The sequence below is a fragment of the Cuculus canorus genome, chromosome 15, assembly GCF_017976375.1.
Source record: "Cuculus canorus isolate bCucCan1 chromosome 15, bCucCan1.pri, whole genome shotgun sequence".
In the NCBI taxonomy this organism is placed as follows: Eukaryota; Metazoa; Chordata; class Aves; order Cuculiformes; family Cuculidae; genus Cuculus; species Cuculus canorus.
The window spans coordinates 15,673,340-15,957,390 of NC_071415.1; the positions used below are offsets into that span (position 1 = coordinate 15,673,340).

At 43.0% G+C, this 284,051-nt stretch overlaps 12 protein-coding genes across 27 annotated transcripts; 8 read left to right on the forward strand and 4 right to left on the reverse strand.

Annotated features, from left to right (window-relative positions):
- The first annotated feature begins 2,959 nt into the window (after nucleotides 1-2,959).
- On the forward strand, nucleotides 2,960-17,056 carry GPRC5B (G protein-coupled receptor class C group 5 member B). Of its 2 annotated transcripts, none has more exons than XM_054080368.1 (4): nucleotides 2,960-3,108; nucleotides 8,715-9,724; nucleotides 13,257-13,369; nucleotides 14,772-17,056. In XM_054080368.1, exons 1-4 carry the CDS (start codon nucleotides 2,999-3,001, stop codon nucleotides 14,814-14,816), a joined length of 1,278 nt encoding a protein of 425 aa, XP_053936343.1. In that variant the 5' UTR covers nucleotides 2,960-2,998; the 3' UTR covers nucleotides 14,817-17,056. The 2 variants fall into 2 exon arrangements, with proteins under 2 accessions (XP_053936343.1, XP_053936344.1); XM_054080369.1 differs by lacking the exon at nucleotides 2,960-3,108 and adding an exon at nucleotides 5,067-7,354.
- A 273-nt stretch (nucleotides 17,057-17,329) lies between these two features.
- IQCK (IQ motif containing K) lies at nucleotides 17,330-54,410 on the reverse strand. Its single transcript, XM_054080377.1, has 9 exons — nucleotides 54,378-54,410; nucleotides 53,172-53,227; nucleotides 51,510-51,648; nucleotides 49,603-49,700; nucleotides 46,122-46,174; nucleotides 45,926-46,003; nucleotides 37,780-37,864; nucleotides 35,103-35,214; nucleotides 17,330-19,772 (listed from the first exon to the last, which is right to left on the reverse strand). The coding sequence occupies exons 1-9, from the start codon at nucleotides 54,406-54,408 to the stop codon at nucleotides 19,711-19,713; spliced, it is 714 nt and encodes a 237-aa protein (XP_053936352.1). The 5' UTR covers nucleotides 54,409-54,410; the 3' UTR covers nucleotides 17,330-19,710.
- Nucleotides 54,411-54,493: 83 nt separating this feature from the next.
- KNOP1 (lysine rich nucleolar protein 1) lies at nucleotides 54,494-66,016 on the forward strand. The gene is made up of 5 exons (XM_054080360.1): nucleotides 54,494-54,520; nucleotides 55,508-56,843; nucleotides 60,374-60,442; nucleotides 60,937-61,014; nucleotides 63,202-66,016. Exons 2-5 carry the CDS (start codon nucleotides 55,509-55,511, stop codon nucleotides 63,511-63,513), a joined length of 1,794 nt encoding a protein of 597 aa, XP_053936335.1. The 5' UTR covers nucleotides 54,494-54,520; nucleotide 55,508; the 3' UTR covers nucleotides 63,514-66,016.
- A 677-nt stretch (nucleotides 66,017-66,693) lies between these two features.
- VPS35L (VPS35 endosomal protein sorting factor like) lies at nucleotides 66,694-116,236 on the reverse strand. Of its 2 annotated transcripts, none has more exons than XM_054080355.1 (31): nucleotides 116,144-116,236; nucleotides 112,113-112,212; nucleotides 111,024-111,191; nucleotides 110,577-110,699; nucleotides 110,221-110,245; nucleotides 109,117-109,193; nucleotides 107,540-107,668; nucleotides 104,276-104,360; nucleotides 103,253-103,312; nucleotides 102,483-102,579; nucleotides 102,041-102,088; nucleotides 100,930-101,023; nucleotides 99,114-99,191; nucleotides 98,631-98,753; nucleotides 97,876-97,922; nucleotides 95,612-95,723; nucleotides 95,290-95,406; nucleotides 94,891-94,944; nucleotides 94,398-94,478; nucleotides 93,431-93,493; nucleotides 92,498-92,583; nucleotides 91,346-91,426; nucleotides 89,008-89,071; nucleotides 86,933-87,031; nucleotides 86,041-86,118; nucleotides 84,819-84,933; nucleotides 75,458-75,597; nucleotides 74,589-74,754; nucleotides 73,510-73,628; nucleotides 67,994-68,140; nucleotides 66,694-67,443 (listed from the first exon to the last, which is right to left on the reverse strand). In XM_054080355.1, the coding sequence occupies exons 1-31, from the start codon at nucleotides 116,158-116,160 to the stop codon at nucleotides 67,342-67,344; spliced, it is 2,895 nt and encodes a 964-aa protein (XP_053936330.1). In that variant the 5' UTR covers nucleotides 116,161-116,236; the 3' UTR covers nucleotides 66,694-67,341. The 2 variants fall into 2 exon arrangements, with proteins under 2 accessions (XP_053936330.1, XP_053936331.1); XM_054080356.1 differs by lacking the exon at nucleotides 116,144-116,236 and adding an exon at nucleotides 114,151-115,628 and having other exon boundaries at nucleotides 66,695-67,443.
- A 189-nt stretch (nucleotides 116,237-116,425) lies between these two features.
- Nucleotides 116,426-133,303, reverse strand: CCP110 (centriolar coiled-coil protein 110). Of its 3 annotated transcripts, none has more exons than XM_054080839.1 (15): nucleotides 133,128-133,303; nucleotides 132,598-132,754; nucleotides 130,783-130,911; nucleotides 127,730-129,371; nucleotides 126,830-126,951; nucleotides 126,502-126,685; nucleotides 125,921-126,060; nucleotides 125,432-125,548; nucleotides 125,074-125,175; nucleotides 124,683-124,799; nucleotides 124,137-124,216; nucleotides 123,490-123,552; nucleotides 122,601-122,660; nucleotides 121,947-122,029; nucleotides 116,426-118,370 (listed from the first exon to the last, which is right to left on the reverse strand). In XM_054080839.1, exons 2-15 carry the CDS (start codon nucleotides 132,742-132,744, stop codon nucleotides 118,318-118,320), a joined length of 3,039 nt encoding a protein of 1,012 aa, XP_053936814.1. In that variant the 5' UTR covers nucleotides 132,745-132,754; nucleotides 133,128-133,303; the 3' UTR covers nucleotides 116,426-118,317. The 3 variants fall into 3 exon arrangements, with proteins under 3 accessions (XP_053936814.1, XP_053936813.1, XP_053936817.1); XM_054080838.1 differs by having other exon boundaries at nucleotides 126,830-126,954; XM_054080842.1 differs by lacking the exon at nucleotides 121,947-122,029 and having other exon boundaries at nucleotides 126,830-126,954.
- A 3,582-nt stretch (nucleotides 133,304-136,885) lies between these two features.
- On the forward strand, nucleotides 136,886-143,142 carry GDE1 (glycerophosphodiester phosphodiesterase 1). Its single transcript, XM_054080769.1, has 6 exons — nucleotides 136,886-137,188; nucleotides 138,382-138,557; nucleotides 139,824-139,929; nucleotides 140,629-140,721; nucleotides 141,340-141,551; nucleotides 141,932-143,142. Exons 1-6 carry the CDS (start codon nucleotides 136,934-136,936, stop codon nucleotides 142,077-142,079), a joined length of 990 nt encoding a protein of 329 aa, XP_053936744.1. The 5' UTR covers nucleotides 136,886-136,933; the 3' UTR covers nucleotides 142,080-143,142.
- Nucleotides 143,143-143,339: 197 nt separating this feature from the next.
- TMC5 (transmembrane channel like 5) lies at nucleotides 143,340-171,005 on the reverse strand. 9 transcript variants are annotated; one of them, XM_054080759.1, is made up of 25 exons: nucleotides 170,903-171,005; nucleotides 170,086-170,223; nucleotides 160,728-160,890; nucleotides 159,972-160,177; nucleotides 159,464-159,568; nucleotides 159,229-159,282; nucleotides 158,126-158,215; nucleotides 157,265-157,364; nucleotides 156,570-156,660; nucleotides 156,051-156,299; nucleotides 154,713-154,864; nucleotides 154,035-154,179; nucleotides 153,304-153,459; nucleotides 152,561-152,727; nucleotides 151,839-151,917; nucleotides 151,392-151,489; nucleotides 149,583-149,672; nucleotides 148,948-149,023; nucleotides 148,005-148,138; nucleotides 146,660-146,833; nucleotides 146,429-146,507; nucleotides 146,009-146,101; nucleotides 144,949-145,050; nucleotides 144,623-144,668; nucleotides 143,340-144,053 (listed from the first exon to the last, which is right to left on the reverse strand). In XM_054080759.1, exons 3-25 carry the CDS (start codon nucleotides 160,799-160,801, stop codon nucleotides 143,938-143,940), a joined length of 2,676 nt encoding a protein of 891 aa, XP_053936734.1. In that variant the 5' UTR covers nucleotides 160,802-160,890; nucleotides 170,086-170,223; nucleotides 170,903-171,005; the 3' UTR covers nucleotides 143,340-143,937. The 9 variants fall into 9 exon arrangements, with proteins under 9 accessions (XP_053936734.1, XP_053936742.1, XP_053936737.1 ...); XM_054080767.1 differs by lacking the exon at nucleotides 159,229-159,282; XM_054080762.1 differs by lacking the exons at nucleotides 170,086-170,223; nucleotides 170,903-171,005 and adding an exon at nucleotides 168,170-168,271.
- Nucleotides 171,006-173,061: 2,056 nt separating this feature from the next.
- On the forward strand, nucleotides 173,062-186,921 carry TMC7 (transmembrane channel like 7). Of its 2 annotated transcripts, XM_054080795.1 has the most exons (16): nucleotides 173,062-173,250; nucleotides 173,576-173,750; nucleotides 176,231-176,379; nucleotides 176,727-176,894; nucleotides 177,085-177,170; nucleotides 177,717-177,862; nucleotides 178,501-178,648; nucleotides 179,426-179,596; nucleotides 181,032-181,189; nucleotides 182,095-182,212; nucleotides 182,772-182,869; nucleotides 183,166-183,349; nucleotides 184,181-184,311; nucleotides 184,584-184,739; nucleotides 186,091-186,169; nucleotides 186,713-186,921. In XM_054080795.1, exons 1-16 carry the CDS (start codon nucleotides 173,214-173,216, stop codon nucleotides 186,770-186,772), a joined length of 2,064 nt encoding a protein of 687 aa, XP_053936770.1. In that variant the 5' UTR covers nucleotides 173,062-173,213; the 3' UTR covers nucleotides 186,773-186,921. The 2 variants fall into 2 exon arrangements, with proteins under 2 accessions (XP_053936770.1, XP_053936771.1); XM_054080796.1 differs by lacking the exons at nucleotides 173,062-173,250; nucleotides 173,576-173,750; nucleotides 176,231-176,379; ... (1 more) ...; nucleotides 177,085-177,170; nucleotides 177,717-177,862 and having other exon boundaries at nucleotides 178,513-178,648; nucleotides 179,430-179,596.
- Nucleotides 186,922-188,438: 1,517 nt separating this feature from the next.
- On the forward strand, nucleotides 188,439-192,333 carry COQ7 (coenzyme Q7, hydroxylase). Its single transcript, XM_054080797.1, has 6 exons — nucleotides 188,439-188,544; nucleotides 188,629-188,828; nucleotides 189,631-189,745; nucleotides 189,851-189,990; nucleotides 191,046-191,114; nucleotides 191,746-192,333. The coding sequence occupies exons 1-6, from the start codon at nucleotides 188,451-188,453 to the stop codon at nucleotides 191,821-191,823; spliced, it is 696 nt and encodes a 231-aa protein (XP_053936772.1). The 5' UTR covers nucleotides 188,439-188,450; the 3' UTR covers nucleotides 191,824-192,333.
- Nucleotides 192,334-196,941: 4,608 nt separating this feature from the next.
- On the forward strand, nucleotides 196,942-205,239 carry ITPRIPL2 (ITPRIP like 2). The gene is made up of 3 exons (XM_054080908.1): nucleotides 196,942-196,990; nucleotides 197,935-197,940; nucleotides 202,682-205,239. The coding sequence occupies exons 1-3, from the start codon at nucleotides 196,942-196,944 to the stop codon at nucleotides 204,334-204,336; spliced, it is 1,710 nt and encodes a 569-aa protein (XP_053936883.1). The 3' UTR covers nucleotides 204,337-205,239.
- A 14,936-nt stretch (nucleotides 205,240-220,175) lies between these two features.
- Nucleotides 220,176-255,801, forward strand: SYT17 (synaptotagmin 17). Of its 3 annotated transcripts, none has more exons than XM_054080718.1 (8): nucleotides 220,176-220,302; nucleotides 222,824-222,841; nucleotides 224,243-224,391; nucleotides 229,492-229,640; nucleotides 230,058-230,677; nucleotides 239,531-239,651; nucleotides 240,451-240,606; nucleotides 254,361-255,798. In XM_054080718.1, the coding sequence occupies exons 1-8, from the start codon at nucleotides 220,288-220,290 to the stop codon at nucleotides 254,555-254,557; spliced, it is 1,425 nt and encodes a 474-aa protein (XP_053936693.1). In that variant the 5' UTR covers nucleotides 220,176-220,287; the 3' UTR covers nucleotides 254,558-255,798. The 3 variants fall into 3 exon arrangements, with proteins under 3 accessions (XP_053936693.1, XP_053936692.1, XP_053936694.1); XM_054080717.1 differs by lacking the exon at nucleotides 220,176-220,302 and adding an exon at nucleotides 222,426-222,679 and having other exon boundaries at nucleotides 254,361-255,801; XM_054080719.1 differs by lacking the exon at nucleotides 220,176-220,302 and adding an exon at nucleotides 227,367-227,542 and having other exon boundaries at nucleotides 222,562-222,841; nucleotides 254,361-255,801.
- Nucleotides 255,802-258,423: 2,622 nt separating this feature from the next.
- CLEC19A (C-type lectin domain containing 19A) lies at nucleotides 258,424-266,172 on the forward strand. Its single transcript, XM_054080068.1, has 6 exons — nucleotides 258,424-258,527; nucleotides 258,856-259,045; nucleotides 263,210-263,375; nucleotides 263,852-263,945; nucleotides 264,695-264,827; nucleotides 265,590-266,172. The coding sequence occupies exons 2-6, from the start codon at nucleotides 258,955-258,957 to the stop codon at nucleotides 265,667-265,669; spliced, it is 564 nt and encodes a 187-aa protein (XP_053936043.1). The 5' UTR covers nucleotides 258,424-258,527; nucleotides 258,856-258,954; the 3' UTR covers nucleotides 265,670-266,172.
- The last annotated feature ends 17,879 nt before the right edge of the window (nucleotides 266,173-284,051 follow it).

Genomic DNA, 284,051 nt, shown 5'->3' on the forward strand with positions numbered 1-284,051 from the left:
TGTTTACCTATTGTGATAAGCAGGAAACAAAACATTGAAAAAAAGGCCAAAAAGCTGTTTAGTAACCAAGTATGTGTTGTAGGAAATAAGAAGAGTGAAATTACAGAGAAATTATGAGTTTTTAAAGTTGAGCATACTATATGCCCTGTCTAAACCAAAGACAAATAGTTAACATACATATTCTTCACTATTTCAGAGATGAACAAAAGCATTGAGCTTACATCTTTGTAGGTCACTTGCTCTGGGAAATATTGTGTGGCATAAGCCAAATTCTCTAAATTTCACCTTTACTTTGGCGTTGCACGCCTCGCCCTTCCGCAGGCTCCCTAAGCGCTCCCCACGAAGTGTTGTACAAGCTGGGAGCACTGTAGAAAATCAGAGAGTTCATAGTCCGCCTGGGTCATAGCACCTACTCCATCCTTCCACCACTCTCTCAAGGCAAGGAAATGCTGAAGTTGCTGGTGAGTTAGCAGATGACTGACAGAAATACTTTTCCCTTAATAAAAACATATTTTCAGAGCATATTTTCAAAGTTAACTACTAAGAAAAGTAATGCAACGGGAGCTATCATTGACTTCACCTACTCTATTAAAGTACTCCTATAATTTCCTCGATGATTCCGTGTCCTGTCCCACACATTTTCATGGTAGCTAACACTAAAAACTGCTTCAGCAGGACAGAAAACAGCCTTATTTGGTGATGATCCACTAGTAATGGTTGAGAGGGGCATTATCCCCCCTGTTCCATCAGTAAAAAGCCAACAAGGGAGGCCGCTTCCTTTACTGCACCACGAGTTGTGTTAGAGACACAGAGAAAGAAGGGAACAATGACCAAGATTTGCATTTGCTGAAGCGCTCAGTACATTACTCCATTGTGAGCGGGCCAAGACCTTCAGCACATCAATTCTTGTGATTCAGCCTTTCCTCTGGTCTACCTCTCTGTATCCAGCATGGTACAGAGAACTCTATGTGTTTATTTATACACAAAAAGGTCTTTGCTTGTTCCTGTAGTATCTGGGTGCTTGGCTCAGGTTCCCAGGCCAGAGGAGGGGTACAGACTGATCTGGTGAATCAGTATTTTTCACTCTCCTGCCTGCCTGCTGAGTGACCTTGGGCAGTTTACAGCTGCGCTACCTCCCGCCACCTCAATTTCTGCAAAATTATCCTGTTTTACTTTGAATAGCACACAGATATCGACCGATGTACAGGCAGGGTATTATTGCTTACATGTGACTCAAATAAAGATGACGCCTAAAATCCAGAATCGGCAAGGCAGGGAAATTGAGAGGGAAAAGAGCAGAAATATGAAATTGTCCCCCTGCCTCAGCTGTTCTACCCCACTGCCCTGCCTAAACACAGGCAATTACAGCCCAACTGCACCTTCCTATTTATTCCATCTCAGCCATGCTGAGAAGTTCAGGTAACCCCCCAAGGCATAATAAACGACATCTAAACAAGCCCACGCACGTTAGGATGAGTCTGTTTAAAGGTTACAGTTCTTCTGTGCTGAAGAATGTACATTTTAGAGCAGACGTTTCCTTTTGGAAGGCTCTGGATATGGAAACCTGGCAAGTCCGTTGCTCCCCACCAATGATGCCATGTCAGCTGTAGCTGCCTGGTTTCTTATTAGTTTAAGTGAAAGCACAAAACCATGGATGCACAACACCAGTCATAGATCCATCACACAAACATACTCTAACTGGTTGCAAACTGGTGGCAAACGAGTTTCTGCTGCTCATGAACAGCATACACTGAAGCTGACTCTTTCCCTTAGAATCACAGAATGGTTTGGGTTGGAAGGGACCTTAAAGATCATCCAGTTCCAACCCCTGCTATGGGCAGGGACACCTCCCACTGGATCAGGGGCTCCAAGGCCCATCCAACCTGGCCTGGAACCCCTCCAGGGATGGGGCAGCCACAGCTTCCCTGGGCAGCCTGGGCCAGGGCCTCACCGCCCTCAGCGTGAGGAAATCCTCCTTATGTCCAGTCTAAATCTGCCCCTCTCCAGAGTAACTTCTCCTGGCATTTATGGGAAGCCCTGTCCTGTGCTCAAGGATTACAACTGTCTCAGAGTTGAACAGTGGAGAAGCTGGAAAGCAGGAGATGAGCTGCAGGTTGGGAGGCACCTCCCAGCATGGCCTTTGCAGGGCCTCACGCCCTCACAGGGCTGCTCGCCGTGCTGCTGCGTAAGAGACTGCAAAATGCCAGTTGCGCTATGAACAGGCTCTTCACAGTTTGTATTGCCAACCCTTTAGCTGCCATCTAAGGCGGCAGCAGGTTGGCTGGTGAAGGGGATGGAGAACCAGTCTTAGGAGGAGCGGCTGAGGCACCTGGGGGTGTTCAGCCTGGAGAAGAGGAGGCTGAGGGGAGACCTTATTGCTCTCTACAACCACCTGAAAGGAGAGTGTGGAGAGGAGGGAGCTGGGCTCTGCTCCCCAGTGACAGGGACAGGACAGGGGGAATGGCCTCAAGATCTGCCAGGGGAGGGTCAGACTGGACACCAGGAAGAAATGTTTCACATAAGGGTCATTGGGCCCTGTCAGAGGCTGCCCGGGGAGGGGGGGAGTCCCCATCCCTGGAGGGGTTTAAAAGACGGGCAGACAGGTGCTCAGGTTTAGAGGCAGATGGAATGGTTGGACTCGATGATCCAAGAGGTCTTTTCCAACCTACTGGTTCTATGACTCAAAGCAGATTGGGTGAACGCATCCAGCCCATGGCAAAACCCCCCAACCGCCTTAGGGCTGCGACACCTCTCGCCCCCCCCGCCTCTCCCGCACTCACTGGCGGAGCAGAGACCCGCGGCGCTGCGGGGCGCTCCCGGCGGGACCCCCGCGGCGGGGGGTGGGACCGGACGATCTTTACGGTCCCTTCCAACCCGAGCCATCCTATGACGGTCGGAGCCCGCGGAGCTGCGCCCCCCGGGGCCGGGCGGGGCGGGGCGGGGGGAGGCGGCTCGGCCGCGGCGCGGGGCGGGAGCGCCGCTCGGCTCCGGGCGCTCCATGAGCCGCGGCGGGGACGGGGGGGCTCGGCGCTGCGCTCGCTGCCCGCGGCCGGGATGTGACTTGCGGCGGGCGGACAGAGCTGCCCCGCCGCCCGCGGCGGCCCCAGGGTGAGCGACGGGGGGAGCGAGCGGGGAGCGAGCGGGAGAGGGGGACGAGCGAACGGACAAAAGAAGAGAGGCGCGATGGACACCGAGGAGGAGGCTGAAGGCGGATTAAGGAGAGGAGGCGGCTGCGCACCGGCTCGCGGGGAGGGGGTTGCCGGGCTTCGCGCACGAACGGGGGGGGCGGCGGTAACGGGGTTCGGGGCGCTGCACCCCGCTCGCTGCTGCCTAGAGCCCGGGGGCACCGGGGACGGAGCTCGGGCGCAGCGGTCCCGGGGCTCCGTGCTCCGGGGGCAGCGGTACCGGGCTCCGTGCGTCGCTCCCTGCTCGGCCGGAGCTCGGGGGCAGCGGTCCCGGGGCTCGGTGCGGTGCTCCGGGGTTCGGGCGCAGCGGTACCAGGCTCGGTGCTCCGGGGGCAGCGGTCCCGGGCTCGGTGCAGTGCTCCGCGGTTCGGGCGCAGCGGTCCCGGGCTCGGTGCGTCGCTCCCTGCTCGGCTGGAGCTCGGGGGCAGCGGTACCGGGCTCGGTGCAGTGTTCCGGAGCTCGGGGGCAGCGGTCCCGGGGCTCGGTGCGGTGCCCCGGGGCTGGAGCAGAGCCTTTCCATCGGCCCTGGCTGCTGCCCCCGGTCCCGGGGCGCCGGGAGCCCCCGAGCGGCCGTGCAGCATCTCGCCCGATCTCGGTCTCGCCTCTCCGCAAAGCCAACCGGCGATAGGATTTAGCACTTATGTGTACCCTTTGTTTACACCTGCCCGATCGTTTATCCCCAGGCTAACAGGATTTGCTGCGCGCTAACCCCCGCGGCTGCTCCCGCTGCTCCGCGGGCTGTGCCGGAGCGCCAACGGGCTGAGAGTCCGCGAAGAAAAACGCCCATCGCTGCCACCGATTACTGCCAGCACTGTAATGGACATCAGGCATTGTAGTCAAAAGTACAGAGGCACGGGACGCGTGCAGGACCTGACTGGAGCTAAACATTAGAAAGATCATTTCATGTTATATTCAGCATTGCAAAGTATTTCTAAACGAAAACGGTGCTTTTTCTATGTGCATTTTGGAGTGAGGCTGTACAGAGCATGATAGGCATTATTCTACTACAGGGATCACGGCTCTGGTTTTGCACGCAAAGCAGAATTGCACTATTAATTATTATTCTGGAAATACATCCCTTGAGTAGTCTGATCGCGGCTTGGCTGGTGCTGCCCTGGTCCCAGTCCTGCAGCTCGTTCTTCAGCTCTGCTCAGAAGCAGCTGGCAGAGATCCTGTGTTGTGATTAATTCCTCACTCAGTAGCATCTCCACAACGCTTCGTGGTGGGGGCGGTTTTCTTTTGGAAATTGTCGAGTGAACCAGTATTCTGCTTATGTGTGACAGAGCAGGTTACTATTTGTGCTACTATTGCTTTTATTTACTAGATTGTTTTCCCTCTTTGCGATTGGATGCCTCTTCCTGTATCAGTCGATTAACATTAGGGCTCTAAAAAGGGGAACAGATAATGCACCTAACCAGGAATAGCCTAACTGAAATCTTTGCATGGTTACAGATTTATTCTGTAGCACTATACAGCAGTATATTTTTGACCAGATAAGAGAGATTTGCAATCTCTGGTCAGGAGACTTTAGCTGTTGAAAGCCTCATTGATTTTTAACTGTAACAACTTTTTGATGACAACTGTGAGATTTTGTTTCTGCTTAGTTGCTTGTAATTGTACTTCACACCCGCCGGGGTAGCTTTGTGTCTGACATTTCTGTAGTGGTTCTACACCAGATAACGCAGGGGGCTTCACTCCGTTGTCATTGTGAACGGGTTTTGAACCAAAAATTGAGGACTGGATTTGTAAATTGTCCTGCTAGTTTACTGCTTTTCCTGAAACGTCTGTGGCTTATTAATTCACCTAAAGTACTTTGCAGTTGCTCTGAATTCAGGTATGTTGACTTAACTGTTTGTAATGAAATATAACTTTGGAGGGGGATCTGGGAACAACAGCACAACCAAAAAATCCCAAGTTGATTTTCTTCTGTATGAACAGTTCATTCAGCTGTGTGCGGGATATATCAGTGCCACTTACTATATCTGTGCTGGAATGTTTCTGTGACATTTCTGTATTACTATTGCTGTGGCTCTCTGGTAATAGTAGAAGTGAAGTGCCAGTCAAATCGAGCGCTATTGTTATTACCATGAGGTTGCATAACTTTGCTAAGAGCTAATTGAGACATAAAGAGATAAAAAGACTACTCTCCCACAGTTACTGATTTCGGTAACTACAGGGGATAACACACGGACCGGGGTGTTGAGACACACAGGACTCTGCCATTCTACCCACGGCACAGGCTTGAGAAAGACACTATATTAATAAAACCCCCATATCAATATCTTTTTCTTTTCAAATGGAACTTTTCTAGTTTTCCCTTTCATGTATTGAATCTATGGTTTCAACTAAAGCTGTGGTATTCCCTCGCCACACTTGTATGTTGGAATGCAGTGTTTTCCCTTGGCTGTGCAGCGCTCTGAGCTGGTGCTGAGTACCACTGCTAGTAAGAGGATTTTGGCTCGAAGGGGTTGATTATTAACCTTGCCAGTTTTTACTTAGTCAGGCAGAAAGACGGGTAAACAGGTTGCAAACATGGCTATATCGGTAGCAGCGGCGGGGAAGAGATTCCTTGGAAGCCCTGCTTGCAAGCTTTGGTGTGGACAGGATCCCCTGTTTGGTGAGACTTACTGGTATTTGGTAGGAAGATGATTTCACGCCAGTACCTGTCAGCAGCCCTAGAGGTTTCTTGGTCAGTGCTAGAGCTGTCTAGGGGCTTTCTAAGAGAACCACTGTTCATTCCAGCAGCTCTCCCAAAAGTAATTTCACAGATTGAAGAAACTTGGGAAAACTCTTGAGTTGAAGATCTTGGCATTTCTGAATGTATATTTTGTCTGAATCCTCGGTGTATTTTGTCAGAGCTTAAGTCCCCCTTCCAAAAGAAGCTACTTCTTCCTGGAGAGGGAAATACTCAAAATTCATTAACCCTCTCTCCCCCTGCCAAACACCTCCAAATAGGAAGAGGAAACAAATCATGGGTTGACAGTATGACTGCTTACCCTTGCAGCACCATCTCCATGGAAACAGACTGTCCTAGAATAGCTCAATCACATGAGGGTTACATGACATGAATAAAGTAACCAGAAAACTGGAAAAAAAATCTTAGAACCGGAGATATTTGCACTCAATTCATTACCCCCCAGGTTTTTGGAGAGTAGCTAATAAGCAAAGCTACTATTGAAACCAATTTAGTAGATCCATATCATAATTTGGAAGTGATAGGATAGTGGAAGATTAACATGATCCTCACTTAATTTTACTTTATTGTTTCCAGTTCGGGAGACAATTAAAATGAATTTTAGGTAATTTTTCACATGACCTCCTGCTTCTTGAAATTGATACCAGTGGTTTGCAGTATTGCCTTATTAGATTCTAGTGGATTTCCTCCCTTTGTATCAGCAGGCACTGATTGCTTCACACTTCTTAGGACATCTTGGATATTCTAAAGAGTAAAGGCACAAGTTGAAGTAAGAACCACCTCTGCATAGAAGGGATTGCAAAATTACCGTCGGAATGTTTCCTTCTAGTTAATTATGTACTCACAGGGCAAGGAGATTTATTGAGCGTAACCGTACTCTATATAAAAATGAATATATTTCACTGATGATTAATTTTCTGCCTGTAAAGTCAGTGTTTTTAATGTGAGCGTTGTGACAGTCATTGAGAAACCTGTTATACAAATCAGATATAAACAAGTAAATATTCTACCAATTCACTGTGAAGTAAATAACAGCTAGGTAGAAAAAAAAATCATTAGTCATTAGCTGCAGGTCATTGCATCGTTAGAACATCGGAGCGCTTCCAACAGTGCAAGGATACAGTAATTTCAATGGGCAGGCAAAGATCATTGATTACCCTTTTCCTGTTTGTCCAGTCTCAGCTCACATTATTTGTCACAGCTTCCACTTCTGAGATGGAAGTTTTGTAATAAACGTTTGTGTCTGCTCTATGAATGAAGACCATAAAGTCATTACACATTTGCTGTTTTGGTGCCTCTAATAGGAAACGGCATAATTTCCATCATCTGTCTCCTGGCAGAGGCTGAAAACGGGCATTGGTCGTTACTCAGTGAAAGGGGAATGAACGTTAGTTTGAAGATCTTGATCCTCAGGATTTACCTTTGATCATTACGCAGCTGTAACGGACAGGAAGTCAACTCATCGTTCTCTGCTGTAAGAGACTCTGTGGTGTCTTAGACAGTCTATGTAAATAGTTTTTGTATTGGTTATTACTGATCATGTTCAACACAACAACATTGCACCATTACTTTAAATCATTTTCAATTCGAATTCAACTTTCAATGTTTTCATTCAATGCTTCTCTGATTTATGAAGTATATTTAGACAGTGTCTAACTTCCAAGTGAGCTACTGATAGTTTCTCTGCTTCTTGCTTTATATCTTAAACACCTCATGTGAGCTGTATGACTAACATTATTGCCTGTTTTATGGTGCTTTCCTTCTGTATGGCCATACCGTCCAAGTGGAAGTCTTACTCTGAACGTTTTCATGCAAGTGAAGGTTAACAGCGTCAGGTTTCATATGCAGTACACGCAGTGTTTACTTCAGACTGCCCTTACAGGCAGCGATCACTGGGGCAGACTCTTCACTTAAAGGTTATGTTTTTAACAATCTCCTTTGCCCTGCTTTCCTTAATAAAAGCAAGTGCCGTGACGTACATCTTTTTAAAGCACCTAACCCATGTTCTTCCTAAAACTTAAGTTGGGATCCATCCAGGCTTTTGGTCCTGGTGGTCCAGAGGGATGTGCTGTTTTCCTAGAGAGTTTACCATTGTTCACTGTCTGGTTGGGGAAAATGATGCTCTGTTTGTTGTCGTTTGTTTCCTTTGAATGGCTTTAGACTTGCTAAGAAGCACAATGAGTCCTTCATTTATAATTAGTTGATTGATGACACTGCATGTGTGCTCCATTGATAGAGAATATGGGATTTCTCTAGACAACCACTCCCATTTGCAAATGCAGTCAAATACCTGGGCTTTGGGCAAGGATGAAAGGAGTGAATATTGTGACTGTCTATTGACCAAACATGAAAACAAGATTTTCCTTTTTAAAAAAAGGCACAAATGTTTATTTCCTTGAGACTGCTCTATTCTTAAAGAGGTTTTGACTCTGTGAAAAAGTCTAATTTTGATACAACTTACACTTGAATCAGGCCCCATGCAATCTACACATACTTTAAGCGCCTGAATTTGAACAATAAAGTACTGTAGATAATGTATTATTTTGGATATGTAATTTCTGTGTTCTGGAGTGTTGGCAAGGACAGTGTTTGGAAATGTTGTTTTCAATCTGTGCAAACACACAAATGAGTCAGTTTGCGTTCTGAGTACAACAGGCAAAAGCAGCTTTTGGGGAGGGCAGCAAAGAGGACGAGGGGCAGGCTATGCCAGCTGCAAATCCAGTGCAAAAAAACAGTAATTGTGGGCTATTGAAACAGGCTGCACTTCCAATTGCGGCGAAATCCTCCAAAGTGAACTGTAGCTAAACAAACATGTATTTTCTTGTCTCCAACAGAAAAATGAGAACCTATCCAGCTATTGGTTTCTTCCTCCTCTTCGTGATCAGCTATGGCTCTTCTGAAAACTCAAGTACGTCCAGAGGGTGTGGACTGGATCTTCTCCCTCAGTACGTTTACCTGTGCGACCTGGATGCCATTTGGGGGATAGTTGTGGAGGCGGTGGCGGGGGCAGGCGTGCTGACCACCTTACTGCTGATGCTGATTTTGCTGGTGAGGCTGCCCTTCATCAAGGAGAAGGAGAAGAAGAGCCCCCTGGGAATGCACTTCCTCTTTCTTTTTGGGACTCTTGGACTGTTTGGGCTGACGTTTGCTTTCATCATACAGGAAGATGAAATGGTGTGCTCTACCCGAAGATTTCTATGGGGAGTTATCTTTGCTTTGTGCTTCTCGTGCTTGCTAGCTCAAGCCTGGAGACTTCGCAGACTAGTTCGACATGGGAAGAGTCCTTCTGGCTGGCATCTAGCTGGGGTGGCAATCTGCCTGATGCTCGTTCAGGTCATTATTGCAACCGAGTGGTTAATACTGACGATTGTCAGAGATAAAAAGTTGGCCTGCAGCTACGAACCAATGGATTTTGCTATGGCTTTGATTTATGTTATGTTCCTGATGGTATTTACCATGGGATTTTCTCTTTTCACTCTCTGTGGAAAGTTTAAGAAATGGAAGAAAAACGGAGTATGCCTCATTGTAACGCTTTTCTTTTCCATTCTGATTTGGGTAGCCTGGCTGACTATGTACCTCTTTGGTAACGCTGAGCTGAAGAGAAGAGACAAATGGAGTGATCCCACTCTTGCTATTGCACTGGTGTCCAGTGGTTGGGTGTTTATTATCTTTCATGCCATCCCAGAGGTCCACTGTACCATCCTTCCATCGCAGCAGGAAAACACTCCCAATTATTTTGATACTTCACAGCCAAGGATGCGTGAAACTGCTTTTGAGGAAGATATACAGCTTCCTCGGAGCTACATGGAAAATAAAGCCTTTTCAATGGACGAACATAATGCAGGTAAGAATTTACTATAGAGGACTATATTTTTCTGTAGTGGCAAAGAAAATAATCTGTATGAGACACTTTTCAACAAGGGTCATTACAAATGGTGTATTTTGTACACTAGGTGTTGTTCCCTTTTACAATTTTCATTATGATATCTCCTGTTGGGGGTTAAAAAGTGAAAAAATGCAGTATAGGAAATTCTGCTTGTTTTTTCATTGGAAAACTGAACAATTTCAAATGCAAAGTCAACACTGAAGCCAAAAAAATTCACTGTGGGGGGAGAAAACAGCCTCTATTTTAAAATAGTTTAAATGACATTTTTTGTCATTATCAGTTAACAACACTTACTATGAAATATTTTCTAAAAACCTAAGAAAAGTCAAGTAAGTGCTCGATGTTAAAGTGCTTCAGCCTCTTGAACAACAAAATAATTATTATTAATTATATTTCCATTAAAATGACATTTAGTGCCACTTTATGACACTGGAGGGGAATGCAGAGTGGTGTACAGACAAGTTCAAAGACAGTCTTTGTTCCAAAGGCTTTAATGTCTGGAGATAATATGCAGAGATAGAAGTTTCAAGGTAATGTGTCGCTCCTCTTGTCATAGCTGCTTGGTGACTGAGCAACACAGGTGACACATCATTAAAATTTAAAATTTGCAATTAAAAGGTTTTTGAGTGATTACTGAAAGGGCCAGCAACAACCGGTTGCTTAAGAGATCCAGCCCGTTGCTGAATGCCTAACCAGCATCAGCCAATACACAGGGATGCTGATGTGACCAGCAGTGGACAGCATGAGCCTGAGGGCGTTCTGCGGCGCAGGTGCAGTCTGCTGCTGTCCCACAGCTGGATAAAGGGTTTCTTTATTAGTCACACTGCTCCTTCTTCACTGAAATTGAGAAGAGGACTTTGGTATCCAAGCCAATAGTTGTCACTTTGTTTTGGCAGGCCGCAAGAGAAGGCTTGGGGTAATTTGTCCAGGCACTTTACCTTCCTATTTATCTTTATGTATCTTTGACTTCCCCTGGGTTTGATGTTTCCTTGGGTATGAATCAGACACGGAGGAAAGCAGCGCTCTTGTTGCATGCACTGCAGGGTCAGGCAGGGGTTTATCTTTTAAGTGTTTTAGCAGGAACTTTAAAGGTCGTCTTCTAGTATGGAAGCTTTGAACAGAACGGAGTTAAGTTCTCTGAGTATATACCTAGGGCAGTGGTAAAACAAACAATCGTGTGGATAAAAGCAGGGTTCTTTTGGTTTTGGATTTTTACTGCCCTTCATCCCCCATCACCACAATTTCATAGTAAGGTAACTGCAGTTGCTTCGGCGGAGCTACTTGTCACTAAGGCAGATCTAAGAAAAGCATTTGATCTTTCACTCTGCAGTATTCCCACTCATGCATACATTTTAAAAGAGAACTGGAAGCTCCTTTTTGATCTAATCATTCAGTGATTAAGGTTTTAGTGAAATAAATAGACGTAGGATAGCCATAAAATCCATGTAATGTCTAGTATAGTGCAATTTATGTTCTGTTATAATCTGTCTGAATCTATGCAGTGCAATACAAAATAGATTTCCTTATCTGATGCTCGTATTAATATTTTCCATAATAAATGCATGTCATTCCTATTCCTATGGCATGTGGGAGAAGGACGCATACCTTTGGAATAAATCACAACAGATTCATTACTCCTTTGCAGCAGTTCTTTAAGTACAGACTTATGACAACACGATTTGGAAACAAAACTCGCTAGTATGGTAGAGACTTAAAGTAAATACAGGTAATAATATTCATGTATTATGGCTGCTGAAGTGTTAATATAAGTCAGATCACTGTACTGATGCTTGTCAGTGGTTAAGCACCTGGAATTTATTAGCAGTTGGCTCTCTGCAGGTATGTAGAGAATGTTGTCTTCTTTTATTCATGTAATTAACCTCAATTCAAGAATTCATCATTAAGAGCTTAGAAATTAAAGGAAGGGTACTTTCTTCAATTACACTTAAGAATTATTTTTAAGACTATAAGACTGGCTAGTTGTAAAATTTTGGAAGACATGATAAACGGAAAACACCTCGTAGCTCCCTGACTGTAATATTTGTTTTAGTAAGTAGTTAGATTTAAATGGAAAACATGCTTGGATAAACATGTTTTCCATTAATTGCTGTTATTTCCATTAATACCTGTATGAAGTAATTTAGTAATTTTGCCCCTTTTTTCCTTTCTCTGTTTTTAAAGATTTTAAGCACCATTTTCAGAATCTGAACAACCTTTAAACTGTAGGTTCAAACAGGGGATGTTCTCCTAGATTCCCTTTTTCTTAGTAAAATGTAGATCAGAGTTATACAGAATGAGTTATTCTGTTCCAGGAATATCATTAAGCATTATTAAAGCAAAAGTATTTTCGAGTCAATGAAACATCATTTAAACAACATCTACTACAGGACAGCACGTGGCAGTTGTTTCTGCATTTAAATCTTGTTCCACACAGTGAAAGGATCCTAAACCCTGGCAGCCTTAAAGTCGATGTGGAAATTCTTCTAAACTCCAGCTCATTCACGATCTCAGCTGGAGTGCGTAGAATTGTGATTTGTATTAAATCTAAAAGAAATTCTTGCCCCAGGTGCCTGAACTGGGCGTGTTTCTGTTCCCCAGCTCTCAGATGAGTACTGCCCCTTGGAACCACGCAAGTTGCAGGCATAAATGAGCTCTGTTCCATGGCCACATCGGAATTCAGCGAAGCCATTATGTACTCGCAAAGTAGAAAGAGAGTTTGGATGTGCCAGTCCCTGGACTGGTTTGGAGAGAAAGTGGCATATCCCTACCTATGCACGTCCCGCTCAGAATATACATATGGAATCCAAACTTGTGCTAAAATGAATGGAGGGGCAGATGTATTTCTGGTATAAACGTTCAGAAGGACAAACGGTATCATCACTTTTGCTTCAGTCATTTGCTACGTTTAAGCCATTGGAAAGCAGTATTTACTTCATATTTCCAGTTTCTCAGAGTAAATATAATCAGAAACATCTGGAAAATCCTTATACGCTACTCATGCTGAAGTAATGCTCAGGGGGTTTGAGAGCATGCTTACTGGCTCGAGCAGTGTTTTGGATCCCTGACCTCCGAGTTTGATAGAAAGGAAAACGTCATGTTATTTTACTTAACCCCACAGTATCCAGACCAATACAAGTAAGCACTTTGATGTATTTCGTGCAATGCATTTTGCAAAGGTTTGGTGACTGAAAACACTTAACTGTATTGAAATGAGACTAAGAAAACTTCAGAAATTGGGTTCCAATGTATTTTTTCCCATTCCACATCAGTTAATTTCATGTAACACTTACTCTCCTGAGATCCTTTAACTACTATATAAGAAAAACTACTGTTCAAAAGTAGTATGAAAACTCATATGGCGGCATGAAAGTTAAAATCAATGGCAGAGTTCCCCATAACTTAACTGAAAGCAAGATAATTCTGAGATTTCAAAGGAGATGCAGAGCAGTTATTGTGTTCCTAAGAATAATCTCTCTTTTTCTAAACGCAGCGCTAAGAACGGCAGGATTTCGAAATGGCAGTTTGGGAAGCCGACCTAGTGCTCCTTTTAGAAGCAATGTTTATCAGCCAACTGAGATGGCAGTTGTGCTGAATGGTGGGACTGTAAGTATTAAAATGTGATCATTTAAGAAATCTTTTATATGCACTGATGTATACAACCACTACTAATTGAAAAAATTGCTTTTAGCTTATTCACAGCAGGGGGAAAGCTATAAATGAAAACCTGGGCAGCAAGTATGCATGTAATGCTTCCTTTCCTTCTAGAAAAGATGTAATTAGAAAGTATCTTGCATTCCTCTGCTTGGCTTTTTACATTTTGCAGTGTAGCTTTAGAGAGTCTACATACTCAATGGCCCTTTCAAATTAAATTTGTCTTAAGGCATTTAACGTAATTATTAAGTGACACGATATCTAACCTGATTTTTTTCCAAGCTGATGCAAGTCATACAAATGTTTACAGGCCAGTATGTTACTTGAAATAAGAGTCATTGTTGCAGGTAGCGGTGGTCTCTCACGCATTTTCCATTTTCTTGAAAAATATAATTCTTTGTAAGTTACAGATCTGTACATCTCTGGGAATGTGATTAATGAAAGAGGAATATAGAACATTTTAATAATAGCATTGATTTTTCTTTCTCAGACAATAGTTTGGCATGCTGTTCTTTGATAGGCCTGGTTTGCTGCAGCCTGGTCATTGTAAGAATGGCTTAGTGATCTGATGCCAAACAGACTTTCTAAATGTTTTTCACAAGACGCATAATTTGCACTTGAAGACATCTCATATAGCTGGCATACTGTTGTAAAAGAATAATTTTCATTCCCATATTTTTCATGCATACCTACATGCTCATAGGTAGATTTTTACTCATGTGAGCTGGGTTTTCTTTATTTTGAATCATGAGCTGATTCCATAACTCAGCCTCTACATTTACAGCCAAATAACATGAACTGATTGCAGGTCTCTTTGGTTTTAAGTAAGCAAATTTTTGGTTGATTTTTAGTGAACAAGAGACTAGATATGAGGACGCTGCTGTGTGGGTAAGACAGTGGGAAGCATATCAACTTGAATAAAATGAAAAAGCTTATGCTTTGCTGTCAGTAATGAATAACATCCTGATGTTTGGATTCATTAATGCCTGATGCTTGGATTCTTCTGTGCCTGTGTTTTCCGATACCAGAATATGCAGCTCAGGGAAAAGGCAGTTTAAGGATGAGAAGATAGAGAATTTGGTTTGAGGTTTTTTGTTTGTTTTGTATTGTTTTGAGGTTGATGCAAAGCTTAATGGAGAACATCAGATAGTAAAACACACCATTAATGTGTATATATATAGTCATTGTTTTTATGGAGATGTAAATGTACTGTATGGGTGGAAGATGAGTCTTTTTGTGTCACTTTGCACTGGAATGACTGTCTGGAAAGCTGTCATGTACCTGTAGCCTGATAACACTGATATTTGAACAAGGCTAGACCTCTCAGTTACGGGTTTATTATCCTTATTTCCAGATACCAACTGCTCCACCAAGTTACACTGGACGACACCTATGGTGAATGGCTGTAGGCTGTAGAGAATCAAAATCCTTGTTGCAGATGTTGTTCCCTGGCAGTGTGTCTTTGAGGGAGGAATCCATAAGAAAACCAGAACAAAGCAACAAAGCATCCAGGAACTTTCGAAATCCTACAGAGGATTTTGTCAAAATGTGAACACCATTTAAATGATATTTGCAAAACCAAAATTGTAAACCTGAAGCTGAATCTAACTTAAAATAAAAGTAGGCACACTTTAAATTGGAAGAGGGGATATCTTATTCTGAGATGCAAGATATTCTCGTCTGTAACCAGTGTGCGAGGCAAGCCTGTTTTTGTTGGTTGCCAGTTGCTTGCAAAATACCCTCCTCTCACTTAAGTCATGTTGCCACAAGAGATTGCCACTACAGTGCGAAAACATGCAGGATTTCTTCCCATTTTGCTCCTCTTCCCTTCATTTCAAATGTCATGAGAAGTACCTTGTTTGCTTCATTATCTAGCTGTACTGTACAGTCACAGAGCATCGTGTGTAGTCGAGCATTGTCACTCTGTGGCAACTAAATCACCATGACGCTGCAGGCTGGCACTCTTCTCTTTGAAAAGCTGCAGTAGGAAACGCAGTTCTGGAGGAATGAAAGGTCTGTGTATGTTTCATGTGAGTTCTGGAGTTTCTTGAGGCAGAAAGAAAAAGCATAGGTCCAGTGCAGAGGCAGCTCTCCTCGGCCACATGGGATCGATCCTTGTTTTTCCAGCCTCAGACTTGGGGTGCAAGCAGAGCCACGCGCTCTCGTGTCTCCTACAGACAAAGCCATTTAGTAACACGTTGGAGGGACATGCTCGTGTGAAAACTTAGCTGGAGAGAGGATGTGACTTGAGTTTGCCAGAAGGATTTGCTTGTGCTGGTGGAATAAAGGCAGCCCACGGTACCACCCAAGGCAGCCTGTGCTGTTGGGCTGATCTCGTCCAGCAGGAAGGTGGTGGCAGCTGGGAAGCACTGACCTCCCACCTGGCAGGAGAGACTTGGGCAGCAGATAGGGTCAAGGCCTCCCTTTCTGATCCTGTTCCTATGAGTAGTCCCCTTGACTGCAGTTGTTTGTGCATTTAAATGTGGTTGTGTGTTTTGGTGCCTAGCTATTAGAATCTCCATGCTGGAGGTGGTTTGTTGTTGTTTTGGGGTTTTTAAGATGGTTTATTCCCTACTTCTCCCCGTCCCCTCCACTTTTTTTGAGTTGATACAAGGCAGACTTTCTCAAAGCTTTTTATCTTTGTTTTCTCCAGGTTATTTAAAAGGTTCCCATTGCCCATTGTTTGTGCCATGTTTTTTCATTATGTTTAAGTAATCATTCCTTTATTTAACATTTAATACATATCGGACATTGAAAACATCATTGTATCCTCACTGTTTGGCCAATGTTAATCTTAGCTTTCCTCAATACTAAAAGCTTATTGTTTTTACTTGAGGGCATAGGAGATGCATAACGATTAAACTTTGCATATGCTGTAATAAAAATATATATTTTCAAACTAAAAAAGAATAATGTACAAATAACTGAATAGTTTAGTAGCTTCACAGAAAGAAGTTACTTGCTGTATACTGCAAAAGAAAGACAAGCTTTTTATTTTTCAAGTCTTCCTGATCCTTCATGTACCTCCGTTTCTACTGAATTAGGAACCTAGTCCTGCAGACTTGTACTCCCATGAGTAGTCCCATCAACACCAGTAGGTCTACGTGCAGGTACCAAGGCTGCAAGACCAGTCCCTAAGTGTTGCACACAGATACAAATGTATGTATATATATATATATGGAAAAATATATATTGCTGTTCTTGCCATGATCATCTTATGGGGTTTCATTTCAAAGCCCTTCTCTTTCAGAAGCAATGTTTTTCTGTCATGCATGAGTAAGAGAGCATGTTAGCTCCCCCCTGCCCTTCCCTCCTCGAGGCAAAGGAGGCATGTGCTTGTTTTAGGGATTGCTTATTTTATTTTGTAAGTAACTAGATGGCCTTAGTAATCAAGTAGGGTGGGGTGGATATTGCATGCTATCCAGTGACTTAGAAATACATTTTGCTTGTTTTAAAGAAAGCTTTGATCAAATAAGATAGTACTATTTAAGATAATGATAGTTACCCAGAAGGTACACCATTTGGAACAATTCAAAAAAACCTATTACCATCATTTGCCTGCAGAATTTTGCTCTTAAAAAACAATTAAAAACCTTCTAAAACTTGATCATAAAAAACATATAAGATGACCATGGCATAAATGGTAGGACAGCTTTACTTTCTAAAAGTTTATCATGCTACAACCAAGATTTATGAATTTAATACATATTTTACAGACCTTGGACAAAATAGTTCTCTTAAACAAAATTTCTTTCTTTTTCTAGATGTGACTGAATTGATAAGTAGAGTTCCCAATCCTGCTCCTGATGAAGTTATTTGGAATTTGAGGCCTTGTGAAAGATATGGGCAGATCCTACAAACTGTTACTCACATGACTACTCATGGGGTTAATCATGTGGACCGTTCACTAAATTAAACAGTAGCAGGATTGGGTTTAATTTGTGGTGGTGAAGGTGTGGCAATAGATTAGGAGGGTCTTTATTTTCCAACTTTATAAAATTAGTAATAAGCAACCTTTTTTTGTAAGTCACTAGACTGTGATATAAAATGCCCCGGATAAAACTGTAATTGAAGAAAGGCACCTTTATGTTAACTTATATTTTTGTTACAGTAAATAAAATTTGTTTACTTTTGCCTTTTATGAAAGTTACCTAGAATGTAGAGCATCTGTGAAGAACTTAAGACGTAAGCAAGCACAAGCCTTTCGCAGTTCAGTTAATTATCATCAGCTTTTATACTATAAAAGCTACTCTGTTGTCCCTTGGTGGTTACGTGCTCAAGGTGTTCCCATGCAGAAAAATGAAACTGTAAAGCATCTAAAAAAACTACTACCAAAACAAGATTTATAATAACTGGCTTTTGATAGATGGCTGGAAAAAAGTTCAAAGCCATGTTTTACAGATCCTGTCCTGCTGTCATATGAGCGAGGGTGTTTGACACTTGCCAGAAAATAGGTAGTATCTTCAGAAGAGCACTCTCAATACATACAGTTGTTACTATAAACAAGGTGCATGTGAAGTACTATAGGACTAGATGTTTCTGTTTTAATCCAAACACAGGCGTCTTGGTTGGCTTGATGCCTTGGGTCTAACCGAAGGCCATGCAAAAGGGAGCATTGTAGCTTTTATAATAAAACAATTGGACTATTCTACCAACTTACAGGATTACAAAGCAGGTGCTTTTTATTAATTGATGAGAGCTAAAGCTCATTTTTGATAGATGATATATATTTATTAAATGTATTAATGTGTGTTTTATAACGTACCCTTTTTTCCGCTGATTGTTGCATACTGGTATCTTAAGTACATCTTTAAAGGATTTTCAAGACAATCAATGTGTACCATGATGACTGTACATAAGTATACAAAACTACAAAGGTTGTAAAGCATGGGCAAATGTTTTATTTTCAAAATGCTGTTCTTAACGAGAATAAAGGCTTTACTATTTACTTACAATGTTTGTGTTAACTTGGTGTTAAATTCCACCTAATATTTTTCCATTACAGCAAACTGACAGTGCTACGGACAGCATTGTCCTGTGGTGATACCATGAGCGCGGTGCTGCAGTAGAAGCTAAGTTAAACTGAAGGAAACCAGCTCCTAGAGGGCAGCGCCACGCTCCTCCACCTTTGGCAGCATTCCCACATTTACCCTTAGCTCTGGCACCTATCAAACCCACAGGGAGCCAGTCAAGGAGCCGAGCAGCCAACTCTTAACACCACAAGTGATGGGTTTTCTTCCAGTTGGCTCAGCAGTTTCCTGTCCTGGCTCAATTGCTTGAGTGCTTGTGAAAAGGAGGGGGTGGGATCATCCAGCTGGGATTAAAGAATGCAGGTTGAGGTTTTTTTCTTCAAGTGGTTAGATTTTTTCCTGATCTGGCACAATAACCAGTGTGACCAACAAGGCAAAAACTGTGGGGTGAGCACTGCCAGAGCAGTGAAGACAAAGTCTGAGTAAGTGATGGAAGAAATCCATGTTAAGCCACAGCAAGAGCTAGAGGGGCTCTATTTTATCATGCTTTCATTGAAAACAACCAGACCTTTGTTTGGCTTGTATGGAATTAGCCGTAGAACTGCAAATATCTACTCTACCTGTAAAATTATAAAGGCCTAAATAGGACTATGCTCGACAAGATTGATTTAAAAAGAAATAATGAGGGCTCCTTAGCAGAGGAAAATTGATTTTTATTCTGCTTGCACCTTATGTAAGCAAGTGCACATACACAGGATCACTAAGAATGCTACAACTGTGATCTTAAATTTTACACTTCCAGCACACGTGCTAAGTGATAACAAAAAGGCCTTTGACTTTTTCCCCCTGCAGAAATGAAAAGCAACCATAGCTGTCATTGCCTTTAGCTGGAATTACAGAGGCACAGCATTTCTGGAAAGCCTGGATTTTTGTACATTGTCACAGCTCTGCAGTAGTCAGTGAAGCTCCTCCAGTTTATACTAAATGAAGATTTTTTGCCTTAGTGTTAACACATTCTTTTGTGTGGGTATAAAGCCATCTATTTCATCTAGGGTTTTGTCCCTGTCAGAAAAGCTTTAAAAGTGAGCATTCAGGAACACAAAATAAACACAGACTCAAAATTTTTGGCTAAATGCACACAACTCCATCTGTTTAACAGAGTTGTACTAAGACTGAATATTATCTTGGCATGTTGGGTCCTTACATAATGTCCCTTTGATTCACAGCACCTTGCCTGTAAAACTGTCATTCTAAGAGTGTTTCTGTATCAGTATCACAAAGTTTAGTCCATGAGCTCTATGTTTTGTGATATTGACGAGAAAACTAAAATTGATGTATTGAATGATTTGGTGTATGTTCTTCTGAGTCTTCCAATTTGCTTCCCACTGCAACCATACAAAATAAAACATTAAATAATTAACTTTCTGGAACATCCACAGAAACAAAAAAAGTAATCAGCCATACTTCACAGCAAATATTTTGGTGTTCAATAAATAAATAAATGTAAATCCCCCATCCAACCCAAAAGACCCATTTCTTCTGTGCATGGTGTTTTTTCATCTCAACACAGCTTCAGCACTCAGATACTTGTACATAGTTTTTAGTGCCAGCTGTGGGAGTTGTGCATGTGTAGCTGAGGGCAGAGTTGTTTGCTAATAAGTTACTGGATTGTTAAAAAAAAAATGAAAGCTGCTCTTTGAGGTTTTGGCTTTGAAGAATTTTCAATTAAAAGTCAGTGATGAAGTCATACAGTTCACCTAGTACATAAATATAGTTTTGTCATTTGGGACAACAAGCAAGGTCAATAAAGAATAGTTTTTCTATGTCTCAGTGGAAAGAAGAATGTTATCCATGTGATTGCAAAGAGACTGCCAAATGGGAAAAATCAGTCAAACAAAGAGCACAGGGTTGCTTGCTGGAGTAAACAATTCTAAATGAACAAAAGCTCTACATAAAAAGTAAAATGTCCCACCCCCTAGTGAAAGCTGTTTTCAAAGCTCTGTATTCTTTCAGAGTGCTGTAATACAGATTAACCTAATGTTTTTCTTCTGCTGATACAACAGTCTTGCTACTCAGTCCGCTTCCATTATTTCAGCTGTCATATTCGGTTATTCGGTTCTAAATATTTTAATATTTTACAAACTGCCTTTTAACTTACAAAGATAAAAATCTGTTTCTCCCTATGCCTCAGAAGAGGCGTCCGTACTATAGGGCTTTCACATCAAGCAAGTTTGTTGGGAGATTTATATGAAAAAGTTATGCTTGAGGCAAAGAAGGCAAAATAAGTCCCCCCAAAATCCCCTTTTGTACATACAATTTCAGGAGAGCTTAGTCACCCTTCCAAGACACACAACTGAAAACCAGCAAACAAAATCCTCTTGGTACATACCCAGAATACCAGGCTGCAACAGAACCATGTGCTAATTTAAGGTGCTGAATGTGCCACTAACCTGGAAGATCTCAGCTCATAAAAAACATGTAGGAAAAGTGATGTATGATCATGAGGAACACAGAAACTATGTGAGAAACCCAAAATATGACAGCAGTGGCAGGATATGCCCTATACTTTACAATGGTCAAGGCAGTAAGTGCCTTGTGCCTTGCTGACAAAACCCTTCTGGATCTTAGGGCTTTTGTTTGTACAGCTGGTAAGGAGAAAAATCAGAGTGGATTTAACATACCATGTGACTATGACCGTCCCATAAATAAAAATACTAACTATTGCATTGAATTTTATCTAATATTCCTTGATGTGATAAGGTTGGCCTTTGCAAATATTTCATAAAAATTGCAACAAGTTCAAAAACCCCAGAGCTCACACACAGTTTCACAATAAAATGAGCAGGTTTTTTAGGTAGCTGCTAGCAGTGCTTTCAGTCAGGAGCGTCCATGTCTTATCACAACCTGTGTTACTTAAGCATAACAATTTCAAACCACATCACGCTAACCAGGGAGCACAGGCTGTCAGCATGAATCTAGATGTCAGGCAGTTATTTAAACAGTTTTCGACATATACTTGCTTCCTATGCTGACAGAAAAGTAAGATGTCCTCAGGATTCAGGTAAGCTGGAAAGATGGAGAAAGAAGCTGCCTGGCTACGTCTTTTCACTAGAAATTTCCATTGGAAAAATGTATTTTTTCAGGATGTGACAACTCAAACTGAAGTAACTAACTTAAAGTATTTTGAAATGCCTAAGGAACATGTTGAGCATTAGCATAGCTCCCATGAAGTTTAGAACAAGTTATACTAGCTGATAACGCAGCCTGTTTTTTTCAAACAACACATATCTAAACACAATGAATAGTGTAAAAGTCAATAAGAACAACTCGCTTACAATCATGCCATTCATAGGTTGAATTTTAACCACTTCAGTCTTAGGAGTCCTATCATTCATGCAATAGAGCAAAAGAAAGACCCATTTCTATTTTCAGTTGCATTTAAAAAAAAAAAAATAAGAGAAGTTGAACTTTCCCAGCCCAGATCCCATCCTGTCTCTCTCTGTCCCTAGTCACTGTGTGCATTATGCTGGCAGACTCCTACCGTTGCAGAACTGTGATTCTGCTGCAGTGGAAATGACCTCTTTTTCTTTACAGAGCTTTCCTGCGTGCTGGGGAAAAGCGTATGGACATAACTGGGCAGAACGAACTGCCTGAGGGTGCCAGTTATGCAGTGGCGATTGCAACTGTGCGCTGCTGCCAGTCTTGGCGCAGTCCAAAGAAAACCATTCTCACAGGAGGCTGGATTCATCTCCCATGAAAATTACAAATGCCTTCACTACTGAGCTGTTTGTGGAACAGAATGTGTGAAAATTCTCTACAGAGAATACATAATCACTAATATAAGGAGGTGCAACGTATGATTTAAATAGAAGTAGCACAATCATGATCATTCATTGGTAGCACGATCACAGGATTTCATACAGTTTTAAAACATCAGCTCCTGTTTCAAATTCAAAGACACACAGCAACTGAGGCCCTTAAGAGCTGTGGCTGTTTTAAGTTACAAAAAAACCCCCGTCATCTCATTTCCAGTATTACAGTTTGTATCTATACAGGTCACGAGGTCTCTACTGTCAGGACAGCTGAATTTGTTAGCACTTTGTTTTGGTTTCATTACTCTGATGAGCAAACCTGATTAGACTGTGCTTTAGCCATGTGCGTTCTAAATGGTAGGACACTATAGAGCCATCACTACAATAATAAGCACTACTGGAGACCCATGAATTTCCTTGGAAGTGAGGCAGGGTTTGCTCTGAAGAGGTTAGCACAACTGTGATTTTTTACTTGCTACTCCTTCTATAATAAAGTTATCTATTAGTTTTTCTGCCAAGTTACCTGGAAATGCAGCTCATTTAATGCAGCAACATTGTGGCACAGATGATGGCTCGAGGAAGCACTGGCTTTGAATATATTTGGATTTACTGTTTTGGTCAGCCCCTGGGAGTGGAATACTCAAAACTGCAAAACTCCTATTAGACATCTGAGGATTGGCCTTGGTCCTATTTATATATGCATTAAGTTCAAACATCTTTACCATCTATTTTGCATAACAGAGGCAATTTTCCCTCATTTCAATGCACTAATACAGAATGAGAACTGACGTTCTGGTTTGAGACTTGGTTATTTCAGCATAATGGCAAACAAACTGTGACCTACTTTATACACTACTGTCTAATAAAACTGGTTTGTGACAGTAGCTTATAAAAGGTTTATAAACCCACACTCTTTATTTTGTTTAAATCATAAGAATTATGAGAATTACGTTTAGTGATTTAAATGGTTGAAAACCGTAATGAAAAATAACATAGACTCAAACTATAAGAAGATGAAAATCCATTAAAGAAAACCTATTGGAATAACTTATTATCGGGGCTTAGAGTAAAATATATATAGAAAGGAGCTTCACCATAGCCTCCCAATGAAATGCCAAAGAAGCCTGAACGTGAAATTGGAGTCACCAGCAATCTGTCTGAAATAAGACCTGACTTTTAAAGAGACAGTTCTTTATAAAGTATGTATAATTTTAGCCTCTTGCTATTGGAAGACAACATGAAGGCAGCTACTAGTGAAACCTTTCACTTCAGGAAATCTTCAGTCACTAGTGATAGGAAAATGATGTAAAGAAAAAAATAAGATATGATAAACACACAATGAGAAATTGTACCCATCGACCTGCCTGCTACTCACAGATCTGAAATGGAACTGTCAGAGATCACTCATCAGAAGAGGCTTCTGCAAAACAGATACATAAAACTGACAGGACAAACCTAATTCTCCAAATCAGCAAGAGTTTGTAAAATGCTTAGTCTTGCCTCCATGGTGTTAGAGAACAAACAATTTCAGGGCTTTTTTAAATTCCCTTAGAATTAGATTAAGGCAGCAAGAGACGACATACAGGAGACTCCCAAACACCAACAGTGTCCTCCAAATAATTCAGTGTCCTGAGATTCATGAATAGAGAGCCATAGAAGCACAATAGTTTAGGGAAGATGACCCTGGACTGAGAGAAAAATCCAGAAGGCAATGAGCGCAGCTTCAGTGGATCCAATTAATGCAAGTTTTTCCATGTAAACAGTCAAGATAGAAAAAGAGAATGGTGCAAATAGAAAGAAGTGACCAGAAACGGAGAGAAATCATTCTGGAAAGGCAAGTCCCCAGCAAAAAGCGTTTTGGGATTTACAGGATGCCAACACGGGCAGAAAACCAGAATGTCAGATTTGCCTGGCAGCTTCAGGAAAACTGCATTCTCACCCATTAGCCTCTCTTATGTCTGAAATGCTTCCTACTTGCAAAATATGATAAGTTCTGTAAAGTCACAAATATAAACCATTATACAGACAAAGCAAACAATCAGGTTAAAAAAAACACAACAAACCAGTTACACTGAAAAAAATGTCCACGTAACAAATGCCGCAAAGGGAAGTCTGGGGCAGGTAGTGTGTTTGTTCTGCTATCTGTCACTCACTTTACTGACCTCTGAAAAATCTCTTAAGACTCCACTAACCATTCGTTGGTCTTTCTTTGCCTGCTTTCCACCCCTCCTTCCTTTTTTTTTTGACCCAAAAAGAGTCTAACGTCTAATTTTGCTGCAGGACTATTCTGAGGTTTTGCTTTTTAACTGGTGACAGCCTCCTCTCCCGGCTTTCAATGCATCTCAAAATCATAAACAGAAATTTTGGGTTTGCATATCTAAATGACTAATGAAAAACATCAACAGAATTTTCAATAAAAACACTCCCACTTTTTCACTATTATGTTGAAAAAGGTTAAAAGAAGAAAAACAAAAGATTGCAAAACCCATGAAGAATTTCTCTTTCCCGTTAAAACAGTAAAACAAACAAAGATAAGTTTACATAATGACAGAAAAATCACCAAATTGCAATTGTCTTTTTTCCATTACAAATCATTATTAACAGGTGCAGAGTGATGGGTAAAAATACAGCTTTGGTACTGGAGGACTGGTTCAGACTTGAGCCAGCAGCTCCACTGCTGTGCCAGTGTAAGCACAGTTCAAAAGATCATGTATTCTGTAGCTTATCTAAATGATCATCTTTCCTTTTTCTTTCCCCTAACGTTCCCAGCGTGGTTTCAGAAATTAAATGTTACTGTAATCTTTATAACTTCTCAAAGACGTCTGAGTCTGGGGTGTGGACCAATAAAGCAGATTCTGCATCATGAGTCTTATGACTTTTATCACTACATTCTCAGCTGTTAGTGCCAAGATTAAACTTTCAGAAACATCTCAAGCATCTTGAATCAGGCTTGATGAAAACCAGCACATAGTCTGCTATCGGCACTGCTTTGTTCTTGGATTTTCTTTTTTTTTTGAAAAAAAAAGAAATTTTAAAGTCTTTTGTATAGCTGATGCCTTAAATGTGTGCTTTTAAATCAAAAGCAATCATGTGTATGAACCCATTTCATACCATTTTGACTGCAATATTTTTGTTTTCAGAAAGAAACAACTGAATACCTATAACTACAGTAATGATAAGAAAAAGCAGAGTCTAACTCTTCTACTTGCAGTGTCCTACCTACAGCAAGTAGCTTTCCGCTTTAAATCTGTATACGGCTCAGTTTGAATCAAAATAATTTGAGGAAATCACCTTCAACATGTCAGACGTTATCATTTGTGTGTCTGCTTATATATGTTATATAATAGATATATTAAAAGTGTAAAACCATGGAATATGAGGAGGTCATTGCTTCCAAGAGCTCCCTAACGAGATGAATTAAAGGATTACAGCTAGAGTAAAAGGGCAGTAGATGAATTTTCCTAAATAAATCACAGCGGTGCAGTCTTTACGAAAGCCATCAGCTATTCAGACTATATGTTTTCCTTTTCCAGCATTATTACCTACAGTACATTTTAAATATTTTTAAGCCTAGTGTAAGACGTCCCAGTTTTATATATCCCCCTTTTGTTCTTTTCCTTGGGAAACTACTCAGTCCAACAAACACGCATGTTATTATAACTTCATTTATGGCCCCGTTAATAAGGTTCCATGAGAGCACAGAACTATACTCATATGTTTATTTGTTTATGGAACAAATCGCAAGAAGTTTCACAGTGTAGTGCTTTTTTTCCTGGGTATTGAATTTAACATTCTTCTCTCTCACTTCATTCTGCTTTAATATGATATGATTATTTACTTTGGGACAATTACACACAGCCGTTCTTCAAAAGTATGCAGACTAGACTTTGCCTGTTCAACCTATCTCAGTAAGCGGATCTGGCGTTCAAATCCTGCCTCATAATTCAGGTGGAGACGTATCACAGCTGCATAAGCAGTGACTGACTGCACTGCCTTGCGTCTTGACAGTATGCATCTGTTCCTGCTCTAGCGCTACTAAAATGTGCAGCCTGTTCTCCCCTTTATCTGCAATCTCATTCATATTTGCAAGGATTTTCCAATGACGGAACACCTACAGTTGGAGTACTTCAGCATGTTACTGATTGTGTCTTCCCAAGGGAAAAGAGCCTTTCTATGAAAGAAGTATTTTAAAAATCTCTCCGTATAAGTTACTACAAACTTCTACTGCCAAAGGAGAAATACAGCTCAAAAAACTGAATGGCATGTAAAGGAATATTCCCTTCTGTATCTGGAAATCAACTCCTCAGCTGCTGTGAAGATTACTTTCTGTCTCGGTTTGGTTTAAGGAGATATTCCACACACTGTGTCCATTCACTGTTACAGAAGTATCTTGCAAAGCCCAGGCTATGGCTGTTCTGCAGGAACCGCCAGCTAACAGGGTGACAATTGTTTCTGCTGTAAAACCAGGAATATTTATTTCTTTTACTATTTTCCCTAAGAATAATGGTTTTTAAAAATAAAATTTTACAAATTTTATGCAGGTAAGAAGACGAAAATAAAGCCCTTAGGGAATAAAATAGCTGAAAATACTGGACAGTGTATACAGAACCAGCTGTCCTTCCAGCAGCACACCAGCAGGGAAATAACCACTGTACCCTAGAGCGCCAGTAGAGTGATTTGTTCACGTAAGTGGTGAATAAAGATTTAGGTATTTTCATAAAAAATGTCAATTACTTTCAAATTACTTTCATTGTAGAACAGATACTTTTTCATTTCAGTGATGTCTCATCGGTATTGCATCCACATAACGCACTGCTCAGAATCATGACTAGAAAGGGTTCATCCACTGCGTGGAGGCACAAATCAAAGTAACCAGATGGTTAACCAAGAATCAAAGGCCTATTTCTGCTAGGAAACATGAAAGCAAAAATACATCTGGAACAATGTGGGATACCAGCTAGAAAAGGAGAAGATGCTGCAAATTGTGTCCAGTTTCAAATGGATGTTTCAGGCTGTGGATACTGACAACATTGATATGGACAGCCCTAGATAAATGCATGCTGGCAAAAGAAGTTTTCCAAAACAGACAATCTCATGGTACAAAATCAACCTCATGAAACCAAACCCATGTCTTGCTGTGTGTGCGCCACTGTGTTACATCCTGACAAACACGATCTCAAGTAACATGCAGGTTATTAAATCATCTATTTAAATACATTTACATTTATTTCAGCAAATCAGAAAGGACATGATTTTCCAAAAAAAGCCCAGCCCTTCTGCTATGCACTCTCATCCTCTGGAGACCAGCCTTTTATTAGCTGTTTTCTGTAGAAGGTAATGTGGGGGGTTTGGGTTTTTTTAATTCTGTAAAACATTCTGCAATGCATTTATCCCATCAGCTGTGCTATACTGGGGAGAATTCTCTTTCTCCTTACAAGTCTAAAGCCACCAAACTGCGTCTTGAGTGCTATGCTTCTCTGCACGCTTTCAGACTCAAAGTAGAAACAGTTAAGAGTAAAGAATATCACTCCTAAAATATAGATCATTTCGTGTTACAGCAGTGGAGCAGTATAGATTTAGATATCAACTAAGAAGGCTGTAGCTCTATGGTGTTAGGTAAGGCTGTAAGAAACACACCTTTTTCTTTGCACTCAAAAAGAAATTTAGCAGGCACACACGTTAAAAGAGGTTACAGTTCTGCAAGATGCTATTAATTTATAAAGTAATTTTCTTGCAAGCTTTTCATACTTTCTAACCCAGAACACTTCCCAAAACTAGTAATAAAGAGAATAAAAGATCCAGTGAAAGAATAAAGAACCACAAACAAATTTAAGAGAAGAGATGCTACAAACGTGCTGTGAAGCAGGGAGAGAATCGGTGGTTTCTAGGAGGCTACATTGCCCCTGGCCTGCCAAACCAGGCAGACAGCGCGCAGGGTTTGGTTTCGCATGACAGCAGGCACAAGACAGATTAGCTGATCTAAAAGCAAGCAGCCATCACAAATGGGCAGTTTTCCTTCCCTCCATTACTGCTGCACCAGTTCCCTTGTATCGGATGTAAGGACTGTGTCGTTACCAGGCAAGTCAGTTTATCAGGTTGATCCAGCAGGAAACTAACCCGAGGGGCAGAGCACAGGACTGAAGAGCAGCTCTTCGTCAGACGTGCCAGCCGAACCACCTTACCATGGAGCCGTGATTGCTAGAGTCAAGAAAAGGATGGCAGAACCCTTGGTTGAGGAAGGACAGGACTGCCTTTTTAACAGGGAAACTGTTGGATCACCTTAGCTGCCCCATAAAAATCATACTTTTTGCCCCTACTTGAGAAAAAAAACAACCAAGAGTATTAATTCTGGTTATGTTATAATGAAAACTAAAACTTCCCTATTTGTTTTAATAATAATGAACGTGTTTTAACACCCTTTCTGAAATCAGAAAAATAAATCAAGAATGCCTTTGGATTTGTTAATTACAAACACTTTGCATTTCTAACTTCTTCTTAATATCCTTTTTAAACATCGCACCGGTCAAGATTATACAAACATACTTTAGTACATCTGTGCGTAGAACATACCCATGAAATAAGGCACACATAGCACTGTGCTGAAAACCACAACAAAAGAGAACCTGACTGTTAGCTCACATTAACCGAGTCTTTGGCTGATATTTTCACAGAAGGTATGCTGATCTTTCTAGTAGTGTCAATAGAATCACATTACTGCTCGAGTCAGCGTTTTCTAAAAGCTATTTGGCAGCTCACCATTCATCCCCTACAGTTAGATTCAACACTGTTTACAGTATCTAATAAACAGGGTTAGAGTTATACAAATTTAAGAGATACTTAATTGTTATTCTTAATGTAGTTAACTTGCTGTATCCATTTAAACATGTTTTTTTTCTTTTCATCTTAATGCTTTATTTGTGACATCTGAGTTTTTAGTAACAATAAATACTTTGTCCTGCTTGATGTGAAAAGCTCAGGGGGTTAATTAAAGGAGATTAATTGAATGAACTGAGTTAATTCAGTTGACTGAAATGTGCAGAAAGACAAGGTGAAGAAGAATTTGCATTATATTATTCATTATTGTGTGAGTGTTCACAATCCCCTTCAATGCAAAGTTAGATTGAATCTCTAGTAAAGCCAGTGTATCCTTGCTGTCTTTTCAGTGAAATAGAGTTTAACAATGTTAATAAACAGCAGAATAATAATAGCAGAAATAGGGGCAGCTGGAGCACTAACAAAATTAATTATGGCATCACAGCTGAGATTGATAATGAAAACCCTTGGACAGTAACTTCTCAAACTAGTACAGCTGTTTCTAAACAGCCATCTGTCTGGGCCCCAAGGCTGTTTTATGTATGGATACTCTTAAATTAACTTCACAGTGTGCAGTTAAGGAATTACAGAAACAATGTGATAACACTGAAAGTTAACGTGATACAAACAATATAAAATTGCACTGATTTAAGACAAAAAAATGGAAAAGGGGCAATTTTACAACTTTCCTTGAAGTGGTGAAACAGCTGTGTGTCCTAGAGTTCTAAAACAATTAATTTGATGACAGGAAAGCTCTATAAGGGGGATTAAAAGGAAATTTGTTTTTCTTTTTGAAACAATTGGCAAAGGCAGCAGAGAAAACCTTATCTCTATTTAACTTTCCAAACCAACATAAATGCAGTTTATGGAAACAGCCCATTTCTGCAGATAGGAGTTTTTTTAATCAATTCAGCTGCCAGATGACACGGCCTCCCCCCCGAACCCCCATTTTTATTATTGCCAACATTTTGAAAAAGGGTTCATCTTGTCCTCTGAAAATGCACCTGTGATTTTCACCTTTAAGATTTTACATGCATGAAGACCGTAAACTATGATCATATAATCATCTAAGATCACAGACATCCTTTTCCACAGTGACATGTTGTAAATACATAGTGGAAAGGCCTTTTTAAGGTTTAATTCTTAGAAAGAAATGCAAAACATATGCATTTGAACTTTTACTGGTATTATGGGCAATGGAACGTGAGGAAAAAAAATGCTTTGATGAGATGATGTAAATGCTAACAAATTGAAAACAGACAGTCTAAAATACAAACATTAAACTGCAATCATGTAAAATTAATTAGCAAGCCTTCAGGAATGCAATTTTTCAACAATTAACAGACAGAATTAAACACGTATTACAAAGAGACGAATTTGGCTTTTCTTCTTTAAATTAATGACTTTTCTTTATCAAAGCAAACTCTAATAAACCATAGTGAATAGGATATGGAATCCTACAAAGACTTGAAGAAAACCTTGGCTGCCCTGCCAAAGTTTTCTTTACTTATCAGACATGTCTGCTGCAAAACAACTGATGTCTCATGGATTTTACTTTACATCATTTTTTACAGTTACTATTTACTAGTTTGTTTAATCTTCTAGCTCTAAGCTACTAAGGCCAAAAATTCTACTTCACTTACTGCGTACAAACACCCCATATATATATACACACATATAAATGCAGTTTTCCCCTATTGTGATGTATGATTTTGCTCCTCACAATGAATTCTTTTCAGGTATAAAATAACCTCAGGCAATTGCATGGGCTGGTAAATAAAACCTGACCTTTTGTGGATTAAAACTGCAGTATAAATATGAATATATGTTTGGAAAATCTATACAGCCCTTGTAACAAACTGCTATCACACACACACAAAAAAAAAAGTCACAGCCTTCTGCTTTCGGTACTCGTAGTAACACGTATACTGCACTGAAGACAATTATTCTGGTTCTGAACGTTTCATAACGAAGTGAAGCAGTGATCAAGATGTCCTGCATATAGCACAGTGCAGACAGAAAAGTGTGCCAGCTCCTATCATCTTATGAAATATAATACTGAAATAGTAAGGCAACTGAGGAGGCCATGATACACAAAGGAAGGCTTTCAAAACAATGTCTTTTGGAAAAAAATACTTTTATGACAGCTCTGATATCAGCTGATACTTAACCGTCTTTATGATTTTAAAAAGTCTACCCTGAGACTTCTGTGGACTTGAAATCACACTTAAGTCTTCAGAGCTGAAAAACAACCTGCAGGAACAGCTTTCAGTGTGGTCCTGCTGTTGCTGTAGACAAGCAGGAGCGCTTCTGAGGTTGTCATTCATTGCTGTCTTTGTTAATTATGAGCCTGCCTCTCAATGTGTCCAAGTATGTACTCAAAGAAACCTATTGCTATTTGTATTGTTATCAGTACCGCTATCAGTGCAGACTCTTCTGATAAGGACTGTTAACACTGGGAAGGAACTTTGAAGAGTGTCAAGCGTCGTGAAGTGTACACAGAACACCAACTAATGCTGCAATTGGAATTGGAAAAGTAGATTTCTCCTCTGGGTATTTTCTAATGAACTGAGGGTGTAATGCATATAGAATAAATCTTGCAATGCTACAATGGAATCAGATTATACTGGACACATCCTATTAAATAGCACATTTTCCCTGGAGATCTCAAAGAATGGCTATCTGGGTAGGAAAAGCACCTCCAACAGGAAAATACTTTTCCTTGCACTTGCAAACATGCAAACCACAGGACTATCCAGTAGCTGCTGCTGCAGTCACCACCTCTCATCACAAGGAAAGCTGCAAAACTGGAGACAGACCTCCCTCTGTCCAAGAGCTTTGTCTGGCATGGGTAAGCCAGGAGGAGTTGCTGAGGTTTTTGAGGCCCCGGGGGGACACAGTAGATGCAGTACTTGAACATCATCCAATTGCAAACATTAAACCATGCTGCAGTACTGCTCGTGCGTGTGACTGGCAGGTGAGCACCACAAAGGATTAAAAGGAGGAGGCACACAGAATCAGCTTTTTAACAGCGTACCCCGTCCGAGAGGACAAGGGTTGACACTGATTCACTTCCTGCTATGTGACAAAATGTAGATTACTTCAGAAATCCAGAACAACAGTTTATAATGTTTGCTCCCAGTGCTGCCTGGAGATTGCTGCTCAGCTGTTGTGAGAGTGGGTTTAAATACTGTTCCACTTCACATACAGAGAAGAAATTGTGCTACAATAGCACCAGCTATTAAGCTATTTACTGGAAAGGTTTATACTATAACTACTGAACCTTGTGTTCATTAGAAAATAGTCAGTTAAAATACCTACTTAGCCAATTCTGAGTGCAGAACTAGTGTTGTGCACACACATCAGAAGCCTATCCAACAGATATGCAAGTACAAATAGGCAATAATAGCAAAGAAGTTTAGGAAATCAAACGTTTGCCAGTGGGGGAGCTTGAAAACCTGGAGAACCTACCAATATTTAACTCTGTGTTTGCCGGTATTATAAAAAGTAGCCCGTCCGGAAGTGCTGGGATTTCACACAAGAAAGAGTCTAGCATTTGTTTGAAATATTATGAGACCCAAGTGCCTATTACACGTATTTTGTGTGAAGGAGAAAACATTAAAATAAGGAAAACCATCTATTTGTAATCCCAGTTGTTATAATGATCGTTACTAGTAACAGCTTTCTCCTCTCACATATGCCAAAGACAAAAATTTCAAAAGCAGATTGCAAGCAGAAAGGGAAATGCATGGAACTTTCATGTCATCCTTTTAGCTCGATCTACTTGTAACTAATGATAGATAGAATAGACACGCAACCAAAAGTGAACAAATAATCGCAGTGCATCAGGCTGATGACCCGACCGCCGTTAATTCCTTTTGCATTTACAGAGCATGGACAATTTTATAATTAAAATGCTTCATAGGGAAGTTCTAGTTGCATCATCTATTAAAAAGCAGGACAGTTTTGAAATTAACAATAGCCACAAAAGATTTGATGACTTGAGTTATTGCAGAATTGCAAGGCTCTGGTCCCCCACAAGCTCCAACTGCCACAGCAGTGATGTTGGTACTATTGATGTACGCACATTCCTACTGTAGTTTTTAAAATAAAGCATACAGTGAGGATGTCAAACACATAATTCCAGAATATCCCATTTCATATCCATGCAGGAGTACAATAACTCCATTTCATTAAAAAGGACAGTTAAGTTGCATAGGGAATAAGGAAAAAAAAACCCATTTGAGTGAAGACCCAGCAGGACATACTGAATATCTCATCTTAACCTTTAAATGTGCAGAGACGCGGCACCTGAAGCTGAACCAATGAAACAATGGCATGGTCTACAGAGGAAGCAAACAGAAAGAGCCCCAGATAGTGACCCACAAATATATAATGCTGAGTGCACACTGCTCAGGTCATTAGGCAACACAGACGCCTCCCACTGAGCTGCCTAATTCCAGATTGCACATCAGCAATTTTCTGTCACTTGAAATCCAGAGTTGTAGAATTTTCTGGATAGTTGGTATCTAACTGACTCTGCATTTCAAAACCTTTCACAGAAACCTGATTCTAAACACCCTGCAGGGGTTCAAATGTAAGTCTTTCCCTTCCCAGTGAAGTTCCATGAAAACCAGAGCCAAAATCAGGGCACTGACAGATGTGCTTTTGTGTGCTGAGCTGAAGAGGTCTGAGCCATGACTTGACCCTGTTTTTTAACTCCTGCCAATCACCCGGAGACTGGCACTTCCTCAGCCATGAACAGTAACCCAGTATGAGAATACCGTCTCTTATTCTGCTCAATTTAACCAAGCTGCAGGCTGCTGAAAGTCATTATTCCTCTCTCCCCAGTTCACTTTCCCCTTTCTGTTAGATTCAGCAATCATGTGGCAACAACGTGGTGGAAAACTACACCTGCCCCATATCGAAAATCCTCACCAATTCAAACCCGTGGTGCAGTGAGACAATCACTAAAATTGATGCAAGAGGTCAAGAGTGGGATTAACCCTTCTGGCAGCTCCAAATCCAGCAGACTGAGTGAAACTCCACCCTGAATATTCCTATGTAGTTCAGGGCAAAGACTGGCCACCCGAGAACACATCTGCATCAGCGCCAGACTGAAGGACTAAACAATGGTGACTGCTACAACATAATTTTCCTTCTCTTCAGCACATGAACAACACAGCTGAAAAACCTCATCTCCATCTGTTGGAGCATAGTTTGCATCCCTACATGTGTCACCTTGGAGCCCAGCCCACAGAGGCTGATAAAATGTAGACAGGTTGAGCAGCCTGTGAATCCTCCTGCGTTAGCAGACAAAGAGACTGGGCCATGTAATCATAATTACACCACTGTGCCCGAGGAAGTGAATGATAACTTTGTCCCTGTCAGGAAAGCCTCGTCCTTAATCAAGGCTAAAAGGAAACATGTATTTACAAGATGTGTAGATGTGGTGCTTAGGGACACAGTTTAGTGGTGGTCTTGGCAGTATTAGGTTTACAGCTGGGCTTGATGATCTTAAAGATCTTTTCCCACCTGAATGACCCTATGATTCTGTGAGTCTGTGTTACAGGGTTGGTTCTTAAAGCAGTCTGGTCTCATTTCCCTTGGCAATTATACTGGGTTGCTTGAGTTTGTTTCCTTTTTTTAGAACTGTACAGGCCAGCTTCTGCTATAAATAACTACAGGAAAACCCAGCAGAACGTTTACCAAATAGAAATCCCACAGTTCACAAAATTGTACAGCAACCCATCTGGTAAAATTCAGTATTTCCATGTTGTGTAGCTGGCAGAGGCCTGATTCTGCCCTAGGAAATACTGTGCCAGCACACTGCCATAGTTCTCTGAAATTAATGAGCTTTGGCCCTGTACTGTATTATTAATTGCCACTTTCAGCTATACAGGCAACTAACTTGGAGTAAGTAGTGACTGTAAAGAAACAGCCAGATATTTACAACAGACGTTGCCTTCTCTTCTTACTTGTGATTCGTGTCTTACTCTATCTCCTAATTCTTTAAACAACTTGAAATATAAAAATTAAGCCCTTAATGTATAAAGAAAATCACTAAAGTATACAATTTAATTCACATACCTCTGGCTTCTTGCTTAGCCCAGAATTTTTTCACTGTTTCAGTAATGTTTTTCTCCTCTCTCAACTGTTTTTGCCATTGACGGAGCTCTTGTATTTCACTATCACAGCGGACCTGGGAAAGGCAAAACCGAAAATGCAATTAAAATTATATATGTTCATGGTACCCAAAATAATGAGACAAATATTTTCACAGGGCTGTGGCTGGGCAAATACTTGACATCCATCCTTTTTGCAGGACATGACATAAAAGCACAATCCTAGAGGTTTAGTTTTAAGCGTGTACAGAAATAAACCCCACATAATTGACAAACTGCACTGAAAACATAAATATGCCAATTAGGAGATCATTTTGATTACTAAGGACTCCTGAGAATGTGATTGCAGTGAGACGCTTATTCTTTGAGTTAATTAAAACTTGAAGCTTTATGCTGAAGGGTATTAGTGCCTTTAGAAAACCACAACACTATAAACCCGAGCCACTGACTAACATAATAGAGCAGAAGGGGAGCATGAGGGGTCACACAGCACAGAATTTATTCCAGCAAACTGATTCACACCTGCCACCAGCTGCAGACAGCCTGACTGACAATCCCAGCCATACAATTCTCACAAACAGGAGGGCCATTAATCTGTTATTTAGAGTAATTGGAATGCATTACATGATACTTATTCTTGGTCAGTCAATCACCCCTGTGAAGAGCATAATTCTGCTTCCACATAAAATAACAATAGTCACAGGCCTCGACTCCATTTACGATTTACATTGAATTCTTCTATTACGGCTTCTGTACCGGTAGATCCTATTAATGTAAGAGCAAGCCTGCTTTGCGTCAACAGCTTTTACCACTCTGCTGCCTAAATTTGTTATGAGCAGGATTTGATTCATTACGGGTGTGTTGCCAGTCGCCTACCTTGGCACTCACACGATTATTACCTCCAGTGCTAGTGCAAAAATCCAGATGAGACACAGCCCTCTGACAATAGTGGGAAGGGCTCATATTAGGATTAGCTTAGACACTGGTACTCTGAGAGTCATACTTAGATTATAGTAGAATTACTAAAACGCGGATTCTTTTTTTTTTTTTCCTAAATGTTACGTATATAAAATGCCACGATGTCTTAGGGCTTAATGCCCTGGTGACTACGTCTGAAGCTGAATAACACAGTAGGAACACGTAGCATTAAACTTGTTTTCTCCTGGCACATTTTCGCTTTCAGGAAACCCACTGCTTAGTTTTCTAGAAAATGTCTTGCATTCATTTCATTCTTACATTGTGTAGTAGTGAGTTTGCTCTGTGATTTGAACTCTATTAGTCTGCTCCATTACACTTTGGTTTTCTCCCACTTCCCTGAGATATACACAGAGTAAAAGAGCAGGGCTTAGTTTTCCACTAGTTAAAAAAACCCAAACAAACAAACCCAAAACACTTAAAGAAAACAATATAAATTATTCATCAAAAACATTTTTTCCACCCAGAATTTCTCCTTTATGGTGCACCTAAGAATGCCATAGACAGCAGCTGAACTCCCAGAGTACTTTTAAATCCTTTCTTTCAAAGAACTTGGAGAAGATAGCTTGCTATATTTCAGACAGTGCAATTGCAAAGCAGAAATACAATATGAGGTTACACGATCAATAAAGACAAGCAAGACTTTTAGTCAGTGACTTAACATCGGATATCTCTTAGGCCTCTAATAAAATCCCATTACACTAATATAGTTCTATATTACCTTCTATAAAAGTTCTTTCAAGTCTGACATAAAATTTTAAAAATTTTTAAAAATTCAGTTACTGTTACTAATGAAATTCTTTTCAGCTACACAAAAAGTTAAAGCCATTTCCTATTAAATTCATCAAATACTATTTCCAAAAGGACAATATATTCCCAAACACAGGATAGGTTCTTTAGGCTTGCAAGAGACATTTTTTCTGTGAAAATTTTGAAGTTATATATGTGTATATAAAAGGAAGGGCAGCGTCCTTCAGAAGCTTTGGTAGAAGCAGAAGGTATTTGAGCAACCTTGCACTGTTCAGCAAAGATAACAGTTACTGGATGTTGCCTTTGCAATGCTCCACTGCCAGAAAGCCTGCAGTGATATTGTCAGTGCTAATTAACGTTAGTGTCAATGCCACCTCTGTTTAATAAAAGAAAAAGAAAGGAAAATGATCGAGCCAAATGGTCAAGAAGATAATTTTAAGGCATTTCATGATCTTTGGCTGCACAGCACATTGTAGTAGCCACTCGTATATTCCCATTAGTTAAAAGCTGTAAAGAACCACTTAGCAGAGGGTGTTCTATACTGATTGTTATTTAAACACCTGACGTACAGAAGGAGGTATCCCACTGTCCATAACAACAAAATTTAGTGACCAGCCAACTAGGAACAACTAAAAAGAAAATAAAAAACACTGTTCAGTGTTAACTGTACTTTTGAAAATAAAATTTCTGCCGATTTTCTGTTGAGGAAAACTGAGATTACATCAGCATAAATGCCTGTGAAAAAAACTGTAGTCAGTAGGCATAAGGCAGAGCAACATCCAAAGCCAATGAACCATGGGGGTCTCAGCAGCTATTTATAGCAGCCCCTACTTAAAATTTATGTAAGGATTTTCCCCGGGGCCTTCACAGTCCTATGATTTCCAACATCAACCAAAATAACTACAGATTATTCTTACCCGATAACCTCTCCAGAAGGACTGAATTACTATGCTTGCTGCTTCTTCTGACAGAAGGAGAGACAGAGGAATTGGTGGCCTAGGACTGAAAAAAAAGATAAATGTTTTTTTTTAAACAGAGAGCCTATAAATGTAAAATACTTCCCTAACAGTATATTTTATAAAAAAGAGAAAGGTTGTTCAGTAGCTTTAAAGACACCATTTCTTATTGCTCCAAAGATAAAGAGTGTGCAAATAATATCTCCCTTTAAAATATATTCTGTGGTTAGATACACTACAATAATTTCTTCTTTAAAACAATAGTATATAAAGGGCACATCAAGCGCAGTAATCTTTCTTATTCTTCTATACGGATTTCAAATTCCTACCATTATGGTAAAGTTAGAGGTGGTGGCGGGAGGGAAGCAGGCGTGCCATTTCTACAGCAGAGGTTTTAGTGAGCATGCAACAATCAAAAGATTGAGAACATGTTTCTAAATATTATTTAACACACAGAACATAAATATATTTTAGTTTAATAGTTTACATTATGATTTCACCTAAAAGTAAAATGTACTGAAAAAACTAATGATTATTGTATCTGCATAAGCACAGATCTATGTTTAGCAATATCTAAACAAGTTCTTAAAATGCTGAAATTCTACTTTTAGTAGCATATACACATAGTTTGGTAATAAAAGGAAGCAATACATACGTCAAGTCAACAATTTTCAGGCAAAATATCCAGTAATTTGAAAATATTTTTGGCAATTCTGTTGCTACAAATTTTAATGGGAAACATTCTTGACTATAATTACAATTCAGCCATGGCTAACAAAACCTCAAATCACCATTTCAAATCTTGCTTCTCAAAAGCCATTTTCTGTGGATGTTGATTAATTTCTCACATACAATTATGAGAAAGCATCCACTGAAATCCATTTACATAGTTTCTGTTTTAATAAATGCAATGTAAAGCTCATGAGTTATAGGGCAATTACACTGCAACTCACAAAAATACCAGTTATAAACAGCAGACCTGGCACAGTGTTCCAACGGCTGCTAAGCACCACTGTCCCTGCATGGGACATCGTTTGGTTTGACTATCAAATATAATTTTGTCTATACCAGTTGTAAACAGTCTATTTTAACAAAATTACAGACACAAGCAACCCATGCAGGAACATTATTTATCATACTTATACTATAAAGGCACTTACACTGCAAAGATCACCAATTAATAAACTATTAGATGCAGTCTTACATTTTTGCGGTAAAACATTACTCCTGCCACTTCTTTTGGAAATTTATTTTACAGTATATTACTGCTCAAGCTGGGAGGCTCGACAGCTTACACTTTCCTTCCACTTAATTTCATTCATTTTAGTCTCTCCCCTAGTAAGCTCCCTGTGCTCTCTGACATCTTTCTCTTAGGGCTTGTCCTCGCTGAAGGAGCATTTCAGCTTCGAGCACAATCTCAACTATTATCTAATGCTATACTGACTACGCCGTTTTAGTCTGTGTACACAGCTAAATTGGTATTATCGTCATGTCAGCTGGGGTTTGGCCTACAGTTATTTTAATGTGAAAGAAAACCTTGGTCTGTTTGGAAGAGCAGAAGTAAGAAAAAAAGAAGTTTCTCCATTAAGCTAAACTGCTTTAGGTCTGTGAACATTAATTAGAATTTCTACTGCTCAAGGGGAATTGTAAGTGCTGGACAAGCAAAGTTTCCTGAGCTAACTGCTTCTTATGATCAGACTTTAAAATATGAAGCTGGACTGTGCTGGCTTGGCCGATAGGCTTTCATCCTCCGTGCTATTTTTGATCTTTTTGAAAAACCAAAAGTTAAAGAGGGAAAATCACAGAAAGACCTACATATTTCACAGCAGTTATATCAAAGACATTGAACCTTCTCTAAGAATGAGGACATCTCCAAAGGATAAATGGAGATTTCTCCCAGCCTGCAAGAACAACTCTAGCATTCGTTTTCACTTTCAAATTATAAAAATGTCTAGTTTACAACCCAACACTAAATTTGAGAAATATAAAAACCAAGCAAGAGCAGGACATCATTACCAATATGACAGTCACTGGCAATATCAATCATTTCAACAGGGCAGCTTTACAGAACAGAAGCCATGCCAGGTCCAGTTTTCTGAGAGAACACACGCAATTGGCTTCGGGTCAAATAAAAATAGAATCTGAGCAGAGGCAATCACCCCTGAGCAGTGAATGAGGAAAAGAGAGAACATGCCATTTGTGGCAGAAGACAGCTGTATGCCTCCAAGAAGATTAAAATTCACAGTAAAAAGTACGCTAACTATATTCTGCTTATTTAGACTTTGATGATGTGCAATTTTAAAAGCCCAAATATTAAACATCTATTTTGATATGTCTATATATCAGATATATTGTTTAACACAAGTTGCTCTTGTAAAAAAAAAAAAAAAAAAAGTATTGTTTTTTACCAAATCTGAATAAAGCAGACACTTGACTATCCCAGAAATATGTTTCTTGCTTTCTGAGCAAACTTGTACAAACCCTGATTATGGAGCTGTTTAAAAATTATATTACCTTATGCAGGTGGAATTCAGCATCCAGAAGACAGAACTTATATTAAATAAATGTATAAGACACTGAAAAATCTTTGTACTGAAGACACGTATCTGATTGCCTCATGGATAGCAGCTGCGTTTCTCAATAAACTCTCAAGAAGGGGGGAAAAGGCCCTCCATTATCGTGTCACCAAAACAGAGACGCTAACCTCTGGGAGTTCACGGTCACACTGATGGACACTGCATAGCCAGTATTTTTGCAGTGATAACCAGGAACCCCAAGTCCCAAATCCCAAAAGCTTGTCTCTAGAAATACTGAAGCAACCCGAATAACAAGAACGAGGCTTCTGGAGGCCTCTAAGTTTCAATACAACAGCCACTGCCATATTAAACAGCCACAACCACTTCACCTTTAATCTGACTATGATGATTATTGTTCTTGAATATTTATGTCATATATGAACACAGACAATGACAGAGTCACTGCAAAGCTCATAATCTAAAAGACAAAAGAGCAGACTAAAGAATAGGGATAAATACAAGACATGCAAGTAAAGGACTAGGGTGATCTGTGCAACTCTTAAAAAAAGGATTCTGAGAAAGTCTGGCTGGAAAGCAGTCAAAAAATTAAGATGCTGACCTGAAAAAAACAATGAAAGATTGTTCTGGAAAATTTTCAAAGTATTTTCTTTTATATTTTCAGTGTTTCTTATTCAATACTTGGATACTCTAGAAATACTACAGCTAAGTCCTTCCTACACACCTATCCAGAGCTGCAGAAGTGTGCACCAGTGAAAAAGTATTGGTTTGATTAAAAGTAAACATCTTTTAGACAGTATTAAGAACGTTAACTCAAAAGCAGAAAAAAAGATTGTTTATAAGCAATCAGACACTGAAGTACTGATATATCTAACCTGGGATTTAATACCAATCAAATACATTAATCATTGTATGATCTTTACAAATTTATTGGGAAATACTCCCACAGATGCTTGACAAAAATACCCTGGAATATTTTCACAGGCCAAAGTGAGTGTGAACTGAGATCCTTCTTTGTAACACTTTAAGTAGTAATACAACAGTGACAGCTCTTTTTTATAGGACCATTATCCATGTATTCTACAAGAGTTTGTGGTCCTGGACTGGAGGAAACCAAACATGGACCCATTCCAAAGTGCACTCATGTCAATGGGTTAATCTCCATCTATGTTTGTGTATTTCAGACCAGGCCTCCTATCAAACTTCGTAATCAAACACGTTTTTAGTTTTCTCATTGCCACTTTGGTAATCTTTACATAATTAAGGTGAGTTTCAACACTGTATCAGGATTTGTAGCCATAAAACCTCAACCTCATAAAACACCATTACACAATGTAAATATCGTATACATAAACCTCGTGCAATTTTCCAACAAACCTTTGTATTTTTTAAGTCAAAATCTTCTCCCTCGTTAACTTGAATTCTGCCACATTACTGGGATGGCAATTCTTTACTTGGCTCCACATAGAATAAGGTTCATACAGGCATCTTTGTTTGACTTTTCTGTTATTACAATTAAATGTGCTGCTCATCATAGCCCCAGGCACAAATTTAAAGCTCAAAGTATGAAAAAAAAATTAAAGAAAAAACATAATGTAAATTTAATATACTCTAAACATAGTTGGTTTGGAGACAAAACAGTGAAATACAGCAATGGACAGAACGCAAAGCCCAAAGAAACTGGGCACGTTACGAAGAGAAAGAAATCAGTCACCCACACAGAATTACTCCTATTGGCCATCTGAGAACTGATAATGAAGTCAACTGTAAAGGCAGCTGAGACCAGCAGACTTCACCTAATTAAAATACTGCGGGGGAGGGAGGAAAAAAAATATCCACATGTATATATATATGCACATACAGATATTTGGAAAAAGCCACTACTTCAAATTTAGTAATCATTTCTAGATATACATGTATTTTTATCTTAGCTGTCCCCTTCACTAAAGCCATGATAAATTTATTGTCTCTCTATCTGCACATTTGTTTTGGTACACACAGGTAGATTAAAGCAGGAAATGTGTCCTTCTGAACTGAGTATCAAGTAAACACCTCTACATAGAAAGTGAGAAAACACAGGTAAAGAAATTCTTATGAATGAATGTTCTGTTTGTAAAATCCACCTTCAATTCCTGTAACCTCTGTAAAACATGCACACAAAGACTGATCTTCAACTGCCAGGAAAATACTTATGCTTACTCCTGATTCATCCCCACACACCATTCCCTTTCACTGAATGTAAGGGTTAAAGGTGAACTTGTACGATACTGTCATATTATTAAATTCATATGACAGCAGACTTTTATGAGACCAGCATTTTACAGAGCACTGGAATCTTTTTGCTTGATTTTCTTATATTTCTTTGATTAATATTCTAAAGAAGGTTGGGTAATGATGCTCAGAATCAGCCTGTCTACATCAGAAAAGCAAAATTTAAGGGGGATTAGGGTATAAACACTCTCTTTCCCTGTCCCCGACTCAGTGCACAGAGCTTTGTTACTTGCGACTGAGCTTCACCGCTGTTCAACCAGAAACACCACTGCAAAATGCTGACAAAAAGGCAACTGCTCATTAGCATATTTACAGAAGTACAACACATTCAAGGCTCTAATTCTATTTACTTTACTTGGCTATATCAGCAGTCTTGAACATAGGAATAGAGACATCAGGATGTCTCTCAGCAAGTTTCCAAAACTGTTGTTAGTTCCTCGTTAAGATCCCAGTTTCCTGTGCTCTCAATGGTGCAGCTGTCCTTCCAGGCAACAGAAACGGTTTGTGTTTTCCTGGATGTGAAATGTAAATTCCCAGCCAACGTTCAGGCTTTCCTACTACTGCTTTTGAAATCTGCTTTGGGAATCGAGGATTCCCAAGGGATATAATATTTTGTCAGTGCTACTGGTAATATACAGAAGCAAGTGGAAGACAAGGTAACTACACTGATGGACGTCATAGCAATTACTATAAATACTAAAGCTGGAAACAAATTCAAATGTTACAAGCTCCTTCACCTACAGGAAGCAGCTTTTTGTACAGTGTCTGCATTTAAAATTCTGGAAACCTTTGCGGCATTTGGATCCCCTTATAAAGGAAAAGTAGGCTCTGAGAGCTCACTTAGAAACACATCATACAGAGTGAGGCTCATAAGGCTGCGGCTTCAAAGAAAAAACTGGAGGCGCTGGAGGAGAGCCAAAAAAGGCATACTCAGGTATGGAATATATTAAAAAAAGCTGGATCTCTGAGAGAACAAAAATCCCTCTGGGGTTATAGGGGGGAAGGGGGTTGCTTTTGGATCACTTTTTTTTTTTAAGCATAAAGACCGCTTTGCACTGATAAACTCTAATCTTACCACAGTACAGAAATGTATTCCTTTCAGAAAGCTTCCCAAATTTACACAAGTAACCAGAAGAGCAACACATGAGTTCATCCCTTAAATTTACAGCAACGCTTTTTACTTCTTTTTCTTTGTCAAACCATCTAAGTAGTTGGGACAAGGATGTTTCCCATCAAAATCTGACCAATGCTTTTTAGCGTATTGTCTCTTACACGTTCATAAATCCTATTAAAAAATGAAAACTTCTTTACAAATAAAAATGTAGATTACAATAAAAAGTATAGAATTAATTAAATTCTTCATATGATATCTAGAAGGGTATCATAATAATCGATTTATGACATATCCAGAAGGGCATAATAATAAATTGTCTCTTTTTTGTTCTTATTTAATATTGCAATTCTTCACTTTGCTCTAATAATGCTTACTTCATAAGCAATATTTGTTAGATCTTTAATTTCAAGATAAATTCACAAAAAGTTGTTTTTAATAATAATTTTAATAATTACTATTTTTAAAGGCCTACTTCTTCAGAGGATCTAAGATCAAGTGTGTATCAATTTAAGCAGGGCTTTGACACTTTAGTGTCCTTGGGGAGCTGTCACTACATTATTTAGGAGCACAAGTACTAACAGAAGCTATGAGTCATTCAGGCTGTGATTCCACAGTGTATGTCTCTCGTTGGCAAAGCTGACTTAAGCAGTTCCTGCCACCACCTCTATATCTTAGCAGCTCATTTGTTCTGTTCACCTTGCCCTCAGCCCTTCACTTTAATCCTTCATTTGTGCCAATACAAAGGTTTGTCAGGCTCCCAGGTGAACCAGACTGGAGAAATTACTTATATTTAAATAGCTATACAAGCCCTACTCTTACATCTTGGCAGAGATTTCTAACTCAGGAGTGGGTCCCTGATCAGAATAATCAAGCATCCTATCAAACAGATAGGGAGACAGTAAGTAGTCTGCATACAAGAAGGTCGGAGTGAGGAACAAGACAGAGTAGGGAACCATTTAGGTCAGCTTTATTTCTGACAGAAACATTTGTAAAACTGTGTTCTTAGATACTTATTTTAGGTACAAATATTCATCCTCACGATTCAGCGGTATCAAAACTGCTTTACTAATGGGCCTTCAGTATGCTTAAGAAATTAGTACGACAACCTTACCGCAGGTCATAATTGATTTCCAAAACACAAAATTCACTGCCTTAAACAGTAATCTTGTTGGCAAGAGCCAGCAATATAAAGAAGGAAACTGTTGAAGTGTCCCACCAGTGGGAGGTTGAACAACAGTAGCTGGACAGCATGATAGCAGGTACCCGAAGGTACTGGAATTGAGATGAAACAGGTCACCCTCCAAAGATGTCCATCTCCTACTGCAGAAACTTCCTACACAGCTTTGACCTCATAACTACCTCTGAGACAGTCAAAATTAACTCTTCATGCCACAAGTACAGATTGTCCCCAAAGACCTGTCAGTGTCCAGGAGCCTTCCTCTCGCTGGATGAGTAATTTAAGGGTTCCAAGTTTCAGGTGACAAGAGTTCAAGAAAGCTCAATTTCCACTTACCTGGTGTAATGAAGTAAATAAATCTACAAAGACATTAATCTCTAAGTTTGCACTGACAGAGCCTCCAATTAAGTTTTCATTTTGAAAATTTTCTTTAAAATCTAACCTCTGTAATTTTCTTATTCTCTCAGTGTGGAGAGAAAACAGCTCATTCAAAAGCTACATTGTAAAACAAACTGCAGTCTCAAGGACAGTAACATTTCTCTCAAAACTACTGTGTAGGTGGCTCTACAGGAATAATAAGGAATACGTGATTGAGGCTGTCAAAACAAGTGTTCATTTCTCAGATGCAAAGTCATAAATGCCTGCAGAAATGCATCCTGATGTCAAGGATTATTACAGGTATTTTTAAAACAGCTGCCTACAGTTCGAGGAAGGATTTCTAGACTGTGTATCCTCAAAGATTTCCACAGTAGGAAGCAGCACTGAAAACACTGCTTTGCTCCTTAGTGCAAAGATATTCACAATACTCAAAGATGTTCATAATAATACCGGACTATTCAAATGTCCTGCACTTTACAAATAAAACGTTTAAGAATTCTACACTGATTTCTCTGTGAACAATTCCGATACAAAATACCTTGTAACTCATTCACTACCAAGTTAGAAAGCATCACAGGGTTCTTTGTTGCACAGAGTAAAGGGCATTTAGGGGGCACAACTATACAAACTTACTTGTCCTTCAGCCAGTCTTTAACAAAAGGAATGGAAAAGAATTCTGTGAAAGACTCATCTTTCCTCTTCGGGTTCTTGCTGATAACAAAAAGAAAACAACTCACATTAATTTAAATGGTAGCTATTCTAGTCTAAGGCAAATCAATGCCTTTGAATCATTAAGTACAATTAATAGTAAAAGCCATGATTAACTTACTTGTACAACCATTCTGTCAGGAAATCACTGGCAATAAATCTGGTTCTTTTTCTCTAAAGAAAAAAGATAGTTTCAAATTATTTATTAGCTTTGGATTGGTCACGTTTTCACTACTGGAGAGGAACAGAAGCTAAATTGACTGCTTTTATTAAATGAAATATACAGTGCATTACTCTGTCTACTTTAATATTGCTACTGCCAACAGTCAGTGGCTCAGACAGAATTTTAGAAATTTTGTGGAATGCTTTCAAGTCTAGTTAAAAACCGAGAAACCTGTACATCTACTGTCCTGATATTTGCTGTAGTATAGCTGTAACAAACAGCTCAGAATGGTGTTCTGCCTAAGCAGCAACCTCATTGCAAAGTAATTAACAGAACTTATATATGACAACATGTTGTAAATTACTTGCCATTTTGTTTCAAGTTCTTTATCATACTTAAAATACTTTAGGATCCCTTTCATAACAATAAAAGCTTTGGGGTTCCTGTATAATGCTCCATTAGAGTGTTTGGCTGTGAAGAAATACATCTCCTTAGGGAATTTTCATACTTGTCATGACAATACCAGATTCTGTTCCAAGAAGCAAAATGTATAAGCTTTAATAGACCAACACCTTCACTGGAGAGCTCTCTACAGGTCATTTTAGATGTTAAATGGATAAATTTTGACTTGAACAGAATCTGAAAACAAACCACAGAGTCTGACCGTCTTTGTATAGCTATTCTCAACCACAGTACAAATCTGGGTCCCATTACTTAGGGCACTGTTTCAGAGAATAAACTATATAATTTGACAACAAAATCCAATTTGCTCTAGCAGATGTAATTTAATCTGGTTTAAATAAATTGCTTTTCCTTTGCAATGGGGAAAAAAACAATCAGAAGAGTGTTGTTGAAGCAGTCATCACCAAAGGAATCAAATTCATCTTGCTTTATCCATGTTAGAGCCAGTGAAGCTATCGGGAAAGAATTTGGTTAAGCTGAATATTTTGTTATTTTGTTTGGGTTTTTTTGCCAGGAAGCCATTTACTTTGATAGCGAATTAAATCAAGAGTTGCATAGCTGTCAACTTTCATAGAAGGGAAAAAATGACATAAATTGACCTGCCTTTGACACATTCCCCCTACACTACATGAATTAGGACAAACACAGGAAATACCTGCACAATGTGCATTGTTAACCTGCAGATGTGTTTATGAACTATTTATACTCAGAATTAATTTTCCACTTTTCAGTTTAAGTATGATGTGCTTGGCAATAATCATGCAAAAATACTGATGCTCAGGAGATGGCAAAGTCATTAGGAAACCTTCTTCCACGCACTTTCCCTGATCTGTCATACTTCTAATTACAATATATTCCATTACAGAGTCTGATACTGTGTCCTCTTTCTGTGACTGACAACCAGAAAGAAAAATCAGAGTTATGCTAATAAAACACTGAAACATTGTTCAGTTTTAATGCTGAAGAATGCGTGCATTAGTCAGCTCTCATGGGAGAAAAGATTTAAGAAAATAGTCTTTCCCCTGGAGACATTTGACAGCAGAGAGGATAAAGCACGGGAGAACTTATGGTAGAGGAAAAAAAAAATCTCAGCAAGGGAATACATTGGACAACCTAATAGTCCTCTTTCATCTCTAATTTAAAAACGAAACTTCTGCAGAGTGTTCTCAGATTTATGTCAGTTTGAAGTCTGCAAAGATATCTAGCAGTTGGTGCTTTTATATCATCTGCCAAGTAAGACTTCGCAGATTTCTTTCCTATCAAATGCCTACACTCAGCATAACTGTCTCCCTTTCCCAACTTTCCCATCTGATTCTACAATTCTTCCTTTCCAGACATGGATGAATCTTTTCTGATCCCTTCCTTGAATTCCTCTGTTAGTCCTCATGATCTCATCTCCCTTACCCCAATTTCAATTGCTAAACAACTCTATTTAATTTTTCATTCTATTCTCATTTGTCTTCATTCCCCTTCAAAACATGAAAATCTTTAGCCCCTCACATCAAAAACCCACTCTTCATTCTCCTGCGCAATTCCCTCTCCCTTCTTCCAGGCTCATTCAACATTGACCGCAGTCAGTTCAATTATTTCTCTCTTTCTTCCAGGACTTCCTCCATTTATCTTCCACAGGTTTATTCTATTGGAGCTGCCCTTTACAGGCTTCAATGACTCACATCTAGCCAAAATTCAAACCTGGTATTCTGTTCTCATCCTTCATGATTTAGTTAGCTTAATCACAATTAATCATATTCCCCTCCTGTTCTCTTATAGATCTCTCTACTATTTGTTCTCCTTCTATTTTTCAAAGCTATCTTCTGGTGTGTTTGTCACAGAATCCTTTCGCCCTGTCCCTAACTTTCACTGAGTTTCTAAGGGTTTTTGTTTTGACCCTAAAAAATCAGTTCCAGTTATTGCATTAACCATTTTAATGCAAATTATACCATGTTTTCATCTCCAGATCCATATGGAACAACACAAACAACACAAAACAAAACTATCATTAGAAATATTAGAAGTTATGTATTTGATTCAGATAAGGAAACAGAATGTCCAAGTCCAAGCACCTGGGCAGCAGTGGAAAAGAACACAAATATTCAGTTATATGGCAAGCATAAAGAGCTATTGTTTTACTGGTTATTGTTCAAGAGGAGGAAGAAATGATGTCACAGTGGAAAATGACCATCTGACATAAGCACGCTTTCCTAAACTTCCTTCCCCAATAACAGGGCACCTTTCTGTATAACAGCAAAAATCACTTAGTGTCTTTTCGATAAGATGTTCTCCTTTTTATGAGGTTTCTTTATATTAGAAAATAACTGGTTTTATTAGTTTACTATCAAGCAACAAACAGAGCCATACAAAATCTATTTTCAGAACAGATATTTGCTAATCTATATAACATCAACCTCTGCAAAATTTCTCTGATTAAAAATAAACAAAGTAACCTTAGATCCGTCCTGAGTTTGAAATTGAAATATTTATAAGATTTCTTATATTTTTATATTAAGTGCTAGTTTATTGCCTTCAAAAATATGTCACATCTATTAAGGACCGTATTTTAAGCCAGGTATAAGACATGCCTATTTCCTGTTATAGGATGTATGCTTCCTTTATAAGTAAAAAAAATCAATTCAAATTTCATTAGAAGCGTCGTGAATAATATATATATATTCAATAAAATCTTGGCTAGCCTGTTTCCCTAAAATACACCACTATTTAGACTAAATACAACTGAATATTTAAGGAGGATTTGTTGTGGGTTAGAGACTGTCATAATAGTCAAGTGTGTATAGCATGCAATCTGTTCTGAATTACTGGAGAAAACAACACTCAAGACCAGATCCAAAACGACTCATGCCATGTTCTTTCATGTTATTCTGGTTGGCTTTCTTGTAAAAGACCAAATAAAGAAGTATTGCCTGTGAAATAAAAGGTTGTAAATTCCTGACAATGATTTGAACTGAAAACAAAAACTAACCTCAAAACACTTCTCTTCTTGTGCTCGATGCAGAAGTTCAGCCAATCCGGGTAAGAGTACTGGAAATATGTAATGCTCTATGTATTCTTGAGGAGAACCTGAGTAAAACAGCACAGCCTTGGCTTACTGTTAAGCACTTTGATTTCACAAACAGACAAACATTATAGATCATATATATCGTTCATTTTATCAATACCAGCAGCTTGAACTAGACAGTTTGTTTGGTTCAGATGCAGCTCTGGATCTGCCTTCACTTCTCTTCAGCCAAGAGAACATAAACTTCAGTAAATTTCAAACTAAAACATCAAGACTGTGAACTGCAATGTGCCTCAGAGATGTCAGACTTAGTTTTACAGGAGCAAACTCAGACACCAAAAGCAGGTTAGCCATGGAAATGAAAGGCAATGTGGACTAATCTACCCTGACAGAAAGAAAAGTAAATTAGCCTGTGCTGAACTCAGTGCTGTTACACCTAGACCACTGCTGGTATCTATCCTCATGCCCTTTACAATCTGCAGCATCAGAGCTGGTCATAAAACTGAATTTCTAGACAGAAGAAAAAACAAAGGTTATATATGAGTGGTGCTGTGTTTTCTTTCTCATAATTGCTTCTTACTTCCTAGATCCTTCAGAAATTTGAAAGTGACTCCATACACCCAATGACTCCACCCTGCAGGCTGTCTGGGTTGGCATCTCTCTCATGTTTTACTGCAATGCCCTTACATCAGGTCCACTTACCCTATCTCCAACCTGCTCACACACATTGACATCACTGAGTTCCAAGCAGAAGAAAGCAGCGGCAGTCAGCATCACCAAAACCCAGCAGTGCTATTGCTCGTGCTCTACGTACAGCCTCATCTCCTCCAGCTGTTTCCTTCTCAGCTTTTCCCCATGTCTCCATCTTCCCTAATGGGATCTTACACCATCAACTCATAAACTGGTTGAGCTGGAGGAGCCTTCTACCCCTTCTGATGAAGACACTGCACAGGGAGGAACTCAAGTTCACTGGGCCAGAAGGAACACAGAGCGTGACCCTGTCTGAAGCCATAAGAGAATTTCTCTCAGAAAGGTGAACAAAATAAAACCTGTTCGGATCCTAGTTAAGCAGAGAGGATTTACTGGCTGAAATGCTGCGCTTGATTTAAAGCCAGCCTGTCTGCCATTCAGTAAGTACTCGGGTTTCAGTGTGGTCAGTAAAGATTAAATCATAGATGTGTTCTCTTTCGGCAACACAGATGAAATACTAAATCTATTCTTTGCTTTGTACTTTTAATTGGAACATATACTGCCAGAAAATATTCATAATTGGAAGGACACGATATATACAAAAGCCAAGGGTAGTGCTGCTTCTGAGCAGCAACAGGAATTCCTAATGAGCAAGAATGAATTGAGTAGAAGACGACAAAAACTACTCAAATGCAGAGTAAAAAGACATCACTGCTTGGTAATTTTTATTAAGTATAGAAACTGATAAAAATGGAAAGACAATATTAGACCTGTTTCTATCCTAACGTGTAATCAGTCAGGCAAAGAGAGTATTTTGAAAGCAGTTTTCAAACTCAATTGTCTATTGAGTCTATTGATCCTAGTTTTGCATTATTAAATTAGAAGAAGAAATGTTTGCCCTTCTCTGATTTAAGTGGCTAAATTAAAAAATCACTTATTCAGAAGTGAACAAAATCGCCTTAACAGCTAGATGATGATTTGTAATGCACCCTTTAAGCCTTCTCTGGTTGACCATGCGGCCAGGCTGGCTCCCTCTTTACAGACCAGGAGGCCAAACATACACATTCCACTTCAGAAAAGGTGCTGTAGCCATTAATCCTTTAAATTCAACAAACAGCAAACCCTTGCCAAACGCTAGAAGAATAATCACAGCAGGATTCAAGTAACAGACTCCTACTTACACGTTTTTGGATCAGGTGGTTCTGTAAAGGGGGCTGTTTCAGCTGTGGGAAGCAACTGTTGCACCTCTGTATCAGCTGCAGGGGCTGAGTAAAATTGTTCCCTATGTAATGGCTGCAATATCTCTGCTTCCAAAGACACCTGTTCAAGAGAAATGTAACCTATATAAACACCCCAATCAGACTGTAAAAAAGTTTAGAAGCAAATTCAACGGGAAAAATTACAAAGTCAGTTTAAAAAATAGGGAATTATAATTTCTAATTTAAATATTAAATTATTTCAGTATTTTCCAAATGCTCTAAAAGAAATAACTGCACCTTAAAATAAATTCTGCAGTTTCCACCACAATAAAAACACCCAAACCTAACAGAAGTTATATGACTACTTTTAAGAGAATACGGTGAGATATAACAATTTTAAAAATACTTTAGCCGTTGTAAGAAATAGTAATTCCTTAAAAGTTAAAACTGGACACATTTTCTGAATAAGCATTTTTCTACTCAGAAGCTTGTGTATTTGTTTCTGTATTGTTCAGAAGTCCTGACACTCACCTTTTTAAGAAAAGAAACTTTCCATCTAAACAAAGCACAAACACACTAACCCAGAGTAGATGCAAATCCAAGCCTTAAGAAACAATTATGGATACCAGGGAAAAAGATAGTCCACAATTTCAGATATGGTTTTTAGGAGTGCAGGAACTGTTACAGTGAGCCAGCAGAACATTCCTTACAGACACCGAGCTATACCTGTTACAGGGAGGCAGATACCTCCTATTATCCCCAAAAATGCACCCCCATTACAGTTTCCTATGAAAACATGTTATGAAAACTACGTTATCTGAATAGTTTCACTTGAAAATTCAGTGGGATTTACGAGCTACTGAAAAGCAGGTGGTGGGATCAGGCCATTACGCTGCAAGCCAATGACGCAGACAGACTCCTTTTTAACAAGATTCAAAAAATAATCCTTTTGGAAATCGAAAAACGTGCATCAACACAGAAAGGCATATTATTTAATTTTTATGTTCTCATACATCAATACATTATCTTCAGAGTAATGACTTAAGCAGAGTTCACTATTCAACTTTAATAACAGCCTGTAATGAAGCCAGTTTCATTTGGGGGAACAGACCAACTGTCACACAATTTAAACTACAATGCCTTAAAACCATTCTAAAATAACAAAGTAACGTAAATATGCACTAATAAGATAAAACATCTATAAAAATGCCTAATTTAAATTAAAGTTAATCCTGTATGTGATGCCCAATATGTGAAACTGAGGCATAACTCCTTTGCTGTGCTTGCTCCCCTCTCCTACCTATTTCAGGACTCACTCTGCTTGCACCATCAGCAAAAGGACATTGTTGCATACTTCAGAGTCCTGCCCACAAAGCAGACTATCGCAGTAAAAGACAGAGAGATGCACAAACCAAACACAGCTGGTAATCTACTTTTAGGGTAGCACTGCCCAAGTAGCTTTAAATAAAAGCAACTATTTGGAATATTATATTTGTAGATTCACATGAGACGTTTGCTAAATGTAGTGTTGTTTTCATTGTATGAATGAGTCTACTCTGCAGGCACTTAATTTTCCCATTTACTTATTTAAAACCTTTTAAAAAACAGCCCTACGCAGATTTTTTTTACTTGAATGATACTCACAGATTCGTGTTTTGACTCAAAAACACCTGGAAATGGAGGCTGTTCTGCTTCATACTCTAAGAGCAAAAAGAAGTACATTTATCCAGTGGTTTTCTCCTAAACAAACACTGCTTTTTAAAGGTACATTTTCTGGTTCGAAATGATAAAATCAGCATACAAGTATTTCTTGAACATGAAATATAATGTTTTAATGCAAGTGAGAAATTTAGAGCGTCTTTAGAGCTTTAAGTCAAGTCCAAAGTTCTCAGTGATGAAAGAACCCTGACTGAACGAAAGATTTTTAACCAAAATAATAACTTAAAACACTTTAACGTAAGTAAAATGCAGAGGCTTGCATGGAATTAGCTATTTTACTAGTATTTACTAGATTTACTAGTACATAATAATGCTTTTCAACTTGAATTTCCCTATAAGCAACTGAATCCCCAGGACACTGCTGAGGGTTACTGTCTCAGTACATGACCCATATAGATTAGTGAATGAACCAGTGTAGAAACAGGAGGACAATGGACCTGAGATAAAAAACCATTACAGATTACATGACACAGAAAATTCTTACAGCCCAAGCCAGCGGGCTTCACATCCTACCATTGTAATTGAGAGATTTACTGGCATTACTGCTTCCAGGTTTAATAGAAACGCCTCAGCTGGGTCGGAATAAATATCGGAATAAAGCATCATTCTACATTAAACTGTTATTTTATGACAAAAAAACCACTACTTTAAGGCATTATGAAGTACAAAGTGAGGAGAACCCTGCAGAACTGTGGTGCGGGTCTCGGCTTCCCAATGCATCTCTGTGTTCACAGATTATAGGAAAACACCAAGATTTTACACAATGATAGCATCGTTTGGGTTGGAAGGGACCCTAAAGCCCATCCAGTGCCACCCCTGCCATGGGCAGGGACACCTCCCACTGGCTCAGGGGCTCCAAGGCCCATCCAACCTGGCCTGGAACCCCTCCAGGGATGGGGCAGCCACAGCTTCCTGGGCAGCCTGGGCCAGGGCCTCACCGCCCTCAGCGTGAGGGAATTCTTCCTAATGTCCAGTCTAAATGTTTTGCCTTTCTCCCTAATGCCTCATCTAAAACTTTCCCCTTCCAATTTACAGCCATTTCCCCTCCAGGCCCTTGTGAAAGCCCCTGCCCGGCTTCCCCGCAGCGCTCCAGGCTGCTCCAGGCTCTCCCCGCGCTGAGGCCGCTCCCACCTGCGCACACGCGCTCCCACAGCCCCGCCATGACCGCCCCCCCCCCCCACCTCGCCCCCTTCCCATGGCAACGGCGCCGCCGGGGCCCGCGTTCCCTTCCGGGTCGCGGCGGGCGGGGCGAGGCGCGCGCCGCACGTGGGCAGGTGAGAGCGCGGGGGGTGCCCCGGCCCCAGGATGCGCGAGGCCGGGCGGGGGAAGGGGGGGGGCACTGGGTGGGCTTTAAGGTCCCTTCCGACTCAAACCATTCCGTGATTCTGCGGTCCCGGCGCCGGGCGGGCCGCGCCGCCGGGTCTGGGCCCGGGTTTGGGCCCCTCGCTACGAGAAGGACGTGGAGGGCGCGTCCGCAGCTGGAGAACAAGGGGGGTGGGGAGGGCGCGAGACACCGCGGACTGTTCAGTCTGGAGGAGGCTGAGGGGAGGCCTCACGGCTGCCTACAGCTGCCTGAAAGGAGCGTGGAGGGAGGGGGGTGCCTCTATCTTAGAGTCATAGAACGGTTTGGGTTGGAAGGGACCTTAGAGCCCATCCAGCTCCACCCCCTGCCATGGGCAGGGACACCTCCCACTGGATCAGGGGCTCCAAGGCCCATCCAACCTGGCCTGGAACCCCTCCAGGGATGGGGCAGCCACAGCTTCCCTGGGCAGCCTGGGCCAGGGCCTCACCGCCCTCACAGTAACATTCTAATCTAAATATTCCTAATATCTGATGTAAATGTCCCCTCTTTCAGTTCAAAACCATTACCCCTCATCCTATCACTGCACTCCCTGACAAAGAGCCCCTCCCCAGCTTTCCTTTAGGTGCCCTTTAAGTACTGGAAGGCTGCTATAAAGTCTCTCCAGAGCCCTGTCTTTTCTAGGCTAAGCCCCAGCTGCCTCAGCTTGTCCTGCTATGGGAGGTGCTCCAACCCTCTTCTGGACTCACTCTAACAGATCCATGTCCTTCCTCTGATGGACGCAGTATTTGAGGCGAGGTCTCAAGTTTTCAGTGCGGCATATGGTTCCGGTTCACTCCCTCACGGAAAGCAGATTATGGAATTGGAAAAAGTGCCTGGGACAATGAGCGATGTGGAACGGTGTCAGAGAAGACACCATCTTGTTGAAGCAGTGCACTAACATCTTCATTTCTCTTTTTAGAATGATAATAAAGAAAAAGAGAAAAGAAGTTCATGAGGAACCTATAGAGAAGAAGAAAAAGGTGAAAAGCAGTAGCAGCCAGACTGTTATTAAAGTTGAGAAAGATGTTCAAACTGTCATTAATATTGAGGACGATGACCATCTTAAGACAAAACCAGAGGTGAGGAAAAAGGAGAATTTAAAAGATGAATGTTTAGACCAATTAGAACTGAAGAAGAAGAAGAAGAAAAACAAGAGGAAAAAAAAAGACTCTGAATCTTGGAAAGAGGCACATTCAGAAAGCTTTGTGAATATAGGTGGCCATCTGGATGCAGACCCTCGAGAAGAATCAGTGCAACAAATTCTCAGAAAGAAGAAGAGAAAAGCCCGATGTCATTCCCCCTTAACACTAGAGAATAATCAGAGTAGTGACATCAAGCTTTCAGATCATCATGCAGATGGTACTAAGGAAAATGAATTTGCTTTTAAAAAAAGCAGAAAGAATACTGCTTTGAATTTGGAATTGGATGATGAAGTAGCTAAGAAAAAAAAGAAGAAAGGACTTTTTTCTTTTTCATTAGAGGACATCCAGGACAGTGAACATAAACAGTCTGAAAAAGTTTGTAAGAAACCAGACAAATACATCTCGCAAGAAAATCCTTTTACCGATGAAACCCACAGAACAGATATTACCCAGAATGATAGGGAGAGTTATGTGAGAAGAAAGAAGAAGAAAAAGAAAAATAAGTCCGACTCCTTTTTACCAGAAAATCAGGACAATATCTGTGCCGTTCCTGATAGCCTCACTACATTAATAGACTTCAGAAAAAGGCAAAAAAAGAATTCCCAGGAAACTACATTCACAAATAGAGAAGAGGAAGACACTGCTGAGTCAGGAAGTATCAGCGAGACCAAGAGGAGGAAGAAGAGAAGCAAAGATATTTCTTCCTTAACATGTGAAGATGATCAAGGCTACAGTGACAGAGTTCCTGATAAGCATCTCCCTGCACAGCAAGAAGATGAGTCTGAGGAAAAAGAGCTTTCTGGAAAAAAATGCAGGAAGAATATAAAGGACAATAATGAAGTAATCAAGAAGAAAACAAAAACTCAGAAAGAGGAAACAACACATTCAAAGATTTCTTTAAGCAATAAAAAGGATAAAGAGAGTGAAACGCAGCAAGCTGAATGTGTCATGGGGGATGCTGGAGTTTTATGCAGTCAAAGTCATATACTCTGTGACAAAAAAAGCAAAAAACGAAAAAAAGAAGAATCACAGGACTCTGCTGAAGAACCAGGTTCAAAAGCAAATTTGAAAAGGAAAAAGATCAAAAGAGAAGACACAGGGAATGAGACACTGGTAAGTTGTAAAGAAGAAGGTATCTTTGCTCCCTCCTGCTAAGGAATGGAAAGCTTTTCAGGTAGACAGTTCCCTATCTTGCAGGCTGTTCTGCCTTTTCAGACCCTGAGGTTACATTTAGGACAAGAGCACCCTAATCTGTTATTTCAGCCCATAATAGTTGTGGAAGCAAGAAAGTATTTTTTAATGCCGACTGCTGCAGTCATCTGGTGTTTCAATTGCAAAAATGTAAATTGTGTATATCGCATATTACAACTCACAGCAGGTATTGGCACAAAAATTTGCTCTTAGATTGCAATATGGCAATGCTCCTATAAAATAGAATTTTAATACCGTGGCATTTAACCTGAGCAGATTGGTAATATGGGCAGTATGAGTGCATCTAATGGTGTTTGTTGGACTGCCTCTCAAGCTTTTGCTGCTGGAATTGAGTAGTGTTAGAAACCAGGGGGAAATTTAGCCAAAACCTGTTGTCTAACTTGAGCAAAACTAGAGACAATCCTGTGTGTAGACTAGGCCTCGAGCACCGATCTATCAGGTCTGATAGAAAAATACTAAGAGATCAACCTAAACACATTTTTTTAATTAAATGAATCTGTGCAAGAAAACAGGTACAAGAGCTGTGTAAATTGTACCTGAAGGTAATGGGAACTGTAGCCAGACTGACTGTTGCAGGAAATCCCATCCCAGAGTCTTGGAGTAGGACTGTCTGAGGTGAAACCAGCATGGAGAGGAACTGATGAAAGATGTGAAATACAGAGATTTCTTCTTTGATTTTTGTTTTCCAAAACTTAAAACTATTAAGATCTAGTTTTATCGCTTTTAACTTTTTTTTTCCCAGCTTCCTTTTTTTTTATCTAATTAGTGTTATATTTTAAAGCTATTTAAGTGCCTAAGGTGGTAATGTGCCTGACCTCTGTTGTTATTGGGAATTAAGCTGCAAAATTCTCAGAAATCCAGTTGGTATCTAGCTGTATTTCTAGGTGCTTAAACAACTTTGAGAATGACTCTTTGCAAGTTAATAGGAGCTTGGTTTTATTTTCATAGGTAATGGGAATCTGCACTGTAGTTGTTTTTTATCCAGAACTTTGGATGCTTCAGTTGTTTAAAAGGCAGGTGTTAGATAATAAAGCATCATTGAAGGTTTGTGAAGTAGGGACAGAGCAGGTCACAGTGCTAGCTGCTCGCACGCACCCTTCGTGGTGTGCATTGCTTTGTTATACTCTCATAGATGCAGTCTGGAAACCTGGCAGTTTTCAGGGCTCTGTTGCTAATAATGAAATAGATGTTTATGTAAGCAGATTCTTCAGCCTTCATGGAGACCCAGAGGCTTTTCCCGCAAAGCTTTGTGATGTTTACTGCTCAGTAAGTGAGCAGATGCTTGGGGCTTTTTACTTAGGTTTCTCCTTTTGACCTTTGAAAGGACAAGGGGGTTTTATTAATGGGATATATTTTCTAATTAAATTGGCGTTGCCTTTTTGAGACTGTTGGACATGATTTGGACGCTTGCAGCAGCTCACGTGCTGTGGAGGCAAGATAAGCTAAACAATGGCAAGTAAACATGCGTGATGGTGCTGACCAATTACAGTGGAAAACATAGCAAATACCTTGCAACAACTCGGAGAAGGGTGTAGGGGGATGCATGTTTTGTTTCTCCGTCCATACTCAGGTCTGTCCTTTAACCATAAAACAACTTCAGAGAAATTCTGAAGATTGACAAGTCTGGGTAAATCAGTTCTAGAAGAACTTCGCTCCTGCCAGGCCAAAAGATGCTTTTGTAATCAGTGGCTGATAATGTCATCTTGCATTAAACTTTTCCGTAGTCCTGAACCATTTCCTAGTCTACAGTGTGTCACTACTGCATGCCTTGAAAATCATCTGTTGGGTTTGTGCAGCCAGCAGAAGAGGAAGTTTAAATGACAATGTGGAGTGATACCCACGACAGCTATTTTTCCCACTGGATGCCATTACAGTCAGCTTGGGCAGAGTGAGGAGGAAGGAGGACTTGGTTTGCCTACAGACAGTATAATCTCACTCTGTGAATGTGCTTCCCTTCCACGAAGCTGGAGGAAGATTGGCACACCTCCAGAGGGTGTAATTATTGCCACTACTGCAGTAGTCTTCCGCAGGTCAGCGACATGCTGGGAGTGAGCAGGGATGGGTGCACCCTTCCTCCTTCCTTGTCTGCCGCTTGACCTTCCAGCTGAAAAAAAAAAATACATTGCAGCTGTTTGCAGCATCCCGTCACGACAGTTTTCCTGCTTGTTCCAAGAGATCTGAAAAGACAGTACCAGGCCATCTATAAGTAAATTGAGTTGGTTGGGGTTTTTTGTTTTGTTTTTTTTGCTTTTTATCCAAGACGAGGAGCTCTCCTTAGTGCAGACAGCGTTCTCTCATTTTTAATGGTGCTGGTGCTTGTGTGTAAGTGAAATCAATGTATAAAAGGTACCTTTGGAAAACAAGGTAAATAATTCACAGCTTTAAATAGAACTGTAAACCCTCAAAAAAGTAACAGCAGCTTCTGCTGACAGAAGTATGTTACAAATCTTTTCCTTGTCTTAGTGTTCCGTGGCTATTTCATGCTTGGGTTATTGTGTTAGCTGTATCAATAGATCTTCCCTTTGGCCACCTTTTCCAGGCTGGTCTAAAGCTTATGGCTCTAATTTACAACTCTCCTGGACTTATGACTTATCCTATTACACTCGATGCCCAAAAATCATATCCTTATTACACATTCGGAAAAGAAAGGCTGATCAATGGGAACAAAAGCTACTGAAGGGCTGCACTTTTCCTGTGGAAGAGTTATTAGTGTCTGGCTGCTTGTGGACTCTGGCACTGATTTACCTTCTCCCCAGGCCATTCCTGCTGCAGCTGCTCCGTCTCCTCATATCAGCTCCCTGTTCCTGGCTCTTAGCTGTGGGACTAACACGCCATTGTAGGAGACACTTTATGTCTGTGTCACACCTCTCCCTGTGCTCTTTCCAGACTGGAATCTCCTTGAGGACCATCATCTACTCTGCATTTGTACAAGACAGAGCACAGTGCAAATGCCGCTGCCTCTGAATTGCTTCTTTCTTTTCTTTTTTTTTCCTAGATGCCTCCAGCTTGTCCTGTGCCTTCAGAGGGGCCATTCTCTTACCACCACCGTTTTAATTTTTTTAACTTTCACTCTTTCTGTCCCTTAACTCAAGTATAAATTTAAACTTCTATGAGACGAGTAATTTGAAATTACCCTGTCTGCAAATGTTACTGTATGTGCCAGCGGTGTCGTCAGGTCCACTTCAATGGGTGAATTTAAAAAAAATCTCTTATCCTCTTGAGAAAAGGATCTCTTCCTTGGGGAGAAGTCTCTCCATAGAAATATGCTGGATTAATTGGCGTTTCCCGCTTAGATCTGACTGTTTCTTCTTGCCCCAGAATAGTACTACTGTACTGCTTGATGAGTTTGCTACTTTCATGCCAGAGCTATGTAAATTCTAATTAACCAGAATGGATAAAAATACTCCTAGTAGCTTTTTCCTGTTTTACAGAAAGATGTAGAGGATGTAACTATTGTCCAGGAAAAAAAAGGAAACTGTGATGAAGTTAACATAGACAAGGTATGTCTTATTTCTGTACGGCGTAAAGCAAGTCGGTATTAAAAGTATGCATAGAATTTGTAACAAAAAAAAACCCTGCTCTGTTGCTCGTCTATGCCAAGATATCACTAGACAGAGCTCTGTTTAAAATGTTCTTTGCTTTCCATGGGTTAAGTTCAAAATGCACAACTTCGGTCAATGTCAGAAGCTCATTAGGTTAAATACAGGTTTCTTTGCCCACCTGTCAATGTTGGCAGTTTCAGCGTAGCTGTTGTTAAACATATCTGATACAGCAAAATGTTCATTTAAAATACCACTAGAAAAGTCACAGTTCTCCTGTTGACTATGTAAAAGAATCACCTGCAACTTGTTAATTATCCTTGCAAAATTCTGAAGATAAATAATTAGTTTATTCCTCCCTTATCTTTTCATTTTTTAATTAAACTTTTTAATCAAATTAACTGGAATTTAACACATAGAAGATAATATCTTGTGCTGTTTTTTCTGTGTGCTAGGTGAGGCGGCAGGCTCTGCAAGAAGAAATCGATAGAGAATCTGGCAAAACTAAGGTTTTCAGTCCCAAAGTAGAACGGGTATGTATGAATTTACACTGTGATCCGATGTAAATGCTGTGTCCCAGAGCAAGTTCCTGAAAAAAAGCACTGTACTCTGTATGTAGCTCAGGTACGTGGTTTGGCACGAGTCTGCCTTCTGACTGTCACCTTCAGGTCATGCTACAGAAGAAGTTAATGCAATCCCAACGGAGTCCAGGAGCTGAGCGGTGAACTCCAATAGCGGTTGGCATTGTTCAGGGCTCTAATTCCCACCGTCGATCCTCAGAAGCAACATTTTCTCCAGTTCCACTGGAGAATGAGCCATGGAATTGCTGCGGAAGCATTTTCTGCTTACTGTACAACATGAATATCAATAATTTTAGGCTATGGTTATAGCAGTGAGTTGTACCTGTATTGTAATCTAGGGGATTTTGCAGACATTCAGAAATGGGTGCGCATCGAAAGGTAACGGGCATGACTACTAAATCTGTGGTATTTACAGTCAGTCCTCTTCTAACTTCTGCATCTTTCCTCCACCTCTCTGACAGATGAATCTGCCTTCTTTGTTTTTGCATCCTACTCACCTGCCTCCTGACAGTACAGTACAGTAGTGGAAACTGGCGCACTATTGTTTAGTAGGGATAAGAAGATGCAGGAGGAGAAAGCTTTGCTAGTAATTCAGGATTTGTAGTTGTTACCAAGACTGCCGGTATGCCTAGAAAGTTGGAAAGTAGCTCAAAAAAATGCCAGAAACAACTCCTGTAGGTTTTTTATGTAGTGGGAGGCAGACTGTGGTAGCTCTGGAACTGTAACTGTCTAATAGTCTCTGAAGTCATTGAGAAAAAGGACGTCTTTGGCAGGGGACCTCGGTTCTTTGGTGCTGATCTGTCTCTGTCAGTTGCATGCAGAGTAAAAGCTATGGAAACTAATTCATCAGCTTCACAATGCCTGAGTTGGAAATGCTGCAGCAAAAGCTGTCTGTAGTGCCTGCCAGCAACTCACTTCAAAAAAACTACAGGGTTTGACAAGCTGTAATTATTTTTGCATCTGTGCAGATGTCTCCCATTCCAAAGGGAGGACGTGTAGGTATGTGCGCATGTGTCCATGTCACAGACTTGGGCTTACACAGCAACTTGTCTTTGAGCAAGGCAAAAATACTAAAGTATTATGGATAGCTTTCTTTTAATAGCAAGTATTCTGGTCTATGATAGTGAACAATACTCCAGTCTTGCATTTTATTTTACTTAAAAGACCCTGCTACAGCTTGCCTGCAATATTGGGTACCACGCTGTGTGCCATGTTGTCTATCTGGTGGAGAATAACTGTTTCATGCAAGCTACAACTGTTCCGTTGGATGGATTTCAGGCTTACATAAACGTCCTTTGACGTAGACAGCTCGGTCTATTTAATGAATGAACAAAAAAAACCCGTTCATTTAATATCACCCCATTTAAAGAAAGAATTGACAGAAGCAGTCCTGCCAAAAATAGTTATAAAGGACTACATAGCTCCTAGCTGTAGCTCTAATGAAACCTGTTCTCAGGTAGGCCAGAAGTTCATAAACTTTGTAAATCCTACTATGTGTCTTGGGTTATCCATAGATGGCTGAATTCTGATTTTGCTCAACCATTACTTACATTGGCTCAGAAAGGAGCCAAAACCAAAAATCCTGAAGGAGTGAACTAGTTCAAAGAATACAGTGAAAGGCAGAGTGAAGGAGTGGCAGACAGGGAGGGAGGGGATGCTTTAAGAGCACATATTTAGTCCTGGTGGATAAGAGCATGCCCTCAGTTTTTGCACCCTTGCAATATTAGTGGTAATTAGTGGGATGAGAATGCAAATATTATTTAAAAGTATAGCCAGATGAAGTGACAGAATGAAAGAGGAAGAGGATTAAGTCTGACAATTGTCTTAGAATAAGAAATGACCGGGCTTTGAAATGACTCTTTGAGATTGTCAAGTGTTATCTAGAGAGCAGAAAAGACTAGATTATTAAAGACAGAAGGAAAGGAGGTTCTGAAACTGCATTGAACTCTGTCTCCAGGTTAAATGAACAGAAATGCTAATGAAGATGCACTCATGCAGGGCTGTCATTTTTTTATCACATCCCTTGAGCAGTACTGACGATGGAATGACTGCTTCCCAGCTTCGTCAGCCCTGACAAAAAGTGGCTTCCTTGGTCTTGGTATTATTTAATTTTAGTGTTAATTTTGGTTTGCTTCACAGGATACAAAGTTCGGCCAGTGGAGTACAGCTACATTTCAAAGTTCTGAGGAAGAAACAAAGTTTTTTCGACTGATGGGTGGCTTTAAAAAGGGCTCTGTTCCTACCCAGAATCTCTCAGCAACTACAAACAAACCAAACATGGCTCTGAACAGGGAAGGGGAGGAGAAGTTACAGCAGGCTCTGAAGATGGAATTCGATAAAGCAATGGACTTGAAGCAACATAGAGGAATTGGTCTTGGATTTCAACCTGCTGCCAACAAAAAAGTATACATAGACAAATATACATCTAAATCTATAAAATTTGAAGATTAAAACTCTGAAGTAATAAATGGAATGAAAATTCAGCATGCAAATTTCACGGTCCACATCTTTTTTTAACTTGAAATATCAAGTGTTTAAGAAATTTAATTTATGAGGCGCTTTTAGTACAAGTTTTGGCATACAGCAGATTATGTGGAGCTGGGTCCTCACTCCAGCGTTTAAACAGTTAAGTTTTTGAAACTTTTAAAATCTTTTCTACAAGGCAACAGACAGCCTGCTTCACAGATTGAAGGTAGATGGGCAATGCCTGCAACAAGCTGAAACTTAGTAATTTTTTTTAAAAGGCTGATTTCATACCTTTTTTTAGCTACATCTTAGTGATTCAAAAAGATTTTTAATGTTCTGTAAAATCTTCATATTTTTACACTCAGTGAGTGGTACAAAATGATGCTTTACTTTGAAGAAACACTACTGGTGTGCCTACAAATTTGATGAGGGTAGACTTAACTCAGCAAGCAGTTTTTCAATATAAGTATTTCATTATAATAATGAATAGCGTTGAACATCCTCTGTATTTTAACTATGCTCTGGCCATTGGATTTTCAAGCAGCAGCTGTTATCTGTAAATGAAGGTAAATGCTTTCTAGATAGCAACACCAAATATATGGGGATCCAGACTTCCCAAATTACAGAAAGCAAGGTGCTTATTTTAGGAAGGTGCTTATTGGGTTCATTACACATCAGTATGAATGAAATTTCTAACCTCTGGATTTTCAGACAGCCCGCACTTACACTGGGTTTTTTTGAGTACAAAATAAGAGACTGCATTTCTGTATGCCACGTTCAGAAGTGACGGGTCCAAACCAGTCTACCCATGTCTTGCTTGAAGTTACAAAAAGAGAGTAAATCTGTCATGTATTTTATGACCGCCCAAGTCACGTGTTATGGGAGACTGTTGACAAGTGTCAGTGTAACTCTGGTTCTTGAGTAGAACAAGGTGACCATCGCTGGCGTCCGTGCCTGCTGCGATGAAATAGTGGCTGACCTGCAGGGGAAGCCCAGCCTCAGGATGAGGTTACTATCACTGCTTACCCAACTTAGTGTTTTCTGCTAAATCACCTTGCCTTTTTGATAAGATCATGCCAACTGGTCTCCTAAATGTCTTGCTCTTTTAAGGCAACCTCCTTGACAGACAGCAGCCTTTTCCAGTGGACACTCAACCTGAAAGCAGCTGCCTCCAGCAGAAAATGCACTTAACAAATCAGTAGTTCCAGTAGATTTTGAGGTGGAAGAGAAAATTATGCAGAGGCTCCAGCTTAAGCTGTTGCCATTAATCCATTCCCATACCTGGGAAAATGGAGATGCTAAGCCACTTCCTGCAGGGTCTGAACTTGTCTTTGAGGAAACCATTTCCTTTAAAGTGTCATTTAAAACCACCACTACCTCAGGGTGAGCCTGTTGCACCAGTGCTCCCAAAGCTCAGTGACTGCCTTCAGCTGGCCCTTCTAAATTTCAGCACTTGATTTACTTAATGTCAGGTAGTGGAGGTTCTGTTTTCTTTTCTGGTTTAAGACAAATGCTGAAATCGGGCCCACAGCTACTTGCCTGGCAAAAAACCCCCAGGTTAAAATAAATTAACAGGTAGAAAAATTCAACTAGTGATTTCATTTAGGAGGAGAGGGACAGCACGTACAGCTTTCTGCTGCAGAGCCAGTCTTGGATGGGTAGTGACAGGTCGTGCAGTGCCACTGATGAAGATGCTGAGGGTGAGATTGGTCCTATCCTTGCCTTTGGATAAGGACTCTTTCCTATCTACAATTGCACCACGTATACCAGTGTGTCGCTCTGCTATAGCTTTGTGGATGGCCTGGCACTTTGCTCTTGATAATACTGTGCACATGAAAATGTAGTAGTTTGAAAAACAAGATACATACCTGGGGAAAAACTGCCGGCTCTTTTCAAGTAGTCAGACTTGGTCCTGCCTGCATGGTTGCTAAACAGAGAGAAAGAGGAGGGCTAGAAGTACAGTGCTTTAACTAAAACTAACTTTGCTTTAACATAGAAGTAAGCCAAAAGCATTTTATTAGAGTGGTTATGCTAGCTTCTAAGCTAGAAGTTTATTATAGAGTTTGCTCCTGATAACTAACCAGAGTTTTCTGCCTGTCGCTGAGCATTTTTGCACTAATAAAAACAGCAGTAAAACATCTGAAAGCATTTCTCATGGCCGTTTTGTATCAATAAAGAAATCAAACTTACAGTTTGCTCAAAAGATAACAGGCAAAAATTGGTGCCTGCATGGGGAAGAGGAACGTTTGGGATATTTGTAAGCCTGCTCTAAGAGCTTCCATTTTACAGGATCTGGAACAACTCCACGCTGGGTTTCGAGCAGTCCTTTTGCCCCCAGAGGACAATTTCTGCCATACCACAGCTGCTCAGTGTGACCCACTTGGCGGTTTAGAGAGCACAGAGCTTAATCCCACTTACCCAGTTCGTGGTTTATGTTTCCAAGCCCAACAGGAAGAATCATCTACGTGCTGTTGAGAGTTGTTTTGTGCAGCTGCCGCACGAAGGAAAGCTAAATGAAAGTGGGACATGATCACATATGCAGTTCTATCATATTATCTATGTGTGCTTTATGTGGAATTATTTAAGGAATGTCAGTATAATTAAAATAGCTCTGTACTAAACGTTGGAAAGGTCTTGTATCAAGTTGATATCACTTCATAATTATCTAGTATTCCTGCAATTTCACTCAGCTTACATACACAGTCTGTACCAGGATCAAAGGGTCCTAAGGTTCAGTTCTTTACACCATTAACACAAAATAAGTATTTGCTACATACTCTGTTTCAATAACCACTGAGGAGATGAAAAGTATGCAACAAGAATGGTTTAATAATTTGGGTGGTATTTATTATCAGCTTGCCAAGTCCTTAAATGTATGGCTCTAGCAAAACTGAGTACTTCTCTAGGCTTGACAAAATAAAACATTTTTGGCAAAAATCTATTTAATATCCTTATAAGGATTTAGCTCATTAAAATACTTACCCACAAGGAAACACATCAAGAGATGCAACGTCTGAACATGGTGCCTTCCCATGTGACAGAAGTGGCAAAAGTAAAATTTTATTAGGTGTAATAGCAGTACACATAACTAAATTCCACCAGGGTAAGGTGATAAATTTGTATACACAAAGAAATTCCCCCAGAACAAACAGAAGAGCTGTAAATTGTTTTATTCAGTGATAGTGTACTTTGCAAACATAGAGTACTTTGCATACATTTCCATTTTCCAGACAGCACTTAAAGATTCCTTCCATTTTACAAAACACCAGTGGACTAAAATGAAAGCATAAACCTGTCTGTGAAAATGTATTGTAGAAATTAGAATGGTAACACCGCGGCCATTTTTCTCTTTTACTGGAACTGACCAAACAAATGTTGGTGGCACCCTAAAGCAGAAAGATGACTTAGTAGAATTAGTATATCGAAATACTTCTTTCTACACAGGAGAAAGAGTATTTTGCTAGCGGGATGAAGTTTGGAGGCTGTGAATTGATCCGTGCAGATTATCTTTTTCCTTTGTTGCTAAAATGACAACAGATTAAATTTCAAAAGGCTTTTGCAGCCACAGAGATTCAAAACACCCTTTACTGAATCTGAAACAGCATTTAAAGTAAGAATATAGTGGTAAAACTGAAAACAGAAATTTAGGTTCAGTTATTGCACTCAGAACAGTTTTACCTTTACCTGTGTCCAAGTAAATCTGTCACAGTAAGTAAAAAGTACACTAAACTCCAGTCAAAATCTAGATCAGTGATTTTTGGCCTTGGCTACATGCTTTCTTGTACAGCTGACTCCTTGGAAAAGAGGCATTCATCAGGTCCTGGACTGCAGAGGAAGAAGCCGAAGGGCCAAGTCTGAGAAGTGACTCATTTCAGGTTGTTTGCTTCGCCTCTTGATGTATTCTAGAGTTCTCGCCTGGGTGTGAAAAGAAAGATATTTTTGAGATTTTTAGTCTCTTTGTCTTTTCTCATTTCACCAGCTACCATTTAATCTGTGTGAAGGGGTCTTGATAGACACACTCATGATTTTCCCTAAATTTCACTGCCTACATGAGCACTTGCATTTCTTACTGCAGAGTTATGTATATGTGTCATAAAGGCTCCAGAACGCCCTCTTCCCAAGGTTACACACACCGTGCAGTTCCTACGCTATCTCTTAAAGACAGTGTTCTGTACTGAAAAGAAGCTACAGCACCCAATATTTCCAGGTTCCCTAATGCATGAAATACATTTAAAAGTGCTAGAAAGGTATTAGGAAGATATATACCACTTCAAATAAAAGAAGCTGTTTATCATCAAGAAGCATTTAAAAAATAAGGGGGTTTTGTTATTTTTTTTTTAAAGACAGCAACTTACAAAGTGATTAGGTTTATTATTCAGGTCAAGAAAATGTTACTTTTTCCCAAATAAGGAGATGAGAAAGATCTTAAGAACTGAATTTCTCTGCATTATCTGTTTTTTCTTACCATAGTCTTGGTGTCAGCATAGCCATGTTTCTGAGCAGTATTCCAGAGATGGACTGAAAGCTGGTTTAGTTTGTTGTTTCGCAGATCCCCATGAGCTAAAATAGTGTTAAAGAAATAGAGTGCCAACTGGGTCTGTCGCTTTAGGGCCTATAATAAAAAAAAACAACAAACTCCTATATTACCATATAGTCATCTCAAAATATCCAGCAGAACCTCACTGGGTTCTCTGAACTCTTAGAGGTGCAGACACTCATTCTGTAATACACAGCAATAATTACAGACACAAGAATACAGGTGTAGTAAATAAAAAGAAAAGTGGTTATGTGTAAATGCTTAAATATTACTGTAGTATTTCTCTTGCAGGACTGGCATCCTTCAGGGAAAAACAGATGTAGAGGTAGGCCATGTTTTGCCACACGATTCACAAGGCTTCCTGCCACACCAGCATGTATCCTGGATTAACAAAATAACCTGTATTACCTATATTTTTTTTTTCCCACTGATCATCTAATGCCTATGTGTCTTCTGCTGAATACAAACTTCAAAGAGGTTCCTGGGTATTGCTTGGAGGTTTCCTCACAAGAAGTGTGACAGTTAAATTATTGGGCAGAATGCAAAAGCAGCCGTACTCCAGTCTGAATATTAACTAGCAAGGCAGTATCAATGTAAATACAAAACCCATTCTTTAAAATGAGGATGGCATTTTGACAAATTTGAAAGGGGTACTTCGAAAAGGATCTATAAACACATTAAAAAACTGGAAGAATGAGATGCACACTAACTCACATTGTATTGAGGTAGGTATAACAGTCAGGATTTTGGCATCTAGTCATCAGTTACACAATGCAAAGTGAAGAGAGCGGCAGGCTCAGGTATGAAGTTGTAAATCCCACCACGTCTGAAAACAGGAAGAGTCAGACAATGCTTCACATGATGAATAGGAATGTTCGTGTAACGTGGCACCGGCCTCCAACCCAAGGGAGACATCTATGCCAGCATGCGGCCAAGCCTGCAGACGTAACTGAGATTGAATTGTGGGTGGCACTCCAACTCACAGGATGTTTTCACAGGCAGCCAAGAAAAAGCAACAGCTCAGCTATTTGGCAACCATATACATCATGGGACTAGCAATTCCCACACCAAAAAGAACTGCCAGCCTTCTAGGCAGCACACCTTCCATAATCTTAGGAATAACGCTGATGACAGTTTAAGAAATAAGAAACTAGATCATCCCAGAATGTGACCCCCTTGTGTCCTTGCCCCTCCATCAAAGTGCAAAACAACATCCAAATTTCCTATAGCGTAACAGAAACAAATACCATCTTTCACAGAACGGATCATGTAACGTATTGTACAAAATTCCAACAAGCAATTCAAATATTTATTCCTGTCTTTTGCCAGACACCTGTGTCTGAAGGACTCCTTGAGCCTCCTCTCAGAAAAGCATTTGTGCATTCTGATACATTGCTCCTCTGAAGGTGTGTTCAGCCTCCACCTGCACCCACATACAGCTTTAAATTTACCAGCTCTGATACTTCCTAACAGGCAGTCTGTGGCAGCGCAGGGCTCAGCACGGGCTGTAAAGCTCCTCTAGGGTACTAAATACGTCAGTCTAGGCCAAGGCTCCATGCTGATATAGCATCGGTTTGCTACTATTACCTCAACTATCTAGCCCATAATTAGTTCCAGCACCGCTCTGATGGTTACATCTTCATGATCTAAATCTAGGTTTTCCTAAAGAAAGCCATGACAGGCAGCCTTGGTTTTCCTTAAAAGCTCACGTGTGAAGCCCTTCGGGAACCTTTTAACATCTGCTAGTTCACTGGAAAGGATGACGAGCTGCATGGGACAACTCTCATCACACAACTGTCCTACCGTGGGATAACTGAAGCACCTAGCACCAGCGGCAGCTCATACAAGCTCATTTATAATAGAAGGAAATCATGTTTCTATGAAAACACCAAGAACTAAGCTGCAGCTAGGAAACATATACCACACAAGAGGATGCATATGACCTAATTCACCACTCCTCTGATCTCTGAGATGGTCAGAAGAGAAAGCGCTTTCTTTTGCATACAATCCTTGAAAGAGCAGTTCAGAACCACCATCTGGAGTACTAAGAGTCTCAGTGACGGCTGGCTCAGGGGGCAGTAACACACTTCTTGGTTAAGGCAGGCTAAAATATTTTACTCCTAGCTCTCTACTGTCACCATGGTAGTTCACCTCTTATTTCAGAGTCCTTCATCTGTTTTTAAAGCTCTTGGCACAGTGCTGCTCATATTAGCTTTATCTCCCTCTAGAGTTAATCCAATGAAGACATGCTCCATGTGGAACTCATGGTTCCTGGAGGACTAGACCATACTTTCCAAAGTCATACTCAGTAATTCTACTGTTGGCCAATAGAAGAATCCCAATTAATTTTTTTTTTGTTTCCACCATTTACGAAATATCTTACAAACATGCAAAAGCTATGTTCCAAATCAAGCTATTTCTAGTCCTTAAATTCATCCAGCATGCCAGAAACAATGGTGCAATAACATTATTATTCTGGGAGTAGGACTCTCCCACTTGGAGACAAGTGGACTTGATAGGTACTCACCAGCCATAGTTCCTCACCACAGTGCACCGAACCTCCTGCTGAGCACTCAGCAGGCAAACTGCAAGCGTGCCAAAACAGGCACCCCCACCATCTGCAGTGTATTCTGGAAGCAGGGTAATTCCCTTGCCTCTCTCCTCTCAAAGAGGAACAAAATATTTAACCACCTTCAAAAAGCCTTGGCCAATGACAGAAAACCCTTCAGGTTCAGCAACCTCTTCTGAATTTAAAATACACCCACAAACGGAGAATTCTGTCCAACTTTGCTTGTAGTTCAGTATTCAAACACATGTGAAATCAACTGAAGTTTTTGTAAGTTTACATAGAAATAAAAATCAGCTGTGTTGAAAGGAGAAGCCTCAAGAACAGGCCCAGGCATTCCTTTCTACTTCTCCATTTTTGATGCTTACTATAAAAAGTCCAGTATCTCTCATATGGTAGATGGGAAGACTGCCACTCTAACATAGCACTGCCAAGGACATAATAACATGCTCTTAATGTTTTGGATCAAAAGTGGTTGTCTATATAAAACATACTCCACCATGATACCCATCACTGAGTAGCAAGAGGCAAGGTATTTAAATTCCTAAGAAACCTGGAGCATAAGATTGGTCTTCCACTCACATAAAGACAGAGAAGATTCACTGATACACGCTATCACGAACAAAACCAGCTTAAACTCCACAGAACTGTCCAGAAACAAAGATTTTCAATCAAACACTGTAGCATAAATGAAGCATCCTCTAATATTGCAAAACATTCACGCTGTGTTAACATAAGATGCATTGTTCTCTTCCAAATTGCCATGTTGGTGAAAGCATTGTATTGTGAGAAAAATGTATTTTCCTTTATAGCTTTTAAAGGAAATGAACCAATAAAAACCCACTGTCATCAGAGGCTTACTCATTTAAATGAGCACCCAAGCAGATGAATAATAAAAGGTCACCAGTGCTGAAGCAATCTAAACACCATAGTGATTTTATGATCAGTTCTACTTCAGCACAAATGAAGGTCTCTGACAAAATTCTCATCACTTCTTTCCACAGCAACAACAGCATCCTCAGAAAACTATTAATTCTTATAAAACAATTGTAATGTAAATCTCTCAGACTTTTAAGCTCAACAAAGCAAAATAAAAGCTCCCTCCCTTTATAAATAAGTATGGACAGAGAAGTAAATTCAAGATCACAGAGGCAAAGGCAGGGCAAGGACCTATATCCATGCTGTTTAGCTTTAAATCCAGTTTTCTGTGCAACAACTGCTTTGGTGAAATAACACGTTATCTCATTACTCAAAGCATTAAGCTTGAAAGTAGGAAAAAAAAAAAAATCTTTCCGAAAACACAGATTTCAACCCCCACAAACATCACCACCCACATAACTCCGTACAGAGTCAGATGCAAAAAATCCTCAATATGCAACACACAGTCCTGAAAACACTGTTAAAAATCTCCTTCCAATATCCATTTGGGCATTCTTAGCCATACATGAATGGTTGTTTTCTGCTATTGCTGTTCTGGAAAAGAACTGCTATTCACTGTGGTGATGTGTACAATGATGTAGAGCATTTCAGCAAAGGATTTATTCAGCTTGCATCTCTACTGTTGCTCAAGGAAGGATAAACAGAACAGCAAAAGCAGAGAAAAGGCTAAACGTAGCACAGTGTCCTCCAACTCTATCACTTAACACATTTGGTCTTGGCAAACACTACAGGCTATGATGCAAACAGGCTCTTTAGAAAATTCCACCAAATTGATCGTTCTCTGCCCTCCCGTTTCAGTCTACAAGCCACAAGACTCTATCAATATGCAGCAGTTCAGTGAGGGGTGATTAAGAAGCTATGGAGGAGTTCAATCGCAGATACAGGTCCATTAGCAGAACAGTAAGTTCTCCAACACTGAAAACATTAGTCACCTGCCTTATACATACAATCCATTAAACTACACTTGATCTTTCAGAGCCTCTGAACTCCAATCAAGAAATCCAATAAGCTGCCTAGAATCTTCCTTATTTTATATTGAACAAATATAACCTTGTACTAAAAACACGGTAAAGTGAAAACACTTTTTGCCTCCCTCTGTAACTCTCTCCTGACTTCATCCTAGCATCTGAGATCCAAAACTTTTACAAATTAAGGACAGTTTCCACTGTATTTTACCCTGTAATAGACTCACTGGGAATTCTCATTTCACCCATTATAGAACTGTACATCTCAGGCTACTGTTAACGTCACTGGCAAGAAAACACAGTTTATTTACATAAAGAGAAAGCAGACAGACAGGTGGAAACAACAGGAAGAATGGGCACAGAGCAGATTTTAGGCATAACTATATTGTAATCAAAGAAGTGTGACTGAGGCACTCTCTCAAGTTCTCTAGCATAGGCCAATGGTTACAACACCAGCCTCATGGTGCCAGAAGGGCTCTCATAAGAAAAAATGTTATTCCACACTCATGATATTTCCATAACCAATCTACATCAGGACTGTTAATTTAAAAAAACTAGTTAATTTAAAGCTAACTCTAACCTCGCTATGCTGTTCTGCAATCATAATTCTGTCCTGCAGCAGAATCACATCCTGTAGCGGTGCACCAAAATCAATAGCACAGAGCACACCAGAGTAGCTTCCATCGCTTGTCATTTCTAGGAATAGTATACAGCTAAGCAGGGCACTTTAGTCTGCATCTTAAAAATGTATCATAATTGCTACGTGCTCTTTTTCACATCATTAAGTCTTTCCACCATAAGCCTGCCTACATGATCGACTTACTTTTTAAACAAGTACAATCACCTAATTTCCTCTCATCATAAGGGTTCCTGAAGCTTTCTAAAAAGCCAGTGCCTGGTCAAAAAGGTGGCCCGTTTATCCAATTCCAAAGTAATTTCGGTTTTGTATTGAATTAAGGAGAGTAAGAACATACCTCTTCTTTTCCAAGGGTTTTCAGATGTTCCAAGATCTGTGCTACCACTGTTTCACACAGTTTATTAATTTCAGCCAGGAACTTGGAGTCTCCACCATACAGGGCATCATTGGAATCAACTGCAGAGATGAATTCAAGCTTAGGTCTGGCTAGAGAGTTCTGCGTTTGTTTGCTACTGAAAACACCAACTATTTACAGAAGACCAGGTCTGGAAGTTATAAGATGACCCTCCTCCACGAAACACAAACAGAACAATTTTGTTTAAGAGCCTACCACTTGGTTGCCTACTATGTCCTCTTGATTTTAGGAACAAAACACTGAAAATAATCTTCTATCTTAAAGTCAGTCCTGTACACCTGGATACAGCTGGGTTCAAAAATATTTGCTAGATTTAAATGCAAAGAAGCATATGATGTCAATTTTCACTTTTTCAAGAGAGATTGATTCCTACTCCCAACAGTTTATGGTCATCATTTTCAAAGGCAGCAGGACTGAGCCAAACTATTTGCCTTACTTAGTGAAAACAACATTTTCAAAGGAAACTGCATTTTTTTTTTTTACCCTAAAATCCCAAGGTCCTGGAAAGAAATTCAAGAAGTGCACTTTCAATTTTGAAGACCTCGAAGGATTTTTTGGAGGGAAAAAGCTCTTGAATATTTTAAAGCTGACAGAACTGTGATTTTAAACATGTGCTTTGGCCTCATTTATTAATAACGTGTTACTAAGAAGCTAGTTACAAGAAATTTTTAGGATTAAGTGTAGGTTTAAGAAAACCTTTCATACATATAAAGTTCTAATATTTAACTGAAAAGTTCACGGTTCTAAGTATTTGCACCAAGACCATCAGGAACAAATCGAGTAAACCAGTCTGTGCAGATTCACTTTACAGAACAGACTGTACGTCTGTTTAGCTGCCACTTCCTGTGATTATTTTAAGTTACAATATCTGGACCTGCAAAGGAAAAGAATCCATTCTGTAAGAATGACTACCACTGATTTTCCTTAACTAGGTACGGTGATGACACAATACTGCAAAATAAAATAGAACACAAGGATCCGGAGCCACCTTTCCGTATTACCTTTATCTACATGGTAGATATATGTTTCTTGAGTCATTGCAGACAGCAGATGCAAAACATTAGTATAAATCCTTTCTTTGTCATCGCTGTTATCCTCCCAAGTATAATCCTGGATCACATTTAGTAATCCGCGCACAAGAAATAACACTCCTTGTTCTGGATGGTCCTACAGAAAACAAAAAAGATAAGTCAAAACCACCATTACAGCAACCCCAAAACAAAAATGGGATTATTTGTACTCATTCAGGGGTTTAGAGGAAACCATAAGGAATGGTTCAGTGAGGAGGAACAACCTACTTTCTCCAAGAACAAATGAATGAACCTCTAACTTTCCCCACACACTCCCCGCTCAGAGAGGGCCGGAGCTGTTAACAGAGGGAGGCAAAATCTTTTTTAGGGTTTCCCTGCAGTGAAATCTTACGAGTCAGAAGCCTACCTTTCTTCTCTACAGTCAATAAGATACATCAGCTATGTAAAAGTTTTATCTTAGGTTGTCCACATTAGTTTACAATTTTTCCTACATCTTTTAGCTACAGCTGAAAATATAGGATGGAAAATTACATGATATCCATACAATACCACTTTTCTGCGAAGATGTAGTAAACCACTAAATTATGTTTGCACAAATAAATGATGGCAAGAGTGCGCGATGCTACTGAGAGATGCAGTGCTGTACCTCCACTTCCAAAAAACTATTCTTCCCCCTCATTTTGTATCGGAGTTATTTTGCAGTCAATGAGTAGAATGCTTCAGCTTAACCACAGAAAGGTAACAGGAATGGCAAAATGCTAAACAGGAACGGCAACATTCTAAACAGGAATGGCAAAATGCTCTACTAGCCTCTGTCCTATTCACACACACAAACTTACCGGGACAACTAATAATGTGGAAAAAAAATTACAAAGGAATTCCAAAAGGAAGGCATCAGAAGGTCTCATCTTTCCATCTATGCTGATCATTTTTGGCACGTCAGGAACAAGGCTCACTGCAGCTTTGAAAAAGGCATCAGCTACAAAATAAAAATGTAGTTGCTGTATTATCACTCCAGCTGCGATGGCAGTCCTGCCTGTGATCCAACGACTGCTTCAAGTTTGTTTCAAATACACTACAGAAAATGAACGTATGTTTAACAGCAAAGAATCTCAAGACTCAGCAGTCAAAATACAGGGTAATTCAAGTGCTGGTGTTTTTCCAGAAGTTCTCACAACACTCAGCACTTCTGAAATTATAATTCTCCATTGCTTAACATGAGGACGGAATTGTTTCAAATATACTGTATACATCATAAAAAAGACTTAGCACACAATTAAAAAATGACTTATCTAAAGAAATGCTTATGACAGGAGAATAGAGAATCCAAGGGGGGGGCTGGAGAAAGCAGATTGGATCTCGCTAACTTGTTAATGAATTAATTCACAAAGGTTGTCAAAGTTATAAGGAAGTATGGACAACGTCATTTCTCCAAGTATTTACAGTCATTAAAAGTAAAATACTGATATAATATCAGACCCTGAGGCATTGCTGGTTACCTAGACAAAATTTTCTTTCCAAGAATCATAATGCAGGAACTGCAAAAGCCATACACCATCATGATCCTGGCAAAATAGCTATTCAGAGGTTTTTCCTAATTCTTGATTATGTCCCTAATCCTAAAAAAAAAAACCCAACAACAAACAAACCAAACACTAGAACATCTATTCCTCAGTTTATTAAATTAATATTCAGAAATTAAAACCAACAATATTTTCCCTCTTACTTTAGAAGACCTCCTAGATACACTAAGAGTTCTCAAAAAAATTCTGACAGCAACATTCTTTTGCACTTTCTTGGCTGCATTTCAAAATATCCAAATCCCACCGAAGGCGTTTAGCCATATACTCTGAGCATCCTTCAGAATTAATACTGCATCTTTATGTTACAGGAACAGAGACTGAGGCCATGAAATCAAATTTGAGCAAAATGAGAAAAGAGAATTCTTGCTGAAAGCCAAGAGGTGTGACACGGCTGGGCCAGAGATACCACTGCAGGCATGCACGGGCATTTCCAGAAGCGCAGCTTGCTCTGGAAAAATTCAATTGAGCACATGAGATTCCAAGCAAATCTGCTAAATATAGTACCAACTGATATCCAATTTAAGCTTATGAGGAATACCACAGAAACATGTGCTCTGGAAAAACTGTAATTCTTCTGACTCTTATTTCTTTTCAGCACACGAGTGCTCAAACCTCTCTGAAGTTTTCAGTGCATTTAATGCATTCAATCATCATAGCTCCTTTCATTCTGCACATTTATTCTGAGGTGAAATAATGTTTGTTATATATTTCAAACGACATATAAATTTACACTGCCAACCAAAAGGAAGGTAAGTAATCTTTGAGCTTTATTAGGGGAAGGAAAGCAGCAGCAGATGTACATTTTAGCATCGCTGTCACTTCCACAGTTGTCTCATCAGGAAAAGAACGCAGGCCCCACATCACCATATAATCAAAACATGTGACAAGACAAATGAAAAGAACTGTGCCTCAGAAAATAGTCTGCATACCAGCATGCTCACGTCTGTGTAAAGAATACTGCTGCTTTCTAAAGTTATTTCATAATGGGACAGGAACGATCTATGCAGCAATCAGTCTCCGCAATGAAAGAAAAGAGCTGCAAAGTAGCTCACCTGAATTCACTGCCTGCTCTCCCAGCAATCACAGCCCAAGACATTCTCCCCTAAACGTTTGCCTTAGCACAAAACTGAAACCTCTTATCTTTGCTATGAGTAACTGCAATTTGATTCAATTTACTCTTCTTGACCTCCCCCTGTCGCTCTAAATGCGAGCTGCCCTCTCACACGGTTGAGCACCTTCAGACGCGGTCTCCCTCGGTAGACCTGCCGGTCAGAGTCACAGCCCAGCTCCTCTTCAGGTGGCAGCCGGTGGCAACGAGGAGAGACCCAGCCACACTACAGCTGGCTGGCCAGGTCCTGCCCTCGCTGCAACAAGATCCTCTATGCTACCATCTTTTTCCCTCTTATCCACGGCTGTCACATGGCTGCTGCTTCCCTGCCGTCTCCAGGTGCCTGCTGTCCTCTCGCCGCCGCCGCGCAAGTCCCCCTGCAAATCTCCCTCACTGCTGCTGCCTCAGCACTTGCCCCCATGCTTTTAATTCTTCTTCCTTGCCTCATTCCCCCTGTCCCCCGCAATGCAGCAGGGCAAACCAAAAAAGCAAGAAAGCATAAAAGCAGTTAGTTGCATTTTCTGTCAGAGACGTGCATATTTTACTTAGGTACACCCAGAAGTACCGGCAAAGGATGACATGTTCGTTCTGCTACAAATTCAGCCAATCTATGCTAACCACAAAACGGTTCTTATGCTGGAAGAGTAAAAGCACATTCATCCAAGGTATATGTCCTTTGCAAGAAGGAAAAATAAGGTAAACTACATCAATGCAAAGGTTTTATTAGAGACTGCAGAAAACTAACTGTCCTCCAAACATCAACCCCCTATTCACTTTTAGAGAGCTGTCAGAGTATGCATCACCACGCTCTGAGTTTGGAGGAAAAGTTCACTAAATGGGCTGTCACAAAGTGCTGACTATTTTCTAAAGTATGAAGTAAGCATTGGTATTTAATTCTGAATTACACTAATGATGAGGTTATGCAACAGTGCTTTCTCTATACCATTTAAAAGTCAATTTATAAAGCTATTACTGTACAGATGCTTTAAGAGAAAACCACACACCTGCTTTTCTTGGCTTCCAAAAGGTATAAGGAATCACTTAAAAAGCACTGAAAACCACAACAACATTACGTTCTTGATTAAAAAAAGATTAAAAAAGCTTCTTCCGAAGAAGACTGTTGTGTTATCTGCCTGAAGTATGATACTGCTTCTAAGGTGAGTGACTGTTAAGTTGGATAAGGGGAGAGCAGCCCTCACATTACAACAAATCATCATGATAAAGTCTTCCCAGACTGCTGTTAATATCTTGTGCAGTGCTCCGAACATGACATACTTCATGCTTCGCTAAATTTATCCTTTAACAGCAGCTCCTTCATTTTTGTTGACCATAATCCTATAAATCTTTCCCCCAAGCATACATGCTGACCTTCAGGCTATGAAAACAGTCTTGGATATCCACATTAGCCCTTCCAGCAATACTCTCCTCCAGGAAAAGCAAGTGAAATCGGTGTTGAATGTTTTGCTCTTGTCAATACTCATGATGGTACACATACACATTTAATTATACATAAACACAAGGATATGTACCTCCATATATTTCTATGTATCAACTTCTCTACATAAAAAATGCAGCTTACGCTATATTTGCTGCATCTATGATAGTCAATTAAACTAATTTCGGATTTCAGGCAGTCAAACAACCAAGAAGGAACAAAGCTATTAGTGATGGGTAAATAATTAAGCTCCTTAAGTCTGCCTTCAAAGAGCAAACGGGAGAGAGTCTGATACCCACACAAACTATTTTTAGTCACAGATACAATTACACAAGACTAAGTCCACCCAAAGGACAAACCCAGAAACCTTAGAGAGTCTTCTGCATTCTACACCACCTTCCCGTCCTACAACACTGTCAAATCTATTTTAATACTCCGAAGATTTTGCTTCCACATCACCATATGTTGGAAATTTAATGAAGCCTTCTATTCCAGTGAAAAACATTAATGGGAAGCAACTGGGGGAGGGGTGTTGCTCTTTTGTTGTTGTTAAATGAAGCAACACAATATAATTTTACCAATCAAGCACCGCAAACATTTGGAAATCCTTTTACATTGGTGAGGTCACTGCAAGAGTTCTGCCACATTGTTGAAATGTGTTTTCCCCTTGAGCTATTGAACATTCTCCATCTTAAAACACTCTACACATCACTTCCAATCCAGAAACTACAAAGACTTATTTGAAATAACAAAGATGAAATAAGAAAATGAATGCACTGCTGCTTGGTTAACTGGAATGTACTATATGATAATTTATATATGAATTAGCTGCAGATAAAAAGGTAATTATGTGGATGAAGCCTGCTAGTGTCAGTTTTAGGAATAGCTTGATTACAGATTGTCAGCAAGGGCTTAGTACTGCCAGACAGAGGCAGACAGAGGCATATGTGGAAGGGAAGATTTGTACGGGCAGATCATACAGTAAGAACAAGAACACTGTATACAAGGTATTCTATTCTTAAGCTGTTACCAGTAAATACAACACACACCACCCCACCTCCGCAAAAAGCCCCATGAATTTCAGCTTTCCTCTCTAAAGTCCATGCAATCCCTAAGGACTGCGAGGTAAAGTATTGCCAGGGGTCTTTAAGGAAAGCTCTAGCAGTAATTCTGGAAATTTTGAAATAATAAATGCTATAGTTCAAACCTGTAGTCTCTCCTGGTTATTATGAGGTTAAAAAAAAAAATCAAACCTGCAGACACATGGATAAACGTCATGCAACACTGAAGACTCAACATGTTTTCACAGAGAGAAATCATTCCTCAGAAGTCTCTCAAGTTTGCTAAAGAACCAGCAAGCTGTTTGAAAGCGACTCAGCCAATGCAAACATTTATATTTTTTAAAATCCTTTAACAATTTTCCTCATGCAAAATGCTCTTAAATCAACTAAGCTGACAAAAGACAAGGAGAAAAGGCCTCCTGAGGATTCATAACTTAACAGAGGATGGGAGGAAGGAGGAAAAGAGAAAGAATAGAAAGTTTTTACAGCAAAGCAAAACAACTGCCGTGTTCCCTAAGGTTTATCAGAGATACGTCCTTACAATGAGCTGGGAGGTGAAAACTTTTGCAGACTAGTCCGAAACATGACTGCAAAGTGTCGCAGATGGATCTCATCATTCCGAGCAACAAAGCAGCAGATGAAATCTAATATTAGTAAGGTATGCGAGGAAAGAAACAGCCCTTGCTATAACAATAGAAAGATAAGATCTAAATAGGCTATTTACACTCATGAAAGATTTTGGAACCATTATAGATGGTTTCCTGAAAACTACATCCTAAACAGCTGTTGAGAAGGCAAGGCAATTGTAAGAATCATTAGGACAGTAATGGAAAACTGAGGTGTTGTATCACTGATATAGCCATTCTACATTACAACCTGGATACAGTCCTGATCCTCCCATTCCCAAAAGGGAAAAGAAAATTAAAATAGTGCTAAGGCACAGAACCACTTCTTTATTAGCAAATACTGAATTGATGCAAATTCTTCAAGAACTTAGCAACTCCAAAGTCTCATCAGTAGCATGAAGAAAACAAACCAAGAACGACTGAATTTTTCACAGTACCACTAGTAGATCAACTGCATGCACCAAAATACTCAGCTAACATTTAAAAACCATACAGAAATAAATCCTTAAGATTTCTTTCCTCTGTGTAGTCTAAACATCATTAGACTATGATTAAGAATTTCTTACTAGATATTCCATAGTAGACTTTCTCCAAAGTGTGGCTGAAGCCTATCATATTTAGAGAACATTCACAGAAAATTAACATTTTCTGAAGTAGAAAAAAAAATTCCTTTTGCAGTCTATTAGTGAAACTGTTTCCATTACATTTGAAGAACAGAACAAATGTTTAGTAGGTCGTTAAGCACTGTGTGCTTCAAAATCAAAACTTGCATTTGCTAAACAAAATAAAGACCTGTGTCAGTCAATTAGGGGCAGAATGACTCCAAATTTTTAAAAAGTGGAATTAGTCACACAGAATCAGTTGAAGTCACTCAGCACGTGACTTCTGGAGTGAGGCTTCAGGATTTCACAGCTGTTAAAATTAAAAAGCCATTCAACTTGCTGGATGCTGCGGCCAACAATTAAAAAAATCATGCTGTCTGTTCTTTGATGGGCAACAGCAGCATTTCCACAGGGAGGAAATATGTGCAATTAAAATAATATCTATATCTCAAAAATCCAGGAGAGTGATACAGTGGAGCATGCATTTAGTTCCGATTTATTCCAAGCACTCCCAAGGACAGAAAGCATGACTGATGAGAATTTATTATTCTGTGCTGGCAGCATGCGACATCCTGTGGCTCAGTTAAAAAAAGAAAAGAAAAGCACATCTCTGTAAAATCTAGTATCATCATTTCTTAGGTGGGCTCTTAACAGATGTACAAACTATGCATCCTTGACAAAATCACTTAAAACGTTCTGAACTTAATTACAGATTCATTTTATTTAAAGCACTTCTTGGGAGATGGAGACAAAAGAGACAGTAGTCATGTTTAATACATGTTGAAGAGCATACCTGCACAGGCATCTGTCAGTGTATCGGTACAGGAATTTTCATGAGCCTATAAATTCACGCTTCCGGCCCAATTTCATTGTATTAAAGAAAACCTATTCCAAGAAAAATTACAATTACAGTTTTCTAATACTGAAGCATTTGGGTGAGTTCAAACAAGCACCACACAGCTGCTTTAATTAACAGTGTGGCAAACCCCAGCAGGCAAGGCTCTGAATTGAGAAGAAAATTGGAACGGCGGCACACTAGGGGTGATTGTCTACTACCGCTGCTCCTTGAGACTGGGAAGGATGCGAAACCGAAACTCTGCCACTTATAAGCAGATTAGTTGTGGCTCTCCAGTTGCTGGCAGTTTATCAGTCCAATCCTCAGAAAGGCAAACTGTATTTACTATTATGACTCACACACCCTCTTCATAAAAAAGCAGTCTTCTAAATTTCACTTACCTACCCCAATAGGTAATTTTACTCCTTTTTCAAGTTAGATACATTGGCAATTTAGAGAAATCTTCCTACAGGCAACAGAAGTCTATCCTGTGAAATTCAATTTTGTTATATGTTTAAGTGAAAACTCAACTCACAGAAATAGCTGGACTCGCTGCAGAAACTTAAAATTTAAAATAATCCAAGAATTTAACTGGCTAAAAACAACAGCTGGGATCTTAAAAGAGAAACTGCATGCACATGCACATGCACACATGCATGCCCCACTACCCACTGAGCTATCAGGTACATTACCTTTCAGTTTTATTTCTCTTCTCAATTTTAAACTGATTAATTCCAATCAGCATGAAATAAAGGTTACACACAAGGCACAATTTCACTTCCTAGCCTAATGCTATCATTAATTGCACACTGCTAAAACTTCACTTCATGCTGCATTGGTTTTAGTAGATCAGTGTCTAACTGGCATTAGATAACTCAGTTAACTGACTGGATTTAGATCTGCTGCTAGGAATTAAATCTGTAGTTCGTATACACAAGGAATGCATTCAGTCAAAATAGATGTTAAATTGTGTTAAAAGTACCTTTCAAGGACAAGTTATCTGACGACAATACATCAGAATATGCAAAGACAGTCCATATACAATGTCCCAGGACTGGCATCACTGCTTCCTAACTAGTTAACACAGGCTAAATTATTCATGCAAGCGATATGTCTCTGAATACGAATTATGCTCGAAATAGCTTCCCTGAGGAAGCAAAGAAGTGTATAACAACAAAACCTTGGTAAACAAAGTGAGTTACTGAACACTAGAGTTTTGTACATGCTTAATTTCAGCAAAAGCTGAGATGGACCAAAGGCTCTGTTGCTTGTGGGTCTATAATTCAGCGACTGGTTAATAAGTACGCATGTTAAAGAATGAGTTAATAATACTTTGCATATACCTGCTACCTTGAAAGATTTCAGAAAGGGGATCCTATTCATTGTTCAGTGAGTGCACCGTGTACCTGTCAAACAACAGCCGTGCACATTTATAAACCTTACATGGAAATGAAAAATCTAGACAATTGCTCGGGCCCATGGGTCTCACTCAGAGAAGACGCGATTCACAAAAATAGTGGAAAAGCAGTTTATAAATTTAAAGATTATTAAACCTCAGAATTGGTCCCAACATGGGCAGGGCATAGTCCTCAAAGATGACATATTACCGAAAAACTGCTTTGGATTTGCTTCCAACAAGAAATGTACTGCAACAATAACAAAAATTGATAGAAAGGATAAGGTAAGCTGGTCAATTAAACAAAACACCATAGGAAGAAAAAGCAAGCCCTTTTTCGGTAAACTCTTTTATCTACAGAGAAGCTTCACAATACTGACTGCACAACAACACACTTTGCAGATCTTTTATTTTCACAACATACTTTGACACAACAGCCAGCTTTACTCTAAATCCCTCTGCTTTGCTATATGGGCAGCATCAGATTCAAAACAAAGAAATACAACAGTCACCCTGCACTACATAAAGTCTTAATCAGCATCCTAAGCCAGCTTGTTTGTGCAGCTGGAACATACTGGTAAATGCAGAGCTCGGAAAATGAGCTCTCGTGAAGAAGCACAGTGCTAAAACAAAGAATTAATAGCCACACAAAAGATGTTGCAAAGTAATCCAATTTATTTCTCTCACAGCTACACTGAAAACAGGTAAAAGAAAAGCATTTACCAGTAGAAAACAGACATTTAAAGTCAGAATTAAAATTGCAAAACAACGTAGAATAACATCACTTTAGAAAGGAAAATAAATATACTGCAAAAAAGTATGAGAATACTAAGAACAGGTAACTTTCTTCCATTTGTGACAGTAACAAGATCGTATTAAATGGCGATACAGACTGAATGCTCATTCTGGTACCAGACCAGCTCCAATTATTTTCCCAAACCCACTTTCTGTCAGAATTTCCAATTACTTAAGACTGAGCTAACAGGATGGCTAAGAATTGTACTCAGGCTCTGGTTCAGTCAATAATTCAGACCAAATAAAGGTTGCTCCATTGTTTCACTCAGGTATTCTGGCATATTTTCTTAGCTGTTTATCACACATGTTCTCTGATAGCAAGTTTTTGTTCTCATTGACCTAAGTTTTAATTCTTTTCCAACTCATTGCAGGATTTTGTCAGCCTGTGAATTACTACACAGATGAACTAGTTTATTTTTCCACAGTTATAATAAAGCATATAATGTGTGATTAGAGTGCTTGCGTAATTATGAAGGAGAAGAACATTCCACACTTTTAATCATTTCTAAGTTATTTAATTTAGGACAACCTACCTCATAGCCATGACTGTCAACCAGAGTCAGTCGTCTTGGGTTATTTACGCTACAGGATTAGTATTACAACTGAAGTGTGGTGTTAGTGTTTTCACTGTAACATTGCTTGAAAAAGGACTGTATTTTAATTACATCACAAATAAGACTTATGATTTCAATCAAGTCATTAGAAGCAGCTAGAAATAATTCTGAAATAAGAGAATCTTTAAGGAAACTCATGCCTTACCTTGTGAAAGGCACTGATTTGCCAGAGCAACCTGTCCAGAGTGTAGGTACAGATTAAGACGTGTGAAGATACTGCTCAGAGATGGAATTGTAATGAAGCAGAAGGCAACACAAGCCTAAAGCAAATAAAAAAATTAAACTGAAGAAAATTCCTAACTTGGAGCTATAGCAATCCTTACTGATTTTATACATGATTAGGAATCAAAAATCTGTAAACCAGCTTTGGAAAGACTTTCAATGAAAAGCAAACATTATGTGAAGTTCAAAATCAGCACTCCAAATTTGTTACTATTATTTCAATTATAACAATATGCATTATTATTCATTATTGTTAGCAGATTAGCTCAAAACTTACTCTATGACTCTAGCTCAAAGTGTTCCTCTCTCCTCATGTAACCAGCTTGCAGCTAAGCACCAAAATCTGACTAGAAAATCAGGCTACTGGTCCTCAGGGACAACTCATCTCTCAGACTGGTCAAAGCAGAGGCCTTGCATATGTCTGGGAGGAAGCAGATCCAGTGCAGCATGCTGCAGCTCTAAAGCTACTGGAACAGCTCAAACACCCAGACGGAGCGAAGTGGCTTCCAGGCATACAGAAGTTCGCCTGCGTCACGCCCGTATCCTTTGTCCAGGATGTCATGCACAGGCCCATTCATTAATGGTAGCATATGCAAACACCTTCCCAACACATGAAGACCAAGACATCTTAGTTGCTACATTTCAGAGGGGAACACAAGCAACTTTCATGACCTGTGCATAGTTCAAAGTTCATTTGACCACATCTATATAGACTCAGAGGCACTAGACGTGAAAGGAGCACTTTATTTGAAATTCAAATACTGATTTAGCATATCAACACTGATATTATGAGACAACTGTTTAAATATATTCTTTTCCCCTCATCTTCCATTCCCTCTGACTGAGTTACAGAGAAGTATTTTACTTCAAATATAACTTGAAAAGCTGAGGTCTCCACAATGCACAAAAACCTCTCCAATGAACCTTCCTTTGGAGAGAAAGTCAATCTTGCTGTTCTTTTTTAAGACAAAAGTGCTCCTGGATGTTTTGGGTCTTTTTTTTTTTTTCCCTTAAACGGCAGCATTTGGCTTTAGAGAGTAAAGATCAACGGTGACGCTGGTGACAGCATCAAAAAATACATTATATACTTAGGTGGCAGAAGATAGTATTATCTGCTAAGAAGGCAGGCTTAGAGTCAGACCTACCCTGACAAACGCAGCAGTCTTTCTGGAATGATTTCCTTTCATCACCCTTCTTGTTTCCATCGCTAGTTGGTTCACAGACTACACATAACAAACAAAAGCAAATCATTAAAAAAAATGCACAGATTTATTAGGTCAGCGGCAAATAACAAACTACATGTTTTACTGCATGCGTTTAAAGAACAGAAACTGTCAAAAGGAACGCCAACACGGTGTGCCCTCACTATACTATTTAGTTTTTACTTGCAGAATTTTAGTGACTGTTTCTTAAGGGAAATGTGATTCTGAAGGTTTGTGAAGGTAGACTTGCTTATTTACTCAAGGCTTTACATCATTCCTTGCTTCCCAGTTATAGTGCTGTCACCACCTCCTTCCTGATGTAAAAATCATGATTTCTAGCTAACATATTTATTAATAAAAACAAACAAATAAAATAATGAAAGGATTTTGAGAAGATACAATATTACAAAGGAATCAGCTGCAGCTAATGCTCACCTGACACGTGACTCAATACAGAAAAGAGATTAACCTCCCCAATCACAGCAGGACTCTGCCTATATCTACAGCCAGACACAGTCTAATCTCTCCTAGATGCAAGATTATAGGAGAGAGAACACAAATTCTGAATGCACAGAAGTGGCATTTGTTTTATTAGACAAGAAGCCTCCTGCAAGATAGACAGTCTGCTTTGTTACAATGATACCATGCATGCCTGTCAAGTAAGAACTTCAGAGAGTTTAGGGTGATAAAATGAGGGATGAGATCAAAGTCTACTTTAAAAACACCTGATAAAAAGACTTCAGATTTATTTTGACAGGGACCAATAATCCAGGCAGGGAATGAGAGAACTGCAAATATATCCCCACTGATTAAGATAACGTAAACTGTAGCTTACATGAATCAACTGGACTAGAACAGGCTCCAGATTGCAAAACATTGACCTGGCTTCAACATAGAAACTCAGCTGTTGTTCAAAGTCACGGCCAAATGAAACCTATAAAAGACAAAGCCCCCCCTTGATTTTACCATTGTAGGCCATTAACTTTAAAGAAAGATAAAACTGCATGCAGATAAGCCACAAATATTCAAAACTCAAATATTCGCATATATTGGTAAGAAAAAAACCCACCATTAACAATGAAATAGCACCTGGAGAATCTCTGCCCTTTTAACTGTCTGCTTTCCAATATTTAACCTTCAGGGAAGCTTGAAAGTTCTACTTCATAGATCAAGTATTTATCAATAAAACAAAACTTAAAAGCTAGATTTATGAAGTGTTTTCAAAGCTAGCAGGACTCTTGATTCTTTACACAACAGGGTCAAAGGCTTGGTATTCTTCATACTTAAAAAAACAAAAAACCCCCAGAAAAATAAAAATAGATCATCAACTCTGTATCCAGATTCCTGTAATTTCTAGTTTATAAAATCCCTACCCAGATATAAAAGACCTCATAGAGAAACTTGCATTTTGCTAACTAGATATATCAGTAAGAAATAATGGTTAATAATTAATGCTTATATAGTAAGGCAAAAGCCTGACACCTTGCCTGCTGGAAGGAAAGAAGAGAAGTCAAAATCAACCCTTGTGTGAGAACATCCTACTTCCAGTCCTCCAGACTTTAAAAAAACAAGTGCTGTCAGCTGGAGTGTCTCAACTGTCAATTAAAAACTGAGCAAGAGAAAACGTCTCCAGGCAGTCTACATTTATGTATTCAAACGGAATTTTTTTCTAATAGAAAGATGCATTATTTATTATTTCTCAAGCCACATGTAAAAGAAGTTTTTACAGAATTAAAATAAAAATTACATTTAATCCATACAGTGAAAGATCAAAGGAACTGCACCAGAAAACAAAGGATTGCTTCTTACATTACAGACAACTGTCTTCGCCTTTCCTCTCTGTGCAACTGCTGATTCTTGAGTACTACACTCAAAAAAACTTCTTTAAGAATGTAACATTTTCCACAAAAAGCCTGACTGTAGGGATGACTGTCACAACTGCCTTTTCCTCCACATCTTAATGTGTGCTGGTTCCAAATTTGTAACCAGTTATTTTGCTGGTATTGGACCTCCCCACTTTCCTTCCCCCAACCCAAGACTATAAAGCTACATCAAATATTATTCAATATGGGAAATCCTCCTAAAGGGAATTACACAATATTATACTGCATATAAAGCTTAATAAAGCAAAATTATATTAAGTAGCATATCATTTTAACTGAAAAGAAAGCAACCATCTAGAGAAAAATTCATAGAACAAAGAAGGCAAGTAGAGACAAAGCTTGTCAGCTCTGAGTACGTGAAAGAAAAGCCAACCATTAAGAGTACCTGGTTAGAGAACAAAAAAAGCTTGAGAACATGTCCCTTAAACAACCTGACACCTCAAACACAACAGACAAGAACAAAAGATATTATTGGGATAAGAGCGAGGGGAAGGTTAAAAATTAATTTTGAGGAAAAACAGCTGGGGTTTTTGTGGGACTACTAATTTGATGATACAAATTATCTTATTTGTAAATTCAGATAAATAGAAATAAGAATAATGTACAAGTTATATTTATTTTGTATTTTTTAAAGATGGTATTGATTCCATTTAGAGCTGGAACTTTATTCACATAAGTTAGTGACCTCCCTTTGATGCTATAACAGGCAAGACACTAATTGCTGTTTACTTTTAAACACTCACCATGTTTTACGTGACTTAAAAAACTACCAGAAAATATGATTAAATAAACAACGTGCACTTGAAATGCCCATATTGCACCATGTCAGCTTCAACACTGCATGCTATTTCTTTCAACAAATGCATACTTATTGGACTAAAACACAGCAGTGGGGGGTTCAATGATCTTAGGCGAGTCAGACACACAGTCTGCAATTCATCCACGCGGGCACCTGTTTCTCATGGGGATCTCAGAAAAATCTGAGCTATAAGGTACAGCTCAACAGTTGCACAAAACTGGCACTCACCATTTTTATGAATCCATTTATCAAAGCTGCTAACATTCTTTTCTCATCCTCAAGTGTTAGCGCACTGTAAGAGAACATTTATATGGTAAATTAGAAATATAGAATATTGCTTACCTCATTTACCTGAAAAAGTTCAAATTAAATTTTAAATTAAAACAATGTAAAAATTGCTGAGTGTATCTTCATATTTTACAGAAAATCACATTTTGGCATGAGGAGAAGGAAGCTAAGATAACGTTCTTTATTGCAGCAAGCAAATGGCTTCAGTCGTGTGTTACAACATGAGAACTTGAGCAGAACTGATTGTAAAAACCTAAAGACATTTGCAAATCTGTATTTATTTTAGAAACAACATTAGTTTATTGTTTTGTTTGTTTTGTTTGGGAAGGGGCTTTTTGGGGTGGGTTTTGTTTTGTTTTTTTTTACTAACCCTGCCACATAATTTAAAAAATAACATCACCTTGTTACAGTGCTGCCTTTTTGATGTTTTAGTAAGAACTGAACTAACTGACATGTAAAAAGAGTTTCTTTTCAAAATTATCACAGATATCTATTCTATAGCGAGAGTCCAAACCTGATTTGAAACAAATTCACATCACACAAAAATCCAGTAAGTCAAACCTGTTCCACTGAAAATGGATGAATAAAAAGTTAAACTACAATTAACTAACTAACACAATTTAATCCTTATACTATTATATACTTGGCTCCAGCTTTGACCTTTAGTATATCAGTTACCAATTTCCTAGCTCAGACACCAGATGGGAAGAGAACAATAGTTTTATTATACAAAATCAGTAAATGAGGAAAGAAAATCTCAGCATGATTAGCTCATTAGTGCGTTGCCAATCAAAAAAGTCAACTGATGGGCTCTGAAAGGCTCAGAAGACTTGTAGTGAGATCTCCGGGTCAGTTATAGGTTTCCAGTTCAATTCTGCATCAGACCCCTGCCAGTCTAAAGGCTGTTATTCTCCAACAGCTGTTAGGGGGGTCAGTGAACTCTACACAAAGGGTTGGGAGCTTCCTGAAACACGATGTAAAAAACCAACAAAACCAAACCAAACAAAAAGAAAATCCAAAAAGAAAAGTACAGGAGTTCCTTTAAGATAGTTAGAATTTATGATCATTTGACAAATAAGAGATGACACAAGAGAACCAAGCTAATGATGTATACCATCTTAGCTCACTAAAAGAACTGCTAGTTTAAGGAATTTTAAGGATCCCAGTAAGCTATCAAATTGTTTCAGGAAACTGTCAGAGGAAGCACCATATATGGTTGCCATAAACTGCTCAATTTTTTTTAATAAGCCGTTTTAGCTTAAATATATTGTTCTATTTAAAGGTTAAAGTGGCTTTTAATGCAACATACAGCCAAATAAGGTGCTCTAACCCAAAATAAAGAACTCCAGCTGGTATAAATTGGAATTACATGCCAAATCTGCCTTCCTTATTGGCAACAAATCTTGCATTCATGGCATATCAAGGCTGAGGAAGTTACAAGTTCATTTACAGCATCTGCCATACGAAGAGGCTCTGGGCTCAGCATGCCAAGAGAAACCGAGCCCTTGCAATTCAATTCAATCCAAACCAGAGGAAAAAAAAAAAAGATTTTCACTTGCGAGATCTAAAATTTGCAGCACTGTGATTCCCGCTCTGTTTTCAATTAGTAACAGACTTCAGGGTGATTTTTGCAAGTTATCTATAACCACACTGCACCCTCACTGTTTGAAAATCAACAGGGCGTGCAGGAGCCCAAACAACCCCAGCACCCTAAGTCAACGGGAAAAGAGAAGAGCAGAATTTAGAGGAAAGACACAGACGGTTCAAGAGCTTCTCTTCTGTTCTAGCTTTCCCTACTCAAGTTCCTAGAGATCTTCCAGGTGTCCTTTAAAGATTTCATACCCCTTTGTAATAGATGAAAAAAGTGCCCAAAAAAAAGATATCATTGAGTATGGCAATCTGTGCTTTAATAGCTACATATTCACTTAAATCATAAAAAAATAGCTTATTATTCACTATAACTAAAAAAGTTACACTGGTTTCGCTCTCAAAAATAGTTTTAAAATATTGGATTGCTAGTGTCTTTGCTTCACAAGAAAACTCTACAAAACCATTGCTACTTTCCTTTTAAAAATTCTGCTTTAGTACTCAAAATAAAGCAGTAATTAAAGAGCGAATAGTACATGCTGCCACTCCACTGCACAGCTCCTCCCCCACCACTAAATGGATTCATGTCTTAATCCACCATGAAACAAACAGCCTCAGAAACGTGAAACTGTATGCCAAGCAGCCAAACTTTGTATAAACGAATTATTAGTATGAGTAAAGTTAATCTTACTTCACAGAATCATGCATCGTCTTGCAGATATGTAGAAGAGCATTGAGTATAACGGGATCCTTTGTAGATTCCTGCTGATGCCTATAAAACGTTTTAGAAAAAGTGATGAAAAATCCTGCTCTGTCAAAATGAAAAACAATGAACAGAATAACACTGATTTAATGACTAATTCAAATTCACCAGCATTGTATGACACTAAAGAAGTTTAATATTCATTTTTTTAACCCACAGAACTCTAAAAATCATACGGTTAATGGATGTTCAATTCCAAGAAATGCTAGTCAAGAATTATTATCTTAATATATGGAGCTTCAGTTTTACTGCCAAGCCACAGAATCTGACTCCTTAAGGGACACAACAAGCCAGGCATGTGATGCATTGAGGCCATCTAAGAACATGGAAATAGAGCAATGCTGTATCTACCGAGAAGAAACACAGTTTCTCAGTCATTGATGGACAGACAGGAAGGATAAATGTCACGTTTTGGTATGGAGGCACACGTGCAGTGGAGCACCACTAAGATGATTAAGGGACTGCAGCATCTCTCCTATGAGCACAGGCCAAGAGAGCTGGCAGTGCTTAGCCGGGTGAGGAGCTGGCTTGCGGGGCTTAGCAGGGTATATAAATACCCAAAGGGAAGGGCAAAAAGAAAAAACAGGTTTTTTCAAGAAACCTGTTAGTTATTGGGAAAAGAAAAAAGGACTTTTACACTATTTGAAGTCTCATCTTCTAAACTCATTTTCAATGTAAGCTCTACACTCATTTTTCTCCATAATGGAGCTTGTAACAAGAGACTCTCCTCCTCCATTATACCAAGGTAACAGTTCTGTGTTGTCACATCTGCTGAAATACGAAGACATTTCACAGACCAACTAAGGTGACATAAATTTTAAAAAGCTGAGAGAACAACTATTCTGGTAATCCACAGCAAGTCAGCATCAATATGATTACTTCAAGTTCAGCTTTCTTTATGAACGGTTAAACAGCTGATCAATAAATTAACAAAACTGACACATTTTCTTTTTTTTTCCCATAGCCTGGACACTTTCAACAAGCTAAGTGGCCTACGTACTGACTCATCTTCCCTAGCCATCTTTCAATACATTCCCCAGATCCTCCAGAGTGCATTTAATTGCAATATTCTCCACTTACTTAATAAAAGATTCCATAATACACTTGCAAACCTCCACTCTCACGCTTTCCTTCTGGAACATATCCAGAAAGGGCAAGAATTTCTCCTGAAAGTCCAAATACATAAACAAGTAAAATCAGGTATTTTACAAACAACACACTAAAACAATAAATATTTTGGATAAATTTTATAATTGTAGCTGGTTTAGTTTAGATTATCTTTTTTGAAGACAGCAATTCATCTTGAAGGATGAAAGAGTGGAACAAATGGAAAGGCATGGATGGCTGAAAGGTTGTATCAATTTATCCACTACGGAGATTAAGAATAAAATACAAAACACAGAACTGTTTAAATCAAATGTTGCAAATTTTTTAAAAGCAATCATATGCTTGGAAGAACTTAAGATCGTGACAAATTCAGACATCTAAGGGAACCAAAAAGAGGATATTAAAACCAATGAAAACAGGCCACATGCCAATAACCATTTTGCATGTATCCAGTGCAACTTCTGAGGGTCCAAGACATCAACTTTTCTTCAAAGACTAGGTCTCTGACCTATCTAAGTTTCATTTTGTTTCAATGCCAAAATTAAGCCCGATGACAGAGCACGTTAAGAATATACCATAACACGGAATCAGGTATCAGCAATTACACAAACACACAAAGACAGAAATGGTATTTTATCTTCCATAGATCATCACTCATACCATAGTAACAAACAAACTTATGGGATCTAACAGCCTAAGGGAAAAAAAGGTATAGAAAATTGGAATTAGAATAATAAATATTTAATTAGTAAGCAACAGAATGCTTCCAAAACATTTCTACGCTTATCTACTTGGCAAAAAGTCTTCTCACTTCACTATGTGAGCTTGCAAACATTCAGAATATCTAAGTCAGATAAATACTCTTACAGAAACAGCACAAAATTTATTAAAGAGAGTATCACTTACCACTGAAAAAAGCACAGAGAAGTCATGGATATAGGTAATAACTTTCTGAATAATTGACTGCAACTAAAGAGAAAAAAAAAAGGGAGGGGATGGAAAATGATTGTAATACAATTTAAATTGAGATGTACATCCACACCAGAGATTTGTCTTTAGTTATTCATAGGAAACCTGGTTGGAAGACACTTCAAGCATTTGTCGATGTAATTTCTTTCCCCAAAGCAGGATCAACTACAGTTATGCTGTTCCTAACAGATGTTTTTCCAACATGCTCGTTAGAACTCATATGAGCAGAGGTTGACCAGCCTGTCCAGGCTTTATTTGTTCTTTATTTCTCATAGTTACACAGACTTTTCCAATTTTTAGTCTGCATGTCCTCCAGCTCTCTCAACTACAAAAGAAACCCAAACAAACAAACAAAACCCACAAACAAATAAATAACCCCCCAAATAAACTAACAAAAGTAAACCAAACCAGTTTGTTAAATTTTCTTTTGCAGGCACTTTATCTACCCTCCAAGTAGCCAAAAAACCCCTTCTTCTAGAACCTCTTCAAATAATGTGTATCTCACCTGGAATGCAGTCTCAAGAACTGGACACGATAATTCACTGAAGCCTTAACAATACCAAGTAGAGATGGATTATTTAATGGTTTACTTCTGTATAAAAAGCCTGCCATGACAGCTAATTTTCTTCAGTGGAACACCACTGCTGATGCAGGAAGTAGCTATTGCTACTTCTAAATATGTAAATCATTCTGGTTTAGCATTTCTCCAAACTGAAAGATTCATGCGCAGGGAAAAAGGAAGACCAAATCACAGCATTAGACTGTTCCAAAAGGCTTCCCCAACTACAGCCAGTGTTGAAAAATAATTATTTTCTGGTAAAAGACATCAGTATGTTTAAGAATCAACTTCATCTGAGAAAACACACATCAGTTTTTTAAAGGTGTGGCAAAATAAATTCTTTACCTGTGGGTAAGCATCCTCAAATGCTCGATCAGGAGTCATGTGTTTGATAATATCAGACAAAACTGTATTGACCTCTCGCTTCTGTAGCAAAAAATTACAAAATACAGTAATTAAAATGGCACGTAAATCAAGTCACTGAAAACCAGCTGGATAATTTATTTCCATTTGCCAAAGCATCAGCTTTCTGCAGAGCTCTATTTAAGCCAGGAACTTTAGCCATAGCTCCAGTAAATCCTTACTTAAACTGGTCCATCTGCCATTAAAATGAAAGGGTAAGATATATGCAGTGCTGGGGAGTGGTGAAGACTCCTTTGAAGCTACATCTTGTATCCCTATTCATCTTTCATGAAAGGAAATACACTTCTTTATTCACTACTTAAGTCCTACACACTTACTCTGAATAGTCATAGCTTTTCATTTTTTAATACCAAACTGCTAATATAGCCACTTAGTCTGTATCAGAAAACCTTCAAAGGAAGTGATTTTCACATACCGTAAAATGTCTGCATGTATACTCCACCCACACTTCAGCACAGTTGATATAATCCTAGAAACAACACGTCTTATGATTACCAATATTGACAGGAGGTTATGAGAAACATGCTTACAAAAATTACACTTAAAGGAATTGACTCCTGAGATACAATTCATGCAGACCTAAAGATCTAGCAGTAATGACAAGCCTCAAAAGTTGCTTACATAGAATTATGTTACGTAGAATTAAGTTATGCTTAAGAAGAGCTCAGAAAAGAAGGGCATCGTATCTTTGGGGAACTTTGAGTATCTAGAAAAGGTAAACCTTGTCGAGCTAAGCATACGCTTACTGAACAGGTGGCTGCAGTTTTGCCCTAAACACAGAATCAGTAGTGAAACAGAACAGACAATAACTCACCTGTGGGTTCTTCAGCTTTGTTATAACCTTCCAGGCTTCATTTAATATTTGAAGGCGATCATTTTCAGGAGGATCAGCCAATGCCAAGTTTAATCCCAAAGAGCGAAAGAGGAGGTGCTAAAAGTTAATGACATATTTTAAATTAAAAACAGAAGACGCATGTCCGCTCAGCACTGCTCTACAGGTACACTGTGCAGAAAGACACTTGGGATCAAACCACCTTTTACGGAAATGATGTGCAAGTTATGTGGGCAACTAAGAGTATAAAGAACTCTGCCAGACAAGGAACAGGAATTGCTACAAGTTACATACAAAAAATTACCTTTGGGAATCCAGATTCATCACACTCTTTAATCATGGCAATGAAATCCATAGATCTTGCAGCAATGAACTCTGCTCTGAATGCTGACATGACTGAATTCAACAGCAAAGCACTGCAATGAATATAACACAAAATCAATACAGCTCAACATGAACTAAAATTTTGTTGTCCCTTAATTTTCGTCAATCTGAACTTCTTAGGCTAACAACAGTCCAGTATCTATTGTAAATTTAATAACAGGGGATAAGGAAGAAAAATTGAGCTTGCACTGATGAGAATTAATAGTTCATAAGTGAAATATGGAAACATTAAGCCATCAGACAAGGAAAAGGTAACCCAGCCTGCAGAACATTTGCTTCACACAGGGTTTTTTAAAGCCATCATTTTACCAGAAGTTTACTAAAAAGATCAAGTAAACCAGGAATAGCTGACATTTTAAAACTTACTCTGTCTTCTTAAGTACACTTCGGAAGTATACTTTGGCAGAGCAAATTTCTATTTAAGCTTTTCTCACTGAATTAAAATACATATGCAATGTAAAAGTCAGTTTTCTAGCAGCTGCTTCATTAGGATTACAATAAATTCAGTCATCATACGATAATTGTCAATGACATATTTAGGTATTTATGATTAATCAGTCAGATCTATTTTTGTATTACTATCAAGCCAAAGTTACAAATGGAAGACTGAACTCATTCTGTTATTGTAAAACACAGTTTACTGATACTATTCTGCAAACACAATAATCCAGTATCATTCAAAAGGCAATTGCTTTGGGCAAGCTCAGCCATGAGTTACCATAGAAGCTGCCTCATAAAACGCTGTGTCCTTCCCTAGTCTGAAGCAGACAGTTTGAACACAGAGCAGTTTACCTTGGGGGAAATTCTATGCAGCGCTTAAAATAGCCCAGCATCCTCAGTGCTCCTGACTGAGCATTAGTGGTCCCATTGCAATTTGACTGGAATTTGCATTTCATCGTTAGACAAGTACTTCCAGTTCACTAGGTATATGCTTTGCCGTAGAGAGAGGCAGGCTGTCGCTTTTCACTTAGATGGTTGCAACGTAGTTCATGGAACAAACTGAGATTATTAAAAGATTTATATCCTGGTGCCTCTTGCTTTGTAATATTTTCACAGTCATGAGAAGGCATAAAACCACAGAATTCCACTTTAAAAGAAAACTACCATGCTTTATAGATTAACTAAATGGGATTATTCAACTTCCCAATAAAAAAGGACATGTCTGAAAACCATTTAAAAAAACCCCGACATCATACTCAACATTTTGTCCTTCCTTCAAAGGGCAAACAGGCACAATGAGGAGGCATTGAGCCCATCTTTACAAAGAGAAATGCTAAAAGGCAATTTAAAAATAAGTTCTACAAAACAAATCACCACTTATACAAAATAATACAGCAGAGTACGTGCATTATTTTTACCCATATTATACACTTTGATACAATAGCATCTTCACATCACATTTTTAAAATCATACTTTCCCTGTACTCCTCAGGTCAGTCACAGAATCCTAATGCTCCATTCCTCATTTAAGTGATTAAAACATTTCAGCTCGTTAACCACTACGGAACTGGAACGTGCAAAGCACATCAGAAAAAAAATAGGTAGCTGAAAACTTACACAGAACTCAGCCTGCCTATCCAATAAAATGAACTGAGAGTAGCTCATGAGCAGGCCAAATTGCATTCGCACAGCTCAGAAAATACATCCAAAACTTTCAGTCTGTATTCCTGAACTACTCACTGAAGGTTATTAGTTTGCACACAGTCTCCTAGGAGACATTTGGGATACCAATTTCAATGTTGAATAAAGCAGTTGCCTAAATATTACCATCTTCCAAAAGCATCAGCTGCTTTACAACTTCCCTTGCAAAATGTACGTATGAGCTGACTGTAGCCAGTGGAGGCCAGGGAGAAGGAAGGGGAGAAAAACAGAAAAAAACCAGAAGCACAACCAGGAATCAGACATGGCTGATGGAAAAGACATTACTTTTCCTAAATTTTGGTTTCGGAGGCAAAATGCAGCAACCAAGTTACACTCATTAACTTTTGCTCTACAAGTAATCCACCATATTTTAGGATTAATCTCTGGAAAACACATGTTCATAATCATGATTTACTAAGCTACTGGGAGAACAAAAGCGATATTATGCATCCAAAAAGTGTTTTCAAAAGGCAGAGAATTTTACTACAGAGACTCACAGTTACTCATTACAGACTCGTGCCTTCTACATTGTGCAATACTTACTTGTTCCCCAATTTCTTGCATCTCTCCATCATCTCAGTAAGCAGAACCTGGAGGAATTACTTATTAAAATTAGTACGTAGAGATCCTGCAAATAAATTCAGCTTTAATTATTGTAGTGAGGTCTACTAAAAGCTGTTTTAATTACCTACTCAATACATTCCAATAATCCTGTCTCATCCTGTATTTACAACACAAGAAAACAATGGTGTACAATGCAAGACATATGCTGGAAGAGGTACAGTGGCATTTGAATCAAAACCACCATTTTATGGAAGTCAGATTTGCAATCCTTCAGCCATGCCATTTTTCAAAGTAATTGCTATTTCCCAGCAAGGTCAATTATCTCTGGCAGGAGAGGTGAAGACTACCAGCTCTCTGCCACAGAACGCAAGACTGACTGAGATTAATATAGCCCGTAGACTATGTTAAGCAATTACAAAGCTACAGTTTGCTCAAATCATTTTTATATCTCTATGACAGAAGAAACTAATGAATTCCGGAAATAAAGATTAAACTAGCTAAAGGACAGCAAGAAACAAACAGCAATATTGTCTATGAATTTAAAGTGGTGTGACTTGAGCTTTATGGAAATTAACATTCTTCCAGTACAGAAGAGAAAAAGTCTATTCAACTAGGCTCTTTGTACTCGCTCTCATACTCCTATAAGTACTGACTGACAAGGTATTTTTAACAGGCAAAATTAATTCTTCACCCCAAAACTTCATTTTGTATCAAGAATTACCATGCTTACTTACTTCAGGAGCACGGTATGCAATGCACCGTAAAATCCAATCTATAGCAGGAGAATAGAGAGTCAAATACAAAGGAAACTCCACACATTGTACTACTAGCTGATTCTGAACCGTATCCCCATGAATCTGTTGAAATAAAAGACAAAAACATATTTCTGGGAAGAGGTATTTAATAGGAGCTACGATAGACTGCACAAAGTTTGTGTGAATGAAGATGACACCAAACAGCATGACAAAGACACACAGATTTTCTGAGGCATTCCTAGAACACTGTGTAAAAAACTCAAGCTCAAAACATATATTATTAAAGTATGAAAAAAAGTATGCTGAACAGAGCAATGCATGTAAAATACCCCATACTATATCTAGTTACAGGGATATCCCCAAATCCAGATTTAAAACTGCAAAGATTTTTTTAAAGCATGCAGTAGTTTGGTTAAGGAGTGTATTTATGTCATTTTGTGAGTGAAAACCCTATTCACTTACTTGTTTAAATGTTAGAAGAAAATCAAAGAAGTTTTTGTTAAGGCTTTCTTTGAGTTGTGGTGCCACCTCCATCCCCACCTGTATTAAAAGAAAAAGATTTTATCTGTATCTATCACCTATGATTCTCCATCAACTGTAAGACAAAAATGCATTTTCCAGAGGAGTACACCTAGTCACACACATCAAAAAACAGCACTGAATTAGAAGCTTTTGCCTTATCATTTCCTTGCTAGTCACATCCACTAACAACTACCCTGAGACAGTTACAGCTGTATTTAAATATGATTCTCCTAACATTGGCTCCAAGCATCTGTAAGCAGTGAGGAAATCAATGCCTGCCCCAGCGCCTGCTCCGCAACAGCCTATAATCATTGTATGCAGAGCCTACAGTAAGAACATTTAAAAAGTCAAAGGTCAGAAATGGCTTAAAATCCTGTGCATTTATTCTGTGGACAGAATGAAGCAAGGATCCCAAAGGAAAGTATGAAAATATAGACAGATACAGATAAAATACTGACAAATACTACAAGGTGATGCACAAACACAAGGCCTATGGAGAAATGCTGGAACTGCAAAGGAAACTAATCCATACAGGGCTGTTTTCAATAACACAGATAAAAATATCAAAAAACAAATTCGCGACGTATTACTAAAGAAGGGAGAAAGATGCAGAAGTGAATGAGAAGTTAGTAACATATCAGGCTTAAAAATACACACAAACAAATAAATCCGTCTCAACAGCTTAAAGTTCCCCTCTTCAAACAAACCCAGGGGTCTGAGTTTTGGGGATCCTTGAAACCATGCAATTCAAACCTACTTCATTCACAAAGCAGAGGTACCTTGCACAGACCCAAGACAGTTATCTATCACTTTTTTATATATATAATTTCCTTTCAAACCATAGAGCTGAAGAGAAATACATCACTGTACTGTGTAAAGATCTGGTTCTTTGATTTTTTTTAGTTTTCACTATTTCATATGATTATCTTTGTGGATAATAAGGAGCATCCTAAGTTCTTTCTCGCTACATAATTGCAATTACTACTAGTACATTATTACTCCTAAATGCTCTATAATTATGCATCTCTTATACCTGCATCAGGAGCAGTAAAAGATGGACTGTGCATGCCAACTGTTTCCTAAAAAGCCTTCAGAAACCTTGCACTATGTAGCAGGACTGATTAGGTTATGACAAAAACGGCGGCATTATTGTATTTCAAGATTCAAATAAAATAAGACTTCCTGAATCATTTCAGGGTCTTTTCTTGGGTAAGTTTACCCTTGCTGAGCTGTTAAAGTCACTACAGGAGTAGTTGAGGAAAAGAACAGCCATACTGCCCAGTCAGACAAAAAACACACTGTCTGCACACTTTACCAAATGGTTCCTCTGCCAAAGAGCTTTCCAGCCCTCTGCCTGTCACACACGCACTCTAGCAGTAGAGATGGAAGATAAGCATAGGGAAACCGCATATACAACATTAACTATGAAAATCAGCACCTAGCAATCAGACAACAGCATGTAGTCTCAAAGTCCAAGCCCTCCTTCCATTTAGGTCCCTAACATTTTGCCTTAATTGAAGATGAAAAATTGGCATAAGCAGCACATTAAGTTATTTTTACATATTATAAACACCTAAAGAAACATTCCCTATTATTAAAACAAAGAAGATATTTTATTTTTTCATTTGTTAGAAGGAAGAGACAGGCTCCTGACTGCTTCAGATAAAAACAGTAGTTAAAAGAAATTTTCCTTTAGTGGCAGAGCTAGCCACAGTAAATCTTTGATACAGATCTGAATTGTTAAATGATAGCCTACCCTGCAAAGGTATGCTCTTGCATAGACTGCAACCAGTGGATCTCCAATTCCTCTAATCATAGACGTTAATCGTGGGAGACATTCTGAAATCCCCCTGTTAAGATTTTTCAGAAATTAAAATAAGATTTAACAACCAATAACAGAATTGTATCACCTACAGATAACTTCAGTAGCTGCCTTGCAGACTGACAACTGAACATGAGTTATAGAAACACCTACCAAAGAAGCAGCATATTAGCAGAAAATTTTATTTCACAAGTAAAATTTTACGTGTATTGTAACCCATATCCTATGCTCAAACTGCGGCATTTGCCACTAGGAGTAGCACAGATAGCCAAGTTGGATGCTCAGCTTGTAAAAGACAAGCACAACTAATTTGGAGGAACGGCAGAGTTATAGAAGGGCTGTAATTCAACGTGAAGAAAGCAGCCTCTTACAGCAGAACTGGCAGAACTCCTTGTATGTCTCATTTTCCCTCAGGTCCTTGACAGAGCTGTTCTAGTGCCTGCAGATGAAGCCCATCAATTCCAGTAAAAGAACTGCTTTTTAAGGATAATGAAGCTGTCACTATAGCAGCAATCTGGCTTACCACACTCATCTCAAAAGATAACTGAAAAAGGACGATTATATGTGAGGAACATTTTCAGCTCAGCAATTGACAGTGTTTGGCAACATATGAAGCTTATAGGTATATTTTCAACAGATAATGGTTCATTGCTCCTGAACTGTTTCTCCAACTCTGTCTCCAGCAACACATCAATATTTTCCTTTCAGCTTTCTATCCTTTTTGCCACACTCCTCATCCCAACAATCTTGCTTCCCTCTCCACCATCTGAAGCCACTATTTCTTAATTTGCAGACTCCTGATGTCACAATTGTTCATATGTTCCAAAACCACAAGCCCTCTTGCATTTCAAATCATATCACAGTTCACCTTGAATTTTTCCATGGCATTTTCACCACAAACTCCAAATCCTCTGAAGTACTGCTGCTTCACAGATCTACAGAGGCCCAATCTACCATTACTTGCAGAACTTGCATGCTTAACTCCTTAATTTAGTTTATGAGCCTGCCCATCCACTTCCTTCCCATACTTAACATTTACTCTTACGTTTTAGATAGGAACTTATTGCACTTCAGTATTGCCGCTTCCACGTAACTACAATAAAGCCAAGTTAAGGAACAAAACTAAGACACATGCCATTTAAAAACATGAAAACATGTATCAAAGACATATAAAATGAAATATTGCAAAGCCTTCTGTAACTACTCTCACCACACTTCATTGATATTTATGATTTTTCTACAAGATTTTTATTTTTCAAAAGTTTTCACACGTCAACTCTGCTTTATCACTGCCACACTGCTCACAGCCAGTAATTCAGCACTGAGTTTACTATGAAACATGACTCAAAATTACATTCAAAACATACAGCCTGAAACAAAACAAAGTCAGTATAAACATCAGTTACTCTGAGTTTTATTGAAACAGTTTGGAAAAATCTACAAAAAACCTGCAGACACACTCCAAGAGTCTCATTTGACAAGGATACAATCTGGGAATAAGTTCTCTGATTGAAGCAATCTTGAAAAACCAGTTTAAGCAAGTCTCTTTAGCTGTATCATTTACACTCTCTGGAGAAAAATTATCTGGAGGGAAAAAAAAAACAACCAGCAACACAGAAACAGTTACACTCTTTCCAGAAACAAGTTACTTTTCATTCTAGGTTTAAAACTTTATTTCCTTACAACAAGAAATTAGGGACATCATAATAAACTAGGCAGAATTTTGCTTCTCAGCTCTCTGGTGCAGCAGCAAGAGCTTTGTACACAGCAAAAAGAGACAACTAAAGTTTCCATCTTGTATTAAGTAATATTTCAGGAGCTGAAGTCAAGCAATGAAAGCTAATCTCACATCTGCTACTTAGAAATCTAACCTCTGCCTCCTCCCCAAAGCAGAAATTGTAAAAATATCATATGGAATCTATAACAAATGCATGTGTATAGATTTACAACAAAGGCATACATGTAAAAGATATTTAAGCACTCAGATAATTTACTCTAGAAAGCTAATATGATTTTCAAGAATGTTATTTAAAACTACATTGCAAGAGGCAGGAGACATTAAACCCTGACAGAACACTCGTGTTTGTACCCTAAACGCCTAACACTGCAGTGCAGCCATCTTCTCATGACCTCCAGGACTACTGGATTTAAACCAGAACTTTTTCCATAGGAGATTCGGTAGCATGGGTCCTACTTAACCATTTTCAAGTTGACTTGATTTTTTCCAGGAGCACAGCAGAAACAAACATGAAGTTACCTGGCAAGGAGACACGATTCTCCGCACACATCGACAGAATTCTGTCATACACTAGTTTCCCTGTTTAAAAAAATAAAAATCATTCAAAATAAACTACTGAACTGTAAAACACCAAACGTTAATACAAATGTTCCCTCTTCCACCATACATAGAAATTCCTAGAACACTAACATTAGGCTGCCCTCTAGTGAGGATGGACTGTTAAGTCTGAATTTAGCACTTTGCAGCCCATAACAAGTTTCTCTGGCTCCTTTAGTGCAGAGATATCACGTGGGTCAGACCTCCCAGGACAGAAAAGGGCAGCTGATGTCCTGCCTTTGCTGAGTCTGAATATTATGTTATCTTGAACAATGTTCAGTAAGTAGGAAAGAGCACAAAGACAAAGCAAGATGTGGGGGGAAAAAAAAACTGAATCCACATCATAGCATTTCCCGCTAAACATCAAAATACCCTTCAACTTGGAATGCTGTAAATCTTCCCATAAGATGGCAGAAAACCAAGAGAGTCACATGAAGTGGATGACAATTTCACTTAAAGGACCATTTAAAAACCATGAAATTGGTTAAAATTTCAGTAACTGGATTTTTAACACTTCATAGTCTCTGTTCAGCTAAAGAAAAGTTTCTGATGTCTATTCTTCAAATATAAAAAGAATCAAATATTGAGTTAAAAGGCTGCCAAAACCAAAATGTTTTTATAAAACCAACAGTGTATTTTAAATTTAAAAATGCAGAGATCGTGATTTTCCCCAAGATTTTGTTCTAGATATTCACTAATACATAAAGCATAGAACTACAAAATTAAAGATTTTTATTTTGAAGACTTCACCCAGAACAGTTTTTAAATCATTCTATACGACGCTTATACCACTAGCATCCAAATGCTTAAATCGGAAATCCTTCATGTTAAAATTGTGAGTCATTTCAGCACTTTTTGGATAACTTTGATGTTTTCTAACACTAAAAGAAAACATTTCTATCTTACTAACAATTGTGTAGTAAATCTGGCATTTTAGATACTTACCAAAAGTGTCCAGGATATCTGTAATTAAAACAAATTTACTTGGATAAAACTGGATTACTGTTGTGTCTGAAAGAAGCTTAGAACACTAGAAGGAAAAAAAAAAAAAGGAACATTTTTAGAGGACAAAGCAAGGTTGCGTTTGTACTCCAGACAGGCTGGAACAGATGAATAGCTACAGACAGAAAGAACCAACATGACCTATCCAGTAAAAAGCACAAGAGCCTCTAAGATAACACATCATGGTACTCTCTGTATTTTTCAGGTTATTCTTCATCTCAAGCAGAGCCAGTCACAGAACTGTTTTTCCTTATACAATGTAATCTACGATGCAGAATTTCAGCTGATAGTGCAGATCTATGCATTTGTTCAGACAAGACAAATGCTTTCCCAGAAGCAGCACAAAAAGGCATTTCTCTAAAACAATTTTTTAAGAGCATTTTCCATTTTTACACCATCTCTCTAAGCATCCATATCAAATGCAAACTTGATTTATCTATGCAAAATTAAGAAACAATTTAAAAAGTTTAGCTAATGAGCTTTTCAACACATCTTTGTGGCTCACATAACTAGCTCAAACATTCTGGAAATGGGCCAGCTGTTCCAGAGTCGGCTCCAGTGAGGAATCTGTCATCAATCACCACCCACAGGCACCTGACATGATCACAGCATTCGGACTACCAGGATTTGAAAACACACTAGCCAACTTAGTTCCAGTATCCCAGATTGTTAAGTCTGGGTAGGAACATCTCCATTTCTGACATGAATCCAGAATACACACTGAGGAATGAAGGTATTTTTAAGATATTTAATGAAGCTATACTTAGTTCTCCAAGACAGTACAAAACCTGCAGACTAAATTAGAGTTAAAACCTTTAGCAGAGTTTACTCAAAAAAAATCAACTTCTACCTGAAGAAAACGGATAAATGCCTGACTAGGGACAGAAATCCACCTCCTTCCTACTTGAGGCAAATGCAGCCTTTGACCATGAGTCTTCTCCAGTGTCTGTTTAAGATTGACAGGTATGGTACTTTCTGTGATTTCTGTCCTTTCCCTTTCCTTCATCAGGAGGCAGTCCTTCAATCTCAATGGAATAACTCAAGTTCAAGTTTCCATTACATTCCAAAATTCCAAGAAGCAATCCAGTACCCCACAAGACTGCCAAGAAAATCGTAACATTTAACACGCTTAAGTGAGGAGCACGCTTAGTCTTTTTGCTTTATTCATCAGGGAACTTAAGAGTACACCAGAAAGATAGGCAAGAGCATTCTCATCTTACTATCAAAGCAGAAGCTTCCCTAATGGATGGCAAGTCAGTCACCTTCAAAGAAAAGTAATTCAGTCGCTGTTTAGGACCTACACACACCATGGACACCTAATTACCACTTTTCTTAGAGCTCACATATATAATCAACTTACTTCAGCTTACTCTAAGTAGCTTAGCTTATTCCATCTTGACAAGTAAAGTATCTTGTAAGAAGGCACTTGAGGAATTCACATGCTATAAATTCAGACCCTGAGTTAATAACCAGAATTCTTCCTGCACTTCAGGTTCTGTAAAACTCTGCACAGAGAATGATGGCTTCATCCCCAATGTCCAAATGGAAGTTCTTGTGTAATTTTATCATTAGTTCTTAAATCCATAATTTTAGCATTCAAATTAAAATTGCTTTTTCCAGCCCTGTATACATTTCTGAAAATAACAACCAAAAAAGAGACCAAACCTACTCCTCCTATTGCATACTAATCAGTATGTGATGATTACAATGATAAAGTACGTATATAATCACAGTCTGATGTCAAGAAAACTGCTTAGCTCTTTTAAAGCATACAACATTATTAAAACTATGTTATTTACTAGAGACACTACAAGGGAAGTGTGGTCAGGTTTCTACCCAAACCTGCTTTATAAGCATAGAATTATTATTTACTTATAGTCTCCTTTATGAATTTTTTAAATTCATGTTAATTACACAAATACCTATTTCAGTCTTACCCAGACTTTCAATTAACAAAAAGCATCTGCAGCACAAATTTCAAGTGCAAAGTGAACAACACATAGACAACACTTTAAGACAGCTAAGATAAGCACATGCAATTTTGATATCACTTTCCTAAAACGAAACACCAGATCCCACCTTAAAACCTACATTATTTCAAAATCGTTTGTGAGTTTGCCAAAGAACATATGAAAGTATTAATGCATAGATTATCACTGCCTGTCAGACATTGTATACACATGCATGTTAATGCACTGTAGATGCAATACATCTATGTCCCTTTTCTTCTAAAAGACTTAATATTATATGCTCTTTCACTAAAATACACTTCACAATGCTATACACGGATTTTTTTAGAGACTAATAGTGCTGATTTCATAGTATTACAACAGAACATTAGTCACTCTAGGTCACATGCCATTTTTTTTAATCTCATTTGATTTATATTTCATTTCCTTTGTTTTCTTTACCACAATTTAAGCTAAAAATACTGCAAACAGTTTTCCCAAGAGTATCCAGCATGACAAAAAAAAAAAAAAATCCTCCCTTTATATAATGCCACTTGATGACTATTAGCATTACATCAGTTTTACAGCTTTTAAGGATGTCGTTATCTCCTCTGTCCTCTGATGCACTCTGCCTCTGGCCTTTTTCTAAAGGCCAAGCCAAACAAAATAGCATTTAATTGTCCTATTTCCCCCTGCCCCCTTCAAAGCCTATCACTCCAAATGAGCCAGAGGAAGACTGGATAAGGTTTTATTAAAAACAAACAAATAAACAAACACATACTTAAAAAATCTGGAATTGTTTTCTTTAGGTTCCTAGGGTTCTAAATAAGATTATCCAATTGCCTTAGTAAGTCTGGATGGGGAAAAGTTTGATATTTAAAAAGCCATTCTAGTATTATTTGGGGTGGGGGCTAGGAGGAGGAGAGGAGAGGAAAGGACATTACATCCCCCAGAAACAGTTGATATCATTACGTTATATATTCTAATTATCCCTAACAAGGTAAAATTTCCACGTCTGTCACATGGCCACTTTCTTTAATGAAAATTCCATCCCACACGCCCTAGGAAAAATCAACAACGAAGCTGAAAATCCACCTGCTGTCAGAAGTCATCCAACTCTGAAAGAAATGGGTTTCAGTGAAGAACAGAAGAAAGTAATTGAAAAATAACAGAGACCCTTCTTTCCCCAAGATATGAATCAGACAAACCACAGCACCAATATCACTAGTTCTGTACAGAACAAAAACGTAAAACTGACCTGGATGACTATTTTCAGAGCTTTTACTTTCTGATCAGAGGACCAAGCATCCTTTAAAGACTGGTTCAGCTCTTCAATTCGGTTCACGTAATCCTGCTGAGTCAAATTCAACAGCTCTTTCTGTGACCCCTGGCAAGAAAACACAAGCCTACTTAATAGGACAGGAGGGAAGGAAGGAGAGAATAGTTACAGCATCAAATCACTGGTGAGGGGGAACTCCACAAAACATTACAGAATTCCCTAATTTTCCCTTCTTACCTTTGTGGCATTGATGTTGCAGGTGTTTGGCACAGCAGTGCATCACAACTGCTTTGATTTTTAAAAGACACATGCTGATACGCAAACAATATTGTCTGTGTGGTCAGAAATGCTGGAGTCTTTCAGTGGTATTCTACTCACGGTATAATTAGTGCACTGACACAACACACAAGCATACTAGCACCTATGTACAAGCAGCATCAAAGAGAAACTAAATGTTTTGCCAGAAATGTCCTGAGAAATTTGTTAAAAGCAAGACAAATCTGCTTGTGTTCATCCTCAGTAAGAAAATAAAACTATCTTCATTTCACACTCAGTACCAGAGCATTCTTGTGATCTGTTTTCCTGGAGATCTTGCAGATCTTATAAAAAGATTACATATCAAAAATAAACTAGCGAAAGCAGAAATAACTGTTTAAGCTTTAGAACCAAACTGACACAGGAATAAAGTGACTAAAACTGCATTTAGAAAGATCAGAGGCAATTCTGTAACAGACTTCAGTAGAAGTATCAGTGCCATTAAAAACTACCTTCAGGACTAGTTTTGATGAGTTTGACAAGCTGCACTACAGAACAGATTTCATAATATCTGAGAGCCTAAAAGAAAAAAATCAGTAAAAATAATCACAGGTGAAGAGATAAAATGCAAATGCAATTACAGTTTCACAAGAGGTTAGTTATTTCCTTATGATAAAGGGTACTTAATTTTTCTACTAAAAGAATCCGGTGCTTTATTTGTGATATGCAGCTACTAGCACCGTGCTGGCTCAGGCAACATGCAACCTGAAGTTAGTAAAGAGGCACAGATTTCAAAACAACATTACCCAAAACAATCCTAGAAGTAACCCACAGGTTCAGGTTTTAGGGCAGTAAGTCACCTTTGCACAGTAAAATACTGCAGTTTGAGAAATAAGGCGAGTACTCAGTATTTCTATCAAGAACGTAAATGTAACTTTTATTAAGCTCAGGTAGACAGTATGCAGCTTCTGCAACAGGAGCAAACAAAATTATCAGATGTTATATCAGGCTCCAAGAAGTTTTCTAGCAGCTGCAGACCGTACACAGTACCAAAGTAAATCAACACTGGTCGGTCAGGTGAATTTTTGAATCACAGTATTTAGTGATACAAAAATATGATTCCGCATGAATTCTGTAACAATAGGGATTGAAATTAGGAGAGAAGTAAACACTTATCTAAATACTGTACAAACACATGAAGAACCAGGACCTTTATAACAGGTTTCATAAAAAAATTCTTATTTCACAAATTTACTTCACTTTTTCAATGGTGATGTTACTGGATAAGAAAACTTACTCACCTCTTCCAGATCATCTAATTCTTCTAACCTTGTTCTCACTTTTTCAGACACTGCTGAGCCAGTAGTTGTAGCTTTTCCTGTAAAGAATTATACGTTTGAGCTTCTTCAGCATATAAATACTTGGACTTCTAAAGGGAAACAAACCCGAAGGAGCTTGACATACAACTATTGGCTTCCATGACAGAAGACAAGAGGTTTGATTCTTTTGGTGACTATTCCTGAAGACAAACATTCAAACATATCTACAGTTAATTCACTTTGAACGGGGAACAAGAGTAAGCAAAACTGAATATAAAAGTTTTGCAGGTAAGGAAAGAATTGGTGGATAGAACCACAAGATAATTTAGGTTAGAAAAGCCCTACGAAGCTTTGTGTCCAACCCTCCTCCAGAAAGCAGATCCGATTTTGAAGTTATAACACGTTGCACAGGATTATATCCAGTAAATTTAACAATATCTAAGGATGGAGATGCTACACTCTCCCTGGACATCCTGTTTCAGTGTTTGACTACTCTCATTCCAAAAAAGTATTTCATATTTTTGCAGAAGCTGAAATGCTGCACATTTACTCATATATAAAAATTCTGATTTATTATGCAATCAGCTACGACTACTTAGCCCAGACTCGCTTTGCTAGAAAACATAAAATATTTAACATTTGGTTCTTTTTTTAACACTCAGCATACAGTTGAAATCATTTCACTTTCATGTAAACAGAATAACTAAACAAGTTCCCAAGGGACTTGTTTGCTTTCCCTTCCAGCAAGGAGAAGAACTGATAAACATGATCCAAAAAACATCACTGCTCACTTTAACTGGAAGAAAGTTTTAAGCTATGGTGGAAGGCAGTGAATTCCATTTCCTTCCACAACAAATAATCACAAATTCATTAGCCTACAGGAATATGAGACAAAGTAGCAAGGTGGTTTATTTTCAATAATTATTTGAAGTAAGAATCCAGCAGAACTCCTATTCACAAAAAAAAACTCCACAACATAGATCCAAACATATGTCAGAACAGAGGGGTCAGGAAAACACATTTCAGCTATTCTTGACCACAAACTTGTCACGGCACTCTACCAAATCTATTTAAGAAACTGCTTACCTTTTTCAGACCCCATGTACAGATTCTGCGAAGAAACAAAGAGCAGAGTTTTAGAAAATGTGTACTCACTAGCACAGAATAATTATACTGCTAATTAAGTGTCTAATTGTTTAAAAGTAGATAGAAGACCAGAAGTTATTTGTATTGTTACAAAAAGACAAAGTGATGAAGCGATGACTTCTAAGTATCAACAGTCTTTTGGACTTGGCTCTAAAACAATCAAAATGGGTGCTTGTGGTACAACTTTCTACAATATTACACCCAGTATTTACTCATGAAATAATTACAAAGCACCAAATCCAAAACCCATTATAGGACTAGTATGAATAAATAAAACTAGAGAAGTTGCCACTTACAATGGAGAGCTTCTCTGTGGTTGTGTATCTCGCAAGGATTTCACCACGTTTGCTTGACCATGGTTCAAAGTCACTTCCTACTGCTGAGCTGTCATCTTTATCCCGTTTCTTTCGTGTACTATCCTATGAGGAGAGTACGAGTGCAAACATTAAATACAAATCTGAAAAAAAAAGAAGGCTGATAAAGGTCAATTTAATGTTTCAGGTGCTTACTGATCCTTCCAAAATGTACAGTACTTAAAAAAAAATCCATATTTAAATAAATGCGTCAACATAAACCAAATAACAAGAGGTAAATAGAAAAGAATACATCACTCCATTAATACAGTATATTTCCTATTTGCATTAACCTCCTAACTGGTGAGACAAATATATTTTGTCTGTGGTTCTGGTTTGGTTTTTTTTTAATTTATTTTATTTAGTCAAAATAACTGCCTCCAGTGTTACCATGGTAGCAGTAGTAGTCACAGGATCCGCAGCTGCTGCAAATAATGACAAGGGATCGGTACCATCCAATACACTGCTCAATGGATCCACCATAGAACTAGAAGAAGAGGAGGAGGTAGAAGAGGTACTTCCTTTCCGGTTCATTTTCTTGGTCTTGGATTCAGTGACCTAAAAGAAAAGTTCAAAACTATTAAACAAGAAGGCTTTCACTTCCCCTTTTTTCTTTAATCAAAATACATGCTACATAAATTGTGCTGTTGCAATAAAAGCAAAGACCAACCAAATGAACTCTCCAGAATGAGACTCAGCATCCTGACTGAACCACATGTCCTTTTCCCCTGAATCTAGAGGCACTCGTCAATGGCATTTCCATTACTTTTATTTTTATCTTCCAATTCTAGGTCTACAGAACTTTAAGAATGGTCACTCTAAATTTATTTCTAGTACTTCTCCTCTATTTTATTGGTTTTCTCCCTCTCCTCTAACCCCTTCCTTGCTATTTGATTTTCTTTGCTAGTCTCATCTTTACTTTTCTTGTATGATACTTCAGCATGGAACATCAAATCCACTCTTATGGTCTCCGTTTTATCTCCCTACCAATCTTCTCAAGCAGAAGCTGTTGCCCATTTATCATTTATTAGCTGGATTTTTTTTGTACATACAAATTTTTAAAAGCCTCTCATGCATTAAAGAAATTATAAATGTTTTAAAGCATACAGCTGACTGGAAGTTAACCCAAACCAAATCTTACATCAAGCAATTATGCAGGTTATTTGTAATGCAACAATCTGATTTTAAACTATCCATTATTCAGCATTTAATGCAACCAAGAAAACCCACAAGTCGGAATGCTATATTTGCCAGAAGATGACCGCTTTTGATGTACAACAGCACCAGCAAATATCTATGAAGTGCAAACAGAATAAACATTGATGCCTCTAAAATAAGAGGCGACTAACACAGAAAACAACTTCACTAGCACCACCACCAACTTCCAAGCCTTTTACTTTTAAAGGAATTGAAGTAAAAAGAGGAACACAATCAGTTTTAATTCACATCCATTTTCCAAAAGAACAAACAGAAACTCACTGTGATGGGTTTTAGAGGATGGTAATCACCAAAATCCAAGGGTACAGATTCCAGTCTGCACGCTTCAGATTCTGAGACGTAGTTTCTTGATCTCGCATGCCTTAAAAAGCAAGAGTAAAGGGAAAGTATATATGCATATAATCAATCACTTATTTGCAAAGAAATGTATCCTGTATCAGATGCAGGCATATTTAGAAACAGAAACATATGTTGAAAAATAAATCAATGTGAAGACCAAAATTTCTCTCTCTACTGAGAAACATAAAACTAAAACTGAATACATTTCACTTTCAGCCATTCTGCCTCAACAGGTGGATTGTCTTCAATTTCATTGGATTTCAAAGGGACAATTTAACCAAGTATTTGTATGTGCAATGGGATGATGGAGATTATTAAACATATCTTTTAAACTGATTAGGCAGAGTGAAGGAAAAAGAAAAACACAAGGGAAGAAATCAAAATGATCATACACAGATATAATGAGGGCCCACACAGATTAACTTGTGTAGCCTCAAAGCTCTTCCCCAATAAATCTATCTCTAGCTCTTCACTGCACTCATAATAAAAGTTGCAAAAGTCAAATTATAAGAAAAAAGCTGTCAGTGCTCGCATGCTTGCATTGTGGATAAGTCCTTGTATAAAAGCCTTGCTTCACTTATGAAAATTGAAGTCATTAGGTGAAATAAATCACAGAAAAATACACCTTTCAATTTTGAATCTAAAATTAAGAGAAAACTGTGAGAGCTACGTCATCCATCTCTGATTAAAAAGACTTGATTCCAGAAAGGAGCAAAAATAAAAGTATTCCAGTAAAACAACACCACCACTAGGAACTAACAATAACAGACACTAATTTATCAATCACAGTTTAAGGATGCTGCTCTTCAATAAAACAGACCATTCATCTTGCTTTTAATTGCCCAAATATAAATACAAATTTATATTTTAAAAGGTTTTTAAAGTTCATTTGGCAATGTAGGAAGATAAAAATGGAGATGAAAACTTCCCTGACTAGCACAGGATGACAATTTCAAAAGAGACTTTACAAGGTGTTACAAATACTTTCCAATACCTCTGACAACACATCAATACATTAATTCCATTTAATTGTATGAAATAGTAGTAATGGTTAAATGGAAAAATGAAAATACGAACTCATAAAAATACATAGGGCAGCTGCTTCCTAAAACAACTGCCACCGTAGCTGCCACACAGTACCTTCTTTTAGCAGCAGCAATAGTTAAGTACTAAGGCAGAAAAAGAGTCAAGTAAAATCTAGAAAATATATTTGCAGATGTCTTCTCTGCATTCTACCTCCTAAACATCTTGACTCCATTCCTACTCAGAGACCTAACTCACTATGAAGAATTTCAACAGCGTTAAGCAGCCAGCTCTTCTCTAGATACTGAGTACTCCCCCCAAAAACTGATTACTTTTAAAAAATATTAAGAATTAGTTTAATTTTCAATTGTGCTACTCTAAGGAGAAGCTTTGACAAGTAATGAGATAAAGCAGAACAAGAGTCCAGTGAAATCCGTGTCCTCATTTCTTTTGTTTTCTTGATGTCTGGCTCCTTTTCTTTATACATCAATAGTTTCTTTAATTTACTATTGTCCTATGATTCTCCTTGCTCGCTTGCTTCATGGACTAACTAGCATCTGGGTGAAAAATCTCTCAAATGCTGTCCGGCTGTCTAATTAATAACATTTCTATTATTCTGTTACAGCTCTGTCAGTGTTTCCGTGCCTCTCCTTTACTGTTATTTCTAAACTATCCATAAAGGAAGACGTCACTGACAGCTCACACTTGGCACACCACTCTCAGGACAAAATCAATTGTACTCTTAGTTACAATATATGGCATCACTGGACAAGTATACACATCTAATAACACATGTAGGAGCAAAGAAGAGCTGTTCAGTCTGCAAATAAGTCTTTTAAAAGTACATTTACAATGTGGCTATTCAAGTGATAAGACAGCTGGTAACAGCACTAACACGGGGATGTTCCAGCTTGCTCTGACATTACATTCCACTTACTCTCCAGGGAAATGAGACTAAGCATTCCTTCCTCGGCCACACCAGTGCAACCAACTTCTAAGAGTGTATAAGACACCGGCCACACTGGGATTTTGCCCCCAGTGCATACTGCAAGATACACCTCTGCTTGCAGGTGCTGTTTCAACAGTGGGTTTCAACCTTTTGTCACACACAGGCATTCCTGCAATTGCTGCCATTCTATGCCTTCAACACCTGCCAGACTGAAAATGTTGGTACAGAATCTTTTTTTCCCAGGATTGCTCTACCTCATCCTCACCCCCAAGCCACTGAAGCTCTTCCAGGAGAAGTAAACTAAAGCCTGCGCCATGAATCCAGGAGCCTCTCTCACGCTCCAGGTTCACCAGACAGAGCCTTTGCGGCAGCACAAGAGTCAGCCTTCCATATTACCAAAAAACATGCATTAAAGCATTTCACTCTGGTTCACTATTTCTCCATGGCCACTTCTGCATTAGCAGTACCAAACCTACTTATTAGCCTACGCATTGCTGCATTATGTAAAAATCATTTTGCCAGCATTCCTGCCACTCTGCTTTGTGGCTGTTTCCTTAGGTTTTCATTTGGTACTGCTAAAAATTCAGAAGTTGCAGCCACACTTATTCCTTCCTGTTTCCGCAAGCTCACTGACCACACACAAATTGCACCAGAATTACTGCACAGTTCCAACAGCCAGCTAACGTGTTAGAGCCATCTTACAGCCTACATCTTCTTAGCTACATAAATTCAAAAGTATTTCATACCCCATTGAACTTATTTTAAAAAGCACAGCTCTGCTACTGTTACAAAGCCTCAACCAGTTTCAGTAACAATAACTTTAAATCCACCAATTATTTTCACTTTTTATTAAGCATGAAAGGTTGTTCACATGGCAACAATATGACAGACCAAGACAACTTCAGCGTCATCCTAATGCTCTAACGGGCTCTAACTGCCGCACATGACTTGTCTTGGTTCCACGTTAGGTTTGGTTTCCAGTCTGTACAGGACAGTAACACATCAGCCATGTGAAAACCTGCAAGTTGGATAGACTCGATGTGTTATGCAAACATATTTTCTTTTACTGTCAGAGACAGTACCTATTTTATCCTTCCTTCCCCTCACAAGTACTGTCGCTAAGGTTATCCCATGCCTGGTGCGGCTTCCCCAGCTGCACAATGAGCCTCCTGCAGCAACGCTGCTGCGAGCTGACCCTGCCGTGCGGCCTGCAGCCCGCAAACACCGGTTCTGCTCCGAAAAGACAGCAGAAAGCAACTAACAAATCATAGAACCACAGAATGGTTTGGGTTGGAAGGGACCCTAAAGCCCATCCAGCTCCAACCTCTGCCATGGGCAGGGACACCTCCCACTGGATCAGGGGCTCCAAGGCCCATCCAACCTGGCCTGGAACCCCTCCAGGGATGGGGCAGCCACAGCTTCCCTGGGCAGCCTGGGCCAGGGCCTCACCGCCCTCAGCGTGAAGAAATTCCTCATGTCCAGTCTAAATCTGTCCCTCTGCAGTTTATCCCCATTGCCCCTCGTCCTGTCCCCACAGGCCTCTGTAAACAGCCCCTCCCCAGCCCTCCTGCAGCCCCTTCAGGCACTGGAAGGTCTCCTCAGAGCCGTCTCTTCTCCAGCTGAACAATATCCCCTCTCAGCCTGTCAGGGCAGCTGGGCTGTGCCAGGAAGCTCAGATTCACGATACGGGATCTTCCCCCTCCCCGGCAGCTCTGAGGCGGCTGCGAGCCCGCAGCGAGGGGGCAGACACCTCCCCGGCACTTCCCCAGCGCAGGGCGCGCTCCCTTCGTGCCGAAACCAGAGGCAGCCTCCCTCCGGGCTCCGGGCCGCACGGACCCCGGCGCCGCGCCTTCCTCCCGCCGCTCCCAGTCCCCTCTAGCCCCGCGATTCTCGCTCAGCAGCGCAGCCTCCACCGGCGGCGAGGCGCTGCCCCTCCAAGCCCGCCGCCCTCTCTCAGCGGCCGGCAGGAGCGAGTTCTCACCAGAAGAGGGCGGCCATCTTGACGGCGCGTCACGTGACGCCGCGGCCAGCGATGCCTTCCGCCATTTCCCGCCCCGCCCTAGGGGGCGTGGCCACCGTGGGAACGCCCCTCCGAGATGAAGGGGCGTGGCAGAAACGCAGCGTGTTCGATGGGGGCGTGGCCACGCGGGCATGGGGCGTGGCCATGGGACAGGGCGGGGTGGAGGCGCGGGCCCGGCCTGGGCACGGCTTTCCACCAACCCTAAAAAAAGGAAAGAAACTCAATTCTTGTTCAAGATCGAAAGTTTATTGCGCCGCGCGTTTTAAGTAAAAAGCAAGAGCAGTGAAAACGAAATGAGGTACAAAAATAAATACACTTTAATCGTGATATTACAACGCCACACAAAACCGAAATGAACAAAGTGTAAATACAAAACAAATACAAACCCAAATTCTGGCACTTGTCAAGAGAAAGGCCTCGTGAAAGTTAAAAACAAACCTTGTGCTACTCTATTTTATGACACACCCTGGGAACATGCTTCAAGCGGGGAGGGGAGACGTGAGACGGACCGAAGGCAAGTGTTCATCTCCACTGACACTGAAGCTAAACCTATTTTATGTCCTATTTTATGCCTACGCTAATAATAAATACAGCACATAAACCAACCTTTACAAACATCGATCTCTAGCACACCGCACAGTTTGTGACACGGGCTTCTCATCACTCACTGTCAGTTTTTCCCCTCTTGAGGTGTTTTCCACTCCTAAGGAAAGCTGGGAACAAAACCAGCTCGGATGGCTACGGCCGAGCAGGGACCTTGCCTCGAGCATCTTCTGCGGTACATCTGAACCTCCGCAGACCCTCATCATCCGTGAGAAGGAGGCAGGTCTGCCATTGCCATCACCTCTGGAATTTACACCTTTTTACAGCCTTTTTTCTCTTGTATCTGTGTCAACATGTCAGAAAGCCTCCAAAGTCAGGGCGCTGCATTGTACCGATACCGGGAAAGAAAGAAAATACAACCCATCTCACATTCAGGTAGTCAGGTCTCTACTAACTGCTGTTACAGAGCAGAACAGTAAGCACCGCAGAGGCTTACGCAACTGAGCTTTTCCCTACCGGACTGTGAATGTTAACATCCCATCTCAAGCCACAATTCTGCTCCTCTCCAGCTGAAGGTTAACATCCGTCAGCAGGAAGACAAAGGCAAAATATCAGCACAATCTTTTAATGTTAGGTTTTCATAAATATAAGTGTTTGTTGGGCTTAGGTATGGATTCTTTTTTCCCAAAAAATCATTATTTCGATTCAAGGGGCTGTTAGATCACGGTAGAAGAGAAATTGCTCAGAAAAATTATTACCGTCCTTAATGAAACATATGGTATCTGAATTATTATTATGGACAGTCATTTGCAAATCTGAAACAACAAAACATTTAAAATCTTGTGTACTCAAATTTTTGAAGAACGCATGCTTCTCTTCATCTCGGTCAAAAGTTGTTTCCATAAACAAACGCAGTAGACTGCAGGGGTAAAAAAAACACCCTAGGACTCTTGCAGCACAGTAGCTTGATCTATACGTATAAATGCGCGGTTTCAATATAGTCATTGAAAGTATGTCTGTCTGCCCAGAAATTAATCTGGATCCACATCTGTCCAACTCAGCAGAAATGGAAAACATTTAGGCTATCAGTATTTAAACTGAGGTAACTGCATTTACACAGAATTTTATTCAAAAAGGCTGCTAACAAATTTACTGATGGAAGAGCTCAGTTTTCTTTGAATGGAGTTATCTTTTTCTTATTTAACTGCTTTAACTTTGTGTTATGAAACTAATATACACACATTATTTATGGTGACAACCATTCATAGAAATTGCAATTTAAAGTAATTCAAAACGATGTCAGACACGAGAAACACAGCATGAGAAAGTCACAAATTAACTCTATGTTGCACTATGGTGGTCTTTAAATGAACAAGATTCTGTCCACAGTAGTATGGATATTAACATGCAATCTTCCACAAGGACTGGAGTTTCACAGCCCTTTATTACTTCAATATGCTCGTATTAATGTGTCATTGTATGGTTAGCATTTCTAAATGCACACACACAGATAGAAGATGCAATATGTGCATCAGTGCTAAGAATTCCATCATTAAAAAATAAGACATTCTAACCCAGCGAGTGCTGTCGTCTTAAATTGTCACAACATTTGGCTTCTTTCTTTGGGTTCTTCCTGCATATGCTCCTAAAAATGAAGTATAAACATTACGATTTTATAATTAGCAGTACAATAAAAATAGCTAAAAAGTTTAAGACAATCTTTTTCTTGAAGTAGTAGTATATATTCAATGGCTACTCTAAAAACAACAATTTTCATAATGTTACACCCAAAATGCCTTACAAAAATGACCTGCATGTTTCAAAGTAAGACTTACTAGTATTTCCCTCTTTAATAAATATTCCATCTTCCTATCTGCTACTCTAAAGCATCTAAAAATCACAAGGTTTTAAAAGTCTGTTTATAACATCACCAAGACAAAGATGAAATGACTGATAAGCTTAATACCATTTACTACTTTTAAAAAAGATATTATACAAGTCAAATATTTCAGATGACTCTTTCCTTTTCCCCAGTTGCCAAACTAAATAAATGAAGAGACAGTTGTAGGTTTCCATGTATCGATATACACAACCAGAATTAAAAGTGCAGCGTGAATAAGGTCATCAGGCCTTACAAACGGAAAGCTGCTCAAGTATAAAAAATAAATAAATAAGTAAATCTGTCCACGTGAACAAATATATACATATATACATTTTTAGAAAGCCACATTATACTATGCATAGCACAAGTATCTTCCAGGAATAATGGTTTAGCACTGCATGCTGCTAAGAAGTAGCACAAATTAGCATTCATTAGGTTCAGGCAGTTATTGCCACTGTCCAGCAGCGTGAGCAAACACTGATACAAAGCAGTGAAAATCATGGTGCAGAGGAGCGGAAATGGAAGACAGCCATGACAGAGAAATAATTACCAGGCAATTAAATGAATGTGACACAGTAAGTGTCTTCTTAGGATCTCCAGTCATTCTTTGTCAGAGTTGCAGCGGTTACTTACAGGTGTGAAAGGGCTATATTCTGTGCAAAGCAGCTCTGGAAATGCCCCCGGAGACCTTACCACAGGATCTCTCACATCTCAGCACTGTTTCCCACTCTACAACAAGGCATTCTCCATGGCACAACACTCTCCAGGGCTGCACTCTTCAGCTCACCCATGATCTTGTACAGCAACCAACCAGGCTGCCTGGCATGATGCTTTATTCGTGATTTAACACTACCTCTTAACTGTTCTTAAGTGCAATCCAAGATACATTAAAAAAATCTCACAAAGACAATAGGACAGCACAGGGAAGGGTAAAAAACCCCAGTAATCTAAAGAATTGAAGAAGCCAAATTATATTGCAAAAAGTTACAATCCTTCTAAATACAATCATCACCCAACCTTTTCCAGCAGCAAGGGGAATCATTCCGCGAGCTTCTCTCCCGTGACATACAATTGGGCAGCTCCTCGCACACTGCTAGTCTGACGCCTTCCTGAAGCACTGGCCTGAATGCTAACACCCCTGGCAGCACACCATCAAACACAGGCAACCTGCTCCCTGCTCAGGCTGGCCAGGCACGCAGAAAAGACCTCACCTGGCCAAGAGCTGCTGCCACCAAAATATTCTATGTGCCCCATGCCCTATATTTCTTTTCCACAACACTTACTCAGACTGTGTGGAAACAAAGGAGATGACAAGGTCTAGCTGCCACAGCTGCCTGATCTCAACCGCCTTCTTCCTAAGACAATCAGATCACATTAAATGCCCCGCCTGGCACAGCTTGGAAGCTATTGACTGAGCATCTCTGTCCTCTTTAAAATAAGAAACGAAAAAATAAACAAGTGAGACTCTCTACAGATTTATTAGTTGTCTTTAGCACAGAACTCTGATTAAAAGAGTATAAAACAACAGAAGCTAAATATAGGCTCATCAGTTGATTCCTAAATAAATGCCTTCTTGCCAGAAAAAGATAACAATCAATCCAGTAGTATTAAAGCTACAAAGCAATTTGCAGACAGAATTTAAAACAACAATCAGAAGAAGGGGAAAAAAGTAGTTGGATGAGTATGTTGTTGTTTTCATCTGATATGTCTCATATCTAATTTGAATGCAGAAGTGATATTTACACATAATAGTTGTATTCTATTTACATATAATAGTTGTATTCTACTGACCCTCCTTCCCTTTTGCCTCTCTAATAAGCACAGGAGTGCTTATTAGGGAGTCAGGGATCAACGAAGACAAATGAAACAGAAATATTAAGGGTTAGGAGTATATAGACTGACAAGAGTTGCAGATATAAATAAAACTCTTATTGCCTAGACTACAATTTCTTTATCTTCTGACATGCACAACTTCTGCTAGGATAAGAGAAGCATATACGCATTTGAGTCTCTGACTCAGCTGAGCAACTGCCTCACTCAACTTTGGTGGCAACAGCTTTGCCAGGACAAATGGCAACAGAAAAATAAATGAACAACCTTCCTTGGTTCTAATCTCATCATCATACTTTTTTATCTTGCCCTCTTTTTTTTGATTCCTTCTTCAAACTAAAATGCTGTAGATCTTTTCCAGCCTTTTCCAACCTTCAGGTCTTTTCCAACCTTAATGATTCATGATTCTAGATGTGTATGCATAGTTTCTTACTATACGTCCCTCTACAGACACTTCTCTGGTCTTCACGAAGTACTACGAAAATACCAAACACTCTGGGAACATCACATTTTAACAATGTACACCCTGCACTAAAACCCACAGATACTCCTTGCCAGAATTGCTCCAGGGCACTAATAAATGGAGCATTTCCCTTATAGCAAAGGTCTGATACTTAACACATAAAGATAATTCAGATCACTATGGAAAACAGTTGATATCCTATTACATTATAGATTGCTCTACTGAACCCCAAAATTCCCAATTTTTGTATTTGACTTGTGGAGCTCTCCTTTGAGAATGAAGTGTAATTGAGATCTTAAACGTTCTAAAACTTATTGCCTTTGGATTGCACTTTGCCTTTTGATAAATTAAGGTTTGTCACTTGAGAAATTTAAAATCTGATTAAAAAGAGTGAAATTCTGTAAGATGTTTCATAGTGTTTTATTCCCTTCACGGACAAACAGGCTGAAAACTGAGACATTTGGCACTATTACCAAGCCTTTTTAACACAAGGTAATCAACCAGTAATCTCTGTATGCAGGCATGGGAATACTTCACTTTTAAAGCTAGGCCATTAAGATTCAAATATTCTGTAAGATATTACAGTAATGTATACAATTTTAGGACGGTATGATGGCTGAACACTGAGTGGGAAGCCTGAAACTGTCCTTCCTGTCCTTTCAATAGGCTTTGCACTGAAGAAAAGTTATACCTGCGTACAGAAATAAGAATCAAATCATGTTAAGGTTCTAATCCAAGTCTAGTTTGGCTACCATTAGCTTCCCAAAGAGTTAGAGGAATATATCTGGATATCTGGCAAACGTTTTTATGACTGGGCATCTGGTGAGTGAAAGCAAATGAGCTGTGCAGTACATTCTAAATACTATGTTGACAGAATTTGAAAGTGGATGGTTAAGTTACCAGCACATTTGTTTAAAGAGATAGGTTAGATTAATACATAGCAAAGCAGGTGCATAAGAAAAGGAAAACAATATATCCCCCATTTACTTTTTCTAGACACTAGTAACTTATTTACTACAAGATCCAAGCACCAATTTTCTACACACCTGAAACAGCCTTGTTAGACACTCTGCTCTCTGGGGCCTTCTTTTTATTTTGCTCAACCCCCTTCACTGAGGTCTTAGGGGTTCTAATTAAATATAAAAGAGTTAATAAGTCACTTGCATCAAAGTCGAAAGGCTGTACCAAGAAATACAAAGACACTATCAAACTGCGTTTTACAAGAGAACATTTTTTACAGTGTCCCACAGAGCCTCCTCCTGAGTAGGTGCACAATTCTTACTGACATTATTAGGGCTTAAGTAGATAAATTAAATAGGAGAACATTTCCCTATGAACAGATTTTTAAAACTTTACTCAAGAAATAGATTCGGTTCTGATACTGTGGTATTACAGTCTACATTTTAAAATCTATTTATTTCATCAAGTGGAAGCAAAGCTTCATGGAATGAATGTTACAGATAGAAATGTTGGAACACAGTGTAAATGGAGACAATACACAAGAGGATGAGAACACTGATTACTTTCTCACCATATAAGGCAAAACAAAGCTTCATCACTCTCAAAATACTTCGAGAAATAGCTATTTTTACTTTGAACAAGAGCTGCACCAGTATTTGTAAATATTATCCAGAAATCACTGTGCTCCTGCACTTTGCATTTACTTTCATCTTTAGGCTATAAATATGCCGTGCCCTTACCCTTGTCTGCAAAGCAGTCTATGAACTGGGGCGTTCTGTCCTTGATTTGGTTGAAGTACACTGTTAAAACACAAACTTTTATTAGCGCTTTTTCCCTTCTTTTAAAAGGAAAAAAATCTCCTAAGGAATACTGAATTCCACATCATGTTTCACATAACAAATTTCAGAAAGGCTAACAGGTATGTAATGCAGATGACACGTAGGCAGAACCAGTGGGAAATAAATTCCAGAAGATTACTACTTCTGCTATCTAAAACAAAGAAATGAAAGAGCTCACAGACAAAGCTCCCTCAGCAGTGCCTTTGGTTCCTAGTCATTGGTAAGAAAATACTGGAAAAAAGGGCCGAATCTCTTACCCTACACACTGATAGAGCAGATAGGCCTTGCAAGAGAAAGGCTGCTGCCTTCCTGAACACCAAGTACCAAACACTGTAATTTCTGCGATCTAAACAATCACACAATCTAGAAGCAAGAACTCTTCCTCACAACAGAAAGCCACTTCTTTTCTGACAGCTTTCTAAAGATAAGCATATCAATAATTACATGGCAAAGGAAAGGGCATTAAGAAAGTAGCAGTGTCAAACTGAAGCTTAAGAGATACTAACAGTGTGTCTCGGAGAAAAATCTTGAACCTGAGCACAGAGATTTAAAGCCATAAATAAATAATTACTGCAGCTAAAATTTCAGAATTTACTTCGAAGGAAATGAATCTCTTCTAACTTCAAATGAGCTAATAAACCCCTTTCTCAGACCATGATAAATCATTAAGGTCTGTCATAATATGACAAGTATGGAGCTGACTGATGGCAAACCAGCAGCACAGGCCAAAGAATTTATCACTATAAGACAGTTCTTTAGCAGCATGCTAATAGAAGAAATCCTCACTCACCGGCTTTCAGGAGTCTTCTGTTTTATAATTATTTTTTTATTTGGCATTCGCATTTCTGAAGCCCTAGAGAAACAAAAGTATTGAAACATTTAAATTATAAAATCATCATCTAGATATTAAAAAGAAAGAGTAAGACAAAGCCTATGACAGGATCTACACTTAAAACTGACAGAGCAGTTCTACAGATTACCACCTCTTACTCATGAGCAAGTGTAACACAACTGTTCGGTCCACTGCATTGCAGAATAATGCCTGCTACCATCCCTCAAAAAACTTTGCCAGAGATGTTCTACCAAGCACTTTAGAAAGACTCATAGCATAACTTGGAGCACTTTTTACAATTAATAAAAATCAACAATAAACTAAGTGCACAAGGATCATTTTGCTCACTACCGAAATACAGTATAAACGTACAACTTGGAACAGACATTTTTCTGCCATACAAACAAGAAGTCTCTTTAAAGTAAGAGTGAACTACTATTAGTTAATCACCACACCCTGAAAACTTTTTTTATTCATTCATTCTAGAGGATATATTAGTTCACAGACGCTGTTACTCCACAAACTTCTTTTCCCTAGTTTCAATGCCTCCCAGCCATCCTCTCGCACTCCATCCCCCATCACCACAAAGGGAGAACTGCACCTACTTCATACACTTTTTCCTGTCCAGAGATTTCTGTGTAGCTGTTGAAAGCGTCGCTCTCTCTCTTGGGCTCTTCACTTTATCCTAAAACAGCAAAAGAACTGACAATAACACTAGGTACTGCTCTTATTGAGCTTAACCCCATCTGACTCTCCCCTACTTAATCAAAAGCAAAACCTAAACAAAACCAGTGGTGGTTTCAGTATTAAATTCACATTCAAGCTAAGTTCTAGGTTTTTTTTTTTTTTCATTTTTTAAAATTAAAGTATCTTCCTTACATTATCAAACTATTTGTGTGTCATAATGAATTATTACTTTATGTATGAACTGATTTTGATTACTTTCACCATGTTTTTCATTCTATTTTTTTATAAGCCTACACATCAAAAGTTTCAATAGATTTATTTAAAGCAAGTTACCTACTGAAGCACAATTAAACAATAATTTACATTTATAAAGCTTTTTCTGGGTGAGGAAGAATCCCTTAAAAGCAAAATGAGACAGTACTTGAAGTCTTAGAACAGTTTACATTCTCTTGACTATAACACACCATTTGCCTCAGCATTTTCTCTTTACGAACTTCACGATCATGACGCAGAATATTCATTCTTTCCGATGCTTCCATCATAAAAAAGATGTCATGGATGTCATACAGAGCAGCTCGCAGCTGGAAAGAATAATTAAAAATTTAAGAAAATATTCAGTCAAGACAAAATTCCCCATGGTTTTGATCTTCAAGCTCTCCTCAATCTAAACAAAACACTTGAAAAGATAATCTTGAAATCCCTCTTAACATGTCAACAAAAAAAAATGGAATCTTCTCTTCACAGGCATAGTTAAAACCTCTTACTTTAAACAAAGTCACTAGGGAAGTTTTAGGTATTTATAAGACAAAAGCAGAATAGCTAAGAAAGAAAAAAAAAAGGTTTAAATTGTGTCACCTGTGCCATTACTCTTTCATGAAGGGATGCATCTTGTGCTGAAACACTTCCTCTTTTTAATGGGGCTTCAGACTGAAAATTTTTTATGAACTCCATAGTATCCTGGGCAAGACAGGAAAGCAAGGTCAAGCACCAAGCACAATCCTTCACAACAAAGGGATCATCACAAACTGTAGGACAAAGTCTTTGTTTGACATGGACTTCATGACACTAAGCAATGCAACACTCAAACAAGTTCACGCGACAGACATTCCCACATTTTCCTGAAAGCAGAAAATGCATGACTTCACCTGTTAACCGAAGGTATGAACAAAACCAAACAGGAGGAGAAGCTGCATTACAAAAATGCTGATCTTACTTTTACAGTTTGCTTGAGATGTTTCAGTTTTTCTGTCTGCAGCAGTCTACGAGTGAGAAAACCCTTTGCCACAGCAGTTATCTTATCAAACTTCATTTGTATCTCTGGACTGAAAACCTTAAAAGAAAAGAAGCATTTTCTAAACATTCAATAAAAAAAGCGAGAGTTACGAATTGTTGCTAAAAATAGCATCAATCACGTGAAATAAGCTTTCAAGTAAGAAATATGCTGTTGATAAAGTTTTGGCTAGGCCAGAAGTACCCACCATAACATTAACTTAGCAGAAGCAATATATCATTATGTGATTATTTTGCATATATGAATGAGAAAAATATCCTATGGAGTTCTCTTGTGTAATCAAAGTTGATATAGGAAGGCATACTAAAACCTTCTGTGAGATTTATTACTGCACAGCTACTATAAAGTTAACAGTGTCCTACAAAAAACGTAGAAGGCCTTTTAAGCTATAAATAAATCATTTTTCCTTACCTGAGTCCACCTAGTTTTGATCCTGGTACTCGGCCTAGATACTGAGGTTTTTATTACTCCACTACCTGATGGTGCCCAGAGAAAGAACGAAGTTTCACTTGTTGAAGCAAAGGTGTTAGGTGTTGTAGTATGAGCAAAACCTGCACACAAAGCGGAATGAACAGTTCAACAAACAGACTCTGTCGATAGTCATGATTATATACAGCATACATAAAGCTACAAAGAATGAGGAGGAACGATGCGAATCCACCTCCCCAGCCTTGATCAAAGCAGCCTACTTTTAGCTCATTTTCCTCAAATACGCCCTACAATATTTATATACAAATGCAGTACATGGAACAGTAAAATGTTGTCTGGAACTGTGCTAAATGCCAACTAGACAAGGGCTCAACAAAGAATTTGTTTGCATATGCTGTCAGCGGCTGAAGGCAGCAGCTGTCTGCATATCCTGACCAAAGAGTGCCCTAGGACAGGAACAATGCATTTATCACTACAGTGGGGCAGCTGGCCTGGTTCAGACCAGCGCTGCAGAACAAAATGTATCACAACATTTAGTCTATATTCCACCCTCTTAGTTTTACCAATGCTGGCAGCATTTGCATTATGGACTGTCTCCAGCTGAGACTGCACACTTTCCAGCAAGCCACTTTCGCTTTTTTTCCTCCACTCCAACTCCATCCTACTGTTAATATTCACTTTGGAAATTTCTATTTCCGTTGTAGCAACCTTCTTTCCTTTCAACTTTCTCTCCTGCTCTTCCAGTTCCTACAAAAGAGAGAAGCAACTATAAGACTCTTTTTCAAACTCTGCAAAGCAATAGAACACACGCTTTAAAACCAACCACTTCCTGACAAACTGCATTATAACACACGTGACCATCACTGAGAATATTTCGTCTTTTTACCTTACCTTCTGCAATTTCTCCTGTTCTCTCTCTTGTTCAGCTATCAGAATCGACAGTTGTTGTGCATGCTGTTCTTCAAGTCTCTTCCTCATTTCTTCAAAGGCCAACATTTTAGTTTTTAAAATATCTTCTGAGAAGATACATTACACAGAATCAAGCACTAAATAATTTCTGTATGATCTTTCCCACATGCATACATGCTTTTAACAGAAGTTATTTGCATCATCAGTGAAAAAGTACATTATATCTTTGATGTCAGATCATTACGCATTGCTGGGAACCTCATCAGTTACTACAGTCCTTCTAAACATTTGCACGGCAAATGTTTTGTGGGATAAGCATGTGAAGGGAATAGCAGTAACACCAACCAAGCCTATACTTAAAAAAAAATAATAATCTATGGCTAAGAATAGTTTAGCTAAACTTGCTCAAGTGAATTAATATTATGTCACTTCAGCTTTTGTAGAGACATAGATATAACAGACTGGAATCTGAAAAAAAAAATTACCTATATAGTGATTTGCAACGCATTAAAAAGTATTTTATTGTAATTTACACATAGTAACTTTTCTTTTAGTAGTCTTATTTAGACCTCATGGAATAAGACAAAATTTTCTTAGTAAGACATCATTCCAATTTCTACATTCAAAAGGGAAATAAATATTTGTGCTGTCAAATAATACCTTTGAGAGCAATTACTCAATTCTGTAGCAGTTAAAAACAGCTCAGGTAGCAAGTTCAATTTCAGAATCTGGCACCAATTAGAAACTGGAGAAATGATGAGATTACTGAAAAGAAGATAATTTATATAATAAAATTTTAGCTTTGTTATATATAATTTTTTTCTATAAAATTTCTAAACTGAGAAGCTTAAATAAAAAATGTAACTACAGGAAAACTTTTACCTTTCACCATACTATCAGGGGCTGTATTCTTGGTAATGTAAACTGATCCCAGGTGGTATTTCTGTTCCTGCAGCCACTGCTTCTCTTGTTCTTCCATTCCAGCTGTTATAACACAGGGGTTGTTTTCTTGTTGACAGCTGTCGGTGTCCAAATCAAGTCTACGTTTTACCTTTTCAAAAGTATTTTCCAGAAGCTGCTCATTTGATGGGGAAACAGTGGGAGTGTCCATCTGCTGCTGCATATTCCTGCTCTGCATTAGCAGTGGGGATGGGTTTTCTACATCGTAAGATTTATTGAGTTCTACAGAATTACATTTAGTATGTTCCACCACACTGGATGGTTTTGTTTCATTCACAGCCAGGAACTTCTGAGTTACTGTAGACTGGCTGATGGCAAATGGCTCATTCAATTTTGAAGCTACAGTATTAGCACTAGTCTCTACTTTATATGGCCCTTTGCTGTCCATCACTACCTGTCCTTCCACTGCAGCCAACAACGTTCCTTTGCTTTCCAAGTGTCCAAAGGAATGGCGATTAGGTTTGCCAACTCCCAAACCATCACAAGGACCTGAAAAATTCCTGTTGACACCAGGAATTCTGCTAGGACAAACCATAGTGAAGTCCACCATGAACTTTGGCACTGATTCGGAGACATTATGTTTATCAGCAATATCCTGCATGATTAAATCCATTGCTCTACCCTTGCCTTTCGGACTTAACTCATAAGCATTCACAGGGTTATTTATAACAATGTGTCCCATTGATAAAGGTCTTGGGCGTCTCCGGTGCATTTTAGGGCTCATGCTCGGCTCTGGGCTTGGCAATTTGGCATAAGAACCTGTGAGGCTCCTGACAACGCTGCTGTCACGATCAAACATAGAAGTCTTTTTCAATTCTTCATCCGAATCCGAATCCATCAACGGGGGTGTTCCAACTCTCATAGGTATGTCCACTTTAGAAAAACTGGATAAAGTTGACATGCTTGTGTTATTTGTATGAGTAGAGGCACCTTGGGGAAGGGTGTTTGACTTATTAAGACTGGGTTTATCAGGTGTCAGTGTGGTGCAATTTCTACCTGTCAGCTTCACTCTTTCTTTCACAGAGTCAGTTGTTTTAACGCCATCGTTTTCTTTATCTGAATGACTTTCACTCATACTTCTCTTTGAATTACTTTTTGAGCTACGTTTAGTTTGCTCTTTCTCTATATACTCCCCAGATTTCTTCAGCAGGTTCTGCAGACTCATTACACACGGATCTTGGACTTCCTCATCTGACAGTGGAACTCCCAGTCCCTCCTGCTTTTGCAAAGCACGTGACGCGAGCTTATTATGCACATTGTCAGGAGACACAGCTCTTGGACAAGTTACCTCTTTTGAGAGGTGACTCTCACTTTGCTTTGAAAAAACATTTTCTTCTGCTGCTTTAACTACTTCTGTCACATTTGATGTCACTTGCACTGTTGTATCTGCTGGCACAAGTTCTGGTGTCTTTTCAAGCTCTATGGGACCATTCCTTTCTGGAGAACATGCCAAACTGACATCTGATAGAGTTTTGAAGTCAGTCGACGCTCTTGAATCTGAATCAGGGCAAGCATTCTCAGCCTCCTGTGCACTCACATCGCTCAAGCTAGGTCTTTTTCTGGTCTGCAAATAAAAATTGAAAAAAACCCATGTATTTTCAATGACATCTCCTCAGATTCTCAGATGGCTTCAGGCATTTTTAAAAAAAAAAAAAGAATGCTACCACCTTAAAACCAATAAAAATTATCAGTTTGAGTCTTACTGATTTCCTGCAAATTACTTACAATACAGAACTCTTTATAATGAGAAAGGTTATTGGAATTAAAATATAATTTTGAATAATGGTCCAATCAGCATTTTTTCTGATACCAAGTATTGAAAGCAAAGACGCTCTTCTCTTCATAAGGTAATTTGGATATATTCAAATATGATTTCAAATTGTCTTGCAAGATCCCTCTTAAATTATGAAAACATGTTTACATTAAATAAGAAATAGAGTTGAAAAATTTCAGCATGAGATATAGACTAACCTATACATGACTAAGAACGTATCAATAAAACTACTAATAAAAATAGTGAAAATATAAAATAATTTGTTCATTTCTGTACTAAACCAGAGAGAACTTAGAAAACCAACTTATTTTAAGCAAGAATTAAATGCTATTTATAGTCAGCATTTGTTTAAAAGGATTTTCACACTAAAATTATCCTCTAGGTTATCCTATGTATAGCAACTCAGTTTTCAAGGGGACACCTTTGGGAACAAAAAGAAAGCTAACTTATTCTCGCATTGAACATATGCTCCTAGTCTGCTCTTCAAATCCTGAGCCAGACAACTGTTGCCATGAACACTCCCATAAACAATGTGAAGTGGCAGGTTTTGTTTGCCACCTTAGTAACCCTACCAATCCAGTGTTAACCGTACCTTTTTAACCAACAGATTAAAGACTGCGTTACGACTGTTTCAAAAACAAATAATACTGCTTGATTAGGTGTATTTAATATTCTTTTCAATTCAAACCTCTACTAAATTCATCACTGAAGCTGCAAAAATACAAAACAATATAGTTGCAGTAAAATTATAAAGCACACAACAGAATTACAACTTGTTGCAAAGGTAATTTTAATTCTGTAGTTGCATGGTTGAAGCAGATTATTTTCTGATTAGAGCAACAAGCTTGCTTTATTTGCAAGCTTGTAGTTTAACACCACGGGTTTTGTTCATCTGTTTTTACAATCTAGTTGTTTCAGTTGCAAAAGCAATAGCCAGTCACCTGCTGTGGTCTGGTTTTTTGCAGATAACAAAACAAGACACAAAAAGCCAGTCTCATGCATTACAATGAACGCAGATATCACTAAATAATCAATTATCGGGTTACACAGCATGAAATCCTAGCAAACACTGGCTCTGGAGAGGTAACTGCTATTCATTTCATGTTTATATTGGTGAATACTTGAACCCCAGCACTTTCTCAAAAAGTCTATAAGCAAAGGTTTTCTGTAAAGTTTTAAGGCAGCTTTGGACTAACACTACCTGAACGTTCTCTAGAATCTCCTGAACACGATTCAATAAGGCTCTTTTCTGGGAGTTCCGTCTGCAGGTCTCTAGGTCCAGTGCCTTCTGTTTATATTGCTGTATTTCCTTTTTCTTTTCAAGGCTAAGCTGCAAAACAGAGTGCAACAAACGTGGTTTATATCACTAAATGCAAATTTCAATTCAGAATTACAGAAGTAAATTAAAACAAGGGAACAAAACAATAGACCAACAATCACTTAAGTTGAGGCTTTACACACATTTTAAATGCCAGCTCCTTTTTAACCAATTATACATTTTTTTTTAATGGAAGATGCATAAAATGCCTTCTTGGCACACATGCAAATGAACATGAATGCAAAAGGTAATTTGTAAAACAATTTGGATGAACATTACATGTTGCAGTACCAACTTCAAATGACACAAGACTCAGGCTGCAGGACAGGTCTTGCCCAGTTCTCTACGGAGGTGGGAGGTTTGGGCATCCCGTGGAGCCCGCTATGACCTATTTTCCTACCCGTACTCAAACTACTAAGCTTCTATGAAGCCCTTGCTCACATTTCGTCTCCTGAAACAGAGATGAATTTTGAAAGAAGACAGAAACGTATGTAAGCAGTCTTCCAGATCCTTTCAACAATTAGAGTCTGAAAATCTTCCAAATTTCCACTTTAGAATATGTAGTTTGGATAGAAGTCAAGACTAGATCTACAAAACTACATCTACAAGAAATGGTTTCATAAAGTTCTAGAAAAATATGTAGTCTCAAGTCAAATAATGCATTTCTTCTACAAAACTTTAAAATATCCACCCATTTGTAAATAAAAAATACTACAATACATCATTTTGTCTCCAACGTGTATCTATACCACAATTTTTGGAGATGGTTGTTAGAGAGTCTCTCCACTCACACTTCCCATCACCAAAACAAGGAAGTCAGCTGCATTATTACAGAAACTAACAGCCTGCTGCTTGGCTCCGTTTCCATGAAACACAGAATGACTTAACATAACTGATGAGCCTATGAAATACATCAGAGGAAGCTGTAAATATACAAGACAACTACATTCACTTCAAAGCTTTTTAACTATCTCAGTTTTCTCTATTTGGACTTTTTTGGCTTTGACACTTACACATTCAATATTTGGAATGTCAGTATGATTTTACATAAAGTTAAGTCCAGCAATAACATTCATCTATTTTAATACAACAAATAATTTTACTCCCCTTGGGACAATAACAAATCTCAAGAAATGAAAGCAATCGTAGTCAAGGTGACAAAAGTACATTTTACCCCTTTACTTTGTTAAATGAAGCCCAGGAATGCTTAAAAATAACCTAAGCAGCAGGCCAGATGACACCTCAAACATTATATGCGGAAAAGTATGGGCTTTGGGAAGACTTTATCGCAGCCTTTCGATACTCAAAGGGGGTCTACAAAAAAGATCAGCACTGAGTTTTTAGCAGGGCCTACTGTGACAGGAAAAGGGGTCATGTTTTTAAACTAAAAGAGGAGGTTCTAGATAGAAGGAAGAAATTTTTTGCAGTGAGGGTGGTGAGGCACTGGAACAGGTTGCCCAGAAAGATGACAGAAACTCCACGTCTGGAAACACTCAAGGTCAGGCTGGATGGGGCTCTGAGCAACCTGATCGAGTTGAAGATGTCCCTGCCCACTGCAGGGGGGTTAGGCTGGATGGGCTTTAAAGGATCCTGAGAGCCCAAAGCACTCTATGGTTCTACGATTCAACAGCATCAAAGCTAGTGCCAATAGCACAGTGAGCGCACCAGGGAAGAGAATGAAATTGTAAAAAGCCTTACCAGCGGGGAAAGCACCGGAACTCCATGGAACTGAATGAGGGAAATATTCTTGTGCTGAACAGTAAAAGAGGTTTCTCTTTTTATTGCCCCTTCTTGGATTCTGCAAAGATGCTTCTTACAGAATATGTCATAGTCCTCCATCTTCATGTTAACTAAGCTGCAAAGAATAACAACATCACTCTGCTGTGTACTTCCAAGACCATTAAGGGAAAACAAAACAATAATTAATTCTGTTTCACCCTACTCTGGGAAATTATACATTAGAAAACTCAATTTTTCTTTTTCCCGTCATTAACAAAAGCCGCAAAGTTGGTTGCTTTTCCCATATAATAATTGAATCTGCATATACACAAAAAAAAAGCCAATCACGGGTACACCGAGAAGCAAACAAGCATTGTGATGAACGAGATTTACAAAACCACAAAGGCCACAGATCATCTTAACGGTTCCCATCAAAGACTAAAGCTAAAATTGCAGCCCACTTTAAAAAAAAAAAATAATAATTAAGCTGGTGTTGAAGCACAACCAACCTTTACATTGAAGTGGTTCCGAGGAATCGGCGCGTCCCCCTCAGGAGCCTCCTGGCGGCACCCCTGCCCGGGGAGGGACCGCCCCACGGCCACAGCGCGGGGTCTGACAGGCCCTGAGCCCCCCGAGCCCCGCAGCGCGCCGGTACCTGCGCGGAGCCCGCGCTGCGCAGCCGCCCGCCCCGCCCGGCCCACAATGCCCCGCGCCCGCCCCGCCCGGGAGGGGCCCTACAGCCCATCCAGTGCCACCCCTGCCACGGGCAGGGACACCTCCCGCTGGATCAGGGGCTCCAAGGCCCATCCAACCTGGCCTGGAACCCCTCCAGGGATGGGGCAGCCACAGCTTCCCTGGGCAGCCTGGGCCAGGGCCTCACCGCCCTCAGCGTGAGGGAATTCCTCCTCATGTCCAGTCTAAATCTGCCCCTCTGCAGTTTGTACCCATACCCCCTCGTCCTGTCCCCACAGGCCTTTATGAACAGCCCCTCCCCAGCTCTCCTGCAGCCCCTTCAGGTACTGGAAGGTCGCTATAATAAACGGTGTGACCAGCAGGTCCAGGGAGGTTATTGTCCCTCTGTACTCGGCACTGGTGAGACCACACCTTGAGTACTGTGTTCAGTTCTGGACCCCTCACCACAAGAAGGATGTTGAGGCTCTGGCGAACAGAGCAACGAAGCTGAGGAAGGGGCTGGAGAACGTGTCTTACGAGGAGCGGCTGAGAGAGCTGGGGGTGTTCAGCCTGGAGAAGAGGAGGCTGAGGGGAGACCTTATTGCTCTCTACAACCACCTGAAAGGAGAGTGTGGAGAGGAGGGAGCTGGGCTCTGCTCCCCAGTGACAGGGGACAGGACAAGGGGGAATGGCCTCGAGCTGTGCCAGGGGAAGATCAGGCTGGACATCAGGAAGAAATTTTTCACAGAAAGGGTCATGGGACAGTGGAATTGGCTGCCCAGGGAGGGGGTTGAGTCACCTTCCCTGAAGGTGTTTAAGGGACGGGTGGACGAGGTGCTGAGGAGCATGGTTTAGGGAGTGTTAGGAATGGTTGGACTCGATGATCCAGTTGATCCATTCCAACCTAGTGATTCTATGATTCTATAAGGTCTCTGTGGAGCCTTCTCCAGGCTGAACAACCCCAACTCTCAGCCTGTCCTCGGATGGAAGGTGCTCCTGACCTGCGGAGAGTTATACAGTAGGTATGTGGCAGCGCTGGGTGCAAGGGGGATCTCTCCTCCTAGCTTGCACACCAGGCGTCAAAGCCAGCACATATTTCTTGTACTGTATTATACATATGCATTAGGTTAACATACATATTCATAATTTTCTGAGAAGCAGGTTGGGTTAGTAAAATTAGTTCCAAGAACTCATTATCATAAATCTCCTCCTTTTAGCGCTTGTGTGTTCTCTCATGGTAGTGGTCGATAAGGGTCTTCAGGGAGGAAGGTGGGCAGCCTTCCTCTCACTGAAGTTTTCAACTTTTCTTCTTGTGCATTAAACTCTTTGGGCACATCTTCAAGCTTGCATCTGGTCCTAGCTGGTTCTTCTTCCTCTTATCATTGCACTAGTCCTTGTTATCTGGCTTAATTAGATACAGTCACATTCTTTCCCATTCTTTCTAATGGAAATTTCCCATTTCTTTCTAATGTTAAAATTCCTTATGTAAGCGTAAGTATCCAGGCACAGGCTAGCTAAAAGTAATTGTTCAGGCTAATCCTATATTTTAGTTCTAAAATCACAGAAACTATACATAATATTCAAACCTATAATAGGTTATTAACATATAACAAATAATCTCTTCTTCCACTCCAGCCCTCCAATCATCTTTGTAGCCCTCCTCTGGATCCATACCAACAGCTCTATATCCTTCTTATGTTGAGGATTCCATAACTTGACACAATACTCCAGATGAGGTCTCACAATAGAGGAACAGAGGGGCAGAATCCCCCTCCTTGCCCTGCTGGCCACGCTGCTTTTGATGCTGCCCAGGATACAGTTGGCCTTCTGGGCTGCGCACTTACATTGCCAGCTCACGTCAAGCTTCTCATCAACCAGCACCCCAAGTTCTTCTCTGCAGGGCTCTCAAGTTCCCCTCTTAGCAGGGGTGATGCAGTCCTTGTGCAGTCAGGATGTGCCGCCAGCAGGTATCAGTGTCACGGAGCACGCTGTGATGGGAGAGAGAAACACGAGAACTTGTTAATTCACTCTGTGGGGCCAGCTGTGATGGGAGAGAGACACACGAGAACTTGTTAATTCACTCTGTGGGGCCAGCCTTACAGTGTCACCGCAGACACCCCATCCTCCCACCTACTTCAGAGCCAGTAACGCCCACTGTGAGGCAGGTCTGCCAACACCTGGTGGGGAAAATGAGTTTAGATATAGGGAAACATCCACTGCCCAGTGTGCCCTCAAAGATGTTAAAGCTGTCATTCTTGTATCAAAAAACAAGTCTGTCCTCTGTTACCTTGAAGAAAAAAATGATAAACTGGAGAGGGGCAGATTTAGGCTAGACATTAGGGAGAATTTCTTCACCACGAGGGCGGTGAGACCCTGGCCCAGGCTGCCCAGGGAAGTTGTGGCTGCCCCATCCCTGGAGGGGTTCCAGGCCAGGTTGGATGGGCCTTGGAGCCCCTGATCCAGTGGGAGGTGTCCCTGCCCATGGCAGGGGGTGGGACTGGATGGGCTTTAGGGTCCCTTCCAACCCAAATTATTCTATGATTCTATGATTTGTTATGAGTTGCTAACCTATTAGATACTTGAATATTATATATATTTTTTGTGATTTTAGAACTAAAATTTAGGATTCGCTTGAATAATAACTTTTAGCTCACCTGTGCCTGGATACTTATGCTTAATGAAGGGCTTTTGACAAGGCTGCAGTTAGAAAGAATGGGAAAGAATGTGACTGTACCTAATTAAACCAGATAACAGGGACTAGTGCAACGATAAGATAAAGAACCAGCTGGGACCAGCTGCAGCCTTGAAGAGGTGCCCAAGGTGTCGTGCACAAGAAGGAGAGTTGAGAACTTCAGCTGTGAGGAAAATCTACAGCCTTTGTTGAGAGACCCCTGAAGAAGACACGTAGAGGGCAGAGCACCAAGGGGAGAAAATATATGTAAATAAATTCACTGTGTGTAGAAAGACAAGAACTGATTGGAAGATAATTACTATTAATAGTATATTTTTAACTAGTTAGCAGGAACAGCCGGGAAAAACCCCAGCGCTCTCCAGACACGCGGATCTGCAGCCGCTCTCTGGGCTGCGCTACCTTCCCTTCAATTAATACCATTTTTTTTGTTACCGGCACTGTTTTTCACCTGCCAAACCGCTGTCCTTCCCCTCAGGGTCGGCCCCGCCGGTTCCCGGCTTTCCCGCGCGATGGGAGCCCCTCCCTCGGCCCCGCCCGCACCGCGGCGCCTGAGAGCGCGGCCGCGCGCTGATTGGCTGCGGCGGCGGGGTGGGCGGGGACTGGCTCCCGGTGTGGTTGCTGATTGGCTGCTGGGAGAGACGTGTGGGCGGGGATTGGCTGCTGGGCGGTACCGCGCACGGATTGGCTGCGGGGCTCTGTGGGCGGGATTAGAGGGCGGTGTGAGTGCTGATTGGGTGCAGTGGGTGCTGTGGGCGGGCATTAGAGGGCGGTGCGCGCGCGGATTGGCTGCGGAGAGAGTTGTGGGCGGGATTAGAGAGCTGTGTGCGTGCGGTGCCGCACGCGGATTGGCTGCCGGGGGGGGTGGGGAGGCGGAGGCGGGCGCGGCGGTGTCCGGGCGGTGTCCCGGCCGCGTCCCGGCCGCCCTTGGCCCGCGGCGTCCCGGCGGCCGCGATGCTGTGCTACGCGGAGGCGCCGCTGTGGTCGCTGCCGGCGCTGCTGGGCGCGGCGCTGGCGCTGGTCCGCGGCCCGGCGCTGGGCTGCCTGCTGGCGGCCGGCCTGGCGCTGGCGCTGCAGCTGCTCAGCCTGGCGCCCGCCGCCCCCCACAGCGCCCGCCGCGTCCTGCGGCCCCGCGGCCGCCCCGCCCGCATCGCCCACCGCGGCGGCGCCCACGACGCGCCCGAGAACACGCTGGCGGCCATCCGAGAGGTCAGAGCGGGGGAGGCGGGCAGCGGCGGGGCTGGGGGTGATGGCAGCATCCTCCGCCTCGGCTGCTGCGACTGTCAGGCCTGCAGCCCGCGCGGGTCGAGATTGGCAGGGACACCTCCCACTGGATCAGGGGCTCCGAGGCCCATCCAACCTGGCCTGGAACCCCTCCAGGGATGGGGCAGCCACAGCTTCCCTGGGCAGCCTGGGCCAGGGCCTCACCGCCCTCAGCGTGAGGGAATTCCTCCTCATGTCCAGTCTAAATCTGCCCCTCTCCAGTTTAAAGCTATTCCCGCTAGTCCTGATACTACACGCCTTTATAAAAAAGTCCCTCCCCAGCTCTCTTGTATCATAGAATCATAGAATCACCAGTTTGGAAAAGACCTCTTGGACCATCGAGTCTGCCACTAAACCGTTCGTATCTGTCACTAAACCATGTCCCTGAGCACCTGTTTCCCCGTCTTTTAAACCCCTCCAGGGATGGTGACTCCCCACCCCCTCCCCGGGCAGCCTCTGACAGGGCCCAATGACCCTTTCTGTGAAAGATTTTTTCCTGACATACAGACTGATCCTCCCCTGGCACAGCTCAAGGCCATTCCCCTGTCCTGTCCCTGTCACTGGGGAGCAGAGCCCAGCTCCCTCCTCTCCACACCCTCCTTTCAGGCAGTTGTAGAAAGCAATGAGGTCTCCCCTCAGCCCCCTCCAGGATGAACACCCCCAGTTCCCTCAGCTGCTCAAAAAAAAGGCAATTATGGCTTTCCTTGTGCAAGCAGAGCCTTTCTGTTTTGTTGCCCTGCTCTGATCTGACTTCAAAGCGTTAATCTATAAATTATCTAAACGGTAGACATTTGCTTATCTTCTCTTTCAGAAAAATAACCTAGCCTAAGCACTCAGGAGTTATTGGGCCAGAAGAGAGCAGGTTCTCCTCTGCATGTCTATCCCAAAACAGTCGCAGTCCTGAGATAGAGATGTTATCGCTATGGTTTCATCTGTAAAACAGATCGTATACTTTCAGTTGATCTACAAATGCTTCTCAGAATAACCTGGATGAAACCTACTTTGTTCTGCCTTTTAAGCGTACTGAAAAGAACATTAATAGTTTATTATTATTTACCAGAATACAAACTAATTAAGCTGTACCTGTGTCAAATCTATAAAGCTGTCTCTTCTGTTTTATGTGTCATTATTTTTTTAAGGCAGCTGCGAATGGAGCAACGGGTGTTGAGCTGGATCTTGAATTTACTGCAGATGGTGTTCCCATTCTAATGCACGATGAAACAGTAGAAAGGACAACTGATGGGTCTGGAAGATTGTGTGACTTGACTTTTGATGAAATTAGGAGGCTTAATCCGTCTGCAAAACATAGGCTGTGGTAAATGAACTATTGCTATTCTGAAACTACTCTTTCAACAGTACAAAAACATTCTTGATAAACAAAATTATTGCTTTGATCTATCACTGATTATGATTTAAATTTAAAACTTACCAGAATCCCATGTGCTACTTTTCATTTGATTTTAGAAGCACAGGAGGCTGTCTCCTTACCTATCCTTGCAATAGGAACAGTGAAGCAGAGTCAAGATAGTTGGCATTCAAGGGTGAGATCCACAGGCATCTAATGTGAAATAGGGTAATCTCTACATAAACTTCCCCTAAATTGACCGTGGGACACTAAAGATACTGAGAGTTTCACTATATGTCAAAATCGCCTTGAGTTAATTACTTCTAAAACTAATTTTATTTACACATATTTCTTGACTGATTGTGTCTTGAGGATTCTAAACATCAGGATAATTCAGCTGAAAAGGAGCTAGTCAGATTTCCTGGGTAGTCTCAGGTAGGAGCTGTGGCCCTGGTGATGCGTTAGGTCCTTTCCAGTGACGTGCAGGGGAAAATACTTTTATACGTTACTAAAATTTTGATAATGATGCAACTTGATGCAAGTGAATCCATTGTAGAGGAAGAACTTTTACTGTGTGCTCTTGAGACACTGGAAATGAGAGGGTTCCAGACAGTTGTAAATACCACCTGTGAGACTGTGGTACAGGTTGCACCTTCCCCATCTGTTACTGGAAGGGTGATCACCTGAACCACAATGCAGGAACCTCCGTACAGGTAGTTCCTGCTCAGCAGCTGTTGTCCACTGTCACCTTATCAGGAATAACTCGATTGATGCGAATCTGCTTTTCCTACATCCTCAGCTCGTCTTGCCTGTTCTGCCAAGATCTGCGTGTCTGGCTCAGGGTTAGGGAGCACGGTCAAAGCAGGATGGAGTGGGTGGGTGGTTAGCAGCTGGGCCTGCGTGCTTATTTGTGGTGGTGAAGAACTGGGGCCAGCGTTTTGATGCGGCGCATGGGGTCAGTGAGCATCGGATAAGTCCTTGAATTCGGTAGGATAAAATTGTCTAGTGAGATTCTGGGGAAAAGGAGATGGGCACATATCCCTCTGTGTGTGTAGCCTCTTACTGCGTGGGGAAGCCATGGCTGCCATTGCTGGTGGCGCTTGATCCCACTTCTAATACTAGTGTATCTGCTAACTATGTTTAGGAATCCATAGGAAGCAGCTCTGTGTAGTCGGGGATACGTGTGCATGTGTGTATCTTGACTGCATTCCAGTGAGCGGTTCTCCATTTCTACAGGAGAAAATTCCAAGGTGAGAAGGTACCAACTCTGAGAGAAGCTGTCGTGGAGTCTATGCGTCACAATCTTACAATCTACTTTGATGTCAAAGGCCACGCAAGTCAGGTACCGCTGACTATACCGAGACACCTTCTCTAACCCTTTCTTTGGGTTTCTAACCTGCTGTTGGTCTCAAACTGATAGGTGTGGTACAGTACCTTCTCTGATATGAGTGAGACAGGGTCTGCTACTCGTGTCATCAGAAGTTGGGTTGTCAGAGCAAAAATATTCCCTCGTCCCATTCCATTGACCTGGGAAGCTGCAACTTAAAATGAGCGCGAGACTTGTGTGAGTGTAGAGTTCAGCTCACAGCCTCACGGTGCGGAGGCATCTCGTCTTCAGCTGCCAACTAGGGATCCTGCTTGTCCATAATCTGAGTTACTGAAGGCAGATACAGATGATAAATCACTAACATTTTATGCAAATTAGAAATATTTTCTTTAGCATAGCAAAATACAGAAATACCTTCAGCTTTCCTCTTGAACTAGACCCTAAGCAGTGCTTCAGAATTTTATCCACAATATATTTAAGGGTATTTCAAGCACGGAGAATGCTACTCATTGCTGTAAACAGAACCATGAAAAGGACTTGTGTGTTAATAGCATAAACAAGATGCTGTTTTTCTTCTCCCCCCTTTACATTTCAACCTTGTTACACAAAACACGGAAGTATTTTTAAAGGGGATTATTCTAAAATTAGTCAGAGTGTACAGTAAACATGAGTGTATGTATAAATATAACATACGTGTCTATCTGTAATTCGCAGGCGGTTGATGCCCTAAAGCAACTCTACCTGGAATTTCCACATTTGTATAATGACAGCATAGTCTGTTCTTTCATGCCAGATGTTGTTTATAAGGTAATGTTTCCTAAAAGTTTGGGTTTTTTTTAGTTCTGTTGGGAATTTCAGTAAGATATACCAGTCCCAGTTCCAGATTACTTTTGGGTTGTTAAAACTGCCAAGACTTTTAAAAGCAATTGAAGCATAAATCATAAGTCTCCTGCATAATCTTGTTAGATGATTCTGTGCTCATCAGATGAACGCATGAATCTTCAGCCACGCTCTCTGTTTTGAAAGCTATGTAGGAAAAAGTGTGTCCCTCTTACAGCTGGCATGTGGTCAAGTACCTGCGTGCACAGTGCCTGTTAAATAAACCTCATCTTTTCATGTAAATGTAGATTGTTAATTCTTGCTGCCAAGTCCATTTACTATGGATTTTATTCCATTGCCTGACTGTTAAGCATTTTTTTTTTTATTATAAGAGCAGTTGCTTATTCAGTATGTTTTAAAGTGAAAACAGTAAAATATTACAAATATCTTTCTAAAAGAGTTACAAAAGGATCTGGGGGGAGGTGGGGAAGAAGATTTTGATAGAACTGTAAATGCAAGCTAGCACTTTGCATCTAACCCCTCCCAATTTATATTGATTTTGTATGACTTGTACAAAACAGTTGTCTTTTCTCCTCGATCTTCCAGATGAGACAAGCTGACAGTAATGTTGTAACAGCACTGACATACAGGCCTTGGTTTCTGAGTCATTTTGGAGATGGAACACCCCATTTCAATTCCTTCTGGAAACATTATTTGTATATGATGATGGATGTCATTCTAGATTGGATCTTACACAGTTTCTTGTGGAGACTTTGTGGGGTTTCAGCTCTCCTTATACAGAAAAATTCGGTTTCTCAGTAAGTGTTAAACCTTGCTAACGTATCAGGAGGCAATATTCTGTTAGTAAATAAGGCTGGAGGTAACATAGTATATGTTAACCAATATGTTCCATTTAGTGTTGTGTAAGTTTGTTTAGATGGTTTCTTTACCACATTTTATTATTTTAAGCCTCTGCCTTTTCAATTTGTGGGTTTTTTTCTTGTGATCTTACGTTTAAGCTCACAGGGGAAGAAGGTGGTTGCTTTTGCCTGTTTACAGTAATAAAACACAAAAAGATGCCGCTGCAAAAGGTGATGCGACACTGATGTGAGACTAAAACTCAGTTTTAGCGTCAGTGTTGTCTGCCTTTAACATGGTAGTGTCAGCCTTCCTCTTATGGTGTCTTTGTTCCTTGCAGAGAGTATGTGAGGTACTGGTCTTCGAAAGGAATTGAAGTAGTTGCCTGGACAGTGAACACATTTGCCGAAAAAAACTACTACGAAAGCGTCCTCGAATCCAGCTACATCACCGACAGCTTGGTGGAAGACTGTGACCCTCATTATTAGACCGACACTTCGCAGACACTTACCAGCCGGAATAAATGGTCTTACTCGGGCGGGTCTCCCACCGAGTGGTGCCCACGGGTGCAGATGGGACCGTAAATGCCATTCTGGGAAGAGCTGTACCTTCTGCTCTGCAGTCAGATCTGGAATGCAGAACCCTCCCCGTTGCAGCACTGCCCAGAGCAGAGGTACAGCCACTCGCAGCCTGAGCGGATCACACTGGAACCATAAAGGCCTCAGAGCGAAGCGGGCAGGACGCTGGTGGTGCAGGTTGCTTTATAATTCTCAGACTATGCATTCGCTTTGTTTAAATCTTGGTTATAAAGTCATATCAGCAATTTTTGGTGACAAAGTTTGAAATCTCATCTTGATTTTAGTAATTTAAACATGTAACAGTTCAAGGTTGATTTATGACATCTTAAAAACATTTACATTACTATTCTCAAAACAGAACCTTAAAATAATGGTGCCAAAATAGAAGGGGAGTATATTTCCCTCCTACTGCATGGGAAGATGGCCGTACTGTGTCTTGACAAGGAAGAAAAGCCAGATTTCCACTTTCAATGTGAAGACTATGAGAATTAATGAGTAAAACTTGAATATCTTCTTATCTTCCAGACTTTTTAAAAGAACCAAGGCAGGATAGAAGATTTCTTCTACTGATACAGCACATTAATGTATTTCTTTTTAAAAGAAAGCTGAAATGTCTTCTTACTTTGCTTATTGTTTGCATGATTGAAGGGCACTCACAAAGGTATGTACGAAACTGTAATCAGGATTTGAGTCTGCAGAGAATAAACAAATACCTGATAGCTCATGGGTGCAGTATTCTTTACTGGCTGTGCAGCAGTAGATTGCACACGTGCAAAACCAGAATTGAATCTTGTGTCTTGTGTTGTGCATAAAGTTTGTCCTTTTTTTCTGTACCTTTTGTGGCTATTTTTGGTTTGTCTTTAACGTAAGTTATGAGCATGAGGAAAGATATGCCTCTTTCCTAAGGCATTTTTATGTTCAAATCAGTGAGGGAGAAATAAACCAGGCAGCAGCGGGAAATGGGCTAAACTTCAAAAAAAATCATTACAGCAAAGCTGTGGCTCTGAATAAAAAGAAGGTGCATCAAATGTCTTTAAGTCATATAGGATAAAGAAAATCTCAATTGTGTTACTTCCTACCTCTCCTTTACTGGCAAAGGTATGTGTTTACAGTAGGGGTTTTACACAGATGAGAATTTCGATAAGTAATCTCTTAAAGAAAGAGTTCTGGTAACCTTTAACATCAAAGCTGCTTTTGAGCGATGGTAATAAACTGTAAAAATGGCTCAGAAAACTGAAAATGGAATAGGTGGTTAATCGGGTTCACACAAGCTACTTTGCAGCCAGTACAATGTCTCAGGCATTAAAAACAACTGTACGTTTATGTCTTTCTATTTTTATTTGACCAATACTTTGCTTTTGGCTTAGAGCAGATAAGAACAGTTTGAACAACATAACTGATAAAACCCCAAATTTAGACCAAAGCTTTTATTTCCAATTGGCACAAGTTTCCTTACATTGAGTCAGCAACGAGTGCCCAGCAGTGAAGGGACCCTCACTGCTGGGGTCCAGTCCTGGGGGAAGCCTGGCGGTCACCTGAATAGTCCTACTTCAAAACAAACCAAACACACAGGATATTCCCTATCATCATAATAAACTCCAGTCGGGATGCATTTTGCAATCTCTTTTTCTATTTTTTTCTTCTACTTTTTCTTCCATTTAGGGGTAAGAAAATGTTTGAATGGTTCTTTCAGTCATTAGTACAAATATGCGTTGCTTTCAGCAGAAACATCACTCAATGACTTAACATGTATTGGGCCTGTTTGCAGTCAGAAATCACTGTCACTCTCTTCATCTTCCCACTGTGCTGCTTCCCTCGCACGCAGAGCGAGCGCCACTGCCTCAGACACCCCTGGCCTCCTGCTGAGATGGGGTGTCTTTGAATCTGTTTTTAACACAGGAAGTAATTAATGTTAATGGTGTTGGTATAACCACCCCCCCATTAAAAAAAACACACTATTTAAGTGTCTCATCTCTCAGGTATTTGGAATGTAGTTATGTGTTTGTATAAACTCAGAACAGTTCAAGCTACCCTGCAAGTTTCTTCTATTCAGGACATACACTTCACCTCTTGGTGGGACTCTCAGAAGAGGTTATTGATGATGTAGAGTCCCGGAATAGATGATGTATCTCTAATGTGATGTAACATTCTTGCATGTGGCTGCTCACATAAGACAAAATGGCTTGTTGACCCAAAGAAATTCAACTCTCTGGTAGACAGAAGCTTGTGATCAGCCTTCAGAAGTCACGACCAACATTGCAACAAGCTACCAGTAAGCACGTCCTAAGGAAAACATTTACCCCAGCCACCCAGTCTTTTTGTTTTTCTCTTATACGAGATGCTAGAACGCTATCTGTCTCTCTTACATGGAGCTGTACTTGCTGTGTCTGCACTACAGCAAACATTTTTACAGAGCTGAGCTGTCTTCTGTGTTCAGCATTACAAACACTTACCTGGAGGGAAGCCAGTCCCCGTCGAGATCCTGGCAGAATAGGGATGCTGAAAACAGAATTCACAAGTAGGTGTAGGTCCGTGTTTCCCTCATGTCCCTGTCTGGCTTGCATTTAAAAAGACACCAGTTACCTGCAACAAAGGTCTGTGAGTCTGAGCATTCCAACACCTATTCTGGTAACGTTTTTGTACCTGCTCAAATCAATCTTTACAATTGTTTCTATACATCCAGGATGTCCTCTTTGTCCAACGCTTGCCCACTGTCTACAACACCCCAGGTTCTACACAGGCCAATCTAGCAGAGCCTTCCGTCTGTTGCCCATCTCACCTCGCTGAGGGCGGCATTTTGGTTTCTGTCACATGTCCTTCCTGGGTAGTCCGGCACTTGCTGGGCAGGTTGCCGCGAGGGGTTGTATGAAGAGGGCCTTCTCTGAAAGACAGAATATTTGGCTTAAGTAGTACTGCCATTCTGGCTTCCAGTCATAACTTTATGGTCAGCACTACTCCCACCTGTGGTTATTACCCTTGGTTTAGGGAGATGGCTCTTCTACTCGCTTTGGTGCAATTACTCTGGCATGTCCTTTCAAAATCTGACCTTAACAACTACAAGAACATCCACATTTTGTGGGTTATCAAACCCTGCCCTCAGGAATCCCTCCTGTGGCCCTGGACATGGCCACAGGGCCTTCCAGCATTGAGATCCCCAGCACACAAAAAATGCTCACTCACTTTATCCTCCCCTCTCTCCAGTCTCTATTTACATCTATTTATTTATATTATCACATCAACAATGGCCAGTCATGGGGGGGGGGGGGGGGGGGGGGGGGCGGTTTTGGGAACCTAAGAAACCCTTTTTCTTCACCAGTATGTTGGTGAAAGGGTTTTTGCTTAACCCAAATAAAAAGACTGCGCGGCACTTATGTGTGCACAGTTTAACACTTATTTGATGCTTCAGCAGGCAGGACTGACTTCAGAAAATAGAGTCAAGCTGAAGACGTTAGAAGTCTACCTTGATGATATACAGGATTTAAAAGTGTTGGGAGCACTCAGTTTTACCTCAACAGAAACAAATGGGGGGACACACAAACCATAACCTAAGGAAATCCAGAGGCAGGGGAGGAAGGCAGCCTCCTCCTCAGTTTCAGCTGTGGCCGAACCCTTTAGTGACCTGCACACCTAGATTAGGAATGTTGAATTCCAGTCTGAAACAAATAGTTAGGGAACTTCCATGGTATCCTTTTGCTGTCTGGAGTTAACTAGTAAACTTAGGTGAAGTTTTAAACACAGACACATCCCAGAACGGCCTCCTGGTTGCAGAGCTACAGGAACCCCACGAAACCGTACCAAACACATAATTGAAACAGCAGTATCTGAACCCCCAAACTTACCTGCTGGTCTTGTCCTCTTGGCGCAGGTGGCGTTTGGTTTGCCCTTTGCAGTGCCCGTAGTTTTTCAAGTAAAAACATTTTATCTTTTCCTTCCTATAGTCAAAACACATTTGATCATTAGCTGGAATGGACTAATCATTCCTGAGGGGCTCAAGGCCTCAAGAGCAACCATTGATCAGGATAATCATTAAAACTCCTTTTATTTTGAAATAAATCTGTCTACAGAGGGAGCTGCAGCAGCACAGCTTAAAGGTAAAATTATTTTGCAACAACAGAAAACTTGAGAGTTGCTTCCTTGCAACAGCCACGGGGGAGGGATCCCACGCACCCTTGAACTGTTAGGAAAAGCAGACTACGGCTCTGCAGCAGCAGGAGGAGACAGGCAAATTTTAAAAAGATAAAGCTGAGAGTCAAACTTACATTTATAATTTGCTTATGCAGGAGTTTGGTCATGGTCTTTCTTCCTTCTATTATTTGCCAGTAAAGATAAGAAATAATTCTAAACACAGATAAAAAAAAGAAAAAGTCCAACATATGAGCACTCATACCCAAGAGTATTTCCTCCTAGTCACTGTCTCAACAGAAAGTAGCCTTGTTTATTTTATCCATTAGAATATATACACACATACCTTTTCACAAGCAAGTACTTACAGAACAATAACAGAGAGGATGAAGAAAAAAAGTTCACTTGTAACTAAGTTATAGTAGATCCACACCACCCATTTTGAGGCAGTGTAACTTTCCAGTAGTTTTATCCACTCAGAGACTGCAGCATACATGGAAGGCAAACCTCTAAAAGGACCACATTCTTCGGAAGGTTTTAACCTGAAAGTGTGTGAAAACAGCAACTAAAGCAACTGTAGTTCAACTCCTGACCTAGTTAACGCTGTGATTTTGTACATCAAGATGCTTATTAGTTTCTACTAATGAATTCACTCCTCCACTCTTTTTGGATCCATGATCTATGTTTAACTTGGGTCACTCTCCAGCCATTAAAATGCCCACCCCAGACTACACAGCGAGAGAGAAAGACCCCACTGTAGTGGATCCGTACCAAGCCCTGTAAATACAGTCTTAGCTTAAATGTAACAAGTCAATCCCTGCAGCACAAGCTACTGCAGAGTGAAAATCCGGACTTTCACAGTTTAATGACAGGCGCTTAAAGCAACCATCACTTTGCTTTGCCTTCAAGGACACGAGTCACTAGAGATTTCAGTAACAACAGGATGTGGTGAAGTAAGGCAGCCCGTAGCAAGGATTAATATTTTCAGGTAGACTGGAACAGGAAAGCATTGTTTGCTTTGAAATTGAACCACTCCAGGCAGTTTGAAATTCCCACCTTCCATCTGGAAATGTTTGCTCTGAAATCTTTAATCCCACCTGGATTCACGTGCAGCCACCTGTCACACTGAATACTGAAATCCTGTGGCTGAGAACTGCCAAGGAAAAGCAGAGGAGCAGCCATGCATGCCCTCGTTACAGTGACCACAGTAACATGCACACAAACAAAGCAGCTTTAAAATACTGGTAACAATCAAGATGCATTATGACAGAGGTTTGCATTTCCTGCAAAAAGAGCCTTTGAATTTTGTAAACAATCCAGAAGTTGACCTCAAGTGAGTTTTTCCAGGTGTTTCTCCACTGCAGACCCAGCATGGCCTGTAACATAAATAAGCCCAGGAACTATGAATATCTTGTGAAAACTTTTAAGGAGGAGGAAAAGCCAAATTTGCTTTGACATTTAAATAGGCACCCAAGACTTGAAAGCAATTCTGTTGCTCCTTCCACTTTCCTACAGGACAAGCTACTGCATTAACCACACTCCTGCAGCACGCTCAGCAAGTCTTGTTTCCAGAAAAAAGAACATCTCATGAACATCGGAAACCTTTCACAGCAATTAATGTAGCTTTTTCTATAGAAAAGTGCAGATTCCTCTGCCTGCTGTCAGGTCACCCAGCGAAACACAGGAGGCCTGAACACCAGCGATCTTCCATACCTCCAGACAGTGACTCCAATGACAGACAGGACTCCGAGGAAGGAAGGGAAGAACAGCAGGAACATGAAGGAAGTTGTCATTTGAGCAGTTCTCCAGACTTTGCGAGGGGGTTGGCAATTCATCATCAGACTGACCTTTAAAGAGATGAAAGGGTACCCTGACTCTTGGAACAGTGTCACCTGCCACTTCAACTTGGTTTACATCAATCCCACTGAAGTTGCTGGAGGCAACTGCTGGAATGGAATCTATCAAAAGTTTCTAAGAACTTTTTACATGAATTTGATAGATATACTGTAGTTTTAGAAAACTCAAAGGATATAGTCTTCAAATAGTGAGACTTAAAATGAAGCTCTGATGGGTTCTTCAGGACTCTGCTGGATAGAGTTTGCTTTTGTAGCATATACAAATGGATGGTTCTGGGAAATTTGAATCAGTCTGACTATAGCTTTGCTGTTCTACATTCAATGCTACAAACTGTTCAATGACCCAATGATCTATCATCCAGTCATACTACGGAAACAAATAACTCTGCAAAAGAAGTTTTCACCATGATCTTTGGCTGAATCACCCTGCTTATTGGGAGTGGGGAAGAGTTGCTAGGGAGTAAGCAGGAAGCCAAAGTCACAGCCACAGACTGTCTGTATTGACATATGCAGCATTAATTTCCCAGTGTTTACTTTTACCATTTTATTCTGTCTTCTTAACCCCTCCTATAACCCTCTCATGCTTCTCCTCCTTTCAAGTTTCACAGGTTTGTAATTCAAGAAGATGCATATAAATTATGTTTCTTTAAAGCAAGCCCCCACCAAAACCCAGTCAATCAAACTCTCCCCTAAACACAAAACGCCACAGCCTCCAGACAAAACCACCACTTTAACGCAGTAAATTCTGACCAGATTTCAAATGGTGTAAGTTTATGATGAATACATGTAAAGCTTGTTACCTTTTTCACACAAAATACTATAGAAAATGCTATCATCTGGATACCGGGCAGCAGAGGTGAGAAGGGGATGCCAATCCTACACAGAAGAAAAATTAAACCATCACTATTCACCACACAGCTGTCAGTGCACTGAAAGCAGAAAATATCACACTAACTTCATATACGGTTAGTATTTGGTTATTTGGAAACGTAAGTATATTAACAGTAAGGCAACCTTTAAAAATACACCACTTGAAAGATGAATACCTATGTAGATTTCTGCAAAACTCTTATAGTTGGAGTAACCTGCTTAGAAATAAGGCATCTTTTCCAGGGTTTAATCCTGAGATTATTTCAAACAGGGACTCCATTCCAGGGGGGAATAAACACAACTCTAGGGTGTTCCTTTTAGGGGTTTCTTCCAGACCAGATGGACACAGGGTAAAGTATGGACTAAAGTTATTGTTATTACCTGCATAATTAAAAGAAAACTCAAACTGGAAAGTCACAATCCTTACAAAGCTTATTTATGTATCATCTGTCTCAGGCAATTATCCTTTCCCCCATGATGCGAAGCATCCAGAAACGCCTGAGTTAGAATGTTCCATGGCATTTCTGAGTATAAATGAAGTTTTGGCCATAAACACACCACTTACCAGGTCAAAGTCTGCGCATATATCAAATCTAAAACATTTCGTGCAATATCAAATTCTGGCAACCCCAGTTTCAATGCAGTTCCAATAATTCTGGGGGGGAAAAAAACAACACAGCATAGTAGCATTTGCTAAATGATAAAACCCTTTGTAGAAACCTCTACAAATGACCTGCTGAATACCAGCATTGATGACAAACTATTCAGGGGCTGCATTAACCATGCAAAGCAGCCACAGCTCATCAGTTAGACAGCACGTCAGAAAGGAAACAGAATTTGGTAAAGACAGATTCCCATAATGCACAGAAGGGTTGAGGTAAGACCTAGGATATTTTTCACGGAACTCAAAATAAAAAGAAAAGAGAAAATAAAAACTAATTGTAACCATATCAGAAAAGTATGCTTATGCTTAAACAGTTTAAGTGCCCTCAGTATACAACCGCAATAGCTTCTCAATGCCCGAGTCCTGAAAATTTTCAGCCTCATTTAAAAAGATGCATCTTATAGACTGATAGTCTTAATATATCCTAAAGTATATTCTACTCTTCTACTCCAAACTAAATGAGGTTGCAAGTAGCTGAGATGCAGGCAGGTAAACAAGTGCCCAGAAGGTTCCTACTGAGGACGAACAATCCCTTTCTATCACCTCATTTTTCCTGAGCTGGGAAGATCCAGTTTCTGGTTGTTGTACCAAGAACAATACAGATCTTGGTAACTCTCATTGAACATAGGTCTTGGTAACACCTGATCAGCTGCATTGTCAATAATGTTTCAACGCTGAGCTTTCAGAGGGTTAGTCTGGATACATACAAATATATGCAAGGAATTTTATTTTATTCTTTTATGGCCCTATGCCTGGTGTTTTCACACAGCTTAACAGCTTAAGGACATCCATTACAGCTGACACTGCAGTTTTGGCATTGTGACCTTTCACTGGGAGTTGGTTTTCCATCCGAACAGAACAAAAATATAAGGAAGATTAAAGTACACTGGCAAGCGCTGTGGAGGGAAAGTCTTCAAGGTCTCCTCAATGCTGTTTTGAGTTGATTTACCGTACAGTTAACAAAGTCCTACTTTGTAAATTAGTCTTGTTCACATCATGTGCAAAGGACAAACAATAGATCTCGTACACAAGTATGGGCAGGAATCTTAAATGCTCTGGAGAACTGGCAAGCACATAAATACTCTACTACCTTAAATCATAAATAATGTTTGGCAATAGGAAGGTACACACAGCAGATGTCAGAATGAAATGACTCTCTGCTTACATGCTTAGCTGTATTCACTTTCAGTTAAAAATACTTTCTCACTTACCTTGCCACAGAACTCTACACTTGGAAGTCATATTACATCCCTAATAAGACTGATTAAAATAACATTTTAAACTTGTGTGCACCCCACAGAGTGACATAAGTAAGGAAAACAATTACAGGGGGGCATCCCAAGGAAAGCCAGCAGTGTGCCAGTGCACATGCAGAAAAGCAACATTTTCTGCTTGAGACACTTGGTTCTCTGTCAACTTAGTCAGGAGAGCCATTGGGGTATCACATAGCTTCCTCCCTGCCTGTGTTTCCGTCTCCAAAGGAAAAAATGGCACATTGGAAGAGCAGAGCCACACATGCTTTGACTTCTTCCTAAGGAAAAGCTGCAATATATGCAAGGCATGTACTCAGGGACTGCCTGGAAGAGACACCAAGGAAGCTTCAGTAGTGTCACAGCCACACTTCCGTTGGACTTCTCCTTTTCTCACATTAGAAAAAAAATTATATCTTTGGTTAATGAATAAAAATAAGATTAGGAAAGCAATACTTACCTTCGTAAAAACTCTCCAAAGAAAGAGCCAAGCAAACAAAATATGAAGTCAACTAGAACAAGACGATAGATATCTTGGCCAACCAGAGTTTCCCAGCACTTTAAGAAGAAAAAAAAAATAAATATGCATATCTAGAAGTCAAAAAACATGCAATTCTAGTGTTGTTCCTGAGCGCTTGGCATTTGAAACTACAAATCAAAGTTTTGCCCAAACCCTGACTAATCATATAACCTAATTGAACAATGCAGTAAACCAGTGGAGACCTCAGTTGGTGATTCATTTTTCCTACAGTTCATTTTTCTAAAAATGCTAATAAATAAATGTTAGGGTGACAAATTCAGTTTTCCAAGACACTACATGTACTCCTCTTTGCTAGAGCAAGCCTCTTCTCAAGGGGCTTCCTAACCCGGCCTTGTAAGTAAAAGATTTGTATTTTTGAAACTTTACCTGTGACTCCGACACAGCCACAATGTTAAGCCAGTAGTAGCACAGTATTCCAACAATTGATATTTTCAGGACGATATTTCTAAAAAGAAAAAGTAACAGTAACTGCACTGACAGTTGGTCCATAAGCTCACTGGAGGGAACGATGGCAGGATGACCGTTGGTTACTCCTATTACCCCCTTTTAAGACAACAATAGCACTGCAGAGTGCCAGGACTAACAGCAGTTCTCCCTGGAGCTTAGGTGCAGCGCTATTCCATTGTCCTGGCAGAAGGAGAGCTGGTCAAAACCAGCTTGGCACAAGCCTCTACTAAACAGGCTGCGTGTGTGGGCTCCAGAGGGGACGAAAGTCTGAGGGGCACCAGGGCCTACATGCTGTTAATTCCAGGAGTCTGCAGTTAGTAGGACATCCTCACTCTTCTCTCCCCTTCCCTTCTCTGGGAGGCCAACAGCCTGGGGCTATCTACAAGCAAACTCAAGCTCAGTGTCACAGTGTGCCTAATCGAGAGGGAAATCATACCCTGTTCTCATGCAGAGATGTAACACTCCAGAGGACTCCCAGAAGACAGCCACAGAGGAAAGAGTGTACAAGGCCTTTGGAGAAGATTAATTCTCCTCTATAGCTCCCCTGCTGCCCACCACAGCCCTTAGACGCAGCTTGCTGTCAAAAAGAAGAGTCAGACAACTTCAGGCAAAAAGCACTAAGAGATAGTAACAACAAATACCTCGCAATAGTGACATATATCTGGTGTCCAGGAGTCTGAAATCTCTCCAGCTGTCCAAGCCATGAGTAGAAGAATGGAATCAATGTGTTGAGGAGAGATGCGATAATAGGTAGCACCAACATCGCAGCTTGGGTCTCTTGGTCATTTTCATGCCCTTTCACAAACAGCTTAGAGAAGAAAGGGAAAAAACCAAACAAGTAAACAACCCCAGCTCAAAGCCTTTACCAAAATGCTGCCTCAAATTGTGTTTGCAGGGAAGACACCTGGCACATCTCCCAGTATGTTCTCAGGCTAGAGACTGAGATGTTTTATGGGCTCATGACCAGCAGCACAGCGATGCTCTCCCCTTCCCCTGTGTTACATGAGACCAGGGATGGGAGTCTCAGCTTAAAAGCAGCTCCTAAACAAAGGAGAGACAGGCTTTGTAGCAGTTTCTTGCTGCTTCTTTTTAGGTCATTAACTGCATCATCCCTAAGCTAGCCAGAAGCCGAGGCAGACAGCTGCTGGGGAAGCGGGGAGATTTGCTCAGACCCCTCAGGTCCTACCCTCTTGCCACCCTGCACCTGGTGGTGCGAGGCTTTGCAAACCACCTTTTTAGATACAGCAGGATTTGTGTTTGCATTGGCAGAAAAAACAGCTATGCTTCCCGACAGTCCTAGTAGCGAACAGACCCTGCTTCCCCATGTAATACACTCACATGCAAAACCACACCTCCAAAACCACACTGCAAAATCTGTCCTTACCTTTAGGTTATTAATGGAGAGGAAGTAAACACCAGCACAAGCAGCTACTGCTGTTCCCAGAGAAGCAGCCCAAGAAGCAAGATGAATAACAATATGAACAACTCTCTCTCTTACAGAAAAATTTAGAACTTCTCGGTTTACTTCAGAGAGGTCTTCCTGCAAAGAAACAATTCCTAATGAAAAATTTCGTAGTCAATAGCATAAAGCAAAACTTATTCTAAGTAATTACTTGAGTGACTGAAAAAAAAGATTACTTCTCTAGAAGGTGGGCAGAGTAATATCATGGGAACATTTACCAGATAATTTTGTGTTCCTATCCCAAAAGTCTAATCTCTTGACAGCTACACTGTATTTCACAGATAATATTACAAGCTTGCCTTTTGTTTACGAGATGGTTAAATAGCAGGAAGGAAAAACAGAAGAAATAGTCTGTTTGGCAAATATTTAATAGTCACAGAGATTCATTTAGTAGAACCAAAGCACACAAATATTGACACGTAGCTTAAAGAGAGAAGAAAAACAAGTAGCTAAGCCGACTCCAGGAGTTCACATCAAATGAAACTTAACAGTCAAGAACACTTGAGTCTATTAGGAACAGAACTAGCACGTTTGAGTCACTTTGCCAGTGTGTGCATACACAAGTTTGTACAGACACAGAAGTCTCTGGCAGAGTGACTCGTGCACACTAGATTTGTACTTCTCTACTTTTTTTTTTTTTACCTCCTGCTTACCTTTATTTGTGTGCTGAGATTCTTTTGTTTCAGCTTAACGGCTTTTTCGTTAGTTATATTGAAGTCCCAAGTGCAGAGAAGTTTGCTGGCTTTTCCAGAGTACATCCAAGGGTTAATGAAGTTCCTGCAGAAGGATTTTGCCATGCTGCAATGCAAATTAAATTTGTGAGATCCATAATGGGGAGATACATCAAGTCTGTACAGCAAGGCAACAAGGGAGATTTGTCAATTTTTCTATCTCATCCCAAGGCTGCTGGGCCTCTGTCATAGCACACCACAGAAGGCACAGAAAGTAAACGAACGTAAGAAACAACTCTCACATTTCCTTCTCCTAGTTGTTCCTGCCAATCTTTACTTCTGGAAAGCCATATGAATACCAGGAGATGTTAGGAGTAACAGCTTACAAAAGGGGGATCATGATAGTCATTGGTTTGAACTGGGATTCTCTGCACGTTCCTTACTATTTTGCAGTCATTCTTCATTTTTCTAATGAAGTTTTGATCCCTGGAGACTATCTTTTGAACAGAAACTTCTATATAGACCCTAGACCTGGAAATAAGGACTTACAGAAATACACTCAGGTAATTATCACTGCCAGCCATCGGCGAGGTGGGGTGGTCTTTTGCAGGATTTTTCCCCCCCCAATGTAAGTGAAATAAGAATAGATAGTCACTTTACCTGACCAACAAGATAAGAAAACAGACGACAAAATATAATCCAACGGTGAAAATATATGCCAGCTGCATGTTGTAAGATGCACCATTTGTTATTTTACTGATTGTAGCATTGGTGTAAAAGCCATAGTAGAGCACTGTTTGTTGAAAATAACCCTGAAGAGACATGGACATCATTCAAATTGTTTGCTATCACCAGTGTATGGTGGGGAGTATAATCTGAAACCCCATTAGAGGAGTGGGAGCTGTCCCATTCCCTGCTACAAAATCACAGGTGCAATTAAATTTCTAAATATTAGGCCCTTTGTTTTCCTTCTATCAGCTAAAATCTTCCATAGGCTCTAGAGATATGGAAATGAATTGTATCCTTCTTAAGATTCCTGCAGGATGGTCGTGAGCATTCAACACCTTTACAGGATTTTGTCTTTTCTGAAAATTCCTGACAAGGGAAAGGCTTAATTGCCCGTTCTTAAAAGCAAAGTTCCATACTGACAAATTTTATGAACAATGAAGGAACAGAAAGGAAGTACGTGATATTCAGCACTGGAGTTACTAAGTTACAATTGAACTCCTGCAATGGTGACTGTATTTTGCCAAGTTAAACAGTATGAGTACAAAACACAGTACTTCAAACGCAATTTCAAAAGGAAAAGGCTGACATCTTTCCTTTTTGGAAAGATTTCTTCTCAACTAAGCATTAGTAAGAATAGAATCTTCTTTATTGACCAGAGAAATCCTTTAACAACAAAAAGATTGACACATTTTTTACCACAAAGACAGAAACACCAAAAAAAAAAAAAAAAGTTAATAATCTTCTCAGATCACTTAGTTGATTAATAGACTAGTCAAATTAGAACTGAAATTATCCCCCTGTTTCCAGGCCCACTCACTGAGTTGAGTGGGCTGCCACAGAAAGATCTGTGTGCTCCTTGGAAGAATAAAACTTCGGAAAGAAGCAAAATTCACAGGACTGCATATGGAAATCTGCACTCTATATTCAGAGGAAAATTAACATGGGGAAAAATATCTTGCTGATGACTATTGTAGCTATCTCTGGAAGGCCTGGCTGCCTACATATCTCTCTGAAAGTAACGAAAGTCTTGAAATATTGCTGAACCAACAACCATTTGCAGTGAGACAAATGCATCAGAATGACTTCCAGTCACCTCACCCTGAGTCAATGTTTGTTGCAGCTTCTTTTTCAAATACATACTAAATAGTATTTCTTGTAAAACTAACTTGACCTCTTAATAAGAAATGCTAACATTTTTACGCTATCATGAGTTTTTAAAGTAGATCTGTTGCACATAGTACTAATGCAAATCTGCTGTTACATACTTACAGATCCAGTGAACAGCTCCAGACCCGTGAATGTAAGGTTATTTGGTTCCGCTGCAATGAACTGAGGGATTGTGATGAAACTGAAGTTTATGAGGAATGAGAAGACATTGAAAGCTAGCAGCCACTTCAAGAAAATAAAATAAGAAAGAACACTTGTTCCAAACTCAGCACCAATGATTTTCAGAGTCTTGTGCCAGAACCGCAGTAAGCTAAAATATTCTAACAAGGTATTTCCAAATCGCCGAAATGACTGAAATGCAAAAGAGAAGAGAGAGATGGATCTCAGCAAGGAGTCTTAAACAGGATTCAAATTCACAAAATAAAGCCTCACATTTTTTACACTACATGCACCATAAGACGCTTAACCGGTGCTGCCAAGTGCCTCCCTAAGGCAAGTCTTTATTAATGAACACTGCAGCAATGAATTGGTTCTTTGATAAGTAAAATAAAGCCAGAGAGAAGATATCTCTGGAGTTAGCGGTTTACCCTCTTGTGACTGACAGAAGTTTCTGACACTTACCAGAGCTGCTCCCTGCAGACAGTGCGTGCAGCAGGGAAGTTGAGTACTGTGGTGGCTTGATTTTTTTGTTATTTCTTTGAGAACTTTATCCCTGTGGAAGAGCAGGGCAGGAGATGCAAGCATTATAGTATGGGTCATAACTAAAACAAGAAGCCAAAGAAGCTGCTGCAAATACAGTGTCAGACACGCGCACATGAACAGAGTTTATAAGATACAAAGATGTTCTGCTGGTTCTTTTTCTATTAGCTGACACCATGGCTCTCATCCATGCTATGACAGCATGTTCTAACTAACTACTCCCTCCACTAACTCACTCTGGGAACAAAATTTAAATATTTTCTGTGAGGAGACAAAAGGATGGCTGAGATCACATAGTCTCATCTCTATTTTCAATGGCCAACATCCAAGTTTCCTTTGAAAATAAACTGCAAGCCATCATTCATAATCAAATCTCGAGGTCTTGGTATTCTGTTTTATATTACCAAGAGAGATTCTACTTATCCAGAGAAAGGACAAAGAACCACCTTTAAATTATTTTCCCTTGATGTTAACTTTTAAAAAGTGCACTAAAAACTACTTTCAGCTCTTTCAAAGTGACAAATCAAAGCTGAGCAGATGGCAAACATCTATACTTGATAGCTATGTGTTGAAAGTATAGCGTTTCTAAAACTAAACAGATAAACTTTTATTTTTACCTGATCTCTCTCTTTTTTTTCATGGTCTCTGGCATCTTCTGGATCGCTTTAATCCTTTCACTGGTGGTCATACTTGCAAGATTTCCAACTAGTTTGTCCTCTGCATAAAATCCATGAAAAAACCAAATTTTGGGATAATAATACAGTCAATTTTAATATAAAAACTGAAATAGATATAACAACATTCTCCATTTTCACTGCTACCAAGATGTGGCAAGTTCTGACACTTAATAATACTCCCCAGAATATCCTCAGCTCCATCAGTACTCTAATACAGATGTAAGCAAATAGTACAATACTGAATGTTAAAAAATATCACTTGCCTGATACTTGTTTAATGTTAACACAAAGAGCTGCAATATTAAGGAAAACAAAATACTGATGAACTCCCAAGATTCTGGTCTATTGCTCAATCGCTGTTTGGTAGTTACATTTCTGTGATGCTACATATTGCCTTGAAAACTAAAAATTATTCTACAATTTCAGCTGATATTAGTGACCAAACATAGCACTGCCTATGGAAGAGACAGAACTGTATTACTTAACAATCAGACTGTTTTCACATAGTTGGAATTTGATGCTAATTCCAGACACAGTGGCTGAAAAGAATACATGTGCGGGTCAAACGAATTCTAATAAAGAGTTTAGCTTTTCTTTGTACAGTTTAACATATATTCACACCGTATTTTGCTTCGTTCATCGTGGGATTTTAGTGTGCTAGTAGAGTAGAAAGAGTAATAACTAGCATTAATACAAAACCATGTTGTTCCCATGCAATTCTGGTGATGAAACAAGAACATTAACCACACCATCCTCGTACAAGATGATATTTAATACTGAACCCCCTATCTAAATTCCTACCTTCTTTATGCGCTGGATCTGTTTCAAAAAGGCTGGAAGATGCCATGACGATCTCTTCAGGTGGTCTTCCGTTGTTCTGAATAATGGTACCTAAGTAACATGCACTGTTTAGCAAGCTTAGGCACTCCTGACAAACTGACTAAAGAAATTCAAATTTCACTTTCACAGAAACAACTTAAAAGAATACCCTTCCATCACACTATCTACATATACTTCCCCATTTACTTAGTTTCTGGTCACGCTTGACAACCATGCACAATTTTTCAGATAAATGCTGGAAAAGAGGTACTGAGCCCAGTTTTCAGCTGTCACAGAAAACTTTGTCATCGACCCATTCATAAATGTGCACATTGATTGTTCAAGACATTCTTTAAAAATCCTTCCACTGACTTGAGAGGGATTGTTTTAGAATTACACTCAACTTCCTTTGTAGCAACTAAAAAGAATCAGAAATAGAAAAGCATCTTCAACTTTCAGCACCCAGACACTTATCCACTAGTGGATCTTGTTGGAAATGCACTCTCTCGTTCGTGTCAGGTATTAAAAGCCATACACAACAGTTAACATTCAGAAATGTCCTATTTCTATGGTCACTCATGGAGTGAGACATTTCCAGGTACCAACAAAATTTGCTTTTTAATTCAAATACAGGATTTTGCCAAATCAGAACATAAAGATCATGTTCTTAGAGAAGAAAAAGAGGAAAAAAACCAAGAACCTTTCACTTTGGGGTAGAGAAAAACGGTTCTTTGAATGTGTCTAGGTAACAATTCCAGAAAATAACTCGGAAGCAGCAGGCAGGAACAGAATTTATTGTAACAGAAAAATTACACAATACGGGAAGAACAGTTCCTACCCAGAACATGAACAATAAACTATTATGCTAGCCTAAAAAAGAACCCAGATTATACTATTCCAGACCTCCTGTGTTTTAATGAATATAAATCTGTAACTACTATTATAATTCAGAATTTATATGGAGACAACATAGTAAACAATTCACTAAAGATGTCTCAAAAATGCATCCTATCCTCCCCTTATTTCCTTCTACAGTGAGTCTCTGCAAATAACTGTGCAAGTCTGTTTTATACTGACCCACTTACAGCGAGTGTGGAAGGTGTTGTATCTGTCATTGTTCACGAAACAAAGATCATCACCTTCAGAAAGATAATGAAAAATTCAGCTACAACAATGCAGGAGACTAAAAGAGAATTTATGTTTTACAATTCCTTTTCTTACGTGAAGATCCGCATACCCGAACCTTTTAAATATTCATTATTTTATGCAGGGTGATTCTGACATTCAATATTCTAATGCACCACAATCCTTAAGTCTTACCGTATGATACGCTGGCAACTCTGTGAGCATAGGGGCGATCCAGCAGGTGGAAGGTAGAAGGCGGGCTGTATGCCAGGTCTGGCTCAGGCTCAAAGGAAAGATTATCTGTTGAAGGGAATCAGAACTATACAGAAATTTGTATCCTGCTAGGGATGACTTAAACGCATAGAATAGCAGCCCTGTTGACCGAATGCAGCTCTTCTGCAAACACAGCAGTGTATCCCATGACTCTCATATCTCACTCCAATGTACATCCTAGTATTCAATCCCTTATTCAGTCCATACAAGCAGTATTTACCAATCTGTTAATATAACAGAAAGTTTGTGGATCTGTTAATAGAACACTTGAACTACTTCTAGATAAATAAATAAATAAAAAAAACCCCACTGCCACCATGTACAAATATATAGAGTTGAGCTTTCCAGAGCTGCAGGACTCCCTCAGAACAGAGCAAGCCATTATTGGTACCAGCGTTTCTGTAAGGTGTTCTTATCGGAAATTACATACCTGTGGAATGTCCATAGGGACTTCTGCTTAGGACATCAACTCTTGGAAAACCTCTGCTGGATTCAGAGCCACGTCTCAGGGAGGCCATTGGTATGGCCAGAGGGTAATTCTGCTCTCTTTCACTGTGTTCTCCATAGGAACCATATGGTGAAGTATCATAATCGTAAGGGGTTTGGTGAGAGAACAGATTCTTTTGAGGACTCCTCCTGTGTAAACAGTAAAAAAGGAAAACCCTGAATCTATCTCAATAGATATCCTTAATAAATTATTACCTATTATTATCATATTTGAATATATAACAAGCCAAAATCTGATAGTGAGAGGTATTTTGTATTTAGAGCTCTAACATCATGATTCTGATTTTGTCTTCAATTGAACTAGAAACAGCAAAAATTTTCTCAGTCTGAAGTTAGCTTCGACTCTACCTAAACAGGAATAACTGCTTGGAAAATGAGGACATCCAAGGGTGTAGCATATTGTGAAAATCACTGGAACTAAAAAATATCCATGACATTATGGCATAAATCCTAACAGACATTTAACTGATAAATTGATCTAACATGTAAAAACTAAACGCTGCCACTTCTCTTGAATATCATTTTCCTGATAACAGCTTTAAAAATCTGTGAGAAAGAAAGCATAAAGAAGGGATTAAAAGAATTTGACAAATTAAGACTCTGGATAAAAAGTTTCTCCTGCTTATAAATAAAGACTATGGCACGGTCACAACAACAAAATTATTTTAAATAAACTCACCTTCTATCAATTTCCAGTGTCTCTGAAAAGTGGTAGTCCGGATTTTCAAAGGCTTCATTGTAATGATAAGACATGACAAATCCTTGGTTGGAGTGATGAAATCTTCCTTATTTTTTGTCTCTACTGCTTCATTAATATGTTAATGGGAAGGCTGATTACAGATCTAGTTATGAAATAGATGCATGTACATACAAAATAAAAGGAAAGCATTTTAGCATCTCAGAAGATTTTGCCATCCTGTTAACATGTAATGTGAAACAACATAAATAGGCAATGACTATAAGTCAGTGCTATTTACCATAGGAAATTAAGCTGTACGAGAAGCTGCAGGTAAAATGGGAATGAATATTTCCCTACAAAACTAAGGAACTGGAGTGCCACACGATGCGTTCCCCAGCACTGACAACAAACAAGTTTTAGAAGCATGTTGAAAAAATTAAGAAGAAAGTAAGTTCTCTCTTTCCTCCTTATACAAGAAAAGCCACATACATGAATTTTCTCCACGTTTCTAAAACCAAAGAGGAGGTGAAGCACGTCCACTTCCTTACCAGCAGTGGCACCCCTAAGTCTTAGTTGTGAACAAGGCACCCACTGCACCACTGCCACGTCCAGAGCTGACACTATTTAGAGTCTCACTCTTAATAAGGGCTCTTTTAATGACTTAATGTCTTGATCCTGTAAATAGGGTGACTTTAGCTTTCTTTCCCACAGAATATTCTGTTTTGGTCTTAAGCAAACCAGACATGGTCAGAGCAAGTCAGTGAAAAGAGAACCTAATATTAGAAAACCAGAATCCAAATTAAATAGTCAATTCTGGCAATTGCTCAAAAATCATACTCAAAATTAAAAAGGAAGCAATCTTTAGCATTTGTTCTTAAAAGCACGATGCCAACTTTGATCAGTTGGCAAGCTATTCAGCGGCAGGGAAAGTTATAAAAGACACACGTGCCAAAACTCATCAGATCCTGCATTTATCTTGGCTCCACTACTAGAAAAGCAGAGGTGAATCTCATTTAACAGTACAGCCTCAACCAACTTTCCTGTCCACAGTACGTTTTATTTGTGACTTCTACTGCAGTAAAGGACATATCACATGAAGAAAAGTATCTTCAAATGGGTAATGGTACAGTGTCTAGTTTCAGAAGGCTTGTCAAAATCTTGTTTTGACATAAGAAGCTCTTAAATTACTATTGCATCATTTGCACATCTAAAGATCTCGGTAGGCTGCCTAAAATCTTGCAGTGAGACATACAGTTGTAAAACCTTGCCAAGGTTTTGCACACTGACTTGCAAAGAGATTTGCATATAAATACAGGTGATTGATTGATTTTGAAGTCCTACATTTGAATCAGTAAACACTTCCATTACAGTTTGATGAAGCACGCTATGAGGCCCACGTTCTCAGCAAACATTCAGTAAAAAAGCATATCAGGCAATCTGAATATACGGTGCGTCACCCATCCCTTCTGTAAACAGTGACAGGTGATTTATGCCCACAAGAAACTACAAACAGGGCCTCCCCTAGATGACACTGGTGTTTTTTTAAGGCAACAATTTCATACCTACAGAGACAGAGTGAGATCCTCATGTATTCAGAAAAGTAATTAGCAGAGACTCCTCCCCTTGTTTCCAAAGAAAAGCAATCAACGCCCAAGGAATCTAAAGCGCTAACATAAAAGTCATAGGAAGTTCATATCTCCTGAGAGGTAGGTTTTCTTTGACAGGAACCACTTATCTCCTGATAATAGTTTGAACTAGCTTAGAATGTATCTGAAATTTTATACAAACTCTTCAGGAATTGGTACATTCTGTCCTGATCCTCCATCTAAAAGCCTGGAAACTTGAAAAATTCTTGAAAATTGTTGAAAAATATAATAATGGTCTTCGGCAAAGAAGTACCTGGAAAACTAAATTTCCACTTCTAAGTGTGTTTTACATTTCAAACTGTGATGAAAACCTAAAGAGGAAAATATTACTTTCTCAGGGGAAGAAATTCTCAGGCAATTCCCTTTGAAGCAAGTGTAAAATTACATTTTTCTATTTTTTTATCTCATTTCCCAGGAAACCAACTCATTCTTTCTGGGTGCAGCCATCCGGAAAGCTGGGAAGCCTGCCAGCAAGGCAGCTGGAAAGCTGAGCACTGGATCTAAACAGTTCACCAACGTGTTTGGTCTTCATTCAAACTGTAGAGAGAACGGGTATTTTGATGGAAACGTATGGGCTGTGTAGAGTCAGCACTACCCAAAAGCAAGACAGCAGGAAGCATCAACCGGCTCTATCAACCACCTTGCTGAAGTGCAACCAACCAGAAGAAAAAGATCAGCCTGACTGAAAAATACATCCATCGCTTCTTTCTCTTATTCATTTTAAAGACCTTGAGGCACATCCGTGAAGGCTTGCTAAGACACTCAAATAAGCCCAAGACAGACTGTCTGTTGGTTCCATCCTTAACCATTTTATTTCTTTTGAGTCGTAAGATGCATTTACAGTCTAACATTGAAACCAGCATTTGAAGCCACTCTGTTCTTTCTCCATTCCCAGCGTTTAAGGATTTTTTAAAAATTCCCCATCTACACTGAAGCAAATTCAAATCTTTGCATTTTGTTCCTATAAAAAACCCAAGAGCATTAGATCCCAAGCCTGGAGGCATTTGGAGTGAGCAAAAATGTAAACAAAGATAACCCATATGTTTCCCGAATGAGGCTGTAGTCACTCAAAGATTCCTGGGCTACCTGGCACACAAATGCTCTCACACGAGATGGACGTGTGTATGTGCATATACGCTCCGTGTGCACAGGTGGCATCCCAATGCACTCACTTCCACCATCTCAAGCCCAAAGATCGTGAGAAACTCTTCTTATCTAAAGAGATGCTTACGTTATAAGCTCGGTTTAGGGTTTGATGGTCTGACAGTTTATAAATTTCTGACCAGCCACAGTTCCTTGGAAAGAACCTAAACCAGGTAATGCTCAAGCTAAACCATCTCTTCCTTTTCTTTGATGAGATGCAGTAAACCATAGCTCCAGGAAAAGCCATGACTAAATTTAGACTTAGCTTTCTCTTTAAAAGCTTATTTTCCAGAAGGAAAAAAAAATAGCTGGAGAACAGAGGTCATTTGTGAAAGAAATAAATGGCAGGAGCTTGACAAATCTCCCCTTTGCAGAGTGGTGCCCAATGTTGGACAAGATTTTGGATTTCAGCAAGCAAGTATACAAATTGTGTTTCTCCTCTGGAGAAACCACCTGGAGAACAGAGGGTTTAAAGTCAGTGGGTTTAATAGTCATCAATATGTAAATAAGTTACAGGGCAGGTGGAGAGTGGGTGCTCTCTGCTTGCATCATTCAATACACACTGTAATGATATTGAACAGGAAACCCCAAGCAGTGCAGTCTCATGCTTCTGGATTGTTTCCCAGAAAAATAACTGCCTTCACGTCACAGGCCAACAGCCTTGACAAAATATTCAGGTTAGGTTCATCCATTCCCGTACAGGTAATTCCCTCCTATAGACCCTCATCCTCATTTAGAATGTAAATCAAACATGAATGTCCTGCTAAAATAGCACTTTGTCCCGGTATCAAGTTTCAGGAAAGCCACTGAGACCTTCAAGTCCTTTACCAGAAACACACGGAAGTGCAAGTCACTTACCTTTTATGCATATTGCCAAAGTACTCAGTCTGCACTGACAAATTCCACCCCTTACCAGCCTTCCATTGTGTTCTTATTGATGTCAGCAGGGTCAATTACAGGAGCCAACACCAACTTTGTTATGTTAGACCTTCCGTCAATTAGCAATGTAAATTGTGCCTCTGCTACAATCTTCCTGGTGAAAGATGACGTGTGGTAGCATTAAAGACTCATCAACTTAGTACCATATATGCAAAGGACACACAAGCGAATCGGGAAAGCAATGCTGCTGTCTCTCCCAACTGCTCAGTGCTCACAAAGGAAGGTATTTCCTAGTTCTGCATCCCATGCTACCTACCAGAACTACTTTTGCCCCTACTCGCTTGCTTTGCCCTTTCTGTTTAACATTCATCTTGTAATTTCCTGCCCTCCCTCCCAAATCTAATAAGACTATAATATTTTCATCCTGTTCACCTTGTTTACAAGTTAAATCCCCTCTCTTAATTACGATTGCTTAGATAGGGCATTTGGAGAAGGACTGCTCGCTATTTCCTTTTTGCAATGTCCCAAGCACAACTGTGCTCCTCCACCTCATTTACTACAAAAATGCTCCTGAAACATTTGAAATAGCATTACAACATACAGTTAAAATTTTAAAATGCAGTGAAGTGTTGTAAAGACGTGGCACACATTTCAGAGTTCTTGCTTAATGGCAGTGGAAGAAAGTTCAGATACTCCATTAATTCTGTGAAATGCTAATACTCTCCCTGATCTACCACACAAATCCCTGCTTCAGCCAAAAGGCCCCTCAGAACCACAATTCTCCTGGACTGAAATACACATCACAGTGATTTTGCGTTATCTAATCCCTTTGAGAGCAAGGCTCTTTTCCTTTACTGGTTTGTTGCTTTTATTTTGTTAACTCTGCACACAAGTTGCAAACTTAATCCATTGGGAAAACTACAAGCACTGAGGAAAAATCAGGGATATATAACCACTAAATTTGAAATAGAGACCTGAACAGTAAAAACAATATACCTGGCAGGGAGAGGAAAGGTTAACAATAAGAAACTGAACAGAACTCTGTATTATTTCTTTAACACCTAAAAAGACGTTACCTAGCTCATAGTCTGAATATTATGGGGGAAAAAAGGTTACAGCAAGAATCACTCCATATCAGTGCAAGTCAGTCTTGTGACTGAATTTCCAAACTGCAAAGTACCACGTTCTTTGCTTATAGCAGGACTAAATCTTGCTCAGCAAAACAAGTTTTTTAAGTCTATTAACCAACATTACCGGCTACTTATAGTCAAAGGAAATACCTCATAACAAGACAAAAAAAGGAAGCGGTTTTTGAATACCTGTTTGGAATTAGTTTTCTCCTTTCAGTGGAAAGACAGATCTAGTAGAGGCATGAGACACTGTTTACTAGAACAGTTCCAAAGTTTTGTCTTGAAAGAAAGCTTTATTTATTCTGTACTTGCAACGGATACCTATCCAGTTTAAACGCAACCTTCATATTATACTTTAATGAGCAGTATCAGTTACAGGAGTCTCATTCACAAGTCCAATTGGAAAAGCTTACGAAAACTACACATATGGTCATTTTAGATAAACAGGTTTTTAAAGATACATGATGTTGCTGAAGTAAAAAAAAAGAGCATTGTTCCGTTTGCAATTTTTAGCTTCACTTCCTGTTAGGATATGGTCATCTCATTACTATTTGCACAAGCAGCATTTAAGATGACCCTCGAGGAAAACAAAAGCTATTCACGATAGTCTAGCAAATCAGCTAAGAAGCTACTATAGAAAAGGGCTGGGGAGAACCAGTTAGAAGAAGAGAGTATCATCTTTTTCAAAGGTTTCTCCTAACTGTTCAAAATCTTTATATGGGGTTTTCAAATTGTTGGACAAATAATTTCACATGAACTAAATACTCTTCTTTATGACAAAATACAGCTAGACTAAAATGCAGTGTAACATGTTAGTACGTTAGGGTTGATTCCACAAAAAAAAAAAACACGACAACAAAAAAAACCAAAACAGAAGCTACAGACTATACAAGGCACAATTAGAGGCTTTTTCACCAAAAAGTGAAAGGGGACACCGCCATGGAGCGCTGGTTCCTGTTATGTCAGCCCACAAAGCCATACCACACCACCTCACCACTTCATCACTTTCACAGCAAGAATGGGAGTCCTCCCAACAAGCTTACTCTGGGAAAAAAAAAAAAACAAACCTAAAATAAGAGAAGAAAAAGAAACTGAAATCTATTGCTTTGGGTGGAGCACTGAGATATCTGCCTTGAACAGGGGTGATTTCAACTATATTGCTTGGCACAGGCGGCCGGCTGCTCTCCTTATCCTGTGCCAGGGCTGTATCGCTTGGGCAGGGACTGATACAGCACCAACACTTGGAACTATCACACCTCGAACTTGGCTCTAGAGCTCCCGACCGGCTGCTTCTGCCAAGCAGAGCAGGATCAGGCTGCTGTCGGTCCCAGGACTGGCAGAGGAGATCGCAGTAATGCTAAGTCAGTGGAAGCAAAAGTCAGCATAGCTCCTATGCAGTACCACAGACTGCTCATAGGTTTGCCCAACTAGCAGAGCATTTTACTAAGGGACAGAGATGTATCCATAAGATCCTGGATGTAAAGATCTGGCTTTTCAATGTATGTTTAATCATCTGCATAGAAACATTTCAACCTTTCTAGGTTAGGGCATAAAGCAAAAAAATAAAGTAATGCTGAGACCGAAGAGAAAGAGAGGAGTATTTAAATAGTAAGCCTGTGTGTTTTGAGGGAGTGACAGAGTGACTGACCACAAAGAACACGAACACTTAAACCTGAGGTTTTCCCCGTGTATATAACACAGAAGTTCTTCTGGCTTCCTGTTACCTATGATAAGATGGAAAAACTCACACCCTGCTATTTGGAAAATGCAGTAGCACGTTCATTCAGTAGCTAACAGACTGCAAGATGCAACCCACGCCAAAGGGAAAGGAGATGTCACACTTCACGCTGAGATCCCAGCAAGGCTGGTGCAACACCTCACAGACTGAAGCATGGCACTGGCTAAATGCATCAGGGAAGGATGCGGGTACTGATCCCCCCCAGGACCAACCCTTCCAGCTAAGACAGCAGACTGGTACGTGACTGAAGCTTCGAGGTGCCCCACGGAGAGGCTGACACCGAGGTCAGGGCAGCGCTCCGACGGTTGCAAACTTAATCCATTGGGAAAACTACAAGCACTGAGTAAAGAGGAAAAATCAGGGATATATAACCACTAAATTTGAAATAGAGACCTGAACAGTAAGAACAAATAACCTGGCAGAGAGAGGAAAGGTTAACAATAAGAAACCATGAACAGAACTCTGTATTATTTCTTTAACACTTGAAAGACGTTACCTAGCTTATAGTCTGACCATTACGAGGAAAAAGGGTTTCGGCAAGAATCACTCCGTATCAGTGCAAGTCAGTCTTGTGACTGAATTTCCAAACTGCAAAGTACCACGTTCTTTGCTTATAGCAGGACTAAATCTTGCTCTGCAAAACAAGTTTTTTAAGTCTATTAACCAACATTACCGGCTACTTATAGTCAAAGAAAGTACCTTGTAACAAAAGAAAAAAAGGAAAAAAAAAAAAAGGAAGCGTTTTTTGAATACCTGTTTGGAATTGGCTTTCTCCTACTTGTCTGGTCAGGGGCTGGAGATAAGAGTAGGGGCTGGAGATAAGAGCAGGTCCTGAGCACGAGTGTAGACAGCGGTTCTACTCTCTAAAGAAAAGCGAGCAGGCACAGCCCCAGCCCGGCCCCTTACCTGCCCGTGTGCTGCCCCAGGGGCGCCCCGCAGCCCCTCACCTGCAGCCCCCGCCCGGCCCCGCAGGTGCCTCGCTGCGGAGCGGCGCCGTGTCCCGCTGCGGCTCCTCCCGCCCCGGTCCCACCTCCCGTCCCGCCGATCGCGCTGTGCAGCTGCATCCTCGGCCAAAGGGGAGCTGAGCTCCTGCTCTTGTAGCCCGCAGAGAGAAAGGGCAACAACGGGAAAAGTCCCCTCCGTGTTACCTGCAGCATTTCTATTTCATACCTGCTTTACTTCTATGTGATCTCCAAGATTTCCCCTCGTGCAGCCTGATCTAGTGGGATATGTCACTGCCCATCGCAGGGGGGCTGGAACTACATGGTCTTTAAGCTCCCTTCCAATCCAAACTATTCTATGATTCTATGATTTCCAGTCTCCTTCCCTCTATGAATTAAAATACGCTTTGCCTTTTGCCTGGATTGCAATAATGCATCAATAAAAGGACAGAAAGAAATGTTTTTCAGGGATGTGATCTTTACCCCTGGACCAATAATTTTTAGTGCAGAGATAAAGAATAACCTCGACCTCATATGTTTTTATTTGTGTTACAGGAAGGCTTATCTAGAGGTGAAAAAAATAGTTCATGTTAATGCAGGTGGTAATTAACAGCTATTGGATGGGGAATTCATTACCAGCCCTGTCTTTCTGTTCTCTGCAGGGGCCTGAAGGAACAATTTCTCCTTTAGTGTGATGCAGAGCTATTGATTTTTTTCCTGCCTTCCTTTCACGCAGACATGAGCAAACCTATGAACTGAGCCAAGGGATAGCTGAACATCGGGCAGGGTGTGATACAGAGGAGACAATGAAGTGCTGGGGTGGTGCCTCTTGCAAGAATTTCTGCCCCAAAGCCTCTTAACTCACTCCATTGCGGCTGGATGCTGCCAGCGGACTCAGGGTTACCCCAGCACAGTCCCTAACAGTCCCTGCCAGGGTGGCACCCAGTGGCCTTCCTGAAGGATGCCACCCTTTGGACAATGCAGCATCCTCAAGGTGAACATGGGGCCAAGCAGCCGCCACTGGGACAGGGTAAGGACATGACTGACTGCTGTCTCAGACCTGTGCTGTGCACAGTGCTTTTTTTCCTTTTTGCTAGTACCGTAAAGAATTACAGAACCCCAGCCACTTTGGTGTTAAAATATGCCAAAATGGTGTAACAGGCTGTTATTATCTCCTCAGAACAACACACATCTTAACACTTCCAGCAATTGTGCCTAAATAACTTCTCTAGTCAGCAAGATTAAAAAAAAAAATAATAATAATGAAAAACCACCCATCAGCTTTTGGATTAAAGGCACCCTCAGTAGCCAGTGGGGAATTGGTAACAAATCCATTTGCTCTGTGTTCGGAAGCTGTGCTGTTGTAATGTCCGAGGATCCCTTTTATGAAATGTCCACTGCTTTTCCAGCTCTTAATCTGGGTAAAACATGTCTATCCTGTACCAGACACATTCAACATGTGGGCTTAAGTAAAGTTTTCTAGTAATACTTCAAGATTACATTTTGCCCCAAGCAACATTCCTGGCATGACTGCAGAGGACTTGTCTGCAGATCTCTGTACAGATGCAGGAGCTGCCTGCATGCAGCACTGCCGACAGGGCAAAGCAGCAGGGTAGGCGAACGCAGGAATCCCCCAAGTGAAAACAATCACTCAGAACTAAATCCTGAGTATTTAGAAGCATTTTTTGAGCTGTGGCATTACGAAGAGGATTCATACGAATTAAAAAGTGTCCTGGAAACACATGGAGTTAAACATGACAGATGATCTGCAGCATCACAGGAAAGAGTACAAGGCAGTGGCTTCCATGCTCAGCACAGACTAAAACCTGCTGCTTTTGTGAATAAAGTACTTCAGACAAATAATACACGAGAAAAACCTACCATGCTCCCTGCATGCAACTGGCAAAATTATCAAATCTCTCCTCCTTAGCATGCCTGTTTTTCTGTTTTCCCACATGGGATTGCTGTGATCCATAAAATTCATTGAAACATTTCCAAGTGTCTATAAAGCTTTCTCAACTGAAAAAAAAAAAAAGAGAGAGAGAGAATAGAGAAGGTTCTCACAAAATTCCTGGGGAAGTCAATCTTTCAATTTCTCCAGTCTTTAAATTTGTTCTCACAAGGTCATTAACCCAATACTTCTCTAGCACACGAAGTTTTGGAAAGTCTAATTCATCAGCAAGTGTACTACTCACCTTTCTTCTAAGTCATAAGAAAAGGAACATAAATGAAAAGAAAACCTGACACCCCAGATGACACCCATAGGGAAGTCTTACACCGTACGTATTGGCATGTAAGGCACAACTGGCCCTGCTCTGTGCTCGCAGCCAAAGAAAGCCCATGCTTGATTGGCTTCAGGGGAACACTGAAAGCGGGTACTTTGGCTCTGGTGGTGCAACACAGATTTATATCTGGCATACAAATTGCACACTTAGCATGAATGCTGAACAACGCTGAACATTTTTTCAGGAGTGCTACCAAGGAGTTTGTATTTCCTTCTCCTGAATTTTCAGCAATGATCAACTGGAAGCTGCACAAAGCCCATGAAATGCGATGCTCAACCAAACAACCATTATCACCCATGTAAACAGGTTTCAATGAGGTGTCCAGCTCTGTTACAAACAAGCTGATCCTGCGCGCTCTCAAGCTGAGGGCAGCAGTCACCCAGTATCAGCCTTCACTATACAAAAACTCTCACCTGGGAAAATCATCCTGGAGGTCTGTGAAAAAGGAGAAAGCAAAAAAGCAGTAGACTTGAATTCCTGCCTTCTTGTCCTAGCCTCCAGAGTGTAGTGAAGGATTAAAATCATGGAAAAACAGCTAAAAAACATTATTTACATTCTAGACCAATCTACCAGTACGAAGACAAAAACCCTTATGAAATTATTTGGTTTTTTTTTTTTTTGTTTTGTTTTGTTGGTTGGGTTTTTTTTAAGTAGTTCAGTGCAATAAGGAAGTTCTTGTGCTTTAATTCCATGTCTCTATTTCACAACAATTCCCTTTAAGGTTCATCTCTGCCAGTAATACATCAACTCATAAACACATGCATCTAAATTGTGAGGACACACGTTTTTATCTATAACTTTTTATGGTTTTATTATGAAAACTGATTGTTCACATAGATTCTTATTGCTAATAAAGCAATTTGAAATCTCATACCTGAGCTGATGACAAGTTAAGGAATGTGCTCGTTTATACCTGATTCAGCATCCTGGAACCTAACAATGACCTAATTTTAGAAGTACTGCAGAAAGTGGATGATGAATGTTCAGAAAAATCTGGTTATCGATTTAACCATGAGTAGAATACAGCAAGAACTGCTAGAAATGCCTTCTCCTCCCCCCTCCCCGCCCCGCAATGTAATAGTGTTGAAATTATGGGTGGTTTCATTTTCTTTTTCATCACATGTGCTGTTATTTTCACACTAAAAGAAATAATTATTCCAAGAAAGAAGTCCCTCAGGGATGTTCACTACAATTTAACACAAGACACACCCCCACTGTCAGATGGAAAACCAGATCCAAGAATCTACTGACTCTGCTTGCTCCACTTCATACTGTTTTCACATCCAAGGGTAAAGCTGTGTTGATCCCACCGGAGCCCATGTCACTGGATCCAATCACTCAGAACATGCCACGGAGTCTGGGCCCGCGCCCTAACGGATGCTGACTAAATAGCAGGGTTTACAAGTTTTTATGGCACCCAACACACACGTAGACTTTTGATAGCAACAGGAGACATCAAAACAAAGCCTACTTCTGAGCCAAACATCTGTGGGAGGCCTGGGCAGTCAGAATGCCCCAGGACTCGGTGTGTGGTGCTCAGCCAAACGGAGAGGGGGGTCTGCCAGGCGTGTTTACAGCCTACTGTGTTTCACCATGGTATTTTTTGAGGAAAGACCTGGATAAAAGAAATAAAAAGACTCTGATCTCCCAGATAACAGACCGTAGATTGCTTTAAGTTGGAAGGGGCCTGTACAGGTCACCTGGTCCAAACCCCCTGCAGGACAAGCTGGAGAAGTGGGCTTGTGTGAACCTCATGAGGTTCAGCAAGGCCAAGTGCAGGGTCCTACAGCTGGGTTGGGGCAATCCCTGGTTTCAGTACATGATGGGGGATGATGTGATTGAGAGCAGCCGTGCGAAGAAGGACTTGGGGTTGATGGTTGATGAGAAGATCGACATAAGCCGGCAATGAGCGCTCGCAGCCCAGAAACCAACAGTGTCCTGGGCTGCATCCAAAGCAGCGCAGCCAGCAGGGAGGGAGGGGATTCTGCCCCTCTATTCCTCTCTTGTGAGGCCTCATCTGGAGTATTGTGTCCAGTTCTGTAATCTTCAGTGTAAAAAGGGTACAGAGCTGTTGGAATGGGCACAGAGGAGGCTCCAAGGATGCTCAGAGGGTTGGAGCACCTCCCATCCAAGGACAGGCTGAGAGAGTTGGGGGTGTTCAGCTGGAGAAGAGAAGGCTCCACAGAGACCTTAAGAGTGACCTTCCAGTGCCTGAAGGGGCTACAGGAGAGCTGGGAGGGGCTGTTCATAAAGGCCTGTGGGGACAGGACCAGAGGCAATGGGGATAAACTGGAAAGGGGCAGATTTTGTCCAGACATGAGGAGGAATTTCCTCACGCTGAGGGCGGTGAGGCCCTGGCCCAGGCTGCCCAGGGAAGCTGTGGCTGCCCCATCCCTGGAGGGGTTCCAGGCCAGGTTGGATGGGCCTTGGAGCCCCTGATCCAGTGGGAGGTGTCCCTGCCCGTGGCAGAGGGTTGGAACTAAATGATCTTCCAACCCAAACCATTCCATGACTCTATCACTAACTCGTGCGGTTGTTCAGAGCCCCGTGCACCCCTGACCCTCCCCTTTCGGACCCGCCAGTGAAGGATACGGCCCGGCCCGCTCCCTGCCCGCCGCAGCCCCGAGCGCCGCCTGCCGTCGGGCGCCCCGTGGAGCCTCCGCAGCTCCGCACCGGCCGGAAACGGCGGCACCGGCAGCACCAGCAACACCGGTGCGGGGAGGCATGAGCGGGCTCGGGGTCACCGAGCCGCCGGGCAGCGGTAAGAGCACGGGCGAGGCGGGAGCGGCAGGTGCGGGGAGCGGCGCTGCGCCCACCTCAGCCCCTGCGCTGCCTCCCCTCTGCCTCGTCTCCCCTCCCCGTTTCCCCTCTCTCCCTCTCTCCCCATCTCCCCTCTCTCTCCCCATCTCCCCTCTCTCTCTCCCCATCTCCCCTCTGTCCCCCATCTCTCCCCCTCTCCCCATCTCCCCTCTCTCTCCCCATCTCCCCTCTCTCTCCCCATCTCCCCCCACAGCCCCGTCTCCCTCTCCCCGTCTCCCCCTGTCTCTCCCCCGGTCTCGGCCGCCCCTCAGCTCCCGTTCCCCCAGAGCTCTCGGCGGGGTTCCTGCAGCAGCTGCCCAGTTACCGCTCGGCCCTGCGGCGCCGCGGCCCCCGGGACGTGCGAGCGGCCGCCGACCAGAGCCGGGCGCCGGGGGGCGGCGCGGGGGCGGCTCGCCCCGCCAGGGAGCTGCCCTTGAGCATCGCGGACAAGAGGAGATTCAGGTAAACCCTTACGCCTTTTATTCCTTTCTCGTTCTAAAAGAATCACCTTTCCCTAGGGGCGGCGCAGGCGGGAGCGGCGTTGGGTTTGTCTCGGTTTCGCCCCGCGGCTCCCGGCGCTGCCTGGCCCGAGGGGAGCGGACCTGCGCGGGGAAGGGCCGAGCGCCTGGCTCTCGAGCTTCCATTTTATTCCTGCCTCGGGGGTTTGTGCTGTTTAGGGTCACCGTGGGGTGTCTGTTCTCTGCCACCGGCTGATAACCCCCTTCTGCCACCCGGTGCTGCTGAGCTTGAGGCTTCGCAGCAGCTCTTCCAAAATACTTCGTGCCCTTTCTGGTATGGCTCAACACAGGTGGAAAGAAGCTTTGCAGAACCATTTCCTCTTTCTTTTTCTTTCCCGTACCCCTTTTTAAAGGGCTCTTTGCTGTGTGCTCTAAGCGGTTTCTGCCCCTCTGGTGGTAACCCCAGCAGGGAGGGATTGCAAAGAGCGTGTTTTGTCCCGCCTGTGTTTTCCTGCGTGTTGTCTCACGTCTTACTGCCAGGCTGTAGAGGATACAGAATGTGATTTTTCATTGCCAGGGAACAGCTACACCTTTAAACTACTTTGTAGTTGCAGTTATGAACCGGGACAGAGGTGAAAGTACAGTTAATGCCTGGTGCTGCACAGAGAACAAGAGATCCTCGCGGTGGGAACGGGCACAGTCTGACCCTGGAGTTGTTTAACCCTGCAGCCTGCCTACAATAAGTAGTCAATTTAAGTCGTAGTAAAGGAAAGTGCTCAATACATTGAATTTTTATTTGAAGTTGGGTTTCTAAAGCTCAGTTCTTCAGGGAAAAAGAACCGCAGTCCTGTGGCTGCGGTGCACGTTAGGAATGGAGTTGGGCTGTTCCAAGCTTGTTGACACGTTTTAGTGCTGAAGGATTCTGGTGGGGCTTTTTGGCACTTTTACAGGTCAGTAATCTGTGTGTATTGTGCAGCAGCTGCCAACACAAAATGCTTGATATAAGTGTTCTGAAAGCTGAACACTCAACTTCTGTAATACAGATGAATGTGCAGCCCACGCCTCTGTTTGAAACGCAGACCAAACATGGGCCAGATAGCTCTCCCAAGTGTCTGCTTAAAACACCGCATGCTGCAGCCTGTAGTTTCCACAAAAGAAAACCTTCTGAGAGTAGCGGTATTTGCACTTGAAGATGAGGTCATCTGCTGCCTGAGAGTTGCATATAGGGTTTAATTTGGCTTCCTGCCGAAAATGCTAATTTTACTTCCAGCTGAGGGGGATATGGAAACTTTCTGAACATAGAGCACACATGGCATGGTGTAGCAGTGAGTCTTTTATGCACTTAAGTAGGGTCACACACAAAAGTCTTTTAAAATTGAAGCCTTTGGCTTCTACTCTAGTACAGGTGTCCTTGTGGGTACTTAACTGCTGCCCTTCTTCAGTGGCATCAGAAGCTGGAGCAGAATTTGGTGCATACAGATCAATCCTCAAGCTATGTTTCAGGGGAGTTTTGTCTGTTTTTAAGCTTTCTTGAAAGAAAAAAATGGAATGTAAACTCTGAGCCACTCAGAATTCTACTTGACGCTGTGGCTGGCCATCCAGCAATTTTTAAAATGCAAGAGTATTCACATGGTATGGAAAGCTATAAGTAAGAAATGATTAAAAATTATGGGCAGTTGTGGCACATCCTTGGTGTTCATTTGCCTCTTATTAGAACAGTAACCCCCACACACATTGTCAAAGAGCTACTTCCTCAAATTTATTGAGTTCGCACTTTCCAGCAAATTTTTCAAAATGCTATAAACCTTGAATAATTACAAATGAATAATTCTAGTAACATTTGTTTTCTGTGTTGTACTGGAATGTGTTATAGAAGTTAAAATTATAACACCCAAATGAAATACTTAGGTCTCTTTATTTTTTTTTTTACTCCCCCCAATGTATTTTGACATTTCATTCTGATTTTGAGATCTGTGAATTTTCTACAAGAAAAAGAATGTTCTTCTATTTTCAACAGCTGCATTTATAACATAAAAACGTCTTCTAAAATACTTAGCTCTCCTCTTTTAACGAGCCTCTTGGTGAAGATGCTGTGGTCGGAAGTCTTGAGAAAAGACTTTTCTTCCTTTCCCAGCCGTATGTAAATATGAAATTATTGACTGCAACTTCCATGAGATCCCACCGGGAAGTTCAGCTACGTATTTTTTCTGTGTTATCTGTTGTGTTCTATTGTCAATTGGATTATTTTTTTTTTTTTCTCCAAGGGAGGCAAGGGTTTCCTGTGAGAGAACTAGCTATGTTTGAATTAACTTGATGTCATGGTTACCAGGAGGAACGGATGGGGACAGCCAGCATATGTTACTGCGACTTTTAACACTGTGCTATCCCTCTGAAGGCTGCAAGCAGGCTTCTTTGTGCTAGACCCCGTTACATGCGGTGAGGAAGTATTTGTTATGCTCAGTAACTGTATTTCTTGATTCATAGGGACTATCAGCAGGCTGATATAAAATCTTTATCTGGATGGAAACAGTGGAAAAGTGCTAGCAGTAAATCACTGAAAAAATGCCTCAATGAGGTGAAGGAGTTGTCATCTTACCTGGAGCTTTGGCGACATGATATTCACAGCATAGAAGGTATTTACTGTCTTACGGAAATTTCTTCTCTTTTAAGTCGCTTCTGCTATTAGTACTGAAATGTGTGGGTGTGCTTTCAGATGTAACTGTGTATGTTTAAGAAGTTATCTTCTTCCTTTGTTATTACTGATGTAAAATTCATGATGGGGTAGAAGGAAATATACTGGAGAAAACTATTAAAAAGTCATATTTCCATTTCAGATATATCACTAACAGCCTGCTGTAGTTAAAACTACCTTTAGTAGTGTTTCATCAGTTAACTCAATGTAACCGAGATGATAATTTCATTCTCTATTTTCAGTGATTTTATCACCTTAATTATTTACATATGTTTCTCTTATTCCCAGGGAAATTTGGTACTGGTATCCAGTCCTACTTCTCCTTCCTGCGTTTTCTGGTCCTGCTGAATTTTATAATTTTTCTCCTGATGTTCAGTTTTGTTACCCTTCCCAGTATCATTTCTAAATATGGAGTATTCAACAGCAGCTTTGCTAAAATTCCTCCAAAGAACATAGGTAAACATCTCCTCTACGTACTGCTGTTATTTGTAAGAGTCCCCCTTTCCCTCAGCTTCTCCTCTACCTCCCAGGATAAAGAAATGCTTTTTTTTTTTACTATTACAACTTGTAATGTTTGAGTAATCATGATCTTGCAGTTCAGTGGGCGTTACCATTTAAGTGCCTTTTCCTGCCTTTCTTTTGACAGACCCTCACTGCACAGTTTATAACCCTAGTGGTAATAAGGGACTGGTTTACTTCTATACTTACCTCAAAGATTTGCTCAGTGGCACAGTAAGTAATTAGATTTTTTTTTTTAACTAATTATCTCTGTCTCACACAACGTGTAAAATGTGAAAACATTTTACTTGGGGAATGAAGCTTTGATAATTTTGAAAAATGATAAGTCATATGCATTGCTGAAGTAAAATTAGCCTTTATCCTTCATCTGGGAGGAGGAGAAGGGTCTTCAAGCGGACTTTCAGTGAGCGTCTGCAGGGCCTGGTTGGCCACGTGCTGCAGCCTGCACCTCTGCTCCCCAGCTGCCAAACATGACGTGTTCTGGAGCACACTGCCTATTGTGCTCTCTGTGTAGGGTCTCAGTGTCTGTGTCTTAGAGCTCTTTGATTAGAGAGGGGGGGGATTTTTAAGCACTTGGTGTCTGCGTCACAGTTCAGTAGAGGCAGCGGCGGTGTTTAGAAGCTACAGACTGTTGTAGCTTGCCGGGGGGCCCCAACAGTAGTTTTAAATTTACAGAATGATTGCTTAATACCAGGTTGGAGTTAACGAGGCAGTTGCTGCTGCTGTTAGAAAATCTATTTAAACTTCATGTTTTCACAGGGGTTCCTTGAAGTGACAAGTTTGTTTTATGGCTATTACACAATAGATGATGCGTGGCTCAGTATCCTGAGGTACAACTTGCCACTAGCCTATCTGCTGGCTACGTTTGCCTACCTTGCATTAAGTCTCCTCTGGATAATAAAAAGGTAAAGATGTTAGTATAGTTTATTTACTGCTGTTTATTGCACAGTTTTACATTGCATTCTTCCTTGTAGGGAACATGCTGCATTCTGGAACTGTTTTGTATGGAAACAGAGAATCTTTTGCTTGAGGATGCTGTGCCACAATGGCCTTTGTCTGTCTTTGGGAAACTGAGGCAGTGAAATAAATAAATAAAGTTGAAGTATTAGGTTTTCATATGTACACATACATATAAAAGACCCTTGAGTGTACAGTTGCTGTTGGAGGATTTTATTTAGGGGTTTTTTTTCTTGTTTGCTTTTGGGTTTTTTACCATCTCTGTTTCCTGTGCCAGCTCTTGGCAGTGTCAGAGCAGCACTGAATGGTGTGAGAAGGTATGACTGTGGCTGAGTGCAGAGGGAGGAAACCTGTGGCGGTCATGGCTTCGGCTGACTTTGCTGCACATCTCGTAATGAAAGCTTCCTGGAAACTTGCTGATATGAAGCAAATGTGTCTTTTTGCTCATAGAGGGGGGGGATGTAGTGTAGTTTCATTGCATTTCATCCTTGAGGAGTCAGGCTGCTTTAGGTGAGTGTTTTTGTTTCGTTTTCTGTGGATAATATATGCCTTTTCATTAATGAAGTAAAGTTATATTTTTCCCTAGATCTGTGGAAGGATTTAAGCAGAACTTGGTGCATGATGAAGATCAGTTTCAGAGTTACTGTAACAAAGTCTTTGCAGGCTGGGACTTCTGCATTACAGATCCAAATGCAGCACGGCTAAAACATCGCAGCTTGCAATATGAGCTCCAAGTGAGTAACTTTCATTTTTCTGTGATTGTTATTTCTTATAGCTTAGATGGCTGAAAAAAAAAAAAGAACATATGTAACTCTGCAGATAATGGAATAAACATATGAAGGATTAGTTTACATTGAGAGTAGGATAACCCACTTCCTCTTGCATGCTTTCTAGGTAGCTAGAGTTGTGGTGAGACGTCAGAAGAATTGGCACTGAGGTTGATGGTCCTTCTCCCATCCTCTGGGAATTGAAGCCAAGCTATTAGCTCTTGTCTTATCTGCCTTTTCCTCACATTCCAGTCCTGCTTCCTGAGTTAGTTTCTACATAATCCAACAGGAAGACCTATCCCAGATGTAGGCAAAACTGTGCTGTTGGGAATCAGTTTGAGTGTACTGGTTTATAAGTCTGAGAAGCGGTAGGCAGAAGTTTGGGGAGGGATGAAATTCAGATGGTACTCTTCATGCGAGTTGAGAGCATTGTTGCAGAAAGAAGATGCTGAAAGTTTCTCACCAGTTGGCTTTCGACACACATGCACATAGGAAATGCTGATGCAGGTAATAGATTTCCCAAATCATAAAGTTGTCTGAAAAGAGAGTTGGAAACGCTCTTTTTTGTTTGGTTTTTTTTTTTTCCTCTCTGTACACTAGAAGCAGAGACTTGTGTAGTGAAACAATTACCTTTAAAAAGATACTTCCACTTCAAAGCACAAAGCAGTAATTACAGATTTCACAAATTACACTGAGTTTTTCTGTTTACCAGAAAACTACACATCCTTTTTCTTTTGTTTGTAGACAGACTTGGAAGAAGAAAGAATGAAGCAAAAAATAGCTGACAGGACAATGAAAGAAAAGCTACGCATCTACTCCCTGAGAATATTTATAAATATTATTGTTATTGCAGTTTTGTCAGGATGTTTCTACTCTATCTATAGAGCAACTGTCTTCTCTCAAGAAAACTCCAATGTAAGTATCGGAGATGACATTAGGATGGATTCAGTCGGGGGTGATGATTACAGCAAGAGGAACTATTGTGAAAGAGTCAAGGATCTTAATATAGCACCTTTTATGCAAGAGATCTGCAAGTGCATTTCACAGACCTAGATTTTTTCTTTTTAGTAGAGGAGAGCAAGAAGCATCAAGAAGCATTTGTAAAAGTAAAACCAGTGCTGTTTCCCTTTGATACAGAGCCTCTGGTGTCATCTGCTGTGGGGCTGATGACAAGAAAAGCATCCCTCACTTCCCTTCCCATGAGACTGTTCTCACCTCACGGTGATCAGCTACCACAAGACTCGTGTGTCTGGGCAGTAAACTGGCTGAGGGAACTGATCTGCTTGAAATAAATTTCATTGTGATCGTTTTCTTGATGTAGTTCACTGTTCAACTGCAAAAATGAACAGGAAGGGAAGGGGAGAGTAAAGATTGTGATCTATATTGTGGCTTGAGTTACAGCAGTGTGGGGAAACAGGAAGACTTTGAGCAGGGAGTGCTTTGCAAAAGACAAAATTATTGCATCAGTGGTGGAAAGAATTAGGTTAAATGGGGCTTTTCGCCCCTCGCAGGACAAGCAGATGGGGAGAGCAGTTCAAAGGCAGAACAGCAAGAGCAGACAACAGTTTCACAGCAGGAATTGACTTCCCTGTAGGACCCTGGGGTTGAAATAGCCTGATATGAATGGGGACTGCACTTTTTCTCTCTCCTCTGTTCGTTGCTGATGTGATGGTCACTGGATGTGTATGGTGAAAGTTGTGCTTATGGTGGACCTAACTTTGAACTTCTGTGAACTGACAGGATTTCAGAGAGAGGCAGGAAACAAGGACTACAGGAGTGTTTGTGTCAGAGCTGTTGTTTGAAGGCAGAGAAAGAGGATAATGCAGCACTAAACAACTTGGAAAAACAGCTTCACCTGCTGTAGTCTTCGTGTATAAGGGTTGATATCTTGACCTTGCCTAAATGAGTAGGTAGAAGGGCTTGTTAAGATGGTGGGAAAGTCAGGGGAGCTGCTTGGCATCTCTGAGAAGAACTTGGAAAAAGTGTCTGTGCTTTGGCATAGGTGTAAAAGCTGGTAGCGTTAGTGCTGGGTTAGACAACATAGTCAGGCATGAGCCTTGGGGAGATGAGCCTCTTCAAACTAGAGCTTTGGGGAAGCACTAAAATACTCATACCTGGAGGTGGGGCGAGTTACTGCTGAGGGGAGCAGGAGAAAGCAAGGGTGTGTAGCAGCAAACTGAGGAGATAGATAGCAGTGATCAAGCTTGAAGATCCAAATATATGTGGAGGTGAAGACAGTAAAAGATGCTACCTGAATCCTGGACTAGAGAAGCTGCTGTGTAGCTGGAGAGAGCATGATATTAGGAAGGTGTGTTCCTCTATTATCTTTCTCTTATCCCTTCTTGTATAGGATATCAGCAGTATGAACTTCCAGGCTAATCTCCTGGTGCAGTATTTGCCTTCCATTGTGATCACATTGGCCAACTTCGTTGCTCCTCAGATCTTCTCATTTCTGATCAGATTTGAAGATTATTCACCGGCCTTTGAAATTAGGCTGACATTGATGAGGTAAAGACATTTTTATTGCGGCCTTGAATGTTGCAACAGCTTGTTCTTGTTAGGTTGGAACTATTGTAAGCCTTCAGATGTGAAGAAGCAGAGAGGTTGAACTCTGCACTGGAGGACTGGGGCACTAGAAACCACACAGGAATTGTTTAACTTTTGTTTAGTTGGAAACAAATTTTAAATCTGGAAACAATCTCCTGCTTTGATGACGGTACAGTGCAATCATTTCAGTGTCTAAGTTTCTCTCGGTGCTGCTCAGTTATATGATCTGGACATCTTCAACCACTGGAATAAATGGTAGGGAAGTTGTTGCTGGAGAGCTGTGCGTTCACACCACTTTATGTGCAACAGTTCCTTGAATGATCAAATGTGTCTGTACAGCAGAGCTGAAGCAAGGCTTTGGTCAAGGCAGAAATTAAAGGTTTTGAAGTGTGAGAGTGTGAAGAACTAATGTTTGGCAGCCTAAAGCAGTAAGATCTGGGTTGGAGCATCCAAACTCTGTCAAGCTCCCCATGCTTTGTATTTGCAGTTTGGCTGAGTGCCTCTGAAAGCCTGAAGCCACCCGAGAGGGATATGCAGCACAGAGTTGTCATCTGACTTCTCAAATCGTACTTGAGAGAATTGTAGCCCATTGCAGGGTCAAGATCTGCAAATAAAATGGCTGATCTAGGAACAGTACTGGGAAAAGAAACACAGGACTGTAGCCTGAAGCAGGGAAGTTGGAAAAGCAATTTAAATTGCTACTAGAAAAGAAATGCATTTGTTATCTAGCTGGTCGTTCCATTAAAGCTCTGTACATTCCTTTTGTGTTTTGAACCTTTCTTGGACTCCTGTGCAAATTGAGACAGGTGTTAGAAAGGCTCTTTTTTTTTTGTCAGGTTTGGTATTGGGTTTTGCGTTTCTTCCAGGTGTGTCTTCGTGCGGTTGGCCAATATTGGTGTTCTCTTGTTCTCGCTGTGGAGTCAGATCTCCTACTGTGCCACTGTCGAGTGTAAAGCCTGTGGGTACAATTACGAACTCTATCCTGTAAGCAGATTTATCTTGGTCTTTAATCGTCTGAACTAGTGAGAAGAGATTTGTTTTCCATGAGACCTGCTTGTCTAGAGGTGTTTGGAATCAGACCTGGAGTTGTTGTTCCCATTATACCTGGTGCTGATTCTTACTGCTCAGTGCAAACCAGTACAGTTCTTACATATAACTTTTGTTTTTCTGAAACTCTGATTAGAATTAGTCCAGTGGCAGACAATCATTTAGGATAGACTTTCGGACTACCGTGAGGATTGTTTGCAGTAGTGGCGTTTTGCAGACAGTTTTGTTAACCACCTCTCACTCCAGTGAGACAAATAGTCTTTCCTCAATTAAAACCCAAAACAGCAAACAAAACCAAGCAAAACCCAACAAACCAAACAAACGGCTTGATACAGAAGCTCTGAAACACTTAAATACTTTAGAAGTGGGCGGTAATACCGCTTGAACTTTATGGCATTAACTTACTGAGAGTTTTGTTGCTTTAGTGACTAGCGGGTTCATATTTTCACTTGTTATTTAGACTCCTAATGTTGATTTTCTTGACTTGTTTTTATAGTGTTGGGAGTCTCAAGTTGGGCAAGAAATGTATAAGCTGATGATATTTGATTTTATTATAATATTTGCTGTGACCCTGTTTTTGGACTTTCCTAGAAAGTAAGTATCTCTGCCTTTTGAGCATACTTTTGCAAACTACTTATAAAGCGCATTTTCTTTTTTCTGTTACTAATTTTCTGTATTTCCAATCTTAAAATAAAACTTATTTCTGGTGATTTGAGCGCTTGTTTTCTCTTCAGGTGGCACGTAGTTTTGATATTTGAGTCTTTTTCTTTTCTTCAGACATTTTTCTGCTATGCTATCTAACGCTTCAGTGCTAAATATCTGTGTGTTCCAAATATGTTAGAATTCAGCTAAGATCTATAACTAGAACTAATGATATTCTTTGATTTTAGGTTGTTAGTTACTCATTGCTCTTGCAAGCTAGTTCAGTGGTGTGGATTGCAGGAATTTGGAATTTCTGACAATGTCCTGGAAATCATTTATGGGCAGACTATCTGCTGGATCGGAACCTTCTTTTCACCACTTCTCCCTGCGATAGCAACTATAAAATACTTCATCATCTTTTACATTAAAAAGGTAATGAAGGTGTGTGGGAAACAAAATTGAACACATCTATGTGGGTTTTGTAATATAGGTATGCAGTTGATATAAAACAAAAAAAACCTAAAACCATCCAAGGATGTGCGGTATACTGGAAATGTGGTAATGGTATTACATTTTCTGTGTGTTTTTTGCTTTTAAGAGGAGGTAGAGTTTTGCTTTGAAATGAAGCAAACAGACATTTTAGTAACTACCTCATCAATTATTTGTCTGGGAGAGTTAAGTAAAATCTTCTTATGTAACTAGTTTATCATGCTTCTGTACAATTATCGGTTTGCTAGCAACAGAGCTTCTCCAAGGCAAGATTTTGCCAAGCTGCTAAAAATTTGTAAACCAGATGGATAATCCGAGCAGAGTTGGATGTTCAAGATTTAATTTCTGCTTATCTGAAGCTTTGCTTTATGACTACACAGCTGCTTCAGTGCAACAAATTCTTACTCATATTTTAGTTCTTAGAAGAAGAGATGTATGCAGTGAGGATGTGACACAGCAAAGCTAAAAGGCTGTGCCGTGGTTCATGCACCAAACAACTGATGTTGTTTGACTCTGTGCAAGCGTGTGAGGCCCTCTGGATCAAATTCTTACTCAAAACAGGAGACACTGACTTATAGTGGAACGTAAAGCATTCTTGTCTTAGTAAAGCATTCTTGTCTTAGCCCTTTTCAGTCCATGTACATCAAAGGAAGGATGGTTATGTAGAAGGTGGTAGCGTATTTGAGTATGGAAAATTTTGCTGGTGGGGAAATTATGCTTGGACATACATCTATAGATGTACTGGTAAAAGTCTCACTCTCTTTCCCTCTTCAGATCAGTTTGATACACACATGTAAACCTGCATCTAGGCCTGTCAGAGCATCGAGTTCCAATTTTTTCTTCTTGGTGGTACTGTTGATTGGGCTCGTCTTGGCTTTTATTCCTTTGGGAATCAGCATAGCACAGTAAGTGACAATTTAACTTCTGTGAAGTTGACATTTGCTCTAAGGTTGTCAGTTCCTTTAAAACAGACACACAAGTTTGGAATGATAAATTGGAAGAAAATATATCGTGGATAATAAATTTAATTATTACTTAGTTCATATAAACAAAAATTACAGTTCTAAAGAGAGAGGGCGCTTTTACCCCATTGGCAAAATGATCCTAGATTTCTGTTGGATTATTTTGTCTTTACATTTTGGTGTAGCATCTCCTTTCTGTGCTGCTGCTTTGACAGAATCCCCTCCTCCAAGGCGTGTGGGCCATTCAGGAATTTTAACACTTCATGGGCAGTTGTTCCAGCTACAGTACTCGGGTTTCCGGCAGGTCTGCAGCAGGTCCTTTATGGCATAACATCAGAAGCCTTTGCCGTGCCTTTTTTTATGGTCATTTGGTGAGTACTGTGGAGACCTGATTTAGTGCAGCTGCGTGGTTCATCTCCTTCCTCACCGAACTGATACCAAACAGCTTTTAGTCCAGATTTTCCACCTGCAGTCAACAGCCAATATGAATCCTCAGCTTTTATGACTTTTCCTATTTATTTTCACTCATCAGTTTTATTCCATTTCCTCTTACATGCCCATATTCCACAACTGTCTTTCTCAAAAGTGTTAGCTGTGAACTGTTCTGCAGATTGGTATTGTAAGCCCTTCACTTTAAAAAAACCCAAAACAACAAAAAAAAGCCCCAAACCAACCAAACAAACCCCCAAAGAAAAACAAATCAGACAATGCCCCCAAAACAGTCATTCTGTAAGATAAAATTCTGTAGAGAATCACAAAAGGCTGGAGATCACCTCTGGAGCTTATCTAATCCAACCCTTCTGTTCAAAGCACGGTCGAGTAGAGGAGGTGCTCAGGAATAGTTTCCAGTTGGGTTTTGGGCATTCTGCTTCTGTGTTCTGTCACTCTTGCAGTAAAGTTTTATTTTGCTTTGTTAAACTAAAATGAAAAAAAATCCATTTCAACTCTACTGGTTTTAGATCTTGGAGCCTTCTTTCCCAATACTTTCTACAGCTTCTGTGCTTAAGAAACTGCGCAGTTTATTTCAGACTCAACCCAGCCCTTTTTTTCCATGACATGTTTATGTGTTCTCCTGAACTGAACCTGCTGTTGCCTACAGAGGAAATCTCAAGTCTTTTTTTGTTAGTTTGTTTGTTTTTTCTTTTTTTTACTTCATCGTAAAGCCTGTGTAACAGGTGGAGGATGACTTGCTCTGCTACCCTACTGCTTATTATTTGAAAATAAAATAGGTGATTTATATAGGTATTTGTGCCACTCCAGTTCTTGCTACTGCTCTTCACATGGGTAATCTGGGTCACACATCTGGGACATGTGCTATTAGGAATGGCTACAATACCAGCCTGTGGCTGCTTAACATAGTTAGGAGCCCCAGTGGGGGCAAAGGGTTACTCCAGTGATACTTCGTTAAACTTAATTTCTGAGGAGCAATACCCCCATATAAACATTGAGAGGAGAGGAGGAACTGACAGTCTAGAAAGAGCTGCCAGGACACAACCTGTAACATCTGAATGCGGCTGTGCGGCTGTCCAAATAACAGTCTGTCCTCTGTTGTGCTGACAGCACAACTGTCTCAGCAGATGCTTTTGAGCAGAGCTCTGCCCAACCTACCCCAGCTGTATATTGATGGTACTAACTGACAATTCCTTTAGCCCATAACAGCCTGTTTCTGACTAATTCTGTTTCGCATGATGCTAACGTATAATGTTGGTTTGTTGTTTGCAGCCTTGTTATGGTCTATTTTATTGCCTTGGCGGGAGCACACAAGCGGGTGGTTGAGCAGCTGAGGGAACAACTGGTTATGGTAAGATTTGACCCACTATCTTTTCTGTACTCCTGATGCGTTCTGAGTTGCTTTAGTAATCGGGCATGCAGAGGAACAACAGTTTGCGTAGTTTTCTGGATCCTTAGTATTTGACCAGGCAGTGAAGAACCGCACATAAAAAATAACCATAGCACTAACGCATTTTTCAGTCTGATCAGTTGTCTTGGGTATCAGCTGCAACTGTGGCAAGGTCCTGTTGCATCAGGCAAGACATGCAGGGGACGTGCCTCTAAGAAGTGGTGTCCCCTTCTTCCTCTGTTGTCTTGCTTAAATCCACCTATATTGCTCTAAGTTTTTAGATGTGAGAGATGATTTTACTAGATGCAACGCAGAGCTGTTAATGTGTGACCTAACACGAGATAAATGAAGTCAAGACTATAGTAAACTTGAAATTGTCAGGCACTGGTTAGATTACAGCGTAGTGAGAGCACCTATTTATTTCTAATAAAGAAATTAGCTGCTTGTAGATAACATGTAGTGCTTCTGTTCATATAAAGTGTGCTTTTTATTCTGTCTTTGTAGGAGAGTCGTGACAAGCAGTTTCTAATCAGAAAGATAGCAGAAGCTCAAAGGCATCCTTAAAAAACATGAAAAACCAGAAGAACTTTACTTCCTGAAGCTCCCAGAACCACTAAATAAGAGCAAAACTGTCTGTAGCACCAAAACCCGAGCAGCTGACTGGTGTCCTGGCACTGCGGTCTCTGTAATGGATGCTTATGGTCTTTGTCTATAAGCCAGTGTTTAATTCTGGCAGGCCTTAAAGTTACCAAGACTGGAAATGTGGCAGATTTGTACTGTGCTAAACTTTTCCCAAAAAATGTGTGGTAGGGTGCTTTATTGCTGCTACAATTTAGGGTAGCTGGAAATTATGTGAAGTCCCGTTTTTTTTCAGGGATTTTGTGTAAAATGTGATCAGAACTGAGATTCTGCTTAAAAACTTAGTACTGTTTTTATGAATTATGCTTTAAGAATTAGGAGGGGAGAGAATGGTGTGGCTTTAACGTGTTTCCAGCTCACTTCTCGTTTAAAACCAAAGCAAAGGAGACGCACATCAGTATTTGGAAATGGCACATAGGAGAGTAAAATATGGCATGGGTTGGAAATCAGTTTTCTAAATATTTCTAGAGAAGAGACTTTGTTTTTTATTTTGCTCTGAAATAGCAACTGCAGTTGAACACTGGATGACTTCTCAAAATGGTTGAGGGAAAACAACCTGTTGTAAAGTACTGGAAGTAGGAGGGGAGCAGCAGCCGTCAGGTCACCGAGGATGCTGTCCCTCGCTGGGAAAGCCAGATGGCTATTTTTTTTTAAATGTGTTAAGGCATTATTACTTGTATTTTATTTGTGTACAAACACCTTGACTACTGTTCTCTTTATTGTAAAATGTGAATATTTGAGAGTGAAGTTATAGTTTAGAAATCCAGGTGTGTGTCAGTTCCCTTAATTCGTGTTTCTGAACTGTTGGAGCTGTATGGCTCTGAGAGAACAGTATTTCTAAGTGAGCTGCTGACCATTTCCTTTATTCAAAGATTTTTCCTGAGGATTTTCTGTGCAGAACTGTGCTACCATTCGAGTGTTGTGTCCAGTTCTGGAATCCCCAATGTAAGAAGGAGCTGTTGGAATGGGTCCAGAGGAGGCTCCGAGGATGCTCAGAGGGTTGGAGCACCTCCCACATGAGGACAGGCTGAGAGTTGGGGGTGTTCAGCTGGAGAAGAGAAGGCTCTGAGGAGACCTTAGAGTGACATTCCAGTACCTGAAGGGGCTACAGGAGAGCTGGGAGGGGCTGTTCATGAAGGCCTGTGGGGACAGGACTGGTGGCAATGGGTGCGAACTGGAGAGGGGCAGTACCCATAAGTACTTCTGGATATAAGGAGGAATTTCCTCACGGTGAGGGCGGTGAGGCCCTGGCCCAGGCTGCCCAGGGAAGCTGTGGCTGCCCCATCCCTGGAGGGGTTCCAGGCCAGGTTGGATGGGCCTTGGAGCCCCTGATCCAGTGGGAGGTGTCCCTGCCCGTGGCAGGGGTGGAACTTGATGGGCTTTGCGGTCCCTTCCAACTCAAATCATTCTATGATCTGAGCAGGGCGCTGACTTAATAGGGGAGACCTATTATTACCGTAGTGAACGTTCCATACACGGTTTAGCTTTGCCCCCCGGGCCGCGCCCGCCGCCCCCGCCCCGTTGCCATGGCAGCCGGGGACGCCGGTACTGACTGGCGGCGCTGCTCTCCGGCCAATCGGAGTGGCGGGGGCGGCGCGCTGTGATGACGTCACGGGGCGCGCCGAGGCGGGTCGGCGGAATGATGGCGGCCCTGCGGGGGGGGCTCGGGCGGTGCCGGCCCCTGCGCGGCGCGGCGGGTATAGGGGCTCGGGGGGTTCCCGCGCACCCCTCGGCTCAGGGAGGCGGAGGCGGGGCCCGCCTCATCCTTGTGTCTCCGGCAGGTCCCGGGGGGAGGTGGCCCGCGCCCACCGGAGGGGCCGCGCTCAGGCCCTGCAGCAGCGGCGCGGCTCCGGGGCGCCTCGGCAAGGCCGTCATTGACCGCATCATCCGCGTGGACCACGCCGGGGAGTTCGGCGCGAACCGCATCTACGCGGGGCAGATGGCCGTCCTGGGCAGGTCCAGCGCGGGGCCGGTCATTCAGGTCAGCGGGGCGCGGCGGATCGCGGCGCTGCTCGCTAAGCTGCACTTGGTTGATTGGTCAAACGAAGCGGTAAAACGACCGCTGTGCCTCTTCCTAAACGCGAGGGGGTTGTGAGAAACACTTGTTCACCGGTAGAGTATTGAAAAGAACAGAGTCTTCGAAGCAAAGGCAAGAACACTTTTCTTTTACAGTTCAGCGCTGAATCGGATGCTCTTCTAAAAAGGCATCCCAGCTCCCAGGAGCACTGGGGAGACAGACTAAGAACTGTGTAAGTCCCCAAAGAACGCTTCTATTTGTAGGTTATCCAACCACGTCTCCCTGCAGGTGAGCTCCTGACCCAAGACAGCTACATCTCACAAGACAGTTAGGCACATCAATAAATTCTTGCAGCAATAAGAGAGGGTTTGTTCTTTCAGGTTATTTATCCATGTCTGGAGATTGTCTGCATATTCTCTCTTGCTACAAGACAGACTTATATGACAAGATAATTAAACACAAACCAGCTGCAGCAAAACTTATCTATTAATTCTCACAATTTGTAAAGAGGGGTGAGGTTACCAGGACTACAACTGCTGTAGTAGTGTCACAAAGACTCCTATTTTAGAAATATTTTTACAGTGCCTATTTATAACTCTCCTTATTTGCTTTTTTTCACGATTTCCTTTCTGTGATGTGAGCAGTGTTACTTCTGCAGTCAGAGTGTGAGTGGCCCGAGCTGTTTTGTTTTTATTTAGCTTATTAGTTTTATGAAATCTTTAATTTTCCCGATTTTACGCTTTACTGTGATCTGGCTCTTTTGCAGCAAATGTGGAATCAAGAAAAAGACCACCTGAAAAAGTTCAATGAACTAATGGTCGCATACAGAGTTCGACCTACTATTCTGTTGCCTTTTTGGAACGTAGCAGGTTTTGTTTTAGGTGAGTTTGCATCATTGCTATTATTGTTGTTTTACTAAGTCTTCAGATGCTTAAATAGTTTTTATTTCTTCAGGTGTCATTGTTTGCATCTGTTTGGTATCACAGGGGCTGGAAGTGCTTTACTTGGAAAGAAAGGTGCAATGGCTTGCACGGTGGCAGTGGAGGAGAGTATATCGGATCACTACAACAGCCAGATCCGAACTCTCGTGGAAGGAGATCCAGAAAAGTACAAAGAACTATTGCAGGTATTTAGCTATGACTTAGAAAGTAGTTTAACACATTCATTAAATTGCCTATTGTGACCTTAGTCTTTTAGAATGATAAATATGCTCTTAGAATTTACAGTAGATCTCTTTTTGTTCAATCGCTTACAATGTTAAAGTCAACAGAGAATTCAAGTGAAGAGGATGTTTTTCCCTTCAGCAGCAATAACTTATCAAGCATCAAAATTAAAAAGCGTGTTGGACTAATTTCAGCGGGCTTTCAGTAATTCAGCATTTCCCATTTGGTTGGGAGAACTATGCTTTAATATTGATTATTTTTGATTGATAGGAAGGTTTTAGAGTGGAAACAAAAGGAGGCAGTATGATTGTGTAGTGACATTTTGCTTTAGTGGATATGATTATGTAGTTCTAGTCTTGAAAAAGGACTGCAAACTGAGACAGCCAAAGCAAAGAGAGAAAGCTAAGGAGCAAGGTTATTCACGGAGCCAATATGAGGAGGACTAGTGATGAAACCGAAAGCAATGCAAATCTGTGCTCTAGGGACAGTGCTTGGGTGCCTGTAAAATCTGAGCACTTTATTAAGCAGTTGTTATCTTCAGACATCTCAAGAGACAGTCCTTAAAAACCTTTTATCCCAGCTGAGAAATTAAAAGAGAAAGATAGAGTTCTTTGGAGTATGCTAGAATGGATAAAAGCTGTGTTACCTTACAGGGAAAAACTCTTACTGGTTATCTGACAAGGCAGGGACCTTAATTTCAGTAAATTTAAACTCAAATTGTCAGATTAATTTGTATGTGTTAAACTAATTAGTGTTGTAAGTTACTATGACCATATGTTGTAGGTTTTCTTGAAACAGTGGAAAAAAATAGTAATATAATAAACTTATTTTTAAAAGACTTTTTAAAGACTATTAAAAGAAGTTTAGGTTTGAGGAGTGCTGTAGGTTTCCTTCTTGAGACCTGGGCCTCAGGTGCCTGTGCTGGTGCATGTAATGGGCAACAGCGCAGGTTTCGGTACTCGCTGCCAGCCATGATTTCTCTGCAAAGGAGACTTACTGAAACCTGCTGTTTTTAAAGATCATAAAGCAGTTTCGGGATGATGAACGGGAGCACCATGACATTGGGCTGGAGCACGATGCAGAAGCGGTAAGTACAATGTTAACTAATTGGCACCGTTAGTGAGAATGTAGGCGTGATATTCTTATCTTCTTTATCCAGTGACTGTAATGTAGTTCTTCATTTGAGAGATAGAAAATAAGGCTCTTGATATTCTTTCCCAAAGGTAAATATAAGAAAACATTGCCTAGAATAGCTTTCAGTTTTCTAGAACAGAATTGCACCTGTTGGAGTTTTATGTCAAGTGTTAAAGTGATCGTGTTTTCCTGAGAGGTGTTCTCTGCACATCTTCTACTTTTATTTTAAGTTTAGGTTAAATATTTTTGAAGGAAAGTCTAATAGGTGCTATCCATACAGCTGGGAACTTGGGGCATCATCTTGAGAGATGAACACAACCATGACTTCTTTTTCTTTACTTGCATTTCTGGAAAACTGGAAACATTCTGCAAAGTTGAGCACTTTAAATTTAGTTTTCTCTAGGGTAGATTAGACTACAGATACAGGTGGGTTTTAGTGGTTTTTTTTTTCTGTTTGTGTTTTTGCCTTGTGTTTTATTTGGTTTTGGGTTTTTTTTAGGTAATGCTTTATATCCCTTGCCACAACCTGTTTCAAGCAAAACACTTCATTAGATGTATTTAATCTTTAATTCTTTGTTTTACAGGCACCAGCTTATTCAGTTTTGAAGACAGCTATTCAGCTTGGATGTAAGGCTGCAATATTTTTATCAGAAAGAATTTAGTGATCTTTTCCATAATACTTGTGGCAATAAACTGACACAAAAGTGCATGGAAATTGCAGAAGACTAATAGTTATTTTATTCAGCCTTTTAAAATTTTCTTCACTAAGCATCTGAATCAGCCATCCTTTGTCACATCGAGTTGCCGTTCAGAAATGCCTGCGTTAAAGTCAGTTGAGCTAAATGTGAATAAGGGAGGCAGAACTGGTTCAGTTTTTAGGGGTGCTGCTTATTCAGAGACTGATCACAAGGTGGCAGCAAAATATGTATGGATGTATGTACATGATTTTTATATATAATGCGTGTGTTTGTAGACACACAAAAATGATAAATACATTCTTTGTTGCCTTCAAGTTTATATGCACTTGAAATAAGCTGGAGCTCATCGGCTTATTTTAAAATGGTTAATACTAATTAAGTAGGACGTTTGAGTTCTATTTTCAGGGTCAGTAAATGAAGTACTAGCAAGTATTTCTTTTCAGTCTGTCTTGAATAAAAATTGATATTATAAGACTTACATTTGAAGACTTGCATTTGTGGAGGTTTCTTTCAGGCTCAGTTCTGAATTCATTATTTAAGCAAATTTTTCTTCCTTAGGGATTTGTTGTTATTTTGGGGGTGGGTTTTTTTTTTTTCTGGTGCAATGGTGTACGCCATGGACTTCAATAATTGAGTGAAGAGAGAAGAAAAGATTGCTTGATGAGTAGCTCATTGTGAAGTCTTTAATAACTTTTTTATGGGGACAGCGTCTTTTATAAGTACATGATTAGAGCCAAGGATGAAGAAGCGCAGTATGTTTGGACTCCAAGCTGGAAGTTGCACGCCCGCTGTACGTACCATGGTTGTGTGATATCAACTGGAATCCGAGCCAGACGGTTTCCTGGTCTCTTAGCTGTTGCGTCAGGATTGAATACTGGACAAGGCACCTGTGGGGCTTTCCTGGGTAGATGGTACTCGTCTGAAGCCAGCTATTCTCCGAGGCAGTGGTTACAGAGATTCCCTGACTTGCTGCTGATCTAGTGAAGCGTTCATGTGATCCTTTGTCCAAGATGTGAGTGGCCTCCGAGACTATCACATGCTGCTCACTCGGGGCAGCAACATTTAAGAGACAAATCTAATTTTTAATGTGTTCAGTTTGGCTGAAGGCTGGGGACATCAAATCCCAGGAAATCAGTGTGTGAGGTCAGTGCATTTGGTCATATCTTTAGTAACTGTTGAGAGTGCTCACAGCGAGTTCTTTGTCCTCAGCAGCTGAAAACATCCTGCACATTTAAGTAGGCCGTCAGGCAGTAATACTGCCTCTAGCTGTGGGCATAAAATATGAACCAGGAGAACAAAACACACTGCTTTATGCTCCCGAGCAGGATTTGTACCTTCTTTTTACTGGAGCAGGATTTGTGCCCATCCGTTGAAGTGTGGGTCAGCTGTTCTGCCACTTCCACTGTTGTGCTTTTCCCTGCTCACTGGCAGTTACTCTTTTTTTCTGTTGGTTTACACAGAAAATGGAGCTGCTTTTCATTTTCCTCATGCAAAAAGTACTTTTTATTTATTTTTCTTTAAATAAATCCTGTTTCAGATTTCGAAAGACTACAAAAGGTGATAGGAGGTTACAAACGGGCTTGAGATGCTCGAGTGCTATACAGAGCTTCTGTTGTACAGCTCCTGCAGGGCTGTCATTTCTTTTTGCTGTTGTTTTGAGGCAGAACTAAGGTGGACTAATGTCAGCCATCCCGGCAGGGGTTAATGGCAGGCAGAGGCCAAAGTATACAGCTTACTCGAGTCTGTTGTCATAGCTATTCTGATGAACTCTGGTGGTGTTGACAGAGGAAAAGGAACTTGGATCCGACGGGGAGGCTGTGAAAAGCTGCGTTTTCAAAACACACAGTTGGGAAGGTGACACGGTCTTCACTGTGCCTTTGGGGTTTGGGCCTCCCTTCTGAACCATAAGATGAACATGTAATCTGGGTGTTGTAATACGCAGTGGGATTAAATGCTTTCTTCCAAAGTGATGAAGGAGGCTTCTAGCTCCTGTGATAACCAAGGGCTTGATTCTGATCCTGATCCTTCTCCTCCAGAAGGAGTGAGAATTATTTCTTGGTGAGGAGGAGCAGAGAGTTTCCATCTGTGCACAGGGCTGTTATCTGCTCCTTGATCAGCACATTGCCTCTTACTGTTTTATCCTGCTTTTCTGATTTCTTTGCAGCCACTGGCCGGCCCCCAGCAGGGACTGCTTGAGTCAGACCGGAGGCACTTAAGCGAATAAGGAGGGTTTGAATTTTTTTGTGGTGCATTTTAAAGGCAAGTTCCACCAGCTGCGTTTTAGCAAGCTGTCATGAATGTCTCCCAGGTTTGTGGTTTGAGGGCAGTCAGAGGCTGATCAGTGTGTATACAAATGGCTAAAACATTTAGTGGAGTGAGAAGCATTTGCTTCTAGGTGAAGACAGTCATGCAGTGCCAAGGCAGATGACTCAGTCCTGTTGATCTTTGTTGCTATCTCTGGATTAAAGCAGGGTTCCTCTTTAAACAGCAGCCTGTGTCTAATTTAGAGCTTTCTCTCATCTTGCTGATAGATGTTTCTTCCCTCCCGTGTGGGGAGAGATGTGGTCCGGAGCTGGTACCCAGCTTCTGATGTAGGAAAACCCACACAACTCGCTTTCCCAGGACTAGTGCCTGAATACCAAAACCCAGCAGGGCCTCTGCTCTCCGGGTGTTTCATCCCAAGTCTTCCCACGCTGGCAGCTGCAGGTGCTGAGGCAGACAGAGCAGAGTCCCATTCTCCTCTCAGGACCGACCCTATTGTGTTTACCAACTCTTGTCTCTTCTAGCCCGTGGCGTTCTCGTGAGAAACGGGCTTCACTTTCGGGCTGCATTAAGAGAAGGCTGCTGGGTGCGAGTCTACCAGAGATGGAAGTTTATCCTTCGCTCTAAGCACAGGAGCAACGGGGATAGTTGTATGCTTCAGGCTAAGCTTGTTCAGAGCCTTTAGTGACTTGCCTGTGGGCACCCAGCAAGTCCGTAGCAGGAATACACTGGAAACACAGTTTGAGAGGGGCTGAACCTCCCAAGTTTCTGCATGAACCATACAACAATCCTGGTGTCTGGTGAGAATGTACATACTTCAGTGCTTTTAAGTGGTGTTATCCAGCAAAAGAACAGCAGCAGGAATTAAACTATACTTGCAGACCAATCTTACCGATGATTTTAATGGCTCAATTCCAGCCCTGCCCTGGAAAGCTACTAGTGATGGGCGAGGAGCTGTCTTCCATGTCTCCTCATCAGCCCTCATTGTTCTGACTTTGGCAGGAAAAACGCAGTTTACTTGAAGACTTCAAAGGTAGCTGAAATGTTGTCATTTTTTTAAAAGTACAATAACTGTCCACTTTTCAATTCCTCCCACCCAAACACTGCAATACTTGCTAATGAGAAATAATTATAGCTCAATTTTAAGTGACACAAGTGCTATTATTTACACAAAAATTGAGAATCTAGGAAGACTTCAGGCATATGTTTAGAGGGATGATACATGAGAAATTAGTTCTCTCTTCTCAGGGAGCTGAGCCTTGCAAAGGAAGATGACAGATACATGTGTTTATAGACAGACTCTAGAGCTGGTTGTATTTGCTTGTAATTTGTCATAAATGCAGAGACTTGCAGCCTTCAATTTATCTTATATTTTTATTTATTTAGTCATCTACTTGAGGAGCTAAATCGCTGCTGTAGCACACGTGCAGCTGTATGCACAGCACAAATTACAAATGAGAGAGGATACTGGAGGCAAATGGTGTCCAAGAAACCTCCTGGTTCAAAATTGCTCATTCAAATCATTCGGCGAACAGCTTCAAGTAAGATAAATGTTCAGAAGTCCATGAATGATGCATTAAAACAAGGGAAAAAAAATCCAATGACGCATTCAATCATCATGAATAATTCATTGTACTCTGTTTAGGAGTGATATTTAAAAGGTATAATATCGTAGGCTTATAATTCATAAACCTGACAAAAACGAGCCTAGAAAGAAGGGATAGTATTTATTCCAGAGCCAAAGGCTGGTGCTAAATTGTGTGAACTTAAATCTCTTAGTGAGTTCAGATGCAACCCTTGGTATTTCATACTACTTGAATGACTAAAAATCTTCCCACAGAGATGAGTTGTTAAAGCTCCCGTCAGATCAGATCCCAGAAAAGCTGTAACCACAGTGCAGCGAAAAGGTATGGAAATCTCAAGTGTGTGACTTTCGATATCAAAGTGCTCTCAGAGAGAGCTTGAAATTTGTTCAGCCTGCGGCGTCTCTCCCGGAGCCTCCGGCATCTGTCGCGCCGTGGCAGCAGGCAGAGCAGGGACTGGGGGGGAATAGCATTCATACAAGGACAATGCCATGCCGTTATAGAGCTCCGATCCGAGCAGAGGTCTTGTTTATGGGTGGGTAACCGTTCCTTTTTGTTTTTCGATTCAAGCTCTTCATTCTTTGGCCGCTGTGGGTGTCTCTTCTTTTCTGCTACCGTGAGGATCAGCACATTATTGCGAGAGTGGCGGGTGACGCCTCTGCTCTGCAGTGCCACATCCATGGTCCCTAACATGCGATGCTGCAAAGGTGGCTGAGGCTCTTTCACGTCAGTGTTTTCTCGGTGATTTTTTTACTGCTCCATGCTTTCTTCCACACGTGTGTCCTCCTTTAATTATGAGCATGTTCGTTTCCATTCACAGAGGACTCGGGCAGAGGCACTGGTGACCCTGCTGCTGCGGAGGGGGTGGCTTTGGGCACTGCAGCTTGAGCCCGATGCTGAGGAGGAGCCAAAGGGGCCTTCTGTCCGTGGAGGACAGGTACTGGCGGCTGCTGACGAGGATGTCTCACCATCCTCTTTGCTCCTCTGGAAGGTGCCCTCATGTTCCATCTGCAAAATCACTTGCTAGTTCCTCTGGGTGCTGTAAAAAACCCCAAAGAGGGGCTTAATCACTCACAGTAGCAGGACCTCAGTCGGGTCACGGATGTGCCGAGATATGGGAAAACCAACCTTTTGCACTCACTGTTCTCCTGCCCCATTTGCAGGTGCCACTTCAGAGATGGCAAAGGAAACACGAGGCAGAACGTGTTTTATTTCAAGTAAGAAATAAAATGCAACCATGAACCAGCTTGTTGTAAAGGCAGCTGGGCTTGATCTGTCTCCCTTAGGTGAGCCGGGGTGGTTCCTGTGGTTTCGGTGGGCTTTGCATTTGTACCTATATGAGATGAGAAGGGTAACTTGTATTTCACAGCTGCAGGGAGCAAATACGATGCTTTCTGTGTCATAAACTACAACAAAAAAGATTTGAGTTGAATTAGGTAAAACATGAAAGACAGTCCCAACTCTGTTCAAGTTGTTGGCATTGTAATAATTATAAGAGACCCAAGACACCAGGTGTAAAAATAGCTGTCGCGTCATCAGCACATCTGACCGGCCTTAAACAAAGACAGGTATATGCTGCACTTGCTGTCTTTCTGATGAAGCAATTGTGCTGCTTTGCATCGATCTGTGGAATGCTTAAACTTAATTAAAGGTGGGCAGCCTGAGAAATCGGTGCGGAGAAGAGATCAAAGAAGGTGGGAAGAGATCAAGTTTAGCCTTCCTGGTGGGTTTTCATGCTCCAGTGCTGTAATGCTGGTCCCCTATGGGGCAGCCGAACAGGTAAAGATTTCTGTTGGAGCAGGAAGATCTCATGATTGAGGATGGGGTTTTAGGCATGATTTAAACGACGGCATATGCAGACATCTCCTGTATCCTTGTGCTGCAAGGTTTTCATTTCAACCAATGCTGAGCAGTGCCCGCAGCATCCCCTCAGCGTCTTTCCACTGGAACTGGGTGGGCGAGGAGCAGTGCGGAGGACGCTGCCCTGCACGGGCACGGGCTGGTGTCCGTGGGGCGGCACTGCCCGACAGATGCTCCCAGCTGGGGACTGCTGCCGGCCTCCCCACACAGGTATGGGGTGAAAACCTCCCTGAGCCCAAGTGCCTCTGGAAACACAGAAGTGAGAAACACTGCTGGCTCAGGCGCTTTTATCAGTTTTGAGTTGCTTTTCTTTCTCCACAGGCCACTTTTCTTTTAAGCTATTAGCTTTTTCCCTCTCTGTCTTTGACAGGTCGAGGTAAGGGTCTATAACAAGGCTCTCTAGAGCTGCCTCTGCCCTCCAGCCCTACAGGACTGAGGGGGATCCGAGTCAGAGCATCAGATTTTTCCACCCTAATTGCTGACTGCTGATAAGCAGGTTTCCTTGGACTGATGTTCTTCACTCAGGTTTCCTCCCACGCTGTTTTTTCCTTCCTTTTCCCTGGGTGGGTGATCCAGCCCAGGCTCATCAGGAGGAGTGTCAGCTGAGCCAGGATCATCTCATTACTTGACGCTGTAAGCCAGTAACAGAGGTTGTTCCCTGTTGTGTGCTCGCCTTTGTTTCTGTGTGCTGTATTTCATCGCTCCGTGCCGAAGCTTCATCTTTGCAGCTCGCTGCTGCGGGTCATTTGTCAGGCACAGAGCCCCTTCTCTAATTTCTTGGTGAGCTGAGGGGTACAAGAGCTCAAAGCTGAAAGGCAGGGAGGCCAGACTGGCTCATGGCTGGGACCCCGTAACAGGAGTCACCGGTGGGGAGCTGCTGCTGCCGCTCTGCTGCCCTTTGAAAGCCACTGGTGACGCAGGTACAGGGCTGATGGAACCAGCAGGAAGCTGGGGGACAAGCCCGGGGTCTTTTCTCCAAGTCCCTTGCACTGGTTTATGAAAAACATAAGCTGCTTCTTGTTGTTGTTGTTGTGATTAAGGTGATACGTATCACCACAGAGCCGTTTTCTAGTGCGGGAGTCTCTGCCAGGATGAATTCACAAATGCTGGGAGATGGGGTTTCTAAGCGTAGTGGTGAAAGTGAGGGGAGTTTTAATCTGCTTTGTGCAAACCTATATTTCCAAGTTAAAAAAGAAGAGGTGATTCTCTGAGCAGCTGATGAAGTTTTGGCTTTATTGCTCTCAGGTGGGGTGACACGGGCAGGCAGGGTCGATGTCCTGCTGCAGCCCGAGTACCTTAGCAGGAACTCTCTTGTATAAAATTGCATACATTAGTGCTTTGGACCTCTGCTCTTCTTCCCAATGGCAAATTTCAACCAACTTGATTGAAAAATTATTTGGAGGGGTAGTGCTGGGCAAGCAGCATATTTTCCCTGGGAAGCAAATGGAAAAATGTGTTCTGATACTGTGAGCAATAAATAGGAAGTTGAAACCCATGTTGAATTATTTTCCGAAGTTCTCTCTTTGCTAGCAAACAGGCATTAAAGATCCAGACCTATTTAAAATGGTTCAATCTTACTAAATTGATTTTAAGATCAATCAAATGGCACAATAACCCCAAAGTGGTACAATGAAAATGTTATAGTCCTCATTTAAATTATTCTGCTTTAATCAGCAAATTAGTGCTCAGCTATGCAGTCTGTTTTCATTAGTTTAGCAAGTTATGGTGCAAATACAAGTTATAAGTGACTTAATATTAATTAAGCTAAACCATTTCAGTTAGTGATTAAATTTACATTTGAACACACATATACATCCAGGTTTAATTAGATTGGTATTAAATGTTTTTTGTTGAACTAGTTTAACATGAGTGCCTGATGCAAGATTTGGCTCTACCAGATGCTTTTCAAACCTAGGGGTTACCTGGCTTCATCTTGGGGATCCCCAGACCCGTGAGCTCGGCTGATCCCTGGGGTGGTAGGGGAAGGGAAGAGCTGAGCAGGCTCCCGTACCCGGGGACTGCCCTGCGCGGGGACGGTGACACATTGGCACCTCGTTCTGCCACCCCAGCTCTTGGAGAACGGCCCGGACTGCAGTAGGTAAGGCAGGGCAGGAGTGTTGTTTTTTGGCAGCACCCTCCGGCAGGGTCTGGGAGGACCAGCGCAGCGCTCAGCCTGCTCTGCTGCCCTGGGAGAGCGTGCAGGGCTTGATGGAGTCTGGAGATACAGCACTGGAAGCTACGCACCAGTGGGACTGTTGTCGTTCATATGTGGATCACATCAAACAGTGAACTTAAAGAGCGAGTGCAAGACTTGTGATCTTAACTTGGAGAGTTTTCACATTTCTATTTTTGCTGTAAGAAACATTTCTGATTCACAATTACTGCTGCTTCCTTTTCCATATGGCAGTTGTAGAACTGCGCTCCCCTGGCTGAGAGATGTTTCCTTTCCGTGATGTTGTAGTCGGCATTCTCACCCTACCGGGAACTTCAGCTTTCTGGAGGACACATGACAGCAGTCTCCCCTGCACACAGCTTGTCAGACAGAGCTCGGCACGCCGGCTGGCACTGATGCAGATTGGTTGGGTTTTTTTGGTTCCTGTTTCATTGTTTAGCTGGAAATATATAGGCATGGCTTCCTGAATGGCAGTGTAATGTGTCGGCATAAATGCCCCACTCACACAAGTCTCTAGGCAAAATAATCCTTGAGGGTCTCCAAACGACACGGGACAAGTTGGAGATGAGCCAGTTGATGCTCTTCACCAGCACAGAACCAGGGCATTCCTGGCTGTGATAAGGACAGGCTTGGACAAGGGAATGTTGCCTGAATTATTCAGGAAGCCGTCCTTCTACAGCAAGGAAATCCTGTATTGGGCTAGATGTGTTTCATAGCAGCCAGGTCTGCTTGCAGGCTTTCTGATTAAGAAGTGCTAAACCTTGCTTATCATGAGCAAACAGTCTGGCAGAGGTGACAAGAACGTTCTGCTTATTAAGGAGAAAATATTTTAAGTGAGAAAGTGTAGTAACACCCCTCCCCAAAACTCCTCCACGTGCACGCATGTGCCCTGGAGGGCTGGCTCTCAGTCCTGGGTTGTCCGGGGTCCCTGAGACTCCTGAGTCGTTTGTGGTACCAAGACAGTCTCTCCAGTTTTGCCACCTCTGAGTAGCGACTCCGTCACCCTGCTGCTGTAGCTGGCAGAGGCTGGTTAGTCCACAACACAAAACGGATGCATGTCTGCCCGATCACGTTGATTTGTGTTGTAACAAATAATATCCCTTAAAACCTTGAAGCTGGAGGAACGGTGAGTGAAGGATGTTTGTTTTGATCGTGGTATCTCCCTCGCAGGACCACCCGGGGGCTGGGGGAGATGCGTCAGCAGCTTTCTTTCAGAGGAAATACTGAGAAGAGTAATGATTGGGGCACAAGTTAAGTGACTGGTCCTTCAAATTTGCTATTTCTTTGCAATTGATGATTGTATTTTTCTGCTATACGCTGTTTAACAGGGCATGATATTGAGTTGAAGGTGTAACCCACTCCCTGCAGGGGTGACCATACACTATATTTCCTCCTGCACCTGCAACAGCTGCACCTACGCATGCAGCCGGGGCGGATACTGACCTCGAAGGGAGTCTAATGCTTATGTCTTGGGTACATCACGAAAGCACCAGACAAATGTCATCACCTGTCTGTGCCTTCTGTCTTTCTGCCACGTCCTTCTGCCTACTCAGAGCGAGAGCTTGCTGGTGCAGGCTGCTTTTCCTACACCTCAGACAGTGCCTGGTGTTCTGTAGCATCAACAGATCCGTTACACAGATGTATGAAACACTGCTAACTGGAGAAACGTTAATGGATGCTACATATCCGACACTTCCTTTAGCCTCTGTAAATCTCTAGAAATGTCATGCAGATCATATGTACTGGGATACCTATTTTTAGCTCAGCCTTGTATGTAAATAAGTATAACATTATTCTTTATTTAGTGAACAGGATATCCTGGATATGGGACATTCTGAAACAAGTGTTTAGATAAAATCTATTTAAAAACAATGGGTGATTTTAACACTGGTAGTAAAAATCAATGCTGTGGATCTAGCCTGTATATTGAGGTCATAGCTATTAGTGTACAACCTGTTATTTTTCTGCAGTATGCAACAGGTATTAAAAACCTCAGTAGTGAGCAATGAGGTCTCCCCTCAGGCTGCTCTTCCCAAGGCTGAACAACCTCAGTCCCTCAGCCGCTCCTTGTGAGACTCGTTCTCCAGCCCCTTCCCCAGCTTCGTTGCTCTTCTCTGGATGTGCTCCAAGGGCGCCAGAACTGGGCACAGGATTCGAGATGTGGTCTCCCCAGTGCTGAGTCCAGGGGCAGAATCCCCTCCCTGGACCTGCTGGCCAAGCTGTTTCTGACACAAGCCAAGATGCCATTGGCCTTCATGGCCACCTGGGCCACTGCTGGCTCGTGTTCAGTCGCCCCCTCGTGTTGCGCAGCCTCGTGAGGGGTGCTCGCTCTCTAGAACTCCAAAAGGAGCCCATCTCATAGAATCATAGCATTGTTTGGGTTGGAAGGGACCCTAAAGCCCATCCAGTTCCACCCCTGCCACGGGCAGGGACACCTCCCACTGGCTCAGGGGCTCCAAGGCCCATCCAACCTGGCCTGGAACCCCTCCAGGGATGGGGCAGCCACAGCTTCCCTGGGCAGCCTGGGCCAGGGCCTCACCGCCCTCAGCGTGAGGAAATTCCTCCTCATGTCCAGTCTAAATCTGCCCCTTTCCAGTTTATCCCCATTGCCCCTGGTCCTGTCCCCACAGGCCTTTATGAACAGCCCCTCCCCAGCTCTCCTGCAGCCCCTTCAGGCACTGGAAGGTCACTCTTAAGGTCTCTGTGGAGCCTTCTCTTCTCCAGCGGAACACCCTCAACTCTCTCAGCCTGTCCTCGGGTGGGAGGTGCTCCAACCCTCTGAGCATCCTCGGAGCCTCCTCTGTGCCCGTTCCATCAGCTCCATCTCCTTCTGACGTTGAGGATTCCAGAATCCTCACACAGCACTCCAGCTGAGGTCTCCCCAGAGCGGAGCAGAGGGGCAGACTCCCCTCCCTCCCCGCTGCCCGCGCCGCTCTGGATGCAGCGCAGGACGCGGTTGCTTTCCGGGCTGCGGGCGCAACTCGCACCGCGCTCCCCCGGTGCCCCGGGAAGGCCCCGCCCCACCCCCGCCCCGGCCCCGCCCCCGGCGGGACGCGCGGCATTTCCTGCGGGCGGCGGCAGGACGCGGCGCTGGCCGGGGCGGGGGGCGGCGGCGGCGGCCGGGGGGGGCGCGGGGGCGCCTCGCCCGGGCGGCGGGCGCTGTGGCCGGTGCTGACGGGGCTGTGCGCGGCGCTGCTCTGCCTGTGCCAGGCGCTGCGCGGCGCGGAGGGCGCGGCGGAGGCGGGCTCGGCGCTGCTGCTGCTGGGCTGCCTGCTGGCGCGGTGCTGCGCCGAGGCGCGGGGCGGCGGCGGCGGCGGCGGCGGGGGGGCAACGGACGACCCCGCGTCGGGGGAGGCGGGGTCGCTGCGCGGCGCGCTGGAGCGCTTCCACGCGCGGGAGCTGCGCGTGTCGCCGCACGTGCTGGGGCACAGCAAGGCGCACGTGGGGCGCGTGGTGGCCGAGCTGGTGCGCGCCGCGAAGGCGCAGGGGCTGCGCCCGGGGCCGCTGGCGCTCAGCCTGCGCGGGGACTTCGTGCGCGTGGGCAGCGCCTACGAGCAGCACGCGGTGCGCGGCCCCGAGCGCTTCGACGTGCTGGTGCCGCTGCGGCTGCCGCCGCCGCTGGAGCCGCGCGGGGCGCAGGGGGGCGCGGGCGCCTTCGCGTGCTCGCTGCGGGCGCGGGCGGGCGCGGAGCCGCGGGGCCGCGGGCAGCTCTCGGCCGCGCTGGTGCTGCGCTGGTTCCGCGGGCACGTGCGGCGCTGCCTGGGCGCCGTGCGCTACCGCCTGCGCGACAGCTGCCGCGTCAGCCTGTCGGCGGCGCCGGGCCGGCCGCCCACGCTGCACATCGCGCCGCGCTCCGACTACGTGTGCTGCCACGTGGCCATGGCCGTGCGCCTCGTGCCCGCCGTCCCGCTGGGCGACGCGCTCTACCTCACCGCCCCGCCGCCGCGCGGGCCCGCCGCCCTCTGGGGCCTCGACGCCTCGAGGCAGGAGCAGCGGCTGCTGGGCTGGGTGAAGGAGCGCGCCCCGGCCGCCGCCTGCCACCTCAAGTGCCTGCAGATCCTCAAGGGGCTGCGCGACCTGCGGCGGCGCGGCCTGGACGAGCCGCTGGGCTCCCAGTGGGGCCGCGTGCTCTCCTCCTACGTGCTGAAGACGGCCGTCCTGTCCCTGCTGCTGCGCGGCCCCTTGGGCGGCTGGGACGAGCGGTTCCTGGTGGAGCGGCTGGAGGAGCTGGTGCTGTACCTCAGGGACTGCCTGCGCAAGCGGGTGCTGATGCATCTCTTCCTGGGGAACGTCAGCCTCCCCGAGGCGGTGGCGGTGCCCAGGTTCCTCAGGGAAGCCACCCCGGTCAACCTGTTGGCCGCCTTCGACGGGGTCACGCTGGACTTGGTCGCCTTCCAGTTGGTCGACACCTGGTTCCAGGCGCCGCGCATCATCCGGATGTACAGCAGTCCCCGGTACTGGCGACCGGCACCCGTCCCGTGCCGGCACGTCACCGAGGCCGAGCAGGACGCGTTGAGAGAGCGAGGCAGCGGCTGGGCGAGCCGGCGGCTGGGTGAGCCTGCCAAAGCAGCGCCATCCCAGCCCGCCAGTCCATCGTAAGCCATCGTCTGCCTGAGGAAGGTGGGATCCCGTTAAACGTGGTTGTGTGGTTTGGTCCCTGACCTAAGAAAACCGGGAAACCAGAGCCCGAGACTTAATGAAGTGGGAGTTCTTGGGTTTTAGTCTCGAACTCTTGGGTTTTAAACTCATTGGTTGCTCGTGGGAAAATTGTGAGATTTCTGGGAAATGCCTTAGTCGAGAAGCGTTGTGTTCGTTCAACTTCACAAACCTAACTTTGAGGCACAAACTGACATTTCTGGAAATCTATGTTAACTTCTTGTCTTAGTGGCAAAATGGATCTTTTTTTGAGATTTGCTTTTTACAATGCAAAATCCATTTGGGATTTAAACATCCTGTAAATGCAAACAATCCCTCTGCTCCGATGTACCGAGATGCTCTTCAGATGCGATGAGCGTGAGAGCACGGGTGTTGATCACAGTTTGAAATGCTTTTTTGACACTCTTCAAATTTCCTGTGTAATGGAATACGTTGTGTTCAGTAGAAACGTAATGTGCATATTAATGTAAAATTGAGGGAAGAAGCAAAACTTCTCTGACAACAGCATGAAGAATCTCGTACTTTTCTGTGTTCAAGCAAAGGTTATACTGAAGGATTGATGTAGATAAAAGGAAACAAATAGCACTTTATTTTTGCAAGGGCCTTCTTTTTATTATAATTGGCTGCACTAAATACTTGCCATGGAGGAGGCATTAATATTTTGTTAGAGGATTGGTTGAATCATTCTGAGGAACCTTTTTTTAGGAAATATTCTGAGGTTGGTTTGTCGGTTCTTGTAGAGTTTTTTTTTTCCTGGCTTTGAGTATTATTTTCTTAGAATTTGCTTTACCTCAAGGACCAACAACAAAACTAAGAAGTTTTGCATGTTTCTTTTTTTTTTTTTTTTTTTTTAACAAACCTCCTCCAAATCTCAGTGCTGTAAGCCGTCTGCCGCGGCCTCCTGCTCACGGGTAGCAATTCGGGGGCATTTTTGAATGAGTGCCTTCCCACTTGCCTAATCGCGGCAGTATTTTGACCAAATAACCTGATGGGATTTTCCAGTGCTGTGCTGTAGCAAATGATAATCTTTTTGTAAGGAGCGGGAAGTAAAATATGTCGGGGTACTTCAGAATTATTTTGCATGAATTCATGGTACCGTGGCAGTCGTAGGCTATGGATTCTGGTGTGCTGTAAACGCCAGCCAGGTAATTTGCACTTCTTTCCTGGTTACGTCCCGGTCGCTGGAATAACCTGGGGAATTGTAATGCAACCAGCTCTGCAAGTGTCCTTAGCTCCATGTACCTTGTGTGCAGGAACCTGGTGTGTCCCAGAGTGTCGGCAAATTCAGAATTTCAAATCCTTGCTTTATCGGGTCACCTGCTCGAGTGTTTTATGTGTTAAGATCCAAAATGTGTTGCTGAATTGCTGGCGCTTGGGAAGTTAGGCATGTGCCTTATTACCCGCTATACTGTGTCCTATGTGAGTACTCTGAAATGAATTATAAATAACCAAGTGTAACTCCTGGGAAGCTTTAAGGTAACTCAGTGTTACTATTACAGTCCTCTCCCTCGTGTACGTGAAGATACCGGTGTGCTTTAATCATGCATCAGAGCGCAAAACATTTTCAAAATCTGTGAAGCTCTATAAAAATCTGTTTATCTTAGTGGAAACACTCCCTGGGCGGATGTTTGCCTACTTAGGTCTATTTTTTTAACTGCTCTTGCGGCAGTCTTATTTTCAGGTAATTATAGCCTAGGTCACACCCGCAAGTTGGGTTATTTTTGTATATGAAGCACTGTGCTTCTTTCTACAAATACAAATAGTGTATTTATAGGTAGTATTGATCAAACGTTCTTTGCACATGGTATTTAAGGCTGTCAGCTACCTTGAGGTTTGGGCTTTTTTTGTAGTAGATCATTATGCATACTGTTTTAGCAGACATCGTGTTATTTGGTATTTGACGTGAAATGCAGTTCCTTAATTGATACCATTGAATCTTTTGCCCAAAGAAGGACTAGATGACTGGCACAGGGTATAGGGGCTTACCTGAACTCATGATATAAAGCCCCTATAGCTGTTAATTCTGGCATCGTAACCACTTCAGTCAGCTGTTGGTTTGTTGACCCTGTCTCTGAAAAGTGGTGTTGTCTATGAAAAAGGACGCACCTTTGGTGTGTATTTAACATTGCTGCAATACGTGGAAATCTGTAGTAAACTTGATAAGGACTTTCTCATTAAAATGTAGTAGCGGCAGGAAAAGATGGTCGCATCAGGAAATGTGCGATAAAGGAGGGATAGGGGAGAATATAAATAGTTTAGAAAAGGAAAGTTGGGCTAAGGGGTGAGTGAGAGTGGCGGTAAAGTCTCAGTGAAGATGTGCTGCCAACAAGCCAAAGCACGTGGGTATAAAATTGGAGGAGAGCTGTTGAAAGCGAGGCAGATGTGGAGTGTAGGGAAATGAGATTTAAGTGGGTTTTGCTGTGACGATATTTCCAGAGTGTTGGAATCCCATCAGGACTGAGCAACGAGGAAAACCCTTAGTTGATTAGGCATGCAGGCAGATCTTCAGTGTGAGCGGATGCTCAGCAAAGCGTGTTTGAGTTTGTGATGGCTGGCGATGGGAGAAAATGTATGCATTTGCTTTAACCTCGGGCTTGGACAAGCTTTCTTGATGAGTTGGTGGGAGGTCTGAGAAGATTTCTTAAGACTAATTTGTGTCTCTCTTGTACAACCAAGATATTAAAGTGTATTTTCTTTATCTGCTATAAAGCATTCATTCATGAATAAGAGTGACAAAAGGAGCTGATAAAAGTTGGGTTCTGTTACGTTATTTGTCTTATTCCACAACAAGCGTGGCAGCACTGGTACCTGCAGTGTCCTATTATAGGGCCTTTTCTGCAAGAGCTGTACAGCGAACTTGACCTACGTGAGTAATCTTGTGTGCCTGTTTCCTTCTCCCTCTTCTCCCAACCCACAGATACTGTGCACAGAACAAGGTTATGAACACCATGTTCCTTAAGGTCGTAACTGTTACAGTGTGCCTTAGATTCATCACTGTTGCCTCTTTGTGTGCAAACTGAAACGCAAACAGAGAAGAAAAAATGTGTTATTTAGCACTAATGTGGGTTCTTGGTCCTCTCTATCTGCTAGATAACTTTGTAAAGACTTGTGCAAATGAAGGTTTTGTTGAACATTGACTGGGAAGGGGAGTCACCTGCAGGAGAATTCTATTTGCAGTACCAAAATGCACATATGTGACTTTGTTTTGTATTGAAAAATGCTGTGTATTTCTCAAAGACGTCATTATTTCCTATCTGACTAAATATCTCGGAAACATTCCTCTTTCGATTTTGAATCTCTGCGGAGTAATGTAAATTTTAAATGTCTGTTTGCAATGGACATTCTTGGTACAACTATTTTTTGATGGTTAATAATCAGACCAAAGATTAAACTAAGGTGTTCAGCTGCTATTGTTTTTTATTTAAAAAAAAGGTGTTTATAGGCTTAGAGTGTCAGCCCATTTTGATGAAATGTTTATAAATTCATTTCCTATTTAATGTCCAAATACATTTGCACTTTTATTGTTTCCATAAAAAGTTGGTGGTTTTAATATTTCACTGTAGTAATAAACAGCTGTTTGAACGTATCTGTGCCTCAAGATTTAAATTCCTTGTTATCTTTTATTCAGTAAAAGCTACCTGCGGCCACAAAACTGTGATCGGCAGGTTTACGTGCTCTTTAGAAGGAGACTACTAAAGTGGCAAACCCATGGGAAAGCAGGAAGTCCACGCCTTGGGAGTTGTGCAGAGGGACACGGGAGCAGAGCCAGGGGAGAGACTATAGAGTGCAGCTGGCACCATCTGTGGTGTTGCTGACTTCTGAGCTGGAGCACATTGTTGTTTGTGGCTGTCCTTGAGAAGGGCTCAGTTGTTGTTTCCGTGGCTCCAGCTTCAGGTCACTGCATAAAATATGCTTTTTCTGGTGCTTAATGAAGAGCTGCGACTTGATCTTCGTTTCACAGTATCTGCCTGAGCTTTTCGGCATGGCATGCGCCAACACGTCTCCGTTCCAAACCATGTAGGTCGCGCTTTATTAAAGATGGAAAAAGTCCTGCTGAAGCCAGCAGGGGTTTTGTGGATGGGCCAGCAAGGTACCGCTCATTTATTAGTGGCTGGTAAGATGCCAGAACTGTATACTCATGGCTTGTGGTTATGTTCCCTATTAAAGAATGAAATAACGGCAAGACTCCTCGCTCTTTAATCATTAAATCAAAGCTAGGCTGCAAATTAAGTGTCTCCAGGTCTTCGCATGCCTGCCTCTCACCTTGCAGGGAGCAGGTTCAGAAAGCGGGGGAGCAGTTGTTAGTATGCCATGGAGGCGGCCCAGCTGGCAACTCGCTGGCAAAGCCTGGAAGAATGTCATTCCGTTAGCATCAACACTCAGTCACCCAGGCCAGCGCGGAGGAAGTGTATTTAGATCTTTACTTCTTTTAATAGTATTATCTCTTATTAATGACTTCCTTTAAAAGCAATAACCTTCCCCTGGTCTCCATTCATTCCTTGCTCTGAAATATTTCTCTGTTTGATGCCTGATTTTCTGCTGAGCAGAAAATCATTAAAGAAACATAGGAGTTTCCTTTTGTGATAAATCTGTTAACAAAAAATTAACCGGCCTAAGGACTCGTATGCTTGATGTTTAAAGAAAAGCCGGTTTGCATCCAACTCATTGGATAAATTGTTTAAAGTCTTTCCATCCCTGTGCGAATACCTCCCTTGTAATGCAGCCAAGGTCAGTAGTGAATTGGTGATTAAGTACTGCTAATGCAAGTTAAAGCTGCCTGGAGGGGAAGGGACTCTTATTTGTGTATCCCATTTTCATCAGGCTCCAGAAGAGGTCAGACGCTGGAAGTTTGCTTTTCTAGGCTGGCTTATTTCCTGTTCACCTCTTTAAATGCCTGCCTTTGGGAGTCTCCCTGAGGTAAGTGACTTTCTGACAGATGATGACTAATTTGAGTATGGCAGGAAAGCAGCCGGCCCCACTTCTGCTGGGCTGATAGCACTGGTGGGTGGTGACACCAGCTGGTGATCAACAGAGGGGCAAGGACCTGCACCACTTTAAGCACGTGGATTCACCTTCAGTGCTTGCTGGTGCTTCAGAGCACGGTGCTCTGCTCACTCAAGGCCTCCGAGGATATGGAGGGCTGACTGCACATAGAACTGCCAGTATGTTATATTAGCATCGTGGGTTTCCCAAACATATGGTATGCCTAATTAAGAGATGACCTGTGCTCTCATGTGTGTGCCTGCAGTGTCCTATTTTATAATAAATATGTAGCCAAGAATTGGCATATTTGCAACTCTTATAAGAGATTCAGATCATTGTAATATTCCATCAGCAACGGAGCCATAGATAACGTATGTTCTCTATATGTGTAACAGTCTGTTAGGGTTCAGTAATGATTTACACAAAAAAACTCTTATGGGTTGTTATAAATATGTATGCATCAAGTGTCCTCATATACCAGTCTTTTGTGTTAAGGAAGGCATATTTTTTCCCCTGAAATGATAGCAATGCTGGTTAGGAAACTTAGAAAATTTCTGTGTATTCGAGTTACAGGCGTGCATTTCTTGAAACCTGTGGGAATTCTTAGCCCCCTAAACCAAGGACCAAAGCTGCAGACGGAAGTCTGGACTGGATGTAATAAGGGTTGGCTAGTTGTTTTCATGATACTCGTGATCCTCGTTAGGCTTCTGTCCCTGCCACAAAGAGTCGCTATGATAAGCTGGGTGGGAAAATAAAAAGGGGAGGTAAGGAATCAAGAAGACAGGAGGGACAGGCATTATACTGGGGAGGTTACTAGCTACCAGATAAATCATGAAAAATTACCCTTGTGGTGTATTTCTAGTGGAGAGAGTGCTGTTCTGGTAGAAACCCAGTAGCTGTAGAAACAGAGAAGGAACTGTAGCAAAATCCAACAAGACAGCCCGCTTCTCCACTGCTGTTTCGGTCTGTTCCTTTCCAGTTTCCAGTAGGGGAGAAGAGAAACTGAGCTGAATTCAGGGGCAAATTAGCATGCTTACTAGCCGTGCTTCACTGGAGGGCAAGGCAGAGAGCAGCTCTCATCTCACTGTTCCAATGTTATTCTGTTCAAAATTAAACTGCTGAAATACAGTATTTTCCTGTCAAGGGAGGGAGTGCTTGGGAACCATTTGCCAATCTGTCTCCTCTGCTATCCCAGGTGACAGTCTGGGATCACCGGTTTTAAAAACAAGTCCCTGTCAAAACTCAGGTTTACGGATGCTGGAAACTGCTCCTGAGTTTCCCAGTTCCTGCTGGCATGGCAGAGGGAGCCGCTCCGTTGCCTCTGCAAGTGAGGCGCTGGAGCAGCAGCTACAGAGGAAATGAGTCATTCCTCTATTTCTGTTGGAAAAAAACTTCTCTGTGCTGTACAATGCATTTAGGGATATATTCTTGTGGCTTCTTGGAAGTTTGCCTCCTAGGACCACGTTTAGGCATACAGACATCAGTGTATTAACAGGCACATTACATAGACTTTCCCTTGATTTTAAATAGGTTGTGCAGGGTGTTTCTCAAGCTGGTATTTCATGCTGCTGTCAGCTCCGGGTCTGACTGCTGGCGGAGGGGCTGCTGCCAAGGACGTGGTTGTATGAGGGCATTAGGGTCTTCGGAGCATTCTACTTTGTCGTATGCGCTTGGAGGCTTGTTTAAGTGTGTTTCAAAAAGAAGAAACTCACTAGTCATAAGGATTGTGAATCATGGGCACTTCTCCAAAAAGTATTTCTGTATGGAGCTTGTGTTTTCCCAGAAGCTATTTGAGCTCACCAGCCATTCAGACCCTACCAAAAACTAATGACATCTTCTGAATATTTAAAAAAGGGGGAGTGTGTGGGAGAAAAATAGCAGTAGGCTCTGACAAACCATTAAACCCCTGTCTCCCCTTCTATTTCAGTGTGGTGTTGCAGAGTGCTGCACCGAGATGTTCCAGAGATGCTGCTACCGGCTGTGGGTAGGATGGCTGGTTTAAGAGCTGGTGCCTCAGAGGCATTACCTGGTAAGAGAGCATCAGTCCTCTCTCTCCAGCTCCTCACATCTTCCCTGGCAGGTGGGTGACTAAATAAAGTGGACTGGCACTCAGTTGTAACTTCTGCTGTGGGAGTGCAAGAGAATTTTGCAAACAGTCCGTTTTTAAATCTTGACGGAGTCCAGCTTGTTCAGGAACACAGCAAGTCTCGGATGAAGCTTTGTATATGCCTGCTTATTAATTTCTTCTAACAGCCTGCTCATCTTTTGGCTCCTTGAGTGGCTGCCTGCCTTGAAGTCCAGCGTTGTTGGGATGCCCTTCATGATTCCACCTGGCTGAGAGCTCCAGTTCCAGCAGAGCAGCAGCAATGCACGGGGGCAACACAACTGTCCCATGGCATTTCCCTCTCACATTTTACAGATACTCCTTAAAATGTTCCCACTCTCCGTATAAAGACATGGTGGGTGCTAGAGGGAGGGAGACTGGTGGCAAAACGTGCTGACTTGTATGGTTTTCTCCCTGGAAATGCTAGTGGCACACAAAGAAACCATGCGTGTCTTTGCCCTGCAAGAGCAGCTGGAGTTGGTTTGCAGCAAATTTTCCCCCTCCATGATAATCCCAGGCTTGCTGAGGAGGCAGGCCCTCGCAGCCAAAGGAGACGATGGATGATTCCCTTCTCCCTCTCATGCAGTATTTTCATAACCTTTTAATGGCATCCCAGCGGAACAGGGACAGGACGGCGATCGTGTGCTGGCCACAGCCACTCCATTTCTTCCAGTGGGGGAGGAGGCCAGGATGAGATCAGACTTACTTTTTTTCACTTTTCTGCTTGGAAACTTATTTGCGTTGCCAACGAGGTCCTCAGTTCAGTGCCATAAAAGGGATGCTGGAGGGAGGGGGACAAATAAGCTTCCTCCCTTGGGAAAAGACTAGTGCAGTCCTTGACTCATACAAACTGCTTTTCTGAGGTCAGTGGGCGTGCAGTTTGTCACTCGAGATGGCAAGCACTGGGTGAGCTATTGGCACAGCGGGATGAGGCGGCAGATTGGGCTGGACCCACACCAGGACATCGCTCAGGAACGGAGACATCTTCCCTGACAGCATCGCTTGATCAGCTGCAAGTTGCTGGGCACTACGTGAGAGGGGGAACACACAGTGCTGCTCCCTGTGTGACAAACCTGAGAGCAAATGTTACCGTCCGATGTATAAGAACGGGTTTCTTCAGTCAGACACTCAGGGGAATGCCCAGCGGCAAGGAGGAATTCTATCACCTGGATTTGAGCAGATCCTGCAGACTTTTGCATATGAGGTTGGCTCAGTCTCTGGTGAAGACAGGTTTGCCTTCCAAGTACAGCTCTGAATCTGAACAGTGGAGAGCGCAGCGTGTTGCTCTGTGTAGTGATTTTGGTTCCTATTAATGACCAGAAAAGAGATTCCTCGTGAGAAAGAAATTTTAATTCGGAAAAGACTTGGTTCATTTATACCGGTTGCATTTAGCTGGATTTAGAGACTCCCTCTTCAACAGAGCTACATAGTAATGGAAACACCACAGGGTAAATGCATAGGAATGGGGTGTCGGGAAAAAATATGAAACAGAGATGAAACCGAGGTCCCTGAGAGGCAGAAATATTCAATAATTCCTCGTACTTCTTAGCTATAGGACTGCAGTGCTTTAGAATGCAAATTACCCCTTTAACCTACGAAGTTTAACTCTGCTGCACGATGTGGTATTGCACACATCTGCTTAATGAGATGGGAAAACCAGATGAAACGGTGTCTGCTGCTGGGCTGTTTGGAACAGGAGCCTTTTTTAATAAAATAGCCCTTCCCTTTTGAACCTGTTGAATTCTGAAGCTGCCATGGGCATGTTTTCACAAATGACGATTTGGTATTTGCAGCTGAATGATGCTAAACTCACCCCTGTAGCTGTTCCGTCACAGTTCAGAAGCATTTTTATAGCTGTTGATACTGTTTTTTTCCAAAAGCTTTGTCTTTATTTTTCTGCTTTGGTCATTTGTTTCGTAATTTAAAAGCTTTTCTCTTAGCAGCCACATTTAAATGTTTGTGGGTAACTTTTGCTACGTTTTACAGCTGCACAGCCCCAGGGCTCCGTTAGAAAGCCTTCCTGATGTAGTTAAAGTGTGCTTGACCACATCTGTTTCTGTGTTAACTTAAGTCTTTAGGGCACTGCTGGAACGGGGAAAACTGTAAATGCCAACTTTCCCCCCTCCTCTTCCTAGGTTTGATATGGGTTTTCATGTTTATACAAATAGGAAAGGAATATTTAAAATTGTGACTTATTGAATGAATGTGAATGAAATGGGAAGAGCCATAGCACAGGTATTCAAACAGCTTCCAGGGGATGAGTCTGTTCTTCTAAAATAAGTAATCTGTGAGTCTGCAACACAGACAAAGCTCTCAGCATTTAGCTGACAATTTTACCCTTCAGTCTCGGAGGGATGACCTTGAGTAAGCGTGAGACCGAGTTTGCCCCACTGTGTTGTTCCCACACTGGGAACTTTTTAGAAGGTATCCTCTTACTTTTTAAGATGGGCACTGAAGGTACCGTGAATATCTTTATCTCTGAAGTTGTGCTACTTTGGAGACTTGGATTCTGTTCCCCATTTGCTCAGCTCCCCTCGCTAGGGTCATGCTGCATCCCTCAGGGCTTGTGGAGCCACATCTGCAGCTCCCATCCAGCTCCTCCTTCTGCTGGATTTGTCTTCCAAAGAAATAGGGATACTACTTCTCAGCTTCTGAAAGGCTGCTGTTGCTCGTTTCTCAGTCATCAGATTAAAACAAATACTATAAAAATAGACCTCACTTCCTTAGGAATTTGCTTCAGTAGGGACTGTGAGATACTCTCTCTGTAATGACTTAGATCACAAAAATAGCTCTGTCTTATGTCTGCAAACAGTTAGAAATGTGAATCTGGAAAAGAAATCTAGCAGCTAACTCCTCAGCTCCACAGCTTGAACAAACCAGTTGGAAACAAAATGAATTACAAAAGCAAGTGAAAAACTGAACTTCCCTATAAATACAACATTCGTGCCTCGGAAGTCTGAAAATACTCTGTCTTTTTAGCATGACCCAGCTCATACCATATCCAAGTTTTTTTGGCCTAAAAGCAGGGAGCGAGTTCCAAAGCAGAAGAGTCTTGGCAGTGCTGTGCCTTCTCTGGGGGACTCTCCCGCTGCTGAAATTGCACCAAAATGGGGACGGGGGGCTGCGACCAAGCGAGTTCCAGACCACTGAGGGTCCCATCTTTATTACAAAATTAGGTTGTTGAAAGAGCATGACCTCAAATTCCTATTTACACATGACCTAGCAGTCACCGTTTGCCTTCAACGCTGTTGATGATGCTCAGCTTGTGCATGGTGACACTGTGTGAAGCCACTGCTGGGAGAGACGTGATCAGCGTGTTGGAAACCAGCACGATTTAACCGGGCAGTGGCGGCTCTCTCCAGGGACAGGTTTCCTTTGAGCAGAAACTCGGATTCGAGTGCTTCCTCGGAGGCTGCGTGCCCTTTGACTGTGGTTTTTATCTCTGTTTACTATAGAAATAGCTTTGGTAGATTATGCTGTGTCATTCAGTTCTCTGCCAGAATTTATGTTAAGGACAAAATAGAAAGTGTGTGAGTGCGAGTGCATAGCTGCAATTTTTATGGTGTAAGCAAGGCCATTATAAATGATACGAGGCAATGAGGATCTGAGGATTTTAGATAAAATTTAGCCACTTTATCTGAAAGCTTAAGAAAAGAGAAAAATGTGCTTTTACTGATCTTGCCAATGAGGGAGCTGCCAGGTGGCCAGTTAATAATCCAGATGCTGCAAAGATGCAAGATCAGCAGAGGCTGTTTCTGAAGTGCAGCAGAGGAGTGTTTTCCAGGGCACAGCGACAGGCTGGGGAAGCACCGGCAGTTTATCCCCAGCTGCAGGCGTGAGTCGAGTACAAGAGATGTGACAAGAGGGAGATCCTGGGATAGGCGATGCCAAAGCAGAAAGGAATAAGGGGATAAGAGCTTAGGAAAATCGCAGAGAAGGACGATGTAATGTAGTATGGCAATGTAATATAAAGAACAGTTGGCTCCTGAAAATGTAGAAGCCTGGGAAATGGCATCTTGGCTTCGGATCAGGCATATTCACAGGCGTCCATGGAGCTCGTGGGCTAATTTAGAGACAGTTGAGACCAAATGCTGGATGAATCATGGAAATGGGTGGTAGCACCTTCCCCTCCTGTCATTAGCTGGAATCTCTTTCTGTCATACCGATGTGAGCCTGATTCCTGCTGGAAACTGCATCCTTGCTGGCACAAGACCCACTGCTACGACCCCTGCATGCCTCAAGGGGCCAGAGCTTGGGATGGGGGTGCTGGGGGCCTGGGTGGGCAGCCGGGGGGATGTTAGCTTGCACCTCTGCTATCCGCAGGAGGCAGAACTGCGCTCAGGACACTTCAGGCATTTTCTGCTATAAGGAGACACAACACAGATGCTGATACCAACTCAGTCCTAGAGCTAGAATAAATACAAGTTCCTATGGCAAAGTCAAAGCTAAAGCTAATCCTTGCTGCTGGAAGACTAAGAGGTGTCAGGACAAACCATCCCTCTCAAACACACCGCGTGTCGGGTCACTGCTGGGACACAGCTCGGGGCCAAGGCAGGTGAACAGAGTTTGCTACTTTCAGCTTCAACAGCTGGGGCAGATCTGCTTCTCAGAGCCTGGCTTGCACTTCTAAATAAGGGTATTTACCCAGTCTTTTCCCCCTCTTGTGCCGTTCCACTCCCAAGGCAGAAAAAGGCTGGAAAAAACACAGAGGGAAATTGCATTTTCATGAAACCTGCAAGGAGGTAAGCATGTTGTTGGGGATGGCTGTGGAAAAGTGAATCTGGGATGCTTTTGTTGGAGTGATGATGCTGCAGGGGACAAAGCTAATCCTGTAATGATGAGAGAAGGTGGACCTTTATGGGCTGCCAACAGCAGTGGGGAAGCACCAGCTACAATGGCTTCTCATTTTTAAAAACATTTGGAGAAAAGAGGCTTATTTCTAGGCAGACTGCTTTCTGGCTATTCCACTGGGTTCAAGTGATGATAAGGATTTGGCATAGGAGCAGCAGAATAAGACATCTCATCTTATCTTGCACCACCACTTTCCTCCTCACTTTCACCCTTGCGGAAGAAAAAAAAAAGCACTGCCAATTGCTTTAGGATTGAAATGAAAATCCTTTGAACGAGCTATAAGATTCCTTTCTCCATTTTTCCCAGAGAGATGCTCTTCTCTCTTAACTTGAAGGCAGGAAGCAGCCGAAAGTCTCTGTCTAGGGTTTGGAAGACACATGCAGACATGGCATTTTGAATCCCGCCAGCCCCGGCTCTGGTTTGTCTGAGAGCTGCTGAGCTGATTTGCTGTGCTGGAGGTAGATTTTGCTATTTGCTGGACTGGTTGTAGTGATTTGAGCACATGCCCTGGATGTAGCTGATGTTATTCCCAACGTGTATTAACATTGTTAAGAATAGAAACCTATCATAAAATGATATTCTGTAAAAGCGGTGTTAATTAACTTGTTCTCCGAGTAGAAATTTTGCATTTGCAAGCCTCGCCATCTGCATTGCAGCCATTACATGTGGGAAGTATGGAATGTGTCTTATCAGACACAGAGCGTGCACAGCAGAGGACATCCAAAGGTTATGTTGTCATCATGTCAAATGGGTCTGTTTATTCTGAGTGCTGTAGAAGCAGAGCTTAATCAGAGCACTAGCCATATGCAGATTTGAAATTAGATTTTACAATAACCACCTGTCTGCTGTTTCGGATCCATCATATTCTTTGGGTTAGAGCTCTGTTTGCTTAGCGAATATATTTGCTGAGAGACTGTAATCTAAAAGCCTTCAAGCAGCAGTGTAAAAGGCACTTAAATGCATGTACATGTATGAGTGGGAAGCACATTTATCTCATGGCTTTGCACTACAGTCTGCTACTAAAGCTGGGGGGGAGGCATTTTTCCCCTGTAAAAAAACATTATCAGTGTTTTCCCCCCCTGTAAAACTTGTTTTGCTCTTCTTTCTGCCTTCACAATGCTTATGTGTCAGCCAAAAAAGTCAGTGACAATTGATGCAGCATTAGACCTTCCTTTCTCTGACCTAAATGTTTTTAAAGAGGTAAGTACAAACATGCACATAATGTTTATATAGTGAGTCATGCCATAGTGTTTGTGACATACAGCATTCTGCCTTTAAAGACTCTAAAAAATCTGTTTGAAAAGTTTAAGCCTCTCTCCGCTACATCGTAACACAGAAAAAAAATCCCCTTGTTCACTTATTGGAAGCTGCATCAAGGCAGCGGTGAGTCAAGATGAAAAGAGCAACGATATTCAAAGTAAAGGCTGACATTTTAAACGCTGGCACTTAGAAAGAAGTGCGTTTAAAAAGAATTGCAGAGCAAAAAACTGACAAATAGTTTCTACAACAGTTTCATCATATGCTTAAAACTGCCCTGTACTACAGATTTTTTTTTCTGGCTTATCTCCACTGTGGTAATTATTCTTCTGAACTGGTAGCTGTTCTCCTTGGGGAAAACGAGAATTTATTTTTTTAACTGGGAGTATGGCCCTTCCCACGGAAGTCTAAGGGGAGTTTTTCACTGAATTCAGTGAGAATTTCAGTGACCCATTAATTGAGATCAGTAAGGCAAGAACTCTCCAAAGCCATCCTGCCCGAGGCTCCCTCCCCACCACAAGGAGCAATGGGGGCCCCTGGTTATAGGCTGGCCAACATTGCAGGTGGCACATATTCCCTTCTCCGGAACATTAGTGGCTTTGCCATTCCTCCCTGGAACTGAAATGTCGTGGGGTTATTGTGAGTCGGGGAAGCGCCCCGTAGGACACAACTGCTGACCGTGCGGCTGAGCTGGGCTGTACAACGCTGCCTCTCGCCTCCCCGCCTCTCTCCAGGCTGTAGAGTGAATCCGTGTGCCAGGAAGGGGGCAGAAGGCTTTCCTCAAAAGCAAAGGACAGGAGCCTCAGTTTACAGCAGCACATAGGGAACCACCAAGGTGGTGCTCAAGGGGAACAGCCCCAAATCTCCACCTTTCCTGTGCTTTCCCTTTCCAGGAGTTTGACCTCAAAAGAGACCATTTTCCTACTTGAGATCCCCAGGTCCAACCACCTATGCGGTGGGGTTTGCCGAGAGGATTCCATTGCTAGCTCGCGTCTCCTCCGGGTGGGACCTGATAGGTCAGCACACGGACATGACGCCAAGCGAAGTGATGCTCCATAGAATCATAGAACGATTTGGGTTGGAAGGGACCTCAAAGCCCATCCAGTGCCATCCCTGCCACGGGCAGGGACACCTCCCACTGGATCAGGGGCTCCAAGGCCCATCCAACCTGGCCTGGAACCCCTCCAGGGATGGGGCAGCCACAGCTTCCCTGGGCAGCCTGGGCCAGGGCCTCACCGCCCTCACCGTGAGGAAATTCCTCCTCATGTCTGATCTCCATCTCCCCTTGTTCAGTTTAAAAATATTCCCCCTCCATGTGCTCTGTGGGTTCCGAGTTCATTCCTTCCGGTCCTCGACGTGTGTGTATACATTTTAACTTTGTCTATTTGAGCTCATAAAACCCCCTCGTGCCCGTCGAGCGCCCGGTGTGCTCACACCATCCTCTTGCACAGCCACGGCTTCGGAGATGCTGCTCTCAGCATCGCTTTTTCACCCAAGGTCCCCACTCCACATGGACAGACGTGTCTGTGTGTCTGTTTCTCTGTGTGTGTCTGTTTCTCTGTGTGTGCACATGTGTCTGTGGGTCTCTGCATCTGTGTTCATGTGTGCATGTCTGTGTGACCGTGTATGTGTTTGTGTGCATCTGTCTGCATTCATGTGTGTCTGTGTGTCTGTGCGTGTGCACCACGGTGTGCGTCTCTGTGTCTGTGTTCATGTGTGTGTGTCTGTCAGTGTGTGTCTGCTTCTGTGTGTGCATCTGTTTGTCTGTTTCTGTGTGTGCATCTTCATATGTTTTCAGGTGTGTGTGCATGTCTGTGTGCATATCTGTGCATATGCATGTCTCTGCATGGGTCTGTGCACGTGTGTGCATGTCTCTGTCCATGTGTGCATGTGTCTGTGTGTATCTGCATATGCACATCTGTGTACGTGTCTGTGCGTGCATGTGCACCAGTCTGTCTGTCTGTAGCTCTGTCTGTGTTCGTGTGTATGTCTGTGTGCATGTGTGCGTCTGTCTGTGCATGTCTGTGTTCATGCATGTGTCTGTGTGCATATCTGTGCATGTCTATGTATGCACCAGTGTGTGTGCACCAGTGTCTGTGCACGTGTGCACCAGTCTGTCTGTGCATGTGCCCGTGCGTGTGTGCATGCCTGTGTGCGTGTGTCTGTGTGTATCTGCATATGCATGTCTATGTACGTGTGTCCATGTGCGTCTGTGTGCACGTGTGTCTGTGCGTGCATGTGCACCAGTCTGTCTCTGTGTTTAGCTCTGTGTTCGTGTGTATGTGTCTGTGTGCATGTGTGCGTCTGTCTGTGCATGTCCGTGTTCATGCATGTGTCTGTGTGCATATCTGTGTCTATGTATGCACCAGTGTGTGTGCACTAGTGTCTGTCTGTGCACGTCTGTGTCTGTGCACATGTGTGCTCCAGTGTGTGTCTGTGCACGTGTGCCCGTGCGTGTGTCTGTGTGTCCGTTCACGCGTGCGTGTGTGCGTGTGCCCCCGCGCGCGCGCCCCCGCTCCGCCGCTCCCCTCCGGAGGTCGGTGCCGCTCCTCCCGCACCTGTTGCGGCCGGGGCGCCGCTGTCCCGGCGGCTCCGCCCAGCCCTGCGGCGGGGCTCCCCGCGCGGAGCCTGCGCGGCCGCGGAGCCGCTGTGCCCCCATCCCCGCGCGGGGCGGGCGGAGCGGCGGGCGCCCGCGGAGCATGGCGTACATCCAGGTGCGTGCGGGGCGCCCGCGGCGCGGGGAACGGGGGGGCGAAACTTCGGGGTCGCCCGTGGGGAGGAGTTGCCGGGCGGGGCCGGGGGGTGCCGCGGGGCGATCCCGGGCTGCGGGATGCTCGGCGGCGCGCGCCGGCGGTGGTCGGTCCCCCGCAGCCCCCGCGCGGTGACGGGACCCCCGGCGGGGCGGGGGGGGTTAAACCCGGGCGGTGTTGTTTTCCCCCCCCGCCGCTCCCCGGGCTGCCGCCCCGCTTTGAGCGGAGCCTCTCGAGCGGCTCTGCGGGCGCCCGCGCCCCCCGGGGCGGTGTTGGGGGCGGCCGGGGGGCTGCTGAGCCTCCCCCGGGGATGGGCCGCCGCCGCGGGGCCCCGCCCTGCCGCAGCCTCCCCGGGTGCCGCGGGGGCTCCCGCCCGCTCCTGGACCTGTTGGAGCAGATGCGCCGCCGTGGAGCGGGTGACCCACCGGGCTGGGGGGCACCGGCACCCCCAGAGCCGTGCAACGGCGGCACAGCCCCGGCCGGGGGGGGTCTGACACGAGGCTTCGTGCTGGCGGGGCATCGCCGCATCTCCCTGAGCCGCCGGGGCACCGAGCGCCTCCCCTGGGGGTGCTGAGCCGCGGTTGTCCCCCCTCCTTCTCTGCCCCATCCCCGGCTGTGCCCCCCCTTCTCTGCCCCATCCCCGGCTGTGCCCCCCCCTTCTCTGCCCATCCCCGGCTGTCACCCCCCCCCTTCTCTGCCCCATCCCCGGCTGTCCCCCCCCCCCCCCCCTTCTTTGCCCCATCCCCGGCTGTCCCTCCCCCCGGCTCTGCCCCATCCCCGGCTGCCCCCCACTGCCCCATCCCCGCTGCCCCCCCGCTGGGTGCGCGCAGCTCAGCTCTCCTTTCGTGGTCCCCTGTATTGAAGCCCTTTATGCCATGGGTTACTCGTTTACCTCTCCCGTGCTATAATATTTAGTTTTTCTTTCTGCCCTTGCGTTCGATGGCAGCGATTTGTGGCTGGTCCCGGAGAGGCTTTGTTCTGGTGCCTGTGCCCTCGGGCTGGTGGCACACAGGAGTGGTTTCCAGTCCCTGGTGGCCACCGGTGACCAGTTGGGCTGTTTGACGCCAGCCTTCGCCGCGTCCCCACAGGCCGTTTGGAAATGCCACTTCCTCGGAGGAGCTGTGCTGTGGGGCTGTGTGGCACCCATCCAGCCGCTTCGTTTTGGAGCAATTTAAATAGTCTTGTTCCAGTTCTGCTAAACCACTGGAGCTTTCCCTGCGACCGCACATTAATGAGGAACGATAAAGCTCTTTAAGACTTTCTTAAACAGTTGGTCCGTGGGTATCTGCCGATTTCTCTTCCTCCATTGCATTGCAGCATTTCCAGGCTCTTAATTTGTGTTCCTAACAAGTGGTGCTCTTCTCACCAAGCACTGGTTGCTGAGAAGTTTAAAAGGGAGGCTCGCGCCAAAACGTGGCCCGTAAGAGAGTTCTTTGAACTAAAGGCAACTTCTGCATCCCGGCATCCATATAAAAGGCTACTCTTGTTCCCATCGTGAGTGTCACGCTGGAAACCAATTTCTGCAAGGGAAGAATAGAGATGAAAAGGGGATTTTTGTGTGGATTTTTGTTTTGGGGTTTTGTGTTGATTTGCAGGTGGTTTTTTTAGGGATTCCCCTATAGAAAGGCAGGCAGGACAGCTGGGAAACTCTTAGACATTATCAAGGGAAAGTAATAGATGCCTGCTGAAGTGCCTTTCCTGAAGTGCTACCAAATCTCCAGTTATCAACAAAGTGGGTCGAGTATACTATTCCAAGGATGGCTTTATGAATAAAACACTGCCTTGTGATGATTTCTTCCTTTCTGTAGATTTTCTCCATGACTTGGGGAAGTGGCTGCAGTGCCGGTGTTTGAACTGGAGGGTGTGACTCAAGTTTTAAGTACTTAACTTCTATTTTTTTATATTCTTCAAATCGCATCTGAGGATGAGACTGAAGATGCCCAGCTACCTCAAGGGACGTGCATGTCATGGAGAGTACTCTGAATCTGTGCCCTGTCCTAGATATGTTGCTTTTAGCCAGTTGGTGTTGAAACTACACTTATGTTTGGGTTGAATCTCTGGAGGAAAACCTTTTTTTCCCACTTCGGCATCTAACTGGAAAATCTGGATATGATTTGCTGTCAGCAGCAAGTCGTTGCTGCAATAAGAGACAGGTTATTAAAAGAAACCAAGTGGTTGCATATAATTCCTCATTAGCAAGGGGCAATGAGCAGGATTTTTGTGCCCCAGGATGGGTTTGGGAATTTTGCCTTTGAGGAAGGAGGAGCGGAGGGAGCTTGGTGGGGAAGTGCTGGAGATGGCAGAAGCCGATGCCTGGTCTCCTTCCTCTGACATCTACAAGGTGCTGCCTTGCCAGAAGTTGAAGCTCATCCCAGGCTGGGGCATGTCATGGCAGAAAATTTAAAGTTATTTGAACGTTGCTAACTTGTTTTTGTCTTTTTCATTTTGTTCCCCTTTGCTTCATCCTGGATGTCTAAAAGGACAGTTGGAGCCAATAAATGAGGTGAGTTAATCTGATGATTCACTCTCTGCTCTGTCTCCTCGCTCCATCCTGAGGGGATTGTCTCGTATTTTCTGACTCTGAACTGATGTCCTAGATAACGCACTACGGTTTGGGCTGGTAATGTTTTTTCAATGTTCAGGTTTTGTTTATGGGAAAACTGTGTGTTTTACTGGAGCAAACAGAAATGTTTCTGTGGAGCCTTCTCTGCAGCTCTGCGTTCCTCAGAGGAAACCCCTTTGCGTAATGCGATAGTGTCCTTGTGCCTGCACACTCATGGGTAATGCCGGCGTCTCAAGTGTTGTGGGGGGATATCTGCGGAGAAATTCTCACATGCTTTATTTCTTCAGCTTCTTAGGAACGTTTCAAGGTCACACACAGCCATAAAGGGATTCAGCCCTGAACGTGCACGTGCTGTGCTCTTACAGCTGTGTGTCTCCCCCGACCCAGACTGTGGAGCGATGCCCTTTATTAGCAGTGCCCTTGTGCTGCTTAATGAGCCTTCTTATGAACCGCAGAGGTTGGAGCTGGCATGGGTGGGAAATGGGCTGTGTTTTGGCTTCCTGCTCCTTTTGAAGCAAGCAGAGCTTTGTCCTGGCGGGAAGGCTCTGGGAGTGGCATGGGAATGGGGCAGTAGGCTCCTGTCCCTCTTGTGAGCGGCTCGTCCCCCGTGGGTATAACAGCAGAGGGGCTCTGTTACAGGTGATGCTGCCAGTGCCACTGTGGAAACCTAAGAAATGAAATACTTTTCTGGGTCAAGTAACTTCTTTAAAAAAAAGAAAATAAAAAAAATTTGAAGATTCTTCATTCAATTTCAATTAATGATCGTAGCAAAGGAGAGGCATGTGGGTAGCATGCTTTTGCTAATCCGTTTTAGTGGCATGTTTGACAGGCTGTAATGCTGTGTATGTATAAATCATACAAATACACGTGTTTATACATCTACAGGGACAAAATATGTTCACGCTGCTGTGTTAAGATTTTCAAATTAAATAGACCCTCACTAGATTAAATTGGAGCTTTCACTTACCTTCTGTTTTTAATTCCTTCTGTTGTACGTTTGCCGATCTATTAGTTTGTTGATGTATGTGGAAGAATAAGCACGTTTCCACTCTAGCATATTGCTACGCCGTAGTGTTTTGTAAATCACCCTCTTGCCAACCTACATAATAATACATTGCTACTAGAGGGGAGAATACCTGCAGTGAATGCTTATTTTCCTGCCTTGTTATGGCATCAGTGAAGTTGGGCTGGTAACTGTAGCACTTCTCTGTTGATATAGATGGAATAAATATAGTTCTTAATGTTCTGTTGTAGAAACACAAACATAAATACAGCTGAATGTTATTTCTCAATAGCTATTGATGGGTTATAATCTTGTACTTTGGTTTCCAATGGCTTCAGGGTCTGCTCGCTAGAATCTCGGATCTCTTGCTGTGCCGGTGGACTTGTAGAAATTGTTGTCAGAAGTGTTTCGACTGTAGCTGTTGTCAAACAAATGAAGATGAAGTTGAAATCCTGGGACCTTTTCCTGCTCAAACTCCGGCCTGGCTGTAAGTTTAGATGCACAATATCATAGGTTTAACTGGGGAATAGGGCTGCTCAGCTGTGATCAGAATATTGATATGAAATGGCAATAGAACATTCGGAGGATGCCACGGAGAAAGGATGAACCTCCTGCTGTGGGCAGGAACATCGGCTACTCAATGGCAAGGTGAAAGAGGGCAGCCCAGCCCTGTTAGCTCAGATGGTGACGTTAGTCTTTGTAAAACAGTTTTCTGAGGGTAAAACAGAAGTTATTTTGTAAGCTAGCACAGCGAGCTGATAACGGGTTTAGTTGTTGTGCTCTTTTCTAAAGATGCTTTTCATCTTCAGTCCTATTTCCTCTTCAAACGGACCAGCCGTTCAGAGCAATTCAACTTCGCTGGAATGTTGATGAAGTTTTTCTCAAATATTTTCTTATCCTGGCGTGAAGGTGATTATCATATAGGCAGATGAAAGGCATACCTCATACGTGTTCTAAAGGAGAAATTCATTTAAAGTTTCATTTAGCAAGATTTAATCTTCTGTGTCATCTTAGTACTCCTCAAGATGTCCTCTCGAATCATTAAAAAGCAGCGGCGCCAGGTTTTATCTGGGGCTTTGATTAGCGGATTTGTAAACCTGTTATAAAGAAAGTCAGTGAAGTCTTCCCTGTTTTTCTCCCTGATGTTTGGGAATCTGCAGCGCAGAGGTGACCCCATGGAGATATTTGTGAAACCAAGAAGGGAGCAGAGGTCTCTGGTCTTCTGGGGGCTCCTCTGTCCTCACTGACAGCCGATCATCTGTTGGACACAGCTCCAGCATGTCCAGGAGCTGTGGCACTGGAGATACCTATTTAGTGCCTTGTATGATGCTTGGAAGTTGGTACCTAGGCACTGAAACACTCGGTTATTTTTATCTACTCCTGTGAGTGCCTATTGTTAGTCGGGGTCAGGTCTTGGTGCTGCGTGAAACGAACTGTCTCTTGTTTAAATTGCAGTCTTGTCTTGCCTATACAGTCTTTTGAATCCAGGTGGAATTGGATGGTGATTAATACTGAAGCAATAAAAATAGAGGTGTTCAAGCTGTGTTAGAGTGACTTTTAAATGTGGATCAGCATATTTAAGCCTCTGATATATACCCAGAAATGGATTCACCTGCAATTAGTGGGAAATGGAAACAAAATCAATGCTAAATAGGAAAACAGTGTGCACAGGAGAACACAGTGATGAGGTTGCAGTATTGGATGTAGAAAGATTGCTGCAGGAACAGTTAGGTACTTGGGAACAAGCAGGTGGGCTTGTTGTGGGAGAATGCTTCAGAGTTCCTCTGGTGTGCTGAGGAGGAAAAGGGACATCCATGTGCGTTTGGGGGTGTGGGGTGATTGGTCCATAATGTAATTGTAGGTGCTGGATCCTTCTGTCTGGCTAAAGGGACATTGTGAGTGCTCAAGCTCTGTTCCTCTGTTGGTGTTAAAACTCAGATGTATAGTGACTGCGGATGAGCTGGACTTTGCCACAGGCAGAGAACATGGAGACCTTTAGACTCATAAAATGCTCTCTCCTGTATTGTTTTCCCCCAGCCATGCTCCATCTGAAGGCCTCTGTGATTAACTTATTGGAACGGCCATAAGCACAAGATGATGTATTCTGAAAAAAAGCCCAGTTCTTCAACCATGTTCCACTTCGTGCTATACCTGCTCATGCTAGAACCCTGGGCAGGGTCCTCCTGAGCCCAACCTGTCTCGTGTATCCATCTTTCCTTCCAGTTTCAGATGATCTGATGCAATTAGGGTCTCCCTGTTCTGCTGTAGTGCCGAGAGAAGGGGAGTTCCCAAAGATAATGCTCGAGAGGGACAGCAGGAACCAAAGAAAAAGACAGACGGGAGAAGTAGCTTTGCTTTGCAAAGAAGCATGGATCCCTTAGGATCACTGAAGTCGCTATTTTCTCTGGTACTGTTGCAAACCCTGTGATCTCTGAGCATGCTTGTCAGCTTTGTTGTGGAGGCTGGAGGTCAGGCTTTGCTTGCTTGAGAAGGCTGCTGGTTCCTGCTTCTGAGCAGGGATGGACCCACCGTGGTGCCAGGGAAGGTGGCGGTGCTTTAAGCTTCCAGAGTGACTTTGTTAGAACATGGTGAGGGAACTGGGAATTCAGTTGAATGAGAAGGGCAAAGAGAGCAAAGGAGATACAGAGAGGGAAAGGAACCGAGAGAATGTGATTTGGAGAAGAGGAAGAGAAAATGAACCTGTAGAGGAACGAGCATCTGGAAGGTGAAGAGGAAAGGAGAATAAAGGCAAGACACAGAAATTATGTATTTTGTTTGCTGATCAATAGGAGGGCCAAGCTTTTTGCATGTGAAGGTTTAAGGTGGAAGCGATCCCAGACAGCCTCTGCTGGCTCAGAATGTGGAAGCCCAAGGTGATTTCTCTTTTTACTATGTTGATCTTGCACTCTTAAATCTACTTATGAATTTTTGGAGGTAGGAAACAGTGTCTGGGGTCAGATGTGTGCGCAGATGGAATTGGTCTCAGGATAAGGTGTTTAACGGGTGCGTGTTCAAGTGCTTGGAGGTCTGCGTGTAGCCCGATCTATCCGTCACCTCTTCTTTTTTTCTGGGTTGTTGTTTTGGGTTTTGTTTTTTGTTTGTTTTTTTTTGAAAAGAGGCCTTTGGAATTCAGTGGAAACCCCTACAATGGATGAAGGAGTTCACAACATGTTCTGCATTTAGACACATGCATTGAATTTGGGAACAAATCAACTTATTGAACTCCCTGCTCAAAGCTTGAGAGTATTTTAAAAACAGATCTAGGTGTTCAGCTGAAATCTTTCCATCTTGACACTTTTTCTTTGACCCAGGATGCTGGTATAAATACAGAATGCAATTTACTCCTTCCTTGCCTCCCCACCTAGTACCCAGGGGAAAACTGCTTTTATGGTCTTCATTGGCCTACTGGCAAACATCTGAATGCCTGTGCTTAATAATTCATCCTTTATTTTTTGCACGTAGGTTTTCCCTTTGGCACCTCTGAGACACCTCATTGTCCTGGAAATTCAGGAGGGGACGTTAAAGCTGCAAGTTTAAACCCTTCCTCTTGGGAGAATGTTGATTTTTTTCTCACTTCCTGAATTTTTTACAGTAACCTCCAGTGGCAACTTAGAAAAAAAGATAAAATTCTTACAGAAGTAAGTCTAATGGTATTGACCTTAGCGCATGGTAGCTGCTGCTTTTTATTTCATCCTGGTTTTTGCAGAAATGGTCTGGGAGTGAGGGGGTGTGTTGGTGCTGCCCGTTATGGAATAGTCTACATTAACCCCAAAGGTAAACGGTGCGTAGTCTGTGAGACTGAACTGAAATCAGGATGCGACTCTTCTTCACAAAGGTTCAGATTAAACAGAAACAGAGCTGCTTTAACCAGAGACAGAGTTTATTTGAGGAAAAATTATTGTGGCTCAGTAGCAATTTCCTTACTAAAGGTCATCTGTATGTTATTAACTCACTATTACGTTTACTTGTTGTAGAACATCCTTAATGCCTCTCTTCCTGATTCCCTTTTCCCCCTGCCTTCTCCTCGTTCTGTGCATTTGCTTCTCAAACACGAGTGTATCCTAATGCTGCCTGTGATTGTGTAGACCCGCAGTTAGGCGTGAAAAAGCTCTTTGTGTTCCAGGTACTGGTTATATGTCACACTGCATGACTTGGACTGCATTAATGGGCTACAGAGTCGTGCAAATATCGTATCACCCTTTTAGCGTAGGCTTGGGTTTTGATTATAACAGGTTTCTTTTTTGATGTGGATGAGTTGTGTGGCTCTGGATTGGTGAGATTTGCATGGATCTTGATGTGAACTTTGTGAGTTTGGACAAGAATTTCCAGGTTAAATCTTTTTTGTGTTTTGGGAGCCTTTTCTGTGAGTCTGCTTTTTTGCAGCATACATTTATTGCTCTAGAGCAGTCATTGAAGCAAATGATTCAACGTATTTCGTTTATACCCAACCAAGCCACACGCGTAGAAAGAGTGAATCAGGAGTGAAACTCAAACAGTATTCCCCTTTGCTTTGCTCATTTCATGCTGACGCTTTCCTTGTGATCTGTTGCTATTTTTTGGAGTACTCTGTCTCATGGATTAACCAAAAGGCTTATTGTACATGATGTGCTACACATCACATATTGTTATGTGATTTAATATCCATTGGCAGATGTCTGCCAGCCACTCCCCTCTGAACCTGAGTCAGAAACTTTCTCTTGCGTTTGTTACTGTCTGATTTTGCTCTTCTTTCAGTCAAGGTTAGGAGGTCCTGACTGCTTTTGTGAGCAGATGCGGCTGTGACACACAGAGGTTTTTAACCAGAACGTTGTATACAGACCCAGAGTATATATATAAAGCCAAACTGAAATGGGAATTACAGGTGGACTTCTTTATAATGCCAAGCTTCTGTTAAGTCTTCCCAAAGATGCAACGTCTTTCAGCGAAACTTATTTAGGTCCTGCCAACTTCCCTGTTCCCACTGAGACCCCTGGACAGTCAAATTACTGCCTTTTGAGAGTCGCCTCCCGTTTATAGAAGTGGGAAAAAAGCAGCCAGTTATTTAAAAAGGCATGTCGATAAACAGCTGTGAGTTAATTGTGTGTGTAAGGTTGAATTTTGACACCTTAGTGGCGTACCTGCAAAGCAGTACTGAGAGAAGGGTGTGGTAGGTTTGAGATGTCTGAGCATGGTGGTATCCGTGCCCGTTCATTCCTAGTGAAGTCTGTGCTTCTGAAGTATAGCTGTGGATTTGCTAAGCTGCTGTTTGGGGATTGTGGGTTTGGTTTGTTTTTTTCACTTCTTCTTTTCTTGGAGACAAATACAGTACTTTCGTTCAAGATCAGAGTCACATGTGCCTGTGTGGCCTGTGTCATGCTCTAATACTGATATAACTCTGTTTGAAAGACAGGCAGAGAGATAGAGAACCTGTTTTTTGCATAGGTCTGAAGTCAGTTGCTCAGCCTCTTGCTTGCCAGATAGATCAAGATACCCTGCATCACCCAGGGATGTGCACCAAAGATTAGACCCAGAAGACCAGAAGGCATTTTTATTCTGTATATACTCCTTTTGCTGGATTGAATCACCAAAAGGTCTCTCGTTATAACAGGATAAGCAGCCAAAATGAGGACAAAGATGGAGACTCTGATAATGCAATCAGTGAGCTGCCTCCCACTCTTCAGGATGTTTCCCCTGACAGAAGGCGGTCGTCTTCAGATGCATCACGGTCCACTTACAGCCTCACGAGGCGGATTTCAAGTAAGGTCATCCTTCCAACATTAATGTAATTCTTGTGGGGAAGAAAATGAAATGGTAGTGCTTGCTCTTTCATCTTTTAGTCGGGGAATCAAGTCAAATTGAAGGTACGTTGATTAAAATCCCATACTGTTCTGCAGGAATACAGTGGAAGGGGCCAGCCCCGTTTTTCTTGCTGAAGCGTATACGTGGTAATTGCACATGAAAAAGGATAGGGGAGGAAAGCGTGGCTGAGCTTACAGCTCAGCGTAACTAAGGGTGCTATTAATTGTTGTCACTGTAATGGTGAATAGTCCCCCTGAGAAGCTGCTGTGTTCACAGCACAGAAGAGCCTTACCCAAAGCAGCCCAAGGTGACTTGTGCCGGTGATGGCTTCAGTTGAGTTTCTAACAATTCTATTTGTGTGTTTCTCTTGTTTAGGTTTAGAGTCGAGAAGGCCAAGTTCTCCATTAATTGACATTAAACCTATCGAGTTTGGAATAATTGGAGCTAAGAAAGAAATTGTTCAGCCAACTATCCTGCGAAAAACTTATACCCCAGATGACTATTTTAGAAAATTTGAACCTAGACTTTACTCCCTTGACTCGAATAGCGACGATATGGACTCCTTGACAGATGAGGAGATTTTAACGAAATATCAGCTGGGTATGCTGCATTTTAGCACTCAGTACGACCTGTTGCATAATTATCTAATAGTGCGCGTCATTGAGGCTAAAGATCTGCCTCCTCCGATTTCTTACGATGGTTCAAGGCAAGACATGGCTCACTCCAACCCCTACGTGAAGATCTGCCTTCTTCCTGATCAGAAGAACTCCAAGCAGACTGGAGTGAAACGCAAAACGCAGAACCCCGTGTTTGAAGAGAGGTACACATTTGAAATACCCTTTTTAGAAGCCCAGAGAAGAACTCTGCTTTTAACCGTAGTGGATTTTGACAAATTCTCACGCCATTGTGTTATTGGCAAAGTGTCAATGCCCTTGAGTGATGTAGACCTTGTGAAAGGCGGACACTGGTGGAAAGCCCTTGTGCCTAGTTCTCAGGTAACAATTTATCAGATTATTGCCACAGTTTTTGTCACTGTTTTTTTGTGCTGTTCCTTTGCTTGTTGGCATGTATTACAGTTTTTAATTAGTCGTTGTCATCCTGTTAGTGCAGCGTCTGCTGGGGTGAAATAACGTTGGGCCTATAACTGGTCTTGTAACTCATCCTGTGAGGTAGAGGAGCTGTCTTCTTTCATATTTAAAGGAGGTGGCATGGCAAAAGGTCCCGTGCCGGCTCTGATGAGAACAACCCAAGACTGCTTTGGAAGTCTTCACCTTTTGGAAGATTCTTGTCGCTGCAGTGACTTGCATCCGTTCCCAGACGCTGCAGTGACACTGTCTCCTCTGGGTCGCTCCTGTGGTTGTTAACATGACTGTGCTTTAGAGACATGAGGAGAACCCCTGGTGCCAACTCAATAATGATTTAGGTCAAGAAATGGTTGGACTCAATGACCCGGTAGGTCCCTTCCAACCTAGTGATTCTATGAAAGCGTATGGAAGGCAAAATACCTACAGACTTAGGGCAGAGTGCATGAGCAAGAAAATTGCAACGTAGTGGTAGATTCCTTTTCATCCTGTCCCTGGAGGAAATGAGCTTCCCGTAGATTTTGACTGATGTAAGAGGCATGATGCAAATTTGAGCATGCGTTTTCAGCCGTCCAGTGGGGTGGGAAGAGAGGGTGCAGAGGATCTGTGTGCTTCCACGTCTGTTCTCAGGAGTGGGCCCTGGTCCGTGCCACTTCCTCGCCAGCCAGAGAAAGAGCTGTTTAGTGGGAAAGTCTGAGCTTTGCAGCCAGGAGCAGCGGATAGCTGCCAGTTTTGTTACTTGCAGCATCACCCGCATAGCTAGAGGCATGGGACCTCATAAAAAGCCGAGCTAAGAGTGTGGCGTGAGCAGCATCTCGAACCTTAGTGCTAAGGACAAGAGTACTAAGTGCTGAGGTTGGTATAACAGGGCTGCCTGTCCCAGTTCCTTTCCAGCTCTGGGATTGCAGTTTCTAAGTTTTAGAGCCTTTGCTGGGTTGAAACACTCTGTGAACTTGGACGATTCACATTTTCTTCGATTTTTATGAGTTCATGAAAGGGTGGCGTAGCCTGAGGTATTAGACAGGAAGAACAGTAATTGTTGACTTCCCTTCTGATTTATGATGTGGGTCTGAACAGTTTGATTTGGAGCGATCAGCCTCTTGTGGAAGTAAAATCCACCCTGCAGTTATTTAGGTGTGAAGCCACTGGGTCTCTGACTCTGCTCTGCCCCTCGCCGCGTGCTTTTCCCTCTTGCTCAGACCTTCTGCAGTGCGTGAGGGGCATCAAGACCCCCGATAACGGCAAGAGAGCTCACTGGATGTGCTGTAGTAGGGGTGTTACAGGAGTAGTCTGAACACTGTTCATGCAGGAGGGGAAGTTTTCAAAGTTGTGCCCAAGTCAGCGTTGTGGGATCCCGGGATGTGTCTTTACGCAGGACGTGTCTGTATGTCAGCGAGATCTGCTTGGCTTGATGGAGTGGCAGTGAGGGGTGAGAGGACAGCTCTGTTACGAGGTGGCTTATAAGCAAGATTAACAAGGACAGATATTCCTGGGCTCAGTTTACTGCCTGGACGTTTCCCCTCAGACGTTTATTTAAAAATGCCTGCAACGATTTACTATTTTTTGTTTTGTATTTGTGGTTCGTGATGGGCTCTGCATTGTGTTTCCGAGGATGGAGCTCTCCTCTTTGCATCACATTATCCTCCCGTGGTTCACACGTGGCAGCCTTACCCCCTCCCAGCACTTTTTGCATGATAAATACTTCTCTGTATTATGTATCTCTTATTAGTATCATGGATTCATTCCACAGCTAATCCAGACCTTGATTAGACGAGATCATCTCTGCCTTCGTGTGCCAAGCTCGGAGCCAGCCCTTCCTCCCTCCCTCTCCAAAGTTTCACTCAAAGCTGCTGCTGTTTTCAGCAGTGCTGTCTTCTTCACCAGCGTTCAAGATAAATTATTTATGCAGAAATCGGCATTTCTGATACGAAAGAAAGGAGGGAAAGGGAAAACTCCCTTTGAATGGGCAGGCCTAACCTTACAAGACTTTTCCTGTATGATAGATATGAGCAGATAAAGGCAAAACTTAATTTAAGCAGAAAATCCTTCACAGCTTGATTAGTGAAGTGCCTTGCTCTGGTCCTGTTCCTTTTGCCTTAGCTGCCAGGCTGAGACTGGAAAGACAGTAACAGTGCTTGTACTGGGCTGTCGGGGAGGATGTTTGATACTATCTTCCCATATTTTCTCAGTGATAAGATCTTAAAAGTTCATTCAACAAGGTGTATTTTCTCTTAGTACTGATCGAAGTTAAGCGCGTTGATGAAAGGGTTAAAATAAATCCTGGAAGAGGTAAAACAATAAAGCTTATTACTTCAAAAACCTGCATTTCAATGTCTGTCAATAACAGTGGTGCTTGTGATAGAAATTTGTGAGGTGTTTGTGATTGCAGGTTGGAAGATTCTGCCTGTGGAATGATAGATTTGACATGTTGACAGTTGTTTTTATACTTTTCGCTTTTGTGCTTGATTAATTGAGGGACAGACAGCCTTTATCAATTTGTTGTTGGATTGAACCCGAGTGTTCCGATGTATACTTTGTGCTGTGAGCTCATGATAGACGGAGACAAAGAAATCTACGTGCAATAGCATTTATTTTGCAGAAAGTGTCCTCGGATTCTGGAGAGCAAAGCTGCCACTCGGCAATTCTGATTGTTAGTCGGTGAAAATTTACCAGGCTGCGACATGGAGCGGCAGCTGGCGACGGCAGCCCCCGGCAACAGGGATCGTGGTGGAGAAAATGCTGAAGCAAGTGCTTAGAAAACCGGTAACAGGAGGGAGAGAAAATACACAGTCATAGGCCTGATATGTAAAGATGAAAGACAAGAAATAAGTGATTTTTTTATTAATTTTTTTTTACTGGCATTTATAGACAGAAACATGTTGAACTGGAGGGATGGAGAAAGATGAATCCAGATGGTAGGAGATGTGGAAAAGTTTTTCTCTTCGTGCTAGTGGGAGTAGGGTGGGGCAAGAGCCATAGAAGAGCAGAGATGATGGTCTCAGTACTCTCGGCTAGGATGAAAGTCTGTTTTACCCTTGCTGGAGCCACCTGGAGGCCATTGCCATAGACTATGCTGGGAAAATCGGGTGCCGAGTCCTTGTCCCACCATCACGCTGAGTCCATCAAGCCCAGAGCTGGGTCGGTACCTCAATACGGGACTGTGCCAGCAAGAGTGAACCCTGCTAAAAGACACAGGGGATGCCAGCAGTCTTTTAGGATGGGTGGTGTAGGCAGGGATGGTTGGGTTTCTCTTAGGCTAAGGCATGATCCAGCTTCTGCAGCCAACCATTGACCCCACTGTGAGCTGGACCAAGATGAGCCCCTTAAGACTGTGGATGGGGATGTACAGCTCCTCAATGGTTGAAAGCCCATCATCATTAATAACAGAATATCTTCATTACCACTTCACGGAGTTGCTTGTTAACTGACAGCCCGAGAACTTAGCCTTGTGTGTAACGAGGTGGGCTGTGCAGCGTTGCTGCGCTCGTTATGTCAGGAATGGGTTATTGGAGGACCCGAGTATGGGTGAGCAGTGTGCTGTCCTCTCAGTCTTGAGAAACTGGTGCAATGAACCACTTGATGCTAAGCTTCAGGCAAAAGACTGTGCCTGTGCATAAGTGGTTTTTCTTATTTTGGATTATGCATTGAGCACTTTGTGGGATGGAGTCCAGCGTGGAGGCGCAGGGGAGCTGCCGTCCAATGTATCATCAGAGCCAGTAACTAAGTAGGACTTACTCCTTGTAGAAAATGTCAGCGCAGGTATTGCCAAATTCTTTATCCTTGGTAGTTCTGGGAGTCTTTTTTTTTCTTTTTCAGGGTAATTAATATGTTTCTAAAGCTCAGTAGCTGCTCGTGGAGCAGCTCTTGAGTCCAGTCCCCATAGGAACACTGCGCTCCTTAAATATCCCCTTAAGTGTGTGTGGCTTTGCTTAATTACCATGAATGAAGTTGGCAGGCTTTGCTGTAGCTGGGCTCGGATTCACACATTTTGCCGTGAAGATTAATTCTGAAACACATGTTCAGGGCCCCAAGTTTTATTGACATATGATTCAGTTCTCTTTTGGCAGATTTGAGTGGGCAGGAATAAATGTTTTAGACCAGCAGTAATGAGAGCTTGGAGATCATTCTGAAAAAAAACTAAAAAAAAAAAAAATAAATTGCCTGTCTGTGGTGGGAAAATAGCATAAAATTCCCTCTCCCCACAAATTAGCCATTTTTGTAGTGGAAGGAGTATGTACTGGACTTGCTGTTTTAACTTTGTGCTGTGAGTGCAGTAGAGTGACAGTCGTTTAAGGAGCTGTCAGCGTTTCACGTTCAAAGTGGTATGTGCTCCACAAATGAAGTGGCTTTGCCGCGGCAGCTCTCGGCGATCTTTGATTCCCATCTAAGAATAAGCCTATGACAAGTACTGCACTCTTGTTCTTACGGTGCCTTCCCTGGGAAGGAAAAGGGGGAAAGGAGTTTGAAATTCAGGTAATGACCTATTACAGAGCATTCCTCTTGGATGCTGTGTTGAATTCTGCCGTGCAGCCAGGAGGTTACGGCACACGGGTTGTAGGTGTACCAGTTTGCTTTTGACACCCTTGTGCCCTGGCTTATCCATTGCAGCCCTGGGGAACGCGGATGATGCCTTGCGTTTGGGAGCACAGTGTATTACTGAAAATAATACCAGCACCCATTCTGGTACAGGTGTAAAGCGTTGGACAGGCAGAGACTTGGTGCGGCCGTTGTCTGAAGGCCGTGTGCGTCGCTGTGGGAGGGGGTCCACGTTCGCGGCACAGTCATGGGAAATTAAATGTGAAAGTGAATGCTGTCAAAGTCTCTTTTCCTTTTCTTCTTTAATTAATGGAAAGAATGATGCGGAATCACTGATGATGAGCATGGATTGGTTGTGTGGGGCTGTGCTCACTCATTAACAGTTGCTCTTTGTCTGGTGGGAGAGATGCCCTGGGCGAAGCCTGGCTGGGGGCAGGATGCCGTCACCCTGGCTGATCACTGGAGTTGAGGGAACTGTGATGGGAAGCTGGATGATGAGATCACGCTTGTCTGTCATGACAACATTGTTGGCTCTTAACCTGGTATTTGTTGTATTTTGGCTTACGACGTTCTACCATCTTTCTTTGTGTCTTTTTTTTCCCCCCAGATCTGTTTCAGTGGATTTTCCCTCTTTCCTTTTACAGTCTTTCAAGCTTCAGCACTGAGAAATTTTACTGTTTGATAATTTTTCTTTATCCTTATCTGTCTCTTCTCCTTCCAGCTGTCATCTTGGTGGCCTCATCCCTTCCCCTCTGTGCTGCTCACTCCTTGCCCTTTCTGTGGAGCACCAGCAAGTTGTGGGGTGCTTTGGCTGAGGAGGAGCCCCACGATGGGTTGGTGGGGGTTGGGGGCAGAACCTCTCCATAGGAAAACTTCTTCCCAAAGGTCTTTGCACAGGAGAGGTTTTCTCGTTGTCATCCAAACTGATGCAAAGCCAGTAAGGTTTTAGAAGGGATTTTGTGACTCTCTTCCTCATACATCTACTCAGTGTCTGCTACGTAGATAACACTGCTCTTATCCATTGGTAAGTATATATTATTTTTCAGATTCTGGTCCTTAATAGCTCAGCCTTCCCGAGATGATTGCTGTGTGTCACAGGATGCTGTGGAAAGCCTGTTAGAGCAAACTGTTCTAACCCATCCGTTTCGTAATGTGCCTGGAGGTGCCATCACAGATAACCTTGAGGAGGAAAATCAATCTGAAACTTCATTAGGAGCGTTGCATAGATGTCTGTGCTGATGTAATGTGCTCTGGTTCCTGTCGGGATCCGGAGAAGGTTTCAGCTGCAGAATTGTGCTGGTGGTGTAGCAATGCACGGCAAACTGTCCGGGGGGGGCTGTGAGGGAAGAATTGCTCTGATCCAAAGAAGATGTGCAAATGGCATTAATTAAAGACTCCCCTTTCCTTGAGGTGGCCTGTTTGTGTTTCAGAGATAACAGAAAAGACAAGACACTTCTTACGTGTGTCTGGTTCAACCCAAACGGTAACTGCAGAAGGTTCTGGATCACGGGCGAGCCCAAGGCTGCCCGTCCAGACAAGGACTGTGTACAAATACAGCTGCGGAGAGGAACAGCCGGGAGTGAAATGTTAATCAGGGCTGAGGACAGCCTCAGACATCCCAGACTTAGTGTCACTCCGGCACCTCATCAAACAGGAAATTGCTTTTCCAGGGTCATCTGGGATCTCAGAAAAAAATCAGTGTGTCATCAGCATAATAATGACAACTACAATGATGGTGGTGCACACTGTGTTGTGTGAGCAAAATACACAGTGTGAAACCAACAGCATTTTAGTTTCCTGATGAAAAGACCTCGGAAAAGTAGAACTCGGGCACTTCCGTTCCTTGCAGTGAACAGTGTGCTGCTGACCCCTCTCATGCATAAGCATCCATCTCCTCTCCTCGGCCGCTCTGCCAGTTTGGGGAGTCTCTAATGCATGACACAACAAAAGCCGTGGTTCTGTGCCTGCAGTCCCCCCAAAGGATGTGTATTAACGCTGTTGCTGATGAAGGTGCAGGTAAACAAGGTAATGGGCATGGGGGTCAATGGTTACGACAAACCAGCGTGTTCCCATGATGCAGGCTCAGCGAGTCGCCGGGCTGGAGGAGCACCCTGGGCAGCCCTGGGCCACCACGGTATGTCCGTGGCCAATCATCCCTCCCTGAGCAAAGTCTTCTGCCTGACCCATTAGAAGAAAGGTCCCGTTTCTCCATCTCACGGTGGACCTAACTGTGCTCTCAGTTATCACAGTTTTGCCCGCTGAGCCATTTAGTCCCTGGAGCCACAGTTCTGCCTGCATCCCCATCCTTATCTCCGACACAAACTGTACCGCCGGGTGTCTTATTAACTCGACTGTCACATCAGCAGAGACGCACCATGGTGTGAGCTGGTTGTGGAAAGCGTGGCCAACTAAAACCTGAGGAGGCACACCTTGTACCTCAGGCTTCTTGGAGCAACCTGTTAATTCCTTGCTTGTTGCTAACAGCGAGCAGTGATGCAGCAGGGCGCGATGGGGGCAGTGCCGGTGCGATGTGCCAGGGAGAAACGTGGCTGCTGGCCACGGCTCTGCTTTCTCCGAGCACTCCGTGTCCCCTCGGGCACTGTGGCAGCATTTGAAGCATATTTCCTAGATCCTTGTGGCTAAGCTAGCAATAATGGATTTATAAGATCAGAGGCAGTTCATTGTTTGAGTTAAGTGCCTTGAAAAGGCTGAGTCACTTGTACGGGGAGGGGAGCTATCTGGGGATCCGGGTTTCCGTCTGAAAACGCCTTTTGTTATTGCTACAAACACTGCTGCTGCTCTGCCTACAACAGGGCTGCTGCTTTCTTGCTGTGTTGGAGCACACCCATCCTGCCGTGGCCTCCGTGTGTTGGATTGTGTGTTCCTTCCCTTAAAATATTAGAAATCTGGGCATGCTTGACAAGCGTTGGGGGACAGAAGGTGCTGTTGAGATTTGAGAAATAAGGCCTGATCTGAGACTCATTAAAGCTGATGGTGGTCTGTCTTCTGACTTCAGTGAATAACAGTTACAGGGGGAATATTCGTGGACTGGTTGGGTTTCCCGGCTCTCCTCGCCTCAGTTCACCCGGAGCCTTTGGTAGCTGTGCCGGGATGGGTTCCTCGTGTGCCGGCCCATCTGCTGATGAGCCTGGTTCTTCGGGGCGCTTCAGGCTGCGGCTCTGTCTCAGTCTACCCCGTCCTTTAGTCTCCCATTTCTGTAATCTAATATTTGGGATGTCATTACAAACATTTAAGCCTTTTGTTGCGATTGCTGTACCACAGCAGCTCCTTTTCCTTCTGGGGATGGGCTGTGACAGCCTGATCTCAGCTTGGTTTTGAACTGCTTGGCTGTTGGGGATGAAGGCCTGGCTCTGCGCTCCAGCGTGGGCCCGAGACGGGGCAAGGGGATCGATGCCCTGTCTGCGCCGGATGGTGTCTCTTCAGTCTCCAGAGTTGTGCTGTGTGTGTTTCGTGTCTACAGCATTTCAGAGCCAGGTCATGCCGAGGTTGAGAGGTTATTTTAAGCTGTCGCGTCTGAGAAGCAATGATGTCAGTTCTCCAGCTCTTTTTTTAATTTTTTTTTTTTAATTATTAGTTTTAAGCATCATTAGTTAAAAGGAGAAGAAATAATGACAGAACAGCTATATTGATGTGCAGCTATGGCCGTGGTACAGCCTGATGAACAGCATGGGCACAGTTAAGCTGCGCCGGGGTCTCCTGGTAGAACAAGGCTGAATGCTGAGGGAATGTCTCCTCAGAATTGTCTTCCTGTGGTCCAGGAATGCATTAGCCATCTCGTGCCTGAACTTCCCGGGTGGCTGGTGTGTTCCCTGGCGGATGGGGAGGGAAGAGGATGTCTTCTCCATTGTTTCTGTGTTTGTACATTAGTGTGAGGTTGGTAAGATCAGAAACACCTGGAACCATTCAAAACGGAGTAGGTAGAAACTACTGACCTTGTATTCAGGCTTTGTTATAGATCCTCTTTGCATCGCTGCTGAAAAGCTGGTGAAGGGTCAGCAATTAAAGACTGATCTTTACCTGGGGATAGTACTCTTTCTTGTTTCTACTTGGCATGAAGTACCACCAGATGGTTCTTGCTTGCAATTCAGAGCATGACTAAAACTTGTTTTTCAAGCACTTGGACAAATGGGATTTATTTAATTTCTCTTCCTGGTCTTCCCTTCTTCTCTGAGCTCTGTTCTAATTTTCCACATTCCCTTTACTCTGCAGAACGAAGTGGAGCTGGGAGAGCTGCTGTTGTCACTAAACTACCTACCCAGCGCAGGAAGACTGAACGTGGACATCATTAGAGCAAAACAGCTTCTTCAGACAGATATGAGCCAAGGTTCAGGTAAAGGGCAGTGAATTTCTCACAGTACTCATGGACAGTTTCTGCGTGCTTTTAAAGCAGATGAGTGTTGAGGCTGAAATTTGTGGGGGACTCAGGGATTTGGATGCCCGGTTCCTGTTAATACAGGGCTCTGGATATTAATTTTAGATATATATCAAACAGTATTTGGAGCACTTACCCTGAGATAAAATGAAGGGTGTGAATGCCTTTGCCATAATTAAGGTAAACATCTCTGAACCGGGGTGAGATGAGGAACTAGGAGCTTGTAAAGTACCCTGTGCTGTAAGGCACCTGTTTGGGCTTGCGCCGCCTTCTGCAGATGCTGTGTGCGCTGCCCTAGTCTTAGTGTTGCAGGGGTTTCGTTTGTGCTATCTAGTTGTTCTGTGGGTGGTGGGAGGTTTTTCCAGCATCCATGCATTGCTTCCTGCATTTCTGAGTGTAAACAATTACTTGCTAGTAATTGTTTTATGCGTATATCCTCAGGTGTTTTTCCTGTGTTCGCTGCTCCAGACGCTGCTGTTGCCAGAGTACTGGCATTTCCCGCAGAGAGCAGTATGCTCGGCCTCCACCAGGGCTGTCATTAATTGTGGTTTTGGCAGGGAGTGTTTTTCATCCAGCTGCCTTTGTCTCCACTGCAGATCCTCGAGGAGTGACATGGTGGTACAAGTCCCACTGGTTTCCAAATACTATATTCCAGCATGGTCCGTCCCTGCGATGCCCAATCTTCATCAACTGGGGTCCCCTCTAATGATGCCTGTAATGCAGAGCCTGTGTTTTGTGGTTTGTTTTTTTTTGTCAGATCCCTTTGTGAAAATTCAGCTTGTTCATGGATTAAAATTAACAAAAACCAAGAAGACTTCCTGCATGAAGGGGACTATAGATCCCTTCTACAATGAGTCCTTCAGCTTCAAGGTTCCACAGGAAGAACTGGAGAATGCCAGTCTAGTATTCACAGGTAAACGTGGTGGTGCTACTGACTTGGCACCGTTGTGGTTGCCTCTGGGGTGAACAAAGGAGCACTTACAGGTGTGCAGATGAGCGTATGTAGGACGGTGTCTGTCCCAGTAGCCTCTCTGCAAGGGGTGACCATCTCTGGAGACTCCAGGGAAGCTTAACTAGCACTCTCTCCTCTGCAGAAGCCTTCCCCAGCATTGCCACCTGATGGCTGGAGCAGCCTAGGTTGGTCCTGTGCTTCATTGGCGCCACTGGAAATGCTCTTGTGCAGAGGAGAAGGGGGATTAATGGCATTTCTCAGTGATAACTGACTTAGGCAAAAAATAAAAAATCACAAGAATGAGAGGGAAGTGTTGAACGATCTCAGGGCCCAAACACTGGCAGAGAGAACTTGTGGTGCTTGACATAATTTGCCGGTGATATTATGCAGCTATAGGTGTTGACACTGGCATCACCTGTTCTGTAAGCAGGTTTGTTCCTGCCTTTATTCTTACATGGCTGGGACTTGGTGCCAAGCCCTGCGAGGCACTGCTGAGGTGGTCTGTGGGCCGGGAGGAGTCCTAACCTCACTAACCTCACTCAGGAGCTTTGTCAGTGCCGGAGGTGTGTGGCTGTGATAGGAATTTTTATTTTTAAACGATTTCTGAATCTCCTGGTTTTGTTCTCTAGGCATGAAAGCTTCAATCGAAATTGGTAGTTGGGTGTACTCCTTGGAGCAGGTGTAGCAAAGCGCAGGGATGGGCTCCCAGCTGTGCTCTCGCCTGTGAGCTGGGCGGCACCAGTTGGGCTGAACTGAAGCTGTGGACCTTACAGAAGACCTTCTGGTGCAGACCGCTGTGGCCAGTGGCCAATGGGCTGGGACAGGGCTGCAGGAACCCTTAGGAAGTGGTGGGGTTGCCTTCCATGCCGTGGTTTCACCCAGGCTGTACATGCTGTAGAGCTTGGGGCACCAGCAGGACCAGGATCAGATCTTCTTCCCCTCTGGAGGAGCAAGGGTGGAGGAGGAGGAGTTGAACCCATGCTCTTCTGCAACACTGATCTCTCATGCTTCACAAACACCTTTTTTGGGCAACTTTCCACCCATTACTCACCACCTTTCAATGAAGAGAAAGAAATCTGCATCTGAAAGAACATATTTTGAAGTATTATAAAATTTTATTTCTGAAATGGCAGATACAGGTGTCAAAACTGGTACAACGAGCCCAATTCCAACCCATTCGTTTATTTCCAAACATGTTATAACAAAAGTGATACCGATCAGCAATTTAAATTTTACCCTTCATGCTCAGAAATTTCCTTAGTGAAAAGTCTATAATTAATCACTGCTTTGCATGCACATCACCCTTACTGTATCTTGCATGTGCAGTGATGAATATGTGCTTGGAAGCTTCCATCGGGTGATCTCATGACAGCGTGAAATACTCTTTTCTTTGTTTGCCCCTTTTTTCTAATAGAAGAAGAAAAGGCAAACAGAGTAACGGCTCTATGCAGTCAGAAAGGTGAAGGGAATACACTGCTCCTCACCAGAGCTGATGAAGTTAGTGTTAATGAGTGGGTGTCTGATTATTCTTTTCCATGCAAATGGATGTATTCTCAACGAAGTCGGTGGAAAGTTAGCTGATTTATGATCATACGTAATGCAGTCAGGTTTCAGTGGCGTGCCTTTTAAGTGGTTCTTCACTTTCTAAGTGACATGTTGCTTGCTTTGAATGTTGCAATAAATAATCCCAGGCCAGAAGGGCAGAGCTGTGGAGCAGCAGGCAGAGCTTTTTGGAAGAGCAGTGGGGCCAGGTTTTCTTAGCTGCTCTCGGAGTGAAGAGTGACGTGTGGGTCAGGCACGGCATTGCTGTGGGCATCGTTGGGCTTGCTGCTTTTGCTGTGGTCGTGACTCTGCTGTTTGAGAGACGTGGTTAGTATGGCCTATATATAGCTGGAGCCCAGAGGTTTTGGTGGTGTTCTTGTGTTTACAAACCCCTGCTGGTCCAGTGCCTGCACTGCCTCCCACTGTCGGAGCAACCAGAGCCCATCTTGTCACAAGGACCTTTGAATCAGTACTTCTGCACAGGCATCTGCGGTGTCACGGGGCTGAGGTGGTTCCGGGGATGTAGTGGTGGTGAAGATGCTGAGCCACGTTCAAAGTGATGGAGATATTGGTGGAAGTGTGTCCCCAAGAGGGACTGCAGCACCAGTTTCTTTTTTGTGTGCACCTATGAGGTTTGAATAAGTATCAACGTGCAGCTTGGCTGAAGTTCTGGGATGGGGACGGTGGTATTCCCCGTAGAGCTGCCTTCTTGGGATGTTAGGGGTTGTGCGGCTTAAAGGATTATAAAGGGCTTTAGCATTGTCTGTTAAAAGGCAGTGAAGAGAAATGGTCACCAGCATGGACAAGCGGTACCTCACAATGTGAGGATCTCTTTGTTATTTTGCACCTCTAAAAGCAGGAGCTTAAGACCTACTTTTTTCTCTATTTTTTTGTTTTTACTTGTTGGTTTTTTTCTCGGCTGCAGTGGTGGTTCTTTCTGTTGTCTGTTTTGTGGGAGTTGTTTTTCAATTTTTTTTTCAGTCCACAGCTCTAGTCCATTAGGTCAGTTAATTAGATTTGCTGTTGAGTCAAAGTCCGATTGAAAAGGAAAATAATCCTGCTTGAAGGCTGGGTGATGATGCTTTGAATGGAGAGAGAGCTGAAAAAGCAGTCATGGAAGCCAGAAGTGAGTATATGTTCAATACTTTAAAGGAAGCTTTTTTGTGGCTTCATATTTTGGACTCAGTCCGCAGCTGTCTTCACGTTGTCTTGGCTTCACTGGGAAGCAGTGGAGCTGTGCCAGTCCCTATCAGCTGAAGCTCCTGACTCCCTCGGTGTGCCTGGTAGCACACTGCAAACGTGTTGTCTAGGTAATGAGCATCTCTATACGTACTGTAACAGAAATGCGCTTCTTTACGTGGTTCTATTTTCCATTTTTTGGGTTTTGGCAACTGGATGCGCATCCCCTACGTGCTATGTTCTGCTCAAGTGCAAGGATGTCATGGATTCACCTCTTGTAGAGAAATGGAGCAGACTTTAAAAGACGGTATAGTCTCCTAACCACGTATACCTGTGAATGAGGTTGTTGATTGAGTTTTGTCCCATGGGAAGGGGAAGGTGGGGTTTGACTCAGGCATCAGGGCTGTCAGCTGCTGACTGAGGTCATTTCCATGCAGAAAAAAATGACATTTGTGGTGTGACTGCAGCCTCTGCGCTCAGGAGGGCGGATGCTGGGTACTTAGAGGCACCACACTCTCCCCACTGATGGATTTTGGGCAGACTCTCCTCTAAATCCTGGCCTAACCTTCAGAAAGCCTGGGCTGTGCAGCAGGAGGTCAGACGACACCTGAAATCTGAGCACTGTACTATTTTTTGTTAATGATTATAATGTTGTTAATAGCAATCATCAGTAATGCTGTTTGCGCTGCAGTAAAGCCCAGATGGCCCAATAAAAATCACCAGCGCTCCAGGGCAAACCCCATCTTGGTGACTCGTTAACATCTTTTCATCACCTACTATAAAAGATACAACCTGCAGTGCTCACGGTTAGGGGAGATAGAGATATATATATCCCTGAGGCCGTGTGGTGACTGTGTGCTTTCTCCATCTAAATAAGCTCTTGTACGTGTTTAGATGACAGGATCTTTAGGGCTGGTGAAACAAGCAGTGTCCCCGAAGACGGAAAAGTCCTTTTCATGCTCTGGGTACTGTCTGTGCAAATGCAGAGGGAAAACCTGCTTTCCCATCTGACCTGGGGAGAGCAAAGCTGGAGCTGGGACACGCGTTAAGGCTGGTCTTATCTGATGGAGAACAGTGGTAGGGCTTGTCCCACTGCACTGTTCCCGTGTGGAAGGTGGCCATCGCTCCAGCAGGACACGATGCTCTGCCCAGCAGAGGAAGCAGGCTGGGGCAGGGTTTGCTTGTTGATGGAGAGGTGTCCTTGACAAGCGTGTGACCGCTGGTGAGAGCTTCACCATGAGTACTGGCTGAGGAGGCAGCTCATGGGCACTCTCTCTTCTGAACCGTTCATAGGATTCTTTTATATGAGTCTCTTCGGTCTTCAGTATATTTAAAAAATGGGCCATATCTGTTTTCTATAATGATTTAGGAGCATTTTTTGATTTATTTTTATAAGTATTGGAGTTCCTGAGGGAGTGTTGTTGTACAGTGAGACTTTGAACACCTACATCTGTGTTTCAACAGCTACTGCAGAGGGCTGTTGACAATGCCATCAAGCGTCTCCATGCACCAAGTGCTGTAACAACGCGTGCTTTCAGGCCCACAGATCACTTTGATGCTTTATCCCATGGCTGTAATCAACTTGCAGTTAATAGGCAGCATTTGATTAAAACAACAGATTGCTGTTCAATAGCAATATATGTGGTTCCTCTATTGGCTCATTTTCCCTTTCCGTTGGCCTTTGGGAAGAATTAAGAACCATTTAATGAAGTTTGAAGTTTTAGAGAAAAAAATAATCTCGTCGTTGATGCGCGTTGCTAATGGTGCAGTTCTGGGTAGTTTAGTTTGGTTTACTTTCACAGAAGTGTTTTCTTTTTGAAGAAATGCTGCTTGTTTGAGCATACCCATTGCTTTTGTGGCACTGCAGCTTGAGAGGAGAGGAATTAGGTCTTCCTTGAAATCCTGATTTCTTGTTGGAGGCAGAGGTTTGGGGATTTATCTCTATCAGGACTAAATGGTCACTGATGGCAGAGATAACCCCCGTCACCCTTCGCTTCCAGTGATGTGGAGATGCTCTGGTACAGATCAGCTGGTTTTTTTTGTTGTCTAATAAGCATTTTTTCTGAGTTTGACGGAAAATGTTTTGGGATGCTTTTGATCCATGTAACAGTTTCTGGGGCAGTCGCTGGTGGTGGAGATGTGGGGAGGAGAGCAACCCTGACCTGGCGGAAAAGGCTGTATGGAGATGAGCCAAAGCTGAAGGTGGTCATCAGCTCCAGACCTCACCTTCCAAGTGAGCCCAGGTTAGATAGAGGGGCAAACTGCTGTGCCAGAGGCTTGCAGCTCACAGACCCACACTTACCCACCGCAGGCGGAAATAAAACTAATTCGGATTCATTCTGGTTGAGATGTAAAGTCGGGCCTGCAGGTGGCTTGAGTCCTGGTTGAGAAGTGGCTGGAGCTCCTCAAGCCTTAAAAGCATTCATGTTTTCCCCGTCAGTTGTGGTGGTCAGACTCCTGGTGTAGGTGTTGGAGACAAGGGGATGCTTGTGGGTTTTGTCTGCACTGCATGAGATTTGTAGAAGTCTTGTGAATGGGATGCAGAGATAGCAAGGCTTTCCAATGGTATTTTTTTAATTAGCAGGCTGATTTCCAAATGTCCCAATTAGTTGAGCAGGCTGATAATGGTTTTGTCCTCAGGCTTCTCCAGAAATACACCTGAATTTTGATTGCCTGCCTGTGTTGAAAGTGTGACCTTCAGATGCCGGCATCCTCTTTAGGTGCCTGTTGGCAGGGATGGAAACGGCAGTGTGTTTGGGATCATTACACATCTACATTTTGACTTGATACTTTGGGTGCTTATCTCTCATTTCTGCTATTGCTTTCTCTTTACCACAAGAATATTAAGGCACTTTGTCTTTTGCACACATCTGTGAGGAAAAAAAAAAATCTCCTCTAGTATATGAGGCAAATGAAACTATTTTTTTTCCCCATGCGGATAAGCAGGAGGAAGTGGTTTCTGTTTTAAAGTGCTATCGTGTTGGGCATTGTAACATCTCTTCGATGGACAGATAATTGGGCAACTTGCTGCTAGAAAATTGTTTCTTATTGCCTATTAGTTATGTGTTTCTGAAGCCTTGGACTGTCTGTACGTTCCACATATCTGGAGCTCAGAAGCAGAGTCTAATCTGTGCTTAAACCTGTGTAATCCTTTCTTAGCCAAAGCGGGGGGAAAGGAAAAAACATTGATGTCAGCACTGGACTTTCTGGGGATTTATACCTGTTTAATTTAGATCAGAATTGGCTTTTGTGTCTGCTGTTATAAAATACTTCATGTTTTTATGCAGTAGGCACCATATGGTCCATACTCTGGTCTAGGGAGAGCAGAGTGCTCCCGGTTGGCAGCTCCAGTGATCCTGGCTGCTTTGCTCTGGGTCCTGTGGCCACAGGAGATGACCCAGCAGGTCTTGTGAGGGCATCTCCAGCTCTTGGGGTGTGGAAGAGAGGAATGGGGAGGTGCGCTGGCAGCAGGAGTCCTTGGCCTTTGGAAACTGCCCTGTCTGGCAGAACCTCTCCACAGTGGGTACGATGCATGGACTTTGAAACCTTCCTGGGAAGAGGAGAGGTACCATCCTCCATGCTCTCCATCCTCCAGATTCCCACCTGTGGCTTCCCAGTCTTCTCCATGATAAGTGCTGTTTGTCCGCCTGGGGCATGTGACAGCAGAGCCGGCAGCGAGGGTCAGTCGGAGGTGCTGAGCAGCGTCCTGCAGTCCCGATCCTGCCTGACATCACCTCTGGGTTAGGGCCACGTGGAGAAGGTGCTCCAGGGATGGATTTGGCTTTTTGCATGGGGCTCCCTGCTTTAATGAAGGGGAGTGAAACCCGATGAATCCTGGTGAGAGCAACAAGATGCTGAGGCTTCCTGAGCCCATCTGTTGCTTGCTTAGAAATCAAAATTAGACTCTTCAAGAGGACTGATGTTTTTAATAAGTCATGTGCAGCTTAGGAGTCTGCATCTGATTGCAGACATGGCAGAAACCGATTGTCCTGGGTCTCTCTGGAACTTTTTAGTAGTCTTTCTCTTCTAAAGAAGGGAGCAAACCCTCTACTCTCCAGGCTGATCATCGGCATTTGCTCATTTTGCCGAGCTCATTAATTTAAGTAGTGTCATGCCTCTCTCAGCCTCGGCGTTTCATCTTGTTTTACTCATGCTGTTGTGAAAGAAAATGTTGAAATGTCTCACAAGGCCACAACCTTTCTCTGTATCAAATGAGGGAAAAATCTCAGGGGCAGCAGAGCAATGTCTGGAAATGAAATGCCTGTGCCTGGCCCTGTGGCTGCTGGAGGAGGCGCCTGAGCGTGCCAGCAGAAGCAGCTTCTCCTACATGGCCATCCCAGCTTTCATTGGAAGGTGCTATACTGTGTTGGTGTTGGAGTGTGTTTGTGTGAGGTGTAGAAGTATGTGTGAAGCCATTCATGTGCTTTGGAGGATCTGGGGCTCACGGCATGGAGAATTAAGATGAAATGTGAAGGGAAAAAAAAAAAAGAGATGAAATTGAGGTGGTAAAAGCCAGCTGTGGATATTCTCTTTCAGTATCCACCAGGCTGTTGCAATAGATGCATCCAGTCTGCTATTCCAGTTCTTCCTGATGATATAATGCCATGAGGTGTCAACCCTGTGTGCCCTTGAGACCGCTGCAAGACATACTTGTGCATTTGCATTTTCCCTGCTCCATGGGTCCCTGCTCTCTCCGATGGGATTTTCCTGTCCTTTCCTGAGGCCAGACCCAGCTGAGCCAAATGGTGGACTCGGGGCGCGGTGCTGGGTGCATCCACAGGGCGCCAGCCAGACCACAGGGCCACCCTAGCAGGAGGACAAGGAGGGAAACAGCTCTCCAGAGAGAATTCCCTAGATGTGGCAGTGCTCTCTCCTGTGGAGCAGTGGCTGGATGCTGGAGCCGTGCTGAGTTTGGGCATGGTCAGGATTAGGCCACTCAAGTGGTTCCAGTTCCCTCTGGAGCTGGGCAGGTGCAGATGTTGCAGGGAGCAGCCTCACCGAGGAGATGCTGGGATGTGTGTTTTATGCGCACGTCAGAGCCTGATGGAGATTAAATTGATGAATGTGAAACCACCGCATCTTTTCCTGTGTTTTTCTGTCCTCTGTACTAAATATTACAGACCACGCTTACGAACCCAAGGGCAGGATTTGGTCCATGCCTGTGACCTTCTCAGTGTACCTCGTTAGTCCCGTTGCTGCCTGCTCCTAGTAGCACCCTCTTTGTGCTAAAGAGCTTTTTACTATTGATGTCAAGCAGTTCAGAAGTAGTTTTCAGACCTGCTTAACCTCTGATGTCGTAGCTGGTGGCTGAGCTTGGTGGCCAGCACAGAACCAGCTGAGAGTTGCTCTCTACCCCCAGAGGTTGGGAGTCAAAGCATTGCCTGCGGGAGTGGTGCGAGCATATGAAATGGCAGCTTTTGCAGCCCTGCCAAGCCCTGAGTCCACAGTGTGGAAGTGCAGGGAGTATTGCAGGGTGGGTGCAGAGCAGGGTTCCCTCCAGAGACACCCCATGGTCTCCTGAGCGCTGTGTCCTCGAGGGGAGACCTTATTGCTCTCTACGACTAGGTTGGGGGGGAAGGGGTCTTGGTCTCTTCTCCCAAGTAGTGAGTGATAGGATGAAAGGAAATGGCCTCAAGCTGCACCAAGGAAGGTTTAGGCTGGATATTAGGAAAAATTTCTTTACTGAAATAGTCCAAGGAGGTGGTAGAATCCCCATCTCTGGAGGGGTTACAAAAACATGTAAATGTGGCACTTCAGGACATGGTTTAGTGGTTATGGTGATGTTGGGCTGATGGTTGGACTTGATGATCTTAGAGGTCTTTCCCAACCTTAACGATTCTATGATTCTATAACAGCAGTTGCGGGGATGTAAGAGTGGGTGGGACTTTTTTATTAACAACTTTATTAACAGCTTTCCTGTGTTGACCCAGGCAGGCTGTATTGGCTCCTAGATCAGCTACAAAAGTTAAGGTGGGTTTTTGCTGCCTGCTGTTTAAATTGAATGACTTTATCCTGTAGTATAAAGAAAAGGGCAGAGCCTTCTAACTCCTTGGGGATTTCTTCCACTGTGGATCCCGTGGCTGTGCTCTGCCGACATGGGAAATGCCGTGGCCGCCACAGGCTGGCTGGCGATCGTGCTGGCTGCTCTGTCGGAAGGGTGCATGTGAGCTGCTGCACAGGTGCTCAGTTATTTAAGGCCTTTTCAAATACGCAGGATGCAACCAAATTGCATTTTTTTTAAAAAAAAAAAGGGAAAACTTTGGGGGCAATTTGTTAGGGAATGGGTGGTGGTGTACTGTAAGTAAGCGAACAGTGAACTGACGTATACTGAGCAAAAACATTCTGCTTAATGTCTGGCCTGAAAAAGAAAGCAGATGAAAAACAGAGGCGCGTTCCTGCTTGTTATTTTTCTTCTCTCTGAGTTAAATGGTTTTAATTGCATTGCAAGTAACTGATGTAGGTGACTGAAGAAGAGTTTGAATTATTTGTGCCGGAGCTCCCACCCGCTCCAGTGCACTGGGATTTCTTTGCCCGTTGCAGGTTCCTCCCAGTGAGGCTGCAGTCGGTGCTGCGGCAGCAGTGCGGCTCTCCTTGCGTGGCCGTAACCTCTGAGCACATCTGGCAAAGGGTTTAGAGGAGGCGCAGGGACGACCCCAGCTGAGCAAGGTGCTTCTGTGCAAAGCTTGTCCCCCATCCTGTAAGTGGCACTGATAGCCTTGAAACTAACTTGAGAAAGTTTTCTGCATTATTATCGCTTCCTGGTCATTTCACGGCTGTTAGGATGTTCAACCAAAGGTTGACTTAACATTTGAGATGCCAGCTTAAATTTTACTATTGCAGGTAACTTGTAAGTCAGAAATACTTTGCAGTCATGCTCTGAACAGGTACCTGGTTTGCAGCTCTCAGTGTAGGGGCAAAGGGGAAGGTAAAGGGCATTTTAGCTGAATGTGGTGCCAGGGCTGATGGCACCCAGGCAACCTCATGATGAGTGCCAGATTGCCAAGTGACAGGTGGAGCTGTAGACGGGTGAAAAGCAACTCCACGTGACCCAGGGTGGTAGGAGACATGGGAAAGCGCAGGCTGGAGTTGCACCTGGAGCCAAATGTTGGAGCTCTCCATCCCATCGCATCTCCTGGCAGTCTGTGCCGTGCTGGGCTGCAGCTCTGGGCTGTGCAGAGCCTGGTACCTGCCGGGCAGCCCTGCAGGGAGCTGGGCTGGGCTCTCAGCCGCGCTCCCTCGCCTCTGCAGGAGCCCCGGGAGGGACATGAGCCCTTACCCTGGTGAAAAGTTTCGTGTAGCATCCAGGCCCCTATCAGTTTGAAATGGATCCTTTAGGAATGCTGTGTCAATAAGTATATAGCACAAAAATATTGTATTTACATCGCTTTGATTGTCTACAAGAATTCAGCCTTTTTAATGGACATAAGTGAATCCAATTTTTTTTTTTTTCATATTTCAGCCTTTCTGTTATAAAGAGATTTTTTTAAAAGGAAGCCTTTCTGTTTCCAAATGCATCCCTTGATAAAGAGCAGCTGCAGAAGGAATTGGTTTGACCTCTGCTTCCTTAATTGCTTTTTGCTGTGCGCTGGCCTGGAAATGGATGTTGCTATTGTGTAAATTACTGTGATGGTGGAAAAAGAGTTTATGAGATCAGGTGTGTAATTTCTGTCAGGAAAATAGGTTTCTTAAATGGAAAGCAGTATCTACCTGTCCATAAGCAGAGTTTGGGTCAGTCTGAAAACGTCTCATGGTAATTCCTCACCTTCTGCTTCTGATCTCGGGAAGCTGCCATGTGGGGATTGGGTCTGAGCACTTTGGAGTCCTGGTGGGTACGAGTGGTACACGCGGGGTCTGTGTCTGGAGGGTGACGTTAGTCATTCCTGCTGGGCTTTGGAGCAGGCTGAAGTGTCAGACATGAGCGTAAATGGCATAATAAGAGCAACAGCTAGTGCATAATTGTTGGTGTTCAAGGAAACAGTTCCCAATCTGTTCGAGAAGAGATTGCCACTACAGAGGAAGGAATGGGGGAGAGCTGTAACCCCTCCCTGCACCAGGACTGGAGCCCATCCTGCAGAACGGCTCCAGCTCGGTCCAGTGAGTGCCAGCGACACAGCCACCCTCTGCTCTCAGCTTCTCACCTGCGCTGGCGGGTTCCTACAGTTTTCCTTTCCAATCAGTTCTTGGAAGAACCGGTGACAGCAACAGGGAAAATTGTGCTCCTAAATTTGAGCAAAGAAAAGGGCTTGTTTTCACAATACTGACTTTAGCACCTTCTCCTGGGTAAGGTCCGCACAACAGCTCGGTGCAGCTCAACCATGAGCAGATTTGTTCAGCAAACACTGGCCATCTTAAGAGTGGAATCAAGAAAGGCGTGTGCTTGAGTTTTAAAGGCCCATGAACTGATGAGTGAAGCTGAATTTTTAGCACACAAAGATCTCATCTTTTGGTGAAGCTGCGAGTTTGTAAACCTGGAGTCAAATCTGGTGCCACCTCTTATGGTCTGTGTGTGAATAAGCATTTGGCCTTGGAAGATGTCTTCCTAGTTCTTCAGCAGTAAGTCTACCTCTGAGCTATCCAAACCAGTTAACAACAGAGCAACAATGCTCATGCAATTAGCCTATTAGTGCCCTAAAGGAATCGGCACGCTAATTGCCTGACATGATGAGATTAGCAAGATGCTTTATAAGAATTCAAAATACTTAGATCAACAGTAAAATAACAGTTCCTCTTCTTTAGCACACCTACTCATTTTACAATCCTGACATGGGTTATTTTTGAAGAATTGGTATGCCTGGGGTACTTCCTCGCTGTTAATTTATACTGTGATTAATTGATGGCCTTTAAGACTTCATGGTTTAAATTACTTGGTATTGTCTCCCAGGATTAGGCTTAATCTTCTTTCATTCTTGAAGAAAAGAATGGGGGGAAAAAAAAAGAAGAGAAAAAGATCCTATATAAAAAATGAGGGTGGCATTTGGTGTGGGGGTACTTTTATGTGATTTTATCACCATATTTGTTTTCTCTAGGATAATAAATCATAGCAGGACATGTAGCATAGCCGTGATAGATACACTTGTGATCCATTGCCTTGCAGGAGAACTCGTTAATAACTCTGGCAGGCTGTGTACTGGTTGGAGATGGATGACTTAAAATTCTTCCTTGCATCCTCAAAAGGTGGTCTTTGGAAATAACACCAACCTGGCGTCTTGACAGGGGCGCTTCCTCAGCATCGCGTTGCAGAGAGCTAATGGCATCACCCCTGGATGACTGATTGCGACGAGCAGGAGGGAAGCAGTCTTCCTAAAGGAAAGATGTACCCCCAGTTCATTTTTAGCTGTGGTTTGAAGGTAGCTGCGGAGTAATTTATTTTTTTTTTTTAGCGCAATTATTTGGAGAAATGATTGGGGCACTTGAAAGTTTGCTGTTACCAAAAATATCCCCAGGAAATTTGAAGTGGAGAAGCATCTTTGCCCATAAACTGTGTGTCAGAGCTGTTGGAAGGAATAAAGTGAGATGTAACTTTGTGCAGCTTTATTTCGGGACTGCACTGGCAGATTGCACCTGAATCACCCGGAGCTAGAGCCCGTGCTGGTGCAGCAGCTAGGAACCAGCCTTGGCAGAGTAGGGAGGTGGTAGAGAGACTGAGTAGCATGTTAAAATAACACTAATTAATGGTGGGATGTATTAGGATAGGAAATGCACAGCCTTGACCAAGGCGTGTGGGTAAAAGCGTGGTTGAGTACTTAGTGCTTGGTGTCCTGCCTGCCTGGAAGGGTGCGCGCTGCATCGGGTGGTGCTGCCAGGGATCCCCAAATGTGGCTTTGCTGCCAGCACTGGTTTCCAGCAGGCCCGGGGAGCTGGTGCTACTGGCAGGGAGGGCGGTGGCAGCAGTGCTCAGCTCCATGCCAGGCTCCCGGCTCCATGCCAGGCTCCCGGTTCCATGCCAGGCTGCACTCCCCCTTTGAACTTTCTCTTGCTGCACAAGTCTGGGTGGATTTGGAGCCCCTGCAGACATTGGTTCTTAAAATTACCTCTCTTTCCTGAGGATATATTTTAATCCTCAGTATTCCAGCCAGTGCCTGTGGATATTCTGGCTTCAGCTTGCACAGTCTTTTTGTTCAGCTTTCTAATGAGCCAAGTCAGGGCTTCACTTTGCAGAACACAAGAGTGCTTTTGCTCCTGTCCGGCGGCAGTGGCGTGCAGACTTTTCTGGGATCAGGCCCATTATTAGAGTTGGCTTCCGTCTGTGATGTTTTGTTCCAGGAGACTGGGCTAATCCAAAGGACGGGGTGTTGGGTTGATGTCTCTCCCTAGGTTGCCTTCCTGGACTTTAACAAGTAGTTGCAGCAATAATTGTGGTGAATTGTTTCTGTGTAAATATCCCGCTGACAGCCTGTACGTGTGTGATTCCTGTCTCTTGAGTCAGGAAGGCTATCGATTAGCCCTAGAATGGTGCATGAATGTTTGCATTTGGAGGAGGACAATTGAAGATGCCGCTTGTTCCTTCACCCAGCTGTGTGTTGCTTGACTGCATTGGTCATTTCACGGTGCCCCGGCAGAGATTGCAGCATTTCTTTACACGATGTAATTGTATTTCAAGGACAGGTTGGATGGGGCTTAGAGCACAGTCCCGTGGGAGGTGTCCCTGCCCATGGCAGGGGGATTGGAACTGGGTGATCTTTGAGGTCTCTTCCAACCCAAACTACTCTATGAATCTGCTTCACCTATTCTTGCTAGATACCATGATTTCTATAGATTTATGTCTTCTGTTTATTTGAATTACATTTCAATGTGTAGTACAGCTTATCTTACTCCTTTCAAACTCCTGATTTGGTCTCTAACAGTTCTGAGGTGCAGAGTTATGTGCCAAGGAACGCTAGCGCCTGGTTTGCTGCGGGGTGGCGTTGGCAGGACGCTTGGCTTTCTGGGCACAGGGCTCCAGGAGGACGAGCGATGCTTTTGCCTTCACCAGTTTCTGTTTCTGCTCTCCCCAGTGTACGGGCACAATGTGAAGAGCAGCAATGACTTCATTGGGAGGATTGTGATCGGGCAGTACTCGACTGGCGCCCCCGAGTCCAACCACTGGCGCCGGATGCTGAACGCGCACCGAACGGCTGTGGAGCAGTGGCACAGCCTGCGGTCCCGGGAGGAGTGTGACCGCGTCTCTCCAGCATCCCTGGAGGTAACATGAAGTGAGGAACTAACAGCAGCCAGACCAAGCAGGCAGACGACGGAAAAAAACCAAACCGCCAACTGAAACACCCCACCTCCCACCCTCCACACACCCGACAGCAGCTCCGTTGGATTGAAGTGGCTGCCGGCACCCAACCGGCCGTGATGGCCTGTACGAACCGTGTCACACTGGGTCTCGGCCGTTCCCCTGGGGCCACCAGTGGCCCAGCCAGCTGTACCTCTCGCTGCTCGTACCCGGCACTGCTCGGCTCTCTGCATCCTGTGCAGGGGAGCACGTGGCTGGGCAGCGTGGGCTGTGCAAGGAGGTGCCGCGGGAAGCACTGAGCAGTTGGAAGAGTTAGGACTTGCCTCTGCTGTCCTTCCAGTCCAAATCCATGGTTTATCCTCTCGGAGATATAAGTACCTGTGTACTCTCATTGGTGAACGTGGTAATTAGGCTAGAATATTTTTTTAAATGGTAGAACCTGTGGTGAAATCAATTGACTCCAGTTTTGTCCTTGTACTAGTTTTAACAGAATAAGCTCCTGTTAGTACGTACGCGTGCATTTGTGTGCCAGGGCACGCACGTGTGTGTGGCCGTGCAGCCCCGGGTCAAATGGATCCGATGTCATGTCAGCGGTGAGACCTGCCACTCTCAATAGCAGTCTCTGTGCGTCAAGTAGATACAGTGATGATATAGCAAAGTAAACATTGCCAGTAGCATTTGTACTGAGAAAGCCAGCTCATGTCTTTTCAAACCTGTGTCGTGCAAAAGAAACCTGCTGCAGGGACTTTTGCAGTTAAGAAGAGCCAAAATACACAATTTTAACTCTCAGACTGCAGTGGTTCTTTCTGTGTTGTGTGTGTTAACCCAGGTAGTTTTCCAGGTCACTAAGTGAACTTAGCTATGGTCAAGCTGTCCTGTTGGTTGCTTCTGTACATCTTATTTTTTCACGGCATATTGTCTGGTATGATGCAGATTGTATATTTATTGAAAATAAAATTCTATTTAATTGTGCCATGCAGACTGGGGTTATACTTGTTAGCAGCGTTCAGCTGCTTGGTGTTGAGTTCATCAGTTCTGTTTAGGGCACAAGAAAAGCCAAACTGTTGGTATTTACCCCCTTGTTACTCACTGCAGATGAACCAGGAGTAATTTGAGAGAAACTGGGTACCTGCTGATGGAGATTGGTCAGGAGAGCGAGCCGAGTGCGTTGGTCTGGCCATGCGTGGTTCTCTGCCAGAGGTGCTGTGGGTCGGACGTGTCAAAGTCTCTGCATGGCACTGTGGATCTTGGTTCTTTGCGGGAGAAGGCATGTTCTCCATCTGCCCTGGCTCAGTTGCTTGTTGCCAGAAGCGGAAGAGTTGCCTTGAGCAAAATAAAGGTGTTGTTTGGGGAAGAGACTTGGGGCTGGGTGCTATAGGGAGCTTTGCCTTTGCTTGTGGCCCTTTGACCTTTGAAACTGGAGGGCAGAGCGATGACGGTCCGGAGCTGGCAGATGGTGCTGCAGGCAGTAGTCATCCCCCTCCCCTCTGTTCATCAAATGCAGCCTAGAATGAAATCTTGTTACCTCCTGTGTTTGTAATATTTTGACTTTCAAAAAGAAAACAATGCACATATATGCCTGTTTCATCTCCGTTTGTTGTTTGGCTGCCACAGTTAGGGATGGGCAAGTCCTAAAAAGCAAAAACTAGTGCAGCATCTTTGGGTTCCAGTGTGAAGGTCCCTGTTGTACCTCTGATGCCAGCGTCGTCCCTGCAGCACGCCTTTGATGGACCTGTTCCAGTTTACAGCGAGTCGTGGGTGTTTCCCTTCTGTGCTCAGCGCATCCTTGCGCGTGTTCTCCGTGCAACAGCCACGTCTGATACGGTGACCCTGCTGTCGTGAGGGAGGGAATGCAGTGAATACAAGGAGGCTACGAGAGATGTTGTCTCCCCTCTGCGTCAAGAAGCCATCTCTCAGCAGCTAGGGGAGAGCAGCCCAGCTGCTGCCGGGCTGTCCACGGGCATCCTCTTTCTGAGCACGTGGTGGTTGGTGGGTTTGAATTCTAACCTGCCTTTCTGCAAGGTGATAGTCCTCCTCTGTACCAGAGGGAGGTCAACAGCAAATCTCTTGTTCCCTGGCATCCTACTGGTTTGTCTCATCAATAATGTTTCCGTCGTGGTGGAGAGAGAGCCCGTGGGGTGTCCTGAGCAAACACGTGCTGTAGGAGGCCGGTCTCTTCCCAGAACTCAAAAAATCTCAGGCAAGGGGCTATGGTTTCAGCAGTCGCTGCTGTTGACAGTAATATTCTTCCATGTGGGGTCTATTGGCAGCAGCACGGGCTCTGGGCATCCATGGAAGCATGCCACATGCTTTGCTCAAGCGCTGGGGATAAAATGTTAACGGAAGGCACTCTTGCCCATGCGTCTGTCCTTGGAGCTACGGGGTATCTGTTTTACAGGAAGCGTAGGGGGTCAGGTACCTGTGATGCCAAAAATTGCAGAAAGCTCAATAAACCCAAGGTGGAAGCACACTGAGGAGCTCCTGACCTGGAGGGCAACCAGAAGACAGCGTGGGGAGGGAGAAGAGCAGAAGGCCTGAATGAACTCAATGCGGATGTGCTCCTGGGGCTCCATTGAACAGGTAAAACACATCTTATGCTTTGTGAAATCAGAAGGTAGCCCGAAGTGCAGCTGCAGCTCCAGCCAGCTCTGCTTGCACAACGTGCGTGTGCTTTCCCAGCGCTGGGAGCAAAGCTGGTGCCCAGCAGCTGTGCCAGGCGTGAGCACCAGCTTGGGGAGCCACAGGGCGCCCCGTGCTCCTGCCTGCCCTGGAGCCCACGAGATGCTGCTGGAGTGGTTGTTAGAAATGAGATTAAAATTATTCTGGATCTTTGCTCCCTCCTTAAGCACAAATGTCCAAAGACATTTTTGCTTTGGAAGGAGATTCATATACTCAAAGAGTTTTGTTCTATAGTTGGCTAATAATTGCTTGTAACACTGGCTTTATCCGGGGATGTCACACAGTATCTGGGGAAGCACACAGTGCTTTGGCTTTTAATGCTCAAAATTCCTCATTTTTAGTGGTCTGATAGGCTTTTCCTTGAGCCGTATAGTTTCAGCTCAAATATGCAGCTGCGAATTTGGGTGGTGGTGGTGGTGGTATTTTCTTAAAAGGTTTTATTTAATGCAAAGAAAATTTAGCACATAAAAGTTGATTGAATGAGTTACTGTCTCTGGAGTAAGTCTGGGTGCTTTACTACACTGAAAGCTTTGTGTCACCCCAAGTTCTTTCTAATTGAATCTTGCCTGTAAAAAGTCATCCCAACTGAATTCAGAAAATGCTGAAAATTTTGATCTGTAGCTAAGAATAGAAAGGGAACGTTATTGAGTGTGTTCCTAAGCAGTTCGTTCTCTGCTGAATTAAGGCATAAATCAGAATTGGAGCGGGATGACCGGAATTCATAGTCTTTGTGCCTATACTCTTTCCCTTAACAGTGCAACAGCTGGAAAAGGACTTCATACAATATTTATAAAAATCTGAAGTTTCTCTAGAAAAAAAAGTTGACCACATAAAAGAGGCATGCTAGATAATTCGGACTGTTAATAATACTGAGTGCTGCCTGATGCTGAAGGTTTTCTGCTGCTAGGGGACTGCATGGACTGAGCACAGACCTGGCCCGCGGGCGCGGTGTGAGTCCCGGGCGCAGCTGGTGGTTTCCCTTCCAGGCTGCTGCAGGGGTCAAAGCTTCGCCTTTCTCTGGTTTAAAAAAAACAAGAAAAGCAAGCATAAAATGAGTTAGTGACGGGTTAAGCCCTGCAGTTACCAGCTGGGGGGAGCTGGCCAAGCTGCCCTGGGGCCCCTCTGCCCGCTCCCCCAGCTGCTCCCCGCCCTGCCGGGGTACCCACAGCCCCGGCGCTGCCGCCGCTGGCTCTGCCCTCCGAAGGGCGGCCAGCCTTCCTCAGCAGGCAACAAGGATGTGCTCTTCAGGCCCCCCAAGGGGAAGGTGTGCCCCAGCTCCCCTCTGCCCTGGCCGCTGGAGCCCAACAGCATCCCTGTGGGGCACGGCAGCTGGGCACTACTGGAACGGGGACGCTGATCATGTCTTGGGAAGAAACTGGGGTGGTAGGGAAGGGATTTCCTTGCTCGCCTGCAACCTTTGGTGCAGGGCAGGAGATGTTCACCCCTGAGCCAAGCGAAGGTTGGAGCGCAGGTCCCTTGGGATGGGATGCAGCGGGTGAGGCCAGGGCGGGAGGGGAGGCGTGTGTCACTGGGAGAGCTGCTGCTTTTGGGGGAGGGAGCAGCCCAGCTCCTATTTCTACCTCTGCCGGCAGCTTCCCTGGCACAGCCGGGAGGTCCGGGGCCGAGCAGTGACCCCTGCCCACCGGCTGCCTGCAGAGCCGGGGCAGCGCCCCGTTCCTCGCTTCCCTGCGATGGGCACCGCGTGGGATGTGTGCGCGCTCCTCTCGGCGGTGGTGCTCGCCACCCAGGCTTTCCCCCAGACGAACATCAAGATCAGCCAAGGTGAGTGCAAAGCGTTGACTTCAGCCCAAGCGCTGCTTGTGGCACATCCCCCTGTGAGAGTTAGGGACCCGCTCTGCTCTCCCCGCTAATGCGGGGGGTCCCTAACTCTTGCAGGATCAAGAGCTTGTTTTCCCCTTTCCCCGTCTGCTCCAGAAATCTCAGGCTTCCCTCAAAATCCACTTTCTTCTTCATCTGGGGGGACGTGCCGCGAGCAGCGCTGGTCTCTGTCCCCCGGGATGTTGAAGCTGTCTCTCTCTGGCTCTGTTCCCGCGTGGGAGAGGCTGTCCGTCAGCGAGGTGCGCTCGCGGCACACGCTGTGTGGACCTTCAGCCGTCCCTGCCCTGGGTCCGTCTGGGTGGTGGGGCAGCAGAAACAGCTGCATGGAGCCACAGCCGTGGGGGCTGCAGGACGGGGAGGGGGGCGTGCGGCAGCGTGGCTCCCTATTTATTTATTCATGTTTAATACATGTGAGAAGCGGCCACAAGTAAGTGATTCCTCCTTATTTCCCTTCCTCTCCTCCTTCTCTTTTCTCAACTCTTGCTGGCGGCTGCTGCTTTATGGTGCTTGAGGTTCTTGCGAACTTTTTCATGGGGCTGACGTGTGCGAGAGTCACTGCTCTGAGCTTCTTCGCGCCCTGTTAGTTTTGTATGGGGAAGGGACTCCTTAAGTCATATTCAGTGAGGTCGTGGGAAAAAGGATTCATAAAAGCCTGGTTTTCCTGCCAGGCACCCAGTCCATGGGAGCATCGCCAAAACTAATTAAGGAGGAAAAAGCCCCTGCAAGATAGCTCCTATCTGTCAGTGCCAGCTGCGGGAGAGCTGCTGGTGTCTGCCGTAGGCTGTCTGAGCAGCCTCACGACTCCAAACGTACGCAGCAGAAGATTTGAAGCTGTAAAACCAGCTTGGTTTTGTCACGGGATTTAGAGAACCAAAACCCTCGGTGTGAAGGGATGTGACTTCCAACTTGCTTCAACTGGTGTTTAAAATTTTACTTTGAAATTTATAATATGTGTTTTAAAAACCACATCGAGGTGTGTAAATTATTACCCAGTTATTAAATGAGCTTTATGTCCACTAGTGGATACCACCCCCTCCAGGTCCGTACACCCCCCAGGCACACGGACTGAACTCTCTCATGACCTGCTTATTTTGAAGGTGGGTGCTAAGCGTGAGACTTCTTCATCTGTTGATGAAAGGTAAATATTGCAAATCACATGAAGGTGAGATTGTTTGTCTGTAACGACTGGGCTGTCGGGGCTTAAGGATGTGTTCCTAAAGCCATGAGTGACTTTAGGCACCTCAGCATCACAAAGTAGCAGTGTCTTAGCTTCTGCTACATGCTCTTGCCCACCAACATCCGTTTTTAATGCTTATACTTTGGGTTAATCCAGTAATGAGGACATGGGCTGATGGATGTGTCGAGATTGGGGTGGGATGGATGTCTGGCTCATCCGGCACATTGGATCCCCCGATCCCACTGCAGGCTGCTTCTGCTAAAGCTGTCCTGGAGGGTCCTGGGGATCCCCTGTCCCATCCCCTATAACTGCCCTCTGCTCCAGCAGTACCTACACGGGGTAAAGCCGTGCTGCTGGTCTTCCCTGTGGCCCCGAGCCGCTAAGAGGCAACTCTGTGTTTGTGAGCACCAGGGTGTCCATCCTGAGTTCTGATCACCAGCTGGAGAGCACTAACCATCCCTCATTCTCAGCATCGCTGTTCCTGCCTGTAAAACTGGGAGCAATAGTTCTCCCACAAAGACACTGACAAGCCTCTGATCCTGACCTAACAGAGAAGATGCTAATTAAATGCTGACCTCCCATATTTTCCTTTTCGGTATATTTAACCTTAAATTCCTTCAGGCACCTCTGGTTCACTGAAGCTCATCAAATTAATGCTACCTAATGGGAAGCAGTTCAGAATAACAAAGAAGGACTGTCTCCACCTCTGACTTGGTTTTGCCTGCTCTGAACAAAACCAGGGTGATTTTCCCGGATGATCGGGATGGGCCCAGCTTGGACGCAGGGCACCGGGACACCCATTGCAATTAGCACCCAGGAGCAAAGGGCCCCATTTGCTGTGGATGCTGCTGGGTTAAGCCCTGTGAATTTTGCCACCATCCTGTTAGAGGTGAAAAGTTTGTCAAGGCATTTCACAGCCTCTGTAATAAGATCCCAGTTGCTGTGCTGCCCGTCTGGCACAGACCTCCAGAGCGCCCATGGCCAGGAGGAGCGGTAACCGGGAGCTGCCATAAGCTGGGACCAGATCTCAGCTCTGTCCTGGAGGGAGGGATGCACTTCGTCCACAGCCTGACAGTGAAGCTGAAGCCTTGTCCCACGGGTTTGACCCTCTGCCCTTGCCTCGCTCTGCTTCGCTTTCAGTGTGGCGGGCACCCCAGCCGGTGCCAGGCAGGAGGATGGCTTTGCTCCCAGAAAATCGCCTCATCTCTCTGTTCCTGGTCCTCTGCTCAGTTGCTATAATATAGCATATAGCTATGCTATAATAGCAACAATTTGAATTTTCTTAGGGCTGTTCTAAGGTTTTCAAATGCAAGGATGGCTGTGTGCAAATCCAAGAGCTGAATCCTGCTTTGCCACCGAGCTGGCTGTGGCTTGGCCACACTCCGGTAAAGCTATTCCTCTTCTTTCCAGGCTGGTATGCACTATCGTTTTCCCCTCTACAGCCCATAACTAGTTCTGATGTGGATGGGAGAGCCCCTTGCTGCTCTTGACAGCTTTGCTGCTGTGGGGTGCAGAGCTGCTCCCGGCCACAGCTCCTCTGGAGGGAATAGCCAGTGGCCCTGAGGCGGGGTGATGGGCTGACAACCAGCCCTCAGGTTGCTGAGCCTCCATGCATTGCTCTGGAGGAAAAGAAAAGGCTCTTAGCATTTGTGGTTTGTCACCTGGCAGGGGTGACAGGAGGGACCCGGAGCACGGCCGGTGGGTGTTTGTAAAACGCTCAGAGATCCCCGTGTGGAAAGAGCTGATGAAATATGAAATTATCGCCTGGAGCTGCTAGTGCTGGGGCAGGAAAGGGTTCGGCTTCATGAACATTTCCACAGCTGCTTTGGATCCACTCACCTCTCCTTTTCCCCACGCCGACACTGCCCTCGCTGCTGCCACGTCCCTCGCTGCTGCGGGCAGCGTTTTCCTCTCCCTCCCTTGGGGAAAGCCACTTCCCCCAAGACCGCCAGCACCTTTGCACCCCCGTGACCTCTCCAGGCTTGAGCCTGTTACCTGCTTGGATAATTTCAAGGCATCTGATGTGTGCCGTGACCCCGTGCTCGCCCTGCCCTGCCCGTCTCCCCGCTCGCTCTGGCAGGACCCCACAGGGATGCGGGAACTGTCTCCGGGGGAGATGGCAGTTCACCAAAGCTCCAAACCCAGCGGCCGAGAGAGCCAAGCCTGTGTGCCATGAGATTTGGGGGTTAGGTGTGTCCGAGTGTTGGGGGGTGTTGTACTCCTGTGCTGCATCGTCCCCGTGTGCCATGCAGGGAACGTGACAGAAGGGAGGTCCAAGACGAGTGTTAAAGACGCTGCGGTGTTTACCCAACATCAACAGCAAAGGCTCCAGAAGCGCACCCTGCCCCAAAACGTCCTCTTTCTGGGTAGCTTCCCGCTGTGCTGAGAAGGAGCAGCCCTGCGGAGCCCCAGCTCTTATCTGGCGGCAGAGAGATAGGCTGGCACCGCGCCTGGCTATTTTTGGGGCCAAAACCTAATGTGTGATGGCTGCATCCAGGGGACACAGGGGTGGTGAGGGAGGAGGCGCGCGTTGGCTTTGAAGGAGGTGAGAGCAGGAGGGCAGAGTTTGGCGCTGACCCTGCAGCCCCAGCGCTCAGCTCCTGGGCCGGTGCCGTGGCTCCAGCAGTGCCTGATAGCGGCGAGAAGAGCCCTTATCTTGGCTCGCCTGATAGCAAAAGTAAGTGCCCCTATTTTAAGCACCTTCTGCCCTAAGCAACATCAAGCTGGCTTGAAATGTCCCTTCGGATGTAGGCTGATGCTAAAATCAAGAAGCCCGTGGGTTTTGCAAACTTCCGCACGGCTTCTGCCACAGCTGTGCGTGGTGGCGGCGTGCCCGGGCGAGGCTGGGGAGCGGGGCTGGGCGCTGTGCTCCGCTGCCCGGACACGTCGCTTCGCCCTCGGCTGCTGGATGTCCTCTTTTCTGCCCCCAGCCATGCCAGAGCCCGTCCATGCCTACTCCTGCCCGCTCTTCTGGACCGAATACGAGGGCCACTGCTACCGGTACTTTCCCATCAACAAAACCTGGGCTGAAGCTGACCTCTACTGCGCCGAGTTCTCCATTGGCATCAGATCAGCCAAGCTGGCCTCCATCCACAGGTGAGGAATGCGGAAAGTGGTCATCCCGCCCTGGCCCGGGCTAGGGAGGAAAGAAAATGGGCGTGAAGTCACATTACTACAGCACAACCTCTGTGCCAGCTGTAGGCTCACGTCCCAGCCTGAGCATCCCTCCACAGCAGCAACCAGGCTGCACTGGGCACACAGAGGCAAAATGCTGCACTGGCAGGAAGAGTGGCATAGCATTCCCTGAATTCCTCCAAACTGCATTGTTTTTACTCTTGAAAAAGGGTTAGAAACACAAGATGTGCTTTTTCCCCCGCTCCCTCTCCGCCAGCTCTACACTACACACCTCTTGCCCACACTACACACCACTTGCACAGACCTGGGAAAGTAATCAACAGCAATTAGAAGAAGAGGATCCATTTGGCCAGGCTGTAGGGTGAATGCATGGGGGCACGCCTGACCATTTGTCTGACACAGCTCCTCAGCGGCTCTGTATTGCTCTCTTTTGCCAGCTGGGAAGAAAACGTCTTTGTGTATGACCTGGTGAACAGCCGCGTGCCGGGCATCCCCACCGACATCTGGATGGGACTCAATGACCTCCGGCAGGTGAGACCTCCCCATAAGCACGCAGGAAATCACCTTTAAAATTTTACTTCCTTGCCTTTTCCTCCTGGAAAGCCGCGTAGTTTTCCTTTTCACTCCTTATAGCCCCATTAGTTGGGTGGTGCCTTAGGGCCTGTTGTGCAGCGCTCGAGGGAGAATTGTCATTTCACCCCCTTCACTCTGCTTTCAAAAGAAAAGTGTTACTAGAATTAATAGGTTAATACTTCTTTTCCACATGGTATTCTCTTAATGGTTTAATAGAAAGGGTGTTGTACCGCTGGGCCGAGAAAAGCAAATAAACTGGAACCGTCTCCAACATAAAAAACCACCAAAGTTCATTGCTATCTTGTGATACTCCACAACTTCTCAAAGCTGATGTGTTGGAAATATATACCCTAATATGTAAGAGAGAAAAATTGAGACTATCAGGAGAACAGTCCCACATCAGCAAATTTTTTTGTAGGTATCAGGAATGAATAGAAAAGGAACACAGATTGGGTAGATATGTTAAAAAATGTATGAGTTCAATTTCTGGGCTTCCTCTGGTGTGAATGCTGTGAATGCTGGGGCTGTCCAGGGTGACGCTGCCGCTGTAAAACCCAAACGTGGTGTTCAGCCTTTGGTGAGTGGTGACGGTCTCTCCCGCGTTCCCTAGCTGTGTGGCACCAGGGATGGGGTCTGCACAGGGGTGGGATCGGCTCCTGCAAACGCAGATCTGGGGTCACAGCCTTTCTCCTCTTGCCCGGTGCCAGGAGGGTCACTTCGAGTGGACGGATGGCTCCTCCTATGACTACCACTACTGGGATGGCAGTCAGCCTGATGATGGGATCCACTCCATCCCGGAGGAGGAGGACTGCGTGCAGATCTGGTACAGGCACAGCAGCGGTGAGTGCTGCACGGGGCAGCCAGGGCTCCTTGGGTCTTATTTGCATGTCAGTAAGTTCGGTCCACTGAGGGTCTTGCTTTTTGGAAGAGGTTACTGGCAGGCTGAGGATTTGCATTTGATTTTTTATTATTATTTTCTTTTTTCTTCGCACAAAAGGGATTTGTTTTCTCTTTCGCCACATACACACACACACACACACACACACACGCTTTCCCTTTGCTTGCAGCCCATCTCCCTCTCCCATAGCAGCGTCAGGAGGGAAGCGTCACCCACTTTGAAGAATCACTGAACTTTGCCAAAGGTCAAATTTTCCTATTTCCCCTCCCATATGGGAGGCTCGTGGAAACACTCATCAGTTTGTCAGCTTTTCCATCCCTCAGTCAGGCCAGGGGCATCGCGTTAAGTCAAGGCAAGACCCCACTTGTGCAGACAGTGAGAGCAGTCAGGTGTATCCGGACCCCCTTGGACACACCCCAGTGCTCCATCCCCGTGCGACCTATTGATATTCTGTGGGTTATGGGCTATGTTTTCAGGTACCTCTCTGCTGCCACGTTTGAGCTGGGACCCAGCATCGGTACCAGCATCCCTACAGGACTAGGATGGGGATGTTGGGAGGGGGCACAGCTGGGAGCAGCCCAAATGGGAGGACATCCAGGGAAAGCCTCCCAAACTACAGGAGGTCCCAGTCCTGAGGGCAGTGCGTGGTTACCTCCTGATGGCTTTTTTCGGCTAACACCTTGGGTTTTTTTGGTGGGGGGTAGCATTGCGCTCCTGGAATGACAACGCCTGTGGCAGAGCCTTCCCGTTTGTCTGCAAGATCCCTTCGCTGGCCCTGGACTGAGGCTGCCGATGCTGCCTGCGCCCCCCGCATTTTGGGTCATCTCTCCAGCCCTACCAGGGAGGGAAGAGCGGCCAGGACGTGGCACAGGTGGCAAGAGCTGTGGAGCTGCTCAGCATCCCCAGCCAGAGCCCAGCTGCAAAATCCCTCCTGGGAGCACCGCAGGGGTGAACCTGCTGCTTACCCTCCCCATGGGCAAACAGCACTGGGAGCTGTGTCAAACAGCCAAGGAGCGCCCCAAGCCAGAGCTTGGCTTTGGGTTTCAGATCAATCATCACTGTGTATTAGAGGAAACTTATGATTTTATCAATACATCAAACTGTTTGTACCAAAAAATAGCCACGTCTAGGAAATTATTTTGCCTGTTGGATTTTGCCCATTGATCCATGAAGAGTAGAGAAAACGTGTTGTTTTCTGTTAAGTTATGCAAAATGCCTTTTGTGCACGTTATTTTCTTCTCCACTAAAATAAACAGCAAACAGCAGGTGGAGGCTCCTCTGTCTTTCTAACACTCGAGTAGGAGCATTTCCCCAAGGATATGGGAACTCATACAAAAGGAGCTGGTTTTAGCCCCTGCTTTGTATTAATAAGTAGCGCTGTGGAAAAGCAGACAGTTGGGAAAGTATTTTTTAGTAACACCAACATGTTTTTGGGGTCCTTGAGGCAGCCTATGTGCACAACCTGCCCTTCCACCGTTCTGTATCAGCCACGCAGTATCACTGGGTTGTGTGGGGCCGCTCTGTACCCCAAACCTTTGCAGCACCCCTCCCTGCAGCAGGTGAGTGGGGTTTGGCCCTGCCTGACTTGGGCTGTCGGAATGACGAGGAGGGCAGGAGGAGGGCTGATGTGCACCAGCTGAGGGTCAGCCCATGCTCATGAACCTTTCCTGAGTGGGGATGGCTTGCAGCTCTCGAGGCAGCCCTCTTTTCCAGCAGGATGATGCTCTTTCCTGTAGCTGTTGCTGATGTCCTTCTGTTCTGCGCTGGCACCACAGAGGTACTTTTATCTTCCAGATAATTAATTTCTAGGGAGTTGCATGTGGATGTGGCAATCCACGTGTGCCTTGCTTGAGATGCTCAGTGGGAGACTGGACCCTTCTCCTTGTGCACGGGGGAGTTTGCAGAGCATGAGTGCGAGGGAGGCTGTGACGGCGCCAGAGCCTGAGGGAAGGGCTCAGAACTACACCTGTCCTTCAGAGGACACAGCTGCAAGGGCAGTACCATACCCCGGTAGCTCCCTGGAGAGCCGCTGCGGTGTCCCACACAGACCGCTGGCAGCCAGGTGTCTGCAAGAACGCCCATGCGGAGGGGGTACCTCCCTCTCCAGTCCCTTTCCCTCTCTTTGGAGTAACGAGTCCCCTTCCTCCATGCTCTGGCAAAGCGTCTCTCAGGGGGTCTCACAGTGCCAAAGCAGCTGGGACAGTCCTGGGCTGCCCGAGAAGGTGAGTAAAAGCATCCTCACAAAATTCCCTGGTCTCGCTCCATGTCACCGTCTTGGAGAAATGAAATTTCAAAACTAAGACTTTCCAGAGTGATTACTCTGGTTACAAGGAGGTAACTAACCGGGGCTCTGCTGGGAGCTTTAAACTGCCTCCCTGGGTGTCAGTGCAGCTTGCAGCTAAAATACATCTCCAGTTGGAGAGAAACTGCAAACTTGGCGGGTGTAACGGTGCTGGTGGTGTAAGTGGAAAATCTGTGCGTTGGAGCAGGCTTCTAAAACAAGGAAATTCCATCACCTTTGAGTATGTGTTTTTATATTTGATATTAAAAATATAGAATTATAAAATATTTATAAGTGGATAATGCATATACATAAAAATGTTATTTTAAATTGATTTTATATATATGCACTATCCATTTATTTATATGGAAAGCAAGCAAGCTGCATAATTTTCAGTCCTGGGCACGAGACAGTGCGTAATGTGGTTTCTCAAAACTTTTTCTTCATCTGAAAACAATAAATTGCATATAGATGATAAAGGTACACAAAGAAATTGGCTGTTAAAACCAAAAGTTATGGAATCCAATAAGCTAACAAAATGTAGATGTGTAGGATCTGTGGCAGAAAAAGGGTTTGCTGCGCTGGGGGTGACCCACGGGTGGCACACAGACAGTGGGGTCGGGCAGCCGTGGGCACGGGGCGAGTGTCTGGCTGAGTCCTGGCACCGGCAGTGGTGCCGAGGGGTGACCGCAGCGCTGCGGAGGAGATGAGCTGCAGCACAGAGCAGCCGCTGGGTTTGGCCCCCGGACAGGGTGGCACGCTGGCGGCGCGGCCGCGCTGCTCGGTGATGCTGCTGCACAGTGCCAAGCTCTGCTCCGCGCTGCTTCTCCCCAGTTTCTTTTCCCTATTTCTCCTGTGTGAGCCGTTCAGCGGAGCTGGGAGTTCCTCGCGGTTGGGGCTCTGTACTCCTCAAGCTAAAAACTTATTTTTTTCCCTCCAAGAGGCATGAGATGTTTCAAAAGAAAGGTTAAAACCTTCTCTTGGGAAAGCGTTTGAAGACTTGAGCCCTACTGTGGCTAAAAATATTGCTAATGGGGAAACCTATGAAAGCTGTCAGCTCCAATTAACATCTTCATTTCCAGGTAAAAGGAACCGAACATGCGTGACCTGAAAGTCGGGACCAAAGTTAATAGGGGCTTTGTTTTCCACCCCTCCTGGTTTTCTCCACAGGCTCCAGGATCCTTGCTTAAAAAAACAACCCACTCTCTTAGCCAGTGTCTTCTGTTTCACACTAATCAAATAAAATTCAGAAAACGACAGGAGTTTTCACCTCCTTAATGAATTTTTAGTGGATCTGGAGAAGTTAGTGCTCAGTGGAAGACTGGGCATGGCCTTTCCCTTGGCATGGATGGCCCCAGGCTTTGGGTGGCCGGAAGGAGCTACAGTTCTTCAGGCTGAATAGTTCTGTTTTGGTTTTCTGTACTCCTTGTCCCATAAGCCCTAAGTCCCCTGTTATCTTGAATTTTTCCATTCTGCCTTTCCATGAGGTTCAGACAGTGGGAAACCTGGCAGCGCTCTCCCACATCACTTGCAAGTGACTGATGCCGAAGGGTCCTTTTATATCTCCGAGTTTTTTTAGGAGCTGGACATCTTCCTTTGTAACACATAAAAGTCAGGGTAAGCGTGAACAGTGTGTGGCGTAGCCTAGAAGTGAAGAAAAATAATTGTCCCTTGGTGGCAAATGTCTCTGCTCTCCTATATCCCATTTCATGGTCTGTAGAGACAACATTGCCCCAGTCCTGAGTGGAGAGATGGGTCTGTCTGGACCATTTGCCTTCTCAGTATTGTTTTTTCCCCTGTTATTATTATTCTTTCTTACTCCTGAAACGTGCCGCTGGATGTCCAGGGAGAGAGCTGTGAAGACAAGTGCCGTGCTGTCAGCAGCTTGCTGGGGCGCACTGGTGCCTGGTAATGATTTTCCTCCCTGGTTCCTAATCTGGACTGCTCACACGGCTGGCTGGGCTGGGCTGAGCTTTCCTCTCCTCCGTTAATTCAGGAAGACTTTTCCCTCCCTGCAAATTACTGGGAGGATAAGTCGTGCACAGCTGAATTGTGAGCTTTCTCTTGCGCATCTTCTTCCTCTGCCTGGTTTCCCTCGATTTTAATTGCCTGCCTAGCAAAGCAGCTCCTACCCTGGGGCAAGGGCGCCGCAGAGCCCTTCCCTTCCACAGGGAAACAAAAATATCTTGGGGCCCAAAAAAAGGCTTCTGGCGGCTCAGTGAGTAAATTATAGATGTCTTCTGGCTGTGACAGTGAAGCCCATCACCGCCGCCAAGCCTTATGATAAGCGATGTTATCTATCTGTGTGACGGCGTTAGCATGACCCCCAGCTTTGGTGCGCCCCAAATGTGTGCTGCGAGGGAAGGTGGAGCAGTGGGACCCAAGGAAGGTGAGCAGGATTTGTCTGTGTTATGCAGGTCCTGGTGGATGTTGGTTTAATCGAGGCGTTTCTCCTGCTCGGTGGTGAGGGTTTCCCATCCCGCCCCCCAGGGATGGAGCAGGTTGGCAGGGAGGCAGCAGGGACAAACCTGCTGGGAAACGCACCTCCTGGGCACAGCGGCCCCTGGGCAGGCAGGGGGCTCGGCGGAGACGTGATCGAAGGTGGATTTATAAACCGTGCAACCTGCTGGCGTGTAACGACACCTCAGTTAATCACAAACACTGAGTGAAGCTTCAAACAGTGCTGGTTTTCCTCTGGGAGAGGCGCGTTGCTGCCGGGAGCTCCTCCAGTCTGGAGGAGGCACAGGGGTTGCCTCATGACAGCACCGGCGCCTGCTTTGCTGCCGATTGCTCCTTATCAGTACCCCAAAATTCCCCATGGCTTTTGTGACCAAGGATTTCTAAGCTTCCCATGAAAACTGCGCTGCTGGGGATCAGGGATCCGTCTCCCTTTTGGCACAGAGCTCTGCAGCTCAGCCACCTAAAACGACGGTAAAGTTTATTTTATCAACTGCTTTTATTTTTCAGGGACTCGGCTGGAAACTTTTATTCCTGGGTGCAAATTGTTTAAGACGCTGCTGGTCAGACGTAAAGCACAGATCTCATGAGGCCAATTCCTGCTGTGGTTTCTGCCCATAAAGCCAGTCAGCCTTGAAGGCCGCGGAGCCAAAGCGCAGGTGGTGTGAGGGAGAAATTGGTTGCAGCTGACACCCAGAACACGAATCCGCTGGAGTCAGGGAGCACTGGTGGAGCCTTTTGGGGCAGATTACGAAAGAGCTGATACTCCTCAGCACTAGGTGGCTGGTGTCCCCAGCTGAGGTCCCGGGTGCCACCCTCCTGCTCTGTTGTATTGGGTTATCTGCAAAAAAAGTCCGGTCTGGCTCTCAGGGTTACCATGGCAACTAGATATTGGCTCATTTGTATTTCTTGAAAATTATGCTGGGCTGTTGATTGCATCGTTTGTGAAGCTCTTTGTCAGGAGGCGTATAGATCGTTTTTGTCAGGGCTGTATGGGAGCGATTGGTGCTGTTGTTAAGCAGATTTCTGAACGGGAACTTTGCTGGAGTGTGGTGTGTGTTATAACTGCGTCCCTCCCAGAGAAACTCAGGCTCTTCCTGGGCCAGGGGTTATGTTACTGTGCTGCTCATCCCCTCTGACACCTCTTTGTACTCATGCAGCCCCTTGGAATGACACAAAATCTGAGTGACTCGCCATGGGAGACCTTGCTAAGGACCGGGAAATGCTTGCAGGAGCAGCTTTATTCTTGTGCCTCCGTAGATGGAGAGGACTTACATAAAATATCGTTCTTGGAAATCTGCTGTGGGGTAGGAAGGTGAGGAAGTTTAACTCAAATGTAGTTTGAAGAATCAGTGTCTCCTTGTGTAATCGGGAGAGGGGGTAAAGAGCAGTGTGGCTGGAGAGGTGCTGGGAGCAACCTGCTGGCCACGATGGGAGGGCTGTGGTCCTGCTCCCGGGGGAATAAGCATCATCTTCCACTTCCAGAGTCCATGGAGACTTTGAAGTTTGGGAAAATGCCAACTTAGATTAAATGCTTACTAATTTTTGGTATTACAGAGCCGGCGCTCGCTGCTGAGCACTGGGAAAGGATTTTGCTGCAGGGCTGGCTCGAATTTTCACAGGTGGCTGTAGAAGAGGATGGAGAAGGCTTCTTTTTACTACTTTTTTTTTTGTTCTGAAGGAAAAATTAATTTGATTTCGATGCTCTTTAGACTCGATGGTCATGGGTTCCTGAAAGTCAGTTGACCCACAATCCAGCATTCGGTGTCAAGTGGTTGTTTAATGGTGAAAATCCACTTGCCGCTAATTCCTCTTTTATCTTGTTAAGGTAATTAAATTAGGAGGTAGGACGTAATGGCAGGTCTGCAGTTAGAACCTGTTTTGTGCAACTTGACAGCATGAACATGGAACGACTTTGTGGGCTCCTGGTCTGCATATTGGTGCTTGCATTGGTGCTCGTGTGGAGCACGGGGGCTTCTGGACCTTGTTTCCTCCATCACAGACAACCTCTCCATGCTCCCTCCACTGGCCATGGATTGCACCCAGCGGATACCATATGTGAAGGTCACAGGGAGAAGAAGGGGAAGGAAAGAGCAGAAGTGAAGGTTAAAGAAATCAAACGTGGTATTTCATCAGCGTGCAGGGTGAGTGCTCACAGGAGTGAGCCCTGGCCTTTATTGATGTCCAAAGCATCACACGAAGTCACTGTCCCAAGTAAAAGCTGAATGCAAATGATGAACGTGTTCATCTAATGTGGATAGCTACCTTGCGTTTAGCAGGTTTGTGAAAGTGATTATAATTTGGTAATAGCAATAAGATTAACAGCTCTAATGAAATCTTAAATGCCAGCTTTATAATCTGCCCTTTTCTCTGCATTGACTCCATCGAGCAACCTGCTGTATCTGTGGGGCGACTGTGTGTTGCTCTGCATGTGATCCCTTCAATCCCTCAGGCACACCTGGCCTGGGCTTTCACTGTTATTTATTACCTGGTGCCCCTTAATCCCACAGGTAACACAGCGCAGTTCTCACCCTGGCGGTAACCCAGGCAGGGCACCAAAAAGCCTTGCCTGGCTTTAACGTTTTGGGGTGTGTTTTGCATCTAAAGTAGCTTCATCTTTCACTGCGTGTTCTCCTGGCCTTCTCGACGCTCCCTGCTGCAGGAATGCCCCTTGTGGGGACCACTACCAGGACAATAGCTATGGGGCTCCCAAAGCATCTTGGCACTGGGGAGCTTGGTCCCTTCAACCTTGGGTTCCCCCAGGACGTGACTTTTGGGGGAGGACTGGTGAGTTTGGGGCTTTGGGTGGAGCAGAGTGAGGCAGTGGTGAAGAATGCTTGCAGTTTCTTCCGCTCCTGGATTTAGCATACAACCATACAAACAAAATGTCTGTTGGGGTGGGGTTTTTAACTTTAAAATGCCAGCGCGGACTCTCACTGCTCATATTATCTGGCAGCTACACCCACCGCAGCTTCTCTTGGACTACTTTCTCCGTTTTGCTGAGGTTTCAACCGAGCAACCCCCCAAAAAGCTGCTGCTTTGTTCAGATGGCTCAGTGCAGTGAATAACCCATTTTTCTTCTCAGATGAGTCATGGATCCTCCTCTGAAAGATCTCATTATTAATATGCCATTTGGGGGATATGTCTGAATTTTCCAGCAGTGGCAGCAGCTTTGTCAGCGCTCTCTAAGGGAACCTCCACAATTAATGGCATATGCCAAATGGCTGCACTCTAATGCAATGGATTCAGTAGCTAAGTATTTTTAAAGGCTATGTTGCTTTTTTTAATGGATGTTTTTAGATACAACATGCTTAACGCCTTTTCCTTATTTACATATTGCATTACTATTATATCACAATATAGGGCCATGAAGAGGCTCCAGAGGGGTGGAGCACCTCTCGTACGAGGACAGGCTGAGATAGTTGGGGTTGTTCAGCCTGGAGAAGGCTCTGGGGAGATCTTATAGTGACATTCCAATTTTTTCCCTACAGAAAAACTGAGGAGGGACTCTTTATAAGGGAGTGCAGGGGCAGGACAGGAGGTAACGGTTTTGAGCTGAAAGAGATAGGTTTAAATTAGACATTAGGAAGAATTTTTTTCCTGTGGGGGTGATGAAGCCCTGGCCCAGGTTTCCCCGGGAAGCTGTGGCTGACCCATCCCCAGAGGGGTTCCAGGCCACGTTGGATGGGGCAACCTGATCCAGTGAAAGGTATCCTGCCTGTAGTAGGGAGGTTGCAACTGAATGATCTTTAAGGTTCCTCCTAAGCCAAACCATTCTATGATCATAACCATTCTATGTGCAACGACATGCATACGTCCCCTGCACGCTCCGCATTTGCTCTCCCCCTGCGGACTAACCAGCGCTGTCTCGCTCATGGACACCTCATCTGCAGAAGAGCCCAGCTACATAATTTTGAAGTTTCGAGTGACATGTTTGGTGAGGTTTACACTGAAACCTAATTTCAGGCTGATTATATACCATAGGAAGTTGCAGTGCGTATCGCCTCATCAGCCTGATTAGCTGGCTGAGACGAAGTACTCTGTGCTCTGATGAGAGCGGCTCATAGAGAAAAGGCCGGGTTTTGTTATGACTGAGTATATTTACAGGTTTGGGGGTAGTTCGGTTTATTGGGATTTGGGGATCAGCCAGGTGTTGGGATCAGGCCTGTGGATAAGTGGCTGTTTGTGTGGCTCAGCTCTGCTGGGAGACCAAGATATCCCCTGATTAGGTTAGTTTCACACACTGAGCTCTCCCTTTCTTCTTCCTCTTCCCCTGTAATCCCATGCCTATTATTGTGGATCTGCTGAAATCCTCCGAAAATAACAGATCTTTGCTGATTTTGGAGCTGGGCTTGTGCAGAGGCAGAGCCTAGCTGCTTTTTCTCAGCCCTGCCTGTCTCACAGCTGAGTGTTTGAGTGTGCAGAGCTTCGATGCATAGAGGGGTTGTACATACAAGCTGGAGCCACAGAATTTGAATTATTTTAACCTGTGGCTTAGCCATTCACATTAGAGGCTTTATAATTTTAAATGGAGGCTTACACGCGTGCCTGTCTGCCCCGAGGCTCTCGGCGTGTTCTTAAAGCTCTGCTAATTTAGTTGATGAGCACTGATTTTGTTGGATTTAGAGACAGTGTTTGCTCAGGCACCCCAAAATGTCACCAAGCATCTTGAGAGTGTTGTAGACTCCGACCTCTTTTCTGCGTTTGGGGGAGCTGTGGGATGGCAGCGTTGCCTCTAAAGTGTGCAAAAGGTTTCTGAAGTGGGAGGCAAGGGAGCCGGGCATGGAGACGTGGGGGCCAGGGCAGTCAGTACCTGCCTGGGAGCATGGTAGGGTCTGCTGAGGATCCATCCCAGCCATGTCCCAGCTCAGCCCTTCATTTCTTGTAGGAACTCAAGGACTAGCTTTCTGAGGACAGCTCATGTCAGTCACTGGTCTCTTGTGTCCTCTCTGGCGTGATGTTATTCCTTGTGCTTGTCCATCCTAGGAAGCAAAGCAGAGGTGATCTCACATGCAGCTTTATCAAACAGAAACCGATGTTGGATTTGATTAAAAGATGGGAAAGGGACTGAGAAATAAACTAGCCTCTATGGTGCTCACCACCCTGGGAAAACCACTGCTGGGATCCTGCACCTCTGGTGCTCCCTGAAGTCCCAGGCAGACCTGCAGAACTGGACGAGAGGTTTTACAATCACATGCTTCAGGGACAGAATCTTGGCCCAATAAATCAGAAATCTAATCTGCCCCACTTCTGGCCAGGGAGTTTCTCCAGACCTTGCTTTGGGAGAGACCTGTGCTCGGTTGGGCGCATCCACTGCCTCTGTTTAGGGCTCTGTTGTCACAAGGCTGAGTCTTCTCCTTGCAAAGGCTGTGGCTGTTGTAGGCTATTGCACTGCAAGTTATCATCGGGTAGATAGTGCAGCACATCTCCACTCCAACCCTTGCAGTCTCTGGCATTGGTATGATTTCCTCTGGCCATTTTCTGAATACGATTTTGAGCGATCACCGTGTGACTCTGCAATAAGAATGCTAATTAAGTGCCACCTCTTAAACTGCAGGATTAGCTTCAGCCATCACCGTTGATTTATTGAACGTCGGCACTCCTGAATGCTTTTTTCTGACTTTAAATTATTTAGTCCCGATTCCAGCGTGGTTCCATTTAAATGGGATTTGTCCCAGCCTGATGGGCTTGTGTTGCATTTGAGCTCACCTGGGTGCCACGGTGGCGATGCTGACCCCGAGCAAACACAGTCTCCAGAAACTGCTAAGATGTGTAACAAGTGTAGGTTGTTCTTGAATTCTTTCGGAAAAAAAAAGGAGGAGAAGGTGAATGCAATGATACATTGATAATTCATCTGTGTCCTGGGCCTGGTTCTCATTTCTAGCACGCTGGAATGAACACGGAACAATGCCATTAATGGCAGTGGAACTGCTTCTAGATTTACATTTGTGCGATTGAAGCTACAGTCTGTCTGTCGTTTGGGCTAAATCTGCCAGCTGGCACCTCAGGAGAAGTGAGACCAGCCAGGACAGGAGGAAGAGCCACACAAATACTTTCTGCAAGGTGGAATCTGATCTCTTTGAAACTGCCAAAAGATACACAGTTAGCTGTTGGTGACTTCAGTCTTGGATTCACCATTGGAAAATCAAACAATCTGAGCATCGGTAGTGCAGCTCACATGGGTGAGACAGCAGGAGGGTGGGATGCCAGGGTGGAGAGCAGCCAGAGTGGCTCTCCTGGGGTCCACGTGTCTCCTCCAGGCACGGAGGGATGCAGGAGCTGATCTGCAGCCACGTGCTGACTTTGTTACCAGACGGGCACCTTGCCATGCTCCTTGGTTTGGCACACGCTGTCTTTCCTTCTCTCCATCCCGGGTTTCTAAAAAAGCTTTGCCATATGTTGTACGAGCTCCAGGCCACTGGGGATGAATCACGGCTCCCACCGCTGAAACGAGGCCATCACCAGCCTGGATCTCGTTGTCAATAATATGTGCCTGTTCAGGGTGATGACGTGGTAGTCGGAGGGGTGCCATGGGGAAGGTAACCCGGAAAGACCAGGGTTGAACTTGGAGCATCCCTGCTCCCGCGCAAGGTTTGGTCCAGTGGCAGTCGAAATCCCATGGGCTTTACACCAGATCACAGGGCTGGGGGTGTCCCTCCGCTGGGTGGGAATCCAGCTACTGCTCCCATTTAATGAGCTTTTATAATCTGGGAGAGAAAATCCCACTATGATGGCATCTGCCTCTATACAAGCCTCATCTTTCAAAACTTTGCCAAGCCTTTAGACGCAAAACTGACTCTGAAATGTCCTAATTCAGGGCTATGCAGATTATGGCAGTTTTGATGAAATCTGCTTCCCCTCCCTGTTCTCTGTGGGTCTGAGAAACCAAGCGTAGAATTGGTGCTAATGCTGACCTTGAATTTCACCCCCAACTTGGTGTGATATTGTTTGGTTGGGGGGGAGAATTGTGATGTTTTCTTATTTTGTTTTGGATTCTTTTGTTGTTATTGTTGGGGTTTTTTGTATTTTTTTTAATTAAGCAGTGGGTTGGTTGTGTTTTCCTATTATCGATTCCAACCAGGAAAAAAGATGGGGCTGATATACTTTCCAGTTCATTTGCCACCATCCAAATTGTTATGTGATTTTGGCTCAGTGGCATCTTTTTGCTAAGTGAAGGCTCCAAGGTAAGATAACGTAAGATGCTATAGATGGATGCTTCCAGAAGGAGCTGTGGGCAGGGCTGTGGCAGTACCTGCCCTGCGCTTGCAGCCTGCGCAGCGCTCTCTTGGCAGCGAGGGCGCAGAAAGCTGATTTACGGCAATGACTTTTTGAGTGGCAGGAATTGTAATGGCTCACCATTTGTTAGCATTTTCTTCCTTTCACACAAAGATTAGTCGCTGGTCAGGGACTGGTTTTCTGGCTGGAGTAAAACAAATAGGAGTGCTTTGGAAAAATTGCCCCGGGGAGGAGCTGCAGCCGGAGGTACCACAAACTCAGGAGCTGCAGCAGAACAGGGATGGGGAAAAATAACTAAAAATAATACCTGATCAGAATCCTTGCAGAAGAGATAGTTAAGTACATGTGAAATAAAAAGAATTGGCCATTCTGCATGGGAAAACGCTAGACTGAAAAATTGTTACAAGACAGGGAGTACTGGCAAAGCAAGCTCAGAAGGATGCAGTCCAATTGTCAGTGTGGAATTGATGACTGAAGAACAAAAGCAGTTTCCTCTCTAGTTCTCTGAATTGCCCTTGCAGTGATTTATTTTAGTTAAACGGTTCATCCCTGCTAGCTGATTTTGGGAACTGAGTTCTCTGCTAATGACAGATTTTTCATGGAGCCAAATTCTGCATTGATTTACTCCGTTTCCCTTCACTGACTTCCCTGGTGATGCCCAGGGTGTCAAAGAGCACAGGTCCCGCGTGCCAGACTGAGAAAGACCCCTATTTTCAGCATAAAATGCCTTCTGCAATAGCAAATAAGCAGTTAAAAAAAAAAAAAAAGCCTAAAATCACTGTTAAGCCATGCCGGCTACTGGCTTCTCTGGCTTTTTGAAGGTTATTTGCCACTGTGTATAACAATTTTCCTGCTTGGGCTTGCTTTCTTCCTAGGCAGATGAGTTCCCAGGGAGCAAGGAGTTATTTGTGGTGCCCTGGGATTGGTGCTTTTAGGCCAGGGTGAAGCGTGGGGCGTCGCAGGGAGGATGTGGTGTCTCCTGTGATGGCTGGTTCAGCTGGTGCCGCTTGCCTTCCAGCAGAGACCTGCCCTGCGGAGCCTGGAATGCTGCTTGGTGCCTGCGGTTGCAGCAATGCCACTCCGTGATCTGAAGAACGCAGTTACCCTCGCTCACAAACATCCTGCAGAGATTAGATCTGTCGGTCCTTTCTCTTAGGGAAGCAGTTCAGCTTTGGGCACAAGCAGGGCGTCCGAGGAGCCTGCAGGACCAGTTATGGATGGGTGCTGTGAGAATGCTCACTCTGCTCCTCTCAGCACATTTGCAAATACATGAACACAATATTGTGCTCTCGGTTTTCCAAAAGCAGTGACTGAGGCCACTGCCCCACTGTGTGACTCCTGTGAGACCATCGCTTCAGGTCAGGAGTCATCAAAGGTGGGAGACTCAGAAGCATCCTGGAAGGGAGTTGATGCCCCTTACATTAAAATCCAACAGGTGTTTTAACCGAAACACTGGGAATTGTGGCAGGGTTGTGGTTGGGAAGTGGGGTTTGCTTGGGGCATTTGACTGGACCTGCTCCAGGCTGCCTCACTTGATGGCATGCAAGCATCTGCCAGCGTCCCACGGGAAGGAGAAACTCATCAGGGATCCGGGCATGAGGCTGCAGCGAGATTCCCTGTTAGAGCTGGCAGTGCTGAGCAAGAGCGGTTTCCCTCCTGACCCTGTTTCTGACTGTGCTGGATGCAGTATTGCATGTTGGGCTCCTCATGCCCAGAGAAATTAAGCTTTTTCTCCTTTATTTGTTACGATTTGACTGGTGGAGCTGGAGTAAGTTCCCCTCTGGGGGCTGTCTGGGTTTGCTGGACTCTGCCCTGGAGAGCTGGAAGTGTTCAGCCTTTGCTTCGACCGTAATGCACTGGAGATGTGATTATCCTGACGCTGCACGGCTCATCTTGCGCCATTCTGCCTCTTTGCCGATGTGCTTCTTGATATAAAGCAGCTTCCTCTGGGTGCAGATATCCATGTCACCCACAGCGGGGAGAGACTGTCACCTCCAGCTTTTCTCCACATGCAACTGCCACGATTCTGAATTTCCCTGCAGCTTTCCATCCCTCCTAATTCCTTCTGTTCTCACAGGGATTATAAAACAAATCTTTCCATCAGGCTTACGGAAAAGCAAACCTCAGGTTTTTCTGTTTGCAAAGCACCCAGGATGAAGGAGGGATGGCTGCGATCCCAGGCAGCAGCAACAGCCTGGCAGGATCCCACGGGAACGGAGCCTTGGCAGGGGCTGGGCAGGCTCCTACGAGTGCACCGAACTGGGCTGATGGAAGTCAGACAAGAAATAGGTGCAGGGTAGGAGGAATAAGTAAAAAGGCAAATGGATGGAACCGCACGGTGGGTTATCGTCTTGGGAAATGTGAAAATCAAGATTGAACGTTTTCCCTGAGTTTCAGCCTGCCGGTGCACTTGGACTAGAAGAGGGGGTGCGTGCGCTGGGGCAGCGGGAGCCGCACTGCGTGGGGCTGCAGGGAAAGAGAGGGTCATTCCAGGCACAAAATTTTGCACTAAATGCTATTAACTTTTTTTTTTTCCCCTCCCTCAACACAGAAGTTGAAGAACAAGTCCTTTCACTGACGCCTGGCAGAAGCCAGCCTGGGTGGCTCATCGTCTGCTCGGTACTGACGGGGATGACCAGGCGTGTGTGAAATGAGCCCTGCCATTCCCTTGGCGTGTGGCACTGCGTGGTGGGGGAAAGGACAGTGGTGCTGCGTCAGGCACAGGACCAGGGGAGCAGCACCGTCCCTGCCCTGCGTGGCTGCAGCCCCAGAGCCATGAGTCTGCCTGTGGGCTGCAGCAAATGAGACAGGAAAATGTGCCTCCAAAGGGCATTGCCACTGGATTAAAGTTATCCAGGCTTGTATGCGTTTGTAGGGAAAGACAGAGGTGTTGCACATATGTGAGAGAGTGCTGCCATCTTTTGGCTATGCAAATCAGGAGAGGGCGAGGAGACTTACAGAAGGGTTCCACAGCAATTTGCACAGCCTGGGAAAATGTCGCTTGTGCACTGCTTTTATCCATTCTGTGTATTTTCACCATTATTCCCAGTACCATGTGTTGTTCCTGTTACTGTATGAAGCGGTCCTGGGTGTGACGGGAGAGCCCTGGCTTACGCTCGGCGCTGGCCACGGGGACACTCGGGTGGCTCCCAACAGCACGAGCCAAGCCTGTGTTGTGGGACACCAGGATCACTTTCTTCCACACAAAATGCTTGATTGAGTATCTGTTTTCAACGTTTCAACCCAACACACACCAAGATTTTCTGTAAATTTGAGAATTAACTATTGAATGATGGAAAGTCTCGAGATTCTCTGTTTGCTCCAGTGGTACACTGCAATGAGAGCCACATCATTTGCACTCGCCTGGGTTTAAAAATGGAGTTTACAATCATGAAATAAGTGAGTACTGTATCTCATGTACAGAATTTACTCTGTGTGTGTTGTCTAGGACTGAATGGTAAATGCTACCACTAAGCACAACAGGTTTCAGAAATGACCTTCAAAAAATAGGATGTCTGGTCCCTCTCTGGTGAGCACCATCCAGAACTGAGCATGACTAACTCCATCCATCCATCCATCCATCCATCCATCCATCCATCCATCCATCCATCCATTATCACAAAATCCACCAGTTTGATTTCTCTCAGAGAAAATAGGTTGTGCTTTGACAGCTCCAGGGCATCATGGTCTGCAGAGGTTATTTGTCAGTGCATCAGCCTTTCTTTTTCATTTGTGTGGGTCCAAATAGCTCATCTGGGCTCCTTTACCTTTGAAAATGAAAAGCAAATGGAAATTATTGCACAAATATAAATGAATGCTTGTGGCTGCCAAGGCTGGGCATAGGAAACGTGACCTGACAGCTTGCTTCCCACACAAGGCTGGAGCCAAGCTGCCACCCGTGCCACAGTGGCATGTTCTGGTTGCTTTGTGCTGTGCGATCCCTTTCCACGCTAGGAAGCACTGACCGTGGGCACTTGGCTCTTCTCCATCGCAGCCAAGGTCCTGCCCAAGGGTTCGGCTGCAGCTGTGCAGCGTAGGGCTGAAATGCATCCCTGTGAGCTACCCCTGATTTAAATATCTCTTTTGGGGTGAATACTCTTGAGACGATAACCCTGTGAAGACAGCCCTGAAAAGCTCTCATAAGCATTTGCTCCATAGGTCACTCTTATCCTTCCTGTGGTGACAAAGCCAATATTTGAGCAGGCTTGAAATAAGAAAGAGAAATTGCCTGCAGCGATGAGAGGGTCAAACTGTGCCAGGTATTTTGTTGATGCAGATGTGATCCATTTGAATGTGACATCTCTGGCTGCTTTCCCACATATAAGGCCGTCAATATACCACTTTTCCAATATAGAAAATAAATTCCAGTGGTACTGCACTGAAATAAGGTTGAGGGGGAGACAGGATAGGGACCTGCTCTGAGCTTATAGCCCATCGCTGTGAATCTGGATGCTGAAATGGAACATTTCAGGCTGTTTTTCTTGCCTCTGTCAAGATCAACAGTGGTGAGTCATCGCAGCCATGGTGTTCGCAGCGGTTCAGAGCGCCGGCTGCTGAAACCTGCTGCTTCCCTCTGCTGCTGACGGGACTGATCCTGGCCATTATCAGCACCAAAATGACAATTTCTCCACTGAAATGTGGTTTCAGGAGCCAGAGACCTGCCATTTTATTTTCAGTACCAGAAGAAGCAGTGTCCCACTCCCACGCTTGGGAAGGGGGACTGCGAGAGACTGGGCAGGTGTTGGGGAATGGGGGTAGTGGGGTGGACAGCCCCATCCTCCCGCCTGGCAAATCCCACAGTGCAGCCCCCCGAGGGTCTGAGTGTCTGTCGTGCTGCCGTTGGGGTAGGGGCACAGGAGCTCTGCAAGGGGGAGCAAACCAAAAGGCTGGGTTGGGTCACCTTCTCCCTGGCTTGCCCTTTGGCCATCCCTACGCCACCAGGGCTGCTGCCAGCACGTCCCTGTGGATGCCAAGTCAGTATTTCTCCTACACTGCATCGTCTCCACAAGAATTAAAGCGAAGAGGAGATGAGTGCCTGCCTAAAGCCTTGTGTGTCCAGAGGAGCCATGCCACGGCTCCCTTCGGGTCCACGCAGCCGGGCGCCTGCTTTGCGGAGACCGGGATGTGGGGAAAGGGGAATATGGCACATTGGTGCCAAGAATTCAGGATACCTCTAGTGAATTCCCCCAAACCCATGGTGGGGAGCTAGTACGGGGCTGTGGGGCAGGGTGGGGATCAGTGCCTGGGGCTTCCCTTGGCCCTGGGGTAGGAGGCATTGCTCAGCACCTCCCCTGCCAAACCCACCACTGCTTACCCCAAATCATGCTGGCTGATGGCTCCAGAAGGACTGGGGTCACGCTTGGCAGGGCAGAGCAGGCATCCTGGGGCAGAGCCAGGGCTGCATGGGCCACACAAGCCCTCCCTTCCAGGCCCGCACACGCACCCTGCCAGGGACTGGAGAATACCTGGATTGCTGCAGGAAAGCTGCACGACGGGGATGTCACTGAGCAGCTTTTGCTGAGCAGCCTGATGTGATTTAGAAAGAAAGCAAGAGAGCCTCAGTACTTATAGTCATTTTCCAGGCTTGACCAGTGCGGCTTAGGAAAAAGGTCAGTCCATGGCTGGAGCTGACTGACACTCTTGTGGGTGCAGGGGCATTCCCACAGCAACAGCAAAACCGGCAAATGATGAAACACACTGGCAGGACCTGGGAGGATTTAGTTCAGTTTGCCATGCAGCTAAATACTTCAGTAGCTCTTCAAGGTCAATAGAGATGTCCTTTTGCCTCGGAAGTGCTTGTCACCCACAGCTCCTCTCTGCCTCCTGCTTGGGAATGGAAATCCAGTTGGAATCAAAGGAGCGGAGCTGAAAGCTGTTGCTTTGGCGCAGACCGGGCATTGCCCTGCAAAAGCCCCGGCTGCTCTTGTTCAGGCTGGGGAGAAGAGAAGCTTCTCCAATGCCCAGGCATCTCCCTGAGCAGAAAACAATGGGATGGGGAAAATGTGAGCCTGCATACAATCATTGTTATTAACACCATCAGCCCTGGTCATCTCCCGCTAACATCAACCTCACAGATATTAATCAACCAGCCAGGCAGATTAGATTAACCAGATATCTGCATCCCAAGCTGATACTGATGTCCACTGATTGGAAACCACTCCAGAACACAGGCAGTTAAATAGGAAGGTGTTTCTTATTCAAGCACAAGCTTGCTCAAAGAAGATAAGGATGCATAATAAAAGGAGGCAGAGGAGACATGCAACAAGGCTGAATTAGCAAGTAGTTTGGTATGGCTTTGGTCTGATTGTTACTACAGCCTCAGGAATTTGCTAATTAGCTGTGTGGGAAAAACTAATTATCTTGTCAGCCAGTAAGTCAAATAGTAATTCAGTTTAAACACACTTTTTGCTATTTGGAAGCATATTTAGCACTCTGCCATGTCTGTGTGCTGTTGTGGTGTCACACAGGCTGCAGCTCGCTTCCCAACACCCCCTCATTCCCGCTGCACTCTCCCGGTGACACTGCACACAGCCTCACCTGCTGCTGCAGCAGGACAAAAACTTGGGCTTTGGGGGGTTTCTTTTGTTTTGTTTGTTTTGTTTGTGTATTTGGGGTGGGTTTTTTTTTGCATCCCACAGGACCCTGAACTACACCTCACAGACTGGGCCAAAAGACCAGCCCGGAGCGAATGGGAGCTCTCAGCCTGTATAGGGGTCCGATGGTCCACGAGGGCTGGAGCTAGTGGAAAATAAGAGCCTCAATGTTTTTAATGAGACATAAGCCTGAGCCAGCAGCACAGGAAACTTTGCAGTAAGCACATTCCCCAGGTACCCCAAGTCCTAATTTCTTCAGTCTTGTGTCCTTCCTATGTGAGTAACCGAAGCTGTGTGCACTGGATGGCACAGAAATCAATAGCTGGAAAGGTATTTTTTCCCCACCTAGTTGGTAAACATTTTAGTCTGTGAGTGTAACCCTGCTCTGAGTGATACCAGAGCACATCTGAACTTCATTTAATTTATTAGAGATACCCAGGTGTAAGGAAATGAAGAATTTGTCCCTGCATCTGACGAGGGAACTCACAACCTGGGCAGGAGAAACAAATCCAGGATCAACGCTACATTACACCCCTCAGCCTAAGACTTATCTCCCTTGAGCCAAGGGTGGGGGGTGGGGAGGTGTTGGGCATGACTTA

Coding starts and splice junctions, on each gene's coding strand:
- GPRC5B (XM_054080368.1), top strand. CDS start 2,999: ATGAGCCGCGGCGGGGACGGGGGGGCTCGGCGCTGCGCTCGCTGCCCG. Junction 9,725..13,256: donor AATGGACGAACATAATGCAG/GTAAGAATTTAC, acceptor TTCTAAACGCAG/CGCTAAGAACGGCAGGATTT. Junction 13,370..14,771: donor TTGTGCTGAATGGTGGGACT/GTAAGTATTAAA, acceptor CCTTATTTCCAG/ATACCAACTGCTCCACCAAG.
- IQCK (XM_054080377.1), bottom strand. CDS start 54,408: ATGGCGGGGCTGTGGGAGCGCGTGTGCGCAG. Junction 51,649..53,171: donor TTGAGTCAAAACACGAATCT/GTGAGTATCATT, acceptor TCTCTTGAACAG/GTGTCTTTGGAAGCAGAGAT. Junction 37,865..45,925: donor AAAGACTGGCTGAAGGACAA/GTAAGTTTGTAT, acceptor CTTTTTTTTCAG/TCCTAGGCCACCAATTCCTC.
- KNOP1 (XM_054080360.1), top strand. CDS start 55,509: ATGATAATAAAGAAAAAGAGAAAAGAAGTTCATGAGGAACCTATAGAG. Junction 56,844..60,373: donor ACACAGGGAATGAGACACTG/GTAAGTTGTAAA, acceptor CCTGTTTTACAG/AAAGATGTAGAGGATGTAAC. Junction 61,015..63,201: donor TCAGTCCCAAAGTAGAACGG/GTATGTATGAAT, acceptor TTTGCTTCACAG/GATACAAAGTTCGGCCAGTG.
- VPS35L (XM_054080355.1), bottom strand. Junction 91,427..92,497: donor ATTATGGAATCTTTTATTAA/GTAAGTGGAGAA, acceptor AACGTTTTATAG/GCATCAGCAGGAATCTACAA. Junction 84,934..86,040: donor AGACTGCTGCGTTTGTCAGG/GTAGGTCTGACT, acceptor TATTTGCTTTAG/GCTTGTGTTGCCTTCTGCTT.
- CCP110 (XM_054080838.1), bottom strand. CDS start 132,744: ATGAAGATGGAGGACTATGACATATTCTGTAAGAAGCATCTTTGCAGA. Junction 126,061..126,501: donor TGCAAATGCTGCCAGCATTG/GTAAAACTAAGA, acceptor CTTTGTGTGCAG/GTTTTGCTCATACTACAACA. Junction 124,217..124,682: donor AGAAAATGCTGAGGCAAATG/GTGTGTTATAGT, acceptor TTGCTGTTTTAG/GATAAAGTGAAGAGCCCAAG.
- GDE1 (XM_054080769.1), top strand. CDS start 136,934: ATGCTGTGCTACGCGGAGGCGCCGCTGTGGTCGCTGCCGGCGCTGCTG. Junction 137,189..138,381: donor CGCTGGCGGCCATCCGAGAG/GTCAGAGCGGGG, acceptor TATTTTTTTAAG/GCAGCTGCGAATGGAGCAAC. Junction 141,552..141,931: donor CAGAAAAATTCGGTTTCTCA/GTAAGTGTTAAA, acceptor TGTTCCTTGCAG/AGAGTATGTGAGGTACTGGT.
- TMC5 (XM_054080759.1), bottom strand. CDS start 160,801: ATGTCTTATCATTACAATGAAGCCTTTGAAAATCCGGACTACCACTTT. Junction 160,178..160,727: donor ACACTGGAAATTGATAGAAG/GTGAGTTTATTT, acceptor CTGTTTACACAG/GAGGAGTCCTCAAAAGAATC. Junction 154,865..156,050: donor TGGAGCTGTTCACTGGATCT/GTAAGTATGTAA, acceptor ATGTCTCTTCAG/GGTTATTTTCAACAAACAGT.
- TMC7 (XM_054080795.1), top strand. CDS start 173,214: ATGAGCGGGCTCGGGGTCACCGAGCCGCCGGGCAGCG. Junction 173,751..176,230: donor GCGGACAAGAGGAGATTCAG/GTAAACCCTTAC, acceptor CTTGATTCATAG/GGACTATCAGCAGGCTGATA. Junction 181,190..182,094: donor ATTAGGCTGACATTGATGAG/GTAAAGACATTT, acceptor CGTTTCTTCCAG/GTGTGTCTTCGTGCGGTTGG.
- COQ7 (XM_054080797.1), top strand. CDS start 188,451: ATGACGTCACGGGGCGCGCCGAGGCGGGTCGGCGGAATGATGGCGGCC. Junction 188,829..189,630: donor GCGCGGGGCCGGTCATTCAG/GTCAGCGGGGCG, acceptor GCTCTTTTGCAG/CAAATGTGGAATCAAGAAAA. Junction 189,746..189,850: donor CGTAGCAGGTTTTGTTTTAG/GTGAGTTTGCAT, acceptor TTGGTATCACAG/GGGCTGGAAGTGCTTTACTT.
- ITPRIPL2 (XM_054080908.1), top strand. CDS start 196,942: ATGAACCAGCTTGTTGTAAAGGCAGCTGGGCTTGATCTGTCTCCCTTA.
- SYT17 (XM_054080717.1), top strand. CDS start 222,569: ATGGGTTTGGGAATTTTGCCTTTGAGGAAGGAGGAGCGGAGGGAGCTT. Junction 229,641..230,057: donor CCTCACGAGGCGGATTTCAA/GTAAGGTCATCC, acceptor TCTCTTGTTTAG/GTTTAGAGTCGAGAAGGCCA. Junction 240,607..254,360: donor TGCCAGTCTAGTATTCACAG/GTAAACGTGGTG, acceptor TGCTCTCCCCAG/TGTACGGGCACAATGTGAAG.
- CLEC19A (XM_054080068.1), top strand. CDS start 258,955: ATGGGCACCGCGTGGGATGTGTGCGCGCTCCTCTCGGCGGTGGTGCTC. Junction 259,046..263,209: donor GAACATCAAGATCAGCCAAG/GTGAGTGCAAAG, acceptor TTCTGCCCCCAG/CCATGCCAGAGCCCGTCCAT. Junction 264,828..265,589: donor CTGGTACAGGCACAGCAGCG/GTGAGTGCTGCA, acceptor GGTGGGGGGTAG/CATTGCGCTCCTGGAATGAC.